At 38.8% G+C, this 279,171-nt stretch overlaps 7 protein-coding genes across 22 annotated transcripts; 3 read left to right on the top strand and 4 right to left on the bottom strand.

Moving 5' to 3' along the window:
* Positions 1–14,711: 14,711 nt before the first annotated feature.
* On the top strand, positions 14,712–22,745 carry GPX8 (glutathione peroxidase 8 (putative); the record flags this gene model as incomplete). The annotated part of the gene is made up of 3 exons (XM_083357314.1): positions 14,712–14,924; positions 17,379–17,640; positions 22,358–22,745. 3 exons carry the CDS (start codon positions 14,712–14,714, stop codon positions 22,519–22,521), a joined length of 639 nt encoding a protein of 212 aa, XP_083213440.1. The 3' UTR covers positions 22,522–22,745.
* Positions 22,746–61,622: 38,877 nt separating this feature from the next.
* Positions 61,623–72,589, bottom strand: MCIDAS (multiciliate differentiation and DNA synthesis associated cell cycle protein; the record flags this gene model as incomplete). Its single annotated transcript, XM_083353519.1, has 7 exons — positions 61,623–62,045; positions 64,956–65,066; positions 65,889–66,097; positions 68,401–68,473; positions 70,780–70,865; positions 71,331–71,409; positions 72,002–72,589. 7 exons carry the CDS (start codon positions 72,587–72,589, stop codon positions 61,623–61,625), a joined length of 1,569 nt encoding a protein of 522 aa, XP_083209645.1.
* Positions 72,590–76,450: 3,861 nt separating this feature from the next.
* On the bottom strand, positions 76,451–81,792 carry CCNO (cyclin O; the record flags this gene model as incomplete). Its single annotated transcript, XM_083353518.1, has 3 exons — positions 76,451–77,306; positions 79,064–79,249; positions 81,454–81,792. 3 exons carry the CDS (start codon positions 81,790–81,792, stop codon positions 76,803–76,805), a joined length of 1,029 nt encoding a protein of 342 aa, XP_083209644.1. The 3' UTR covers positions 76,451–76,802.
* Positions 81,793–85,811: 4,019 nt separating this feature from the next.
* DHX29 (DExH-box helicase 29) lies at positions 85,812–122,708 on the bottom strand. 8 transcript variants are annotated; one of them, XM_083352584.1, is made up of 27 exons: positions 122,397–122,703; positions 120,302–120,369; positions 119,900–120,013; positions 117,588–117,717; positions 115,942–116,081; positions 115,103–115,225; positions 112,901–113,027; positions 111,818–111,976; positions 110,364–110,529; positions 108,841–108,964; positions 107,226–107,828; positions 106,047–106,190; positions 105,790–105,966; positions 105,001–105,141; positions 101,428–101,572; positions 101,128–101,248; positions 99,789–99,873; positions 96,741–96,829; positions 96,028–96,156; positions 95,591–95,666; positions 94,584–94,808; positions 92,959–93,095; positions 90,163–90,256; positions 89,368–89,655; positions 88,494–88,625; positions 87,830–87,926; positions 85,812–87,170 (listed from the first exon to the last, which is right to left on the bottom strand). In XM_083352584.1, exons 1-27 carry the CDS (start codon positions 122,596–122,598, stop codon positions 87,115–87,117), a joined length of 4,092 nt encoding a protein of 1,363 aa, XP_083208710.1. In that variant the 5' UTR covers positions 122,599–122,703; the 3' UTR covers positions 85,812–87,114. The 8 variants fall into 8 exon arrangements, 7 of the variants coding, with proteins under 7 accessions (XP_083208710.1, XP_083208711.1, XP_083208712.1 ...); XM_083352585.1 differs by having other exon boundaries at positions 94,641–94,808; XM_083352586.1 differs by lacking the exon at positions 120,302–120,369 and having other exon boundaries at positions 122,397–122,512.
* Positions 122,709–123,078: 370 nt separating this feature from the next.
* MTREX (Mtr4 exosome RNA helicase) lies at positions 123,079–164,340 on the top strand (the record flags this gene model as incomplete). 5 transcript variants are annotated; one of them, XM_083355531.1, is made up of 27 exons in its annotated part: positions 123,079–123,217; positions 124,165–124,302; positions 125,605–125,671; positions 126,992–127,054; positions 127,730–127,842; positions 128,392–128,566; positions 130,904–130,994; positions 131,088–131,212; positions 131,776–131,874; positions 132,640–132,742; positions 132,865–132,996; positions 133,725–133,804; positions 135,895–136,005; positions 137,126–137,227; positions 138,992–139,117; positions 144,209–144,359; positions 145,816–145,988; positions 147,636–147,704; positions 151,531–151,659; positions 153,271–153,381; positions 154,397–154,585; positions 155,828–155,991; positions 157,051–157,156; positions 159,930–159,986; positions 160,843–161,005; positions 163,641–163,745; positions 164,117–164,340. In XM_083355531.1, exons 1-27 carry the CDS (start codon positions 123,102–123,104, stop codon positions 164,167–164,169), a joined length of 3,111 nt encoding a protein of 1,036 aa, XP_083211657.1. In that variant the 5' UTR covers positions 123,079–123,101. The 5 variants fall into 5 exon arrangements, 4 of the variants coding, with proteins under 4 accessions (XP_083211657.1, XP_083211656.1, XP_083211658.1 ...); XM_083355530.1 differs by lacking the exon at positions 164,117–164,340 and having other exon boundaries at positions 163,641–163,813; XR_014491596.1 differs by lacking the exons at positions 160,843–161,005; positions 163,641–163,745; positions 164,117–164,340 and having other exon boundaries at positions 157,056–157,156; positions 159,930–159,953.
* Positions 162,800–253,623, bottom strand: PLPP1 (phospholipid phosphatase 1). Of its 5 annotated transcripts, none has more exons than XM_083355542.1 (6): positions 253,101–253,623; positions 233,371–233,525; positions 204,715–204,995; positions 180,122–180,179; positions 165,101–165,277; positions 162,800–164,688 (listed from the first exon to the last, which is right to left on the bottom strand). In XM_083355542.1, the coding sequence occupies exons 1-6, from the start codon at positions 253,156–253,158 to the stop codon at positions 164,557–164,559; spliced, it is 861 nt and encodes a 286-aa protein (XP_083211668.1). In that variant the 5' UTR covers positions 253,159–253,623; the 3' UTR covers positions 162,800–164,556. The 5 variants fall into 5 exon arrangements, with proteins under 5 accessions (XP_083211668.1, XP_083211669.1, XP_083211672.1 ...); XM_083355543.1 differs by lacking the exon at positions 233,371–233,525 and adding an exon at positions 219,274–219,425; XM_083355546.1 differs by lacking the exon at positions 253,101–253,623 and adding an exon at positions 219,274–219,425.
* Positions 169,665–173,393, top strand: LOC310636069 (SKA complex subunit 1-like). The gene is given in 2 exon segments (XM_083355547.1): positions 169,665–172,459; positions 172,461–173,393. Coding segments are annotated over 2 exon segments (819 nt in total). The 5' UTR covers positions 169,665–172,309; the 3' UTR covers positions 173,130–173,393.
* Positions 253,624–279,171: the final 25,548 nt, after the last annotated feature.

Below are 279,171 nucleotides of genomic sequence, written 5' to 3'. Positions count from 1 at the left end.
ATAAAGAACCAAGGTCAAAAGCATGCCTTGACAGCCTCAGTGAATGTGGCATTTTCTTTCTTGGCTCCATGGAATCTTGGCTAGTTACCAGATGTTTCTATGCAAAATTGTGGAAGTTTAGGGGGATGTGCCTAGGAAGGAAGAGCAAAGAACACCAAGTGCATATTTCCAGCAGGGTCATCCAATGCATGAAGGTCATCCTATTGGCTCAATTATAGCAAGCTGTAAGGACCTGCCTCTGTTTCTCTACCAAGCTGTAAGGACCTGCCTCTGTTTCTCTAGCAGAACTCTTGAAACTGGCCTCATTTCAAAAGGAACTTTTATTGGCAGGTACAGAAAGCAGCAAAGCTAGGCAGGATCTGAGGGCTTCCCACCCAAATCAATAGGTTAAACCCGCAAAATAATAACCCCACCCCAACTGTCCATCCGGCTGGTTCAAACAGGTGACATCGAGCTGTGGGAAAGCAACCAATAAGGCGCCTCTCTCAAGGTTGTTAGGTCTTCTCCAGTACCTCCCTGTGTGCTGAGATAAGGCAGATGGCCCCGAGGCATTCCTTTCACACCCCATAAAGCAGCAGCTCCCAACCTTTTCTATACCCCGCACCCGTAGAACACTTTTGACATATTCTCGCACCCCTTACAAAAGTTTAAAATAACGGCAATGAATATGCATATAAACTATAATTTTGAAAACCCAAGTTTTCGCACCCACTGGAATATCGTCTCGCATCCCCAGGGGTTGCAAGCACCCCTGTTTGGGAACCCCTGCCATAAAGGATACATCAAAGCAGATAGAGGAAATGGTCTACATGCACTACAAACCCCCAGCTACCCCTCCTCCCCCATCGGAGAATGGCAGAACCTGAATAACCTAAACCCAGAGAATATGCACGATTAATAACAGGGTTCTGACACAAGCAGGCACCTATATTGGACAGCAGTGATAAAGGATAAAGCTAGAGGTAGATGATTAGCACAATGGCAATAGAAAAAGTATCTTTTCATACCACATGAGAGAAGGCAATCATAAATCATTCCTATATTTTACCAATTTACCACATGGACAGACAAGATAAAGTGACTGACAATATAGTGCTACAAGATGTGCCTCTCAGTTCAGGAGGCCCTGCCTCTATCCATAGCACTGAAAGCTAGTCAGTTTGGGGGGGGGCATGTGCTTAGAAATTGCATCTGTATTTGGATCGCATCAGATGCAACTCTGAGAGGCAAGGACTGCATCCATAGTCCAGGACTGTCAATATATCCAAGAAGAGTTTGCAACCCAAAGAAAACAAAAACAGCTAAGGACTTAGATGATCACCTTTAGATGATCACCAAAAAGAACTTAAATGTGTTTTTGACAGCTGAATCTTCTGTCCCTCCATCACTTAGTTCCACATCTGTTTAACTAGATGTTGAAGTAAAAATAGCACATTGAAATATGTACAATATCACACACTAGAATTGCAATATCACATAGTATATTATTATATTACATGACATTTTAATCCATTCTTCCTTTGGAGAATTAAAAACAGTGGAATACAGCAGGGGTGTTAAACTGCCAGCCCGCGGGCCGAATGCATCATGCCAAAACCACACCCACCCCATTGCCGGCAATGGAAAAAAAGTAGTGATACGTCATGACACGTCACGTGACGTTACAAGTTTGACACCCCTGGAATACAGCAACCCACTAATTCCAATCCAAAGTCTCATTCAGATCAGTCACAGGAATGAAACTTTGGATGGGACTTTTGATAGATGAGATGTATAGCAGTGTAATCAACGTTCTGCATAGAGTATATCTGATGCTGAGTAGCAGTCATGACAAAATCTGCCATCTTGCAGATTTTGATTTGCTGCAAGATTTGCAGGTTTGCACATGATTTAAGCCAGAATAAAATAACCTGAGTTTACATTTAGCAAGTTAATGACATTGTCCAAAGATATCATATAGACAAAGCTTATTCTATGAATCAAGTGTGTGCTTCAGAAATGCATAGCTTTCTATTCCGCGCTACAATCCTTTGCAGCACTCTGTGGTTACCTTCTTTCAAAAACCAACACAGAGATAGCAGCCACACTTCAAAAGGTGTCACTGACAGTGTTATTTTTGCAGACACAGCCTGTACCATCAGCTGCAGCAGTAAACATTCTGCATCTTTCTGGGCCCAGTGCCATGTGCGAAAGTCTTCATTGTGATCCACAATTGGAGAAGGAAACAGGAGATGTACAGATGGTCCTCATTTAACAGCTGTTCATTCAGCAATCACTTAAATTTGCAATGGCACTGAATAAGTGGCACTTATAATTGGTCTTTGAAGTTCTGGTCATTGCAGTGCCCTGCGATCCTGTGACTGTGATTTGGGGGTTGGAAACTGGCCCAGTTAGGTATCTGCCTTGCAGGAATGTACAGTATTTGCCATTTCTATGTTAGTGTACTTGATTGGCTAAAGAACTTGTGGTATCTGAATTTATTTTAAGTTTTAGCTGAGCTTCCTATATTTCTATGTAATAGAAAGCTACACATTAAAGATACTTAATAGTTTAAATGGTCTTGAAACCAAAGACAATCTGGACAGCAAATGTATTTTGCTTTTCTTTTATATTTGTTATGCTCATAGGTCACATTTAATGAAGTTATTACAGGTACACTCTCTTGGATAACTAGTGTAAAACTGAAAGCAAGTCCTCTGCTCAGATTCAAAGCTGTTGAAGGAAAGCAGTCTCAAAATACATACCATAATAGTCTGCTGAATTTGAAAGCACAGGAAACTTTCCTGTGTTCATCTTATTTCAAGAATAGCCTTGCCCTGTCATTGTTTCACTGATGTTTGGTAACCAGGGAGCATACATCTTTTTTTTTTTCAAGAGTCCTTTCATTTTGTAGAATGACATATGCAGGCTTTTAGACTTTCCTAAGATCTCTACTTAATAGTTAAATAGCTGGTCATTCACCTCTCTCTCTCCTAATGGAAGACAGGCCATCTCCTTCTGCCCAAGTTCTGACCTTATAGGCAAACCAAGAGAGAAGGTCATAGGCATAAGCATTTCTGTTGGCCCATGCCGGGGGGGGGGGGGAGGAGCTGTGATACTCAACAAGCAGAAGCAACCAATGAAACACTGAGAAGTGATCAGCTCCACGTGTACTCCTTAACATCCCGTCACCAACTCTCATGCTTCATGGTAGATATTAACTTTAATCAGAACTCTGGATACAGTTATTCTGCATGGCGTATGCATACAATAACCCAGGTTTTTCCTAAAAGATGAAAAGCTGTTTGATTAAGGAGCCATTTCAATTAAGAAATAATAAAGAGGAAATCTGCTTAATTCTTTCTCTACATTTGTTATCCTTTTTCCCCCCGAATTGCTTCCCAGGGATTCCCAATTCCAGTGATTCCCAAATGCAAACCTATCAATATCTGAACTTCGTGCAGGAGGGGAAAAGGCAATAAAAATATAAATTGGAGCAGGAAAACTGCAGATGTGGAAAAGAAATTACTCTGACTTTCCTAAATGCATTTCATTCTCCCCCCGTGACTTCAGGACTAATTACGTGCCTTCAAGTCAGTGTCGAGCCTTAGCAACCACATAAATAGACTTTCTCCAAGATGATCTGCCCCTCCAAGATGATATAGCTTCAGTATATCCATTACATAATTCCAGGCTGTTTTTGATTCTTGTCATTTTAATAGTTGCTAACCTAGCATAGTTCGATACTAACACAAGGCAGTTGAAGTCCACGATTCTTAAAGTTGCCAAGGCTGGACACCCCTGTCTTAAACAGTATAAAACAACATCTAACATCCCAATGTAATAATGGGGATATTATGGTGATAAATACTGAATATCCTAGCATTGAACCCACTATGGATAAGAGCAGAGAACATGATTTACTAATGAAATATTTTTATATTGTATCAACTATTTGTAAGCCTTGGCCACATTCCTCATAGGCACATGGCAAGGAGAGGCCCACCCAAACATTGTCAAATAAACAATCCAGAGATATTAACTTGGCCTAGAGCAGGGGTAGGCAACCTCGGCTCTTTTATGACTCATGGACTTCAACTCCCAGAATTCCTGAGTCAGCTATGCTGACTCAGGAATTCTGGGAGTTGAAGTCCATGAGTCATAAAAGAGCCGAGGTTGCCTACCCCTGGCCTAGAGTGTTCCTAATGTGTTGAATTGCAATTCCCATCTTGCTGAGCCAATACATTCTGGTCTCTTTATTGCCTTTCTTTTGCCATTCTGGAGCAGCATGAGATGGAGAATTGGATACCAAACTTTGGAAAGTACTGGAAAACATTGCTAACAGGATGAATAATTAGAAATTCAACATACTGGTCTGGGTTCTTTTAAATTTCCATATATTGATACATGGTAACATTTACTGTAGCTGCCTTTGAATTTGCAATGTGAAGTCTAAAACCCTGCTGGAAAATGAAACATATATAGTTATTCTATAAATTAGTGATACATGACTCATGTAAAAACCGGTCAAAAAATGGTATCATTTTAATGACGTTAACCTCAAATACTGATATTTGAGGCTGATCTTCCTTCCAGGCACTCTAATAACAGAAGTGCCATTTAACTAACACTACTTTAAGTAACTAGCTCAAGATTGAGACCTTTGTTGTATATCAAACACTTTGATATAATCTGCAGCAGTTTCTTCATTTAATGTAACATTCAAATTAGGATAAAAAAGTCACATTATTTTATGCTTGTAATATTGACATTCTATGTGGTATGATTAAAGTAAATATATTTCTTTTCTTTCCCAATATTTGATGTTATCTAAACAATAGAATGGCAATAATTTTAATTGCTATTCCATATACGGTAAATTTGTATTGTATCATTGTATCAAAATAATATAATGTATCAGGTTTTACAATAATATAAGAAAAAGGGGGCAATATAAAAAAAGTTCTGTGGCATCTCTCCTCCAACATCTAGAGATTCAGTAGGCTGGTTATTCTGGTACAATATCTCTTTGATTGGGCCAACATCTTCCCAATCAAAGGCTGTCCATGATTTTTAAGAAGCAGGTCAGGGACTGCATATGAAGAAATATCTGTCAGGGTTGAATAAAACTAAGTTCAAGTTCTTCTCATTTATATTTATACTGTATAAAAAGCATTCATATGATTATGAGTCAATTCCTCAGTGCTTTGACATCATTGTCCTTCTCAGCCTCTTCTAACCTGACTTGTGACCCCCTTGCTCAATTTGGATACAGCAGTCCAGCAGCTCTTTAAATAAGAACAAATGTCCTTTTCAGCTACATCCTACCAAAAACCCTTGTGAAGAGGTGAGATCTCTTTTGTGGGAGGCTGCTGTGGAGAAAGAATTTCTGCAAATCAAGTAAAGCTTCCATGAATTCCAGCAATCTAATAATCCTGTTCTTCTTTTCCCTTAAAAAAAAGGAAAGTAAGTTTCTAAAATGTTGTTGTTAGCTGCGAAGTCGTGTCTGACCCATCGCGACCCCATGGACAACGTTCCTCCAGGCCTTCCTGTCCTCTACCATCTTCTGGAGTCCATTTAAGGTCACGCCTACTGCTTCAGTGACTCCATCCAGCCACCTCATTCTCTGTCGTCTCCTTCTTCTATTGCCCTCAATCTTTCCCAGCATTAGGCTCTTCTCCAGTGAGTCCTTCCTTCTCATTAGGTGGCCAAAGTATTTGAGTTTCAACTTCAGGATCTGACCTTCTAAAGAGCAGTCAGGGTTGATCTCCTCTAGGACTGACTGGTTTGATCGCCTGGCAGTCCAAGGGACTCGCAGGAGTCTTCTCTAGCACCATAGTTTAAAGGCTTCAATTCTTTGGCGCTCAGCCTGTCTTATGGTCAAACCTTCACAGCCATACATTGCAACTGGGAAAACCATAGCCTTGACTGTATGCACTTTTGTTGGCAGGGTGATGTCTGCTTTTAGTATGCTGTCTAGATTTAGTATGCTGTCTAGATTTCCCCAGGAGCAAGCGTCTTTTAATTTCTTGGCTCTAAAATAGAAATACCCTATTTCAATCATAATCTCAAAATAAAATAGCTCTGAGAATGTCTATAATTTCCAGGATTCATTAGTCACAGTATATAAATTTTGCAGATCCGTCATCTGAGTTACTAAGTTTATTATTATAATTTTTGCGTTCCCCTATAACATCTCAGTCTTCACAAACTATTATGTTTTAGGATATGTAATAAAAATTTGAGGACAGGAAGGCCTGGAGGAACATTGTCCATAGGGTCGCGATGGGTCGGACACGACTTCGCAACTAACAACAACAACAATAAAAATTTACAATAGTTCATGCTTAAAGCAGCAATGTCTTGCATCCTCCTTCATCCTAAAGTGCCAGTGTTATAAGTACTGGTTCCTGTTAGTTAATTGACAGGAAAATAACTTCTAACTGGAATCTTTATGTTGCATTTGTTAAACTGATGTTCTGTTTAGTTTGGAAGTAGGGTGATGGAATGAGGACCAGTGGTTCTCTCCCCAACTGAAATTAAATAAAACACTTCAATTTTCCTGACATTTCACAATTTTTAGGAATGCTTATAGAACAGTTGTAGATCTCTAGATGCTTCTTGGGAGGAATAAGAGTTTAAAGACAAGTATTATTTTCACAATCTGCTCAATAAACTCTTCTAATAGATTGGATTAAAATATAACAATAAGAAAATAAATGTTAGCTGCAGCAAATGATAGTTCCCTATTCATGGTTAAGCCAAATATTTATTTTAATTCAGATATTAAAGCTTTATTTTTGAAATGTTATAAAGTTTGAGCTTCAGTAAACTTTCCATTTTTCATTCTATTCAGGGGTTCCATTTTTCCAATGTCATTTTTCTTTTCTTCGCGAAAATGCTTTCTATATTTGTCAAACTTATTAATTTTGTCTACAGGGGTTTTTCAATGTAAAACTTGTAACCACAAAACCAAGAAGACGTAAACTACTTCCCTGATGAGATGCTGGTTTTAATTCCCATACATCGTTTCAGGAAATGGCTTCCCACATCACACCACCTTTTGTGCCTCTGATCTATGCAACAGTTTGAATACATGTCAAAGGGGTTCATGAAAAAAAAAATCTAAGAAACAAATGTGGACAAACTATCACACAGTAGTACTTGGTTATTACTGAAAACATGGCTAATATTCTAATTATAATTACTTAAGGTGCTAGATTATATTTTCTCAATCTGCTGACTTAAGTCCTAGCACTGACAGCTAGCATAGACAAATATCAGGTTGTTTTTTTATTGTGAACTGACATAGTATAAATAATCTCCTCCGATCTGGATGCCTTTCTGTTTCTATGATCCAATTCCCCAAGTCATCAGCAGTGGCCAAGCCGGCTGGGAAGTTCTGGGAGCTGTAGCCCATTCAATTTGGAGAAAGCATATTAGGAATTAAAGCAGGTATAAAGTTCACTAGCAAATGTGTGCACCTCATTAACATTCAAAAGAATGTGCTCCTTGCTTTTCCAAAGACACCTGTCTTTCTTATAGAACTATATGCTTTATTTTCTTGAAGGACAACTCCTATTTTAGTCAATGATCAATATTTGTAAGACATGGGAAAGAATGTGGGTGTGAACTTCTCAGTCTGAAAGAACAAAGATGAAGCATCTATACAAGCATATAGTGGAAAGGTTTCCACTATGTGCTATTTTGCATATGCTTTGGGTGCAAAAGGCCCCACAATCAGTTCTTGGTTTCTCTATATAAAAGATAACTAGGGGCAAGAAAGGCAAGTACTTAAAACCTTCTCTTTTATTATATGCTAGCTCATAGATTACATGAACTAAAATTTCACCCCTTCAAAAGGCTGTTTCAGATATTGTATAGCTATTCCTCCCTGCAGCCACACCTAGAAGTTCCTTAGTGGGCTTCTAATTCCTATGCTGTGTTAGAAAAGGGTTTGAAAGTCTTTGTTATGAAAATTAATACTGAATTTAATGTTTTCTGAACTGTTCATCTATATACCTGGTTCCTTGTTGAATTGTTCCACGAAAGACGAGAGGGAGGCGGCAGGCAGGGTTTCAGGTGTTTATTTGGCTTTAGCTCCGGACAGCTGACAGGCGCATGAAACCGGCTTTATATAGAGAACTGTCGAACATAACGACCAATCAGGGAACTGTGCTTTCCCGCTGCTAGGGCAGCAGCCAATAGCCTTCCGGCAGTCTGACAGCTCCTGGGGGCTGTGCTAGCTCGGCTGCTGACCGGCCGGCTGGCTGGTGGACCTGTTTGGGAACCGGCGTTCTGACAGCTTCAGCGGCTGTCAGCTGGATCGGTCTTGGCGCATGCGTGAATGCTCCTGGTAGCGCTTTTGACAGCTGTCACTGTCAATGGCTGCCTGTAGGCTTGTGCACATGCGTGATTTCTTCCAGCAGCCTTTTGACAGCTGTCAACTGTCAACGGCTGCCGGGTTAGGGTTTCCCCATTAGGATGGAAGGCACCCGGGGGATTGGTATGTAACACCCCTTTCCCCCCCCCCGAAATGAGATCTTTAACAATGTTTTTAACTAAACTTTTTGAACAAACATTTTCAACGAAACTCTTTTGCGTCGGCATGTTCCCAGTCCACTCAAAGTCCGCGAGGTAGGCGGGGGGCCGTCTGGTCCTGCTGGAACGGCGGAGGAGGGGCCCCTCCAGTTCTGAGTGTGGCGCCGTTGGAGTTACTTCCTGGGGAGGCAAGGGTGGGGTTTGTATGTCCTGGGGTGATTGTGGTTCGCTAGGGGTGATGTTGCTAAATGGTTCTGGCTCCTCGGAAGATGGGTGCAGGGGAGTGTTTGGGGGTGACCTGGGCCAGAGCTGGTCTGCGTGTCTGCGATGTACGGGTCCCTTTCCGGTGTCCACCGTGTAGGATAAGGGCCCTGTTTGGTCCAGGATGACTCCCTGGATCCATTTGTCCCTTCCCCTATAGTCCCTAGTCCAGACATTTTGTCCCGGGGAGAATGTCCTTGGATGGGCATTGGTGACCATTTCGGCTGCTGGTCTGTCGGGGTAAAGTCTGTCCAGCCTTGTCACCCATCGGCGGCCCCATCGTAGTTCAGCAGGAGTTTTTCCGGTGGAGGAGCAGGGTGTAGCGTGGTGAGCCAGGAGGAACTGTGCCAGGCGACAGTGCCAATCTCCCGTGATGATCCTTTGGAGGGCATCTTTGGTGGCCCTTACCATAACCTCAGCAAGGCCGTTGGATGATGGATGGAAGGGGGCCGACGTTGCATGCCTAATACAATTGTTCTTCGTGAAGATCTGCCGGAATTTCCTCAAGTTCGTGGAGGGTCTCCCAGTTTTGGCTGTGGCATGCGGAACGGATATGCCCGGACTTCCCGCATCCGTGGCTTTTGGCGTTCCTAAAACAGCAAGTAGCTCTGGCGTGGGCTCCGCCGCAGCTGGTGCACTTGGCCCTGGGCCCGGTGGTGATGGCTTTTGGGCCGAAACCCCCTGGCTTGGTCGGTCTGCGGTTTCCCTCACGGTCGGCGACCATCCTGTTGAACCGGGGGATGATAGCGTCGACACCAGCGCCGGCCTCCGGGGATTCCCTGTCTGGCTCCCAGGCCTGATGTACTGACCTGTTGGGGCTGCCTCTGAACACAGGGGAGTCCTCACGATGGCTGTCCTCATAGGCCATGATCTCTAGTGTGAGTTCAGCGAGATCCATCGTGGGCTTGGCCACCAATTTCCACTGGAGCTGCTCGTTTAAAAGTCCAGCGATGATTTGGTCTCTAATGCGGTCCTCCAGGTCCGGAAATTGGCATCTGCGGGTGGCGTGGTGCACCCCCGCGATGAATGCTGTGGATGCTTCGCCCGGTTGCTGGCGTCGGCAAGCGAAGTGGAGCCGCCAATACAATTCAGACCATCGGGGCATAAAATGCTTGCTGAGGCGTTTGGTCAGCTCAGCATATGGAATCGTAGCGACGGGGTCCGGGCTGCAGAGCCCTACAGCGATGTCATAGATGGCAGGACTGCTGAGGTACAGTAGGGCTGCGGCTTTGTGGCGGTCCTTCGTTATTTTGTTGACGAGGTAGCCTTCGACCTGCCCCCAGTGCGACTCCCATCCCTCGGGATGCCGGACGTCGAACTCCCTGATGTGTCCTAGGTTGGCCATGGCGTGGGTCCATCGTAACGTTTGAGCTGCAGAAGGGTCCCTTTGCCCTCAGATAGCGACTTCAGCAGTGACTTAGCAGGCTGGAGGGATCGGGACTCCTTCTGGTCGTGACTTGGCTCAAGGGTCAGCTCTGTTGTACCGGAATCCCATCCTTGTCGCCAGGTGAATTGTTCCACAAAAGACGAGAGGGAGGCGGCAGGCAGGGTTTCAGGCGTTTATTTGGCTTCAGCTCCAGACAGCTGACAGGCACATGAAACCGGCTTTATATAGAGAACTGTCAAACATAACGACCAATCAGGGAACTGTGCTTTCCCGCCGCTAGGGTGGCAGCCAATAGCCTTCCGGCAGTCTGACAGCTCCTGGGGGCTGTGCTAGCTCGGCTGCTTGGGGAACCCGCCAGCTGACCGGCCGGCTGGCTGGTGGACCTGTTTGGGAACCGGCGTTTTGACAGCTTCGGCGGCTGTCAGCTGGATCGGTCTTGGCACGTGCGTGAATGCTCCCGGTAGCCCTTTTGACAGCTGTCACTGTCAATGGCTGCCTGTAGGCTTGTGCGCATGCGTGATTTCTTCCGGCAGCCTTTTGACAGCTGTCAACTGTCAACGGCTGCCGGGTTAGGGTTTCCCGTTAGGATGGAAGGCACCCGGGGGATTGGTATGTAACACTTGTTTTACTTATTTCATACAAGTGAATGGTATTAATAAATGTTAAGAGATCGCTGAAAGAAACTTTAAGATATATCTTAGAAGACACTGAAAGACAGAATGTATAAAAGTTCCTCAAACATATGCTGGGAATATAATAAAAAAGAAGGGGCATTTTCTCATGTTTGGTGGACATGTAAAAAAGCCAATTAACAGTACAGAATATTTGAAAGATTCATGTGCAACTGAAGCCAGATATTTTTATTTTGGAATGATGGATAAGCAGCTAGAAAAAAATCATGGATTTTTTAAATACACAAATGAAATTAATATAGGTAATCCTTGATTTATGGCTGTAATTGGAGCTCCAATTATGGTTGTAAGTCATGAACATCGTAAAGTGGGTCACATGATCAAACCCAATTTTGGCACCATGACTCGACCTTTTTGCACCAGACATTAAGCAAATGCTGTGGTTTTGTTTACTATGGGGTGTTTTTTTTTGTCAGAAACAGAAGTAAATGTTGGTTTCCCACAAAAATATCATAAATCACAATCATGGGATCACAGAGCACCACAACAAGCCATAAATGTGAGCTGGTTGCTGAGCACCCACAATAAAGCCATGTGACTACAGGAGGAACAGACATCAGAACCTTTGAAACAGGGTCATAAGGTACCTTTTTCAGGATTCATTGTAACTTCAAATGGTCGTTAAGCAACCAGTTGTGAGTCGAGAAAGGTAGAAAGCTTGGACTTTACCCACAGTGAAGGAATGGATTGTGAATACGATGAAACTTGCTGAGATGGCCAAATTGATTGCTTTGATGGGGGAGAACAATTAGGGAAATCAGCACTACAGAAATAAGAGGGCTACCAAGCACTGATTAAATCTGGAGTTGGATAGGAAAAGTCAAAGTCTGACCTAACTGGATAGAAGTTAGTCTATTACAGTGATGGAGAACCCTTTAAAGACCAAGTGCCAAAAACTACCCCCCGCCCTGCCCCCTGCCCACCCGCAGGGCCATTCACCACCTCCACAGCCCACTGCAGATCACCCAGCTGGCCCACCAGCACCATGGTGCATCATCTGCACATGACAGGGTGTGAGGGCGGAGTCTTGTCCCCACTGCCTGGCTGCCATGTCCCAATCAAAAGCTCTGCATGCTTTTTAGGAAGCATGTCAGTGAACTGCATCAGAAGTAAGACCTGTCGCGCCAGACAAAACTAAATTCAAATTCTTATCATTTGCAGCCAGTGTTCATATGATTAAGAGGCAATTGTTTAACTGTTGTTATATTAAACATTATCATTTAGTAACAACATTTGAAAGCAGCCAAGACTTTCTTATGTCTTCACTTTGGCAGCATCTCAGTGTGTCTCATACTCAGATCCATCAGGCCCACCTTCTGAAATGGAAAAGGGACATCCTACGGTAGAAATGTTTGATCTGCTTGATTTCTGTTGAACATTTGCTGCCATCCTGTGGAAAGTGGGCAACTAACAACTGGCATTTAGGAAGCCAGCTTCTTCACTGGCTGCAGCTTTTAAACTTAGGTATGAATAGGAGTTCTTGGTTGGAAGGTGTTTTCAACAAGACAACAACCAATTTAGAATCTGTTTTCAGCAATCCAATAAAGTAATTATTATTATAACAATAGTATTTAAAAGCTTATTTTAGGCAGATGCAGTTTCAGATAATGAAAATATTACTTTCATCTCGGTAAAATGATCGTATATGGGAGAAACCGTGCCTACTGTTCCTATCCAGCATTGTTTTGCTGGTACTACCATCTCAGTGTAAGTAGAAAGACTGCAAGTGGGCTTCATGTGATTTAATGCAACTTGGTGCAATAAAGAAATATATATACTGCTCAAAAAAATAAAGGGAACACTTAAACAACACAATGTACTGTATTTAATAGTAGGATGTCTTATCTTGTGTTCCCTTTATTTTTTGAGCAATATATATATATATATATATATATATATATATATATATATATATATATATATATATATATATATATATGTATGTATGTATGTATTGCACCTAGAAAACGCTCAGGAAGGAGTTATTATTTTGTTTCAGTTACAGCATTTAGATATTACTTGCTAATAAAAACAATCAGGGTGATGAATAATAAAAAAGTGCTGACATATAACATATAAAAATAAAATAAGAGCATTAAAACCAGAAGAGGAAAGCATGAGAAAACTAGCCCAGCAGTCATCTTCAATTTTAGTGTTCCACATTTTTCCCATTTCAAATTTACTTTATCTTGCTTTCTCATTAATTTGCATTTTTTAAAAAAAAAGTCCTGAGAAAACTTCATATTCATTCATAGACATATATTTTTCTACATAGCTTTTAAAAAAATATGCTTTCTGAAAGTGATTTTTATCTAATAGAAGTAAAGGTATTTTAAATAGAAAACAATTTGTTTGAAATTTGCATTGTATAACATACAAAAACCTGCAAATGTTGGCATTCTATCACTTGTATAAATCAATGTATACTAAGCTATCATCAGGATACGAATGATACTAATTTATGCTTTACCATCCAGCCCAAGCTGGAGATCACTCTCCATCTATGTTCTACTTGTCTTTAGATAAGGAGAAATACTATATTAGAGAGCACCTTAAATCTCCAGTAATCATGGACACTCTGGCATGCTATTCCTAGGTCAATTGGGTACATACAACTTTCAGGAAACTTCAAAGGGTTAATGCTTCTATCTTAACAGAGGAAAGGAAAAAGAACTTATTGCAGTATTTTTCAAACTTGGCAACTATGTGAAGTGTGACTTCAACTCTGGCTGAGGAATTCTGGGAACTGATCTTTACAATTGTTAAGGTTGCTACGTTTGAAAAATGCTGATCAGTTCCATGTAGTCCTCAACTTACGACCACAACTGGGGCTGAAAAATTCACTGTTAAGTGGTGTGGTCATTGTTAAGTGAGGCATTGCATGACCACACTTGATTTTACAATGTTTGTGGTGGTTATTAAGCAGACAACATGTGATCATGGCTTGCAACTTTCCCTGCCAGCTTCCCCATTGACTTTGCTGGTCAGAAACTGGCTGGGAAGGTGGCAAATGGCAATTATATGACTGCAGGGCAATATTGTCATGTGAACCAGTTGTCATGTGAACCAGTTGCCAGCATGCTAGAATCACAATCACATGAACGCAAGGACGCCGCAACAGCAGTAAGCACAAGTAACATTTGTAAGTTACTTTTGTCAGTGTCCTTATAAGTTCAAACATTTGCTAAAGAAATGATTGTAAATCAAAGACTACCTGTGGCATCGAAGGATTCATCGTATTAGTGGAACTATCGCCAACAATGGACAACTAATCTACAATGTATTATCACCTTTCCCAGCCCATAGGATGTATAGCTCATCCACTCCCATTATGCTCCAGCTAGCTGCGATGATTGGGAGTTTATGAGAACTTCAAAACATTTGTATCTGGACAGCTCCAGACTGGGGAAAACTGATGTACCATCTCAGGGTTTTTAGTGTGGTTAGGGCAATGGGGCCAAAGGGACATCTGTTAAAATGTCCTAATATGATTGTGTGGTTCAGTATTTCTCAACCTTGGAAACTTTAAGATGGGTGGACTTCAGCTTCCAAAATTCACCAGCCACCCATACTTAGGAGTTGAAGTCCACCCATGTTAAAGTTGCCAAGATTGAGAAACACTGGTGTAGATACTTTACAAATAGCATCCTATCCTTAAGAGCCTCTTATACAATCAGATATGAACAACAGAACAAAATGAAAAATTCAGCCAGACTAGAGTTCACTCTCTCCCTCCCTCCCTCCCTCCCTCCCATCTTCAGCTTTCTTCCAATCTCAGCTTTCTGTGGCTGGGCTTCAGCTCCTCCTCACATTCCAGGCCTGTTGAAACTTCCCCTAAAAAATTCTCCAAAATGGAGCCGTCTCTGCCCCTTGCAACATATCCACAAAAAAGCTCAAAGCTGAAAAACAAGGTTTTCATTATTTTCATTTCTATGGTGTTATGCACAGCCATACTAGGCCTGCTGCAGCTCAAGTTCTTAAAACCCAGATACAAAGACTTTTATTCCTTTGAAGTGAAGGATTGGAAAGGAAGAACCACGTCCTTGGAGAGATATCGAGGCAAAGTAAGTAATTTCAATTTTTTTAGATGGTCAGGCAGACTTGCCACTGTATTCTTTCTGCTTAATAGCAGCATATTAGGAATATTTGGAAATGGAAATCCAAGGTACTGAAGTTAAAAATAAATAGATAAACTGAATACTTTCAGTAGTTCATTCTCTCCACTATCTCATTTTAGGGACCAGGAATATCCCCTGCAAAAACAGACATTAACTCACTTACATTTGCAGTTTTTATAATAAAATAAAGGACAATATAAGAACTGGCTTATCAAACCAGACTCTATTGATAACTATCAAATGCCTCTGCAAACTTTAAAAACTGAATCTGGCTAAATCAGCTTCAATTCTTAAACTTGGCAGAGGTATCTGATAATTACCAACAGGGTCTAGTTTGATAGATCAGTTCTTACATTGTTCTTTATTTTATTATAAAGACCACAAATGTAAGCATAGTCAGTAGGTGTCTATTTGTGTCAGTGAACCACTGTTGACTAAAATTCTTGAATTTGGTGACTAAATGCATACATTCATTTGAACAATTGATGCTAGGATTGTTCCTAATGCTTGCAGTGCTAGGCAAACTTTTATTTCAGTGGCAGAAAGTAAGCTTGTTTCATAAATTCGCATAAACTGAAGTGAACTAAGAAGTGCTTTGCTCTGTCTGAATTGTATAGTTCAGGGGTGTCAAACTCAATTTCACTGAGGGCCGCATCAGCATTGCGGTTGCCCTCAGGGGGCCGAGTGGGTGTGGCCTGGGTGGGCGCAGCCTACTGGGTGGGCGTGGCTAGAGTGCGTATGGCCTACTGGGAGGGCGTGGCCAGCTCTACATCGTTCGCATCAAGGGTGCCTATGGGGACCTGGGCCAGAGTGGGACAGATCTGAGGGTCTCTGGCAGGAGGAGGGTCTCTGGGCCAGGGCCAAGGCAGTGGGGGCCGTTCCCTCACTGTTTCCAGGATGGCTTCGCGGGCCACATGAAACCACTTCGCGGGCCGGATCTGGCCCCCGGGCCTTGTGTTTGACATGTCTGGTATAGTTGCTTCTACTTAATAGCTATGATTTAAATGCTGTCTATTTTTTAATAGTGAAACTGATCTGTGAAACACTAGACTTTTCTGTGAAACACTAGACTTTTCTGTACTGAAATAGCCAAGATAAATGAGAAAGAAAGATACCATATTTTCCAGCGTATAAGACGACTTTTTAACCCATGAAAATCTTCTCAAAAGTCGGGGGTCGTCTTATACACCGGGTGTTAGGGTTAGGGGCAGTTTTATTGTCCGATGTTACAGAAAAAAACAGAGGCAACACCCCTCCACACATACACACACGCAGGCAACCTCGGCAGCTCATTGATAGGGGGGGAGGCAGGGGGAGGGAATCACAAAATTGCTGTCCGTTGTCGAGCCCTGTGGGCCCGACACTATGCAGGGGGTCTCATGCCAAAAACAAGCCCTGCTTCACCTACTCACCCCCCCACTGCACACGGCTTGCTCCATGACCCAGCGCTCCGACAAAAAAAGGGAGGAGGTCGCCCGTAATCAGTAACCCTGACTATCAGCTGATCATCGGTTCCTGGCTCTGCAAACCCGACGACCAGCTGCTTCACGGCGTTTGCACGCGCCTGCATCGCAGGGCTTTGCTGAGGACCTCGCAGGCACTCAGGAGGACAGCCCAGTCTGCCTTGCCGTACAGGGAGCCTGGGCACTACAAAACATGCTAGCTGTTCCCTTGCCTGCTGACGGACCTGTGCCGGGACTGCATGCTATAGCCTGCGCGCTGGAGGCAAGGGCCGGCTGTTTTCCGTCAGTGTCAGATGGACCGGAGCTGGGGACTGCTGGAGGGTGGCCCTGGGACGTGTGGACAAGCCTGCTGGAGCCAGATACGGATGAGGGGGGGCAGTTGGTTGGAGAGGGATAGGCACACACTGGGAGCATGTTAGCATTTTCACCTGGGTTGGGGTAGAGGGGGTTTGGAGAAGAGTCACCCAGAATACTAACAGCAGCAAGGTTTACAACACTGAAGTTGTCGAGAGTCGGAAGCATGTGGAAGTTAAAGAAACGCAGGCAGGCTCTGGATGCCGGAAGTGTACTTTGTACATTGCTAAGTACATTGATTTGTGCTTTATATTGTAAGCTGCCCTGAGTCTTCGGAGAAGGGCAGGATAAAAAATGGGATTTTTTAAAAAAAAAATGCGTACTACCACTTGGATTGTCTTGGAGACAGGGAGGGCTGGGCAGGCAGGGAGGGAGAGCTGACTCACCCAATCCAAGCAGACTTTGTATGCAGTGGGGTAGTCTTATATGGTAAGTATAGCCCAAACCCTATAATTTAACAGGAAAAGTAGGGGGTCGTCTTATACGCCCAGTCGTCTTATATGCCGGAAAATACGGTACTTATCAGTAATGATTTGATCAGCTTTCTTTTTTATTTCTTTTCTAATTTTCTATTTGTCTGAAGGCAGCTCTGGTTGTAAACGTGGCTAGTTACTGTCAGCACGCAGAAAAAAATTACAACATGCTGCAGGAACTCCAACGAGAGTTTGGACCATACCATTTCACTGTGCTGGCCTTTCCTTGCAATCAGTTTGGGAAATTGGAGCCAGGTCTGAATGATGAGATAATATATTTTGCTAAATCAAATTATGGAGTAACGTTCCCCATTTTCAGTAAAATAAAAATTCTAGGATCTGAAGCATCACCAGCATTTAAATTTCTGATAGGTAAGTTTGTGTCTCTCTTAAGCTGCATGTTGTGTCTTTTAGTGCAGGGTTACTTTTAGGCAGAAAAATATACAGACTTCAGATTCATTGGATTTGCAGTTTCTATTTAAAAACTATTTCTAATACTTAAATTTCATCAAATGTTCTTGAAAAGTGCAACAGAACACCAGCAAAAATCCCAGAAAAAGGACTATCTAGATAAATCTGCAATTTGAAATAGAATATATTTTATTTACAATTGTGCAGTTCTTTGCCTTCTCCTATGACTAATCTCTGACAGCCAGTTTGGTTCAGTAATGGTTAAGGCATCAGGCTAGAAACTGGGAGACTGTGAGTTCTAGTTCTGCCTATCCAGGCATGCTGGATAACCTTGGGACAATCCTTTTTGCTCAACCCTTGAAGGAGGCAATGGCAAATTGGTCTTGAAAATGTTGGCAAGAAAACTGCAGAGACTAGTCTAGGTCTAGGTGTACCAGACCATCTTATTTGTCTCTTGAGACATATGCGGGCCAAGAAGCAACAGTGAGAACTGGTCACGGAACCACTGATTGGTTCAAAATTGGGAAAGGAGTCCGGCAAGGCTGTATACTGTCACCTTGCCTATTTAACTTATATGCAGAGCACATCATGAGAAAGGCAGGGCTAGATGAATCAAAAGTTGGAATAAAGATTGCTGGAAGAAATATCAACAACCTAAGATATGCAGATGATACCACTCTAATGGCAGAAAGTGAAGAGGAACTGAAGAGTCTCTTGTTGCAAGTGAAGAAGGAGAGTGCAAAACTTGGGTTGAAACTAAACATTAAGAAAACCAAGATCATGGCATCCGGCCCTCTCAATTCCTGGCAAATAGATGGGGAAGAAATGGAGGTAGTGACAGATTTTATTTTCCTGGGCTCCAAGATCACTGCAGATGGGGACTGTAGCCAAGAAATTAAAAGACGCTTGCTCCTTGGAAGGAAAGCCATGGCAAATCTAGACAACAGACTAAAAAGCAGAGACATCACCCTGTCAACAAAAGTGTGTATAGTCAAGGCTATGGTCTTCCCAGTTGCAATGTATGGCAGTGAAAGTTGGACCATAAAAAAGGCTGAGCGCCAAAGAATTGAGGCCTTTGAACTATGGTGCTGGAGAAGACTCCTACGAGTCCCTTGGACTGCAAGGCGATCAAACTGGTCAGTCCTAGAGGAGATCAACCCTGACTGCTCTTTAGAAGGCCAGATCCTGAAGCTAAAACTCAAATACTTTGGCCACCTAATGAGAAGGAAGGACTCACTGGAGAAGAGCCTAATGCTGGGAAAGATTGAGGGCAATAGAAGAAGGGGACGACAGAGAATGAGGTGGCTGGATGGAGTCACTGAAGCAGTAGGCGTGAGCTTAAATGGACTCCAGAAGATGGTAGAGGACAGGAAAGCCTGGAGGAACATTGTCCATAGGGTCGCGATGGGTCGGACACGACTTAGCAACTAACAACAACAAAGTCTAGGAAATCGCCAGGAATCAAAAAGTGACTTGAAGGCACAGGCATATGACTAACCACCACACTGCAAAATAGTGACTCTTGTCACTATTTTAGTGACAAGAGTGACATTGGGCAATATCTAAAAAAATGATACCAAAATCCCCAAGAAGGACCTTGTTGTGTCAGCCTGTGCTCCCAGCAGCTGAGTCCGATGAATCTGAGGAGGAGGGGTTTGGAGAGCCCCATGTCGTGTGAAGGACTTCTTGGGTTCGCCAACTCTGCAAACCTCATGAGGAACATGACTGGAGGGTCCAGGCTGAGAGTCCTACAGTGCATCAGAGCCTCCCTCTGACACCAAAGGCTCTCCAAACCCCTCATCTTCAGATTCATCGCACTCAAGCTGCTGGGAGCACAGGCTGTCACTGAATCACAAAAGACCTGCACATGGATAACAAGAAGTGCTTATGTACCTAGTGCTTATTCTTGTGCACTCTATCTAAGAATATTTTTAGAATTCTTTTTTTAAAACCAAATGGCTTACAGTCACTGATGCAGAGAATCTATGAGTATATACAAGCCTTTCCAAGGTTGGCACTTCTAGGTATACTGGAACTGTTCTGACATATATAGGTGTAACAGGATCAAACTGAAGTCACAGTTGAATGAAGTTGATGAGATTCTCAAAAAAAGAGAGACATAAGAAGTTTAAAGAATAAAACTTTATACATTTGTCCTGTATGAAGCAATGTACAGATGTAGTAGAAACAAAAAGACTTGATTCCTGAAACTTGATTGAAAAATATAAAGAATTATAGAGAATAGTGTTCACATCAACTAAATTAAAAAAACAGTATTAAAGGGACCAACTTGTAAACTAGTAGACTGAGTTCTAGTTTGGCCTAAGCCAGGGGTAAGTAACCTCGGCTCTTTTATGACTCATGGATTTCAACTCCCAGAATTCTGCTGACTCAGGAATTCTGGGAGTTGAAGTCCATGAGTCATAAAAGAGTCGAGGTTGCCTACCCTTGGCCTAAGCCATCAAGCTCGACTAGGGACTTTGGATCAGCCACTCCCAGCCCTAGAAATAAATCAAACCATATTTCTTTCTTTCTTGACAGACTTGAACATTGGGCACTATCTAACAAAATGAAATTCAATGGTGAAAAAAGTAAGGCTCTACATTTAGGCAAGAAAAAACAAATGCACGGGTATAGTTTAGGAGGTACCTTGCTGAATAGTAGTAACTGTGAGAGGGACCTCGGAGTCCTAGTGGACAATCACTTAAATATCAGCCAGCAGTGTGCTGCAGCTGCCAAAAAAGCCAACACAGTGCTAGGCTGCATTAACAGAGGGATAGAATCAAGATCACGTGAAGTGTTAATACCACATTACAATGCCTTGGTAAGGCCACACTTGGAATATTGCATTCAGTTTTGGTCACCACAATGTAAAAAAGATGTTGAGACTCTAGAAAGAGTACAGAGAAGAGCAACAAAGATGATTAGGGAACTGGAGGCTAAAACCTATAAGGAACAGTTGCAGGAATCGTGTATGTCTAGTTTAATGAAGAGAAGGAGAGGGGGGACATGATAGCAGTGTTGCCACAAATAAGAGGGAGTCAAGCTATTCTCCAAAGCACCTGAATGTAAGACAAGAAGCAACTGATGGAAACTAACCGAAGAGAGAAGCAAATTAGAACTAAGGAGAAACTTCCTGACAGTTAGAACAATTAATCAGTGGAACAACCTGCCTCCAGAAGCTGTGAATGCTCCAACACTGGAAGTCTTTAAGAAGAGATTAGACAACCATTTGTCTGAAATGGTATAGAGTTTCCTGCCTGAGCAGGGGGTTGGGCTAGATGACCACCAAGGTCCCTTCCAACTTTATTGTTATTATTATTAAACAAATTCCCAAGAAAATTGCTTGGAGACACAGGCTGCCTACCCCTAAGTTTTTATTAGATTTTCTGTTGTCTTCTGCTAGTAATTTCACTGCTCACTAATTCTGGCTCCATTCTATACATTGAATAACATTGACTAAACTATAAATACTTCATAGGTATTTATGGCTATCCCCATTTATCTAGAGAGACCATTTCTGGGAAAAAGAGTACACAAATATCAAATTAACACTACAGGCATTTCAATTTCTTATAACATCCATGGTTTTTTTAATAGTAGAAAGAAGAAATGTATCAATTTACCAGTTCTGCAAAATTTCCAGAATTTTTTCTTCTCTAGTCAGTCTTTGATTGTTTATTAACAAAAAGATATTATCCCATGCTTTATATTATGAATAGAATATTTCTATTAAATTAGATTAATCTTTGTGACTATAGAACCTGACAGTAATTATTTATATTGATTATTACTTTTTAAATACTTTGCTATTATTGAAGTTTCTGGATTGGTCAAGATGCATAATATCATACAACTTAGGATAGGCTGTTGGTTTATTTTGTAAAGAGTTTTTAAAAAAATTTTACAGAGGAAGAAAAGCATAGTCATTAGAGGTATGCAGGGAGTATAAGAAAATCAAGGATGTAAGGAGAAAACAGTGCTAAGGAAATAGAATAATGGAACAGTCACTAGAAATAAAATGGAAATTGACAGGTTATGATAAGTCTCCTAGAGGAAGGGAAACCTGAAAAAATTATCAGATCTGAATATGAGTAGTTGACACTGAGTTCACATATTGTTCTGAAATCAGTTTTTAATTACAGATCGTCCTTGACTTACATTCATTTACTGACAATTTGAAGTTACAATGGCCCTGAAAAAAGTGGCTTATAATCTTTTTCACACAACTGTTGCAGCAACCTCGTGGTCATGTGATCAAAATTCGGACGCTTGGCAACTGACATGTATTTATGATGATTGTAGTGTCCCAGAGACATACAATCCACCTTTTGTGACCTTCTGACAAGGAAAGTCAATGGGGAAGCCAGATTCACTGAGCAGCCATGTTATTAACTTAAAACCTGCAGTGATTCATTTAACAACTGTGGCAAAAAATATTGTAAAATGAGCAGAACTCACTTAATTGTCTTGCTTAGCAACAGAAATGTTGGGCTCACTTGTGGTCATAAGTCGAGGACTACCTGTACAGGCTGCTAGTTTCAAATTAGTTCATAAAATGCGTCCATTCTGTTAATATTGATTAAAGCATGATCCCAACTGAGTAGCTACATTTTTTCCAAATCACATCCCTGCTCTCTGTGACCTAAAAGTGTCTTGCCTTACCTTATTCCTGCAGATGCTTCTAAAAAGGAACCGAGGTGGAATTTCTGGAAATATCTCATCAGCCCTGAAGGTAAAGTCGTGAAGTACTTGAGGCCTGAAGAACCCATAGAAAACATCAAGCAGGATATAGCCGCTCTGGTTAGGGAGATCATTTTAAAAAAGAGGGAAGAACTCTGAGGAAGTTACTCTGCCTTGTGGATCCGTTGGGCAACTTCATCATCTGACCTTAGTACATTCTTGTTCAAATACGGCGAATGCTGAACTTATCAATGACCTTTCTTGACATTTAATGCCGTGATAAACTGATAAACAGAACATTCTTCTGTTTAGAACTACTAAAGATGCTGAGAGCAAAGGAAGCCAAGACTTTAATAGTGCTCTAAGCACTTTACCCAATTGAGCCTTGGGGCGCAGTTGGGCCTGCTGCTGGCGTACCTACCACCTAATCGTGCAGCGGCGGCCCTGCCCGAGCTACTCGATGTCCTCTCAGGGTTGGTGGTTGAATTCCCAAAACTCATGGTCTTGGGCGACTTTAACCTACCGTCCCTGGGAGGATCGTCCGAACTGGCTCGGGAGTTCATGGCTTCCATGGCGGCCATGGACCTGTCGCAAATAATTTCTGGACCGACTCATGAGAGAGGCCACACCCCAGACTTGGTGTTCTTGTCTGGACGGTGGCGTGATGATATCGGTGGGGGTGCCACAACTGTTACGCCCCTGTCATGGACCGATCACCACCTCCTGCGGCTAGACTTCCCCTTTGCCACCCCCCACCGTGGATGCACGGTGCCAGTCAGATGGTACCGCCCTAGGCGCCTAATGGACCCTGATAAGTTCCAGGCAGCGCTTAGGGACACACATGCACTCCCTGCTCACAGCTCGGCGGATGCCTTAGTGGAAGCCTGGGAAAAGGCAGCCACGGAGGCTCTGGACCGAGTTGTACCCTTGCGGCCTCTGACCCGGCGCAGATCCCAGCGAGCCCCATGGTTCACCGTGGAGCTCCGGGAGATGAAGCGTCGGAGACGGGGCCTAGAGAGCCGTTGGAGATCCAGTCGATCCGAATCCGACCGATTGCGATTAAGAATCCTCACCAGGTCTTATCTCGCTGCGATAAGGGTGGCAAAATCCAACTACTTTTCCACCCTCATCGCGTCCGCAGATAATCGCCCGGCTGCCTTGTTCAGGGTGACTCGCTCCCTATTGAACCAAGAGGTGAGGGAGGAACCCTTGCAGGGTCGAGCCGAGGAATTCGGTCAATATCTTCTGGATAAAATTGCTCGGATTCGAACTGGCCTGGACTCCAACTGGGCTGAGCTGGAAGAACAAGACATGGACAGTCTTGTCGACGTCATCTGGGAGGAATTTGATCCTGTAACTCCTAAGGAAGTGGACAGGATTATGAGAAGGTTGAGCGCCTCCACATGCTTACTGGACCCGTGCCCTTCCTGGCTGGCCTATGCAGCTCGAGAGGGGACATGAGGCTGGTTCCTAGCGGTCATCTCTGCTTCTCTGAGTGAGGGTCACTTCCCCACCGCCTTGAAGGAGGCGGTGGTGAGACCTCTCCTCAAGAAGCCCACCTTGGACCCATCCTCTTTGAATAACTTTCATCCTGTCTCCAATCTTCGCTTCCTTGCGAAGGTTGTTGAGAGCGTGGTGGCGCACCAACTTCCTCAGATCCTGGATGAAGCGGTTTATCTAGACCCGTACCAATCGGGTTTCAGGCCGGGCTACAGCACGGAGACGGCATTGGTCGCTCTGATGAATGATCTCTGGAGAGCCCGGGACAGGGGCCATTCCTCTGTCCTAGTCTTATTAGACCTCTCGGCGGCTTTCGATACCATCGACCATGGTATCTTGCTGCGACGCCTCAGGGGACTGGGAGTGGGAGGCACGGTTCTGCGTTGGTTCTCCTCCTTTCTCCAGGGTCGCTCGCAGTCAGTGCTGACAGGGGGACAGAGGTCGACCCCGAGGCCTCTCGCTTGCAGAGTCCCTCAGGGGTCGGTCCTCTCGCCTCTCCTGTTCAACATCTACATGAAACCGCTGGGTGAGATCATTCGCAGCTTTGGAGTAGGGTACCATCAGTATGCTGATGACACCCAGCTTTTCATCTCAACTCCAAACAATATCAGTGATGCCCTCGACGTGATGTCCCGCTGCCTGAAAGCGGTCCGGGAATGGATGGGGAGGAACAGGCTTCAACTGAACCCGGACAAGACTGAATGGCTGTACGTACCGGCAAGCCAGGATATTCAGAACGTCCCATCCCTTAACATCGGGGACAAGTTACTACCCCCTGTTGATAGGGCCCGCAACCTGGGTGTCCTCCTAGACTCGCAGCTCTCCCTGGAAGATCACATAGGAGCTGTGACCAAGGGGGCCTTCTCCCGGGTTCGACTAGTTCGCCAACTACGGCCTTATCTGGACCTGGATGCCTTACGTACAGTCACCCATGCCCTTGTGACCTCTCGCCTAGACTACTGTAACGCTCTCTACATGGGGCTGCCCTTGAGATCCACTCGGAAGCTTCAACTGGTGCAAAGTGCAGCGGCACGGACACTCTTGGGAGCCTCCCAATACTCCCATAATACACCTCTCCTCCGTGCGCTGCACTGGCTTCCGGTTGCCTTCCGTGTGAAGTTCAAGGTGCTAACAATGACATACAAAGCCCTACATGGCATGGGTCCGGACTACCTACGGGAGCACCTTCTGCCAATGTCAGCACCCCACCGTCCTGTGCGCTCCCACAGAGAGGGCCTCCTCAGGGTGCCACCGCTCAAGGAATGTCGGCTGGTGGCCCCCAGGGGGAGGGCATTCTCAGTGGGTGCACCAGCCCTCTGGAACAGCTTACCAACCGAAATCCGGATGGCCCCCGACCTCCGCACCTTCCGGCGCGACTTAAAAACCTTCCTGTTCCAGCAGTCCGGCCTGGCCTGATAGCTTTAATTGGGGTCCCAGTTTGTTTTACTATTGTTTTTTTTATTGTTCAATCTGTATACCTTCCTTCCTCTGTACACCGCCCCGAGTCCCTCGGGAGAAGGGCGGTTTATAAAAACAAACAAACAAACAAACAAACAAATAAATAAATAAATAAATAAATAAATAAATAAATAAATAAATATCTGGTTAGGAAATCTGATTATGACCAATTTAAGAGACTTTTTTTGTGGGAAAAAGGTTCCCAATAAATATTGCTTTCCCAAACCAGTTCCTGCTGTGATTTTACACACACGCACATACACAATTATTATGTTATTGTGACTTTAGAGAGAAAAACAATTTGATGTGGTGGTTAAAAGCATCAGACTAGAAACGGTAAGACTGAGTTCTAGTCTTACCTTGGACACGAAGTCAGCTGGGTACCTTTGGTCCAGTCATTCTCTCTCAGCCCTAGGAAGGATGCAAGGGCAAACTACTTCTGTAGCAGTTACCAGGAGCCAAACCTAACACAAAGGAACGCGCCCCCACCACCACCCAAAAAAAGTTAAGGTTTTAAAATTGCAAGGCTGAGAAAAACTGGCCTAAGCACTGCTGATTTTGTTCTGGCCATTCTGTGATGATGGAAGTTTTAAACAAAAGGGAAAAATTTAACAATAACCCAAATATCAATAATGAATCTCTGTGGAATCCTTATCCTTAAGCAGCCCAAACAATAAAACATCTTTTATCCTCAACCACAACTGAGCCCAAAATTTCAGTTGCTAAGTGAGACAGTTGTTAAGTGAGTTTTGCCCGTTTCTTGGCCCAAATATTCAGTGAATCACTGCAATTAAGTTAATAACACAGTTGTTAAGTGAATCTGGCTTCCCCATTGCCTTTGCTTGTCAGAAGGTTGCAAAAGGGACACTGCAACAGTCATAAATATAAGTCAGTTACCAAGCGTCTGAAATTTAATCACGTCACCATGGATGATCACTGGTGGGATTCAAACATGTGAACAACTGGTTCTCTGTGTGGATGCCGCTTCCGGAAGTCCATTCTGGGCCTGGGCAACAAAAAATTAGCTACCTGTTCTGACGAAGTGGTGCAAACTGGCTGAATCCCACCACTGGAGACAATGCAATGCTCATAAGTGTGAAAAATGATCATCAGTCACCTTTTTCAGTGCCACTGCAACTTCAAACAGTCACTAAATGAACTGTTGTAAGTTGAGGACTACCTGTATTGAGAAGAATTCCAAATCTATGTAATACATATGAGCTGAGTCATTTTCACACTGGAGAATTGTCTCCATAGCCATTTCCCCTATGCTGGCATCAGACACCCAAGGACACAGTGGCCCCCTTCTTCCCCTGATGAGAGGATTTAATGGGGATGTTGGAATTTAACTTTGGTGCCAGGTTTTAACGTTTATGGTTTTAACTGATGTATGTGTTATGTTGTTTCTATTGATGTTGTTTTAATTGATTGGGAGCCACTCAGAGTTTGATATAAGATGGGCAGTGATATAAATGTTTTAAATAATTAAAAAATAAAATAAATACATACTAGGTAAAGGTTCCCCCGCACATGCGTGCTAGTCGTTTCCAACTCTAGGGGCCGGTGCTCATCTCCGTTTCAAAGCCGAAGAGCCAGCGCCTGTCCGAGGACGTCTCCGTGGTCATGTGGCTGGCATGACTAGACGTCAAAGGCGCACGGAAAGCTGTTACCTTCCCACCGTAGTGGTCCCTATTTTTCTACTTGCATTTTTACGTGCTTTCGAACTGCTGAGAGGTTGGCAGACGCTGGGATGAGTAACAGGCACTCACTGTTATGCGGCACTCAGGATTCGACCCGCCAAACTGCCGACCTTCTGATCGACAAGCTCAGCATCCTAACCCACTGAGCCACCGCGTCCAAGGCAATTTAGAACAAAATAAATTAAAATCTTAGTACACTTTTTCACAGTACTTGCATATGTTAAAAGTGTTTATTTACACTGATGGCTATTGCCCTTCTCTCCCTACAGGCAAATTTAACATATTAGACTCAAAATGTTGTTAAATTGTGCAATAATATGGAAGTGTATTTAGTTGCTGGAACATGTACAACAGCTAACTAAGAGATACACTGCCAAACCATCCCACACGAAGACAGAACATGAAGACAGAACACACATAAACTCAGATGGTTATAACAGAATCAAGAACATCAAAGAAATGTCCACTGAATATTTAGTGCACAGAAAAATATTTTCAGTTTTGCCTATAAATCTGTGAGCTATCCTAATAATATCCTAATATTTCAACATGGGTCATTTGCAGATAGCAATACCACTTAGACTTACAATATATATCTCTTCACAGCCCTCTCTAAGCAGTTTAGAGTCAGCATATTGCCCCCAACGAGCTGGGTCCTCATTTTACTGACCTCAGAAGGATGGAAGGATGAGTCAGCCTTGAGTCGGGCAGGATCAAAGAAATCGAATTCCTGGCAGTGTGAGCAGAGTTAGTCTGCAATACTCCAATCTAACCACTGAGGCCACCATGCACAGTGTCAGAACGTTAAACACTAATACACTTTTTGATGGCCAACAGATTTTGAACATTTTGCTACACCAAGTCACCTGATGACAAAAATATGTGCCGTAGGCTGGCAGCTGAATGTCAGCTGGTGCCATCTGGATATCCATCCAGCTAACAATACACTGCCATTCCACTACACACACAGCTTTATGTTATTCTCTCTCTGACAACTGTTCCTGCAACAGGTAACAGTGTGGTAGCGACTGCTAGAATTAAACAAAGCAGCCAGCTAATTCTACACTGCCTACCAGTCACAGGTTTTATGACCCCAGAGAAGAGGTCCTTGAGACACAAATTCTCCTTAGATCGGTGCTACAGACACTGATGGGTAAAAATAATGCTATAATCAAATATTTATTTTTAAATGGATGATTCATAATAATAAATCATGAGAGTTAGGAAGACTGCAACTAAATATGATAATACTATTCTTGCCTGCCTCCATTCATTCATTCTCTCAAATGCTTTATATTTTTTGATGAATAACGAAATACTGATATAAAACACCACAGCTCTCCAATATAGATACCCTGAAAAAGCCAATACAGGTAGTCCTCGACTTATGACCACAACTGAGTCCAAAGTTTCTGTTGCTGAGACATTTGTTGAGTTTTGCCCCGTTTTATGACCTTTCTTGACACAGTTGTTAAGTCAATCATTGCAGTTAAGTTAGTAACACGGTTGTTAAGCGAATCGGGTTTCCCCACTGACTTTGCTTGTCAGAATGTTGCAAAAAGGTGATCACATGACCTTGGGACACAGCAATGGTCACGGATATGAACTATTTGCCAAGCATTGTTGTTAGCCGCCCTGAGTCCTTCGGGAGATAGGGCGGCATATAAGTCCCAATAATAAATAAATAAATAAATAAATAAATAAATAAATAAATAAATAAATAAATAAATAAATAAATAAATAAATAAAATAAATCTGAATTTTGACCATGTAACCATGGGGATGCTGCAACGGTTGTGTTACAACAATTTTTTCCCCAGTGCTTTGTAATTTTGAACCATCACTAAGTTGAGGGTTACCTGTAACATGTGCCTTCTTTTCTTTTTTAAAAGGAAATTTCCTCCCATTTTTCTGAATGAGCAGAGATTGCTTTGAATTAATTCTTCCATGCATCACGAACGTGCTAGCCTTTTTTGAGCCTTTTGGTTGAAAGAGGTAATAGCTGCAGAGGTTTATATCAAGAGGGAAATTCAAGATCAGATATCTTTCTGTAAGATCCTTTTCTCCTACTTTGGTGTAGTGGGGGTGAATCTCTGATCTACTTCATGGCCCTTTAGATGCCATCTCAAGAAACAGAACTGCAGCCAAAGGAGAGTATAAAAATGTGGGTCTACCAATTATTAAGGGGAACATTTAGTTTTTATTATCTTGTGTGTGTGTATGTGTGTGTATAGCAATCATAATCATAAATAATAAAAACACATATCATAGTAACATACCTTCATTGCTACAAAATAACATAGAAAAATAAAGCTAAACAAAAAATGTGCAAGTTGATTCACCTAATAATCTCATGTAGATTACCTAACCCACTACATCATTTAACTGCACTGCATTAAATTGCTAAAAGAGTGATAAAATATACACATTGCATATATTTTATCCAGAAAGTCAGAGTATATAGCTCAAGTAATTAATAGACCTTAGGCATGTGATTCAAAGATGTCGTGAAAAAACTTCAAACTTGATTTGAAATGAGGACTCAGATGCCTCTGAGTTGATCCTGAAATCCAAATTAACAGAATGAATAATTATATTGCCTCAATTGAATCAGGTTTCTGAATCCATACAAATCAGGTTTATTTTCCAAACTGAAAGAAGTTGAAACAATTGGCTTTTTAAAATAGGTGCTAATTAATCCAATGGATGGATTCACAAGGACACACTTCCATCATTTCTGCAGCACATTATAATGCAGCACTCTGGAGTGCAACCAGCTGCTGTAACACAAAAGATATTCAAACAGCCAGCTAGTACTGCACTGCCAAAGTGACACATATCTTTTCTCATGTTCCTCGTATTATTCAGTTCAATTTATTTCACCGTGCTTCTTGCGCCAGTGACTCTATGAATATTGATGCAATTAAAAATAATACAGACCCAAAATTAAAAGAATAAACATCAACAATAATAAAAATAAACCACAGGCTTGAAAGAACAGCCAGGTCTTAAAGATTTTCCAAAAGACCAGCAGGATTAGGACCAACCTTGTCCATTTAAAATTACTAATACTTCTAAGGCTTTCCCAATAATAAATTGTTACAATCAGCTTGCCAATAAACATAGTTTATGCCATTAGACCAAGATTGTTCAGGGAGAGTGAGAGGTGGTGTTGAAACAGTCAAGATGGCAGGCACAACTTGCAGTCAGCTTAGAATGCAACACAGATTAGATGCCTGAATGGGAAATGGCAAAAGTTTATGCCCATCTCCTTTGTGAGCTTTTCAGATATTGATAAAGATGGACCTTTGATCTTACCCCAAAGGCTCCTCTGTTCATCCCTCTGCAATCCTAGTGTTTTGAGATCATGACTCTTGTATTGGTAATAGCTGCATAAAATGCTGAATTTGAGCAAACACACTGTTTTGCCTTCATTGCATATTGTATTATACCACAAGGTAAAGGTAAAGGTTCCCCCGCACATGCGTGCTAGTCGTTTCCGACTCTAGGGGCCGGTGTTCATCTCCGTTTCAAAGCGGAAGAGCCAGCGCTTGTCTGAGGACGTCTCCGTGGTCAACATGACTAGACACCAAAGGCGCATGGAACGCTGTTACCTTCCCACCGTAGTGGTCCCTATTTTTCTACTTGCATTTTTACGTGCTTTCGAACTGCTAGGTTGGCAGAAGCTGGGATGAATAAGAGGCGCTCACTCTGTTACGCGGCACTTGGGATTTGACCCACCAAACTGCCGACCTTCTGATCAACAAGCTCAGCGTCCTAACCCACTGAGCCACCGCATCCCTCGTATTATACCATAGTTGGCTTAATTATGGTCTGCTGTACATATATATGATAGTAAAATATGCCAGGTGAACAAAATGTCTTAAACCAAAATTAATAATTATGATATAGCACAATTGTGGACCCAGTGTATGTACAGGTAATCCTCGACTTACAACTATTCATTTAGTGACCCTTCAAAGTTACAATAGTGAACAAAGTGATTTATGATGGGGGTTTTCACACTTGCAAGTATTACAACATCCTCATGGTAATGTGATCATAATTTGGATGCTTGGCAAATTTATGACAGCTGCACTGTCCCAAGGTCATGGAATCACCATCTGTAAACTTCCCAGCCAGCTTCCATCAAGCAAAGTCAATGGGGGAAGCCAGATTAGTTTAACGACATGATTCACTTAACAACTACACTGATTGGCTTAACAACTGTGGTAAAAGCTGTAAAATGGGGCAAAACTCACTTAACAACTGTCTTGCTTAGCAATGGAAACTTTGGGCTTAATTGTGGTCATAAATCGAGGATTAGCTGTACGTACATACAAGATCGTAGATCCCTCTCAACAAATATAGCATATTACAGGACAAAAATGTGTTATTCTCTCCCTCACATACTTCTCTCCCTCACACACACAAAGCTGTTACCATCATTTCTGTTGCTATTGAAAAGGCACACTCCATACTTTAGTTCAATAGCAAAATACACAATTTGTAGCAAGAGTTCCCCCCACCCCCACTTTAAGAAAGAGCAGGTGGCTAGACAAGCAAAAAACCTCTGCCAGAGACCTTAAGCAAGCACGTGCGAGAACTAAAAGGACAGATTAATCTCTCGCACCTCATCTCCTTTGGGCCTTTTGCATTTACAGCAGGGATAAAAGCAATGCTATTTCTGTTTTCCATTCATTTTCTTTCATAGAACATACAGTATTACAAAGAATACACACTGCAGAGTTCAACGCAACTCTACAAAGTCTTACCTTAGTATGCTTTTGCAAACTTTGTTTTCTGGTCTGTCTGGAGATTGTTCCCAAGTGCTCTCATGATTTTTTTCCCCTTTAAAATAAGTATACAGTACACACACACACACACACACCACGTTATGTATCCCATTCGAACTATAGAAATTTCAGTCCTTATTTTCAAAGACCTGTAACTCCTTTGTTTTCATATGTGTTCAGACACAAATTTCTAAAATTCTCATTTTTTTCCGGCTTACATACACAGATATACTTGCTGCACATTTTATAATGCCATGTGAATAAATGTTCTTGTAAGTTTGACAAGACCAGGAAAAAGAAATGATTTCATGTTATAGCATAACCTGGAGCCTGCTGATTATGTTTCAAATTTACCAGGATGTGTCTTATATTTAAGGACTTTAAGCAGACAAGATCCTACATATATCCCACCTTTATTATCCTTTGCCAGCCAAGGCAACATGCCCTAGCTAATCATAACTGATCCCAAATATATAAGCAGAATCAGACCTTATTTGTACTTGGAAAGGAGACCACTAAGAAATCCCAAACCTTTAGGCTAAATTGGGGAATTTAAAAATATCTAGCAGGCATCTGGGTTGTGGTAAACCAGTTTTATATTGCTGCCAAGCAAGTTACATGGAAATCACTGATAATCAGAGGAGAAAGGAAATCTCATCTTTAAAATTCTCTCATTATAACTGCGATCAATGCCCCTTTCCTAAAACCATTAAAAAGATATTAAAGATGCCAGCGCCATTTAATTACATCCCTGTGCCTTGTCATACCTCAACCAGCAGAAGTGTCATTGTCTTTTTCTGTTTCTAATCCAAATTGTAACCAACTACGACAGGGGTAGGCAACCTCGGCTCTTTTATGACTCACGGACTTCAACTCCCAGAATTCCTGAGCCAGCCAAGCTGGCTCAGGAATTCTGGGAGTTGAAGTCCGTGAGTCATAAAAGAGCCGAGGTTGCCTACCCCTGAACTACGACGTAGTTACTACGTTATACTAAAGGAAAGTTACTTCTGTGTAAATAGGTGTAAGATCTAAGTAGTGGGCGGCGATGGTTCCCGTATACTGTCACTCCAGCCAGCAATTAGCGATTGAACTGCTTTTTAAAAAAAAAAGACGACCAAGCCGCTGCTGAGCGGACAGGGCTGAGATTTACCCACAACACGTCTTCATCCGCCTTGACCCTCCGGGACGCGCATCTTTCTAAACTTCCATTCCACATTCTGAAGCGAGTTGTTTAATTAGCTTTGCTGGCGCTGAACAGTCGCGTTGCTTTTCTGAAATCCCACCCCCCCCACCCTAGAGTCTTCTCTTCGGCAGCGAAGCATTAACTTTCCCAAACAGCACCGAATTTTGCCTACTGCTCCTCTAGGTGCACTCATTGGGGGTCCTGTTCTTCCGTCCGCCCCAACCTTTGCTTCCTGACTTTAAAAAAAAAAGAGAGAGAGAGAGAGAGGGGAACGCTTTGAGTATCAAGACCCCGTAGGGAATCGCCCGCTGCCTGCCTCTGTTCCTAGACCCCGATGAAGCCCCGTTTCGATGGCATCATTTAAAGAGACAAAACAAGCGGCAAGCGAAGCGGGAATTCCTTGCTCTGGCTCCCGATTGGCTGCCTAGTTCTCTGACGACAGAAGGTTCCCTCTCCGTGGAGCGTCGCGGCGCGCAGCCTTCGGGGACCGCGGGTTCCTTTGCGCGCTTGCTGTGGGTAGGCCGCGATATCCCGGGCAAAGACCCGCTTCGGCTGAGCAACGGGGAGATGCCTCTATTGTCTGTCACGGGGCAGCGCGGGGAGCGCTTTCATAACCGCGCCAAAGAGCGCGGCGCGGGCGAAAAAGCGGGGAAGGGAATAGAAATCCTCTTTCTGCTCCGTATGTAGGATATGGCGGAGTCTAGGATGGGGAAAGGGCCCCAAAGACCAGCTTTAGGATGCATCCCACCTAAAAAAAACATTTGTCACTGTGATTCTGCTATGAATGTGTTTCCAATGATGATATCGAGGCCCAGAATGGGCAAATCGGACTACGGTATAGGAAAAGATGGCGAGGGAGGATTTGCCTGGCCAAGGCTCCAAACTTAATAATAATAATATAATATAATAATATATAAAGTTGGAAGGGACCTTGGAGGTCATCTAGTCCAACCCCCTGCTCAGGCAGGAAACCCTATACCATTTCAGGCAAATGGCTGTCCAGTCTCTTCTTAAAAACCTCCAGTGTTGGAGCATTCACCACTTCTGGAGGCAGATTGTTCCACCGGTTAATTGTTCTAACTGTCAGGAAGTTTCTCCTTAGTTCTAGGTTGCTTCTCTCCTTGACTAGTTTCCATCCGTTGCTTCTTGTCCTGCTTTCAGGTGCTTTGAAGAATAGCTTGACTCCCTCTTCTTTGTGGTAGCCCCTGAGATATTGGAACACTGCTATCATGTCACCCCTCACCCTTCTCTTCATTAAACTACACATACCCAATTCCAGCAACCGTTCCCTATATGTTTTAGCCTCCAGCCCCCTAATCATCTTGGTTGCTCTTCTCTGTACCCTTTCTAGAGTCTCGACATCTTTTTTACATCGTGGTGACCAAAACTTGTCGTTCATGCCCTCACAGGGGACTTCATTTTAATTATTCTCCCGTTATTTATTTTTATTTTATTTTATTTTTATTTTTATTACATTTATATCCCGCCCTTCTCCGAATACTCAGGGCGGCTTACAAGCTTAGCAGTATTTGTTATTCGTTTTGTTCATTTATTTGGGGGTTGGGAGCTGAGGGTGCTCAGGCTCATCAGCCTGTTTTCCTCCTTGCCTTCCATTTTTGGATTGCAAAATTATTTTTCTAAAGCTGTTTTATACTTCTGCCAAATGTGGTGTTCCTCGGAGCTTCGGCTTGCAACTTCTTGTGTGTAGGTCAGTGTTTCTCAAATCTCAGCAGCTTTAAGATGTGTGGACTTCAAATCAAGGTAACCTAATAAAGAAGCCAGGTTCCTGAAGCAAAGCATCCCAAAAGTGTTTCTCGCCCTCCCACACATTACAAGTAGTTCTCAACTTATGACTGGTCACTTAGCAACCATTTAAAGTTATGACAAATCCCTCCAAAAGTACTTATGATGTGATTCTGATGGCCAGAGGCCTCCATGCAGTCACATGTCTGCATTTCAGGTGGTTGACAACCTGCCCACATTTACAGCTGTCTACAACATGACTCATTTATGTTATTTTTTTTGCTGAAAACCAGCATTCCAGTTTCTGGGGGAAAATGCTCCATAGCAAACATATATATATATGTTAAGTGTTTGTTAAGTATTTGGAATACCTTGCTAGGCCCCAAATCTTATTTCCTGTTTCAGCCTAAATTTTTTGGCTGACTGATGAGAACAAATAAGTTTGAAATGCATATCAGTCAAACTTTAATTCTTTGTTAGCAATCCAAAAAATTTACACAGATATGAGCTGTCACTGCTGTGACTACTGCCTGTGGATGGCCTTGGGTTAGGCCGAAACAGGAAATAAGATTTGTCCCATGTTTGGGGCCTAGCAAGGTAATCTAAATACTTAACAAACATTTAACACATATCTCCCTTGCTTCTCAGCTAACAAAGCGAGAAAGAGCCTGTGGCCTAGAGGTTAAAACAACTGCCTAATGTACAATCAGCCCAGGTTCGAATCTCAGAAGGGTATGAGATGACTGATGAGAACAAATAAGTTTGAAATGCATATCAGTCTCCCTTAGTTCTTTGTTAGCAATCCAAAAAAACTATATAGTTTATATTTATATAGAGTTAAGAAATGACTTATGCTCCAACACTGGAAGTTTTTAAGAAGAGACTGGCCAGCCATTTGTCTGAAATGGTATAGGGTTTCCTGCCTGAGAAGGGGGTTGGACTAGATGACCTCCAAGTCCCTTCCAACTTATTATTATTATTATTATTATTATTATTATTATTATTATTATTATTATTATTATTATTATTATTATCCCCCCTGCTCAGAACCCTATGTCTAGTCTTCTTAAAAACTTCCATCGCTGGAGCATTCACAAGTTTTGGAGGCAGGTTGTTCCGCTGATTAATTGTTGTAACTGTCAGGAAATTTGTCCTTGGTTCTAGGTTGCTTCTCTCCTTGATTAGTTTCCATCTATCGCTTCTTGTCCTGCCTTCAGGTGCTTTGGAGAATAACTTGAGTCCCTCTTCTTTGTGGCAGCCCCTGAGATTTATATATATATATATGTTTGTTTGCATCTCTGTGTATTTGTGTATTCAAAAATAAGTCATTTCTTAACTCTTTATAAGAGACCATTAAAAATAGATCTAAGGAATGTATACAAGCCTTCAAACTCTAAACTCTAGATATTAGCCAAGATTGCTCAACTTCGAGGTACATTTCTAGCTCACATATTTAAGAAACTAAGAAAAGGAAATCGTGAATAGAATTTCATGAAGCAATCAGTTTAAACTGCAGGATTCTGGTTGAACTAGTTGTAGTTTGGATTTATCCCAAAATAGTTAGGGTTGAGTGGAGATTTGAGGATTTACAAAAATAACAAACGGGAGTAAACAAATTAAGTGTTTCTATACAGTAGGTGAGTCTATGTTTAAAAAAAAATAATCCCCCACATAGAAAATCAAATGTATTTTCTAAACGGAGATAACCTTTTTGTGCACAGAAATATTCTATCATGAGATTGCCTCCCATTGCACTTTGAACAGCATTCTGGAACGTGTAAGTGGTGGCAATTCAGCACTACAACAACTGATTTGGCCCAAATTCAACCCTCCAAGGAGGACTGGAATAAACCCTGCCTGCAACCCTGAAGAATTTTGCTACCATTTGGTGTCCACAATATAGAGCTAGACAATTTTAAGGCACGTGAACTTGAAGTCCCAGGATTCTTCCAGTAGCATGGCTGGCTGAGGCATTATGGGAGTTGACAGCCTTACTACTCAAAGCTGCCAAGATTAAGAAATGCATTGCTTTCATCTCTATGAATGCATGGATGAAAGTCTTAAATAAGATAAATTGTACTCATGTAAAAGTAGTATTTCCTCTTAAGCCAGATGTATTCAGTTACCATTGCAAAGTGTGGAAAAAATGAATTATGCTTTTACCATCCATTGTGTCAGAAACAAAATTAGGTGACCAGTAATGGATGGGATCAGATATTTATTGGCTACTTTAGACTGATGAAAGAATAAGCCCTTTTCTCCAGTCACTCATTAGCTTCAGTCTAGTGTTTTCTCTCCAATGAGGGAAGTACAGATAGTCCTTGACTTACAATCATTTATTTAGTGACCATTCAAAGTTACAATGACACTGAAAAAGTGACAAGATTCTTTTTCACACTTGTGACTGTTGCAGCATCCCAGTAGTCACATGATCAAAATTTGGCACATGGCAACTGGCATGTATTTATACCGGTTGCAGTGTCCCAAGGTGATGTGATCACCAGATTCGCTCAACTGTTTAGTAACTTTAACAATTGCAATGACTCAAGAAAGGTCATTAAGCTCAATTTGGTCTTTAGTCGAGTACAGCTATGTGTGAGAAAGAAAGCAATGTAATAAATGCTTGTAAAATAACTTCATGGGCTGAAGTAGCATTATGTAGAAATCCTGGGCCAACATCACCACCATGTGTCTCAAAAAACACAAGGACGGGTGTCTGCTGGGGGAGGGGGATGCTTCAGTTCCATGATGTGGCCACCATCTTGACTCTTCTGACCTCTTCCTACAGACACCGTTGCACAAGGGTAATCAGGAAGCTAGCATTTGTGTAGCATGTATAAAGGCTGCAAAGGAGCATTGCTTGTGGTTCAGCACCCACTATGTCTCCGATCGTATTTATTTGTTTGTTTATTCCAACTTTATTGAGCTTGAATTCAAGCACAAAAGGACCACACCATTAGACAGAGAATCAGAACAAAGGCAAGAGAGGCAGGATGGGGATTGGTGATAGAGATAGCAAATTTATGCTGATTTTCTATTGACTCCAGTGGATAGTGTTTTCAATTAATAAGTGGACAGGCCCTTAGGGAGAACTAGAAATTAGCAAGGAAATGTGAATAGTGCTTCACTACTAATGTTAAATTTTAGAAACAGATTATCATCCGTGCCAGGCACGTCCACTATGCAGGGGGAGGGCCCAAACGATGGGCATAAACATGAATCTAAGATACAAACTTTTGTTTGTGCCCTCCCATCGCTGACACCTCCAGCCGTCACTGTCTGCTACTATATGGGACCGTTAGCAGTCTCTCATACTCCATTCAATCCCCAAAGAAGATATGACTGAAAGAAATTGGAAGGAAAAGACTACATAACCCATATATAAATGAGATCAGCCTTCCTAACCTTTCTAGTCTAGGCACTGGGGTTTTCAAGCTAGCAAGATTCTGTCTATGAAATTCAAGTAGAATCAGCTTAGTTTTCCCCAGGATTATAAAATGATCCAAGGCCAGGTTGAATTAAAGATACTGTTGTAAATGCAATTCTTTCTCACTTTTGTTTCTACTCATCCACAGATGTGTACATGCCTACTGTATATAATTCATAAACTTTTTTGAGGGGAGAGATTCAATTGGGCCCAAGACAAATAAATACCGGCAAAACTGTCAGGGGTGACTGTAATAATAACTCTTTACCTTCTAATCATGTTAATGTAGATTCTTTCCTTCATCATATTTTGAGGAGCTCTTACTGTTCTCCAAAGTAGTCCACGATAAATGACTTACCACTATTGCCAAATAATGAGAATGATCTGGGGGTTTGCCTCTCTAATGAACTGTGTGTTTCTTTGTGCATAATAGAATGAACATTGTTTATCATGTGGGTAGTGTACAGTTGATTACACCTTTTGGTTCTTATTTCCGTGTTTGAAGTGTTTAGCTTTTTGTAAACTATGATACCTAATTATGGTCACCTAGGAACCTTAACCGTTTTTTTTTGGAACAAAGTAGTGACAGTTGAAGGCTTTGGGGAACTGTATGATTAAACAATGACAAGTAAGAGGCCATAATTACATTCAAACTAATAAATGCTAAACTTTTACTGCAGACATATTGTAGAAACATGGGTTTATTCCTTTTGTTGTCATTGTTTTTGGCTAAAAATCTTCAGAGGCCTCTTTCCCCCCCCTCCAAACTTATATTTGCTGTTACAGGTGAGTCATTCTAATTCTGCCTAGATCTTCCTTGTTGCCCAAGTGACAAAGCTCTGATTGGACAATTATTAACTGGGTGTATCCACCAAAAATTAAAAAACAAAACCTATTGCATTTATATCTCCTTGCTTTCTGCTTTCTATACAGCAAACTAATATATCTAAATACATTAAATTCCAACTTAGGCCCAAACCCCACCATCCACAGCCAGAATAACTAATGATTAGAGATAATGGGAGAGAAATCTAATATAGGGTGGGGAAAGGCAAAAATTAAGCCTTTATTCTACACTACTTGTTATTACCAATTATTGAGGGCAGGATTTGTGTACTATTGATCCTAAAAAAATTGATTCTATTTGTTATTTAGTGTTAATGGGTTTTTCCTCATAATCACAATAGAGTCCTTTCCTCCTCCTTCTCTCATTGGGGCAGCAGAAGTGTGTCAGCAAACTTTGCACAACCTCATTCTGCTCCCCTTATAGATTTACTAAGGAAAGCAATTGGATTCCCTGATTTCTTTGTTCTTTCCAGTAAACATCACCAGCCAACAAGAAAGAAAACCACCAATCGCCATCTTTGCAAATGTTATTTAATCCTTGGTTGTATGTGGGCGATTCCACCATACAGTGAGAGAAAATTGAGACCCCAATATAGAAGCTGCTATGCATGGTTTCTTTGAATGCCAATTATACGCTTTAGCCAGGACCCAGTTTTTAGAACCTTTACTTCACAAAACAACCTACTGAGATCTCAATAACAGATTGTCCTACCTTCTTCATTACACTACTAAATATCTAGCCAGCAGAACTGCCAAATGTATATCTTAACTGTTCAGCTGAGAGCTTGCTACATAGAAGAGATCAGGGTCACATAAAATGTGATGTCTTTATCAGAATACAGGTATTCCTCAACTTAAAACAGTAAAAGAGCCTGCCCATGAGGGTCGTAAATTGGGAGAGGTGTTGTAATACAGGTCACCCACATGACCATGCCGATTTTATGACCTCTTTTGCATTAAATGAACTCATTGTTTATTGGGGCATTTTGCCAAAATACAGAAATAAACGCTGGTTTTTGGCAAAAACGTTGAAAATTGTCATGTGACCAGGGTACGCTGCAGACAGTTGTAAATGGGGGCCAGTTGCTGAGCATTGAAAATGCAGTCACGGACTGCAGCATGGAAACAGATCTTGGAACTTCAGAACCAGGTCATAAGTACCTTGGGGGCGGGATTGTAACTGGTTCCTAAATGATTGTTTGTAAATCAAGGACTACCTGTACACTTTGTTCTATACCTTGGCATATTTGCCGTATTTTCCGGCATATAAGATGACTGGGTGTATAAGACAACCCCCGACTTTTGAGAAGATTTTCATGGGTTAAAAAGTCATCTTATACACCGGAAACCCTATACCATTTCAGATAAATGACTGTCCAGTCTCTTCTTAAAAACTTCCAGTGCTGAAGCATTCACCACTTCTGGAGGCAGGTTGTTCCACTGGTTAATTGTCCTCACTGTCAGGAAGTATCTCCTTAGTTCCAGGTTGCTTCTCTCTTTGGTTAGTTTCCATCCGTTGCTTCTTGTCCAGACTTGTGGTGCTTTGGAGAATAGCTTGACTCCCTCTTCTTTGGGGCAGCCCCTGAGATATTGGAACACGGCTATGTGGACTTCAAGTCCCAGAATTCCTGGCTGGCTCAGGAATTCTGGAAGTTGAAGTCCACAATCCATAAAAGAACCAAGGTTGCCTACCCCTTGACTAGACATACCCAATTCCAGCAACTGTTCTTTGTATGTTTTATCCTCCGGCTAAATCCGGCTGCAACACAAGCCCGATTCAGCCCCGTCTGATGCAGATGGTGCAAAGCCGCCCTTTTGAAGCCCAAAGGGGCTTTTCCTTCCACCCACCCTTTGGAATACACGCAAGAGCTGCGTTCACACGATGCGCTCTTCCAGGCCAGACTGCAAACGGCACACCAGAAGCCGCAACCACCGCGGGAACTCTGAGTCCCTGCCTTTCGGCAGCCTGCACGGCCGAGTGCGATCCAGCTTTGAGAGCGCATTTGCAGATGGAGCAGCTGCCGCGTCTGGAGCCAAGCCCTGCCCGGGAGGCGGTCGGCCAGGTGGGCCCGGAAGACATGCTGGAGAGCCGGGCTTGGGGCGGCCATGCCGAGGCCGGCTGGAGAGGGCCACTGCGTGGTCTGCGGGCGAGAGGGGCGCCAGGCTGCCAAGTACCGCTGTCCGGGCTGCCGGGAGAGATAGTGGGCAGCAGGGCACTCTCTACTTATGCTCAGATACCGCTTGGGCAAGGAGGAGGGGCTTCCTGCCGCTCCCGGGGTCTGGTGTTTGCAAGGGGGAGAGGAAGGGGCTTAGAGGCTCTTGGGGGGTGGGAAGGGAGGGGGACTGGACTAAGGAGGCTTGAAGTTGCTTTGCAAGAATGGGGGCGCTCGATTGATTTATGTACCCGTATTTTCCGGCGTATAAGATGACTGGGCGTATAAGATGACCCCGACTTTTGAGAAGATTTTCATGGGTTAAAAAGTCATCTTATACGCCGGAAAATACGGTATACCTTTTTTACCCTGTTAGTTCATGTTATGCTGTCTCTTGATATAGTCATTTGATGAACCATTTAATTAACTAATGCACCAGTTCCTGAATATATCTGCTCTTTACAAATATTATTTATTTTACCTGTATTTGCAGCAAACAAAAGAGATTCTTGGAAATTTACAATAAAAATCTACTATATAAATCAGTGTTTCTGATTACCTAAAACTGGGTAAAATATTATTTCGGGGGGTAACTGCACACAAACCTATTAATGGTTTTGCAGGTGATCAAGCTTAGGTCAAGCGGTCAGTATTTGAAGTCTTCCTGGTTAACAATTCACAATGAATTGGGGAGGCTGTAATGCAATTATTGCTGTTTTCGTGCACCTACCGTACATGTGTGAAGTAGGATTTTCCACTCTTGCCTTCATAAAGAGCACAAAACAAAACTGCTTGTTAAATCCTGAAAAATGTTTTGGGTAATGAAGGAAAAAGTTTTGGAAGCGTTGGTATAATTAGAATAATAATAAACCACTTCCAGTTACAGACAAACCCATCACTAAGCAGTGGCATCAGATATCTCTAAAATAATTTGGTTTATTGTAACTTAAATGCTTTAACTCAAATATCATTGTCATTCTATAACTGCAGGTGTAAAAAGTCTATTTATTAAGCTTATTTAACAATTATTTAGCACAATTTGTGACAGCAAGTTTCTGTTTTCTTGCCCACACAATAAACAGCATAGTTTTGGAACTGCACTAGAGGGTGCTGATTCTTTGTGTTTGATTTTATCTGTAAAACAAACACCTCAGGAAAAGCAAATTGAGCATAAACATTTTTTTTCCTGATTCACCAAATTACAGTGGAAAATAATTATTTTCTTCAAAATGTGCAGCAAATGAAAAGGGCATGGATCCGTACTGTGATTTCCTCCCATATGTAAGTATCAGCTCCATTTTAAACCAGTTAGACTATCCTGCTATTTCAATAAAGGCTTCTATCTTTTGCAACACTGAGATAGTAGTATGAGGTTTAGAAATAAACAAAATAATAACATTTGAAACTAAAATCAATTTGTGTTCAAATGAGTTATGTACTGCTCCGTAGATCTCCCGATGGTATCCACATAGATATTAAAAAGCAGAGTGGACTTCATCTAAATGTGATAAAATAATTTTTATTTTTAAAAGTACCTTTTTTATATGTTCTCTGGTTTACTTTATAATTCTGAATACAATTTGTAAAATTGACAGTTTATTAATACTTTATATATTCAGGGCTTTTTTTCTCATAGAACACTCAGAACGGAGTTCCGGCACCTTTTTTGGATGGAACCTAATAGGGTAGGCAAGGCAGGTTGTATAACATGTGTGAGTTCCGGCACCTTTTTCTTTTACAAAAAAAGCACTGTATATATTTCATCTCTTTCACCTCTAATAATTGGAATCATTGCCTTAACTTTCTTTTGCAATTATCCAGGATCTTACCAGGAATTTTGCCATTCATTCAGTATCTCTGTTGTAAGCATATTAGTATGAATGGGGATAAGGGTTAAGGTTAGGGTTAGACCCTTGTGAGGTCTGGCCCCAAAACCAACATTGCATCAACTTAGAGGGCCTCTATGCTGAAGCGAGCAGCTTGCTTTTCAGGTGCTCCCTTCCCCGCGAGAGACCCTAGGCCCGGGGTGGCGAACCTATGGCACTCTCTGTGGGCACGCAGGCTGTCGCCCCAGTCGTAGGCCTTCAGCTGGGTTTTAGAAAACCTTTTTGCTTTAGGCCTCTGCTGCCGTGTGCAAAAAAAAAAGTTTCAATCAATGAATTTCAACTTCTTGTGGGGAAAAAAAAGATCTTGCAAAGTTGTAATTGATGGATTGAACTTTTTAGTCCCACCCAGTCTGCCGTTACCACCACAGCCACACCCACCCAATGGGCCACACCCACTCGGCACCTGATGATACATAAGTGGGGTTTGGGTTGCAGTTCGGGCACTCATCACTGCACTAGGCACATTGCATGGGAAAGCCTCATTGAAAAGTGAAGTCATCTCGGGTTAGAGTTAGAATTAGAGTTAAGGCTAACCCTCAGAAAAGTTAGAAAACTCCCAACCTTAAACCTCTGCCACCCTGCGCAAGAGGATCCTGTGCCCACCTAACACCAACAGAAACCAACCCCAGAGGAAGGAAGGGAAGAGAGTCACCGTATAGATAGACCATGCCTCCTTAAGTAACACCAGCTGCCTGCAATCAGTGCAGGTTCAAGTCCCACTAGGCTCAAGGTTGACTCAGCCTTCCATCCTTCCGAGGTAGGTAAAATGAGGACCCAGATTGTTGGGGGCAATTAAGCTGACTTTGTAATAATGCTGCTTGGGGTGTGTGTGAAAGCCCTAATTTGCAGGCATATACATAGAATGAAGGCTACTACTAAGCTTGTAAGCCGCCCTGAGTCTTCGGAGAAGGGCGGGATATAAATGGAATTAAAATAAAATAAAATAAAAAAATGACTTATGGCCCTAATTGGATCTGGAATTACAATCGTAAGTCATTTTGGTCGTTAAGCAGGTCATCATGTGACCAGACCCAATTTTACAAGATTTTTGCAGTGGTTGATAAGTGAACTCCACAGACATTATATGAAAGCCTTGGTTAGTAAGTGAGTCCATTTTACCCTACGAGCACTTTTTGCCAGAAGCCAGAAGCGATTCCAGAAACCAGTCAAGAATGTTGAAAACTATAGTTACATGATTGCAGGATCCTGCAAATGGCCATGAAGGTGAGCCAACTGCCACAAGCCCAAAATGCGGTCACTTCACCACAAGGGGTAGCTTTAGACTTGATAGTAACTTTTGGGTGTCCGTCATAAATTTGAATGGTTGCTAAGTGACCTGTTGTAAGTCAAGGACTAGCTGTAAAAAGAAGTCAACCCCCAACCCACAGAGCCAGCCCAGGAGGATATTGTGTATCAAAACCCATTGTGAGATCAAAGAGTTCTTTTTCATATCACAAATTGTGTGCTTAAAACAGTTTTCTTACTGGAAACAGATTTGGGTCCTTTTTTGGATCTTAGCTGTTAGCTACTATTGAATTATGGTTGAAATTATACATTTTTAAAAAATCTACTGGCTTATTGGCACTACTTTCTTAGAAGACAAGCAATGACAAATAGGTATTGATCTGACAAGGCTGGCAAGCTTAGATCATTCTAAACTTCAAACGCTCAAATTGAAGAAAGGTATTGACCAGAATTCTAAAGAATTTTGCTCTCAATATTCTTTGGAATAAGAATTATGTAAGGGAACTAGTCCCCAAAAAAGAGTGATTCCCCATAATAACAGGATATAGAGTCCATGAAACATAGAGTCCTCTACTGTAACCTTTAGGATGTATGATTAATCCTGTTTTGAACAAAATTCTTAACTAATGCTACTAGGATAAGAAAGCAGATTGTAGGCTTAAGGGTTAATGTCTTAAGAATAGTATAGTATATCACAGTGGTGGCGAACCTATGGCACGCATGCCAGAGGCGGCACTCACACGTGCCATGTCCCAGACATGGCAACCATCCCTCTTCAACCAGCCACCTGAGGTCCTATGTGGCTGGATGCATCCCGGCACAGCTAGTTTCCTTCCCCCGCCCGTCCCTCCTGGCCTCACATGCTCTCCTTTTCCTGGGCATGACCCACTGCATCACCTCCTCAGCTGTCGGCCAGCTGTCCAGCTCAGAGGCGGCTTCTCTGAATTGCTGGCGGTGGGCTGCAGAGCCCCAGAGTGCACCGGTCAAGGAGCCAGCAGGCTGTGGCTGCTGACGGACCCCGTTGGCCCCCATGGGCTTGCTGGCCTCTGTGTACGGAGGCCAATGGTGTCAGGCAGCAGCATGCCTCACTTCACCCCACAGGATGAGCCTCCTGCCCACCACCCCACCTCCCAGTGACCCCCTGGATCTCCCCCAAACCTGCCTGGCCCCCATAGGCATCCCTCCCCACGAGCAACATTGAGGTGACCATGCCCACTTTGGCCACACCCTTTCCATAACCACCACAGCCACGCCCACCCAGTGGGCCACCTCCCACCTGGCACCTGGTGATAAATAAGTAGGTTTGGGGTTGCAGTTTGAGCACTCGCCATCCCTGGTATATCATATAATTTTGGATTGTAAAAAAAATACTGTGTTTTGCTACAGTCTGTAGACCAGGGGTGTCAAACTGCTGGCCCGCGGGCCAGACGCGTCACAACGAAACCACGCCCACCCCATTGCCAGCAATGGGGAAAAAGCTCCAATACGTCGCGGAATGTCACGTGACGTTGCGAGGTTGACATGTCTGCTGTAGACTTTAAATTAATGTAGTCAATCTCCAGTCAATTAGAGTGTGATATTAATTTAGATAAATACAACAACAGTTATTATATTCTTATTGCTGTTGTTTTTATTTCTAAGAAAAAGGGCATAAAGTCCCACATCCCACTGCTAAGCATGAGGCTCAGAATTAGCTGTAGCCCCCTTCAAAAGTAGACTCTGTACTAAGCATAGATCTTGCAGTACTTTTCCGTCACTCCCAACACCTTTCCTCCAAGGCAGTTCCACTAATAAGACCAGCCTAACAAAAATGCATCTGGAATAAAAGCATGGGGAGATGAAGGCGTATGAAAAGCGAAGTTAAGAATAGCTTCTGTGGTGATACTACCAAGTTCAGCCAATTTTATTTCCAGTCCTTCATGCAGTGTTTTGTGTACAGCAATGACCACAGACTCATTGTTCTCCACAGAAGCTTTTGAGCATAATCGAAAGAATATTTCGCATAGTATATCAAACTTTTTGTGTTTTTCTACTTGAATGCCTTTTGTCATGCCAATGGGAGTGTGCTGTTCTTCACCAACTCTGTCAATATGCAAACAGAAACTTGCTTTACAGTTAACCAATTTTGAACTTTTATGACAAGCTTACTTCATATTTCTTTTTATAGTGTTCCAAGTTTCGACTTCTTATGAATTTTCCTTTTTCTGTATTCTGTTATTGATTAGCCATACTGCTGCTATTATGAGCATACTTATTTGTGGTCAGCATGGGATTTTATTGCATTTTTGTGGTCAGCATGGGATTTTATATATTAGTACTTCAAAAATCACTAAATATTTCTGCACATGTACACAGTACATTTTTACTGCAGCTATCCAGCAAGCTCATCAAATCTGTCAAAATCCATATTCCTGTACTACAGGCCTGGATTTTAAAACTGAAACACATATTTGAATATCATATTCAGAATCTCATTTTCCTTTAACATGAATCACAGTTCCATCTAGTTTTTTTAGATAACTATATAGAACTTTGAGTTCTTATGCAAAACAACTTTTAATCGCCCATTCTGGAATATTAAAATATTTAGATAATGAATATGTGAGGTTTCAATTGTGGTGAAAAAGCTACATTGTTCAACAACTAGCCTTTGTTGTTGAATGTTAAATGTCTAAATGTCATTCAGTCAGAACTGAAGAAACTTCTTGGATGAGAAGCGAAATGTTTTTACAAAAAACAAACCCAAGAAAGTCCAATTGCCTTTTGAAAAAACAACTTTGAGAGATAGCTTTTTGCTACTGCTGAACTACAATTATGAACTTGTTGTAAAATCAGAGTTCAAATCCTCATTTAACAATGGAATTGATGTGAAATATTTTGAGACAATTATGTTTTTACAATCAAACTCATCTCAGAACTCTTGGGGGATAAATTAGAAGCCTGTCTAAATAAGCAAACTAGATCCAAAAAATAAAATGACAACAAAATTTCAAATATTTTGGTGCAAAATAGCCTCAAATATTGTAAAGAACCAAGGAAAATAAATCTGTGTTCAAACCATTATTAGAATAGCAAATTTTTAAGTGACAGTATTGTTGCAGGATTGACTCTTGAAAATAAACAGATCATGAAAAGGATACTCAGTTGCCAAACATCCCATTAAAAATAGTCAAATGCTTTTAGTACAGTAGTCTTGGGTACAAAACAAGCTATACGTGAATGGTGACATTAATTATATTTGAAGTAAAAGCTAGGGGTTATCAAGAGGCCCATGACAAAGAAAGGCCACACTCATCTTGCAAAGGAAAAGAAAGGTGAGTTCAATGTTGTCTCCTAAGCAAAAAAAGACACATTGAACTAACAATATGCCAGATAAGAATCAAATTCAGGGAGTTTGTGAAGGCTTTTTCTGTCATCTGGTTCTTAGCATTTGCACCATTTGTCAAAATAGCTCACCCCTATAACATGGGGTTAAGATTGAATTGTGTAGATGTAACTGCTATGCTGACTTTTTTTTAGCCTCCCTTTGCAGATACCCCTACCCCAAAGATTGGATGTTTGCGGATATTGACATTTTATAGCGTATAATATATTTTTAAGTGACAGCTGAAGGAAGCACTATTCAGAAGCCCGTGTGTTTCTTGTGACACAGTAGATGTACCAGAAATGGTTCTTAAGTTCCCCTTGCGTCAGACACCTGTTCAAACTCTTAGCTACTAATGTCTTATTTTCAATATTTACTTCATGCTCTCAAACAATATTTGGGGAAATTGAGATTTGTCATTGCCCTCAAGTTTATTCACATAGCTATTTAAAGAAACAATTGGGACCAATCTGGTCAGCAAAATGGGTATTAAATTAGAAATAGTTGGCCTTTAATCATGAGTTCTCCAAACATAACAAGATTTGGCAAACTTTGACCTGATTTCTTCAAGTGCGGCTTTACTCCAACTACTGCTGCTGCTTTTGCTACTCACATTGTTGAATGCCTTTATAAAAATCTATAAATTTCATGGCCAAAATTGTGTGTATCAACAAAAGTGCTAGGAGAGTTGTGGCCAAATTGGATTTTCTCAAAGAATAATGACATGAATATGGGGGGGGGAATCATGGAAAGATGAGACTATAGCCATCAAGGAAACAGTTTGGAACACAAATGAGTTTTGAGGAAAGAATTAAAGCAGTGGTTCTGAATTGTGGCCTGCAGACCCCTGAGGTCTGCAATATCATCACAGGGGGTCTGCGAAGGCCTGAAGAAAATGTTATGATTCAAATCTTGAGTTAAGTCTTGGTAGTCCATGGCCATGGTCCATGACCACAAATGGTATTTAAAAGGGGTCCATGGTGAAAAGGTTGAGAACAACTAAACTAAAGAATTAAAATGGCTTAAATTAATATTATTTTTAAATAATATATTACTTTTCTTTTCATATCTCAGCAGATGACTTTGGGCACAAAAATAAAGCGGGTTAAAATTTGGATGCCCCAAAAGAAGACAATGGAAAATCACTTTTGTATAATTGGCAAGAAAACTTTATGGGAATTGAGCTTGATATGAAGGAGATATTACTTTTTTAAACATTCTTCTTCAAAGAACCCAAAACAGTGCTATCAAGAAGAAATAAACTAATAAATTAGTTGAAATGTTGTTTTTCTTGGTCTGTTGCTTCTGATTATAAATCACTTTGAGTCCTTGTTGAAGTGGATGGACTGTGTATGTATGCATGCTGAATATGTGTATGAAAACGTAAATAAGCAAGCTAGTTCTGTTAGAGTTTTGGGAATGAAAAATAGCAAATAATTTTATGGCACTGTAAATACTAAAAAAAAATCACTTAGGATTTCATGAATCACAATCTATTTCAGATGCATGGAATAGCATGCACAAACCAATATGACAGGTGGATCTATATTAATGGTTTGATATTGAATGACTGTGATCTTGCCTTAACATTTGTTTTGTTTTATTTTGTATTGGTTTCAATTCTACTTTAGTTGCCCAGAGTCTTGATCTGCAAGTTAGATAGCTGTGTAAATAGATTAATTAATCTTAATTAAGTAATGAAATAAAATATATTTTTGGTATCATCGTGGAGATGATTTGCTATTATCTTTTTCTGTGTTGTTTTCTAGGTTTCACAAAATTGCTTGTATTTTCATTGAAATCAACAGGATATCAACTGTACAGAATAAGGAAAATGACCTTGATGGAGATGTGAAAGATCCATTATTAAAATGACAAGGTGTGAATGGTATTTTAGGTCCACAAGACATCAAGTATATGCCGAAGAGGCTCAGATGGATACCTCCTTAATTCACAAAACTATGAAGAAAAGGGAAACAGTACAGCACAAATAGACTTGCAAGATTCTTTTGTTATTATATCCCCTCTCAAAAGTACCCTTCCTGTGGAATTGATTTCTTGGTCTGGTGTTCGTGATGGAGTTGACATTAACTGTGATATGCACGGATCTATCTTTTTATAATGTAAACAAAATGGTAGAATTATTTAAGGTGTTATATTTGCTTTTTTTTGAATATGGAAGAGATCAATTATACATTTGTAATGAATGTTCCAGCTGTTACACAATGCTCCAGAATATATTTGACATAATAGTATACAAATATTTACTTACTAGTCCACTGGCAAGACAAAGAACAGAAGACATATAATGTATAATAGATCACAAGGGCAAAATAGTTGATTTCCTCCTCCAGATTGTTAGTGACATGTTAGATTAGTTGTGCCAGCAATTAAAGTGAGTGCATTGACCAGAAAATAGAAATGAGTGGGAGAAATGCCTTTTCAGCTCCATCAAAGATAGGTTCCATTGATTCCTGAGAGCCACAGGGATACTGTTTAGAGAGGGCACATGGAGAAAGGGTGACTCCCTCCTCTCAAGTGATGAGTGATACATTCTCCCCAACCTTTTTTTTACCCTCTGCTTATTCTGGAATATAACCTCTTCCCTCCCCCCTTCCCAACAGAAGTTTGTAAAATAAATTGCTTTTTTTTCTCAGAAATCTGAACTGATAAGTTTTAGAAGAGCTTTGAGATGATATTGAAGACTAAAACTTGGATTATCCCACAGAAATCCTAATTCTGTCTTTACAGTCAGCTGCAAATAGCCCCCCAAATGTATAACTACATTTTTTATAATTTTCCTTTCCTTCTTGGCACAGTTTGAAAATTACAGTCTTCAGAATGGAACAGAACCCAACTAATGCTGAAAATCAGGCTTGGTTTTCTCCTTCTAGTTACCAAACCAGTGTAAATTCATTATATAATTCCCTACTTGTTGCTCTTTTCAAGGATTTATAGGAACTTTAAGTTCTGTTGTATGCAGACAAGGCTTTTCTTCCATTATGGATCCACTCATAAGTTTTCTTTGTAATCCAGGGTAAACTATACTGTGGAAAGGTTTAATGTTTGTCCTCATTGTTGTCTGAATCTTTGCCTGCGCTTCACTATGTCTGCTATTAGCTTTGAAGGAGAAATTGTTACTGATCTACTGCTTTCAACTCAATTTCACTCAGTGAGGTAATGGCAAAAGCGGGAGCAGAGGGTAGACAGAATGGTGAATAATCAGTGAAGCCATTGACATGGTGGATGATGACATTATTAGCTGCATAGCATATAGGGTATTGCTGACACTTATGCCACTGGAGTTCTAGCTAGCACATTCAATGCCATGGTTCTGTTCACTGATTTGATAATGGTCTAACTTTATTCACCTAACATTCTCCAAATATATTGCTGGAGAATTCTGGGAGATGTAGTTCCAACATACTTAGAGAATGCTGGATTAAAAGGTATGCTTAAAATAAAAAAGTGAAGCTAACTTGTTAATTACATAATCACTTTGGGTTGGGTTGGGGTATGTGGCTATCTTTCTTAAAATATTCATTCACAGTTCTGTGCTTTGTTTTATATAGTGATAATAATGCACAAAATGTCTAAAATGTCCATTAAAAATCTTAATTTTTCAGTTCTGAATTACTTAGATTTCTTCTGCCAAAACTGAGTAAAACATAATTTTGAAGTTTTTCATATAACAAACGTAATACTACTTTTATGTTATAAATATATCACATAGCAGGTGGGTTCTTGAAATCAGGACCAGTAGCTGAATATTTGTTTTTCATTACGTATTTGCTAATAAGTAATTGTTCATATAAACAGGAGAGTTAAAGTTCTTTTAAAATACAACATCTAACATATCTCATTCTGCAGTTCTGGGGCTTAGCTAAAGTAAACCTAATTGACAAGAATAGAGGAGGTGAAGAAGTTCTTTTAACTCTTATGAGGACATATCAGAACTGCATCCTGAAGCCTTTCAACCTGTTGCCCTCCAGATAGTTGCAGATATGTGTACTCTTGTCCAGTATGGCCTTTAACCATGCTGTTTGAAAAATTTTGGAGCCATTAAGGGTGATAGGTTAGGTAAAGCTTCTCTAAATAAAGGTAGATTGAAGTTTGCAAATATCTAGCCCTTTAGTTGTATTATTGATTTCAATAGGAGTCTTAAGCATAAACTGAGATCTCTTTTGAGGGAATAAATAGAATTTTAATACTCTTTCCTGGGGCTGGATCATGTTCTTTTTTTCTAAACAATTTTGCTATTGTTATTTGAATTTACAATCTGATGCTAAATGTTAACTAGGATATTTGAAATCTATTCAAAATTAAATCCCATTATGTTCAATGGAAAATACCCTCAGGAAGATGTTCTCAGAAATACTCTCAAATGTCTACAGTCTGTTTTGAACTGGTGGGCACAATCTGAATTGTAAGAATATTTTATACTCCCTAATCTATTTTTAACGTATTTATTATTTCTTCTTCCATTTCCTCTTCAAGTCAGTTTTGATTCTCAGTGACTGCCTGGACAAGTCTCTGCAGTTTCCTTGGCAAGACTTCAGAAGTGATTTGCCATTGCCTTGTTCCTAGGGCTAAGAGAGTGTTACTGGCCCAAGGTCACCTTGATAGCTTAAGTACTAGAACTCACAGTCCCCCAGTTTCTAACCTGATGCCTTAACCACTACACCCCTACTCTCTATCATAGCTGGTTCTATTTATTTATTTATTTATTTATTTATTTATTTATTTATTTATTTATTTATTTATTTATTTATTTAGGTTCTAAGGTTGGACACCCCTGATATAGAGTCTCCTGCTCAAGCAGGGGGTTGGACTAGAAGACCTCCAAGGCCCATTCCACCTTTGTTCTTCTATATTTGCTTACTGTGTGTTTCTCCACACACACACACACACACACACACACACTCACTCACAGACACTGTGTTTCCCCAAAAGTAAGACCTACCCTGAAAATAAGCCCTAGCTTGATTTTGGGGGTGGGGGTGGGCCTAATATAAGCCGTACCCCAAAAATAAGCCCTAGTTTTGGATGTGAACCACACAACTAAAGATCAAGCTAGGGCATCCACTTACCTTGTAGCCAGGCCTCTCCTCGCCAGCCCACTTCTTCTGCTGAATCCCCAAGCCTGCATTTCACAGTCAGAAGTCTTTCTAGAAGGCCACTGCAGCTGAGAACCGAGCTATAGATTGAATCCATAGTCAGTTCTTGGCTGCAGTGGCCTTCCAGAAAGGCCTTTGACTGCAAAATGCAGACCGGAGCTGCATTCCCATCTGCAGAATGAAGCTGATCCTTTGGCCACTAAAGAAGTGGGCCAGCTGGGTGGGGCTGTCATGCCGGAAGTAAGTGGAAATAATGCCCCCCCTGAAAATCTCTCTCTCTCTCTCTCTCTCTCTCTCTCTCTCTCTCTCTCTCTCTCTCTCTCTCTCTCTCTCTCTCTCTCTTTCACACACACACACACACACACACCAAAATATTGATACAAGGTATTACAGTGATAGTGCATGATACATTGATAATTCAACAGTGTTAAAATGTTCTAATCATTTCAGTGGTTACATAAATTATTCTGCTGATTGTACATATTGCCAATAATAGAAAGTGTTTCTACAAAAATACATAGACACTTTTTCAATTTGTTGAACAACACACAGCTGTTTAAATAAAGAACTAAAAATAACTTCTCTTCTTAAAGAGAAGATTGAGCCAAGATGAATTTGTTTGCTGTACTTGACACTCAGCTACAATAGTTTGTTAGTTACTACATAAGTACAGAAGGTTTACAGTGGTTGCACATTTAATTTAAATGAGGACCCAGATTGTTGGGGGCAATAAAGCTGACTTTGTAATAATGCCGCTTGGGGGGGGGGGGGCGAAAGCAGGCATATACATAGAATGAAGGCTATTGCTAAGCACATTGGTTTGTGCTTAAAATTGTAAGCCGCCCTGAGTCTTCGGAGAAGGGCGGGATATAAATGGGATTAAAATAAATAAAATAACATAATCAAAGCACTGAAGTTTAAACCACAATCATTGGTATGCATGCTGGTACTAAATTAAAAGTGAATTTATTTCATTTTTTATTGATTTTTCTTTCTGGATGTAAAGGGGAAACATAAAAAACACAGTAATACAAGAATTTAATAGTAAAAGAGATGTATTTTTGAATGCCCTTGTGAAACTATTATTCTGCTTGTGGCAGGAGGTTCAAATTATTTCATCAAGAAAGTAAATTGAAAATTTAAAAATCTGTTTTATTAACATTAACTTAGTAGGATATATTTTTCACTCTGGTTTAAAATAGAACAAGCATTCAAATCTCAAAAATATATCAGAAAAAACTATTTCATCAACACAATTTCTTCATTAAAATGATCAGTGCCGTTGTCCATTGGCAAAATCCGAGTTGGTTTACTTAGAAATAAGTCCTGATCACTAAATGTTTCAATTCAGAATGTCTACAGCAGAGGAAGGGGATGTCAAAAAAACCAAGATGAGAGCTGTGACTACATGATTAAAAAGCTTCTTCCTTTTTACATGCTTGTAAAAAAGGAAAGGATTTCACTCAAATGGTCATAGTTGCCATATTGGCTTTTTGGACCTTACTTATTTAATATTTAAATATAATTGCTATTCTGATTATTAAAGTATTTCTTGTTCTTTTACTTCAGTGTTTTAAGTGTTCATTCAAATCAAGCCTGGAAAATAAAATGAAATTATGGAGAACATATCCATACATTGATTGATTGATTGATTGATTAAATTTATATGCCACTCTTTCAAGTGACTCTGGACAGCTTGAATTTCATTTGAATTTACTGTGTAAATGTTCATATCAATTTATAATTTATAAGCAAATATGTATAGAATTATAGTCCAATAAATATAAAATGTTGAAAGAAAGCATTTTGTGCCTGTCCACAATGTTTGCTAATCTTGGGTGAGATGATGCTATTACTGTAGATTTAGCTCAAGTCACTTCCTTTCCAGTATTAAATCCGTTTCATCATGATTTCCCACTTTTAAAAGTCTTCACACAAGGTGCATTATGGTATGCATTTCTATTGATCTATACATGCTTATATTTTATTTCTCTTTTACAGGTAGTGATACAAATTAATAAACTATATTGCTGTGTGGAACTTAAAGTTAAATTTCTCTTAGCGCCAAGGTGAGGCATTCTGATTATGAAATAACTCATACAGTACTTTGTATGCAACCAGTGGGCAAATCAAACAAAGGAACAGAACATATACTTGGAAATCCCCTTTGCTGTTGGGTTTTTGGCTACATTACATACAATTTCCACCAACTGAATATTTGATTCATATTTACAATGCAATTCATTTTAATTTTTCAGAGATTTCTGATGCAGTTACAAAGTGTTATGTTTTAAAATAATAGGTCTTTTAATGCCAAAATGAGGCTTGAAGTTCTCAGTTGAACTGACTTCAAATACTCTTGTCTGTGAAATTTTGTGAACAATTCTCAAGAGCTGCTTACCAGCATCAAATCACATATTTTCATATTTAATGAGTTTATGTGAACATATCACCAAATTATTTTGGAGAAAAGAGTTTGGTAATTTAAGCAGGAACATGGACAGTTTCAAACCACAGAAGAAAGTTTAGTAGCCATAGCTAACAATACATTCCTATTGATGCTTACTGCATGCTAATTAGAAGTCTAATCCCAATATTTTACAAGATAGTTTCAATTATCGCACTGAGCTAAATTGTAATATAAAACTTAAACATTTTGTTTTGCAAACCATGGTTTATAGTATGTGCAGGCACACTGGCTGAGGAATTCTGGGAGTTGAAGTCCACAAGTCATAAAAGGACCAAGTTTGAAGACCCCTGAATTAAGTTGTGGGTCCCAGTTGTGATCATTTGATGAAGACTACCTGTATCTCAAACCACTTAAGGTAGGGTATTTACCTTTAAAATCTGGCATCAGTTGTACCATCCTTAATGGTAAACATTAGGGGGGGGAAACAAAACAGCACAGTATAGATACCTTTGACATTTGTTGCAACAACTGCAAATTTTATTTATTTAATTTATTCATTTAGCATTTGTTATTTTATGTTATTTTGGAAAGTATCAAAAGCTTTAAATGATAGAAATGGCAAGGAGAATGGGAGACAGAAGTAACTTATTGACCTTTTAGTATATTAAGATACAAGAGCTGCCCACGCTTTTCAGGAGTGACAACAACTCTTCCTCTGCAGGTTTTCAGGCAGCCCACAAAGTTGCTAAAAGAAGGAAGCATCAATAAAAATTTCCATGGAGCCATTTCTCCATGGAACTCATGTTAAGTATGAATCTGCATCAGATACTTTTGATGCCTTATGTAAGTTGAGCTACTGCTCCATCCGTTGATTAGATGCTCTGCCGCTCTAACCAAAAGTGGAATTAAAGAACCTTCAGGCCAGGGTGCCTATTTGAATGTTTCATTGCTAGTGGATTCATCGTGATCATAAAACAAACTACAATGCAGCCCAGCTAGAACTCATCTCTTGTAGAAAAGATTAGTGGGAATGGATGAATTACATTTTCAAAATGTTACAAAGTGGCCCTATTTATTTTACATCTTTGAAAGTTTAGTGAACTGACAGGACCATTGCATTTGTAGAAAGAAAGGTGTCTTTCCTTGTATTTCTAGTAAGAGCCATGGTGGCACAGTGATTAGAATGCAGTGTCACAAGCTGACTCTGCTCACTGCCGGGAGTTCAATCCTGACTGGCTCAAAGTTGACTCAGCCTTCCATCCTTCCAAGATCAGTAAAATGTTGGGGGCAATATGCTGATTCTGTAAACCACCTAGAGAGGGCTGCAAAGCACTATGAATCAGTATATAAGTCTAACTGCTATTGCTAGTTCCTTGAATGGCCTGGTAACAACACAACATTGTGTAACCACAAGGCTCCCTAAGAAAGCACAGGAGAAGGAGGCTTGACTTTTCACAAAGCCCAGGATATTTTAAGCATCAAGATGTTTAAAGAGAAAGGGGGGAATAAGAGATTTCTTGATCAGCTTCTGAAATTTCAAAGGTGCCACCACTCTATCTGATCTAGCCAATATTTATATTTTTTAAATGTGAAAAATTGCTGGATTCTTACAACAAATAAGTTCTTATAACGACATATAAATGCAAACTTCACTTGAAGTCACTTGACCACACGTGAGTAACTCTATCAAAACAAGAACAATTTTTTAAAAAAGGAATACTCCTTTCAAAGTGAAGGATTAATGTTAATACTGTTAATCTTTAATAAACTTTGTTGACCTCTCTGTCTCCTGCCACTAACTCAACAATTTCCTAGATGTGGATCATGATAGACTACAGAAACAGTTGTTGGATATTTACTTGTTTAATTTATTTATTTATTAAATTTGTTTGCTGCTCATCTCACCACAAGGCAACTTTAGTGGCTTACAACCTTAAAACATATATTTGAATGTGCTGATTATGTACATATGCCTAAGCAATTTTTAAACTTTAATTGCTTAGTTCTATGTTAGGTTTAAGTATTTCTAAATGTTTCCCCTAATCTAGTTGCCTTTCAAATTAAAACTCCCAGATTTCCCCATCTGTATGACCAAGAATACAAAGCTGCTGATAAATGTAGTGAAATTTGATTTTCTGGCTATGGTTATCAGGGTAACAGAAAAGTCAAACTTTTCCCTACATTTAAAGATGAATTATAATGATAATTTAATTATAATTCTATTAGATCCCTGGATGAGATAATCACTATTACAGGTAGGCCTAACTTAACAATCACAACTGGGACCGGCAATTCAATCATGAAGCAAAGCTGTCACTAAGTGAAACCACAACTGTGCTGATTTACTTCAGCTTTCCTTTGCTTTACAGACCTGTCAAGGTTATAAATGGGTGGATTAGTGACAAAGTTATTTTTCATCACCGTCATAACTTTAAATGGTCACTCTACGAAGCAGTCATTATAAAGGAGGACTACCTGTACATACAATCTCAAAACCATTTTTCTGAATTAAATTTAGCTTTTGTCCCATAGATTAATGCTATTTCATACAATACACTAAGCCATTATTGGGTTAACCATAATTTATTGAATAAAGAATTGACTGGGTTCATGTCACATAAGCCAAAACAATACCAGATACAACATGGCCTAGTGTAAGGATGAGTAATATATAAGAGGACAGGCTTACAGCTTGTATCTCTGAGAGAGCCATAAAATGCTATCTGATGATAATACCACATTATTAGAAGGAGCCAGAATTCGGGGAAAACACATTATTTTTTCTAATACTTGTAGTTGAGAATTGCAACAGAAGGTCTCAAATCACATCCATTTGAATCTTTAAAAAAATCAATATTGCCACTATGTGAGCAATATATTATCTATATTCCTGGAACCAAAACAAACACTTAAATAGAATAATAGCCAAAGAAATAAGGAGAAAGACATTTTTCTTTTATGTAAAGAATATTCTAAGGAATAGAGCCCATTTTGCTATGATTAAAGGGAGAAAAACCCAAGACACTTTGTTGATAACATTACAAAGTAATACAGAATATCAACCAATAGACAGCCATTTTGTCCTTTTCATAGGAGAAAAATTTGCAGAAATCCATTATCATGTGTAAAGATTTTACAGGGGGGATGGAAGAGATAATACCAATAATGTTTCTGTCTTAAGTCCTTTATTTTTTAAAATTCTGCCTGTCAGTCTTTATATGTACAAGTAATACATTACCTTACTAGCTGTAAGATCAATTCCATTCTTTAATAACTTCACTGCAGTCTTCCTTTTACCACATATCAACTGAACAAATTCTACCATGTTAATTCTGCCATAGTAATTACACTGTTGTCAGATGGCTTTTAATGTAAATCACCTACCCTATAGTTTTTTGTGGGTTTTTTTGCTTAGTTCATTTGTAATCCAATATTGTGACACCCAGCATCTTCATTTCTGAAAAAAAATAGGAATGGACTGTCCCTTTTAGATGAAACAAAACCATGCCTTCTGTAGCATACTGAATTCTAAAAAGCAGATGGGAGAAGACCAAAACTGTTTTTAATTCAAATGCAATTGAAATATATTATTTAAAGAGATAATAGTGAATGCTTAACTGTGTATTTCAGAATTTTCCTACTATTGCATTAAAAAGTACAGTTTTTAGCAATAGGGCTCTGGAACCAACATTCAAGCCGTAGACTGTGTACCTGTGTTTCAAAAAAAAAAAGTACACTAAAATTGTGGAAAACTCCCTGCCAGAGTATTTGGTAGACAAGCAATTGCTCTGGTTTGCTCACCTTATTCATTGAACATGGTAAGACAGTGTGATTTGTTTTAACACTATACACAAATGCAATCATTTTTTTTAATTTATCCAGCAAGCCGCTGTTAAACAAAGCTTTAAGATAGCATATACAGTATACTGTAGATTGTAACATTTCAAAGCAGCCCAGAGAATTACAGATGGAAGCAAAGCCATTTTTTCCCTTTTTCTCACTAAACATTTGCAAACCATTTTCTCTTTGCTCAGATTAGCAGCAAAATCCAAGGAAAGGGAACCTATGGCCTGATTTATTCCACATGGTGAATTATGATTTTTTTGAGCTTTGAAGCAGTACATCCCGTTAATTATGCTGTCCTCTGTCAACCCTACCCTAAAAATCCAGAGTTTAGCCCAGTTTATGAAACAGACCAAGGATCATTGTGTTCTAAAAGCACATCAGCAGACTTTTAACTTAACAAAATGTATTTTATGCATAGATGTAACATGATTTTGTAACTTTGGGGATTTCAATTTAAGAACTAATTTAGGAAAAATCCATTTAAGAGCAGAACCTTAGCCTGAAAAAGTTCTATTCTTGAGCAATATTTTTGTATACGGTAACTAGAAATCTTCCCTTAAACAAGTGCTATTTAAGCCCACAGTACATGATGATGATAATGATCTACCTACCTAGAACTTCTGGTGGACTCTGCAACAACAACTTCCAAAAATTCTGTTTTTTTCCTATATGTAGTGTCATACCCTTCTCATACCCAATTGAAAATTTCTGTTCTGTACCAGCCTGCTACGGGCCCTGCAGGAAAGGCAGGGACAACCCCTTTACAAACGGCAAGAGGCTGGAATTACGCCTGCCAAATTTATAGCTACAAAAACAAACAAGACACGAACCAAGAAACAGGAGCTTTAAGAAACACGAACTATCCAAGCGGTTGCCTTCAGCAAACCAGCCCTCCCCACACATTCCCCTTATATAGAGTTCAGGGCGTGGCTTCTCTCTGCCTCCTTCCGAGAAGCCCCATTGCCTTCCTCTGTTTACTCCTAATTGACTGCCTCCTGCGTCGGGCGTCCTTGAACAGGGCCAGCTGTGGGTCATCTTCATCCACGCTGTCAGGCTCACACAGCTGGGTCTCCGTGGTGACCAAGTGGGAGGGGCCTGGCTGAGGGCTCTCATCAGCAAGATCTTCAACCCCCTCAGCAAGGTCTTCAACATCCCCCTCCTCCTCCTCTGAGTCGTCCGACCCAACTGCCGAACCCACAGGCTGACCCTGAATCACAACAATTTCATTTATACTGACCTTCAAGATCCCTCTCTCCCTAGTCAAACTATGAACATTATAAACTTTCTAAACAGAGAGATGATTACTTGAAAAAAGATATTCTCCCTATCAGGAGACAATGATGGGTCCATTCAAGTAGCCTTTGAAGAAAACAAAAGGGTTGTGTATATCAGGACATCAAGTTTTTCTATAATGTGAGATTGAAAAATGTGCCATGGAATGCATTATCATACACTATCCGGAATTACTGTATATGAGGAGATGTTGTTTTGCTTTGCAAATCTACCTTGATGCCAATCACCATCAAGGAAGGCATTCAAATCTTGAGATGGACTATTCAACTTTGCCCAGCTACTTCTTACTTTTATGCTTTTCATTTATTTATTTTTTTGTGCGCACACACATATGTGCCGAGGAGACCATCAAAAGCAAGTAACTACTGGTTTTCTTTCTGAGTCACAAGAAAAGGATATATTTATTGGATTTGTGAAGCTACCTAATCATCAAATGATGGAAAGATGCTTCACTTGAACATCCCTCTGAGACTTTGCGCAGGTATGCCATACACTTGCAGTTAGCTCTACAGATTAGCCTTAAAACTATCTTAGTCAATAAGACTAAATATACCCATCCCTGCTATGAGCCACTTGTGCAAAATTGGGAGCCCTTTCCAGAAAGGAGATCTCTTGCGCTAGCATTGTTAGATTCCTTTAGGGACACTCTCTGCTGGAGCAGTATGAGGAATAAACTTCCAGGCTTCTGTAAAGTGAAAAAGAAAAAAGCAGAGCGGAGAGCAGAGAGCAGTGATAAGAGCAGAGCTACTCTAGCTAGAAGACAAGAGGACATGAGATGCAGCTTTAGAAGAAGTTGCTCTTCTAAAGTGTTTGAAGAAAAGAATTTGATGATGATCGATTGGAGGTTGGGGGAGTAAAACTATGCTACAGAAGCCAATTTAAGACTGGGATTGCCAGTCAACAATAAAAAAAACCGAGCAGCCATTGCTAAAGTATTTCTAATCAGTTTTGATCTTGGATTATTTAGGTAATTCAAGTATTGAGACCAGGTAGATAATAGAATAGCACCATAAATATCCTTGCAGTGGGAGAGGGGGTAATATAGTCATACAATTGACATGCCACCCCTTTTTAGTGCATAAAATAGAATAGAGTTTGAGTCACACACTTTTTTGATCCTCCTGCATGCACAACCCTAACAGGTTTGGTTTTTCCCATGAAGAAGATCCTTAGCTTAAATATTAGGAACTTTTCTTTACTTCTGTTAGCCGTCTATAACACATCGCAGCACTTTATATGTGAGGACGAGTGGGATTTTGGCAAGTGTAGTTAGCTGATTGCTTCCCTCTTCAATCAGCTGGGGACCCATCTAAACTTGTAGCCCCCAGTGGCTGTTCTAACAGTAAAAGCATTGCCTTGTGGAAAGGCCAGTGTCCTAATGTTACAGTGCTCTTTGATGGACGTCTTGAAGGACACCCCTTCCTCAAATTCACTACCACTTAAGTCCAGGGAACTCTGACTGCTACATGTCTGCAGTCCATGGAAAGCTCCATACATGTGGATGGCTTCGTTCTCTCCTCGAGGACGCTTTGGGCCTCTGTCGTCATCAATGGACTGCAGGGCTGCATTGCATTTTTCTGATATTTCCCTTAAGATTTCATTCACTTCCATGTCCTCTTCATGCTCAGGAACTGACATCTGCTCAAGGCTTCTCTTGCCAGGACCACAGCTGAGGGAAAGGTCAGTGCTGTCTTTGCTCTGAGGGAGCATCAATTTCTGCCAACAATCGAAAGTAGAAATGTTAGCTGCACATCATTCTTGTTATTTCACACCTCCCCACCCAACAGACTATATTGCTAAAATCCCTCATACACTAAAAACAAGTGGAAAATAATTTATTTGGGTACATAGTCACATGTGAATTTTTGTGGGGAATCTCATAAAATAGCTGCCTTGGGTGAGGGCTTGTCATTCACAAAATCAGCACATCGAGACAGAAAGCACCCATGATTCATTCTATATCTTCCCTATCCAATTAATCTTGTTTACTAGGCACAACACATAACCACAGACCAAACAGTGGGCTATAACCATCCACCATTTGGTTTCTTTAAGAATATCTATAGAGCAAATCAAAATGATGCTGGAGTATGGTGCTTCTGAAATAGTCTAGATCATGAAACAGACAGGATTATAGGGATGATATTTTATTGTTGTAGGATAGAATATATAATCATGAAAGCCTACAAGAAACTTCATTCATTCACTCTTTTCTATTTATACAGCTGCCCATCTCACATATGACCCTTTGCCCATCTTATTCCATATGGAATCAAGACAGATTTAATTTGAGTTTCTATCTCATGTTTTATTTATTTATTTATTATTTATTAATTTAATTTGTATACCGCCCTTCTCCCGAGGGACTCAGGGCGGTGAACAGGGCAATACATAAAAGACTAGATACAAAAGTTAAAATTATTAAAACATGATTAAACAATGCCCATAAATTGATACAAATTTAAAATTAAAATCGTTTATAAAAATCCCACCCCATCCCATCAGGCCAGGCCAGCTTGTTTAAAGAGATGGGTTTTAAGATCGCGCCGGAAGGAGCGGAGATCGGGCGCCATCCGGAGCTCAACCGGAAGATGATTCCATAAATCCGGTGCACCCACAGAGAACACTCTCCCCCTGGGGGCCACCAGTCGGCATTCTTTGACCGGTGGCACCCTGAGGAGGCCCTCTCTGTGGGAGCGTACTGGGCGGAGGGAAGTTGACGCCGGCTGCAGGTGCTCCCCAAGGTATTCTGGACCCATGCCATGAAGGGCTTTGTAGGCCATTACCAACACCTTGAACCTCACCCGGAAGACAACTGGTAACCAATGCAGCTCGCGGAGCAAAGGTGTAACGTGGGAGTATCGGGAAACTCCCAGCACAACTCTCGCGGCTGCATTCTGTACCAGTTGGAGCCTCCGAGTGGTCTTCAAGGGTAGCCCCATGTAGAGAGCGTTGCAGTAATCAAGACGAGAGGTCACGAGCGCATGAGTGACCGTACGTAAAGCGTCCCGGTCTAGATAGGGCCGCAACTGGCGCACCAGGCGAACCTGGGCGAAGGCCCCCCTAGTCACAGCTACGATATGGTCTTCTAAGGAGAGTTGTGAATCTAGGAGGACTCCCAAGTTGCGAGCCCTATCTACAGGAGATAATGACTCACCCCCCATAATGAGGGGTGGGATATCCTGAATGTCCCGAGATGCCGGTACGCACAGCCACTCAGTCTTGTCAGGGTTGAGTCGAAGCCTGTTCCTCCCCATCCAGACCCGGACCGCCTCCAGGCACCGGGACATCACGTCGAGGGCATCGCTGGGGTGGTTTGGGGTCGAAATGAAAAGTTGGGTATCATCAGCATACTGATGATACCCAACTCCAAAACCACGAATGATCTCACCCAGCGGTTTCATGTAGATGTTGAACAGGAGAGGCGAGAGGACCGACCCCTGAGGAACTCCACAAGCGAGAGGCCTCGCGGTCGACCTCTGCCCCCCTGCCAACACCGACTGCGAGCGTCCCAGGAGATAGGAGGAGAACCACTGAAGAACCGTGCCTCCCACTCCCAATCCCCTGAGACGCCGCAGCAGGATACCATGGTCGATGGTATCGAAAGCCGCTGAGAGGTCTAATAGGACTAGGACAGAGGAATATCCCCTGTCCCGAGCCCTCCAGAGATCATTCACCAGCGCGACCAATGCCGTCTCCGTGCTGTACCTAGTACTATATTGCTGTTTTTCCTCCCTTAATGCCTCTCTATGCATTCCTGGACAATTTATTTATTTATTTTTATTTCTATAGCTGCCCATCTCAGGTAAGTGACTCTGGGTGCTGTACAGTCATAAAAGCAATTTAAAATACAGTATAGTATAAAAATAAATACATATGGTGGTCAAGGAAAATGATCATAGGTTTCCATATAGTCAGGAAACAGGACCCTTCAAACACTCGGGGTCCCAGACCTGAGCAGTTAACCAGATCTTCAAGGCTTACAAAAAGCCAATAGGGTCAGGGTCAGGGGTATGCAACCTCGGCTCTTTTATGACTCGTGGACTTCGACTCCCAGAATTCCTGAGCCTGGTCAGGGTCATCCTAACTTCTGAAGGCAGGACTTATGGCAGAGAAAGGATGTCTTCTACTCTCTGCCAGGTGACATTCTCCTGAGCTGCTTTGTTTTGTAACATATCAGTTTCTAATTTTTAAAATTAAAACAGACTAAACAAAAGCAAAGTCAGGAAGCCAGGCAGACATCAAAGAAAATGTGTGCAATTCCATTGGGTGCCCTGCGATATCACAAGGCCTACCTCTGAAATTTAACTTTACCGTAACATGTCATAATTAATCTCTGATTTTATGCTTGGAGAATAGATCAGGGTTAAACCAGGAGCTTTTTGATGTGTTATGTGAAAAGAAGAAGTCATTTTGACCATAAAAATAACTTTGCTTTATGACAATATGACCACCTAAGTCAGGGGTGTCAAACTGCCGGCCCGTGGGCCGATGCGTCATGGCAAAACCATGCCGACGCCATTGCTGGCAACGTCATCGTGACACATCATGTGACATTGTGAGTTTGACACCCCTGAGCTAAGTGGTACAGGAGTGATCTCCTGGGAGAGACACTTCAGCACTTACATCTAGCACAGAAGCGAGCTGTTTGGCTTGGCTGGCTAGCTCTTTCAGCTGGATATTTCTTTCCTTCAGAGAAGCAATTTCTTCTTGCTTTTGGGTCAATGTCTCTTGAAGCTGTTGGGAATGAATATGGTCAGGTAGGAATCACGAGCACAGACTATCTTATAAAACAAAGGTTGCCAACAACCAAACTTTGTGACCTATCCCTTCCCTTCCCTCCTCTCCCCCAAAAAACTTTTATCTCACTAAAGTGCTTCCTTGCTTAATTTTAATGAATGGCAGTTAAATTCTAGCTTTTTAACCTACATTTTGAAAGTGCACATTAAAAGATTAGACCACAACATACAAATCAAAGAAATACTGAAATTTATTTTCAGTAGAAATAAATTTAAAAAGGCATAGTGTTTTTTTAAATGCCATAGACAAATGCAGCTAAAACCAATGCATTTTATTTTCTTAGTAATTGTTCGCTTTGTTTTTGGTGCCTTTGAGTCAGTGTTGACTCCTGGCAACTGCATTTTTTGTGTGCAAGATTTCAAAGTGGTTTGCCATTGCTTCCTTCTAAGGACTGAAAGAGAATGGCTGGCCCAAGGAAGGTCACTAAACTGGCTTTATGTCTAAGATAAGACTATGTCTCTAAGCTTCTAGCCTGATGCTTAACCACTACATCAGAGTGACTCTCTTCCTATTAATTACAGTACAGCTTCCATATTTGGGCTACAAAAATCTGCACACCACTAGATAGTAGTAACAAGATAGAGAAATGACTTTGCTTCCATCTAGGAGTTGCCTGGATTTGTTTCATCTCACTATGAAGGCTCTATAATTTTCCTCTTGCTGCAGTGCTCAGTGCTTTGCATTGATACATTACTGTTTGAATGGCTTGCTGCTAAGTAAATGCCTAACCTACTTTTCATAGCCATTCACTCTTCATACCTGATTATTTTCTACAAGTGCATCCCCCAGTGCTTTTTGATTATGATCTGCCAATTCTTTCCAGTACTGTTCAGTGGGCGAGACACTCTCTAGGCTCAGGTGTGAGACTGGATCGATTTGTGTAGGTTTCTGGAGGCAGGGACTGGGGGGGCTTCCATTATCCACAGGGAAAGAAAAATCCAGCAGAGGAGCTATTAGAGGGGAAGTATCTGGAAAAGAATAGGAATAAAATTATATAGTTGGTTGACTCCATTTATCTTGCTGGCATGTGCACAATTTAGCTGGGGAGCAATTAAGGCTAAATTAAGCACAGAGCAACTAACTCGGAAGTAATGTTGGCGAACCTCAAAAAGCAGCATCAGATTGCAGGCAGTTCTTTCCAGAGGTTTGAACTGTTGTCTTGCATATGAGCATTGAAATTAAGCTACAGGTTATTCAGCTATAGTATGATTAAGCAACTATCCCATTTGGCTTTTTATAATATTTTTTCAGTTTAAATTCCTTCACTGAAAAAGAACGAATACAGATAGTCCTCAACTTGCGACTACAATTGAGTCCAAAATTTCCATCGCTAAGCAAGAATTAAGTACATTTTGCCCCATTTTATGACTGTTCTTGCCACAGTTGTTAAGTGAATCACTGCAGTTATTAAGTTAGCAACAAGGTTGTTAACTGAATCTGGCTTCTCCATTGGCTTTGCTTGTCAAAAGGTCATAAAAGGTGATCACATGACCCTTGGACACAGCAACGGTCATAAATACACGCCTGTTGCCAAGCATCTGAATTCTTATCACATGACCATGGGGATTCTGCAATGGTAGTAAGTATGAACAGCCATCATAAATCACCTTTTTCAGTGCCATTGTAACTTTGAATTGTCACTAAACGAATGATTGTAAGTTGAGGGCTACTTGTAGACATGAGTGTCTGCAGAAGGGATAACAAACAAACAAGCAAAAATTTGGCAGCTCAACTGTGTGTCCAACCCCCAACCCTTTTATATGCACTGCACATGAAATTCACCTAAAACAGGGCTTTGATCACATGGCTGCAGCCACCATATTTTTTTCCCCTCACACCCCTGCAAGTAGAACTTGATTTTTACCCACAGTGGAATCAAGAGCAGTTAGAAAGACAAATAGATTATAGGGGAAAAGATTATCCTAAACATTTCAGGGGTTTGCCACTAGAGGGCATCAGATTAGGAAAGCTTAATTTAAAGCAAGTTTCCCTAAACTTAAAAGGATTTTTTCCCATGAATTTGATTGGAACCACAGAAATACAAAAAGTGGAGTGAGAGATCGCCATTGATAAAAACAAAAAATCATACCTTGCCCTGAAACAGGCAAAATCTACAAGTAGCCACCCATTTACATGCCTCTAGTTCTTTATTTTTAGTTTAGAATAATTTTAATACAAAACCCACCTAATATAAATGTAGTACTTGGTTAATAAGAATTTGTTTTTTTCTGTTTCTTTATTTTTTTTATTGAAAAGTTTTACAATACATTTTATCTTTAACAATAAAGCGTGTATATGGCAGGTATTATTTTTCAAAATATTTTTTCATTTATTTCAAGGAAATGTGATTTAATGAGATGGCTACATTGTTTATAATATCTATTCTTTCTCCTAGCCGCGAGAGTTGTCTTGGGAGTTTCCCGGTACTCCCATGTTACACCTTTGCTCCGCGAGCTGCATTGGTTACCAGTTGTCTTCCGGGTGAGGTTCAAGGTCTTGGTTATGATCTTTAAGTCCTTACATGGCATGGGTCCGGGTTACCTCGGGGACCACCTGCTGCCGGCGTCAACTCCCCTCCGCCCTGTGCGTTCCCACAGAGAGGGCCTCCTCAGGGTGCCTCCAGTCAGGGAATGCCGACTGGTGGCCCCCAGGGGGAGAGCCTTCTCTGTGGGCGCCCCGGCATTATGGAACCAACTGCCGGTGGAGCTCCGGATGGCATCAGACCTCCGAACCTTCCGTCGCGGTCTGAAGACCCACTTATTTGAATTAGCTGGTCTGGCCTGATGGGGGATTATGGGTTTTAAATTGTTGTTTTAGAATGGTATTATTGTTTTAATTGGGCATTGGTTTAATCTTTTTTAACTTTTGTATTGTTATTTATATATGCCCTGTGAACCGCCCTGAGTCCCCAGGGAGAAGGGCGGTATATAAATTAAATAAAACCTAAACCTAAACCTAAACCTAATAATAATATTAATGTTATACTTGTGGGATGTTCTTTTTAATGTTGTCATTTTATGTTTTTCATTGTTGCCATCCAGAATCATATTTTGTAAATGGGCAGCCATATACATATGGTAAATAAAAATAAATAAGCAAGGGCAAATAGAATGCAAGTGTCTTACACCCAAGTAGACATACATGACATATGCATGCATGGTCAATGACTGAAATAAATTCTTTAATCAAGTGGTAGGCAGCCCATTGCAGAAATCCATAGAAACATTTCATTTCCTATATGAAATGTTAATTAAACTCTCTGCATACTTGCCAGATAAGAAATTATCCACGGCATCTCGAAACTCCTGGAAATCAAAGTCATCTTCGGGTTGCAAGGAAGGGCTCTGGAAAGTATAAAAGAAATGAGCCAATTAGGGAAACTTTTCTCCCAGAAACACTTTCTGACATCTTTCCACACTCAAAAAACATCTTCACGCACATCTGCAAATCCACTGGCCACCTCAGGCAGCGAAGGGAACAAGATCACACTGACATGCTGGAGGGGAAAACAAAGGGCGGCTGATGTTGGACTTGAGGGCAAGTGCTATTGAGGTATTCGCTATGATATACCAGTTTTCTTTTGGAAAAAACAAAAACAAAAACCCAGACGCGAGAAAGTTGAATCCACCGCCACTGCGGATTTTACGCATAGGCGGCCCCATCACAGGGCATGCTTCTCCCTACGTGCCACATAGTGGTCTAGTTGGCGAGATGCGCAAGCCAATCACATTCTTCCAAACTGGGCATTCTTCTCATGCTGGAGGCAAGCAAACCTGTGCGAGTTTTCCTTTCCAGTAGCCCTGGTTGGCTGACTAGATTGTGCCCAGTGGGTCATGCGTACACCGCCCTTGGTACGTATTGCACCAAGCTGAGCTGCCACTTTATAAAGTTGCATCTTATAAAATAAAATGGAAAATTAGCAAATTGGCGACTTATCATCTGCCCTACGTATCCTCCCTACCATCATATTATCGAATCTGATTATTTCTGGTTGTGGTGAAGGTGCAAAGTACCAATTTCTTCTCGTCTAAGATTGCAATCCAATCCATCCACTACTTTTCCCATAGAGTAAAACCTGAGGATTCACTTCCTTTAACTTCTGAAAAGCATAAATATTTATGGCAGATTATTTCCAAAGTTCAACAATACATTGCAGGGTGCAACTGTTTCAAAGGAAACTCAATACAGTGGATCGAAATCTCAGAAAGTCCAAATTAACTGCCATAGTCTCACACAGACATATACATTCTGACCTATGGTTTGTCTAACTGTGATTTATTGAACAATCCATCATTGTCTAGTTTGTACTTCAGGTGTTTAAGCTGTACTTGGTTAGTATACCTGATGCCAAAAATTCTAGTTTTTAAACCATGATGGCTGTTCACATAACATACAAAAGTCAAAATCAAGCAATCCACATTATGATTTACTGTAGCCTGTTATGTATCCATGTAATAAAATGTTAGTAGTAAAGTGTAACATCTTCCACTCGGTTTTCTAAAAACATTTCCCCACCCCTGAAGTGTGCATGCTGATCCTTGGGGCTGATCCTCTAAAACAGGCACTGTATATCTTTGTAAGAAAACACCAACAAGCCAATGGAAGCTTTCTGCAGTATCCCCTCATCATAACTACTGGAAAATTCTCTGCACCTGCACTGCATCATCCACAGTTCTCATTTGTAGAAATTACTAGCTGAAATTCCAATACTTATGTGACATCCTAAATCAATCTGGATTTGTTCTACTTTCCATTTTTAATAATCGTCCACTTGTCTGGAAAGAAAGGCTGTTTTGTGCATTAGCAGCAAGAATAAGATTATTTTTTTAAAAAAGTGTGGTCTCCTTTGATTCAGTCTTAACTCCAGATTTCTTGGGTAGTGCATGTAGCTTTCTCAGCAATACCAGAAAATGGTTTCCCAGTGCATTTTTCTGGTACATTTCTCAACATCCAAAGATCACCTATGGCTGATGGTCTCTCATCCAAATATTATCTACTCAGGAGTAGGCAACCTTGGCTCTTTTATGACTCGTGGACTTCAACTCCCAGAATTCCTGAGCAGCCATGGCTCAGCATGGAAAGCTCTCCCTTTCTCCTCAGCATAGCTGGCTCAGGAATTCTGGGAGTTGATGTCCACGAGTTATAAAAGGGCCAAGGTTGCCTACCCCTGATCTAGATAGATCCCATCACTAACCAGATCAAACGCCGCTTAGTTTTGGGAAACAGCCAGTGTCGGCTATCTGCTGCCACCTGGCGGATTGCTAAGGATGAGGTCCAGGTTTCTAAATAAATCTGTGTAGGTTAAGGGGAGGCCGTTTTCCCTAGTGCAGGGGTAAGCAACCTCGGCTCTTTTATGATTGGGTGGACTTCAACTCCCAGAATTCCTGAGCTAGCAGCTGGCTCAGGAATTCTGGGAGTTGAAGTCCACGAGTCATAAAAGAGCCGAGGTTGCCTACCCCTGCCCTAGTGGGAATGAATACCAAGCACTTGAGTGTTTGGCGTTCTGCAAGGCACCGGGACCACTTCTATCCCAATGCAGATCTCAACCAGGGAAGCATCCACAGTCTAATGTAGCAAAATAGCTGGTATAAATGCGTGATTCAAGTCGCAACTGTTTAAAAGCGCTGGTGGGTGAGGACTATCGATTTACCTGATGAAGAGCAGTGTCTGTAGAAGCTTCCCGCTGAAAGACTGAGGTGCAATCCGCTAAATCTTGCCAATCGATGGTAGCAAAGGCTAAAGGGAAACCAAAGACCAATCATAGGAAACCAACTTTAAAGACAGACAGATGTGTACGAGAGGCAGTGTGCAGGGAAAGCTAGGCTTGGGTTTGGTGAATCGAAGGTTTTTGTTTTGTTTCGTTTTGCTGTTGTGTAGAGTCGATTAAAGCATCTGTCTTCCAGATTGTTTATTCCTGAATAATTATCAGCCTCAAAAGTTGGGTTAAAAAAAAGACAAGATACAGGTGGTGAAAGGGGCAACTGTGAGGATGTGTTAATAAAAAGATGACTAGAAGCTCATTAATATAAATGTGTGTCTGTATGTGAGCGTACAGGGCCTGAACATTGCTAAGCACATTGATTTGTGCTTTAAATTGTAAGCCGCCCTGAGTCTTCGGAGAAGGGCGGGATATAAATGGGATTAAAAAAATAAAACAACCATATCTTCTAGCTGGAAATGAAGATTGCAAACCTAACTCACCCGTCTCTACTGAGTCCGGAGATGGGTCGTTATGAATAATTATGGGGCAGCTTCTGGGATGCAGGATCTTCCGTGGCACCTGCGGGCAAACAGTTGCAAACAAAAAAAGGTTAATCTTTTTCAGGCAGCCTGGGCATATGTCTCAGCCTCAGGCAACTCAGGATCTCTTTGCTCCTTAGGTTGGGCTGCCTGATTTCTGCGCAACAAAGCTTCACTTTTGATTGAGTTTGTATTGTGCAAGGAGATCTTTATCCTCTTTTTAAACCACACATACATGGACACACAGAGACACACACAGACACACACACACACACATATCTATGTGATATAGGTATATATCTCCTGTGCTTTCTGTATATTTTACTTATACCATATAGACATAGATAGAGATGATGTATGTAAGCACAGAAAGCAAAGGAGCTTGAATTTCTCCCTTTGACAGTTTCCTCCAGTATCAGAGCACTGGCCAAGGCAAGGAACTTTGCACACGCCCAGAGATGCTCGCTCTCTTATCAGTGCCCATCTTCCAGTGATTGAATGAGAAATCCAAGTTTTCTCTGGTCCAGACCCTGTCCTTGGTTTAACCACTGGGCGACGCTGTCTCCCGTCCTAGAGGGAGCGAGCGAGCTAGCCGTTTCTCCGGTTCGCGAGGTCTGTCTCCAGCAACGCACCTTTCTCTCTACTTTGCACGGCTTTTTGCCCAACCTGCCGGCCAAATCTTGCACTCTGTTGGGACAGAGGCTGCCACAGGCTTGCCTGCCGTTGTTACCGCCGCCGCCGCCGCCGCCGCGGCCGGCTCCACTCTCGCGCTTTTGCATCGGGACTCGCCGCCCGGCTCGCCACCCAGAACGCGTCGACTGATCGGTTGGCTGGAGCGGTCTGGCCGCGCTTGGGGAGCCTGGCCTCCTTCTCTCTTGGGAAGAGAGAGCCGAGGGGAGGCGGGCCGGCTGCGGTTTGAGCGCCAGAGGTGGCGCCTTTACCTTGGCACACGCCAGCATGGCAACAAGCGAGCCCAGCCTCATCCCGCCGTCCCTCCTCTTCCAGGCCTTTCCCCGCTCCGCCCGGAGATTAGGCTCGATCGCCGCCGTCGCTGCGGCTCGGAGCAGACGAACGAAATTGCGCCCTTTCTCTGCCTCTTGGCGCCCCGGCCAACCGACCAGCGCGGCTGAGAGTCCTTTTGTCTTTAACTCACCGCAGCCCGACAAAAGACAATCCAAACCTAGGCTCTCAATGTCTCCGTGAACATAGGCAGAGAGCATTTTTTTTAGCTCCCTGACCAGCAGCCCCTGTCCTACTCCTATTCCCTTGGAAAGAAATCTCAAGGATCTAATTAGATGCCCATGTTAAGTGTTCAGATTATGCAAATTTTAAAGGCAAGTTAAAAGTTACGAAAGTTTACTGCTGGAGGGTAAAAGCCTCCAGGACACCTTTTAGCTACGCCACACACTTACTTACTTACCTACTTACTTACTTACTTACTTACTTACTTACTTACTTACTTTTTGATTTGATTTGATTTGATTTGTGTGCAGCCCATCTTGTCTAATCTTGGCCATGCCTGACCCAAGGAAACCCCAATCACAAAAGCAAAGAATCACCTGAGCCTTTCAGACAAGTTTGACACTTTGGATGAAATTCATAGGAAGTTGGCAGAATTGCAATCGAAACCATTAGAAATCCCCCTCGAGATACGGAAATTCTTTACACAATCCAAAAAGATAAAACTGGCCAAGGGTGACAGCCATTCAGGCAAACATTTCTTTCAAGATACCAGAGATCACGCCTATTAATAGAGAAAAGGACCCTTCCTCTATTAAGCAGGAAGCCAATTTATGTAATGATTGAGTAGAAAGACCAACAAACTCAGCAGGGTACCACCAAGTACCCCCTATTGATCATCCATCTAATTACAGTTTATGATAGTTCCTAGAGCAGACATGTCAAACACAAGGCTCGGGGGCCGGATCCGGCCCACAAAGTGGTTTCATGTGGCCTGCGAAGCCATCCTGGAAACAGTGAGGGAATGGCCCCCGCTGCCTTGGCCCCGGGCCCGGCTGGCTGGGAGCCAATGTACAGTACAATTTCGTGGTGGTCATATATGCTGAAATACATTCAGTCTTAGCTCCACAAGGCCATCTGGAAACAGCGAGGGACTGGTCCATGCCGTGTCGGCACTGCCCCCTGGGCGCATGCTGGGGAGGTATCACCCTTTGTGCCATACGCACTCCAGCCACGCCCACCCAGTAGGCCGCGTCCACCCTGGCCACACACACACACACACACAAACGAGGGCAACCGTAATGCTGATGCGGCCCTCAATGAAATTGAGTTTGACACCCCTGTCCTAGAGGGTGGGCTCTATTTCTGGAAGGAGTGAAGGGGAAGTTTTTTTCTATCAAGGTAACAACTACCTTGGGCCTGTAACTCGGTAGCCTACCTTTCAATTGCTGTACTGCACATTATGGTGTCAAAATAAATTCTGCCTGTGCGCCAAGTAACTTCCCTGAGTGGCCTAGATTTGAACTCAGGATTTTGTTTCTAACCAGCATAACTGGGCCTCTGTTAGGGCTAGACAAATTTTCCAACTCTTAATAAGAATAGATGGCTTACTCAGAAGAATGAAATGACAGGATCTTGCCTGCCTTCAGACAGCAAGAAGAGAGGATTAACATTTTAAAATGCTTTCCCCTCCCACATTTAAAAACAAAATATCTCTCTATAGAAAACTAGCATGTTTGGCAAAATATTATTTTGGAATCTCTTTCCCTAATGTGCTAGCTTTTTTATTTTGTTTTCTTTCAACAGCCATATGCACTGTAAGAAAATGGCACATCTCATTCCTAGTCTGATGTGCTACAGTTCATTTGTCAATTTTTCTTAGGAATTGTTATACGGTAAGGATCCTGTAGTGGCACTGCAGAAAACCATTATATTTTGAGGAGTTTGGAGACATTTTTTATTTAGAAAACTGTAAAAGTTTAGAATTCATTCTGAGCTATGCTTAATCTGCTTGTTTTTCACTCTTGCTTGATAAATTAAGGAAAAGGGGGATCTTCACACAACTGGCTTACCTGCAAAGAAGTAGTTCTCGATTTACAAGTCGTTGAAATTACAACTGACCTACTTCGGAATACTTGCAACCTGGATTTGAAGTTCTGACAGCTAGACCCCCTTCCCCCTTGTGATTATGAGATCACAGGCTGGACACTCAGCAACTGGCCCACACTTACAGTATTTGCAGCATCCCACAGTCACACAACCACATTGCACAACAATTTTATTGCAAACCAGCATTTACTTCTGATTTTCAGCAAAGCTGGCCTACAGCAAACCATTTAACAACTGAGGTGTTTGCTTTACAACCTCACTAAAAAGGTTGTAAAATCAGATCAGTTGGTCACGTGGATGACCCAATTTACAACCATCACAACTTAGGACCCTGACTGGCAGGCTCCATTATGGTCATAAGTCAAGGACTACTTGTAGTTCTCAGAACTTTTGTTTTCTCTCCCAGAGTTAAGCACCATTCATCAAAGTCAAGTCCTTGTTATCGTAGAAGCAAGGACCAGATTTTAAAATCCTACTACAGGCCTTTGAGCTTTGGTACTAGTGTGCATCCTGGCCTTTTTGGGATCTCTCCACTGTTGTTATTGGGACTCCTTATGGTTGATGGGAAAGAACCTTGCTTGGTATGTTATGCTTTTATGTTTTTGTTTACATCTGCCTACTAAGGTTATTTATGAAGCTGAAAATTTCCTTACCTACTGTGGTGCTCATTGTCCTGGATTCTCATTGACTGGCATGTTGCCACTCCTATTGCCATACCATACCATGCCCTTTGAAAGTAGCCTAATAAGCTTTCTTTGTGGTGGACCTCATGCTAATGAAAAATTTCAGAAATTTGGAAAGCATTTATTATAGCATCTTTCAGTTTGTTGAAAATTCATTTCTTCTTCCCAGCATGAATATAGAAATACTTTTTTTTCATTCTCTGTTTTATTTTTATTTTTTTACCATCTTAACAGTATTATTTTACTGTTTTGTTTTTCTGTATGGCTTTGGAATACAGGAAAGAGGGCACATTTATAAACTATTTTTATGGACTAGCTAGCAGGAAGTTAACATCATAGTGTTGAATGAATGAACCTTTGTTATCAAAGTACAACATGTATACAATGAGATTGGCTGAGCCTCCCTTCACGCCCCCCCCAACTCACAGTGACAACAAACCCACCATCTTGTTACACCATGTTGAACTTAATGGGGACAGAAAAAAATGCAATGCTACTTTAAACACCAGCAAACTTAAAGGAGAGAAATGCAGTGCTTTCTTTCATATGTCCTCAATCCCTCTTGTTTTACCAGAACATTGGAAGGTGGCATGGGTGAAAAGTAGAGCTAAAAAATTGTTGGGACTTGTCTGTGTACAGCAGAAAGGGTATCAAAAAAGGAGGGAGTGGTAGATGAACACACCCACCCACACCACTTTTTGATGTTTTACAGCACTTTTTTTCTAAGAGATGGCTACCTTTCCATAAGTTATAAAGGTAAAGGTTTCCCCTGTCCACTCGTGTCCAATTCTACGGAACGGTGCTCATCTCCGTTTCCTAGCCGAGGGGGACAGTGTTGTTTGAAGACACTTTCCGTGGACATGTGGCTGGCATGACTATATGCCAAAACGCACAGGACGCTGTTACCTCCCACTGAAGTGGTACCTATTTATCAACTCTCATTTGCATGCTTTTGAACTGCTAGGTGGGCAGGTGCTGGGGCAAGTAATGGGAGCTCACCCTGTTGCAGAGCTCAGGTCTCTAACCTGGGCTGTTGATTTTCCAGCCGACAAGCCCACCATCTTAACCACTGATCCATCAAGCCCTTTTATAAATAATCAAGTTAGATCCTGAAGCTGCAGTTTCAAACATTACTGATTAAAGGGGAATCTACTTAAGACTTATATATATATGTAGGACTGCAGACTCTGTTATGAAATGGCTTCTTTTCTAAGTGCTTCTTGGATAAATTTATCTTTTTCATAAGTGGAGATAGAAAACAATATAACAAATCACAATTAATGATAAAACTTTATTAGATAAACATCTTTACAATTTTGTTCTCCTTCCTATGGCTTCAAACTGAACTATCATTTTAATAAATAAAGTACCAGGCATAATATACATTGTTTACAACTCTAAGCTATTCCTTAAAATGATGTCAGTGCAATATATGTCTAGTGTGCAAAATAGAATCTGAAATTCTCTGTAAAAATATTAAAGAAGTTGCTCTTTGATTCTTATTCTAAGTCAATATCACAGCTTCTACTAATAAATATAAATATAGTATTAGAAATTATGGGGTAAATATTCAAAGCGAATACTGTTATTTCAGAGGTATTGCAACTATCAGTGATCCTTTTATTTAGGAACTGGAACAAAACAGAAAACATAAAACTTCCTGATGCATGGTCCACAAATTTTAAATAGTTTTTGTTGGGTTAACTTCTGTTTCTAAATGCAGACACTGATCTGAAATTTCAGGAGGTAGTACCAAAGGCAAAGAGCGCTCATTTAAAGAGACCAGTAAATGTAACTTGTCCAAACAGTCTTGCAAAACTCCCTCTGGATAGTCACTTAAGTGCAAATCCAGCGGTTTCTGGTGCTGCAACATCCGATCAGCCAGCCCCAGGCAACAGACAGCCAACAAGGAAGGCATGTATTTATTAAAGGCATAGTCAGCCAAGCTAAGTTCAGCCACACCTTTTGCCAGAGCTTTGGCATTGTTGGCTTCCCAAGCGTCAGCTTCACATGCTTCCATTCGCATATGGGTGAAGTGTTCAAGGAAAAAACTGATGGTTGGAGCTGACAGATTGAAGTGAAGCTTGTTGAGAATGATGCACTCCAGATTGCAGAGCTGCTGGTGAGAGAAAGTATCACAACAAAGGGCCAGGAGCTGTTTCACCTTTGGTGGGTGCACTTCAACCTGTAAAACACACAAGCATAGAAAGCAATTTGCAGGAACTTAGGCAGAAGATAATATCTTGGGAGGCTTCCAATACTGTTGCAATGCACCACTGAAAGTTGTTTTTTCCAGTGGTTATTATTTTTTGTCACTCCTAATGTCATTAGCATCAGATATTCTTTTTTAAAAAAATTATATTCATTAGCTGGAAAATCAAAAGATATAATAAACTTATTCAGATTAATGTAAATTTAAATGCTTAATCTTGGCTGTAATGGTCTTTTTTAAGATACTGTTTTCTGGAGCTGCAGCACACATCTCCACATACAGGGAGATTTGACTGGGAAATTATAAACATGGGGATTTAGATACTAAGGTAGGAACATGGTAGGAAAGTTCTTGGTCTCTTCCTTATCTTTTTCCTGTGATTTATCAGAAGCCTTCTGAAAGAATCTAATTGATTATTTCCCTGTTTGAAGATCCTCTCTATGCTCAATCTTATATTTTTAGGAAAAAAAATCTCCTGACTTTGTTTAGATTTTTTTTTTTTAGAAAATAGCTCCCGACATTGGAGAGGTTTCTTAAGAGTAGACTATAGATGGCTTCAAGGCCAAAGAAAAGATGGGAAACTTCTGTAATGAACTTTCACAATTCATGTCAAGCTCCAAAACTATTATTATTATTATTATTATTATTATTATTATTATTATTATTATTATTATTATTATTATTATTATTAATTTGACTTATATACTGCCCTATTCCCATAGGACTCAGGGCGGTTTACAGGGCAATTAAAACCATACAATACAAAAGCTAAAATAAATTTAAAACAATTAATTAAATTTAAGCCCAAAAGTTAAAACTTTAAAACCCAATTAAAAACCCCTGTCTAGGCCAGACAGCTCAAAGAGCCAAGTTTTTAGGTCCCAGCGAAATGAATGGAGGTCGGGGGCAGTCCTAAGTTCCATAGGAAGTTGGTTCCAAAGGGCAGGCGCACCCACAGAGAAGGCCCTCTCTCTGGGAGTCACCTGCCGGCAATCCTTCACCGGCGGTACCCTAAGAAGGCCCTCCCTGTGGGAGCGCACAGGACAATGGGGAGTTAATGTCGGCAGCAGGTGTTCCCTCAGATAATCCGGACCCAAGCCATTTAGGGCTTTATAGGTCATCACCAGCACCTTGAATCTCACCCGGAGGGCAACTGGAAGCCAATGCAGCTCACGGAGAAGAGGTAATTTATTTATTTTTATTTTATTTTAATTCCATTTATATCCCGCCCTTCTCCGAAGACTCAGGGCGGCTTACAAGCTTAGGTGTTACACGGGAGTATCAGGGGACTCCCATCACAACTTCCGCGGCTGCATTCTGCACCAGCTGAAGCCTCCGAGTGGTCCTCAAGGGCAGCCCCATGTAGAGAGCGATGCAGTAGTCTAGCTGTCTATCCTCTGAAGTATGATATCCTGCAACAAGGAGGATGGAGATATTATGTTCTTTAACAGTAGGCTGAGGTCAATAGAACATCACTTATTTGGCTGTTGTTTTTTAAAAATGAATTTAGGAAATTGAACAAAATGACTGATGATTCAGGAGGGAATAGAGCAGTTTGTGATACAGTCCAACATAAAATTGTTTTTTGTGCACATAATTTCAATATTAGATGTACAAAGGAAAATCTAGTGATCAACTAAGAGACAAGAAGGGGAAGGAGAAAGAAAAGGAAGGAGAAGAGGAAGAGGAGGAGGAGGAGGAGGAGAATGAAATTTTCGAGACCCTACTACCTGTTTGCAAGAGATGAAGAGTGAGGTGACTCCAAGGAGTTGAAAGCAGTCAGCAGCCACTGGGGTGGTTGTGAGAAAACGGTCTAGTGTGTTTACTGTCAGGCATAAGGATTCGAAAGAAAAGCCAAAATGTTTATGCACTGGAATTAGCCAGCTGATCAGTTTGCAACGGGCATCTGTAGTTATCTGGGAAGCCAAGAAAAGAAGGTGTTAGGATGCAAAAGAGATATCATTGAAATCTACATGCAGCCATAGAATACAATGGATTAAAATATTAGTATGGAATTATTTTAAACACAAGGGACATTTACTTTACTGGTTACTTCTAATTTCATTATTTAAATTGCTTTCAATGTGAATAAATATGAATAATTGAAATAATGAATGCACTTGCACCCTGAATACTGTTATTAGTATGATTATCAAGTGGCAAGCATACCAAAGAACAATATTATCCAAACAACTAGCTGGTTTTAGGTTAGATTTTGTTTCTATTTTGCTTTTTAAAAAAGTAAGTATTTTATAATTCTGTGCTATTACAAGGCCATGTACCATATATATATCAATATGGTCAAATTGGAATAATAAATATAGAATTATATACATTATAAGTGTAAACAGGAATCTATGAACAAAAGAACAAATATGAAAAAACACAGTAAAACACTGAACACAGTAGTTGCTATTAATTTACTGAATTATTAATTTACTGAAAATACTAATTGCAATCATATTTGATACTATATTTATCAGTTATGTTTTTCAAACATGTTTGCAATTTATTGGGCTTTAGTTGCATTTGACTGTCATCAGTACACATACATTTTATATGACTGGTCAGCTCCGGCCATGCTCACCATCCGCTTCATTGCAAAATAACCAAGATATGTCCCAAAGGTGCTTTTTCAAGAGGCAAATAGACTTTCTTGTTTTTCTTTGAAGAAGTTTCACTTTTCATCCAAGAAGCTGATTGGATGGTGGCAAATGGAAAGATTTATATTCCTTGCAGTCAGAGCTGAAGAAGCTTCTTGGATGAGAAGTGAAATGTCTTCAAAGAAAAACAGGAAAGTCCACTTGCCTCTAGAAAAAGCACCTTTGGGTGACTTGAGAATATCCATAGACAACTAGAATATGTACATACAACAACAACACACACACATTTATACCTTTAAGTATTTTTATTTTTTAGTGGGGAAAAAAGTGTTCCTTCTTCCATCCTTACTGAAAAAGGCATGTATGAAAGGTATAAAGAAAACCCAACAAAGAACGGCACATGGCATGGAGAGAAAAAAATATTTAAAGTGCTTTCGGGTCCTGAAACCACAATGTAAGTCATTCCCTACTGTTCAATAAGATCCTCCACTGCCTTCATTAGGATAAGTCACCAGGAAGTGTCTGAGAATTTAGAAACAAAAAGCAACAGATATCTAATTTTATTAACATCTGATATGCATATTTATTTCAAAGCAATGTGCCCATTGTAAAGTAGTATTATTAGAGCATAAGTGCAGCATACCGGACGACTACGTTCAGGCTATAATGCAAATGCATAGTCAAAATTCCATGAATACATGTGTATAACAATGGAAGCAATTAATAAAGCATACATTTGAGCCAAAATATAATCCACATCTAGCATTCCTCCCCACATCACATCTAAAATAAAGATCTTTCCAAGCTCAGATCCTGCCCCACCACATTGATCAGCTCTAGCCATTCAGCCTCTAATCCAAATTTTCAAATGTCCCAGAAGCAGCTCTTTTTAAGAATGATTGCGTGCAGCAAAAAATTGTCTGGGTTTGGATTCCTATTTCGGTGCAATTGCAGGTGATGCACTTCAAGGTCTCTCCCTAAACAAGATCGCATTCTGTGAAGGAAAGAGATGGAGGATCCCGAACAAAACCTAGCGTTTTCCTACCAGGACTGCGCTGTGTCAAAAGTCTAAGGGTGTGTATTTTGTGTGTGCATCTTCTGACTTGGTTCAATAAGTGACTTTGAATCCTGCACCCTAGGGCAGGGGTCGGCAACCTCGGCTCTTTTATGACTCGTGGACTTCAACTCCCAGAATTCCTGAGCCAGCATAGCTGGCTCAGGAATTCTGGGAGTTGAAGTCCACGAGTCATAAAAGAGCCGAGGTTGCCGACCCCTGCCCAAGGGGAACCTGCATGTGCTTCCTCGCGGAATAAGCTTAACTTTGGAAAAGCCCTTTCGGGAAAGGGGGAAGACGAGCGAGGAGAGCGGAGGTTGACTTTGGCCCGGGGGAAACTCTGCCCAGGCTTTTCGTGGGCACATGAACAAGAAGAATCGCGACCTCCTTCTGGGCCGAAGGGCGGACCAGGCTGGACAGCGACCTGACTTCGTTTCCTCCGACCGCCCTTCTCTCTCCTTACTTGTGGCTGCTGTGCCAGCGGTTCAAGCGGGTGGAACTTGCCCTCCAGCTCCTTTCGGAAGCGGTACCAGCTCTGCCCGTAGTCGCGGAAGATCTGCCGCTCCAGAGGGCGCATGGGTTCGCCGCGGCTGCGAAGCCGACCCACAGGAGGCGGCTTACTTTTCTTGACCGGCGCGCGGAGCTGGCGGCCGGCCACCGTGCCGCCGCCGCCGCCGCCCGGGGGCTCAGGCCGCTCCTCGGGGGTCACGTCCTCGTGCCGCTGCCGCTTGAGCGGAGGGTCTGGCCGCCCGTCGGGAGCCGCAGCCGCGACGCGCTCCTGGCTAATCCGTGTGATGACCATCCTGCGGCTCCGCGCTCCTGGCTGCCTGTCGGGCAGCGCCGAGGCGAGAGGCGCGGGGTCGGCTATATGTTCGGCAGCGCTGCCCCGCCCCGCCCCTGCGCCCGCCCGCCCGCCGGGAAGGCATTCTTCCGTCGCCTCGCCGGCTTTCCCGGCTAAAGAACCGCTCTCGCAAGGCGCCCTGGGGTTTCTTGAGCAGCAGGAGCAGGTCTCTCTGGGCCTCGGCGCGCGGGTGTCGGCTCCCTACCTCACGCCCTGGGAGGCGATTCTTGTCCTTCTGAGGGCGCGCCTGCCATTTTATCTGCCGTCGAGACGGCCGAAGGACCGTCGGCTATATGTTCGGCAGCGCTCCAGTCTCGTGAAAACTTTGGAGGTTTTTGTTTTTTTTGGAAGGCCCTCTTTTGCTTTAGATTCCCCTGCCTTTACGTCTAGCCTGATTCAAAAGCCCTTGTTTTTTTGGAAGCGGGCAGGCAGAATGTGCCCCTCCGGTGCGAACAAGAGAACCGGGAGGCGGTGAGGAAAGGCGCCATCTTCCTCTTTCGCCAATCTGTCGAGCCAAAGCGGGCCTACTGTTGTTGGATGGCTTAGCTAGAACGATTATTAAACCCAGATAGACGACCACCTACACATACATATACCTTGTATGAATTAGTATAAAGCTGACATGTTGAGCATATTCTCCCCTTTACACTAAGCCACGGCCTTTTGTGCCATGCTTTCTTGAATAAACAGCTGCTAGAATGTATACGGAATACAAAATGGCCAAACTCTTATTTTATAATCAAAGCTTGGATTTACACATTGCTAAGCCAAACCTAAAAATACAATAGTTTAGCAGAAGGAGTGGCCAAACTCTTATTTTATAATCAAAGCTTGGATTTACACATTGCTAAGCCAAACCTAAAAATACAATAGTTTAGCAGAAGGAGTGAAGCTAAGATAATTTTGTTTGGGGACTTATCTCTGATTTCTGTTATCAGCCTGGATTCTCTAGTTGTACAAAATAGGCAAATATCTACCATCTAGAGGACATCAGGTTAGGGAGAATGGATTTATTATTGGAATATTTGTATCTTGAAAAGAGTATTTCTTGAAATACAAAATGGTTAGATTAATAAAATAGCTTCAGGCTGCCTAAAAGAACAAAATTAGAATGGCTACTAAAATGTTTTTTTTTAAAATTACAAGGAACTTAAAACTATAAATAGCAGTCAAAAAATCCTTCTTGTAAATCAATCCATGTTTCAACACATACAGTACTGGTAACTTCCTGAAACAAAGTATGTTTTGAAATCACAAACACACAGGTTAAAAACATAGGAGAAAGTTACCTAAGATGTAGAGCACCCTCTCCACAGTAACCAATCATCAGAGGCAATACGTTGGCAATAAGACATTCGCACAACAGTATCCTCTCTAGCAGCTGACCCTGAGAAAGACACATCCTAGAGGTAATGTATACGGTAGCTATAAGCCTAGCCTTATCCTTACCAGTTCTTGGATTTCTGCATTATATAAATTTCCAAACTCCCTTCAACCCTTAATTTTTCTTTAAAGCCATATAAATTGTGGGCCGTTATCCTCTATTTCACAATGTGCTTTTATAGGCTTTGGTCAGACTGTATAGCAAATTGCCAGGAACAGCCCCAGCTTCTCTCTGAAACCCAATTTGGTCTACTATAAGATTAATGTGGATTTTAAAAATCACTATATTAAAAGTGCCATATTAAGAGTTTTGAATAGATATAAAGCCAGATTGTACCAGAAAATGCCTTATGGGTCTCAGTACAAGAAACATTTTATAGAAGAGAAATAGCAGGCAAAGAGAGATGATTAACATATTGGGAACAGTTAGAACAAGACCATGGAGAATGCAAGATGAAGAGATCAGTTGACTGCAGAAGGACTTAGCTTTAAATGGTTTTCATATGCATAGTTTTTAGATAGATAACAAGACATTTGAAAGTGAACAGCACAAGGCAGAATCTGAAATTGAACTCTGCAAATGATAAACATGTAATTGCTAAACTATAAACTTTTGCTGAAATGTGAAGTGGAAGAACAAGTGAAAGAGTGTATTTTAAAATAGATAAAGAACTTTGGATATAATGCACTGATGGAGCAGTGGAAAAATATGTGGCCAAAAGGACTGAAATTATAACCTAAAAGAAAATTTGTATAAAATGATGTACTATTGATACCTGACTCCGTAAAAATTATTTACTGTATAAAGAACTTCAGATTTGCATTAGACTTTTTAAAAAGCCAGAACATTTTGGGTTCAAATACACAGTGATACAAAGAATTTTAAAGACTGATACACAATTGAAACCAGAACTTTTCTTCTGTGACTAATGGATGGACAATTAGAAAAGAGTTATGGGAGGTATGATAATTGCTGCAAAACTATTATATATAGACAGAAATGAAAAGACTGAAGCACCCATAGTGGAGGAATGGCTGGTGAAAATTATAGACTCAAGCTGCCCAGAATTGCCTTGGATAGCAATATGGGCAGCATGTAAATTACTTACTTAAATAAAATTAGCAGAGATGGCAAAATTGACTTGTCCGATACAGAAAGGACAATAAAAATATTTGTATCATCTAGATCATTTATGAAGAGCGCTGGTCTCAGTACAAAACCTTGAGGTACCCCATGCTGATCTCCATTGAGAACTATATGCTGAATGCTATCAGTCAACCGTGAATCCATTTGGTGGTAGTACCTTACTAAAAAACTATGATCAGTCAAATAGCTTACTGAAATCCACAGCTTTCTCCAATCCACTAATTTTAATAAAGTTTGTCTGATATGATGTTTTTAACAAACCCATGCTGGCTTCTAGTAATCGTCTTACTCATTGCTAAGTGCCCCCAAATCCACCACCTGATTATCTTTTCCATGATTTCCCCAGTATCAATGTCAAGCTGATTGGTCTGTAGTTTCCTGGATCCTCCTTTTTCCACTTGTTGAAGATTGGAACATCAGATCTTTTCCATACCTCTGGCAGTTTCTCTAAGCTCCAGCTCTGAAAGTTCTGTTCAGTGGTTCCAAGACAACATCTATCAGCTCAGCCCTGGGATGTAAACCATCTGCTCCTGATGATTTGAACCCATCTACAGGGGAGAGGTATTCTCTTACTAGTTTCTTGCCTATTTTGATCTGCATTCCTGCTGTTTCCCAGTCTTGCTTTTGGTAGGTTGGACTATTTTTCCTTTCTGCATGAAGACAGATACTGAGAAGGAATTAAGCAGTTCTGCTCTCTCCCTGCAGCCCATCACCTTCTTGCCATATTCTCTCATTAATGGCCTGATCATTTCCTTGACTTTTTCTTGTTCCTTATATATTGAACTTGTTATTTTTGGCATTTGTTGCAAGTCTTAGTTCATTCTGAGCTATAGCTTTCTTGACTTGGTTCTTGCAAATATGGAGTTTAGTGGTTTTGTGTTCTAATTATCTGGCCCTCTTTTTTAATATACGGTACTTGTCCTTTTTGTCTTGGTTACAATTATCTTGCTTATAATTCTGAATTATCTTGTGTACCTAGTCTATCTTTTGTTTTCCTAATTAGGTTGTCACCTTCTGCCATATCACTCTTTTGACAATTTCCCCCAAAATTCCATTTTCCTTCTCCAAGCATATGCCAAGTCATTATTCTCAGCAAGTTTTTCATAAGAATAAACAAAAATGCAATTGAAACTGAGAATGAAGATGCTGTGCTAGTATACAGTCTTATAGAATAGTAATAACCAGATTTACCTTTTAGCTTTTTGTGATTTGGGAATTAGTTCCTTCCTTTAAAATTGACACCAAGGCAAGTGTAAAATCTTTGTACGACTGTCATCCTTTTCAGGCATATCAACAGAACTGTAGTTTATCAGGATAGATCAGTTGGTAAAAAATGCTGAAATCTGCAAGTTGCTTACAAAAAGAACTTTAGTATTTCAAAGTCTTCAAACACTTCTTAAGAACTGACTCAATTGTATAAAAATTCAGGATTAAGATTAACGAGCTCATCTAAGTAAGTGAGGCAAAAGTTTTAGTTGATGAAAAGAAAGCGTCACATTTTTATTATATAGTATTAAAAAAATTTCTAAAGCCTTTTAACAGTATGTACATTTGTAATAAAACACTTTGACCTAATTGATCTTAAATACTAAGAAAAAAGTGAAATCCTAATCTGACATCACAATTTATTAAGGATAATATCTAAACAGGAATGATTTTTATTTTTAATATTAAAATTATACTTGTATTGAAGTACATGATTTTACATTTCTTAACTAGCTTGAGTCTTTCATCACTTGATAAGTTTTGGTTCATATAGGACACACTATTTTTAAGACATCAAATTTGATAACACCAATTATGGTTGGTGGAACACTGTGGTATCATTGCACACTCTTGGTTTCTTTATTTAGACAATAATTTGTAGAAACTCAGCTGAGTGTAAGATATTAATTCGCCTGTTTTAGTTTTAAAGTTTATGCCTGACATTAGAGGTATTGCAAATTTTAAAGTGAAAATAGCATTATATATGATAGAGGAAAGCAAACATGTTTTGAGTATGAATCAAGTTGAAATTCCTATGAGGTGTACGCTTACAAAAAGGCATATAAGAGGTGGTGTGCATAATTTTTCTTTTTCTGTATAGTTTCTTTATATAAAGAAAAAAGTTTATAAATATTTGAGGTGGTATGTTGCCTTTTTAAAAAAAATGTAGTATTTCTCCCACAGTTTTATAATACTGAATTCAAACAGAGAATCTCAATCTATAGAAGCATGCATACTAAAAACAATCTGGGACTTCAAGCAAATATTTGTACATCAAACATTTAGAAATATCAAAGCACATATCTTCTGCCACTACCAACCTATACTATGTCTTTTGCAGGTAATCATGAATGAAAATAAACAATTTCTTAGAATGACACAGATAAACTGTTGCTTAATAATTATCTAATCTATTCATGCATTTTGGCAAAGAAAGATTCTGGTTCCTCAGTTGTGTACTTTCTTTAAAAGAACAGAAATCTATGCCGAAATCTTACAACTGAAAGCATAATCAAGGTAAGTTTCATGTCAAAATAAAAAAAATTCTCATTTTTATACTGAAACCATCTCCATTGCCATTATTTAAATTTTGAATACCCATTGTTCAAGAGTTTTTATTATCAGTTTTACAAGGCAATCTTATTTCTTACAGAATAATGACAGAATGTATGTGGAAGGTTCAGTGTCCTAATGCTGATTGCATTGTTTTCTTTAAACAAGCACATTCTTCATATTTTTCTTGTTCCAATTTCTGTGGCTCTGAACTATCAGACAGTGTTTTCTGTTTTTATCAGTTCTTTGATGATGTTCAAAATTTTGTCATCTAGAAAAAAGAACAGTGTTAAGAAAGAATAAACTTAATTCTTCTCACTACTCAAAATTATCATGGATGTACTGTCAAATGGCCAGATGCACTGTAAGCCGCCCTGAGTCTTCGGAGAAGGGCGGGATATAAATGGAATTAAAAATAAATAAATAAATAAAAAAGAGGCACAGAAGTCAAGAAATTAAAAATAAGAAAAAGTTAGCATCTCCAGTGCTGGCATGGTTAAGCTGTTTCACACGGCTTAATTAAAGATACAAACCATAGGCTCAGAGTTTTTTTCCCTATCTCGTAGTTTCATAATCAATGAATGCCCATTATATGTTTAGAACTCGCTGCCACTGTCTTTACTACTGAATTCTTGTTTACAATTTCCAGACATTGAAAAACTTTAACTTCTCCCCCAAAATTGAATAAAAATAGAAATCTTTTGCTAGCCTTGCCCACTTAGTGCAATGATGTGACTCACTGAAGATCTTACTAGTAAAAAGTAATATTGCATCTGATAAATAGCTATATCTATCCTACATGGTAACTTAGGTGTTTTGTAGAAATTAAGCATCTGCCATATGAATACTTTTCAGCAAGAACGCAGTTTTCCCACATATCTTATATATATATTCAAAATTTTCATGGCAACGTAGAAAAAATAAAATTACCTTCAAGGGACATTTTAGGGTTTTCAAGTTTTTGCTTTAAAACAGACTCAATGAGCACTCTCAGTTGCTTGAAAATTACTGCAATTTTTACAGGGGCCTGTGAAAATAATTATGCCAAATAGCTTATTTTATTAACAATTATTAAGATTAAAACAATTTTAATGACTATGACATTGAGACAAATTTTGGAACACATTGGCCTGGAGAAAGTAATGCTGCTGCTTGAAATTAGGGTTAGCAATATTAGGAAGGAGTCAAGAATTTCATTGTTAGAACTATTTTATAACTAATATGGGATTATTCCTTGTTAAATGTGTTTTCTGTTATATACAATTCAGATCAGTATGAGCTAATTAGTAATATTTTAACAGGAGGTACTTAAAGTCATCGTTCCACAAGTTAGATGTCATAGAAACAGCAATGTTCCAAACTGAATGGAGAAAATATTCAAGCCAGTGACCAAAACATTATTTGTGCTCTTTCTTTACAGAATCTGAGCAGAAGCCTAATAAGTTTGAGAACACTTATCAATAAATATGACAAGTACATTTTCTTTGTAATCTGCTTTCTATCAGAGTTTATCTGTCTATGGACTTTGCACACTAAATGAAAACAAAGTTCAGTGATGTAACAGAATGCTTCCTAACTCACACATAAGATATACCTGAAAATGGATCCAGCCATCAACTGATAAAAGGCGTTCACGATGCAGCACTTCTATATCTCCACCAAAAAGTAATATTGGAAAGGGGGAAATTAAGCTTGTCTCTTTCAAGAACACTCTGGCATATCTAATCTGAATGGAAAAGGCAAATACAATTCATTTGGTTTATCAAATTGCTGTTTTTCATGTAGCAATTATTTTTCAACCCAGGGAATTCATTTTTATATCTATTTGAAAATATGATTCTATTCAAGGTCTTATCAAAAATGTTGTGTGTACAAGAATAAAAGTACTTTTTAAAGTATATCCTTGCATAGTCTAAATGTTTTGCAAGCTTTAAATAAGTAGCATTGGTAGTTACGAAATTATGGAACTATATATCAGTTTAACAACTGCAGAACAAAGGTTTTACATATGCACATAAAGCACTTCATGACAACTCAATCTTGAAGGAAGCAGGCTACTTTTATACAGAATGGCCTAGATCCCACCAATCAACTGCATAAGTGAAAGGCTTTGCTAGCTTCAATAATGACCAAGCCTCCATTGACAATAATAATCTAGCAGAACCCCTAAAGACAGCAATCCAAGTCTCTGTAATTTCTGGATAAAAGGAACTACTTAGTGCATCTAAATTTTATCAGGATCCATCTTTAAATAAGGGCTCCCCAAAACACAAACATAAAAGTTCTCTTTACTTCAGTCTCCTTAATAAACAGGAGCTCTGTAATAGAAGTGGAGAACAGAAATTATTTTATAGTAAGCCAAACATACTTAGAGCCATAAAGCATGCCCACCTCAACCATGTGGATAAATCCTACCTTTACATAATACTGCATTTTCATACCACAATAAAAAAATTAATTTAGCTTACTTTCTCTTGATATAGCAGCCATCCGTAGGTTTGCAGATCCCTGTTTACAGAAGAAGGGTGCACCTGTGCTTTACCCTGAGCCGTCTCTGCCATGCATGCTAATTTCTCTGTAACATCCACAGACTTGGTGTACATTATCTTCCCCACATTGTCATACAGCCCTGCAGTTAGCACAGCTTTAAGGAGAACCATTTCTTGTACTGACAAAGAGTGTATTCCTTCGTGACGAGATGAGGGTGCAGCAAACCCTGCTGCCTGAACCACTCTGATAAGTTCCTGTTTTACATCCTAAAATAGATTTATATAATTGTGTTTTATTAATATGTTTGCACTTTAGCACACTGTAACTACATATGCATTTATAATCTGCTTGTTGCCTTAATACTGCCACCAAAACCATTAGTGCAGAAAGCATCTATCCAGAACCTCATGATTGATATCTGTATCTCCATCTCACCTATTTGGCATTGCATCTGTAGGTAACAAAGAGAATTGATATCAGTGGTATTTAATTTTCAAATGTTTTAAACAAGGTAAAAATACAAACTACATAAAAGATTAAAAGATTTCCTGAGTTGGAATAATTAATCAGTGGAACGTCTTGCCTCCAGAAGTTGTGGGTGCTCCAACACTGGAGGTTTTTAAGAAGAGATTGGACAACCATTTATATGAGAAGCGGAGTGGATTAGAAGACCTCCAAGGTCCCTTCCAACTATTATTCTGTTAATAACATTCTTCATTATTGAATAGAGATTTTTGCAGATTAGGAAAAAAAGATTAAAAGGATTACAGTACCTCAAGTGTTAGTAGTGAAGTTCTGTTCAGAAAATTTATCCTACAATAAGTCATTTCAGCACGATAACCTCCTTCAGAGCGGGCTTTCTTCCATCTAGATAAAATAAATTTTTTATTCTAATGTAAGAAGTCATCACTATTAAAGATATATGGACAGTATATATATATATATATGGATCTTTGGTTATTCGGGTTTTTCCCCGCGTAGAACTAAAGGTGTAGGAGCGACGTTTCGACGGAATCCCATCAGTCATCATCAGGCTGGTGGCTTCTGCTTCCTTCTTCTGGGAGAAGCATGTGGCTGTTTGTTCCTCTTTTTTAAACTGCCAGAGGGGGTGTGTTCTGTGGGTGGAGGTGTGCTCTGATTGGGTGGGGGATTAAGTGTGTTCTGATTGGGTGGGAGTGTGTTTTGAATGGTGGGTGTGTTCTGATTGGGTGGGGGTGTGTTTTGAGTGGATGGGCTGGTCTCAGCTGCCAGCCTTAGACCTGAGCTGGTGAGTTGTGCTGCTTTTGTTCGGCTTCGTGTTTGTGGTGGTGCCATGTTTTTATAGTGGGTGTCAGTTTGCTTATTGTGTGGTTTGGAGGGGTTTAAAGTGGCTGATGTTGCAGCTGTAGTTAGGTTTCTGTTTTGTGGTTGTGCCTCGTTATCATTGTGGGTTCGGATTTGCTTTTTGAATGGTTGTGTGGTGGTGATGTCATGTGGTGTTATCATGAGTTTGGGTCTGGTATCATTCTTGGTGGTTGGGACTCCTCTGTCAATCAAGGCGGGTTTCCAAATGGTTGGTAGGCGAGAGGTGTCATCTCGTTTGTTCATTCTGTGGAACAAACAGCCACATGCTTCTCCCAGAAGAAGGAAGCAGAAGCCACCAGCCTGATGACGGATGGGATTCCGTCGAAACGTCGCTCCTACACCTTTAGTTCTACGCGGGGAAAAACCCGAATAACCAAAGATCCACATATGAACACCCGCAAAAACCTCAGAAATAAATAAATAAATAAATAAATAAATAAATAAATATATCAGTTGGGTTAAAATATAAAAGATCATCATTTGGTGCTTATTCTCACAGGACAATTCACTGAAATAACTTGTTTGCCAATAACAATGGTAATTATTGTAATACATATTAACACTGTAAAATGTACCAAAGAGTTGATAAAAATGGTCTGCCATCTAAACCTTCAAATTAAAGAACTCAATTCCCTTTAAACAACATAGGGATCTTTTCAAACAAATACGTTCAGCATCTTCTTGCTTAGTTTAAATAGTAGGCAGATAGCAGCTAAAATCTGTATAAAGTAACAATCTCAACAAGATTAGAAAAAAAACCCCCTCTAAAGTGCTTTTGTCAATATAGCTAAGGGTATTCAATGACCTTTCACTAAAACTCTTTTGGTGCTGAATGTTATTGAGTACTGTATTATGCAGATCCGTAGATACAACTTCAGCAGTATGGGGCAATTGTTATACTATCAACTCCACCTGCAAATTTATTAGTAGATTATGTAATAAGGTTGCTATACTCTCTCATAGCACAGCCCTCGATGTGCAATAAAAATGAAAGAATTAGTGACTATTCAGTGTTACTGTTTACTATTTTCTCAAATAAACTTGCACTATAGGAATAAAAATAGAAAACTTGGGGTTATCATAAACTACATTTTGAGCTTCAGTCTGTAACCAATATGTAATAAAGTTGTAGCATATTTGGAAAACACTATACTTAACCATAACAGCAGTTGCCCTACATTACTCAATGGCTATAGTATTCATATATAATATCAAGGTAGTTATCTAAAATCATGATTTGCCAAATAAGCTATTGTTGCTTGGCTTACGCAAAACTAAAATGAATGAGTTCATATACATTGCTAAAAATAACTCAAGGGACTAAACTAGGCCTGAAAATTCTTTTTAAATGCAGCCTCTCTCAAAGGATATTTTTGAAATTTGCTTTAGTGGGTTTATTTTTCAACTACAACAGCACTTATTTTGATATTGGAGACTCTTCAAAGCTGATTATGGAATGCAAGAAAACAAAAATAAAAATTCTTGCCATTTGAATTGGTTTTTCCAATCCTTTATACAGTTACTGTTCTATAATTTTTTATTAAGATTATACAAGTTCATTGTACCATCTGAGGGTAACCTTAAGCCAACTTTGCTATTTCAAATAACTTGAACAGAATTTAACTTAGTTATACTTGGACAAAAGAGCACTAGGAAATCTCAGCACTGTAAATTAGTAAGAGAAGCCAAAACACCTTGAAAGAAGTCACTTCTCTTTTCTTTTTCATTAAGTAAACCAGGGGTTCCCAACCCCTAGGCTACGGCCCACTACTGGGCCATGGCCTATTTGGAATTGGGTTGTGCGAGTGGCTGGCTGGAGCGTGCATGCATGTTCAGCTCAACTCGCGTGAGCGCCGGGCACTTGTGTGCCGGCCCGCATGTCATGCTAGTTGAACTGAATGTGTGCGTCTCAGCCTGCCACTCGCATGGCCAGTTTCCATCTCTCTCCAGCCAGGCCAAGCCGTAAAGGTTGGTGACCACTAAACTTCACATATGTGCCCTTAAAGACACCATGACTCAACTTATCTCAGAGGACAAGTTATTAAATAACTAGAGAAGATACATAAAGCAGAGTGAGTAAAGTTAACCATAACAAAATTCTTCCCAGGTTGGAATGTATCGTCACTGTAGAGGAAGAAAGCAATGGAAGAACAGATGAATGAAATTATAGTGGCAGTAAATAGATAAATAAAAAAAATTATTCTAAGAAAAATCATTTCGATTACCCCAGATATGCCTTGTAAATTGTCAAGTGGTCTGAATTGGCCAATGCCAAAAAAGATTTTGCCAGGTCTGCTTCATCTTTTCTTCCAATTGGGGTAGTAAATGGAGACTTTTCAGTCATCACAGCTGCAATAGTTGCCTACAAAATATGACAATGTACAGCAACATTTATATTTTTATTTCTGATGTATTAAAAAAGTTTTTTATAATAAAGAATAAGGTCACTATCGTAGAACTGTACCATATAATCACATACTGAGGTAGGTCTTGCTTACCAACTAATGTAGCTGAAAAAAATAACCTTACGGCTGATTTATGATCTTTACAGCATACCTAAATCAAGTGATTGTCATTAGCATCAGTATGCATTGTCCTGTGCCTGACCTGGTTCTTTTTCTTTCCCCGCTTTGCAAAGGGCTTGCAAGAAAATAAGCTGTTTACACATCAAATGCAATGTGATCACACAGGAAGCACAGACTGGGAGCTGTAGGCATGATATGCAAAGAGCTTGCTTTTTTGCTCTTGATGTGTAAAAGAACAGCTTTTTCTCCTGAAACCTCATTTTTTCCAATCTCTCCTCTCTTTGAAGGGAGAGGGGACAATACAGCAATCAATTTTTTTATGCAATTACTCCTTTGCCCGATTGTCCTGCCCCACCTTGCAGAGCAGAGAGGTTGAAGAGAAAGACATTTAAAGTTTACTCTTCTGCACATCAAAAGCAATGTGATCTTGCCAGCAGCAGAAAAGGGTCAGGCAAAAAGAGATTGGCTACAGAAATAACCCATCTATTGCAAACAGAGAGATTGGAGTAAAAGGGATTTCAGTAGAGTAACCTGTGCACCCATGGACCTCTCAAGTGCCTGCTTTCAATGCGTATAAGACAATAAGCAGGCACTTGACCATCAAAAGGGTGAGATAGCTGTCGTTAGGAGGCAAAGAAAAGCTGAAGTTGTGAAATTGAATAGTTTTATCTCTTTCCAGTCAGAAAGCAGTCATGGTCATATGATTTCCTTAGTGACTTAGTGACCACTTCACTCAGTGGCAAAGTTTCTGGTTTCAATTAGGGTTGTTACACAAGAACTACCTGTAAGATGCTGGACTTTGGAAAAGAGTTATTGACATTTTCTGATACTATCATGGAAAAAAATCTTTGGACATTTGCAATTCCTATACAACTGTGTGAGATTTCAGCACTCACACATGATATTTCATATTATTTTGATATTTTATTTTGGATGCTACAAACACTTATTAGGATGTACAAGGCACAATACTATAAATTTGCAAAACCTTTGGTAAGGACTGTCAGAAACTAAAACCTTAAAGCAAAGATGGAAAGTTTTATATGAAAATAATACAAGAGACATAATAACGTGACCAGACATTTACAATGGTTTGGAAACAGGCCAACATTTTCTTCTTCAAAGGACAGTGCATTTCAAAAATCCCAGAAGAAACAATGAGCATTAGTTTTGCACTGAATCAACTGAAATAATATTTTACATACCATAAACAGTATCTAACCTACCAGCCTGTATAGAATAGGTTCTCAGATCAACATTTATTTCATGAGCACTGGGACTGCACTGGCTAGTAATGGGCTGCCCACGGCTAGCCATCAACTTACCACTGGATCCAAGCAGCCAAAAATAGCACCAAATATAAGCATTTTACCAATCTTTACATTTACTGGCAAGGCTGCAAGATGTTGGCCTAGAGGAGTCAGTTTGGGTTCACTTAATTCACAAGCACCAATTTTCCTTAGAAGATACATGGCTTTGGCAACAATTTGAGACTGAGGTGGGTCTAATGCCTTGGAGAGGAATTCTTCGGGAGAACCAAGATTACATTTCTATAGATAAAGCAGGAAAAAAAATTAAAATAGAAAGAGCCTGAAAAGATATATAACTCTCATTCATTCACACATTTTAACTACTTCTAAATTATTTATTTTCATATTTACTACCATAAGATAACATAGGTAATATACAGTATGATGGGATTTTCTATTTCAGGTTTCAAAGTAACTTAGTTAACTCTATAGGTTCTATGCATTTTTATATAGGAAGAGGGTCTATTTGTTATCTGCCTTCAGTCAGCTATACATCCTGGCCTCATATGATTGAACTACAGCAACCTTTGTCCTAACCTAGAACTATGTGAACAGTTTTGATAGGATAAAGCAAAGCTATTTTGCAATATTCATAGTCATTTCCCGTATATCTCTGTTTCTCAAACCAACATCCATATCTAGCAACTTTAGATTTAGGCCAGGGTTTCATGCTTGCATGTGATGTATATGTGCACTGTACAAAAGCCATAATACTTATTTAATAAATACTTATTTTTCATTTATGAAAACCCACACCATTCAAAATAACTTTTTTTTCAAATGGACATGGTAAATATGACATTACATAATGGTCTATTCCTTCACTCTTCCTTATTTCCATACATCATGTGGGCATTTAAGGTATGACTAAACTTTCTTGCAGTCTTGCCAAGAGATTACAACTTCACACAAGAATTTTTCTTGTTTAGAAAGGTAAACAATTGCAAACAACACATTTAGCCAGATTCTCAGGATCTCTTAGTAAATCAAAATAATGAATATTTAAAGCCAAGATATCATACCATGATGTGAAGACACAGTTCTTCCAAGGGAACTCGCAATATTTCTGGAACAGAATATTCTAGAAAACTTTCAAATCTGCAAAAGCCATAAGGGAAAGAACAAAAGAAGTGATTTAAGTTGCTACATTCCAATATTTATTATGGAACTTGTTACGTATAAATATCTATCACTACAATGGAAACTATTCATTTGCATTAAGTTGTAAACCCTTTCTTTGATGCTGGATTCTTCAACTTGATACAGGCTACTTTAGTTCTGTAGTTTCTCCCAAAGGATTATTCGTCTTCCAATGAAATATAATATGGTTAATAAACTTTGCATGTTTGTAGTAGTATATGTGAGACAATTTAATAGGTAAATTAAATATCATAACATAAATGCTATAATTTTAGCAAACGATTCTGCCTTGAACATAGAATGGTTAAAATAATTTTACCTCTCTCGGGTATATAGTCGAAAGCAAAATCCATCTCTGACACGCCCTGCTCGCCCCTGACGTTGTAGTGCACTAGCTTTACTGACAAAAGTCTCTTCCAATGAGCTCATCTGACTACTTTCATGGTACCTGAAGAAAATATTAAGGAAATGTCTAGCACATACAATGTTATTAATACTAAACTTAATAACTCTCCAATAGAACACTATATTTTCTTCTATATAAATGAGTACTTCTGAAAACCTAGCTAAGTAGTTTCAACCACAGAAACCTATGCCTATTTTGATACGATCTACAACCAAAAAGGAACCAATTTCAGAAGGATTAACTTCTTGCGCAAACTTAAATGCTGTTCCTAATTTCTCCCACCCATTCCACCTGCAGTAGGCCAGATCAAGTTTCCATAACTGCCTAAATGGAAAGAAAGAAAATACAAAAAAGGCCTAGAGAAAGCGGCTTGCACTTAAGAAACAAAATAAGCGATGAGGTTTTTGATGAGTATATGTTTATTTATTCCTCAAAAATCAGTTGATCTAATAAAACACTGTTTTGAGGGACAAGGTCCTATTCTAGAAAAAGTATAGTACTACATTATATCTAGTTATTGCGTAAATATAAAAAACTTCTAATGCATCCAAAACTCTATTGCAAAAAAAAAAAATCAATATATCTCTAATGAAAGCTGATCCTTTTTAGTGAAAAGGTGTTTTCACCTGTTTTCCTTTGTTCTTCCAGCATCAATTACAAAAACAACATCAGGTATAGTAATACCTGTTTCAGCTATATTGGTGGCCAAAACAATCTGTAAAAGAAACAGAAGAGAAAGAATAGGTCTGTTTTACGAACATGAGCAAAAATTAAGATCTAAAACAACTGATTCTAATTATGCTTACAATGTATTTGTAACATTTACTTTTTTATTAATAAAATAAAGTGAGCCACTTTAGGGTAATCTATATGCTGAAATCAGGGATCATACAATAAATAGTACATTGATTATCCTTGAAGAATACTTATGTTAAGTATTTCACTTAACATAAAATACCGCACAACAGAGATCTATGACTTTGGGGAATGAGATACAATTGTTTGGAAAGGTCCCAGTTATAATTTTAAGGTAGTTTTATTATTAAGAATCAATCAAGGATATCTGATACTAGACGGATCAGAAATAAAGACTGCAGTGGTTTTATGTGGTAGATTAGAAGCCGTTTGTGGACCTTATGCGAGTTAAATACAATAATAGATTTGTTAACAAAGGGCTTTGAAGTTTAGCTTTGCTATTAGGTTTACCTGTTAACTGTCCTTTTTTTACAGTAGATATATGGTAAGTCAAATTGGTTGGGTAAATAAAGCTATAGAACAGAGGTCTTCAAACCTGGCCCTTTTATGACTTGTGGACTTCAACTCCCAGAATTCCTCAGCCAGCATGCCTGGCTGAGGAATTCTGGGAGTTGAAGTCCACAAGTCGTAAAAGGGGCAAGTTTGAAGACCCCTGCTATAGAAGGTCATAAATTGTGGACCTGTTTTGCAAGAGAGGTAACTATTATTGTTGAAATATACTTATGTTTGATCTTTTGTCTTTATGCACATTTTTGTTTTGTTACTGCTCCTTTTTTTATTTTGGAGCTTGTATTTTAACTTAGGAAATAAAATAAAAAAATATTTAAAAAACTAAAATACTGCAGCCACAGTCCTAACTGAAATTGAATGTTATTAAGATACATCCTAATTTTATATGATCTTCATTGACTTTTCAGAAATCTGATTTCAATTCAATACCAATCAAGACATTTTACTGCCCTAGGCCAGGGCTTTTCAACCTTTTCACCGATTGTACCATTTTTAGGATATTGCAATATTCGAGTACCACCTAACAAGGTGTCAAAAACTTGATGACCAAAAAAAAACAACACCTGTTCAAAGTTGCAATTGCACTGAAATGACTTATGACCATTTTTCACACCTATGACCACTGCATCATGCCCAGGATCATGTGATTTATATCTGGAAGCTTGGCAACTGATTCATACTTATGATGGTGTCCCAGGGTCATGTGATCCCCTTTTGCAACCTTTTGACAAGCAAAGTCAATGGCAGGGCTGCTGGTGGCCAAGTGCTAAGGCGGGACTTCCTTCCTCCCTCCTTCCCTGCCTCCCTCTTTCTCATTCCCATTTCCTTCTGAAGGAAGAATTTGAAACAACAACCCCCCCCATATTTTCTCTCTTCCATATATTTATCAAATAAGGAAAAGCCTCCAGAGACAGAAAATACAAACTGCTGGGTGAACTAGCTTAAAAAGGCGCATTCCCCTTTAAGAATTAGCCACTGGCTAGAAAGGAAAGTTAAGAAGCCGGCAGCATGGCTGGCTCAGAAAATTCTGGAAGTTGAAGTCCACGCATCATAAAAGAGCCAAGGTTGCCTACCCCTGCCCTAGGCATTTAAATTAATGTGTTAGTTTTTAACATGCTGCTACTTAAGTAATTTTAATTCAGGCTACTGAATTAAAGCACTACCACCTACCTTACTCAAATCAACCAAAATGTTCATAATTATTTCATTCAATTAGTATTAAATGTCATAAGCAGTATCTTCATAACAAATTCTGTGTTAATAGAATATTGAGTCATCTTAACAGGAGTGTGCAACTTGTGGTCCTCCTCATGTTGATGAAACAAACTCCTTTTATCTCACCTGGTCATTGTTAGATAAATGTTCCTTCTGGCTGATGCTATAGAAATAGAAGACTAATATAATTCTGAATGACAGCTTTACTCTTGGCCCAGATATAGATGCTTGCCAGGCTTAAATGAACAATTCAGAAGAATGAGGAAAGATCTAGCTCAGGGCTTTTCAACCAGTGGTACGGGTACCACCTGTGGTACATTGGCACCTGGCAGGTGGTACGCGACCATCCTAGAAAAGTGGTAGTGGGGGAGGGGAATGAGCTGAACTGGTGGCAGCACTGCACAAGCCTGAGCAAGAAATGGCTGGAGCTGCAGGGCTGAGCAGAAGCGCCAGGATCAGCGCTTCTTCGGGGCTGTCAGGGCTCAGCGGAAGCGCCAGGCTCCAGCATGTCTGCTGAGCCCAGAAGAAATGCCGATCAGCTGGAATGTTGCAGCATCTCCAGGGTTTTGTGATTTACATTCAGATGCTTGGCAACTGATTCATATTTATGACGATCACAGTGTCCCAGGGTCATGTGGAGTAACCAAAACCTGCTGCAACCACCCAGCAGACGGGGGGAATAAAAACCAAACACCCCCACCCCCACCCCACCTGCCGCTGGCAATCCTCAACAGAAATGCTCACAATGAAAACCTCGGACAGGAGGAAGAGCACCGCTGAGTGGGCAGGCAGGTGTCTTGCTTGGCTGTGGTTTGGGGGGCACTTTTTCAGTGCCATTGTAACTTTGAACAGTCACTAAGTGAATTGTTGTAAGTCGAGGACTACCTACTTTTTTCCTCTTTTTCTTTTTGGTCATCACGTTTTTGACACCTTGCTAGGCGACTGGTGGTACTCGGATTTTGCCATATCCTAAAAGTGGTACAATAGGTACTGTTCTAGCTTTCCAAGATTGCAACACAGAACATAATATCACATTAGAAACATTTGGGATACATTCAGTTTTGTCTGTTTAATCCCTTTCTTTAAATTACATGAAAAGCACCACACTTGACATAAAAGGCTGAAAGAAAGATCAGAGATCTTGAGACGCAGGGCAAGATATCAGTTCAGATATATTAATACCTCAAGCTTACCTTTCTAACACCAGAAGGAGGCAATGTAAATGCAGATGCTTGCTCTTGAGTGGACAGAATAGAATGCAATGCTATTAACTGGTGCCTAAAAATTATAATGCAAAAACATTAATTGTATTGTTTTGACTCATAAGACAAAATGCCTACATCTTAGCAGACAATATGCATGAATTTGGATTTATAACTTAATTATTCATTATGAATCGATACACTGTATTAATACTATATACTACAAAAATGCAAAACTATTATATTGAAATGTTTCACTGCCAATAAAAATCTGTCCTTTAATAGCTAGTTTAATATTTATACTTGCTAGTTTTGTTATGAGCAATATGAACTGATATATCCAATACTTGAGAACATTTCAGAAAACTGAAAATGTTTACAAGTAGACAATCTAGTTTTACATAATTTATTTTACATACCAACCCAAAAATGTCTACTATGATAAAAACTATTTTGATGTTTCAATAGGTAATTGCATATTAAATAATTAAAATTCAAGCTGCAACTCTTTTGGATGATATTAGAGAACAGAGGGTGACGCGTGCTGCCTTAAAACGCTCAAAAAAGACAAAAAAATAAGACCAGCAGAAATCTATGGAACTTCCACAATATACTTATAGACAAGTGGTAGTTGTGTTTTTAAAAGTTTTGGGATGATATGTATGGTAACAGAATCTTTAATTTGGAATTAATGGACAATTTATTACAGAGGAAGAGGAAGAAAGTTTTGTGGGTTAATGCGGGTTAATTTGTGTAAGAACTATCTATTATAGTCTATTTTGGCTAGAGAGGTTAATAGGGATAGGTGTTTGTGATGTGTAAATGAGAATATGTTTAGGTAATAGGGAAATGTGGAAGAACATAGATGGGAATGATGCTAGTTTTCTTTTATTTTAGTTTTTTATATATATTTAGTATTGTTAAGGATTGGTTTACTTTATATAAGCTAGAGAGTGATGGATTTTAGAGTTTATAATTGTTAGTATATGATTGTTTATGATTGCTTTTTAGATATATACCTTGTATTTTGCTCTGGGAAGTCGGAGGGGGGGGGAGGGGGGGAGGAGGGGAAGTAGAGGGGGGAGGCAGGGGAGGGAGGAGGGAGAGGGGGAGGGGGGGAGATAGGGGGGAGGTAGGGAGGGGAGGAGGGAGGGGGAAGGGGGGTTTCTTAAAGGAAAATTGTATTTTTTAAAACTTTTCAATAAAAAAAAATAATAATTAAAATTTGTTATTTTCAGTTAGCAATCCTATCTATCTCCTCATAATTCAATCTATGCAACAATGTACATTTTAATTAGAATCTATCATTAGTTTTCCATGATTTGCTTACCTCTTTCTTATATCAAATCTTCTGTCAGTCAAAATGAGATCATACAACTGCTGTATATGTGCAAGGCCTGGCAGAAAGATCAAGACAGCTCCTTCCATATTTTTGAATTGGGGACTTTTGTCTGTATAGGGACAGACGGAAGTTAATAAAGAATTCATTTTTATTATCAAGAAAAGTCTCTCTCACACACAGGGACACCTATACGTATTAGGCATTTTCCTTAGGGAAAAAGGCAAACAAAGATCAGGAGTAAGAAAGCCATTTTAAATTTGCGTTTCATGCAATTTTTCAAAACCTTACCTAAAAATGCAAGTAACTCCAGTATGAGGTCAAAGTTGATCTTGTAGGGATTCATACAGTATATGGCTTCCCGAGTTCGACTGCTGTATTTTTGGAAATATGGTCCTAGCTCAATACCAGATGCAGCCTGAACTGGAACACTTTCCTAAACATAACAGAAAGAAATTTGGAACAATAATTCTAAAACAAAATAATGTAGCAAAATAGTTTCATCTATTGCTGCATATAATAAATAAGATAAAAAGGACTATATGTGTTAAAACAGCCTAACTGCAACATCAACTAACAGAAGATTGAATACAAATTTAACTTTATGCAACAGAGCTAGAAATAAATTTGCTATCCTTTTGTCTGTCACTCTGAAAGGCTATACCAGAAATGAGCAACAAAGAACAGTCCATTTCCCCAACCATATTTTTGCTAGAACTCCCAAGATTATATTCAAAAGCTTGGCAGCAATTTTCATTTTTCACCATTTTTGTATTTTTTAAAATAAATGTAATAAATCCTTCCCCATCCCCCAAAATAACAAAAACTAGACTACTGCAACGTTCTCTACATGGGGCTGCCCTTGAGGACCACTCGGAGGCTTCAGCTGGTGCAGAATGCAGCCGCACGAGCTGTGATGGGGGTTTCCCGATACTCCCATGTAACACCTCTACTCCGCGAGCTGCATTGGCTTCCGGTTGCCCTCCGGGTGAGATTCAAGGTGCTGGTAATGACCTATAAAGCCCTAAATGGCTTGGGTCCGGGATATCTGAGGGAACACCTGCTGCCAGCATCAAGCTCCCTTTGTCCAGTGCACTCCCACAGGGAGGGTCTTCTCAGGGTGCCACCGGTAAGAGATTGCCGGCGGGTAACGCCCAGGGGGAGGGCCTTCTCAGTGGGTGCGCCTGCCCTCTGGAACCAGCTGCCCGTGGAGTTGAGGACTGCCCCCAACCTCCGTTCACTCCGCCGGGACCTGAAGACCTGGCTCTTCGAGCTCTCTGGCCCAGGCTGAGAATTTTAATTTTAATTTTAATTGGGGTTTTTATTCTCTCAGGGACTATTATAATCTTTTTAATTGTTTTTAATTTTTGTATTTCTTGTTTTAATTCCCTGTAAACCGCCCTGAGTCCTTCGGGAAAGGGCGGTATACAAATCCAATTAAATAAATAAATAAATAAATAAACAAAACAGAGCCAAGATTTCATGGCTGCCTCTTTTTTGTAATATCACAATATCAATCTGCTGCTTCCAGCAATCCTCAAAGGATAATTTCTTTTTTTTTTTTTTTTTTTTTTTTATTGAAAAGTTTTATAAAATACAATTTTCCTTTAAAAAAACCCCCCTTCCCCCTCCCTCCTCCCCTCCCTACCTCCCCCCTATCTCCCCCCCTCCCCCTCCCCCTCCTCCCTCCCCTACCTCCCCCCCTCCACTTCCCCTCCTCCCCCTCCCCCCCCCCCGACTTCCCAGAGCAAAATACAAGGTATATATCTAAAAGGCAATCATAAACAATCATATACTAACAATTATAAACTCTAAAATCCATCACTCTCTAGCTTGTATATAGTAAACCAATCCTTAATAATACTAAATATATATAAAAAACTAAAATAAAAGAAAACTAGCATCATTCCCATCTATGTTCTTCCACAATTCACTATTACCTTAACATATTCTCATTTGCACATTAATAAATAGTTCTTACACAAATTAACCCACATTAACCCACAAAACTTTCTTCCTCTTCCTCTGTAGTAAGTTATCCATTAATTCCAAATTAAAAAAAAAAAAATCTATTACCATACATAGCATCCCAAAACTTTTTTTTTTTTTAAAAAAAACACAACTACCACTTAACTATAAATATTTTGTGGAAGTTCCATAGATTTCTACTGGTCTTATTTTTTTTTCCTTTTTTGAGCGTTTTAAGGCAGCACGCGTCACCCTCTGTTCTCTAAGATCATCCAAAAGAGTTGCAGCTTGAACTCCTCCTGTACCCTTCTCGTCTATCTGTGCATCTTCATCCTCTTGATGTTCTCCTTCTCCAGATCCCTCTGCAGCTTCCAGAAGTGTTGATGGGGTTACTTTCAAGACATTATTATAAAAATCATGCGCTTGCTTCACATTACTCAAACAGTACCTTTTGCCATCATACATGAAGCTCAACCCAGCTGGGATCTCCCATCTGAACCTTATATCTCTTTGCTTGAGCTCTTGCACAAGAAATATAAAATCCTTCCTTCTCTTTAAAATCTTTGGAGGAATTTCTTTTAGAACCAAAACTTGTTGACCAGCAATCACAACTTTGGTATCGTAGGCAGCTTGTATAACTTCATCTCTAATTTCCCTTTTTACAAAATAAACCACCACATCTCTAGGCAACTTTCTCTGTTTAGCAATCCACGAATTCACACGGAACACTTTGTCCATACCTTGTTTTAATTCAGATGCTGGATGGTTCAATACTCCCTCAAAAGCCTCAGAAACCAGCTGCTTTAAATCTTCCTTAATATTCTCTTTTAGGCCTCTAATTCTCACAGCAAACTGCATCTGGTAAAATTGGGCCAAGCTCTGTTCACTGTCGATTTTGTCTTTTAAATCTTCAATTTCCAATACTTTTGCTTCTAATAAAGCATTCTTTTGAATCAAATCTTGCACTTGATCATCCAGCACCTCCACACATTTAGCAACTTTTTGCACTGAGGACAAAATGTCTACCTTCATTTCTCTAAGTTTCTGTTCCATCCTTTCTTCCATTCTCTGCTCCAATTTCTCCAATTTCTCCTCCATCTGTAGAAATTTAACACCCATTGACTCCAAAATTAACTGGGTATGTTTTTCAAGATCCTTCGATGTCAATACATCAGGAGAATGCAACGCCTGCAGCAATGATTGTTGTTGCACCGGAGAATTTCCAGCACTCCGAAAAGTTCTAGGGGGAGGTTTAGCCGCCATCTTTTACTTACAATTGTGACGCACTTTCACTTTAAGTTTTAAGCAAAGTCCATCAAGCTTGAGAGTAAAATAAAATCTTCTTCATCTCTTCATCTTTCCCTCTTGTACTGCTCTGCCTGCTCTTTCCCTTTCATAGTCTCTCCTTCAAGCAGGGATGGTCGCAGACGCCTGGCTCTGCTCCATGAAGTCCGGAGCAGAGACGCTAGCCAGCTGGGAGCAGCCCAGGCTACGGGGGAGTTCAATCCTTCAGCCGCCCAAGCTCCAAGCTCAGGCGGCCCCGGAGAACTCAACCCCCGCCTGGGGGCTCACCCCCTCCTCTTCTCCCGAGGAGGGGGCTTCAGATTCGCCCGAACAGCTGATCGGCGCTGTTTCGGGCGAAAAAACACCAGCTGAGCCGCGGGCAGCCCGGGAAGGCTCCCTCCGTCGCCGCGGAGCCACCGGAAGTCCTCCTCAAAGGATAATTTCTCAGGCTGGCCATCTTGTACTGTACTGAAGACTGACGACCCCTGTTAAATAAAATGGGCCATGGTGCAAAATAATAGTGAATCCCAAATCGAGAGGGGACACCTACTTTGAGCACAACTGGTAAATAGTTCTGTAAACTGACTTATTTTTTTCCACATAAAATGTTACCTGATATTTTGTTATTCCTCCTCCTTTGCTAGTAACGTTTACAGTTATTTCCTCTTCTTCTTCCAAAAATTTCTGACAATATTCAGAATCTTTTTCCAGAACAAAGCCAGTTTCCTCTATTACATCTTCAACATGAAAAACCTGGAGTTTTGTAAAGTGAAATAGTTCAATTTTAGATATACTATATTTATTTTGAAATTACATTCAGAGCAACTTCCCATTACTGGAATAGAAAGGTACATCAACCTTTTGCCTCAGATAAATATCACAAAACTCAGCTGGAAAACTGTATAACGTTTGGCCATCCTGGTCTGTCTTTAAACATGGATAACATATGACTCTGCATATTGCATGCTGCTATTTGCACTAAAACTGACAAATGAAGAACCAGATTATTTAGAAGTAATAATTACTATTTTCTGGGCACATTACGGAAGACCTAGTTCAGCAGAGAAGACTCTGATGCTGAGAAACATGAACAAAGGTAAAGGAGGAGGAGACAAACAGCAAGGTGGATGGACTTGGTTACAGTGTCATCACTGGAAGACTTGAAGAATCAGATTAGGGACAGATCATCATGGAGAAAACTACATGTTTGCTAAGTGCTGACGATGGAATATAATCAATCAATGGATATGAAACCATATCCACATTAGAAATAATTTTGTGGCAGTTCAATTTTTAATACTATAGAGCACAAATTCAGAGATGAACAGTTTATGGTATTTCCAAAGGAAAGGATAAGACATCAAATCAAGAATTGTTATAGGAATCCAATTATGCATTTACCTCTACAGGGTAACTCCTTCCTGAAATTCTTAGTATGGGGCAGTGAGTGAAGTAACTGGAGAATTTTTCACTATCAACTGTGGCACTCATCAAAATGAGATGGAGATCTGAACGCTTGTGCAAGATTTCCCTCAAGATAATTAGCAAGAAATCTGATTGAACGCTTCTTTCGTGAACCTTTATGAAAAAGATATAGAGGAAGTTAATACAGATGAATAAGTGTGCTGCTTTGAGATAATTAAAAAGGTGTTGCTAACCTCATCTACAATAACATGAGACACGTTAGAAAGAAGAACATCTTCTTGCAATTTCCGGAGAAGAACTCCAGTTGTACAGTAAAGCAGTCTAGTGGCTTCTCCTGTTCGCGATTCCATACGGATTTGATAGCCACACAAGGAATTCTTAGAGAAGAAAATAAAAGGTTTGTCCAAAATAAATTTATTGTGATTAGAACTTTCCATTATTATTAGAACATACTACTTTGCTCCTATATTAATTCACAAACATTTTTCCTGTTTGAAAAAAAATCCATAGGAGGTGTAGGTAGTTTTGAAGCACTGCCCAATTTTTAGTCCATCCCAGCAGAAAGGGATGCTAGCTACTCTTTTTTATTTGTGTTTTTTAAGGATATGTAATACTTTCTATGCAAGATTAACTCCTTAATATTTATTTAAAATCTAACAAATATTTCAAAAAGAAATATGCTTCCTCAAAAGGGGAATTTCTCTTATAAACTGAGTGCAAAAATTCAGTACACCCTTAAGGGTGTTTCTGGACTGTTTACCAACAGAACTTCAAATGCAACTCTATTCTGTTCTTCAGTTTGCCAGAAAATGCTATAGCACCACAATTAAAGGTAAAGTAAAGGTAAAGGTTCCCCCGCACATGCGTGCTAGTCGTTTCTAACACTAGGGGCAGGTGCTCAACTCCGTTTCAAAGCCGAAGAGCCAGCGCTTGTCCGAGGACGTCTCCGTGGTCATGTGGCCGGCATGACTAGACGCCAAAGGCGCACGGAATACTGTTACCTTCCCACCGTAGTGGTCCCTATTTTTCTTCTTGCATTTTTTATGTGCTTTCGAACTGCTAGGTTGGCAGAAGCTGGGACGAGTAACAGGCGCTCACTCTGTTACGCGGCACTCGGGATTCGACCCACCAAACTGCCGACCTTCTGATCGACAAGCTCAGCGTCCTAACCCACTGAACCACCGCGTCCCACAATTACTGATGCATAACTCAAGCTGTAAGGAATTAAAATTACTACTGAATGATAATGTACCATTTTTTTTCCTTAGGATCGTAACATCTTTTTGTGAAATTCCTCTAAGCCATAAATGAAAATTTGTTCCATTATAAATTGATCTTTTAGGAGCACTTTAGCTATCCTATTACATTCTCTGAAAAGCAGTCTTTGGAATATAACTCTAAGAACGTCTTACTCTTCCACCAGGTCCATTTTCACAGCCCAGTTCTTCACAAACTCTAGTTGCCAAGCTCACTGCTGAGATCCTCCGTGGTTGGGTGCAAACAATATTGCATTTATTCAAATTTCGTTCATTATGTAGCAAATCTTCTAACAAGAAATGTGGAACTTGAGTGCTTTTACCACTACCTGTTTCCCCAGCCACAACCACAACTCGATGCTTTTTTAATGTTTCTATAAGGGTATGTTTATATTTAAACACAGGTAGTTGCTCTCTCTCCTTTAGAAGTCTTTGGTATCTGGAAGAATTCTGTTGTTTTTTAAAGAGAGCTCTCATAGGTTCTAAGTCATCTGTAAACGAGGTCTCAAGAGAAAGCCCATTAAAGTCCTCTTCAGAAATTAAGTTCTCCCAAGAGTCTTCTGCATCTTCTGAAAGTTTGGCCTTGCCTTCAAATTGCTGTTGTGGCTGCTGCTGCTTCAGCTTGTTCAGCAGTCTGGCAATGAACTGGTCACGAGGCTTGTTGGTTTCCATCTTGTTTTCGTCTTCTTTCTTCTTTTCAGCATCGCTCCATTCTAACCAAACATTTCTGTATGTAGGAGGAAGTAACTGATGCACCGACTGAAGAGGAGACACAAAAAGGAATGCTTTAAAGTATGCCTTACAATGAATGATGTATTACAATATTTATTTACTGAGAAATGTCATTATATTCAATAAAACTGATTCCAGATAAATATTTACAGGACTGCTGTCCTAATCTATTGATGGCTCAAAAGTAAGAAAACTGTTTTTCAACATCCTATTTTAGGTATTTTCCAAAATTAATATGACTTATTTTTGCATTCCCAAAAGCTTATCCATATAATAATTTTGACACATCAGCTCCAGATTTATTTTATTTTTTTAACAGAAACTTCTGAAAACTCTTAACATAGTTTTGAATCATGTACCAGTGAAACATTAGTAGACAAGTTATGGGATGGAGGTCTCTGTTACTCTAAATGTCTACTAGTCAGATTTACTCTCTCTCTAACGATCTTCCAGAAATTATTTTTAGTCTCTCTCTCTCCCCCCCCTCTCTCTGTGTGTTTGTGTGTGTGCATGCATGTGTTTTACACACAATGAAGGTTGCACGGCAGCATAAAGGTTCATCAGCATAATGACATGTATTTGAACAGTGGATTTTGAAAAGAGAGTACATGGGCTATTCAATATTCTTTTTATCTGGGGGTTATGACTGAGTAAGAATGGCTTCTTGAAGTTATGGTATAGGTATCTGGCTTAAAAAGAAAAATGCTTAATGTCATCATGCCAAGCTAACAATTTCAGCTGGACGTACCTGAGTTTTTCTGTATCTGAATGCTACTTATTATTTTTGAAAATGCTTAAGTCACAACTGCATCATATACTGCCCAATTAAAAATGGAATAAAATAAACAAGAAATGTTACCAATGAGAAACTGCATAAAATTAATATAGAAAGCAATCAGATCCATCAGACTGCAAAGGTTTAAGAGTCACCATTTCCTACATTAATCACTAAAACATTAATTGCACATATTGTATATGCCATCATTCCTTTTAACCAAGTTATTTTTAAATATTTTTATTGGGAATTATAAAATCTCACCTGCCCTTTTGTCAAATGATACAGAGCTAATGTAGCAGCCAGATGTTGAGCTTGCATACTATCTTCTGTAACGATTGTGGGACACACCACCAATGTATCTTCAGCTGACTTGATAACTCTTACCCTTAAAAATAGTTAGTTCAAGCTTAATAAAAATAATATATTAAATAACAAACTATTTGGAATGGGAAATCACAACTTGTTCTCAAAATTCCAAATGGCACGAGCTGTGTAGCAGTTCAGTCACTTCAGTAAAATATGACAAAGCATGTTTTGTACAGTTGGTTTTAATGTATAAGCAAACTTTTATCATATATTTCTTATGCAAATAACACAAGCTGCCCAGAGTTGTCATGAGTCAGATAATCCGTAAATTGCATAAAATTTAAAAGTAATTGTTTATCAATGTCAGCTTTATAAACAAATTCCAAATTTGATATAATCTGAAATAACATTTTTTCATTATGTATATTAACAGCAATTCAAAAAACAGAAATGGTAAATAGTAGTAGTAGTAGTAGTAGTAGTAGTAGTAGTAGTGGTGGTGGTGGTGTTGGTGTTGGAAGGGACCTTTGAGGTCTTAGTCCAACCCCCTGCTCAGGCAGGAAACCCTATACCATTTCAGACAAATGGTTGTCCAGTCTCCTTAAAAAGTTCCAGTGTTGGAGCATTCACAACTTTTGGAGGCAGATTGTTCCACTGATTAATTGTTCTAACTGTCAGGAAATGTCTCCTTAGTTCTAGGTTGCTTCTCTCTTTGATTAGTTTCCATCCATTGCTTCTTGAAGAGCTTGACTCCCTCTTCTTTGTGGCAACCCCTGAGATACTGGAACACTGCTGTCATGTCACCCCTCGTCCTTCTCTTCATTAAACTAGACATACCCAATTCCAGCAACCGTTCCTTATATGTTTTAGCCTCCAGTCCCCTGCCATCTTTGTTGCTCTTCTCTGTACTCTTTCTAGAGTCTCAACATCTTTTTACATCGTGGTGACCAAAACTGGATGCAGTATTCCAAGTGTGGCCTTACCAAGGCATTATAAAGTGGTATTAACACTTCACATGATCTTGACTCTATCCATTCTTTATGTAATATGTTTAGATATTGCTGTATAACTATTCTTTTAGGTGATTTTTGAGCTACCTACTTTCTCTCAGCCCAATTTACCTCACATGATTGTGGGGAAAACAGAAGGCAGAAACATTATATATGTCACCTTGTATTGTACTAAATCAAAGAAGGATGTAAATCAAATAACTATACTACTGATTCAGCTTTTGCAAATGGACATATGTGAGAACTTGGTGTCAAATTGACTTCATAATAGTGATAAGAGTTTTGCTTGCCTATAAAACTGAAGAAATTATAGTATACTATGAATGAATTAGATCAGAATGGCACAATTATATCTGAGGGTAAATGATTTAATCTATGTTTCAAGCTGATCTACTTATCCATTAAAATTACTTGAATTGAAGCTATCAAGCATAATCAAGTGAAAACTTGCTTCAGGGTTATACATACCTACATTTCCAATATCTTCCTGATGGAACTTTTTCAAAAGAAGGATTTGGGGACTTGGGATAATGCTTTCTGCACCAGTCAATCAAGAACTGTTTCGGAGATTTTCCAGTCCAACTTCGAGCTGTATAATCAAAATTCCTTACATCCTGAGGATCTTTCTTTTTCACTAATATCAGCAAGAAAAAAACAAAAGTTATTTGTACACAGAGGATAGGGACCATTAATTAATTTTAAATCTGCATTTCAATATAAACAATTTTTAATATAAGCTCTGAAAAGCAGGCATAATTAATGCATGTGTAAAGCTAGATTCCAAATAATTCCAGTATTGAACCTAGAGTCTTGTGCTTCATTATTCTTTTATACAGGGTAGAAAAGGTTTATTTATAATTTGCAGGGTTTTTTTAGAAAAATTATGCCTTAGTCAGGAGTTCAGGGGCATAGTGGTAGTCAATTGATTTTGAGAGTCAATTCTTTATTTACAGTGCCCATATTTGAATTATACAAATATTGCTTCTAATTATAACTGCATTAAATAATGCCTTCATTTATCATGCTACATTCTGCAAGAAAGGATGCAGAATGCTGCAAGTTTTAAGTGTAAGGTTCAGTTATAATTCAAATAAAACTGGGATAGCATTTTTTTTAAATGCTATGAAAAAAAGCTTGACTATTTAACAAATGCTAAACAATGTACAAGCCTGCTCATCAGCCATCTTATATGTTTAATGAATATATTTACCTGTAGGCATGCTTCTTTTAAATCTGCTAGATTTCCTATTTTCAAAGGATTGGGAGAAAAGCCATTGGCTCTGTTTTAGTCTCAGCTCTTAAAAGGATTTGGCATCAATTTTTAGTGAGCTGGACTGAATTTGCCCCTTTCCAGGTGTTTTCTATGAAGAAACCTCTAGACTCTAGCGTCTCAGTTTTTTAAATATGATTGATTTGTTCAAGTATTGGGCTGAAAATTTAGACTTATAGGAAACTGTTTTTGGAGAACTTTGTGTTTCTGTATTAACAGTGCATGGTGGGCAGAAAGTATTCCCATCAAAGAAGAAAGAATGAGAAAAGTTTTTATGATTCATAATTACTGAGATTCTAAGTGAGATGCTTTTATTTTTTATAATTAATAGTCACATCTCTCAAAAGATGAAGGATCTGAGAAGATTTATTCAGTTTTTAAGTAGGATGGTTTATTGTGATATATTTTAAATGAATTTTTAAATAAATACAGTGATATTCTGTTCCAAAGAAAGCAATCTACAGATTCACAACTTAAAAGAGAAAATCTTGAATCCTACAAAATCAAATATTACAAAAGGAAAAATCAAGCTTAACAACAGATTTTGCAGATAATTTAGATGCCCCTTACAAAAGCTATTGATCTAGTCTGTATTGCATTACATTCTATGGTAGACTGTCAGAGAATTGAAGTTTTAAAACAAATTTTGTACCTTTTTGTTCTTCTGGAGGAGGATTTTGTAATTTCTCAAGCATGTTCAAATTCAAGGCTCCACCTTTTTCAAGAAATGCAGGATTCTTTTTTTCACTTGGCTGGTCTGTGACTTTTATATCAGGATTGAACACAGGGTGGTCTTCCAATGTTGCCATTTCTCTCAAAAAAGAAATATAAATAGGATTTATTCAAATAGCCAAGGAAGGAAGGAAGGAAAAATGTTTTTTTTAAATCTACTTGAAAGCTTAAGTTTAAAAAATATTACTCCTATTTAATCTATACCGTCTTCTATATCTGAATTAATATTAGCGCTATTCACATGGCAATAAGGTAAAGGTAAAGGTTCCCCTGCACATGGGTGCTAGTCGTTTCCAACTCTAGGGGCCGGTGCTCATCTCCGTTTCAAAGCTGAAGAGCCAGCGCTTGTCCAAGGACGTCTCCGTGGTCATGTGGCCGGCATGACTAGACGCCAAAGGCGCACGGAACGCTGTTACCTTCCCAGCGTAGTGGTCCCTATTTTTCTACTTGCATTTTTACGTGCTTTCGAACTGCTAGGTTGGCAGAAGCTGGGACAAGTAACAGGCGCTCACTGTTATGCGGCACTCGGGATTCGACCCGCCAAACTGCTGACCCTGATCGACAAGCTCAGCGTCCTAACCCACTGAGCCACCACATCCCTTTCACATGGCAATATTAAAATATAAATGTTAATATTAATCTCACAGAATATTTTAAAGGAAACATATGTATACTGCTCCAAATTCAGAAAATTTATTGTAGCGGAACACATCATTTTTGCTCAAATCACAAATAATCAAGCTATACTATTTGGCTGTGCATTAATTTTGCTTGATAAAGCCCATGAGTTTATCAGGTGATACAATAATAGCAGGCAACAAAAATAAAAAATGTTGTCCAGGCAAATGTATTCCTATACTTATACATGATGTACAATTTTATAATTTCTCAGTTTTAGAAAAGAAAGTAAAGATGACACCACAGTAGTATTTTATATAACTCTTATCAAAAATGAGAATACTTTTTGCAAAACTGGACAAGTAAATGAATGTTGAACATCTACCTTGTTGAATACGTCTTATTTTTTCTTGCGCCATCTTTTGACCCTGCTTGTTTTTTTCTTCTTTAGAGGATCTTGCTAACTCTTTCTTTTCCACAAGCTTCTCAGCCAAATGTAAATATCTTTCATTCTGTTCCAGAAAAACTAGTTACTCCATATGAATATGCTAGCAATTTGTTTTTTAAAAAACCCTCATCAGACAGAGTCACTCTTTGAGGGAGATGTGTGATTCAGAAATGTGAAAAATAAATAAAAATTATGAATAAATGCCAGCTTAATCTCCTTAACAATTCTGATGCCAGCACACCTTTAGATATACTTCTTGGAATACAACTAAAGGAGCCATAAACTATGGTTTACAAACTACAATGTCTAGGTTAACACAAAATGTCAAGCTTAGGTCAAACAACCCATATAATTATGAACCTTATCATTCTCACATCGAAGCAAGCAAGTTTCCCTCAGAAAGCGTGAACGGTGAGAGTGTTCTATTTCAATCTTACAGGTAACATTCCTACTTTTAATCTGAACCAAATTCATGTTTTATTTTTGCACTACCGTATTTTCTGGCGTATAAGACTGGGCGTATAAGACGACTCCCTACTTTTCCTGTTAAATTATAGGGTTTGGGCTATACTCGCCGTATAAGACTACCTCACTGCATACAGTCTGCTTGGATTGGGTGGGTCAGCTCTCCCTCCCTTCCTGCCCAGCCCTCTCTGTCTCCAAGACGATCCGAGCGGTAGTACACAATTTTTTTAAAATACCATTTATATTCCGCCCTTCTCCGAAGACTCAGGGTGGCTTACAATCTAAAGCACAAATCAATGTGCTTAGCAATGTACAAAGTACACTTCCGGCATCCAGAGCCTGCCTGCGTTTCTTTAACCTCCACATGCTTCCAACTCTCGACAACTTCAGCGTTGTAAACCTTGCTGCTGTTAGTATCCTGGGTGACTCTTCTCCAACCCCCCTCTACCCCAACCCGGGTGAAAATGCTAACGTGCTCCCAGTGTGTGCCTATCCCTCTCCAACCAACTGCCCCCCCATCCCTATCTGGCTCCAGCGGGCTCGTACACACGTCCCAGGGCCACCCTCCAGCAGTCCCCGGCTCTGGTCCATCTGTCACTGACAGAAAACAGCCAGCCCCTTGCCTCCAGCGTGCAGGCTATAGCATGCAGTCCTGGCACAGGTCCATCGGCAGGCAAGGGAACAGCTGGCATGTTTTGTAGTGCCCAGGCTCCCTGTACAGCAAGGCAGACTGGGCTGTCCTCCTGAGTGCCTGCGGGGTCCTCAGCAAAGCCCTGCGATGCAGGCACGTGCAAACACCGTGAAGCAGCTGGTTGTCGGGTTTGCAGAGCCAGGAACCGACGATCAGCTGATAGTCGGGCTTGCTGATTACCGGCGACCTCCTCCCTTGTTTGTTGGAGCGCCGGGTCATGGAGTGAGCCGTGTGCAGTGGGGGGGGTGAGTAGGTGAAGCAAGGCTTGTTTTTGGAACGAGACCCCCTGTGTAGTGTCGGCCTGCAGGGCTCGACAACGGACAGCAATTTTGTGATTCCCTCCCACTTCGTCCCCCCATCAATGAGCTGCTGAGGTTGCCTGCGTGTGTGTATGTGTGGAGGGGTGTTGCCTCTGGTTTTTCCTGTAACATCGGACAATAAACCCGCCCTTAACCCTAACCCCCAGCATATAAGACGACCCTCGACTTTTGAGAAGATTTTCATGGGTTAAAAAGTCGTCTTATACGCCGGAAAATACGGTACATTCAAGCAGTTATTTTCACAACTTAGAAGCTAAACCAGTCAACATTTCCTACTAACTCCATCCATTTGGATGTAATAATGAGCAATAGTATAGCTGCAATCAAGTTTTCTTAAAAGTGAAAAACTGATGAAGCTTTATTATTTGCTTTAGCCCACAACAAGCATCTAGGAACAAATTTAAATCCGCAGCTTCCTCTCCCTTTACTCAATAGGAAAAATCTGTTTCTCAAAGTTACTAACATACTAAACAGACACATAGGTCTGGTTCTCTGCTTAATGCTTCTCAAAAGGGCAAATGCTTTTCCACCTGAAGAGGGAAGATTGTGAGGCATCTCTCCCCAGGAAGGCCTTGCTTGTGTCCAAGAAACAGTTCTTAATATATGCATTACAACAGGATGCTAAAAAGACAAAGATGTACATGAAACAGTTCATGAACTTACTGGGTCAAATTTTTCTTCCTCTGAATTTTTCAGAGACTCATTTTCTTCCTCAGCCCTCTGCTGCTCTGCATACAACAAGATTCGTTCCTTCATACTGATACTTTTTTGTTTTTCTGTGGTTACCTTTGGATATTATAAAGGAATAGTGTAGATAAATTGTTATTAATGCATCTTAAAAACAAGCTTACAAATTACTGAAAATTTGCTGTTGCTTAGAACTAATCTGTATGACTCAATTAGTTTTCTTAGAAGAAATTCCCATTATAGTTAATGTGTTTTATTCACTAGTGTGTGTTACAAAACTGATTTTATACTTCCATGAATGCAAAAGCATAAACATCCAGTCATATCTACCTGACCCACCAGAGCAGAAAAACGGGGAATGTTACAAGTCCCTTCTCTTATAGTGGAACCAAGAACAAGGGCCTTCTCTGTGGTAGCTCCCTCCTATTGGAACATCATCCCTGCAGATATAAGATTGAGTGCCACTTTGACAGTCTTTCACAATGCCCTAAAGACATGGTTCTGTCAACAGCCTGGCGACTTAGAATGATATGGAGCCCATCAAGTGATTGGTCTAGCTGTACAGTAGTTGCCGGGGTGGGTGGGTAGGGTTTCATCTTGTAAGCTGCCCGGAGTCACCATGAGTGAGTTGGTGATCTTTTCTTCTCTGACATTTATATATTTTCTTAATAAATACGGTAATAAATTTTATGCCATCTAAAGTCATTTCTTCTTCTTCTTCCAATGAATTTGACAAATAAATACATTTTATGTTAAAGCATTTTTCCCCCATAAAATTAAACAATACTATGGTTTCTCTACATCCAGCAAAGTACCTTTTTCTCACCATCATCTTCCTTCCTTTTATTGTTTAGTACCTGAGGAGTTTCAGATTTTGGCAAAGGAGAATGAAATTTAGCCCTAGTTTTTTTTTGTTCTTCACCAAATTGCTGACTGAAACCTTCAGGCAATGCATCTTTAAAAAGCAGAAACAGAATGTCAAATACTGAATGTTTACACATATATAGTTGACTATCTACTTATACATAGTTGATAATTATCTGTAGTTCTAAATTAGAATTACATCTTTAAAATCTTCCTTTTATTGTATAATTAATTCTATTCATATCATAATTTCAAAACTAAAGGTGGAATCTGGAGCTTTGTTTCTGGCAGCACAATAAAAGCAGGTGGCAAGCAAATCTGCTCTTTCTTTAATATCCCCTCCCCAATTCTCAAAAGCTATTTCAGAGAAATTCCCAACCTTTTAGATAACACAAGAATACTTGTGGGGAGTTGTAGTAAGAAAGTGAGGCAAAAGCCTCATTGTGGTAATAAAAAGTTTACAACACAATGCTGAATTCCATAATTTGTCCTTGCAAGCACCTATACTTACACTGGAAAAAGCAAGAGCTTTTATGAGTTTTTCCAAAGCCTTTTTTTTAAATAACCAGAAATACAAAATTGATAAGAATTATTTCTGTGTTTCTCTTTTTTAACAATACACTTAAACCATAATTAAATGGGTTTTTAGTTTAAAGTTTTTACACTTTCTTAGCCACAGTTAATAAAAATGTTACACAGCCTTTACACTTTAGAATGATTTCAAAAAATTATGTAACAGAAATACTTTTATGTAAATGTATGTATGAAATTATGATGCCCACACAAAGGACATTATGATTCTCACATACAAGTCAAGAATGTTTCTTTCTCACACAAGGATAGGCTCAGCCCTTCTCTGCTCATGGACTTTCTCTTTTTGATTTTTGATCTAGCTGATGAACCTGTTTATGCCCTCCTTTAGGCCTTATAATTGTAAGTATTATATAGCTATTGGTAGCACCATCCATCAATCTATTACCTAAAATATGCACCCATTATAATTATTTCTTAAAAGTCAAGAAATATTGTATCTCTGCTTCTGATACACCTATGGGATTCTCATTTCCCTTTGGACTGTCCCTTGTCATTTCATTGTCTACAACTGTCCTACATTTTTCCCATTATTAAAGAAAAAAACCCACTCAACTAGTTTAACTCTGTTGGTTTTCCTTCTAATATGCAGAACATCTAGTCGACCAAAAGAACATTTCTAAACCTTGGAAGTAGCTTGGCACTTCCTTGTTCTGAAACATTTTTTTAACTTTCCAGTCTCACTTGAATCCCTGACACTGAATAGTTGTCTCCTATCCAAATACTAAGTAGGTCTGATCCTGTTTACCTTTTTGAAAACCACCATATTTGGATAGTCATCTGCACGGATATGCATCTATAATTAATCTTAATTTTCAACTCCTAGAACAGCCAATAGAAACTTGAAATGGTCAATGTCAATTAATAAATACAGGTAATCAATGTATAGAAGGAAAATTCTTCCCTCTTTCCCTTCCTGCAGCCCCAAATCTGAAGGGAGACTTAGAAAATGTTTTATGTTTATATTGGATTTCGCAAAATTCATTAAAGCTGCCTTTATCATTACCATCGGATAGGTTCAAACACAGCCAGTCAAGTGCAGAATGTAGGTCGCCACCATACAAGATAGTATTATTCATAGCTTCTTCAATATCTTCAGTCTTGAAAGAAAATCCTTGCAAAGCCATGTATACATCCTATAAGCAACAATGCATTATGGAATATCAGAGGAAATCCGCAACTTTTCTTCTCTGCACAAAAAAAACTTATAAAATATGTTTCATTCCACTAGAAAACAGTGGAATGAAATTGTTATAATGAATAGTGAATAGTAAAATCTATGCCTACCAATCCTACATTTTGGAAAACATAGTTCTAGATTTCAAAAAAAGATCTAGCGTGGTATTGTAGCTGAAATTTTGAAGAGAAAAGTTCCTACTTGGTCATGGGGAATCTCTCAACCCAATCTTTCATACTGGGAGGTTACTCTGGAGATAAACTGAGGTAACTCCTGAAATACGTCAACTATCACATTGGCATATGCAGCAAAAGAAACTCCTAAGATGTTGTTTTACCAAGAATATAACTTTACTGATAGATCCATATAAGTACAGTAGAAGCAAAGCCAGTTCTCAAGTTTTTGCGTGAAAAACTGCGTAGTTAAAATCCCCCTTTCCCCCCCTGGGACACCCGCTGTCCATTGTCCACCAATCCAGTATAATCTCTTTGTTTTGGGAAACTGTCTGCTCAGCTCAGAAGGCTCTCATCGTTCGACCTTGAGGTGTTGAGATTTTCCCAGACCACAGATGGTGCACATGAATTCCTCAATTCTATCCCAGCTGCTCATACATTCCAATCATACCCCTTCCTGGTTTCTGTTGTCTGGCTGTGAGCAACAGTTCACAGCGAGTCAACTATGGCAATATGTTTCAAGCAGTGGTGGGATTCAAATATGTGAACAACTAGTTCTCTGTGTGGATGCTGCTTCTGGAAGTCCATTTTGGGCCTCAGCAACAAAAAATTAGCTACCGGTTCTGCCGAAGTGGTGCGAACCGGCTGAATCCCACCACTGAGTTTAAAGGAGAAAAAAAACTAGTATAAATGTGGGGAACCATTGTTGGTCAAAGGAATCAGATTTAAAAGTTTAAATTTTCTTTCACAGAGTTGTTCTTTCCCTGAAACAGTAAGCCTGAAGCATGGGAATGTTTTTTTTTTTTTTATCTTCAGGCATCACCGAATTCCCAAGTGAGTAGCTACGGCAAAAAGCAAATGTACACAACTGCCACTACTGCACACTTTATTCAAGTTTACTTTCAAAAAGTATCCAGAAAGTTCAGTCAATACAAAACTTAGCAGGAAGTTTATTTACCAGTGACTAGTAATGGAATCAGATTAATAATAAATTAAATTTATATGTTGCCCAATTCCCAGTGACTCTCTGCAGTTTACAATTGCTAAAAACATTTAAAAACAAAGATCAGCACAAAACAATATGGTCAGATCTGGATGGACCAAATATCCATACCACTTATTTGGAAATAGTTTCTCCCCATCCAAACTTGCACAGTCCCCAGGCACTGGGACAGAACCTTGGACAGCCTCACTTGGCTGATTCAGAGTCAAGTATCGTCAATGTTATGACCACATAGAAAGACGCTCACTAGTTGCCCATTGTATTCTAAGTACCAGTACTAGTGTTAATCTCTAAAGCTCTAACCAGGGTGTAAGATCTGCAAGAAAGGCTATTTTGCAGATACTCCTTGTTTTATTCATTCATTTACTAGATATGAAGCAAAAGCCTTCTCTTGTAATAGTCTCGGGCTACAGAATTCACTCTCTCAGAGTTGAAGTTGGATCCAACCCTATCAGCCTTTAGAAAAGTCATCAAGATATGTTTCTTCAACAAACCCTTAGTTATCTCACTACTTGAAGTGTCTTGATTTTTAATTTCCATGGGTTAGAATTTATTTGCTTATTTGATTTGCTACCCATTTGCTTCAAGGTGACTCAAATTACTTTCACAGGTTTTTTTTTAATGTTTGCTACCCAACTGTTAATTTGAACAGGAAAACTAGAGAAAACAATGAAATACTAAATAAAATTAATTATAAATAAGCAAAACCAATACAAAACACAATACATGGAAAAGTAGGAAAGTCGATTATAATGTTGCAAGAACCTGAAATACTGAATACTGAAAGTAAACAAATTAATCATCTTTGCCTTCCTTATGTCAGTTTAATATATCAAATAAATGGACTACAAATCATTAACAGACTATAATATAGAAGCCTTTATCTTCTCTGGAGAATGTATATAATTGATTTCACTTAAAAGATATGTTAAATATCAATGCACAGAAAGAGTCTCCAATTTTACCTGTAATTTTTTAGCAGTTAATCTTCTAGAAATCATTCCTTTTTCACCAGTTTGTTTTTTATGCTCATTGATTATGGCAATAATCCTTTTTTCCAAATTACTATTAATTATAACCTGAAATGAAAGAAAAACCTGGTTACAAGCTTTAAAAATTATTGAACAAAGCACATTCACAGCTAGAGATTCAGCCCAATGGTATGCACTTGAATACTTTTTCTATATATTTATGAAAAAGGTTACTGACCTGTGCATATATTTTATTTGCTAAATTTACTTAATAAATACATTTAATATTAATTTATTAAAATTTTATATAATTTTTCAATTTAGGACTCCAGTCTGTTATGTATATTCCTGCTCCCTCCCCAAAGAATTATTTTTCTGTCTAACAAATCATCTCACCTTAAGAATAGACTCATCTGTACTTGCACTGGAGTCAACTGCAGAACCAAAGCTATATGTTTTGGGACCTGTATAATTAAGCAAAGAATTATTTGACAAAGCCAATGTAAGAGTCTAGTACAGCATTCTAGTCTCCGTAAGGCAAATCAAAAATCTAAGCAAGACACAAAAGTACTGACCAATGATAGCATTACTCATATTTTTAAAATATCCAGGTTAATGCTCATAAAATCTTACTTTTTTGCAAGCTGTGTAACTAATTACAGATGCCCAGAGCTTGATATAATATGGGTGGCTATATGTTTTAAATGAATAAAGTTCCTGTTATTCCTTTAATTTCCCACCATCCTACATCCACCTTCACTGAATTATGTTCTACCTCTATCATTGTTCTCATACCCTATATAACAGGGGTGTCAAACTCAATTTCATTGAGGGCCGTATCAGCATTGCGGTTGCCCTCAGGGGGCCGGGTGGGTAGGGCCAGGGTGGGCGTGGCTAGAGTGCATATGGCCTACTGGGTGGGCGTGGCCAGCTCTGCATGTTCGCATCAAGGGTGCCTATGGGGGCCTGGGCAGGAGTGGGACAGATCTGAGGGTCTCTGGCAGAAGGAGGGTCTCTGGGCCAGGGCCAAGGCAGTGGGGGCCATTCCTCACTGTTTCCAGGATGGCTTCGCGGGCCGCATGAAACCACTTCGCGGGCCGGATCCAGCCCCCGGGCCTTGTGTTTGACATGTCTGCTATATAATTTTATATATTTCTCTTATTACATATTTGCTATGTTAACAGCAGATTAACTTGAAGTTCATAAGAGAATTATTCTGCACAGGGGGAAAATACAACACTCTTAAATATCAGCAGATTCAAGAAATGTGTGTTTTGTTGATTTCATTGTAAATGAAAAGATAGAGCTGTTTGTTTTTATTTGCAACTAATTCTGGATTACTGCTACTGGGTTAATTTGTGGATAAAGCAAATGGAAACATTTATAACTTCTAACACATTTTGAGTTTCATATTCATCTGAGGCCACAAAATATCCAGAATTCAAGTACTCTTTTGTAGTTTATAACCAAGCATCCAGAGATAGCCTTTAGTTTTATAATTTGAGTTTTTCTGTTAGATTTATTTATTTATTTATTTAATTTAATTTAATTTGTATACCTCCCTTCTCCGGAAGGACTCAGGGCGGTGAACAGGGCCATAAAGACCAAAATACAACATTAAAAACAAATTAAACCCTAGTGCCCAAATGTAGAAATAAATTACATTAAAACAATAATTAAAACCCAAACCCATCAGACCAGGCCGGCTTGTTCAAGCTTACTGCTAAGCTTGTAAGCCGCCCTGAGTCTTCGGAGAAGGGCGGGATATAAATGGAATTAAAATAAATAAAATAATAAATAAATAAAATAGGTTTTTATGTTAGCAACCAGACCAAGGTTTAGTCAGAAAAAAAGCATACAGTTAATGAGTTCAAAGGCTCAGGGCTGGTGAGAGATCCTGAGGGGATACCAGTAGTAGATTTGGAAGTGAAAAAAAAATCCCAGACGACAGTAATCAAACTAGTTCTTTACAGTTGACAAAATTGCCAAGAATCTAGCTGTGAAACTTTATTCATGCCTACAACAGAAAGGGGCCCCATTTCCTACACGTCGGATGGAAAGCTTAAAATATACTGAGGCTCAAATTTATAAAGTTTAAACAGAAAAGGACTTTCTTCTATGTCCCACCACCTTCCCTTAGTGAACCTGGAGTACGATGGGGGGGGGGGGGAGGAGAATCACAATTGGCTTCTATTTCAACACTGGAGCGGCAGCACAGGCAACCCAGTTAACAGATAACTAATTATCCTTTTTCCAGCTCCGAGATGCAGTTCACCGGGACCAGCCTCCCCCAACCGAAAGCCCAGCGGGCGGGTCAGCCTAAAACGTCCCACCTGCAGAAACCTCGCTTGAGGGAATCGGATCTCCGTCCTGCCCCTTTCGGCCCCACCACTCCCAGGAGGCAACCGGGGAGCGAGTCCCACTGAATTCTACCAGGAAAGCCGACGGGCCAATTTCCCTCCGTGCCTCTCCTTTTCTCACGGGAGGGTACCTTGCTTAACACGTAGTTCCTTCCCGGCAGGGCTCGGCCGGGGCACCAGAGGTCTTTTGCAGGCAGCTTCTCCGGCGGCTCCCGATTCAGTCGCGGCGGCGCCCACCACTTTAGCCCGGGCTGCTGCTACCGTAGCGGGATGCACGGCGCCCGCTCCTGCCGCCCCGCTGCCGCCCTTGTGCTTCTTGTTCTTGCCGCCCATGACCGAGACACGCTCGCCTCCACCGCGAGCTCCAGAACAAGCTCTCACGCCGCTTCTGCTTACATCCGGGAATGAGCCGCCGCCGCCATCACCCTTTTGATTGGATCAGGGCGAGGGACGGGCAGTCACTTCCGCCCAAAAACTAAGACAATGTGGCTCGCTCTCTGTTAGATTGCAACCTAAGTCCTTCGCCTCTCGCTCTTCCAAAAGAATTGCTTTAGAAATTTGATAGAGATAAAACTACCTCACGGCTTTGACAAGTCGTTTCGGTTATATATATATTTTTACTAATATTTTAACGTTGCGGAAAAGGTTTTATAAAAGTAAATATTAAAATGAAAAAAAAAATCGTTCTTCACTTCTTATCTCTATGAGCAACCGGCGGGCGTCAACGTCGATCGGAAGTTTAGCTGCAGCCGATCTAGCCCTTCTGTACTCTATCGTCGTTTACCCTTGGCGTGTTGTTGAGGGGGTGGGGCCGCTGCTGCGCGCTCGCGGGGAAGATGGCGGACGCTTTCGGGGATGAGTTGTTCAGCGTGTTCGAAGACGACGCCGCCTCCAGCTCTGGCTTGAAGGAAACCAAGGGGACCCCCGAGGCAGCCACTTCAAGCAAATTAGGGTGAGGAACAAGCGAGGGTTGAAGAGATTAGGGACGGGATCTCTTCCTAGTAGTAAACTTGAGTGTTTTAGTCTTTCGGGTTCCTCAGATGCAGGTTTATACTGCAGCAGGCAAGATAGAATCTCTGAGACGTTTTCTTACTACTAAGAACCAAAGGAAAAAAAAGGATCTCCCTACAGGCCTTGATTTCATGTCCTGTTTACTTTTTCATCCATGTGGGACCAGGATGCGCGAAATACAGAGAGCCGACGTGTTGCATGCAGTTTTTCAGTTATTTATTTTATTTATTTTATTACATTTATATACCGCCCTTTCCCGAAGGACTCAGGGAGGTTTACAGGGTGATTAAAAACAAAAATACAAAAGTTGTTGGATTGGTGAATTCAGGTTCAGCCACAGGGCTCGCCAAATTACTTTGGGCCAGTCGCTTTCCCTCACTATATTACGTGGTTCTTGTGGGGTTAAAATAAAAGGGACCTACCAAATTTGAGCCTTTTTCAAATTCTGGATGGAAGCTGTGATATAAATCTAAAAGAATGCTGTAAATGAAACAGGTATAGAGGATAACGTGTCCCCCCCATCTGACCTCCACGAAAGTTCCTTTGGTGTGTGATACTTCCGGTTCCCCATTTTGGGGGGGTTCTCAGACACATTAATAGGGTTTGGTTCCTTTCTTGAGTGTTCATCGTTTTACTTGTTGAATATTCAAAGGAATATTACCCATTTGGGCAGTTGGTTCCTCATGCTGCAGTGCAACCTATTCAGAAAGATGATGGTCTTTCCCCCAGTTTGGGCACTGTTACGAGGTAATGTATTAGGGGAATAATGCTTTTGGGAATTTTTATTTCATTAGTGCAATATTGGATATTCAAGCAGAGTTTGTTGATATGTTGGGCAGATTCATCAGAGCTGATTCCTGGCCCCTGTTTTTTTATGTTTCCATTTAGAAAACAACGAGATGGCAAATCTGTGGCCCCTGCAAATATCCAAGCCAAAAAAAAGCGTGATGCAGAATTTAATAGTGCAGATATTACAGCTTTGGGAAAAAGACCAAAGTTGGAAGACCTCTCTACGGATGATCTTAAGTAAGAATGAGTTGTACATATTAGACTTGGAAATGCTTATGTTTTTTTAAGAATGGAAGAGATAATGATTTGTGTGCAATTGCAAAAAAAATACAGTAAAAGACATACATTAGAAGCTATTATAATGTTTTATCATCTAACACTGCTTGCATTAGAAATGGTGTTGTTAAGCAGTTCTGTATTTTCCATTGCTCCCAGTGAGTAGAACAAATCTTACTCCAGGTAAGAATTGATGCAAAAATTGCTGGGAAAAATGTATCTGAAGCATTTTAAATGTTTAAGAAAAGTAAAAAATATCGGTAGTCTTTGATCTGTGACTGTTCGTTCAGCAGGTTTTTGCTAAACAAAGGAACTTACATCCCATGCCTGAAATTATGGTCATTTCAGCACCACAGTCATGTGATCAAAATTTGAGCACTTGGCAGCACTGCCTATACTTACAACTAGAGGCACTTCAGTTCCTTCCACGTATCTATTTCTCCCCATCTATGCCTTTTTGCCTCATGTACTCTGTTGCCCCAGCTAACCTTCCTGTCTTCTTTCTCTCCTTGCTGATGGAGTGTACCTGGTCTGACTCTTCTTGCCAAGAAACACTTTGCAGAAGCTGGCAAAAGCAAGTCCCTTTGTGCAAAAGCACACCTCTTCGGGTGAAGCTAGTAAAAGCAAGTCCTTTTGGACCATGCTGCTAGGCCATGCTGGGCTGGGGCTTTCTGGTACACTATGGATCTTGGGCTGCTTCTTGCTTGCTTCTTGTGGCATCCTGGGCTGGGTTTCCTGGTGCATCACAAGAAGTAGATGCAAACAAGCAAGGTGTTTTTCAAAAGGCAGTTTTGGACTTTCTTGGTTTTTTTCTCTTGAAAATATTTCACTTCTCATACAAGAAGCTTCTTCTGTTCTGACTGAATGGTGGGGAATAGAAGGATTTGTATTCTTGCACTCATCTGGTCATTAGCACCCTGAAGGTTGGTTGTTAGGTCTCTGAAAGTCATTGAGGCCCCTTGGGGTACCCTCAGGGTCACCTGAATCAAAGTGCAAATGGATGTGGAATCTTGGGACTGCTGAAAGGACTGTTGTAGACAGGAGATAGATGGTGCCTTATCCCTCCTCTGTTAAAAGAAGTCTCTTTAGTTTGAATATAGATGGCCTCTTTGACCCCTCTTTCAAACTAGTGGTCCTTTCTGTCCAGAATGTGGACTTGGATGTATGGATAATGATCATTATTAGCATAATTAATCTTTAAAAGTAAAGTATAACATACATATTTCGTTACTGACTGGTAAATTAATGTGGTTTTCATTTCAGTTTGGCAGATGTGATGCCAAAAGTAAAAGTACAAGCTGTTGAAACAATTGAAGGCTGTACACATGAGGTGAGTGTGAGATTGGTGGGGGTGATGCTGTTTTATATAGTGCTACTATTATGAGTTGAGAATACTATTAAATAGAAATCTACTTAGCAATAGTTTGCTTTTCTGTGTGAGGGTAAGTAATGGGAAAAGAAAAAGGAGACATTTTTGAATACTGTTATAATATGAGCTAAATGTTCATATTAAACATATACTCTGATTTCCATTTCTTTCTAAAACTAAAATGTAAGGGAACCCAAGCACTTTCTAAAGGTAGGAGGTAAATAGAAATGAGATTGATATTGTGATATTCATTAATTTAGCTGTTTACTTAAGAGAAAGAGTAGATAGAGCTTTCTAGATCTCCCTTGTTTAAAAACAGACATTTTGTAGCATAAAATTGTAAATTATTTCTAGGAGCTAAGCTTACAACATTAAGGTTTATGGGCAATTTACCTCTTTATTGACCAAATTAACCAGAGAAAGACATTATAGAGTACTCTTTCATAAGGAACAGAGATGATTGTGAGCTCTGGAAAAAGAGTTAATAATATTACTGTTTTGAAATGTTCTTGAAGTAACTAGTAATGCAAAATCAACAAGTTGAGGGGATCCATAACCTTAGTTGGAACGAAAGTACAGATAGTCCTCAACATGTAACCATAAAAGAGTCTACTTGTTACTGTGATATGTTATGACTGTCATAAAATGGGTCAGTCACATAACTGACTCAATTTTTCAGTGTTTTTTCGCAGTAGTTATTAACCTAGTCCATGGTTGTTAAGTGAACATTGCTGTCTTTAAGCAAACCAATTGTTCCCTGTGGATGTGGTTTTGCTAAAAATCAGAAACAGGTTCCAGTTTTCAGCAGTCATACAACATGGCCATGTGACTGCGGGACATTTCAAATGTCATCTTGCTGAACACCGAAAATTTTGTCACATGACTGCAAATTGAGCCCAAATACCGGAATTTCAAGTCAAGGTACATGTCTGGTCAGAAGTAGATGACAATCTGTAATTGTTAAGGCTTATAAACAGAGACATTAATTTAAATCATTTGAAATTATTTTGTTTCTCATACAAAAACAGACAGGTTAAGATATTGGAGATGTGCTGGGAAAACCCTGGTTTGTGTGTACTGTCATTTATAGAGCAAGTGACTTTGGGCCAGTCATTCTCCCTCAGTCCTGCCTACGTCCCTTATTTTGGAGGGAGCATTATTTATTTATTTTTATTTTAATTCGATTTATATACTGCCCTTTTCCCGAGGGACTCTGCTTCAAACATTATGAACATTGTTACTGGAAAATAATATAAATGACTGGAGAATATTTTTTACTAGGTTGCTCTTCCTGCAGATATGGACTTCGTAGCCCTGAAAGCAAGAACTGGGAAAGCTGCAAAGGTTTGTAATTTACAAGTCTTATTCTTTTAATTTTATAGCTAATTGCGAAGAATGGACAACGGATAAAATGGCAGTTATTTGTGTAGACATAAACATTTTGGGGGGGTTGGTTTTATCTGAAAGTTAATGAAATGCTAATATCAATCATTTTAATAGTTGAAACTAATATGAATAAAACAGTGTTGGAATTTCTCTGGTTATTTGACTGGAAGATAGTTAAATGTGGGTCATACAGTTTCAGTTAATTACAGGAGCACATAATTCCACTGACTATTCAATTCTGCACTTCTGTTGAATGTATAGAAGCATGTTAATACATTGTTCTTAGGAAAGCTGTACTTCAAGAGAATTGTTCAAATAAGGATTTTTAGAAAGTTTTTAAAAATTAAAGTTCTTGTGTTTTAAAGATACATCTTTTGCATCCTTAGTCCCAAATTATCAATTTGGGGCAAAGATAACTGGTTTCAAAGATAACTGTGTATTAGTTGTTCTTATACCATTACTTCATCACATCTGTTGCATTATGATTGTTGAGGATATTAATTTCCAGAATATCTGTAGAATGGCTTTTTTAAAAAAAACAAGAAACCAATACAAACCAAACTAATATATGGAAAAGAATTGTGCCAATTTGCAATCAGTTCTGGAATTTATATAACTTTTTCTTCTTTTTAGGAATATCCGTTCATTCTTGATGCTTTTCAAAGAGAAGCTCTTTTGTGTGTGGATAATAATCAGTCTGTTTTAGTATCTGCTCATACCTCAGCAGGGAAAACTGTATGTGCAGAGTAAGTAGGTCTCTGATGGATTTAAAAATAAACACTAAATTCTACCCTTAAGTAAAGTAATGGTAAAGTAATTTAACTCTACATTTATCATATTTCCATTTTGTTTGTATATTTTTATATACATATTTAATGTGAAGCTAGTTTTGTATTTCTAAACTATAGATCAATAGTTACAAAAATATGGAGTAAAGAGAAAATGATTGGGGTGTGTGGGAACATGGAGGAATGATTGGCAGCTGTTTAATTCTTTTTTAAAATTAGTTTGCTGTACAGATTTGCATACCTTGCTTCATTTTCTTTCAAAATAATTTTTGTCCTGGAAATCTGTTTCAATGTTGTATTTCTGTCAGATTTATAGAACACACAATTCTTTTCAAGCGTTTAGTACTATTATAATATTGCATATATTGTTTAAAGGAAATAAAATATTTAAGATTCCTAACATTGGGATATTTTATTGGATTTAAACAATAAAACAGCTATTATAAACAATAATAAAATGATTGCAAAGCATATCAATTCATTATGAATATTGCATATGTACTACAGGTATGCCATTGCTTTGGCTTTAAGAGAAAAACAGCGTGTGATATTTACCAGTCCTATTAAAGCTCTTAGTAACCAAAAATATCGTGAGATGTATGAAGAATTTCAAGATGTTGGATTGATGACTGGGGATGTCACCATCAATCCTACGGCATCTTGCCTTGTAATGACCACAGAGGTAGGTCTGGTTGTTAAACTTTCCTGTGCTGGTTTTTGAGCTCTCTGTTATACTATGTATATGCTTGTACAAAACATTGAATTGCATGCCATATGGTTCAGTTTAAACCCTGTGTTGTTTAACATATTATCAACGTAATAAAGCCACCTGGAGTCACCACGTGTGACTTTGATGGCCATATAAGTTTGGATATGGAATTGGAGATTATGATTATCTGATGCATTCTATTATGATTATCAGATTTACTCTAGATCAGGGGTCCCGAATCCCCGGTCTGTGGACCAGTACCGGGCTACAGCATACCAGCAACCGGTCCACACAAACAAGCAAAGCCCCATCCACGGGATGCAGGCAATATACAAAACCACGCCCCCTCCGGTCCACGGAAAAACCTCTCTCCACGTAACCGGTCCCTGGTGCCCAAAAGGTTAAGGACCTCTGCTCTAGATTATCAATTCCTCTAGCAGCCTGGGTCACAATTCATCTAGCCCCACTGACTTGAATTTCTTCAAAGCAGAAGCAGATGTTTTCTCACCACTTTTCTTACCCATTTTGATCATTTTTCTTCTGCCTCACATGGTGCAGCTTCTGAGAAATTGGACTTTTTGAAAAAAAAATACATACAAAATAGGACTCAGTTCAGCCTTCTCTCTGTTATCACTAACTTGGTATCTTCTATTCTCAAATCAACAATTTCCTTGACTTCCTCTTGTTCTGCCTATGTCTAAAGAACTCTTTCTGTTAATTTTGCAAATCTCAGCTCGTTCTGGACCAAATGCTTCTTGACCTTATCCTTCAGATTATTTCCTAATAATCTCTTTTATTATTTCCTCTGCCTTTGTTACACGCTCCTCTATTTTTAAAAAGTTCTTCTCATTTCTCAATTTATCAAAGAGTTATTTATACAACCATGCTGGTTTCATCATCTTCTTCCCATTTTTCTTTTCTTGGTGTTTAGTGTTTAATTAACTTTTCAGAATTTTTCCTTTCAGGATTTTCATCCATGGAATCCTTACTTTTTCCCTTAGCTTCTGGAAGTCAGTTCTCTTGAAATATTGAACACTAATCTGACTACTTCCTCACTTGCAGTTTGATAAATTTTAGGATTGCATGGTTACTCTCTCCCACATTTCCTACAACTTCCTGAACCATTTCTTTCCTGTTAGTAAGTAGTAAGTCTAGTATAAGTTGGTCCTTTAGTTCCATCTTCTATCTTTTGGATAACGGGATTGAGTGCAAAGTACATCAAGAACCTGTGGATGTCCCACATGCAACAGTTAGAATCTTATTTTTATCAATATGGTTGAAAACTCTATTACCACAATGCATGTTTTCTGCATACTTTGACCATCTGGTTTGCAAAATTTTCATTTATATCTTCTGGGTGGTCTGTAGTTTGACATAATAGTGTCATTTCCACCACCACCCCACCACCCCTTTTTTTCTTTAATATTCACCCAGCTTCATTTAGCAAGATTTTCATTCTTGGTGAAAGAATGAAGATGTGGCCATTCTTTACATATAATACAGCCTCCCTCCTCTTTTGATAGATATATCTCTTTTCAAACAATTACCGTATATTCAGTAATAAGTTCTATCCCTCTTTGAAGCGTGCCAATTCCAACAATTTCTGCCTGTTCACACATTTGAACACAGTGGGCATATTACAGTTATATGTTGTCATCTTGTGGGACATAGGAAGTATGCCTTCTGTGCCTTTGTCCCTGCCCTTTAGAACAGCACCCCCCTAAGTTACTTATGGTACCTATCCTTCAGATGTTCTATTAGTCTCTGAAGACCTGGCTCTGTTCCCATCCTTGGGTTTGGATGTTTGTGGGACCCCTGTTGAATTTTTTTCTAAATATTATTGATGTTTTGTCCAGATAGGCCTGTTTTTCTTTTATGATGTATATTCTTTTATAACCTATAAACCACTCAGAATCTTTTTATGTGGTCTCAAAATCTATAAATCTGACCAGATTCCATTTATGAAAATTGTCATATTTTCTTCTGCCCCAGCCTGCTAGGACTTCAGATGTGTCCTGTGTGTCCTCCATTCTCTGATCCCTTTTAAACTGCCATTCTTAAGTCTGTCTGTTGTATCCTTTCCTTGTCATTGCTTCCTTATTTGTTTTAGGTTTTATTGCCTTTGGGTTTATGTTAATATAATTCTGCTTATTGATTTCCTTCCCCCTCCAGATTTAGTTTAAAGCCTTGTTTGGATCTGCCCCTCATAAAAACTCTTTGAGGTCTTTATGAGGTGCAGATCCAAACAAGTGTGCTTGGCCCATTGCTTGCAACGTTCAATGGGTCATTTTCATTTATTTTTCTTTTTAGATCTTGAGAAGTATGCTTTACAGAGGTTCTGAGGTTATGCGTGAAGTTGCTTGGGTTATATTTGATGAAATTCATTACATGAGAAATTCAGGTACTATAATTTTGCATATTTATATATGAGTTTTTGTGTGTAGAAGCCTTGTACGATGAGCATGATGCTGTCCTGTGAATTTTTCTTTTCTAGAACGTGGTGTGGTATGGGAAGAAACCATTATTTTGCTCCCTGATAACGTTCACTATGTGTTTCTTTCTGCCACTATTCCAAATGCGCGTCAGTTTGCTGAATGGATATGTCATCTTCACAAACAGGTAAAATGTCTTTTTCTTCACCTTTACTTGCAGCAGTGCTGTTAACTCACTTAGTAGGCTGAGAGTTAGCTTTGGAATACCAAAGTAAAAAAAAAAATCATGTTGAAGGCATCAGCGGCAAGAATGATATAAAACAAGCTCAGTTTGATTGGTTGAGTATACGTGGCAAATGAGAACTGAGGTAATCAAGTCTGTACACAGGGAGAGTAGGTTTTTTTTAATGTGAAAGTTAAGTTGAGTGTATTATTTCAACCTAGTTTTAACTTCTACTAACATGTATTATTGGATTTATATTTTTGATTATTCTTGTGAATTCTTTATTAAGCCATAAGACTAGCAATTAGAAAAAAAAATAAAAAAGTAAAAAATAGAGTTGTGTAAGACACAAAAGAATGCAGATTTTCCAAATATGAGAATTTGTGATTTATGATTAATTGCAGATAGCAAAGTCCTGCTGCCAGCCTTAGGTGACTTAATTTGGATAAATGTAGAAATTAGGAATGTCGTATTGTATATAAAAGCATACAGAATATTTTTAAATAACTTAATTTTCTCTTTACCAGCCCTGCCATGTGATCTACACAGATTACAGACCGACTCCTTTGCAACATTATATTTTTCCAGCAGGGGGAGATGGACTTCACCTTGTAGTTGATGAAAATGTAAGGAACGATGTTTCTTTGAATGCTATTTTATTTATTTATATTTACTTTTATCTCACCATTATCTTTATAAATAATTCAAGATGACAAATACACAACACTCTTTCATCTTTCTATTTTCCCCACAACCCTGTGAGGTAGATTTGGCTGAGAGAAAGTGACCGGCTCAAAGTAACCTAGGAAGCTTTCATGCCTAAGGCGGGACTAGTACTCTTAGTGCTCTGGTTTCTGGTGTGGTGTTTAACCACTGGACCAAACTTGCACTCTTATATGTAAATATCAGGATCAAGTGCTGGAGAAAAAGAAGAAAGTACATTGAAGGTCTATACATGCTAGGATGCTTACTGTTCTGTTGAATTAATTATAGTCACTCTTTGGAATGCTCAGGTTGGCACTGGGATAATTAGGAAGAAGGGAATTAATGTATGTATTCATTGGAGGAGGAGACATTACAAGAGAGTAAACAAGCATACAATGCGGAATAGAAAACAGTGTGGTAGTGCTGGCAGCCCAGAGCTTAATCACTTGTAATCACTTCCTCTCCAATCTCTCCACTCTGCAAGGGGAGGAAAAAAACCAAGTCAGGGGCAGAACAATGCATACTGATTGTGGTGATCATGTGGATTGAAGGACCCTGGAAAGATCATAAATGCATGCACTAGTCAAAGTTATTTGTTTAGCACCTTAGTAAGTTTGAATGGTTGATGAACAGGGCAGTCACTAAGTAAAGCCAAGCTATAACCAAAATCTGTTTTTGCCTTCCAGGGTGATTTTAGAGAAGATAATTTTAATACGGCCATGCAGGTACTTCGTGATGCAGGTGATTTAGCCAAAGGAGACCAGAAAGGCAGGAAAGGAGGAACCAAAGGTTGGTATAAATTTTGTCAGATAAATATATTGCAAGGTTAGGCAGATGAAGTTAAAATGAACTAACTGCCGCTATTTCAGCTTCAAAATCTAAAATGTTTGCTGGAATTGCTGTCTTTGTAGGTCCCTCAAATGTATTTAAGATTGTAAAGATGATCATGGAAAGAAACTTCCAACCAGTAATTATATTCAGTTTCAGTAAGAAAGATTGTGAAGCCTATGCACTTCAGATGACAAAACTGGATTTCAACACAGGTGTGTATTGCTCACTTCTAAATGTTAATTTATTTTTCATCAATTTGCATTATTTCTTACTGATTTTTTAGTGAATACAATCTAAACAGATATGTGTTCTCTAGTCAAAAAAACTGGGACCAGCCAATAACTTTCTTTTCACCCCCTCTCTTTTGACAAATGATGTAGTAAAATCTGATTTTAAAATATGCCATGGTGCCCCTTAGTGTCATATTTCTTGTGATACTGGCCACCTTCTTAAAACATTTTATTTAGAATGTGGTTGTTTGTAATTTTAAATTTTAAAACACTTTGTTCTCAAGTATCAAGAGAATGCTTTTAAATAAGCAATACATAGAGAAGGAATAATATACATTTAGTGGTATTTAAGAAGGAAAAGGTCAAAACAGGTTCAGTTGACCAGCGAGTTTTTTCTTAACTGTAGTTAATAAGTTCACTTTTACTGAATACAAATTTACTTAAACTATTATATTTAATTTACTTTGACTTTTTTCAATTCCGTAATTTGTTATGAGATAGAGTACTCTGCAAAAAAAATCCCAGAAAAAATATCTGCCCATTATGGTGAGAAGAAATTTGTTACTGGCTTATTTAATATATGCCTAATATCTCTGTTAATTTATTTTCAGTGTTTCTGTTTAACAAACTTCTTGGTAGGCTTTGGTTCTAAACATGGCTATTTTGGAGGGGTAAGGAAAAAAGTTTATTCTTATCCTTTTGTCTTTCAGATGAAGAAAAAAGGATGGTTGAGGAAGTGTTTAACAATGCAATTGATTGTTTGTCTGATGAAGACAAGAAGCTCCCACAGGTGAGTGTTTAAGAGTACATGAGTTTATTTGCAGTTAACAACATAGAACCAATCCCTTTTTAAAAGTTTTTATATCCCCGCCTTTATTATTTTTATAATTACTTTATAAATAATGTAAGGCAGAGAACATACCTAATACTCCTGTTGTCAGCACCACAACAACCCTGTGAAGTGAATTGGGCCAAAAGTCACCCAGCCAGCTTTTGTAACTTAAGGCAGGGCAAAACTCAATTTCCTGGTTTTTAGCCTGGAGCCTTAATTACAAGACCAAACTGGTTCTCAGTTTCTTAGCAATGAATTAAGACCATACTAAATCTTTCCTTTAATTAATTTACAAAATAGAGAAAATCTGCAACAGCAAATGCATTTTTCATAGCCATACAGCCTATGTATTTGTTGTTCAGTTGCTAAGACGTGTCCCAACTCCTTGTGACCCCATGGATGATCTAAATCTTGGATTAAATTGGGTATAGAATTTGGTGACAATACTTTTTGTAAAATGACATAAAATGTCTACGTACCATTTTTATCTTTTATGTCACCTCACTGTGTTATTCCTTGCATTCAGTCCTAAATCTTTTATCTTTCAACACTTTATGCCATCTGACTCTTTTCTCTATATAGCCCCTTGAAACATCTTTCTCAGGGAAAAATTTAAGAAAATGGAATTAATAGGGTTATGCAGATTATTTGAGCGGAATGCAAAGTGCATTGATGTCAGGCAGTCCCCATCCTTGAAATTCAATGCAGCCACACACTCTGGTTTTTCCTGATTTCTGTCCATATACAGATAGTCCTTGACTTATGACCATGATTGAGCCTGGAATTATGGTTGTAAGTTGTGGCACTGTGTGACTGTGCCTGATTTTATTATCTTTTGTGCAACAATTAAATGAATGTCACAGTCATTAATGGGCATTTTTTGCCAGAAACTGAAAGTAAATGCTGGAAACCAGCAAAACTGCTAAAAATCAGGGTCACGTGACTGCAGGACACTGCAAACAGTTGGAAATGTGAGCCAGTTGCCAAGCGCCCAGATGATCACATGACCTTAGTATGTGTGTGTGTGTCTGTGTGTGCCCATTGGAACTTCAAAAAAGAGTCATAAGTAGCTCTCGGGAGGTCTGTTGCAACTTTGAACAGTTGCTAAGTGAGGAGTATAATGTGCTGGGAATAGTTCGACTCCCAACAGCTCTAATGGAATGGTTGGAACTACATGCAAATACATGCTGAGACAAAATGGAGAAAGCCTTGCAAGCAGCTGCACTAAGCCCTCCACAAATGATGGCTGTTTTAATATTTTGTTAATACTAGTGCTATACTTCCGTAACTCACAAAATTCCTATTGGAGTGCTTTGCACAACCCTAATTCACAAAAAATGCTTTCTCTTCCAATCTCCTCTCTGATTTCAACCTGATCGAAGGGCCTTCTCTAGATGTAAGGACACATTGTGTGTCATTCTGTTTATTTTCTTGCAACATGTCAGATTTGTATGAAGCTTCCATACGTCAATTGGACTGGCTAAATGTTAGCTTTACCTTTTGAACACTCCTGTCTTTTAAGATTTGGCTTTTGTATATTTGATGGCTTTAAGAGAAGAATCAGTTGGAGAAATCAGGCATTAGATCCTTCTTGTTTCTTTTGAGATTAGTATGTTAATTTGAATATCTGTGATATTGCCACCACAAAATAATTTTCCACATCTGTTTTAATCCTAGGGCTAGTGAGTAAATTTAAAAAAAATTCTGTGCTTTAGGCAATACAGAGAACCTTTGTTGCCTTATAAGATGAAATTTATATGATACACTGAGCAGGCATAAGAATATATTTTCTGTTTATTGCTTTTTTATCAGGTTTAACTTAAATCTACTAAAACTTATTCGTTTATTTGCATTTATAGTTCATATTGACATGTTTATGTTATTTATTTGAGTTTTAAAAAGCAGACAAAAAAGACAATTGTTTAAATTCTTTGCTTGCTGACCATATGTAGCAGAAAATCGTTGGTAGCCATATGTAGCAGAGCTAACAAATAATTACGAGCCAGTTCCTATGAAATAAGATTCATCTCTTATTTTTGTATATACAGGTTGAACATGTGCTTCCACTTTTAAAACGTGGTATTGGAATCCATCATGGAGGCTTACTTCCTATTTTGAAGGAAACCATCGAAATTCTTTTCTCTGAAGGGTTGATAAAAGTATGTACTTTCAACCATATACTGTAATATACCATTTTCATTCTGTGAGTCTATACACATTTTCAAATCTAAATTCGGACAGAAAAATCTTATTTTTATTGTGTTGTGCTGGGTTTTATGATACACTCATATAGTCATTATGCCTGAACGCAATGAATCTGTTTTTCAAATAAAATTTTAAAGGTGTCCAAAATGGTGAATAGTGGCTGAGTAGAGGTAAAGGGACGTGGTGGCTCAGTGGGTTAGGACGCTGAGCTTGTTGATTAGAGGATCGGCAGTTTGGCAGGTCGAATCCCGAGTGCCGCGTAACAGAGTGAGCGCCTGTTACTCGTCCCAGCTTCTGCCAACCTAGCAGTTCGAAAGCATGTAAAAATGCAAGTGGAAAAATACAGACCACTACAGTGGGAAGGTAACAGCGTTCCATGCGCCTTTGGCGTCTAGTCATGCCAGCCACATGACCACGGAGACGTCCTCGGACAAGCACTGGCTCTTCGGCTTTGAAACGGAGATGAGCACCGGCCCCTAGAGTTGGAAACGACTAGCACACATGTGCGGGGGAACCTTTACCTTATTGCCATGTGAATAGCGCTAATATTAATTCAGATACAGAAGACAATATAGATTAAATCGGAATAATATTTTTTAAACTTAAGCTTTCAAGTAAATTTAAAAAAAAACATTTTTCCTTCCCTCCTTCCTTGGCTATTTGAATAAATCATCTCCGGGGGAACCTTTACCTTTTTAGAGGTGAAGGACCAGTAACATTGGGTCTTTTGAGGAACTTACTCCTAAAACATTTGGCATTCAGGTAACATGTTGTATGACAGCCTTGTCCAGCTTGAATACCATTGAAAGTTTTTCACAGAGCAGTTCACTCACTAATTACTTTCTCAGGCAATGAAAGAGTGCTAAATACCAAGTGTGTACAGCTATGTGTTTAAATATAAAGAAATCTGGCTAATAAAGAATACCTTTTAGTTCACGGCTACGCTGTGGGAATTGTAAATTGAGAGTTTGTTAATTGTCTGCTTTTTTCTTATGACTTTAAACTATATAGTTGAATCTGGGTACTTTAGTATGTGGTAATGAATTTTTAAAATATATTTCTGCCTTCACTTAGGCCTTATTTGCTACAGAGACCTTTGCTATGGGAATAAACATGCCAGCAAGGACAGTGCTATTCACAAGTGCCCGGAAATATGATGGGAAAGACTTCCGATGGGTAAGCATTAGGGAGTGGAGAAACATTATCTGTGTGGACTTTTTTTGCATGGATCAAAACACATGTGTCCTGTCTGGATAGAGACTATGTATATTGATAACGGGGCAGATCTGGAATATATATGTTCTATGCATAGAGGTTGAAATTTATCCAGCCGAAATCTGGAATATTTTCAGTTCACATCTCTAGTAAGCATGCTGTCATGCTAGAAAGGCAGGGAGACCTTATAAGATATCAAAGCGAAGTGTAAGTGTCACTTCATTAGTCCTTGTTAATTTAAGAATCTTGAAATGTGTTGGAATTAACCATCAACCAGCCAGTACACAATGAATATGCATGGTATGAATTACAGAAATTGCAGAGGGTGCAAGCTGGGGAGACAGGATAATTTGCTATTGAATTGTTTTCCTTTGCTAACAGACAGTAAAATGCAGCATTTTGTTGAGCTGGTTTATTTTTCACTTATTCTTTTATGCTCAAGTCCATTTGATCATCCTGACCTCAGGGCAACTGGTTACCACCAAGCTTTTATTAATTGATAAAGCAACTTTGAACCATGGCATAAAACCCATAAATGTGTGTCTCCTGTGTCAGGAATCTCTCACCTCTTGGATTTCCTAAAAGCAGGCTGGAGAAAGGATCAGTTGAAAATATGCTGCATAGATGGGTAGACCTCAGGGTTATGGCATTTTCACCCCAGGTTATTTACTGCTCCCTTATATGACCTCCAGCTTGGTACTCACAATCTTAAGAAACACTTTATTTGGGTATTGAACCATATTCTTACCTGGATTGTTCCCTTAATCCCAGCAAGTAGATTTTTTTTAAAAAATTCTATTTATATCCCGCCCTTCTCCGAAGACTCAGGGCGGCTTAGAATTTAAGCACAAACCAATGTGCTTAGCAATAGCCTTCATTGTATATGCCTGCTTATTAGGGCTTTCGGGGGCCCCCAAGCGGCATTATTACAAAGTCAGCTTATTGCCCCCAACAATCTGGGTCCTCATTTTACCTACCTCGGAAGGATGGAAGGCTGAGTCAACCTTGAGCCTGGTGGGATGCGAACCTGCACTAATTGCAGGCAGCTGGTGTTACTTGAGGCATTAACCCACTGCTCCACCAAGGAATAGCTTGTGGCACTGTTGGAGGAGATCAGTACATTTTCCACTGGAGTTGATGATAATAAGATCAGATCACTGTTTCATGGGCAGGTAATGATTCCCAATGAGTCCAGTCCATCCTAGAAGATAGCTTGTTAGAAACTAAGTGTTCAGAGGCTCTAAGAATCTATCCCAAACATACAATAAAGGGCGAGGAGCCAATACTTTGTTGCAGAAAACATGGGGACATCCAGAGACAACCTCTATGTATCACAATACTTTGATAAGGAAAAATGTTCTCTTAACCGCCATAACAGCATTAATGCTGTTAAATAGGCATTATGAGGCAGTTGTCTGGACAGAGCCATCTACTTTTAAGTAGCTATGTTCGTCTCCACAGATGGGGCTTTTGGTCACAGAGTATTGTAAAACTTGCTCCCACTCACCCTGGGAATACCCTGTAGTACAGTATATCCCTTCAGTGAGCCGTGTTTCCAATAGCTAGTTTTACTGGGAAGTATCTGTCCAGCTCTAATTAGAAGAGTTTGATAGAAAATATACAGTGAAGAGAAAAGATGTGAATTATTTTACTGTATTATGTTAGATATAGTGGTAGTGGTAGCAGGTGCATCAGTATTTTGTCTTAATTTTTTTATATTTTCAGATTTCCTCCGGTGAATACATTCAGATGTCTGGCCGTGCTGGCCGCCGAGGCATGGATGATCGAGGAATAGTCATTTTAATGGTGGATGAAAAGATGAGTCCAACGATTGGAAAACAGCTTCTAAAGGTATTTTGATGTCTGATTAGAAAGTTCTGAAAATGTGTGAGAAGCATATAATTAAATGCAAAATAGACTAATGCATTTCTGAAATACTCTATTTTTTCCTGGAAATAGCTGATCTAAGTAATTCAGGCATAGTTTTTATTTTCTGGAACTGTACCTTCTGGAACTGGGAGTAATTTATCTTGTTATAGATACAGCCCAGTCCTATTTAGGGTAAAAAGATATTCAGAACAATATGGATTGCATTTGGGATGGGTTGAGATCTGCTCAGATTTGGCATCCCTAGAATCTTACCATGCAGTATGCTCATTAGCGTTACAATACTGATTATATTGAAATTTTAAAGTTTCTATCAAAGATGTTCTAAATTCCATTTTGTTTCTCTTTTGGCCCATTTCGAGTATACTTTATAACTTGTAATCAATATGTAAGTTATTGCACTTTTATTTTTAAACTGAGGCACTCTGGGTTTCAAGTAATCAGATATTTGTTAGCATTTACTGATTGGCATGTCATATTGCATGAACTGAAAATGCTGAGTTGTGTGCATGTTTATAGAATACACTCCAATGATCTAAATGCATAGTTAAGGTGATTAAGTATGAAATAACCCAGCACAGTTTGTGAATCATTGTGAGGAGTTTTGATTGAAGATACAGTGTAGTATAAACAAAACAGCATTTATTTCATGTGTACATTCGTCATATGCAGAATATGCAGTTCAGAATTAAAACTGCTGTCCTTTTTCTGTTCTATAAGCTTGCTCTTTCTCTTGATGTCCATTGTCCCTTTGATTGCAACAGGCATAAGATGCATACCATGATGAAACTGGGAAATATATAGCTTATAATGTATAGAGGAGGATGCATTCAATACTGGCCTGTCATTCTACCAGAAGGAAAAAAGATAAATTCAGTAATTATTTTACTGGATACAAGGACTGAAAATAGATAGCTGATTCATTGTTTTCATTTGGCAATGCCAGTAGACATGCTGTTATTGTAAGTCTAAAATAATAATTATGTTTGAATTACTGAGTAAACCTTGCAATATTTTTTTCTTCTCAACTGAATGAGTGACATACTGTCTAGTGATATTGTGTACAGAAACATGCAGTGACATGCAAAGAATATATTTTATGTTACCAAGAGAGTGAATTACTGTCACTGCATGCTTCTGTACACACTCACTGTAAGGACAGTATGTCATTCATTCAGATGAGAAAATATTACAAGGTCTACTCAGTAATTCAAACATAATAATTATTTTAGGTACATACTATTTGTTTTACAACAAGAGCACATCTAGGTTAGGATCCTGAAACTTTGAGGATTAAACATTGCTGTGTGATCCCTTCAGATCACAGTTGGTAATGCTGTTCTCAGTGCTATTGCAACAGATGTTCAGACAAACAGTTGCTTACCTTGATGAAAAATGCTATAGAAGTTTTGCATTTATATTTTGTTTTACTTTTGTGTTTTACTGTTTTGTGTTTTTTTTTGAAGAAGAAGAAGAAGATGTCATATTTTATATTTATCCCTCTGGTTAATTTGTCATTGAAAGTCATCCTTTAGTCCATTTATTGCAAGATGGAGGCACACCTCTTCAAATAATCTGTTGAAGTGGAATCTGTGCTACTGTAGAGACTCCATGTATAAACATCAGCTGAACTCCCAGACCTAATTGCAGGGTTGCCTTGTTTTACATAACTCATGTGCATATGTTTCCAAACATTGCATGTGTGGGCAGGCTTTGCAAAATGTAACAGATCTCAATTTGTCGAAGGATGTGACCTACCAGCCAGAGTCTGGCATGAAAAACCTGGCAGGAGAGGATGACTTGGCATTCAGCAGTCGTATAGTATTTAGTGTTCTCATGGTTTTCTTGAAACCATTTTGTAAAAAAAATGAATTCCAGACAGTTAGTTTTATATCGTAAGAAAGCATCTTGCAAAATATTGAGAATTCCAATTTCAAAAATGAAAAGCAGCACGTTCTTAAGCCTGCAATTGCTTCCTTTGTCTATAGTGGCATTATAGAGATTGTTGTAGTGTTGCCTTTAAGGATTCAGTGTTATATGGACAAATTAGGATTTTATCTGACTTGTTAGCATAAGCACTGGAATGATAAGCAGACTCTTGACAACTGACCCCCCTTGCACAGAGAGAGAATAGTCTGTGCTCTGTTAATACAGGGTGTCTGAGGTGAGCCACTTGGTGGATTTGTGGAGATTTCTGGTATTTCAGGAAAACACTTCGAGAATCATTCGTCCAGGTTCTTGGGCATCTGCCATTTAAAGAATTGCAGGGGACCTCAAGCTATCCCTGTTTGACTTTTGGTTGTTCTCATTGTAGATGATTGAGTCAACCTAGGCCATGGGTGGGCAACCTTAGCTCTTTTATGACTCGTGGACCTCAACTCCCGCAATTCCTGAGCCAGCATGGAAGTTGAAGTTGAAGTCGAAGTCCACGAGTCATAAAAGAGACAAGGTCATCTACCCCTGACATAGGCCCACAGAACCGACTCTGTGTTATGGGTCAGTTGATCAGGTTAATGCTATATTTGTTGTTTGACACTAGTCTGATCACAGTTTTTGCTTCCTGGCAAAACCAGATCTATCTACATGGAGCACCTTTTTTGTTTATATGATGAGGATCCAGCGCTAAGAAAGTAGACAAAGATGGCCCCATACTACTGGAAAAATTATAGTTCGTGGGCTGCTGCTGCCATGTCTGTTGCTGTTTTCACTGGTAGTTTGATCTTGACAGGAAGTCTCTCTTTTTTATGTTAGTTTTGACCATAGCTGTTATAAGGATAACCTCTGGAAATTATTCTGGGACTGGAAAAGAAATGGCAGTTTTTCAAAACACACTTAACAATAAGCAGATGCATTTTCAGGGTCAGTCTTATCTGGAAAATGATAACTAGCCCTTACGTTTTGGATTCTGGCAAAAAGGGTTACATGCCTTTCAGATACCCTTTCAATGAATTCCTTAATAAATGAGTGCTAGGATTTTGGCTTACTCAGTTTTCAAGATTATGTGTATAAATTTGATACCCTGTTGACAATAAAGCTAATGAATTATTCAGATGAATCTTTCTTCCTGGATAGTTCTCTACTATTGGAGCTTAACATCTGCCTTTAATTTCTGCCATTGGAGTCTGCATATGACAGAGGTGCTCTTTCGTGGTCCAAGAAATGCATTGAGTCTGATCTAAAACCTGTGATCTTAAACAATTTGTTAACATCGTGATGGATTGACACCCGATATCTGGGAAACTGCTGTAGGAGTTGTTTGGACCATAATATCACACAGCTTGGGAGATGGGTTCTATTGTCTTGATTGCTAAAGCATTGACCGTGTTAGTCCTATTTAAAAGAATGTCATTGCATCTGTCATTGGGATTTCCTTTCAGCTCATTGTTTTCAGACTAAAAAAGCTGGTATATATTTCTCAACAAAATCATTAAGACCTCTGATAGGCCTTGAGGCAAGATGTAAAAATGTTAGGAAGTGGTTGGTGGCTTGAATTTTATGGGCCTTGGTCAGAAAGCTAAAATGCAGGCATCGTAAGAGCTATTTTCCCCTCCTCCAATAATACTTCTCTACATTTAACTGCTTAGAAAAGATGGCCATCAGAGAAAATACGGCTTTGAGAATTCTCAGCCACCCCTAACCTCCAGATATGATTAAGGTGTGTGACATTTTTGAGGCAGCTCCTTCTAGGAGGCTTTGTAGGGGCTGGGCAAGATGGCACTTTCCTCTCTTGTATCCTGAAACAGTGATTGCATATATGTTAAGCTGTGTAGATTGCCTGTTCAGTACTGGAGAACCTGCAAGCACTACAATCTACCTGTTCTGTTCCCCCCCCCCTACAAACAGACAGACAAGCAGGCATGACTAGCAAGGGTTAATTCCTCAGGCTTTAGTAATTGCCTTCTGATAAGGCCTTGGCAGCAAAATACAAACAGTCAGCCAAAATAGGCTTGTTATCCGCTGGAATGAGATAACTTCCAAACAATTGCTCAAAATGAGTCCAAGCAAACAAGCAAACAGTCCAGAAACAGTAGTACAGAAGCATTGTCAAGAATTCAGGCCAGGGTTTCAAACAGATAGTAAATCCGACAGAATTCCGAAGATGTGACCAGAAGTTGATTAAATTATTGTTCGTCACAAAGTCCTGAGAGCAGCCACACCCCTTTTTGTACTTTGTGGGGTGTGGCTCAGTGACTCAGCTAATCTCTGACCCTCCTACTCTTCCTACACTGCTGTAAACGCTTGGCTCTGCGCCGTTCTCAGGGATCTAGCCATGATTCATCTCCTCTACTGTCCATCTGCTGCAGCTGCTCTGGCTCACTCCCAGCCTGGCTAATCACAGGCTGCTCCTGTCGGCCTTCAGATGGAGACGGAGGCCTTGCCAGAGGGGAGGGTCCCAGAGAGGAAGGCCTTGCCAGTTCCTCCCCATCATCCTCAGAGTCCTCTTCCTCGGGTAGGACAGGCTCAGGGGTCGGGGCCACAACACTACCGATAGAAATCTAGGTATAGATTCCTAAAGAGATAGTGGTTCTAAAATCATCATGCTTCTCCCTTCTGAGCCATTGGTACTTCAGCTGTGCAAAGCGATGGAGGACAGCCCCACTGTCACTAAGGAAATTACTTTCTTCTACCTTCTAAGGACTCCAGAGGGAAAAAATAATAATCTTGCCTGCTACGACAAATAGACTGAGGAATACAGTAAATGATGGCTTTCAGTAATTATAGCAACAATAATTTCTTACTTTTTTTAATCAAAATGTTTTGCCATTCTTACGGTCTGTGTCGTTGTTGGGAGGGTTAGGTAGGTAGGGAGAGGGGAATCTATAGAATTTGCATCTTCCATGTTGAGAGGATTCACTATGTATGCAGGTTTGCCTGTTAGACCTATTTTGGAATTACATGACATCCTGAAATGTTTGGCAGAATCCTTACTAGGCACAAGTTGTATTCATTCCGGCATTACTTAAAACAGGGACATAACTTATGTCCTCAGATGGCTTCTTTCATGCTTATAATTCTTTACGCTACCTGATTTTGCTAATTTATTTTTCTTTCTAGGGATCTGCTGATCCTTTAAACAGTGCTTTCCATTTGACCTACAACATGGTACTAAATTTGCTGCGTGTAGAAGAAATTAATCCAGAATACATGTTAGAAAAATCTTTTTACCAGTTCCAGCACTATAGAGCTATTCCAGGAGTAGTTGAAAGTAAGTTTTGTGCAATACCTAATAGTTTGAAAGTTGCTGTGCAATTATGTTAAAGGGTTTACTTCCACAATATTCTCTGCTAAAATTGTTATCCTATTACAAAACCACAATTAGCACAATGGCTGTTCCCACAGAGCTGGAGAATACTCAGTGGTTTCTTACTTCCTTTCTTTGAATAAAACACAAATGCTACAGCACAGATAGCCCACTGTTTTAAAGATTTTCTGTGCAGGTTTTTGAGGTTGGGGGCAACTATATAGTCTATCCCACACATTTAGGGCACTATGGGTCTCCCCAAGGATATCTTAATAACAACCAATTCAGCTCTCTCTGGCAGGATCCATATAACTGAATGAAGTACTAGTGGAACAAAGCAAAGCCTCTTCTTAATTATACATGTCTGTCCAGCTCAGAAGGTCAAAATGCATAATTTTCCCAGTAATGTTAGCTTTTGTGCATCTTTTGTTTATTCTGGTTTTTTATATGTGTGTTTTAGTGTAATTTGCGAACCACTCTGAATTGTGCTTTATATACATTTTTAATGAATTTTTAAAAGATCTCGAGGTCTACAGAATTAGTTGCACAAGTAGTCGTACTTTTGTCCACTAAGATAATGGGATCAGAGGGGTTTTTATTGTATCTGGGAAAAATTGCTGTAGCTGAAGTAGGACATAACATTAACTTTGACCACTTTACAGTTTCAGCTACGATAATTCTAGTATTATCTTAAAGAGTCTGGCCATTACATAGCCTACTCTGATATGTGGGCATGGGAAGTTGCTCTGGCACAACAGAATTTCAGCAATACACAAGAGTCACATGTTCCTCTATTGTATGATTGGAATCTCCTAATTGAGATCCTTTGAGCAGAGTTTCAAGTTAAAATTCATTGGATCTTGCTATTTTAAAAATATGAGAATTAATAGAAAACGCAACGTTCTTAAAATATTGGAGGCTTTTTAAGGCATACCAACAAGCTGAAATTTGCCACTAACACTCCTTATCATTTTGACAAATATAACTATATAATGTTCCCTACCTGTTTTATTAAAACAAAAATAAAATGTTAATATCATGAAGATTTTAATTATGTAGCATGAAAACTGGTCTTCAGAAATGAGAATCAAATATGCTGTAACAAATACTGTTGTTTGGGGATAACCACTCTACACATTCTCATAAACATAAATCCTGTTTTGTTCTCGCTTGGCAGTTAAGCCAGCATAAAACAAATTGCTCTCTATGAGATCCTTAATGTCCTAGGACATGTTGACAAGGAGATGGGAGGGATAACAAAGTCTCTAAGCCCTGCAGATATTTTTCTATGAATGGATAGTGTGCTTTTTCTGGGAAAAATTGGAGTCATAATTTGTTACAATATTGGTCCTTGGTATAACACCTTTTTGTTTTACAATTTGTATTTGCAGGAATTTACAATTTGTATTTGTATTTGCAGAAATTAATAATTTGGAACAGCAGTACAATGAGATTGAAATTCCAAATGAAGAAAATGTGATCATCTATTATAAAATTAGACAGCAACTTGCTAAACTGGGTAAAGAAATAGAGGAATATATTCATAAGCCAAAATACTGCTTGCCATTTTTACAACCTGGAAGATTGGTAAAAGTAAGTTACTAATAGTGATCTTCTGCATTTTCAAAATGTGTACTTTTCAAAAATAGAATCAAGTTTTAAATACCCTTGTTCTTCAACATAGTGATTTCATATATTTAGGGACAGTGTCTGTAACTTTAACCCTTAATTAACCAAACATTGAGTATATACTGGCTTCGATCCATCATAGTTGCAGAAAACATATCAGACTATGTAGAACGAAAGTTAGACATGACTAAACATTCTCACAATTTGGACAGTTAATTTAAAGTGTGATTCCATTGAAATAAATTTATATTTATTAACAATAAATAACCCAAAATATCAGAAATTCAGTATAATCTACCATAGTATGTGTTTTTATTGTACACCGGAAAATATTTAAGAGATCCATCAGAAAAGCACATTTCTATTAAGGATCAGTAATTGAATAACGTCTAATATTTGTATTTGTGTTTGCTTATTTTCCTGATTTAATATTATTTTTTTGAATGTGTTGTATACTTCACTAGGCCATTCTGGAGAATGTACATATGGTGTTTGTTTAATTTGTTTTCAGTTTTTTAATAGGTGGCTTGGTATATTTCAGTTTAGCTTCTCATCTTCTGATAATCAAAACTAGTGCTTTCTGATATTGTTTGTAAATTATAACTGGAAATTTAGGGGGAGGGTGTAATCCAATGCATCAACTGAGAAGATACTGAGAAGTACACTTGTGCTTCAAAAGGGCAGTGACCCAAAGTCATCTATCTAGGTCAGGGGTCTTCAAACTTGGCCCTTTTATGACTTGTGGACTTCAACTCCCAGAATTCCTCAGCCAGCGTGCCTGGCTGAGGAATTCTGGGAGTTGAAGTCCACAAGTCATAAAAGGGCCAAGTTTGAAGACCCCTGACCTAGGTCCTCTGGCTCTAAAGTAGCTTCTCTCATGTTCTCATCATACCTAAGATCACACAAATCCCTGCACGCTCTAATTTAGGAACATTTCACTCTCCATACATACGGTACTCACCAAACCTCACCTGAGCCATACACCAAGCCTAACCCCCAAGCATTTCATCTCAATGAGACCACTGTGCCCATAAGTCAACTCTCCCTCAGCACTATTGCCGCCATCCCTTGGAATATTTCTAGCATGCAGTGCATGGTAATCCTATAGAGTAGTGTTTCTCAAACTTGGCAGCTTTATGTTGCGTGAACTTCAACTCCTGGAATTCCCCAGCCAACATAGAATTGGCAGAATCTGCACAACTTAGAGATGCTAAGGTTGAGAAACACTGATTTAGAAATCAGCTGACAGGAGCATTTGACAAAAAAGTGTTTGGCAGCTCTTTCTTTTTTTTTTCAAGACCCAATGGAAAGACAGACAGTTCATCCAGCGTGCCAATGCAATCCACTGGGGTCGGGTTAGATGGAAGAACTCTGACTTCACTCCTGTCCCCTTTATACTGTTAGAAATGCATGAAGAAACAGTTCTTAATTGTTTAAATTTTTTTGTTGTTTTTCATTATATTTTTGATTTCATATTTTACTTTCACAACACAAAATATGCCTGATCTTTTTGAACTCTCTTTTTTGTGAGATATTATTTTATCTAAGTACTTTATAAAAAACATCTCCTATACAAAATAATATATAAATTTAATATCTGAATGTTCTCAGGTGAAAAATGAAGATGATGATTTTGGCTGGGGAGTGGTGGTGAATTTTTCCAAGAAATCCAATGTGAAGGTAAGATAAAATGATTTTCCTCAATCTTGAATAAATATATCCCTGACCACAAAATAGGAGAAATGTAAAATCACATATTACTTCATAAGGAGATGCTCATTTTTGTGAGGAAGTTTACAGAAAAAGTGATTTCTTACAAAAGCCATATTTATTTTATTTATTTATTTTAATTCCATTTATACCCATTTCCGAAGACTCAGGGCGGCTTACAAGCTTAGCAATATTGAGTTGACAGCCGAATCCTGCATGTTCACCAGCAAGTAAGCACCATGAATTGATTAGAACAAACTCCTGTGTGCATTGCAGCTATATATTTTTTCTTCAAATGATCCTGGCTCTGTAAAGTAAAAAAATGGACTGTGTTATATTCAGCCAATTATCTGAGGGAAATCATACTACTGTATGAGCAAATTTATTCAGAAACAGTTTATAATCTGAAAGTGAAGATAAGGCAGTCCCTCATTTACATGCCTCTAGAGGTATGCACAAAAGGGAACAAACATACTGTGTTTCCCCGAAAATAAGACCTGGTCTTATATATTTTTTGCCTGCAAAAGAGGCACTGGGTCTTATTTTTGGGGGGATGTCTTACCTTAGGATCACCGCAGCCAGGTCTCCCACACCCCGACATCTGTAACGCTGCTGCTTGACATGTTCAGCGGGCTTACTTTTGGGGTTAGGCCCACCCCCAAAAATCAAGCTGGGGCTTACTTTCTGGAGGGGGGGCTTTTGGGGAATCATGGTAGTATGATTCTGAGGGTAGGCTGGACCTGTTCTGGGAAAGTCACCATATGATCAAATGAAAAGCAGTAGTCTCTTAGTGGGGTCCTGAGGTTTGACTGAAATAAATTCCAGACAAATTGTCAGGGTAAAGTAGGGCAAGGAGGGACTTTGGGACTTCACCCCTTTCCTGTTCTCCACATAGTCATTGCAACAGGCCACTCATTGATTGTTCCTCTGTCTTCCTTTCCTTTCTTGATGTATTTGCATTCAAGCATGGCATAACCCAGTTGGGCCATGCCCTCATCTGCTTCATCTTCCTAGCATTTTTTCCTTTCCCTCTCTCACTTGAATTCAAGCACATCATCCTCTAGCTTATGCCTTCCCACCCACCCCACCATCTTGTTTCCCCTTGCCTCTTCTTTCCTGCCACCCACTTTGTTGTTTTTCTCTCCTGTCTCAGTCACCATAACACATATGTTGTGGGTCCATGCCCAGATTAAACATGCATGTATTGTATCTTAATGGAAGACGTGCTTTGGGCTGGACACAGAAGACTGCCTGAATTGTCTGTCCTATGCAAGGAACTATCTGAATATAGAACCTGATACAGATCCCTAACTGCATCTTGTTTTATTAATGGAACATTTATAACCCTAACACATAGTTCTAACAGTTATAGTTCAATTAGCTGATCACATTAGCTGTTTTGGATGGTACTTATGAAGAGTATCTCTAACTATGCAAAGAACTACTAAAAGTACTGCAAATCCTTTATATATAAGAAGAGAAGGGCGGGAGAAGGGCGGTTTATAAAAACAAATAAATAAATAATATATATATATATATATATATATATATATATATATATATATATATATATATATATATATATATATATATATATATATATATATATATATATATTGAAATTCAGAGTGCTTGGAAAAGAATTAACAAAGTTACAAGGTTAAGTGTTAGTGATAGTTGTGGAAAAGCCATGTTGCTATGCTATAATGAAATACAAGTAGCTGTTTTGCATTAGTATGGTTTGCTTTTAGTCTATGCATAGCATCTATTATTGTAATAGAAAGTGATAAACTCCTTTGGGGTTGTTATAAATGACCTACTTTACTACCAATTGAGAATGCAACAGACAGCAATGATGTGGTCCAATACTGTTTCCATAGAGTATTTGATGCATATGTTAGCCTGCTCCAAGTTTGAATAAAAGCAGTTATCTGTTTATAGTTGGCTTAAGGCTGCTTTTGCACATATGGATTGCATTTTGAAATGCAGTTCAAGATAGCATGAGAGAACACAGGTTTTGAAATCAAAATTAAAACAGCTGCTATACGTATCTTGAATGGAATAGGATGGTCTCATTCACAGCTATTTTTATGAATAAATACTATGATTATGTTATAATATAATAGTAAAATATGATATATTTCTGTTTATATCTGGACATTTCATAGAAACCTGTGATAAAATATGAAATCTGTACAGTATCTTCCAAAAGTCCTTTTTTAAATACTATGCACTCTTACTCAAATCTTTCATCTTAGTAGGCCATGATTGTCATAAAACATGGTATTTGGAGATAAATTTCAGTCCTATCATTCTGATTTGGCTATTACCAAAATATATACTATCACAAAGTAATTACCTTAACAGTTAGTGGTTCCCTACAAACAGAAGAATTTTATCTTAAAAACACTTTGTTCAATTAAGGCTCTTATGCTTTTTATCCAACTGGCAAGAATTATGTGTTAATGGTATAGTACAGGGGTGTCAAACTGCCGGTCCATGGGTCGGATGCGTCATCCCAAAACCACGCCCACCCCATTGCCGGCAACGGAGAAAAAGCTCCGATACATTGCGTGACATCAAGAGTTTGACATGTATAGTAGATGTCAATAAGACAATTACTGTTTTATGACAAATTCCCCAATTATTTATGAAGATATAAGAACATAAGATATCTCCTGGATCAGGCCAAAATCATATCTAGTTGACCATCCTGTTTCCCATCTTGACCAATCAGGTATCTGATGTTTAGAGATATTATTAATTTCTAATTTGTTAATGAGAGCTAGAACTTTGTAGCTTGAATACTTTCTAATTGTTCATGTTTAATATATTTAATAATTTCTTCCTTTTATAATTAGAAACATATACTTTTCCCTTTTTGTACCTTATTGTCTTGATTGCATTATTGCTTATTTCATGAACATTTCTGTTCCTTATCTAAGTATTTTCTGGGGGGAAATTTCCTGGTTCTAAAAGTTTTCTTGAATCTGCTTGTTGACCCAGCGATAGCTTTTCTGTTTAGCAACAAGTAGAAAGTTGATTGGAATCTGTTGGTAAAAGTCTCTGTCTGACTTGCAGCTAACAGTAGCAACAAGAAGTTATTTTAGGACAAAATTCAGTTATAGAAATGTGGAAACCTGGAATAACAAAGAGAAAAAATAAGCATAGTACAGTTGTAATATGGAAACAATTCCTAGGCTAGGAATGTGTTCTAGGGCATCATGTTCTTTAAAATTAAGGGTATGTTTTGCTCCTGACTCTTGCTGGTTCTTAGAAATTTAATAAACTGTTTGGCAATTGTCCCAATTGCAAACACATTGAATTTAATAGTGACATTGTTATTAATTTGAAATAGCATGTCTTTCATCAAATTCTGGCTGTAACTTTGGCTATAACTTCCCACTTTGGATAGAATCCTCCCTTTTGCTAGAAGAATGATGAAAGGAGAAATATCACATGTTGTATAGTTGGATTAACTATGAATTGTAGAAATGATTTTTAAGAAGCCAAGAGTTCTTACTCTTAGATTTTAGAGTGTAAGGCAACATATATATTTCTTAATTACAAGATCCTGCCCAATGCTTAAAACTGATAAAATTTTTCATAAACATTTGTGATTGTGCCCAAATGGTTTCATTGTAAAGGGAACTATGGTATGTTTATATTGTTTATGTAGGATATGTTACTTTTTATCCTTTTTCCCCCTAAACGACCACTGTGGTGCAGGAAACCTAATAACTTTACTATTGAAAAGTAACTCCAAGCCTTTTCTGATCTTTTACTAATCCCACAGGTTAATTCTGGTGAACTGGATCCACTCTATATTGCTGAAGTCCTCCTATACTGTAGTAAAGAGAGCCTGAAAAATTCTGCAACTGAAGCTGCAAAGCCTGCGAAGCCTGATGAAAAAGGGGAGATGCAGGTGATTGCTTTTCCTTTTATTGAAAATAGAGAAAGAAAATTGTATGTCAAAGGCACTTGGTGAAAACACATATTTTCTCTCTGTGTACAAATTGCTGCCAAAAACGAAGGACACAAGGTCTCTTCTTGCTGGATGACATCAGTTTTAACTGAGGGGGAGAGAGAGACTTCTTCTGTGGCCACTCACAGCAGGACGCCATGTGGCGCATTGCGCTGGTGCCGCCACTTGCAGCAGGACACCACACAGCAAGATGCACTGGTGCCGCCACTCAGCTCGCAACACGCCATGTGGCTTGCCCCGAGCAGCGTCACCAGCACGACAGGCCATGTGACATCCTGCGAGTGGCCACAGAAGTCGGGCAGCAGGGCGACAAGTGTTGAGGTATGGGAGGCCTGCCTGCGGCGGTCCTGAGGTAAGCGGGTGTGGGGCGCGTGGGGCAGCTTCACCCCCCCCCCCCCAGCTTGAATCTTATGTGTGCGCACCTCACCCCACCTCATGCAACTAGAGGGCAGAGTCTTAACTATAGCTTATTTTGGGGGTAAGACTTATATTAGCCACACACATAAAAATCAGGCTAGGGCTTTATTTTCGGGGAAACACAGTAGTTGCACTGAAAATAAAAATGCCTATTTATAACTATATCATTCCAAGTTTACCTCAGGACTAACCTTACTTGTTAGGTAACTGAATATTAGTCTATACCTACATTTGTGTTTTCCTGGCTTTAAAGTCTTTTGGGAAAGAAGGCCATACATAGATTAAGAACTGGTGTAGAATTATTTGGCGATAGCTTCCACTAAAGTTACATCCTCCATTGCAAGATTATTCAAATTTATGTTGGGTTTCACTGTTGAATCCCAGATTTGCCATTCAACATTCTGTTTGTCCTATTTTCAAACAGTCTGAAAGTCTGCTAAATTGCTGCTTTGACAAAAAAGCATGATCATTTCTTTTATGCAGCTATTAAATATTAAATGCATTTTCCTGTCACTTCATTCCATATAAAATTGAGATTTAATAACAGTTTTAAAATCCTACAGCTGACATTTAAGGTATGCTGCCTCTGATTCTAGAGCTAGTAAAACAGCTATAAGAATGTTTGATAACATGCTCAATTATAAATTTGTAGCATTTGTAAACTGTCTAAATTGTTACCATCACCACATCTGATGGTGCTGAATTCTAGTTAAACAATTGTATGGTATAGATCTGCATTGCATTCTAATCAACCGTGGATTAATGCAATTCCATTTGTGTGAAGGTATATATATACATACATAAAGTATTTGCATGTATACACACACACGCACACACAAATTAATTTTCCTTATTTAGTTTTGAAGGATGACAGAATTTATGAATTTATTTTTTTATCTCAATAAGTTAAGCATTTTAAGACAGTTCAGTTTTAAGTAAACTACAATATTTAAAAATAAAATTGGAACTGATTTATTACAGAAATATTCCATATTCTCCAGTGTATTATATTGTATAACAGAATGAAAGTATAGTACTGTAGTCAAAATATGCTGCATAAAATATAATCTGTTTAATAGTTTGAAGATTAATGAAGTACATTTTAATTTGCTGATCACTTGTCTGTTTGATTAGGTTGTTCCTGTCCTGGTTCATCTTCTGTCATCCATCAGCAGTGTTCGACTCTATATACCCAAAGACCTAAGGCCTCTTGATAACAGACAGAGTGTATTGAAATCAATACAGGTAAAGTCTCTCTCTCTCTCTGTGTAATATTCTGTATGATATATATATACATATATATGCAGAACAAAAGAGTAATAAAAATTAACAGTTGAGAGGATTTGAATTCTCCAAGCTCCAATATCTTTAATCAATTGGTAATGAAAAGAACTGTACTATAGTTGATGAAAGAGCATCGCCATAATCTCTTGTTACAGATGGGGCAGATGAATTTTTTTAAAAAGTAAAATTATTGGAAAACCATTTAGTAAATATTTGCAAAGTGCCTAGCCCAAATAACATGCTGTTCTCACCGCCTGATTGGCTACTGCAGTGTGTTCTGTTTGGGGTTGCCTTAAAGTTTCAAAAGTTGCAGATGGTGCAAAGTGCAGCAGTTCATATCCTTAGTACTTAATGCCATCCAGACCTTGTAGTGCTCTGAGCACATTGACTGCAGTAATATCTAGGTTCAATATCCAGGTGTGATTTATAAAACTATATGGCTTTGTTTGGTACCAAAATATCTGCACGGCCACCTCCGTCAACTAGAGTCCATCTTGAGGAACAATTTGGGAAAACCTCATTAGGAGTCTTCCACTACCAGGAAATTAGAGAAGTTGAAGCTATAACAAGAAGGGCCTCCGCAATAGCCTCCTTTTGGTGGAATAATTTACTAGTAAAGATCAGGTTTGCTGTGATCCTTTTGGCTTTCATATGCAGGTTAAAATAGAGCTTTTCTGGAGAGCCTTTTTGATTGCAAAGAGTAGTGCCAAAGAAATGTTTATCTTCTCACTTTTACGACAGTTTACACATTTGTCTTATCTTTGAATTGTTATGGATATTTTCTTCTTGTAAAACTCCCAAGAGGAGTTTCATGATTGAAATAGTTTAAAAATCAAATAAATATTTGGTCTGAAGGCTTCTTTTTCAGTTTAATCCCTTTGCCACTATGTTACATGTTCTCAAATATCTGAAGTGTCAGCTGTATCAATGCTGCAGTTAAGAAATATTTTAAGGGTTTTAAAACATTTTCTTAAAGGAAGTGCAGAGACGGTTTCCTGATGGAGTTCCTTTGCTGGATCCTATCGATGACATGGGCATTAAAGATCCAGGTCTGAAAAAAGTAATCCAAAAAATAGAAGCATTTGAACATAGGATGTATTCTCATCCACTTCACAATGATTCTAATTTGGAAACCATATACAAACTTTGTGAAAGAAAAACACAGGTAAGGAACAAACTTTAGGCAGGTTCACTTGTGGAGGGTTGTAGGTCACTGAATAAAGTTTGCCTTCTTTAATGTATTTTTATTTATTTTTATTTTTATTACATTTATATCCCGCCCTTCTCCGAAGACTCAGGGCGGCTTACAAGCTTAGCAGTAGCCTTCATTCTATGTATATGCCTGCTTATTAGGGCTTTCACACACACCCCAAGTGGCATTATTACAAAGTCAGCTTAATTGCCCCCAACAATCTGGGTCCTCATTGTAGAAGATCCAGGTTCAGTTTATGGTATCTTCAAACCAGTAAAATGATCCTAGAAAAAGAAGTGAATTCTGGGCCACACAGCCAGTTTTGCAGTTGTTATGGCAACAGTCTAGAAACCAGGAGACTATGAGTTCTAGTCCTGCCTTAGGCACAAAGTCAGCTGGATGATCTTGGGCCAGTCACTTTCTCTCTGCCTTAGGAAGCAGGCAATGGCAACCATTTCTAAAAAGCCTTACCAAGAAAAATGCAAGGATTCAGTGACTTGAAGGCACAAAAAAACAAAATAACAAAAATGGACAACATACGGAAATATTCTGACCTGATAGAAGATGGCTCCCACCTCTTAAAAAAAAACCTTATTAGAGTAATTCCTACTGAGAAGTATTTTCATAATTAAAATTTCAGTATATTTTTTTACAAATATAGTAGCCAATTAGAAAGTGATTTGAGATTTTTATTGAAAAAGCTAATACTTTCTTAATACTTTTAAATTGTTACTCTCCTGTATCTTGTGATGTTCATTAACTTATACGCTCTCTAGTAGTTGTGATCATCTATAGCCATCATGGCCAATTTTCCTGAGAGGGAGGAAATATTGGAAACATTTGGCTCTTAATAAGGATTTTGCCTCTCAGTCACAACAGACTGAGTAAAAATGAAATGACGCTTTTGATGTCTGTTTTGTGAGTTGGCAAGTCTGTCGAGCTATTTTGGCATGATATCTCATGACTGTAACAGATCTGTTTATTTTCTGACAATCTTTCAAGCAATGACAAAGTATGCTAATTAGATATGTTTATTCAAATCCCTTTTGGCCATATAATTCAAAGAAACATTTGACTTCTGCTTTCTCATTTATAAAAAGGGATTGTCCTGGCTTTGCAAGTGTTAATGTGGCCTATCGTGATCTTGGAGATGACAATGGGATTATAAAATTGTCTTCATTTCTTATTTCTGTTAAAATGTCTGTGTTAACTTAGATTGCCGTAGACATAAAAGCAGCTAAACGGGAATTGAAAAAAGCAAGGACTGTTTTACAAATGGATGAGCTCAAGTGTCGTAAACGTGTTCTCAGAAGATTGGGTTTTGCAACCTCTTCAGATGTCATAGAGATGAAAGGACGAGTTGCCTGTGAAATCAGCAGGTAAGATGATGAGAAAAGAATCAACAAATGGACAGTTGTGTTGTTCTGAAAGTATTTGTCTGTTTTTCCTTTGTGCTGGTGTTCTATGATACTGTACTATTTAGAAGAACCTCCTATTCATAAAGATATTTGGTTTGTTAAATAATAGTGGAGTTCTAAAGAACAGCATGGTGGGTTCTATGAGGCCAATAGGGCTTTAACTTATATTACTCAAGCAAACTGCATATCCTCTGTCCTCTGCCAATTTACAAGCTGCATTTGAAACAATTTCCAGAAATGTTTTCTGATATGAAAGAGCAGATTCTCTGAGTATGCTCTGTACATCAGAATTCCTAAACTCATTCTAAAATTATTTTTTTACCCCTATCCTAAACCAGGTCATGGAGGTACCACTGTTAAATTCCCATCTTAATTTATGCAGCAACTATAAATACAAATCATTCCCTAATATAAAATATTTTGAACTGTGGGATATTCTGGGCATTAGTAAATACAAGTTAATATAAGATTGGGGTAAAACAGGACAAGGATGAGCAATCTTTCAATTATTCTGAGGAGGAAGTGTGAATTTATTAGATTCCTATGACTGAGTGACTATGGGCAGCTTACAAAAATTGTTGAATTACTGAAAATTGGCCCCACCTGTTTCCATTAGTAGAAGCTATTGCTGGAAAAAGTTAGGTCAACATGTACTGTAATGCTTCAGCAATAGTAAGTTTTGGAGTCAGCAGTTTCCCCAAAGCTTACTCAGCTATTATTACACTAAAACTAGCTTATCTCCCTTACCTAAGCCAGGATTATTTTGTTTAGTCAAAACACAGATGGATATTTTAACTAAATCTCCAACAAAACACGTTCACTTTTAGTTTAAAAAACATTGTATCATTAACCCTTTTCTCCTGGATTAATTTCTTAGAGCTCTCACATCTGACATATAACATCTGAACTCTTAAATGTCTTTTTTCTCTACCTGTTTTGGGAGAAGGGCAGAGTGATTTTTTAAATATTGATTTTAAACATAAAAATTACTAATACTGCCATTAATTGAATCTCTTCTAGTGCAGATGAGCTTTTGCTGACAGAAATGATGTTCAATGGGCTTTTCAACGATTTATCTGCAGAACAAGCAACTGCTTTATTAAGCTGCTTTGTATTTCAAGAAAATGTAAGTTATTTTTTCCACAGAAGTATCCATTCTTTGTTTGTGTTACAACAAAACATGTTAAAAATGAAGGGATTTATGACACTTCTAAGACCAACGAGGTTTATTATAGCATGATAAACAGGAATTTGGGGATATGAAAAGATGTTTACAATATTGATGGAGAAAACGAGGATGAAATGAGTGTGAACTTCCACGAAGTAACAATGGGATGATAAGTGGGCTTTCTTCTCTGCTCTTGTTGTTCCTGCAGTTGGTTATTCAGCAAACTTGTCCCCTTTGGGGAATGACAGGAAGAATTGCTTCAGGACTGCACAGACATGTTTACATAATTCACTGAGAATTCAATCGGAGCTGAACACATATATATTTATTTATTTATTTATTTATTTATTTATTTATTTATTTATTTATTAAATTTTTATACCGCCCTTCTCCCGAAAGACTCAGGGCGGTGTACAGGGCAATAAATATTAAAATACGAAATACAAAAGATAAAAACATTAAATAATTATGCCCAATATAATACATATGATGGCAGTAGTTAGCTATTGATGTTGTGTGGGATTCTTTTGAACCTGTGGGTTCAAAGAAATGAATTAGAGTCCTCTGTAAAATAATAGAATTATAATTAGAATAGAATAGAATAGAATAGAATAGAATAGAATAGAATAGAATTCTTTATTGGCCAAGTATGATTGGACACACAAGGAATTTGTCTTCGGTGCATAGGCTCTCAGTGTACATAAAAGCTATAAGTGATAAATCATAATAAATCATATAGTATAAAAGCCATGGGTCATTTTTAAGATGCCAGAGAAAAAAATAATATACTGAATGATTAATGCTGCTTCAAGAGGCAGGTAGTACCAGCCATTTTGCAGGAGGCAGCTGTGCACCCTTGATTCAGATGTTCTAGGCAACTTCCAGTTGATCTCCATCCTTCTTTTAGAGTAGGTTACTAAAAAGATGGGGGACAGGGATTCAGCTACTGAAGACTTTGAAAGAAAAAGCTATATCTACATAAAATTCAGTCATACTTCAATCCTGCAGATGAAACTGAAATGGTACTTGTCATCCTGTATAATACTCGTTAGAGTGATGTCATTATAATTATGTTTTCTTATTATGCTTATGTGGATTTATTATGTATTTTTATTATTTTGGTTTCATGGTATTTTTATGATGTGTTTTTTTTCCAATGAGCCACCCAGAGTCTACAACTGAACTTGTATACACTATAATGCCAAAGAAATGAACACAGGCACTTTCATGGCTCAAGCTCACTTCATCAGATGCATGGAGTAAATTAGAGCTTTCTTAAGTAAATATGGTGATGGGAATTGGGAATGACAGGAGAAAAAAGGCTGGTGAGAGTCTCTTCAGCTTTCCAAACAACCCTGGCCATTCCTTTGTAGATCTGACCACTTAATACAGGCATGTCAAACTCGTAATGTCATGTGACTTTTCCCCCATTGCCGGCAGTGGGGAGGGCGCAGTTTTGTCGTGATGCATCCGGCCCGCGGGCCGGCAGTTTGACATGCCTGACTTAATATATATGGGAAGAGTTCTGCAAGAAAAGTCAGGAGAACAGAATTAATTTTGGTTAAAGAGCATATTCATCATGAGAAAAGCAGGGCTAGATGAATCAAAAGTTGGAATTAAGATTGCCGGGAGAAATAGCAACAACCTAAGATATGCAGATGATACCACTCTAATGGCAGAAAGTGAAGAGGAACTAAAGAGCCTCTTGTTGCAGCTGAAGAAGGAGAGTGCAAAAGTTGGGTTGAAACTTAAATTAAGAAAACCAAGATCATGGCATCCGGCCCTCTCAATTCCTGGCAAAGAAATGGGGAAGAAATGGAGGTAGTGACAGATTTTATTTTCTTGGGCTCCATGATCACTGCAGATGGGGACTGCAGCCAAGAAATTAAAAGATGCTTGCTCCTGGGGAGGAAAGCCATGGCAAATCTAGACAGCACACTAAAAAGCAGAGACATCATCCTGTCAACAAAAGTGTGTATAGTCAAGGCTATGGTTTTCCCAGTTGCAATGTATGGCTGTGAAATCTGGACCATAAGAAAGGCTGAGCGCCAAAGAATTGAGGCCTTTGAACTATGGTGCTGGAGAAGACTCCTGCGAGTCCTTTGGACTGCAATGCAATCAAACCAATCAGTCCTAGAAGAGATCAACCCTGACTGCTCTTTAGAAGACCAGATCCTGAAGTGGAAACTCAAATACTTTGGCCACCTAACGAGAAGGAAGGACTCACTGGAGAAGAGCCTAATGCTGGGAAAGATTGAGGGCAATAGAAGAAGGGGACGACAGAGAATGAGGTGGCTGGATGGAGTCACTGAAGCAGTAGGCGTGAGCTTAAACGGACTCCAGAAGATGGTAGAGGACAGGAAGGCCTGGAGGAACATTGTCCATGGGGTCGCGATGGGTTGGACATGACTTCGCAACTAACAACAACAAAGAGCATATTTCAGAGATAAAGAGCGTATTTCAGAGATTGCAATAGTAATGTCAGCCTTTCCTTTTCTTCCAAAATGACATGTAGTAAACACTGGGAATATTTCACTGGGGAAAAAATCCAGGAAGCTCATACAGTATTCTGCATTCAACATTGGCAGAGAAGCTTTATAAAGATATTTTAAAAAGTGATAATCAGTCTGTGTAGTGTTTTTGATTCCACTAAGATTTTGTATGGTAGTTACACGAATTTTAAATATGTAGAATATATTGAAGTTGTTGGTGTGTTCTTTTTTTTTTGCAGTCGAGTGAAATGCCCAAACTAACTGAACAATTAGCAGGTCCTCTTCGTCAAATGCAGGTAAATGTTTTTCAGTTTGTTTCACGCATAAGTTGATCTAACACAGGAAGCTTTTGTGTAGAATAAAATGTATTACATAATTCAGATTGAAATCTTAAATGTAAATTGGTAAGTGTATTTTTCTAATGAGAAAAATGCATCTGTTTACTTTAGAAGCCTATATAATTTGTCTGCTTTTTTGTTTTGCAATTTTATTATATTACAATTACAATAATATGAGCATTTGATATCACTTAATTGTAAATCTATCAGCGTAATTTAAAATTGTTTTGATGTTGAATATGATTGGATAACCCCAGGAATTTACCCCAGGAATGCTCTACATTTGAAATGTTGAGAGCTGTCATAATATGGCTGACATGGACTGGGTGGATATATTTAGTTACATTCATTGGTAAGGATACCCTATGTTATGCCTTCCAATGTGTTCCTTGAATTCATTTTTATTTTCTAGAGTGTCCAGAAACATTTTTGAAAATAAAGATAATGCTAGAAATTGGCATTTCGCTTTAAAAATGTAAGTGGAGTAAGGAACATGGCAGGAACAGGAACTATAGTATCTACAGTCTGATTGATGCCTCATGGAGTATCATTTGGGAATCCCAATTTTATCCTATTAATGTGAGCTCTGCTTTAATGTGTTGTGCATTCCAGGAAGCCAACATACACATTTTCCACTATGAAGCAGAAGCTCTATTTAAACAAAGTAGTTATATTCAAATAATTACTTTATTTAAAACGTAAAAGAAATCTGTAAGACATGAATTTTATCTCTCCTTCAACAATAGAAACTAAACAGTGATTGATATATGGGCTTTTGTTGATTTAAATAAAATGTTTTATTTTCCTTTTTAAGGAATGTGCAAAAAGAATTGCCAAAGTTTCAGCAGAAGCTAAATTGGAAGTTGATGAGGAAAACTATCTCAGTTTGTTCAGACCAAACCTGATGGATGTGGTATACACGTGGGCCAATGGTGCTACATTTGCTCATATATGTAAAATGACAGATGTCTTCGAAGGTATGTGCTTATTTTGATGCTGAAGTTAAAGAATCAAATGCCTTAGGTTGTAAGTAGTTGTGGCTGTATTCTTTTTCACATTGATAATTATAAGAAAGGAAGAATTTCCAACAAAGGATAAGAGAACATGGCATTGTGGCCTAAAAAATGATAAATTATTCTGCCTATTTTTTCCAGTTCCTTTACGAGGAAGAAATTGGCTTTCACAAACATTGAAAAACACCAAATTAGTTTCTCTTTTCTCATTTCCATTATAAATTTTCATGAGACCACCCTATGTATTATCACATTTGTACTTAAATACACCCAGCAAACCATAGTTTTCGGGTAGGGGAAGAGGGAGAATTGAAGTTTTTACACTGAACTTAAGCGTATGTACTGCAGACATATTTGGTTTTAAATCTTTTTTTTAATTGTGAATTGGTTTAAGTGCTCACTGGAGAAGCGGAATGTAAATTGAATGAATAAATAAACAAACTGCCCTATTGGCCATTTAGTTTTTAAAATCTTGATTGTATAAAAACTATTTTTTTACTTTCCCCCACCCCCTTCCCAAGCATTAGCAATCACTGCAAATATTGAATGCATTGTTTGTTGTGGCAACAGTTGCTTTGAAACCAAGTTGCAGCCAGAGTAAATGTCAAAGGGTTTCTTTGCAAAAATAACTGGCAATCCAAAGGGCTTTGCGGGGTATTAACACAGTGGTGGACAAATGCTATGTATTTGGTAAATGTGATTAAGAAAGAAGTTCTCTGAGTGTGGATTGAAATTTGATGTGACCAGGAACAGAAGATTTTCTTCCTTTCTTGTACATGTGCTTGTTTGTGACCCCTTTTCCCAGGTTGACAGTTGTTGTTTTTGTAGTGAGTCTTTGCTTTGCTCACAAACAAGAGTAGCTATAACATCTTAATTTTTGAGAATGAGATTATTTCCTTAAAATATTAAGGGACCCCAAAGTTTCTGTAAATTCGAAAGATCTTGTGAGCTGTTTAAATCGTTATTCCAAGGGAAAAAAATTATGTTTCTTATAATGAGATTGTTAGCATCTACAACCTCTTTATAAATCAGGAAAAAGCGAGATTAGATATAAGTAAATCTTCCATTCTGTCCATCCCCCACCCACCACTATGCCATTCATTGAGAGACAAGGATCCCAGGGGAGAAGAATAAAAGAGGCCTGAAGTTACTTTTGTTAGGTATGCATTTTATTGATTGCAGTGAAGCAGGCAGGCAGTTTTGTGAACAGTTGCATTTATAAATGCTATATAAAAGTGTCCTCTTTTGTTCCCTATGCGATAAAATTTTTTCCAGTAAGCAAATTTGTTATTTTTAAATGGGAGACCAGAACTGCACAACGGGCTAGATTTGTTGAAGTTCAACAACTGGGCAGAGTGGGATGATTAAATTCTGTTAAGCTGCCCACAAAAGCAATTTCCATTGTTAAGGTAGAAAGTTATGTAAAACATAAACAAGGCACTGAGGATAGCAGCTTAACTTTTTTTTTTGTCAAATCCCATTAAAATTGCAAATATTTATTTCCAGATATCAGATAAGCAAACAAAAATGCTTCCAAACATGAGCAGTAATACTGAAAGGCATTTTTCTGTCACAGCAAAGTACACTGAATTAAAGTTTTAATGACACATTGTCAGTTTGGAGAGAAAATACAAGCGGCAGGTTCAGTGAGCACGTGCTCACTGAATATCTTGGCAAAAGGAATTCATTTGGTGCCTGATTTGATGTAATACTTGCTCTATGATATGACCACAAGGAAGATTCCTCGATGTCAACATATTCTTTATAGTTTTTTCATATCAAACCTTGTCAGCAGGAATTATTTCTTTCTTGAAATAATAAGTTTGCTCAAAGTTCTGAAGAGGTCAGTGTTCCAAGCTCTTGTGGCTCAGATTTGTTTCTTTTTGATAACTGACTCCATATGACTTTTTAAAAGAGTTGCTGGATTTTTAATCAAGCAATCACACTTAATCTTTCAAATTGATGAAATTGTTCATTACAGGCCTCATTTCTTCAAATTCTCATCAATAGCAAAAAAAAAATTATCCCCTGCCTTAATCTATACCCACTTAGGCTACTTTTACAGTTCCAGCTCACAGGTTTTCCAGAATGTTTAAAACAAGACATTTCATCAGGTGTCATTGCAGAATATAAAAATATACAGGAGAGAGATAGGTAGATTCTGGATTCCCTTTTTAAAATTATCTGCATTCACAATAAATTTGTGACATATGCTAAGGCTGAAATATAATACATGAAATATTTCCCAAAGCACAGAATGAGAGAGGGAGGACTGACTTGGAATGCCCCAAAGACCACAAAGCCCCCATATTAAGCATGAATTTCAGGGATGGTTAGCCAAAGCCCATCATACATAAAGGAAATACTCCTGTGGATTTCAGAGCCATTTTTAAACTTTGTTACACTCCTTCTCTGCTTCTGATAAAGAGAATTGAATGAATGAGCTTGATTTTATGAACAGCTCCACACAAAAAAACCCACAATAGAGGCAACAGTCCTATTCTATTTACTTCATAGAAAGGGCCCCATTACTTTGCAGAAAATGATTAACACGAATATCTATCTACCTATTTTTATCTATGTATATTTCCTCATTCAGGTAGCATAATTCGATGTATGAGGAGGCTAGAAGAATTGCTTAGACAGATGTGCCAAGCAGCAAAGGCCATTGGAAATACAGAACTGGAAAACAAATTTGCAGAAGGTTTGTATGTACAATATTATATAAATATGTGCACCTTAAAATGTAGAATATATTTACAAGCAGTTTAAAATTGCTTGGCTGTAAGCCAAAGTATTCCATTTGAACTGAACATGCCTATTATAATCTGCTGTTGTTGAATTTGAAAGGGGGAGGGGAGAGGTTATCTAGGAGTCTGCTAATGTTTCCATAACAATCAAAATAGTTGTACAATATCTTGACGTGGAAATTGGGAGAAAATAAGATATTTTGAAAATTCAGGCCTGGACTTTAGTTTCCTTTTACTAGATCTTATTATCATGAGCAAGTAAGTAGTATGTGACTACAATTATGTCATTGACATTGGATATACTCTTTTTTTTAATTCTCAACAGGAATTACAAAAATCAAGAGAGACATTGTGTTTGCTGCAAGTCTTTATCTATAAGAAGAATGTGTGGTGTCTGAACAGCCTTCATTCTGCAGCAGTTACTCTAAAAAAGAGCCACTAAAATTACCAGTGCTTCCTCTTCCAAGCAAGACAGATTCTTATTTTGAATGTATTTCATTGCTGTTTGTAATAAGTATTACATATTATTTTAATTAAAAAAATAGTCAGGATACTGTGTTATAAAGCATAAGCTTGAACCAATAGAAATTTAAGGTTTTTAAATACATTGTTGTTAACTATATACATGTAAAGTGAGCACTTAAGAGGTATAGCAGCAGCAGTCCCTTCAAAAGGCATTTATTTCTTTTTTTACATAGACCAGAAATAATTGTGAAATTTTCCTGTTAAATAGGAGATTTCGCAGGATAATAGCTCTTGAACATATCACGGCTGGTGATTACTGCCATAGTGATTTCCATTGGTAGGTGTCTCATGTAGAGTTGTATGTGAATCTTCTTCCTCCTTCTGTTTAAATGTACGGCCTCTCTCTTTGAAGAAATCTGAGACATATACAACCTGTAGGGACACAATAATTGTGTCAGCAGATAGAACAGTACTTACACTGTTGTTAACTATCCTTCTGTACACATCAGCCACTGGGTATACTCAAACTGGAAGGCTTTCTCTAGAAGTGATGGCTGACACTCAACGATTTACAGAGCAAATAGGGAGGAAAAAATTGATACGTGGGATAGTGAAATCTGGTAAAAGGCTGCTTTGTTCTCCAGTATTGACAAATGCAAATGCAAACTTCATGTCATCTTTTTCCCATTGCAGTTAACCTATGACACATGGAACTGGCAGTTTAAATATATGAAAGCCCCTTTGCGATTTATTTCAGTTTGGGGGGGGGGGGAAACCCAGAAAAGGTTAAATCAAATTAGCTTGTTTGAAAATGGAAATGATCAAAAAAATGTTGCAGACTTACGATAAGGGTTGCTACCAGTGCTCCCTGGATAAGTCCAGTCAACACGTCGCTCCAGTGATGTTTGTAATCAGAAACACGGGAGAGGCCCACATAAATGGATGCAGCAATAAGTCCAAACTGGACCGTAGGACGCAAAAGTCTTGCCCAGTCACCTTTCATTCTGGCCTGGAGATAAAGCTGAAACCCAAAAGGCACACTTTCAGCAAGATCTGTCAAAAGTTAAACATTTTTTTGTAGAAAATACAATCACCTAATGGATAGTAATGGATGTAGTACTGGCATCGCAGAAGGCAGATAGATCACCTTGCTAAGATAAGTGTAAAGACAACTTGAGCGCTGTTTCTTCATATTCAGTATTGTGCTTAATATTTTTACAGACATCCTTTCTATCAGCCTGTGTATATATAGATATATATATATGTGTGTGTGTGTGTATAAAGTGTTGCCCATTTTTAAATTCAAAGTGGTACGGTTTCAGTAATAAGTTACAAATGTCATGGTTGTCTTTTCTGAATAAGGAAATAGTCAATGCCACAATCATTTGACAGTCGCTGTGAAAAACATCTTGCCAAGTATTCTGAGGTGTCTAATAGTTATCTTAGTTACAGTATGGGAATATTAATCACAAAATAATGACCAGTAGCAGTAATGACCAGAACCAGAGATGGCATTTTCCTAAAGGCGCTTCCACCTTTTTTCAGGATGGTCACAAAAGTGCTCCTTCTTACCGAGCAATATTCACTGTGGCCTAGAATTGACCTTTCAGACTGTAGTTCCTTAATATCCATCAAGGAGGAGCACAAAAATATTGGCAAGTAATTTATTCACATACACTATAACTATTCAACAAATAATTATATGGTGTCCTGGGCATGGCCACGAAAAATACTAACAGAGGCAAACCATTGTGTAGTCACACATGCTATGAACTGAACGGCAAATTGCATGTGTGCTTCCAAAGATAAATATGAAAAGCTGCCTTCCTTGCTAGAAACATTAGATCTATCTGAATGAATACACATACACAGGTTTCTGAAACTAGTGATTACATCACCCTTTTGGTACTCATCTGTGTCATTCTGCTATAAAAAGACTGAAGTTTAATGCTACTGGTATATGTAGCCATTTTTAAATAACCAGGTAAGTTTTTCACAGATTGAAACTTTTACTTGGTCTGGCTTTCTTAAATGTTTGTATGATTGAAGTTTAAGACATTCTGCAGACATATTCTTCAGAGATGAATGCAGGAGTTTTGACACTAAGGCAGGTATGAAGTTCAACAGCAAAATTGCATAGTGGTGTTCCAAACCAAACAGTTTTCTCTAGACCTTTTTTGTGACTCTAACCGTTACACTAATGTAAACCATTTATTTCCAATGAGAACTAGAGCCAGGAGTAATTCTGATGGTCTAAAAAAAGCAGGCTGGCATTCATCCTTTTTTCCAGTTTAGGAATTCCAACAAAGACATTGAAAAATGCTTTACTTGGCTAACATGGTTTCCACACACAAGCAATTGCTATAGTTGGCAGAGCGACATTACACATGTAGGAGGGAAGGTGGTATATGTGGTTATGAGTGGGAGAAAAGGTGGAACCTTAAGACAGTCATTTAGAAACTTGTGGTTCAAACACAAAACCGGTTGAGTGCCTGGGATCTAGGTGGTAACTGGTAGGATTTCATCCTACTTGCCAATATGTCAAAATTGAATGAGTGATTAAAATGTGGTGTTTGAACCTCCCTGAAGTAGAAATGGTTGCATAAAGCAGGACTCTGAACAACTGAGATGGCAAAACAGGAAACGTGGCTTTAATGTTTATTCATGGATTTTATTTCCATATGTTAGGGCACTAAGTTGCTCAGGGTTTTGCCAGGCTCCAGGCAGAAATAAAGGAGAAACAGCATTTGCTGCACTATCTCTCTTCAGATGTTAAAAGAAAGTGATTAATGAGGAAATAAATTCTAAATACATTTACAACTGAGGCAAATTAAGTGATATGGGATTCTTCTAAGGTTGGAAGGGGTTGGGTCCAGCATATCTGTGATTTTTCAGGGCACATCTCTTTCTGGGTCTATCATGAAAGCCCCGAAGCCTGAAAGTATGGCAAGAGGTAGGATGACCATAGAGTTCCTCTGAGATCAGATCTCGATAAACTCATCCTAAAGCTTCAAAGTGTCTTTTTTAACATTTACACAAGATATTGTATTAAAACTGGAAAGATTCTGTACTCTTTCCTTTATCTGCAATAAGTAATTTGCAATCATATTCATGTTACCACCAAGTTTCACATCTTTCAGAAGCTGTTAATTGAATTCCATTAGGTGTTTCAAGGTGGAAATTATTGCAAGTTTAGGTAGCTAATGATTTAATACATTAGAATCTTTTAAAATTGGAGTGGCATATAAATTGGATAAATAATACACTGAGGTGAGCCAAGACTTATATTTCATTTTCTCCAGCAATTGGGATGTTTCCAATGGCTTTTTCATGAACATTGTGCAAAGCTTTTGGGTTATGCCAATTGCAGGGGAGAAGCAGGAGTACCAAGGGTTAAATGGTTACAGCAGAGTGGGAGTTTGAAAATTGCTGGTCATGGAGACATCAGTGCCAAGGCATTTCTAAGCTTGCTGGCCCTGAGCAAAAGGATGGAGGCAAATGACTTGTTTATAAATTTACAACCGAACCATTTTTCTACCCTATTCCAAAAATGGTTATGTTATATTATATTATATTACATGTTGCATTTACAGGCTACATTTAAAAGTTCTTTTATTAATTTAAAATGACCTCTGTTAGGTCATGAACACCCATAGGTTACATCAAGATATGTTTAGGCAAGTTAGGTAACCTTTACCCATAATTAAACATACAATCTTTTCTACAAATATATTAAGTATATATTTGTAGAAAAGATTGTATGTTTAATTCCTGGTTTTTTGATCCAAGACATTTTCATTGGAAGTTGAAATGCAGCCCTTATTCCACTACATTCCCTTTTCAAAAAGTACTATAGATCCATTTAATATATTTCCAAGAAAAGAAACATTTGCCTTCTAAGGTTAAATATCACAGCCAGCAAACTTAAAAGGGTTTTTGGAACCACCATTAAATAGTTGTAGAAGATCTGACAAAAAATGAGTAATATGTAATTATTTCTAGTCATTTTCTCCAGTTCTTCATTCACAGACTACGCAATCCTCTGGATGTAAATACAGAGCTGCCTCAACAGGTCAAGACTGATTTTAAAAAAAAATGGGGGCGGGAGGGGAGATTCTTCTTAGTGCTTGGTTATGGTGTGCTCCACCACAGCAAAATTTTCCACTACAGTGCTGATCTTGCTAAGGGTCTCCACGGAATTATACTCTGCAATAAGATCTCACACAATCTTGACTTAAGAGCTTATAAGATGCAGGCCACGCATTATTTTTGTTTTAATATCTACAAAGAACTACTGAACGAAAGAATAGAGGAGGGGGTGTATGTCTGCAGGAGTCAGACTTCAAACAAAGGCTGTGAGATAATCAGATAATTTTTAAGAATTAAACTGCATTGTAGCTTCAAGTCTCTTTTTTGTCATATACACTAAAAATAAATCAGATGCTTGCAGATCATGTTTAAAGCCAAGACCATAGAAAATGGGGGATTTTAACTCTGAGGTGATCATCTAATTCATAGCCCTGTCTTGTACAGTGACACCTACGATTAATAATTCTGCTGAATACAAGCCATGCTGAAACAGAGGGATGGTGCATAAGAATTTACTGATAGTTTAGTTACAGTTCTGTAGTTTTATGTATTATGTTATATAGAATTGCTAAAGATCTCTCTCTCTAATTATAAGGGCAAGCAGAGGAAAAAGATACTGATGTTCATAACAGATCATTATCACCCAGGGAAGCCATTTAATGAAGTGGGCCCCCAAATGGTAAAAAGGTTGCCCAGGCCACATTTTAGAAGTCACCTAAAAGAACACTTTGAATCCTAGTCCTGGTTTTGCTTTACAGGGTTAAATTCTATTCATGTTTTTGTTGGTGTGTGTTTATAATCCTCAATGTAATGAAAGCAGCAGAGAGGAAAAGGATCCAAACATAACAACACTTGGTCTGAACAAGAAAAATTTAGATCACCAATCCCTTCTTTAAATTTCTTCGTTGTTTTTTTTCCTGTTCTTGACGTGCTAAGACACACCCCTTTATTTCTATAGGCTCATGTATGGACTTTGTTGAATGTTTGCAAATCTCATACCCTATTATTTGAAAATATTTAAACAAACATCCTTGGTGGAGCAGTGGGCTAATGCCTCCTTAAGTAACACCAGCTGCCTGCAATTAGTGCAGGTTCGCATCCCACCAGGCTCAAGGTTGACTCAGCCTTCCATCCTTCCGAGGTAGGTAAAATGAGGACCCAGATTGTTGGGGGCAATTAAGCTGACTTTGTAATAATGCCGCTTGGGGGGAAGTGAAAGCCCTAATAAGCAGGCATATACATAGAATGAAGGCTACTGCTAAGCTTGTAAGCCGCCCTGAGTCTTCGGAGAAGGGCAGGATATAAATGGAATTAAAATAAAAAAAATTGGAGGCAGCACCAAAAAAGGGTCAACTGATTTGGTCAATAAACACAAAGAGGTTGTATTTTGGTTCAAAGGTAGGCAAATGATTGAACTAACTCCACCTTAAAATTTCTTGGGGACATTTAAATCCAGTCAGCTAGCTCATTTTGCAGAGCTAGTCTGTCAAGCAAAAGATGACAAGTAAGTGGCTGAAATAGCCTCTCCACTGCCAAGGTCTGCACAGAACATACCTCTAACTTAGCCTATAATGGCCAAACTATGCCTACTGCTGTTGCCTTAATCAATAGGCCCTCCTGCTGCAGGCTCTCCTAGGATACTAGACACCAGGGATAACATTTAAATATGGTGCTTTCCTACACATGGAAATTTGCAAGCCTCAGCCGATTCAAAAACTGTTCCCCACTAGTTCTGAAGAGATGCACTAGTCAGGACTCAATGTTTCCTTAATCTGTAATAAATGTACCCACAGTTTCTTTGAAGTGGCTATACATTGGTATTTTTAATTATTAAGAGTAGGAAAACTGTTATCAAACAACATTTTACCCAGAGATGAGGAGAATTTTTTCCATTGTTTTTCAGGTCACAAAGCCCTTTAAAGAGGGAGGAGTATTGTGCAGAGATCAGTTTAGCTAACAACATCATAGTAGGTCGTCTCTTCAAGAGTTCAAGAGAAAAGAAGTTAACAGCATATGCTATTCATAAAAAGGAAGATGTGATAAGATGGACTTTTAAAGCATTGTGTGAAAACCCCAAACTATTTTATAACAGAAAGCAGAGTTACCTAGCAAAATACTCACTTAGTTATCATTGAATCTTATCAAGATGACAAACATACTATCTTGTGAGGTTATCTGAGATTGCATTGAGGTCAGGCTCCTCTGTGTTGTGAGCGCCATCATTCTTGCCCTACTTGGGGCACAGCGGTCAAGGAGGTAACAGGAGACTAGATCTAGGTAATGTTTATTGTCTCTTTGGAAGAGGAATTTTGCCATTTCCCTTGAAGGAAGCCATGATATGTATCCTCAATGAGTGATTCTTTGACCCAACCATTCTGGAGAAATTATAACTTGTATCCAACCTCTCATTACAAGGAAAGTTTGTTTAGAAGTTGGTGTGGAGGATTATATATACCTGAGTTTCTTCATCGAGGATGGATGTGAGTATAGAAAAAAAATAGCACACAGTCAGATATATGCAGTTTTTTCAAGTATTTTTCCACATAAGGAAACCCTAGTTTAAATAGATCACATACAAAAGCCAAAACGTCAAATCTGTAACATTGACACATATGTCATACATTTCTCATAGATGGGCTTTATGCCAATAAGCAGAATATATCCACAACCGACAATGAATTTGATACATTTTAAGTAATAATAAATGGTCATTACACATGTTCCAAGCACTTAAAATACAGCTAACACATGTCTGCTAAGTAATAATCATTGCCACACAGACACATTACAGAAGAGATAAAAGCTCTGCATTTCACTAAGGGCCAAAAAGACATGGATAAGATTGTATCTATAGCTTTCCCCCTCCCCCATGCACTTAAAAGCAGTTGGACTCGGTTTTCTTCAAGACAGCAGCAGTTGGGGGGGGCTTTTGTTCTTGCCTTGGAACAACACCACCACCCTGAAAAAAAACAGCTAAAATTCTTCCCCCACAATTTGTTAACAACACCCTTCATATGGCTAAAAAAAACTTCATCACCACTACAAGGCAGCAAGAGATACTCATTTGCTGCTGATTGTCGAGAATATCACAGCCCAAAGCTGGTGGCCCCACATCTTTGGAAACCAAAATTCATGGGGAGCAGAAAAGGGCACACCCTCCTTTTACATGCCCCTCCCCCTTATATTGTCTTTAAACTGGAGAAGCTTAAGAATTTTAACAGCTACTTTATAATCAGGAAGGAATGACTACTTTTTTATGACTCTCAAAACTTTGGGTTGAGACCAACCCAAAATGTATTAACCATTGATTTAAAAGTAAAAAAGGAAGATCAACCATAAAACACAAGCTAAAGAATATTACAAATATTATTGCCGCTGTTGTTACCACTGTAACCTGTGTCTCTAGGTTAAAGAAGTACAGTATTATTGTCTATAACTAAAGCATAAATTTAAAAATTTAAAATAGAAATAGGTTATAATAAAACATGATAGTGTCATCTAGCTACTATATATGAATATATTTAGTAACGGTCAAAAGCTCAGCACTGTTATACTCAATAAAATAGTGCCAACCATTATGAGAGTAGAATTCCCTCCATAACTCTAGTCTTTCTCCACTGACGAAACTTGGTCTCAATGTACTGTATCATACCAGGAGACCTATTAATGATAGCCACCTTCCTGCCATAGTTGTCACTTGCACTGATGATTGGTTATTTACAGACAAATCCTCGATAGGCCTTGCCATGGCAGCTACAGACTTCAGAGATGCCAAGCCTCTCACCCCAAGAATCCCAGCAATGCATGCACAACCTCTGCTGATCCACTAAGGCACAACACTATTCAGTTTGCATCTTGCCACTGCCGCTGTTCTTGTTGACCCCACATTTGGAATCTTGTTGAATGTGAGCAAGTCTCTGCTGGAGGGAAGTTCTCGGTTTTGCGTGGATTGGCGACTCCGGAGATGACGGAGGGGGAGGAGGCGGGGGTGAGCCTGGCCTCATCCGGTGAGCTTGATGCAAAAACATCTACAATCTCTTCAAACTTGTGCTTTCATCTCAATTCCAATATCACAAATATAAAGAAGTCATTTCTGCTGAGAAAAAAAAGGCAAGGACCCGTCTTTGAAGACAGTGCTCAATAAGGTAGTCCATGAAATAATTCTCTTAAATAGCCTCCTCAATAAATTGGAAGAGGAGTATCATCATCAGAGGAGACTACAGAAAAAACTCAAGGAGCTGCAGGAGTCGGTCGAGAGGGACTATTTGGAAACCCAGCATTTTGCAGAAAATATGCCGATTTACCTTCCCCAAGCCACACAAGGCAGTTCGATAAGCACAACTCTGAAGGAGAAGGAACCGTGCAAGGCCGAAGAGAATAAATCCTCAAAGAAGTCAGCCAAAGTCTCCAAGTGCATCAGAGAAGCCCCCTTCATAACGGCAGAGGAGTTTGAGAACATTCCCTCATACATGAAAGGCCGATTCACACTCAGCCAAGTGAACATGGTCGTTGCCAAGATCGACAAAGCCATTGCTACCAAATACAGCATCCTGCGCCAGCCGGTGAAAACCATGGTGAACGCAACCAGGAATCTCTACTACCGATTCCAGGAAGAAGAAACCGAAGACACAAAAGGTGAATATTTTATTGTGGAGGCTGATATTGAAGAGTTCACCCAGATGAAGGTTGAGAAACGTTTTCACAGAATGCTGACTATCTTGCGACATTGCCACCGAGTGCAGGAAATCCGAGGATCCCGGCTTGTCCGCTATGCCATCTGCTAAAAATTATTGGTCACTCTTGTGGACGTTTGGTTTTGACCATGCTGCATCTTTGTTTTGCTTTCTTCCTGCCATTATTATTAGAAAAGACGGGTTTTGTTGGCATTACTAACATGTTTGTTATGGGACAAAGATTTTAGGTTTGTGCAGTGATTGAGACAGCGAACCAATAAATAAACATTTGGAATCTTCCATGATCACCACTTCCTCAGTTTTATAATCCTTCAACCAACAACCAACCATACATCCTCTCTGCTGTCCTGATATGCATCTTCTAATCTCACTTTCATTTCCTCTAGCATTTCTAGTTCCACTCAGTAGGACTTTCACTTAAATGTCCTTTCCACTACAATCACTTTATAATCATCACCATCATCATCATCTCAAGCAGAACTAAAAGCAATGGATAGGAAGACCAGAAAAATAATGACAATGAATCATGCCCTTCATCCACGCAGTGGCATTGACAGACTCTATCTACCAAAGCAAATAGGTGGACGTTGAATGTTGCAAGTACATAAGATGGTTGAAAAAGAAAAAATGGCTTTGGAAGAATATCTGAAGGACAATGATGAAGATGCACTGAAATTAGTATATCAGGAAGGCTTACTGACTACTGGAGAGACCAAACTGGCCTACAAGGAAGACCAAATGAAGAACAGAATAAAGGCATGGGAAGACAAAGCACTACATGGCCAGTACATTAAAAAAATAGCTGGGAAAGCAGATAATAACAAGACCTGGCAATGGCTAAGAGCAGGAAAGTTGAAGAAAGAGACCAAGGGACTAATTCTGACTGCAGAAGACCAAGCCTTAAGGACAAATGCATACAAAGTCAAAATTGAGAAGACAGCAAGTGCCCCCTATGCAAAGAAGCTGAGGAAACAGTGGACCACCTGGTAAGCTGCTGCAAGAAGATCGCACAGACTGACTACAAGCAGCAGCATGACAAAGTAACAACAATGGTACATTGGAAGATCTGCAAGAAATATCATTTGCCTGTAAGTAAGAACTGGTGGGATCATAAAATAGAGAAAGTGATAGAAAATGATAAAGTTAAACTGCTCTGGGACTTCAGAATTGGGCATTCTGATAATTTCTGAATTTATGTAAATTACTAGATAACAAATTTAAAGACAGCATAACATGAATTTCATTTTATAAGAAGTAAAAGATAACATTTCTTGGAGTCCAGCTTGATTCCTGGTGACTTAATGGACACAGCCATGGGGTTTTCTTTAAACTACACAGAAGTGCTTTGCCAATGTCTTTTTCTGGACCGTTTCCTCTCTATTGCACAGTCTACTGTGCTAGGAGTCCTTGGAAGTCTTCTATCCAAAGACTAAGCAGTCTCACCATACTTAATTTCTGAGCCCAAGGGCTGAAATGCAGTAACAGACCTCTGCAAGGTGACTTTATTCCTTGTGGCTGCATCACTGCGGCCTTCTTAGGAGCCATATGGAAGCAATTTGCCATTGCTTTCTTCCCAATCTAGCCTGCATCCCTGGGATATCCTATAGGTCTTGCCATAAGTATTAACCAAACCCTCTTCTACTTACCGTATATACTTGAGTATAAGCCGAATTTTTCAGCCCACTTTTTGGGCTGAAAAATTCCACTTCGGCTTATACTCCAGTCAACAAAAAAACTTACTGAGGACTTGTGCGCGGCCGAGGCTTTGGAGCTTCCGGGATCGCGCTCACCTCTCCCAAGCCACCGCCGTCCGGAGACCTGCCGAAGTTTGGGGAGGTTTGGGGAGGTGCGTGCGCACCTCCCCAAAAGTCCCCAAACGAAGCCGGGTCTCCGTTCCTCTGCGCCCTGCCTGCCTGCTTCTTTCCACAGCGGAAAGAAGCAGGGAGGCAGGGGGCGGAGGAACGGAGACCCGGCGACGTTTGGGGAGGTTTGGGCGCCTCTCCAAATATCCCCAAACGTCGCCGGGTCTCCGTTCCTCTGTGCCCTGCCTGCCTGCTTCTTTCCACAGCAGAAAGAAGCAGGGAGGCAGGGGGCGGAGGAACGGAGACCCGGCGACGTTTGGGGAGGTTTGGGCGCCTCTCCAAATATCCCCAAACGTCGCCGGGTCTCCGTTCCTCTGTGCCCTGCCTGCCTGCTTCTTTCCACAGCAGAAAGAAGCAGGGAGGCAGGGGGCGGAGGAACGGAGACCCGGCGACGTTTGGGGAGGTTTGGGCGCCTCTCCAAATATCCCCAAACGTCGCCGGGTCTCCGTTCCTCTGTGCCCTGCCTCCCTGCTTCTTTCTGCTGTGGAAAGAAGCAGGCAGGCAGGGCACAGAGGAACGGACACCCGGCGACGTTTGGGGATATTTGGAGAGGCGCCCAAACCTCCCCAAACGTCGCCGGGTCTCCGTTCCTCCGCCCCCTGCCTCCCTGCTTCTTTCCGCTGTGGAAAGAAGCAGGCAGGCAGGGCACAGAGGAACGGAGACCCGGCGACGTTTGGGGATATTTGGAGAGGCGCCCAAACCTCCCCAAACGTCGCCGGGTCTCCGTTCCTCCGCCCCCTGCCTCCCTGCTTCTTTCTGCTGTGGAAAGAAGCAGGCAGGCAGGGCACAGAGGAACGGAGACCCGGCGACGTTTGGGGATATTTGGAGAGGCCCCAAACCTCCCCAAACGTCGCCGGGTCTCCGTTCCTCTGTGCCCTGCCTGCCTGCTTCTTTCCACAGCGGAAAGAAGCAGGGAGGCAGGGCACGGAGGAACGGAGACCCGGCGACGTTTGGGGAGGTTTGGGCGCCTCTCCAAATATCCCCAAACGTCGCCGGGTCTCCGTTCCTCCGCCCCCTGCCTCCCTGCTTCTTTCCGCTGTGGAAAGAAGCAGGCAGGCAGGGCACAGAGGAACGGAGACGTTTGGGGATATTTGGAGAGGCGCCCAAACCTCCCCAAACGTCGCCGGGTCTCCGTTCCTCCGCCCCCTGCCTGCCTGCTTCTTTCCGCTGTGGAACGAAGCAGCCTGAACGAAGCGGAGGCTTGCAGAACGGCGGATCGGCTTATACTCAAGTCACCAACTTTTTCCAGTTTTTGGGGGTGAAATTGGGGGTCTCGGCTTATACTCGAGTCGGCTTATACTCAAGTATATACGGTAGTTTCTTACTCAGATTGGGTCAGCCAGGTTCTGCCATCAGCTAAGTCCTGATAAGAAACATGCATATGGTACCAATTATGATGGTATCTATCTGTATATCTGTTCTAAAGCATAATATGACGAAGTCAGCTAAAATTAACTTTTTTAAGGCTTAGCCTGCTATGCAAGCCAACTCATTTGATTAGTTTACCATTTGACATCTTGTACAAATACAGGTTAAGATAATCATATAAATGCAGCCTGTATATATTCTGGAAGAATTTCTGAAGAAGAGCTTGGGAGTGAAGGTTGTAGAAAGGAGAGGAAAATGTTTATTCACATGGTCCTGAATTTCAAGTTGTGTTACAATATAGGTTTGTGTGCACCTTTTTTAGCTGATCAAAGGCTACATATTAAAACACAGTAGTGCTAGAGGAGGTCAGAAAGGACCAAAAACTTCAGTGAGAACAGTAGCTACACTGGCCCAAATGAACCCTTGCTTCAAAAGCATATGGACCTTCTTACAATCTGGAGGAATTTAAAGGGGAGAAGTTGAAGAGAATACTCTGACGGAATAAAGAGAGCCTGAAGTGCCAACAGTTTCTTCAGAACTGCAATCTAGTTGTCAATGTGGCTGGATTGCACAATTGTAGTTTTTGGGTTGGCTTTGGGATTTTGTCTGTGTGCACAGTCAGTCACACTAGCATATGTGAGATTCCTTTGGTCCTCAAGAGGCTGGAGTTTGAAGCGTCTGCTTATGATTTATCCAAGCTGTGAGTAATGCCACATGTGAGGAACTGGGGAGTCACGAGCAGCAGACTCACAGCTGGAGCCAAGCGTGCAAGCGGCAGGATGAAGCAGCTTGGAAAGAACATTTGAAACAGGTTAGCAGATGTAGCCGACTGAAAGGGAACAAAATCCTGCACTATCCAATGGAGAGTACATCTGTATGTTGTAAGAGGCAAGACACTTTAATAGGAAAGAACTTCACAACTGAACAAACTCTTCCTTAGAGCGTAAGATAATACCCCCAACTCATTCAAGAATTGAGAGCGTTCCTACAGGGAAATTCCTCAGACATTCTCAAGATCCTTTTTAACTCATCTTATGCCCAGGGAGGGGGGGAGGTTTCCCCACACACTTCAGTATATCATTGGTGCTTTATAATGTACTGTCAAGGGTACCTTGTATCCAACATTCTTATTGTAAATTAAGAACATGAAGCTAAGGTGCAGCTTTTATTAGAAAGGAATTGGTTAGACATCTAGTAACCAAAATTAACTTTCAATTTATTTCTTCAGATTTTTTTAAAATCCCGCCTTCATTACATAAATAAGACAAGGCGGTGAATACTTTGTGACATGCCAGCCTTGCCCATCAAGACACCTTTGTTTATCTACTTGCCTTTGAATGATCAGGACTAGTTGTAGTTTAATCGAAACAAAGGGGCCAGGTTAGGAAATGGTTGTTTGGAGGAATAAAAATGTGAGCACCATTTTCTCCTTCTCTTATAAATTGGTTTAATCCTTCCAAACAAATTGGCAATTTCTCTGAACTGAAACAAAAACCAATGTCAAGACAAATACAAATTAGGTTTGCCAGTTATTCTGACCCACTGAAGCAAATGAGAAATTTGTGAATAATAAAAATGGATGAGTGAGTGCCTAGTACTAAAAGAATTATGTTCAGCATCGGCTTAAAATGATTCATTGACTATTTTTAGCATGTTTTTAATTGACTTTTGTACTGCTGACTTTCAAGATTAATGATTAGTTTATTGTGTTGTTGCCCATTTGTTGTATAATGGCCAAAGGACCTACATGAAATAAATGTTACTGAAAATAAGAATACTGTAGTCTTGCTTCAATTACTTCTCTAAAATATGTTTAGGGTACTCTGAATGTGATTTAAAAAGCAGCTCAGCACTCCAAAAAACAATTACTTCCACCCACAACTGTTCAAGAGGGTGATTAAAAACAGTCAAGTGGCAGCCATGACAACTCTATGCAACTGAAGCTCTATCCCTTTTTCACATAAACAGTGCATGTAACAGGTTAGAACGAGGCATTTTGATTGCATAAGTAACAGCTTCACATTTTAACCCCTCCATCTGTCCATTCTATTAGATAAAAATCATTGGAAGTAATTAATCTTTCTGCACTTGAGTTCACTTTTAAGTTGCACGACCCTACCAAACAAGCATCCTTTTTTGGGGGGCAGGGGGGGCTGCATTTTCTCAGAGATAATTTGCTTGGGATGGCATGAGAAGTGGGACCAAATTAAGTGATAGCAAGATGCCTCCTCTTCCCAAGTGTCAGAGAAGAGACATCTCTTTCTAATCCAAATAACAGAGGCATAGGTGCAGAAAACACCTATGAGAAGGCTTAGTATCTATGGATTTGCAGACTTATCTTCTCCAGCCAGAGTTGATTTGCTTGACAGGTGTGTTTTCTGGGAGAAGGTGCTGGTGATTCTCACTCTCAGGAAGGGAAGGTAGACCTGTCCATAGGCTTTTCTGGGTCCACCTCCCTCCAGAAGCTAAGTTAGTTCCCCATCCCATCCCATCCCATTGAATTTTTTCGATCTTAATTAAAAGAAAGCTCTTGTGATGAGCATTCAAGAATAACTTATGTTTCTCTCTCTCTCTAGTTATTCCTATTTTACCATGGACATGTTAATGTATATCCTTTTTCAGTATCTTACTATGGTCAACTACCAGGAGACTTTGCAGATTACAAACAAGATTTGGAGATTTATTTTGTGACATGCAAAATAAACTCGTTTATTATTTTATTAAACAAAGTTAGATAACTGCTCTACTAGAGAAAACGTTAAGCATTGAACAGAATAAAAACACAGTACACTAAAAAGACCATTTAAAACACTAAACATCATTGAGGCCTCAATAAAACTTGTATTCATCCTCTATCTCAGTTTCATCAACATCCTGGCCTCAATCCTGGGGAAAAAGTCAGGTCTTCACCATTTTCCCAAAAGTCAACAGGGTTAAGGCCATCCATTTCTCCAGCAGATGACTGTTCCACAAGTCAGCCACCATCACAGAGAAGGCACACTTCAAAGGATCCATCAGGCAACACAACTACACTGTGGGGACCTGGACTATGCCTATCCTACCAAAGCCACTGGGGACAGATAAGCCCATAAATAAACGAACAAGCACACAAACATAAACATCTCCATCTTCCAGCTGCCCTGTCTCATTCAAGGGATTCCAATCAAGCTTGCAGCTGTAATACAACCTATATGGATAAAAGGTTCCCAAAAGCTTCACTTTCTTAAATAGTTTTGGATATAGTCAATTATAGCTAAAGAGAGATTTTCTGAGAGGCAGGATAAGAGAAATCCACTTGGTGAGTCAACATTCTTTCCAAGAATGTTCCAAGAGATAGCTGGTGCAAGAAGACAAGAAATCAAGTCTTTCAGCAGCATTTTAGTGCAAGACTGAATATAAACAATACAGATGTAATTGTGTCTAAAGAAATTCCAATTAGACTACTGCGTAAGAGAAAAGAATATTTCTTTTTGACTGGTGGACTTTAAAATATATATATTCCATTTTAATGGGACAAATTGGGACAAATCTAAAGCATTGATTTGTGCTTTAGATTGTAAGCCGCCCTGAGTCTTCGGAGAAGGGCGGGATATAAATGGGATTTTAAAAAAAATTACCCCCCCCAATCAATTTACTTGTTCATCTGGGTGAAAAATATCCTGTTAATTCAATTGAAGTCTGCGGGGAGGTATTGACCAAGCATTCCAAACACCCCCATTCCACCCCCAAATGACTTTTATTTAATGCTTCCCTTGCACAAATAGCTCAAAAGAAATTCTGCTGATGCAGCAAATATTTCCACCTCAAACTTTTTAAACATCATAACCAGCTGCTAAAAATACATATACTTACTGCTAGAAACAGCATGCAATACATGGAGAATGATGAATGTCCAGAATAAAATGACAATCTGAAAAATAAGAATAAATGCAAATAAGTGAGTATGCATTTATTTTTTTTAATATACCATCTGTTCCTTTATTTAAAAAAAAGGAAAAGAAAATGCAGAGCAAACGTAGCAGATTTTTTTCACATTTGAGATTCAAAATTTGAATTTGGCAAAATACACTGAATAACTTTGGACAAGTTACTATTTCTCATACCTTCCTCACTGGAAAATTGTGAAGAAAAATGCTAAGCTGAGTCCTTGAAAGAGAAGCCAGGGATATAAACATATCCAAACAGAAGCAAGGAGAGCAATAACAGTTGTCTTTGTAGTTTACAATTTGTAATTTCTATTCCAAATGAGTTATGTTCACTTGAATTAATAAATTAAAAGGTTCGTCTATTAATCAATGTTTTAGAACTTTAACATTTATCTGTTTGATTCTGTAATGTCTTAAAAGTTCGGCTAGTCTGCCCAAAAGATTATGAGAGTACTTAATCCACAATATAAATGATGCAGCATTATTAAAACATAACTGTGAACAGTTTGGAGATACAGGATTACCCAGTTTTGGATTTTATAGCGTGGGCTGCTCAGTTGGCTTTGGGGGTTCTCACAAGCTTTGATTCCAAGCCTTGATGCAAGGGGTGATCATAACCTTGCAGAACTAGACCGTATTATCTCCATATATGGATGGAAAGGATGAGAGTGAGAGAAGAGCAGTGTGCCTAAACACATTCATGCCAAGGATTTCAGACTATTACAATTAGTCTTCTATTCTTGGATGCAGTGTTGCCAAAAGACACAGCCAATATAGCCTGACCTTTCAACATCAGAATGCACCACAGTATATTAGCTATACTTTCATGATTCCAGACACAGATCATGTCTCTCCTAGAGAACTTCAGAGAAAGTTATTAATGGTATTCTAGTTCCAGCTGGAAATACCTGTCCTTTATAGCTTATCAGTTCCCCAGCTGTATTTGTTTTTCTTCTCTCTGTCACTGCCTGCCATAATTTTAATATTTTAAACAGAGACACAATAGAGATACTGCTAAATGTTCCTCTACAACTCTTTTTTCCAAAGGCAGCCTCAGAGTAGAACATTTTGTCCCTCCGTCCAGCCATTTATTTTCCAAACTCTTGCAGCATTTCTGCAGACAATGTCCTTCAGTCTTTGTCCCTCCAGCTCTAGTTGGTAAATAAGCAAACTACAATGATTTTATTTAGTTATATTTCATCTTCCTCTGTCATCATGTTGTTAAATTATTTAAATCATCCCAATAGCAGATCACACATCAAGTCTCAAGTGCTTTCAGGATGTTATTGTTTCAACTGCCCTTGCATATCTTTCTCCTGGAAAGGTTAATACAAAGCTAGAGTATACATTTAATTTTGACTTCTCACTCGGGCCATTAAGGCTAATGTTGACATTTCTTTCCCAAATAAGCTATTTAAAAATATGAAGGAGCAACAAATCTAGATACCTGGCACCAGAGCTCTTTCTAGGTTCATCAAGAGAGAAACAATCTAGAAGAGATGTTTTTTTCATCACAAAACATACATGGCATACATCTCATGGAAAACACTATCAACATAGCGAGAAGTTAGATTTGTAATTCTTTTTAAACATGCTTTGAACAATTCTTCTATGTAGTTGCACAAAATTCATCCTTGTCTGATGAAGGTGCTATTGTAAGACCTTTTACAAAGCTATCAATACAATTTGGATACTGACGTGGCATGTTCTGTATTAGGAAAAAAAATCAGTTCGTATTCTAATCAAGAATGCAACCAAATTATGTTAAGCATTTTAGCTCATATTGCAAAATCTATTTTATATCACTAAAAGTTAACTCAAGGAGGCACCCTGAGTAGAATGAAGGATCTTAAAAGAAAAAGGGACTTGAGCTGGGGTGTTTAAGTTGCCAGAGAATATGAGGCAAATAAAGAACCATCTAGCAAAACCTCCATGTTTGCTCAAGTGTATAATTTTGAGAAGCTAGGCTAATTATAGCTCTGACAACTGTTCCCATCTAATAGCTAAGTTTTTAATTCCAAGTTTGTCCAATTCAATTTTTTTTAAAAAAATAGAACTGATTTTTAAAATGTGTCCCTCTGATAATGCTAAATCAAGATGATGCTGAAAATGTTCTGAAAAACAAGAAAGGAAAGCATTCACAAATAACAGCTTATAAACAGAATTTATAAACAACTAATTGCCCACCCCCCAAGTATGAGGATGCAGCTTCCACATCCCTATAGCACTTTAAATCTGTTGCTTCTTCTTCTCACCATCCCATATTTCAAGAAACTCTGTGTTTCACAGTTGCTGAAGTGGAGCAGTTGTTGATTATTGACATAAGTGACATCTTTAACCTGAGAACTGCTGTCTCTCAGCATATTACTGTTACTCAGAGCAAATGAAGTCATATGAGATCTGAATTGAACAACGTTTATGTACAGTATCTAAGTAGTCAAGATTGTAAGAAAAGTAAAAGCTCCCACATTTTTGGAGGCTTGAGCATTTGTTATTACCTTCTGGGAAACATCTGCATAATTCTCACTTGCATCCAGGCATCAGGGACAGTGTAACCCAGTAGGAAGCAGCACCCAGAATCAAGTATTTGGCATATTCAACTTCTTGAGATAAATATGATGCAATGTAAGTTAACTCAATAGTAAACTATAACAGGCTCTATAGCATGTAATAAGTAGATGTCCTGACTAATTAGATGAGGTTTTATACCATCTAATGGATGTATGAATATGATTAAAAGAATAGACAATTGTTAGAAATAAAAGGACCATTATAAAATAGAAGGATGTGATTTGCAATTAGGATAACATAATTTTCCATAAGATGGGAAATATGAAAATACTAAGAGGGTCGGTATAAGGGAAGCTTTCAATTACCCAAATGTAATGAATTATGAGAAAACAGATAATTGATAAAGTTATTTTGAATATTGATGGGAAATTAAAATTGGGGAAAAAAGAGGGGGAAAAACAGGATACAGACTGAATAAGGGAACTGATTGCAAATACATTTGAGATATGTTTTGGTGACAGAAGATATTATAAACTGGTATTACTGACACTATGTATAACATTAGAAACATGTGATGAAGATGTTTATATGAAGATGTTTTTATATTTAATTGTATAGGTATTAATAGCAGTAAGAATTATACTTGTATAGTGGGGGGAAATGATTACTATTGGAAGAAGAGAAGATCGTGGAAATACTGGATGGTGTAGTATTGGATTTTGAGTGAAAGTTAATTGATACCACTGAATGATAAAGGGACCCAGACCCCGAGTTGTTTATTAAGTACATATGATTGTAATTAATAAATAAAATATTTACAAAAGCATGTAATAAACTTGGACAACAATCCATCCTTTCTCATACTTTCATAAAATCAATACATTGATTGAAAGTAGATAAACATTTATGTAAGGATTAATTTTTAGAGCTGTTGCCACAACTTTTGTTAATGACCACTACTTTAAACGTGTTTAAAAATGGATCAGACAAATTAATGTAGCAGAGGGCTATTAATAAGCACCTCCTCAATTTGGGATCCTCTGTGTTTTATTGGACAATAATTTCTTCATTTTCAGGCAGCATATCCATCAACTATGCTGGTTGGGAATTCTGGGAATTGTAATCCCAAACTCTCTGAAAGGCATCAAGTTGGGGAATGCTAGATTTATTGCATCTTTACATTATGCAGCATGTCCTTTTTGAGGCAACTTATGTTTAGTTTTGCAATATACCAAAATTACCACAGCTTCTAAAACAGTATGAACAGGTTGATTCCATCCAGTATGCGACTCTCTTTTAAATGAAATAGGAATAGTAAGAGGATAAAATCGTCATGTGCTGTTTAACAGGTCACTATTTCAGAAAAGATCAAACTGCCCAGCATATTCAGTGTATAAACATTAGAACAAACCATATTGCAAAACACAACCTCACCACCACGAAAACACTCCTAAAACTGGCATTTCAAGATATGATGTATTAAGAGGAGGACATGTTTTCAATCTGGTAACAATTGCATTCTTGAAACCATCTTTTGCATCCACATTATACTCTCTCATCATTTGCTACCCTCAGGTCCAAAATAAGTAAATATAGCAGATGGTATTTTGCAACAATAGAGTATTTCATAAAGAGAGAAAAACATTCATTGCATCAATGAAGTTACACTGACAGTTGAAACTTAATATTCTAGTACTCAGCTACAATATTTTAGAACAATTTGGTTTCAGCATCTACTCTTCTTGAAGATGTTCAAGAGGATTTCCTATTTTCTGACGACATAGAACAAAGTACTTGCTAGTAAAATAATTTTTTACATATACGTTCATCCATTATTTTCCTTGAAGTATGAATTTTCCTTCAAATTCTTCCATCAATAACATTAAGAAGCTTTTTGGAGATGACTGCCAGAGGACTGGTGAACTGTAAAAACAAATTTTCTCAATAATTTTCTGAACTTGCTAATTATGATCACACACCCCACCCCTAACAGTAAGAATAACTCATATTTAACTCAAAAGGTTTATAATAAAGAGTATGCTTTGCATGCACTTTAGCAGAGATGCTATCAAGAGCTACACTTGAAATGGAAACTTCACAATCATTGTACTGTTTCATAGTTCATTTGTGTTCATTTTGGACTTTGACTTTTAGGGGAGAGATGTACATTAAGATTAGTCTAAAGGGAGGCATGATGGCAAAAGGTTTCAGAGCCAAAAGATGTTAATGTTCTCTCCAAGCCCTTTCAGATTTGGATTCTGCACTCCAGAATTGGAGGTGGTAGGAAGAGGGAAAGAGGACATCTCTTTGGTCTTTTACAAACCTCTTCAAGGGTCGGGCAGCCTAAATAAACAGCTGCATTTTTCCTGCTATAAGCAACAAAGTTTAAAAAACTGGATTCCATTTGTGCCATTTCCAATTGCTTCAAGAAGGCTGAAGCAAATCATTGCTTCTGCAGGAATCATTTTCTATGAACCAAGCCTTAAGATGCAGGCCAGTCCTTTATTAAACTGAAACTTCTGCAAAGTATTAGCAAGCTACACACCCATTTGTCTTCCTTGTCAAAAACCAACACACATGTATCCAGCTAAACCACTGACAGAGCTATCTCTGGAGATGTTTTTTGACACATGCTGCTGTTAAAGGTCACATGATGGATGAGTATTGTAAACTCCATTTTTATGCCTGATTGCCAAGTGCCATCTCAGTTACGCCAAATGCACAGAAGTCAAATCGATTAATCAACCTCTGCTATGGAGTGTCTCTTGATTATGTAGCTGAGAAGGATGAGGACCTGCTTTCTGTTGATCCCTGAAAAGCAGCTAATTTTAAAATTTCTGAATATCTAATTTCAGGGTTTTAGACAAGTGAAACTCAACCTGTGTCCTGGAATTTGAAAGGGTTTCTAAAATACAAAGAGGGTTAAATTAGTAAGAAAGTCCTCCTTTACACAGTTTGTTTGATGAGAAAGACAGAATCTGCTTTGATTACAGGCAATGAAACTGTATCCTACCCAATTATGCAAACTCCACTTGTGTTATATCAATCTGCAACTCTCCAAAATTCCCATGTGCACAATACATGGGTAAATCTGGTACATAAAATCTGATAGAAGCCATTTCACAAGTTCAAAAAGTAGTTGGGATCCTCATATATGAAAGAGCTTCTAGCCAATCTTGAAATCCAAGTTCATAGAGACCAAGAATTTCCTTAGTATCTTGCATGGTCAATTATAACCATGTATGAGCAAGAAAATTGGTTTCAGTCATGACTACAACTTCAATCACTGACTATCTGCAAACTCAAGATGGTGGCTTGTATTAAATAAACTATGCAGAGATACTTCTACTTTACTTATCAGGTTCTTCAACACATTTAAGTCTACGTTTTGTGTATTCTATATATGCATGCCTCTAGTACTGATTGTACTACTTAAGGGTGGCTGCCATCCACAGCTATAAATTCATCTCCTTTGGAATTTAATAATCAAAGCTGGTCATTTATCTCAAGAATTACAAGATTCACCTAGTATACTTCATAGAGTAAGGGCTGATCTATATAACCAAGATGTCCTAGCACAAATACAGAACCATTAATCTTCTTCAAGGGCAAATACACCTGGTGTCATCTACCAACTCCACCTCAAGTCAATGCTGTGACCAAAATGGAGAAATGGTTGAGTCCCAGAAAAGGGTTTAAGCTGGCTTTATTTTTAACCATCTTATACATATAAAGGTTCAACACTTTAGGGCTTTTATGTGGGAAAGCATTAAGACACGGGTCCCAATTTTTAGATGGCAAATACATTGGAAATTGACATCATGGCCACTTTACTTCAGCCTTTGTTCTCTTAAGCACTTATAGAAGCAGCCTTGGAAATAAAAATTATGCCTGAAGCTGATACTTTACAATACACAAGATTCCTATTTTTTCTTAATTAAAAATATCTAAAACAAATAAAATAAAATGGATGGTGGAGTTTTGCAGACCAGAAGAGAATGTCTACTGATGTCATACTGAAGGTCTGGAGGCAAAATGTTACTACTTTGATTTCTAAATGTCTTTGTTTTATTAGACTTTTATTAGATTAGTTTTAGGTAAATTAAAATATTTTAAGCTACTAAGCCATGCAGTTTTAAAAGGAGGAGCTTGATACTAGCGTTAATTAAAATAAGGACTTTTTTCCTTTAATTACACCTTTGATACATTTGGGGAAATAAGTCAAGTAAGGTAGGTTTAAAAATGTTTTCAGAGAGCTAGATTTAAATGTTATTTTAATATCAATATTGACATATTCAAAGAAAGGCTCAGCTTTCAGTTTAAATAAAATTAAAAACCTTAATACAAATAAGTATACAGTTACACTGAAAGACATGACTAATCTTCAAAAATATCCTCTACATAAGATTTATTTACTTATTTATTTCTGTTTATATGGCTGCCCATCTCAACGTGATTCTGGCAGCAAACAGCAGTTGGAAACTTAAAATAATCATATTACAATAAATACAAATTACAGAACATTGAAAGTTTAGTGTTGAAATTCCAAACAATGGGGAATTTTGAAGTGCTTTCTTCATCTATGTAGTTGCAAATGCGTAATTGTATAAACAGGCAATTATTCTAGAAAATATTTATTCTGCCTTTAGTTAAATAACTACAAGATAAGCAAATGTCATCCAAAACAAATATGAAATAAACTGTTATAGTTGCCCACAAACTATATGTAGTGTGCCAATACTAACAAAACTGGGATCAATTATACCTGAAGAGTGCATTTTTCTCAGGTTTTAAATGGTGAGAACAATTACCAGTGGATGGCTTGCCTTCAGAAGTTATGGGTGCTCCAACACTGGGGTTGAACTAGAACACCTCCAAGGTCCCTTCCAACTCTGTTATTCTATGTTCTGTGTTCCTTTAATTAATTGATTTATTTATTTATTAATGGGACTTATATCCCGCCCTATCTCCCGAGGGACTCAGGGCGGCTAACAACAACAAAAATTAAAGGTCTCTGTACAGTAAATTAAAATTTAAAATTGAAATAAATTAAAGATTAGAGTTAAAATTGTAAACATAATTAAAATCCCTGTCCGTCCAGGTCAGCCAGGTGGAAAAGGAGTGTTTTGAGGCCGCGGCGAAAGGACTGGAGATCTTGGGCCATCTGAAGCTCATGGGAGAGCTGGTTCCACAGGGCTGGCGCTCCCACAGAGAAGGCTCTTCCCCTGGGGGTCGCAAGCCGACATTGTATAGCTGACGGTACCCTGAGGAGGCCTTCTCTGTGTGAGCATACTGGGCGATGGGAATTCGTTCCCGGCAGCAGATGGTCCTGCAAGTATCCCGGGCCTAAGCCATGTAGGGCTTTAAAGGTAAGTACCAGCACCTTAAATCTCACCCGGAGGGCAACCGGTAGCCAATGCAGCTCACGGAGGAGGGGTGTAATGTGGGAGTATCGGGGTGCTCCCATCACTACCCGTGCAGCTGCACTCTGCACCAGTTGAAGCTTCCGGGTGGTCTTCAAGGGCAGCCCCATGTAGAGAGCATTGCAGTAGTCTATACGGGAGGTAACGAGTGCGTGGGTGACTGTACGTAGGGCATCTCGATCCAGAAAGGGGCGCAACTGGTGTACCAGACGAATCTGGGCAAATGCCCCCCTAGCCACGACTCCAATATGATCTTCAAAACTGAGTCGTGAATCCAGGAGGACGCCCAGGTTGCGTGCTCTATCAACTAATATCATGAATAGTATAATGGTATCTTTACAATAATAAATTTCATAGCCTTTAAGATGCTCAAAGGTTCCTGCTTTTGTTTAAAAGGCTAAGATGGTACAAGTAAATCCTCGACTTACGATCGCAATGGAGCATGGAATTTAGTTCTAAGTCATTGTGATTGTAAATCAAGGCAACAAGTGAGTAAACACAATTTTACAACCACTGTTATGACAGACAGAAACCAACAAAAACTGTCACAAATCATGGTCATGTTGCAACTGGTTGTAAATCATTTTGCTTGTAAACTCAGTTTCGCTCAGGAGGAGCTGTAACTTCTCTTGCAGCGCAGATATGTTGACTCCCAGTTTTACTGGGTACACCCTGCATTAAAAAGGATGAATACAACATATGCTCCAGAGCTGAAACTTGGTCACCACACTAGAACTGTGCCAGAGTGCAACAGGGGACAGAAGAGGAGTGTTGCCAGGGGACAGCAGGCAATGAGGAAATGGGAAAAGACGGAAGTGGATGGGAGGACAATGAATCTCCTGCATTTTATCATGGATAGATCTCAATGACTTCTGCCTATGAAAATTACAGCTCTGGAGTTATTACCGTGCACAGAATTAAAGAGAAGAGCTAATTTGTTTTTTTTTTTGTTTTTTTTTTACTGAGAAATATATGAATTCTTTTAGCTTTTTTTTTTTTTTTTTATTATTAAATTTATTATTTAAAAACATTGGACACAGTACCAGCGAGCTGACAAACCTTTTTGTCTACAATGTTTAAATATATATATATATACATGTATATATATACATCAAAAATACACTTAAATACACTTAGATTACAAATCGGTGAAATACCACAATATTTAAAACAGTGAGCTAGTCTGTAAAACCTAATAGAGACCTTTCTTTTTATCCATCCAAAGATACAATTTGTTCCAAATTCTATAATAGTCTGATTGATCTTTATTCTTTAATTCCAAAGTTAATCTGTCCATTTCAGCGCAATCCCAAATTTTCCTAATAACCTCTTTTTGTCCTGGGATCTCATTCTTTTTCCATTTTTGCGCAAATGATATTCTAGCTGCTGTGATAATATGGATCGTTAAGTATAGCACATCTTTAGGATATTTCTCTTTCGTGATTCCCAACAAGAAAAGTTCTGGACTAAACTCCAGATCTTGTTTCAATATTTCTTTCAGCCAAATCCAAATCATTCTCCAAAATTTTTGTGTTTTACTGCAAGACCACCACGTGTGGAAGTATGTGCCTATCTCTTCAGAACACTTCCAACATTTGGGAGATACTGTTGTGTACATTTTTGCTAAGCGGGCTGGGGGAAGATGCCATCGGTAAAACATTTTAAATAAATTTTCTTTATACGATGAGGCCAGTGTTATCCTTTTATTCCTATCCCAAATTGTTTGCCAAGTATCTAGGTCGATGTTATGTCCTAAATTGTTAGCCCAGATCAACATGGGGTCTTTCACTTGCTCTTCAAACAGCTTATATCCCAAAAGTAATTTATAAAAATTCCTTATTTGTTTAGAGTCCGGTCCCAATAATATTTTGTCCAATGCTGTTTCAGAGGTATATATCCCCCATTCATTTTTATCCTTCCTAAATCTCGATTGGATTTGTAAGTAGGCCCACCAATCGAGTTTTATACCTTGTAATTCTAGTTCATTCCTAAGTTTCAATTCCCCCTCCTCATTCAGAATATCCTTGTATGAGATTATGTTACCCAAATCAAACAGATTTGGGTAAACTATCGCTTCAAGGGTGGATAGCCAGACCGGTATTTTGGTGTAATTGTGAGATCTAATTTTTTTCCAAGTATTGAGTAGCGCTTGCCTGATCCGGTGTCTTTGAAAATGCGAGAAAAGACCTTGTTTCTCCGTCCATAGGAAAGCATGCCAGCCATATTGCAAATCGTGACCCTCTAAAGTTAATAGTCTTCTATTTCTCAAGATTACCCATTCTCTAATCCAGCTCAGGGCCGCGGCGTGGTAATATAATTCCCAGTCTGGCAATCCAAAACCCCCATTTTCCTTCGTGTCTTGTAAATATTTCAATTTAATTCTTGGTTTTTTCCCCTGCCAAATAAAATTTAGTGATAATTTATCCAAATTTCGAAAAAATTTAGAGTCGAGTTGAATTGGGATATTCTGAAACAGAAACAGGATTTTAGGCAAAATATTCATCTTAATGACAGCGATTCTTCCCAATAATGAGAGTTTTAGGTTTCCCCATCTTTCCAGGTCACCTTTTATTTGATTCACTACACTATCATAATTATCCTTTTTGAGTGAAGTGCATCTAGCCGTAATGTTAATCCCTAAATATTTTATTTTCTTGACTATTTCTATATCCGTGATTTCGGCCAGATTACCTTTTTGTTTATTGGTCATATTTTTAACAATCATCTTGGTCTTATTTCTATTTATTCGCAGTCCGGCAACCTCACCATATTTAGATAATTCTTCCAATAGCTTTGGTCCCGTCTGACATGGATCCTCCATAATAAAAACTAGATCGTCCGCGAAAGCTTGCAATTTAAAGGTTTCCTTTTTAATGGTTAATCCTTTTATCTTTGGGTCGTTTCTTATAGTTCTCGTTAATACTTCAAGAGTCAATATAAACAGCAACGGTGATAAGGGGCAGCCTTGCCGTGTTCCCTTTTGAATTTGAAACTTGCTAGATGCTTCCCCATTAATAATTATTTTTGCTTCCTGATTGTCATAAATTGCCCTAATTATATTTATAAATTTTTCACCCATATTCATAAAGCTAAGCTGTTGGCACAAAAAAGACCATTTAACATTGTCAAATGCCTTTTGGGCGTCTAAGAAAAGTAATGCCATCTGTTGTTCGCTATGTAATTCATAGTACTCCAATGTATCTAATATTATTCTAATGTTGTGCTTAGTGTGTCTCTTAGCGAGAAAACCATTTTGATCTGCGTGTATGAAATCATTCAGAAATCGTTTCAATCGTTCCGCTATAATTGATGTAAATATCTTGTAGTCCGAGTTAAGAAGTGATATGGGTCTGTAATTTTGGATTAATGTATGGTCTGTGTTATCTTTCGGAATAAGGGTTATGTTTGCCTCTAGCCAAGATTTAGGCGTCCTTGCGCCTTCTAATACTGCGTTAAATACCTCCACTAGGGGTTGAGCTAGGATATTTTGTAATTCTTTATAAATCTCTGATGGAAGACCGTCGGGTCCCGATGCTTTATTATTCTTTTGTGCATTAATAGCTTTTATCACCTCAGATAGTCGAATTTCCTCGTTTAACATATTTCTGGTATCTTCTGTGACCTTAGGTAGTTTGGCTCTTTGAAAATATTCCTCCATTTTCTCCACACTTGCCTGGCTATCTTCTTTATATAAACGTTCATAAAATTCCTGGGCTATAATTTTTTTTTTTTCCTCCTGGTGGAATATTCTCTCTTCCTCATCTCGTAGTTCGTGAATCCAGTTTTTCCCCTTTTGTTTTCCCAATTTGTATGCGAGCCACCGGCCCGGTTTATTTGCATTTTCAAAAAAATTTTGTTTCGTGTTTCTCAATTGTTGTGCCAATTTCTCTTTGTCTAGAATGTTAAGTTTGTGTTTAATCAGATCCATAGATTGCTTGATATTCTCTTTTTGTGGATCTTGTTGGAGTGTAACTTCTAAGCTCTTATATTCCTCTTCTAATCTTTCCCGTTGTTGTCTTTTCCCCTTATTTTTATATACCATATATGCCCTCGCTACCCCTCTCATCACAGCCTTAGCTGTATCCCAATTGTTTTGTACTGAGGTGTCTATAGCTTTATTTTCCTTAAAGAAAAAACTTAGTTCTCTCTCCATCTTAGATTTGAATTCGTCTTCTTTTAAAATTGCTCTTTGAAGCGTCCATCTGGATATTTTTTTGGAACCTTTCCAGATAAGTTTAATAGGATTGTGATCTGCCCAAGTACCTGTCGCTATATGTACCTCATCTATTTCTGAACTAATTTCTTTCGTCATCCACACCATGTCTATTCTAGACCATGAGTTATGTCGGTTGGAGTAATATGTATATTGTCTAGCCTTACGATTTCTTTCCCTCCAGACATCTTGGATATTTAGTTCCTCAGCCAAGTTAAGAAAAGATCTCGGTAGAGTTCTTCTCTTCTTTTTCCTAAGCGTCTTTCCCATATAATCCAAATTTATATCTAGGATAGCATTAAAATCTCCTATTAAACAAATCTCCTCATAATCAATGCTACATATCTTATTGTGAAGTGTTTTGAAAAATTGTTCTTGGTTATGGTTTGGGGCATATATCTCTACCATCATGACCTTCCTGTGATTTATTATAACCTCGACTATCAGTATTCTACCCTCTTTATCGTTATAAATTAGTTTTGCAGTCAATTTTGGGTTTACATATAGTGCCACTCCTCTCTTTTTCTTGTGTCGGTCTAAGGAAACGAATAGGTTCCCTATTCTTGGTTGTACTAACAAATATTTTTGTTGTTCCTTTATATGGACTTCTTGTATTGCCACGATATCCAATTGTTGGTGAATAAGCCTATTAAAAAATTTCCGCCTTTTCACTGGCGAATTCAATCCATTAATATTCACAGACATAATACTACACTCACCTCCCTTCATCTTACTTATTTCTGGTTTTTGTGGATCTCGTGATTCGGGGCTCTCTCTCTTCCTTGTCTCTAGTTCCATGTTTCTCTGTTAACTCACCGGATTTGTTCCTTCTATCCTCTGTAGCTAAGATCTTCCCATCCATTGCCACACGTATTGTATCTCTTTCTCTTACCTCCCTTCCATCTTGATCTTCTAAATCTACTTCCTCTTGGCTATGGAAGTGGCGTTTGTAAAAATCTTCTGCCTTCTCTATCGTGTCCAGTCTATGCCTTCTATCCTGCCACGTAACAAGAATACCCTCTGGAGTTAGCCATCTAAAGTTTACATTTTCTCTTATTAGTTTGGATGTTAAGAATTGATAGCCGCGTCTCAGATCCCTCATCCTTTTAGGTATCTGTTTAAGGATGGTGATTGGTTGGCCCCGAAATTCTAATGGTTCCTCTCTAGATCTATGCAGAAGCTCATCCCGAATTGATTTTTTAACTAACCTTACATGTACTTCTTTTGGGAGGTTGTGCCTTCTCGCATAATTAGTTTGGACCCTGTATGTTTCATCAATTTCCGCCAGCATTTCCTCCTTCCCTACACCGAGTGCCTTTGCCATCAGTTCTGCCATCATGACCAACAGATCTTCCCCTCTTTTTTCTTGAACGTTCTGGAAGCGTAGATAATGAGCAGCCTTTTCTGCTTCCAGAAAAATGACTGTTGTTTCTAATTCCTTATTAGCCTGAAGGAGTGTTTCATTTAAATCATCTACTCTCTTTTCCTCTTTTTCCATTCTAGCTTCCATATCTTGAAGTCTTTGTTCATTTTTGACTAATTGCTGTTGAATCCCTTCAAATTTATCATCTATCGCTTGGATTTTCCCCTTTAATTCACCAGTGTCGTTTCTTATTTGGCCTATTTCTCTCTTCATCTCCTCGTGGTTTTTGGCCATTGCCTCGTGTAGGTTTTGCAAAAGGGCATGTAAATCTTTAAAGGAATTCGAGTTAGATCTTTCCCTTTGCAGCATATCCTCTATAGATTTCTGATTGGAGGGACTTGAGGACATCCCCTGTCCCTGTGCTGCTGCCTTTTTGCCAGCGCTAGGCTTAGTTGCTCCCGAGATACTTGTCATGTTTCCCCAATTTTAACAGCGTTTTATCAATGTATAATACCCTGAGTCTTATATAAACCTTTTAACTCTATGACAAAAGATATATAAAACAGTTACCACCAGATACTTATTACCAACTAAGCAATTTATATAATAAAATTCTATAGTATGAATATAATCAAAGTCACGTTCTTCTTCTTTTTCCCCCCCCCCCCGTTTCCGGCGCAGAAATTGGCACCTTTTCCGTCTTCCTCTGCTGTCAAAGACCAGTAGGTGTCCCACTAAACAAACCTCCAGTTACTAAATTGCTATATCAAATGGCCGCCCGTGACAAGTAGAGTAGAATTTCAAAAGTTTCAAAAGTTCACAAATTCAAAATTTACCAGGATAGACCAGACTAGACCAAGCTGATCGCTTTCCACGCCCGACAATCCAGAGTTCAGTCTCTAAGGCTCCAAAGCTCAGACTTTGACTTGTTGTAGCTTTTCTCCAGCTAGAATACAGTCATATAGTCTTCGGCTTTCTTTCCCTTGCTGTTTTTGCCAAACGCCTCCCTCAAGACTTCTATCGCCGCTTATTCCCTCTCCGTGAGGCTCCCACTTCGAACCAGTACCTCTTTCACAAGCGCTTCCTATTTAATATTCGGATACACTCTCCGTCAGCTCCGCTCTACCGTTGTCCCGCTGCTTACGTGCTAGCTCCGTCCCTCTGTCAGATCTTCATGTCGGCCATTACTGGCCTCCTTCTCCCCGGTTCGCTCGCATCAGACTTTCTCCGGATCTTCAACACGAACTGCCGCTCATGAAGGTTCTCCGGGCTGCCTGCAACTTCGGATGTCCCTACAGGACCTCCTGAAGCTCCGAAAAGCCCCCGCGAACACTGGGTGAGAGGTTGTGCGAGGAGAGAGCTCCGTTCACACAGCCGCCCGCTCTGACAGTTGGCTCCGCCCCCCCGAGAAGAGCTAATTTGTTAAACCATCTCCTTTCCTCTCTCATGTTGCTGTTTTGTCTATGAATAGATCCTAGTTTTACTTTACACTTAAGCCCCATTGTACTAGCCATCCTTTCATATGGAGTGTTTTTTCCTCTTACTCAAAGTCCATGCATTCATCTAAAAAAACAACTTTCTTTTTGTCTTCTCCCAATATTACGTTTCTCTGAATTTATACTTCTCCTTCCAAGATTTTTTAGATATAAATCTTTATAGCTTTCTAACATGAAAAGTAAGCTAACTTAAAGGACTGTCCCCTATTCCCCTACTTTTAACATCCTTTTCAATAATAAAGCCATTTCAGCAGATTGGGTTTCAACTTCTGTTTTATATCGCCCACAAGCAAACAAGAAGAAAATATTTCATAAGAGATGTTAAGCTATAAAGTGGACTGAAATGGCAAAAGGTGAGTACAAGAGCTGAGGCAATTCCATGTCCCAAATGATTTATCCACTGCTCTATGGAAAGAGTGATAAAATAAATCAAATCACATAGCGTTTGCTATGATGTGGCAAGCTTGGCAGTACAAATTCTGAAATTGTGAGCCAAACGAGCAATGATTTCTGCTATAAAACATCTCTCTAACTGCTGCTAAAGCCAACACAGAAAATATCTAAAAAATAAAAGTACATTTTTATGAAATGAATATTCTGAGAGTGAAGTTTTTTTTTCTTTCTTGACTTGAAGGATCCTTTTAGGTACCGTAATCCATATGAAAATGTTAGCTGATGGACATAGTTGGCTCTAAAGAGTTATATTTGAATTGAAAAGGAGGCAGCAGCAAATAATAAAGCTCTGTGGCAAAAAGTCTTAGGTTCAATTGCAGGTAAATATTCCAGTCTGAAACAGAGACATTGCCGGTCTGGATAACTAATATCCAGGCACAAGTGATTCAATATGGAAAAAATGTAGGTTTTTTTCCCCATATACACATCTTTTTAAGCTGCACAGGAAAACTAGATCTACTTGAAACTGGCTATAATAACAGAACCTAGCAAGTTTGATTGAGCCACTTCTGAACATTATCTAATTTCACAGGGCTTAAAATACGTTTTACCATCTTTTCTTACAGAACAATTCTTGCATATGTCCATCAGGATTAGTCTTTATACTAATCCAGCATTAGTACAGCAATGGTGTTAAAATACCCTAAAAAAACTCTCTTCTGGTGCACCTTAGAATGCTCCCACCCCATAAATAGAGCATCACACTAACACAAGGTGTAATATTGCAGTAGTGATTGTGATGGCCAAGTTCTGAGCTTTCCTTCAGCCTAATGCAAATCTAATGTTGCCAGCAGAGATACAGTACTATCTTGGATATATAATGTTGCAAACTATGAGCATTTTTATTTTGCTCTACCAGAGCAAGGACCATCATGTAAAAAGCCCGGTACTTCTTGAAGTTTCAAAGCAATTGTGCAATGACCATCTGCTTGTCTAGCCAAGAAACCCCTAACTAGTCAGTGTTTGGGGGAAAAAATCAGTGTTTTTCAAAACTTTCACTAAGAGGAAGACAAAAAAATTGTCAACTCACTCATGTAATGAAAAAAATTCATTCTAAAGCACAAATAAAATGATTGGAGTCATCTCCAAAGATCTTTTAGCAGTAGTCACAGGATATGATGAAAACACTACATTGGTGCAATGCTATGCATGCTAACATCACTTCTCAAAGCTGTGCCACAGGAAACATTGTACTTTGGTTAACTGAATGAAGGACAAATTTTTCCAAAGTTCCATTTATCAATAAAAGCACCGACCACAGTCAGCACCTTTAAGGATACTGGATTTTCATACTTCATTTTCTAATCATTTTTGTTAACTGTTTTCAGCTAATAGAAATCTTTGTTTTGACAAATTTTACAGCACCAGGAAAGTCTCATTCAATCTATCAAAAGAGGTTTTTTAAATATAAGTTTTAGGACTTTCAAAAAAGGGGGGATTTTGGAATAAACATAAAAAAGATGGATAAATTGTTGAATTTGGAAAGTTACAAATGGACTAAGAATCCAGATGGACTTGAAATAAGAGCTTCAAATTAATTATAAGAGTCTTTCCTGTGGGAAAATGCTTTTGTTTTGAATTCTTAAAACACACACACACAAAATTCTTTGAAAGCTGGACAATAGAGGGAGCCAGAAGGAATTAAAGCCTACAATTAATGGATAAGAATATTTAAATCTGATTTACTAATACAGAATGCAGCAAAATACTTTTGACATTGGACATATTGAAGGATATTGGTGAACAGTGGACCCAAAAGAGTATCTGCCTCTTATAAGTTATATTAGGCAAGATTGAAATTGATATGAATGTGGATTTAAAAATGAGAGGCTACAAGAATTACATGGAAAAAGATACCACACTGGATATACAAATGAAATCAATGTTCAACTATTAAAAAGGATATACAAACAACAAACAATAACAAATTAATACATCATCATCTCTGGTAACCCTTAGCAGACTTTTGCTGATCAAGACTGAATGACGAGGCTTTAAGGATTTGTTTCTAAATAAGAGATGGGATATAAGAAGATGAGATCATTTGTTGTACAGTATTTGAAGGTGATAAGTTATTAAAATTGTTTATATTTCTGTGATGAGGGGGAAAGTCATTTCTATATATTTTTCTTTTTTGTTACTGTATTCTTATTTTTCCCTTTGTTTTCTATTTTTTTCTTTTCTGCACTACTTTTTCACTTTAGTTTGTATTAATTTTCTCTTTTTAATCGTGATGTTTAATAAAATTACTAAAAAGTTATATTTATTAATCAAGGCATGCCTTATGTTTTCCTTCTCTGGATCTACTCTGGTCCAAGTTTAGATTCATTTACATCCTTTGAAATTAATCTAAAGGAGAAGGAATAACTGCCAGTTTTCTGAGATGCTCCTCGCTATGCTCAGTCATTTTTGGTCAATGTTGTCATGCTGCCTAATTTTTTCCTCTCCAGATACTGCAGAGCTCCTGCCATCTTTGGAATTGTGGAAGATGATGATAAGGGAAGCTGGAATATGCAGTTCAGCAACCTCTGTAGTTCCTATTGCCTATTGATGCCCAAGAGAATAGAGGGAGTGGTGCAAATCAATCTCTATTTACAGTATACTTGTATATAAATCCTCTGCAAGATCAACAGTTTCAGTTAATGCTGTGCACAGTACTGTTGCCCAATACAGATGCCTGCTGAAGAAAGATTGGGGAAGTCCTCTTGGCTGCAGCTTAACTCCAAGAACACTTGCCTAAAGCCTTTCCCTAACACTTTGCTTGGAGACACCACACAAAAGCATTTATCCCACAAGGCACAGCTTGCATTTCTGCAGACAAAACCTCACAGCAACTCCAAGATGCAAGAGATAAGTATGATACCAAGCAGAAAGCGGCACTCTTTCCTTCACAAAGGAGCAGCTGAGACAAAGGTTGCTGTCTTCTGCTTGCAGTGTTTATATCACAATTACTGCAGTTCATGAATAGGATAAGACTTGAATCTTGCAGTAGAGACAGCTGGGTAACAAACAGCAACAAGACCACTGTTGCTCTGCCAAAGCAGCAGAATTGCTTGGCCTTTGTAAAAGCTTGGAATTCTCAAATAACTCTAGCTTTTCGAAAGCACCAGGAAATTAAATTTTGTATGTAAAATTGCCTTGCAATTTCTGCCCAAGTTATGCAACACCTGTCAAAAACTGTCCTAATTTAATAATAAACAAACTATGACAGCATTATTAGTATATTAATTTTCTTAAAGCAGTGCAAAAATCAGTACTTGTCCTTCTCTGTCTTATCCACATACATTTTAAAAAAAATTGCTGACTCTAATCAAGTAAAATCAAGCGAACACCATCAAGGCAAGATATGCTATCTTGCTTTGACAGTACAGAGGCTATTTTACTGTAAGTCCTGAAAATATCTGAATTTGTATGTGACATATATTACAAAGTTACATTCCCAGCTTCCATTTTAGCATTCTGTTATTACCTACAAAGCGAAAAGTTCTCACTAATTAGACATCCTCACCGGTTCATCCACCTTTCATGGGTTAATTTAACAGGGATCTGTTCTGAACAGATTGGAATCATGAGCTAAAAAAAATTAAAATATAATTAACAGGCTAATTTCAGAATAGCAGAATTGGAAGGGACCTTGGAGGTCTTCTAGTCCAACCTCCTGCTCAGGCACAAAACCATTTTCAGACAAATGGTTGTCCAAAAACCTCCAGTGTTGGACACCTACAACTTCTCAGTGGGCGCGCCTGCCCTTTGGAACCAGCTGCCCGTGGAGCTTAGGACTGCCCCCGACCTCCGTTCATTCTGCCGGGACCTGAAGACCTGGCTCTTCGAGCTCTCTGGCCCAGGTTGAGAATTTTTTAATTTTTAATTTTAACTGGGTTTTTATTTTTCTCAGGGTCTCATTTAATCTTTTTCAATTTGTTTTTAACTTTTGTATTGATTTTCTTTTAAATACCCTGTAAACCGCCCTGAGTCCTTCGGGAAAGGGCGGTATATAAATTTAAATAAATAAATAAATAAATAAACTTCTGGAGGCAAGTCCACTGATTAATTGTTCTGTCAGGAAATTTCTCCTTAGATGCTTTTGTGGCACCCCCTTCGATATTAAATACTATTATCAAGTCACCCTTAGTCCTTCTTTTCATTAAACTGGTCATACCCATTTCCTGAAATCCGTCTTAGTATATTTTAGCCTTCAGTCCCCTAATCATCCTTGTTGCTCTTCTCTTACTAAAGTCTCAACATCTTTTTTATATTGCAGCGACTAAAACTGGGTGAAATATTCCAAGTGTGACTTTCCAAGGCATTATAAAATGGCATTAACACCTCACATGACTTTGACTCTGAGATCTCTCTCACAGTTACTATTATTGATCCCTCTCAGAGTTACTATTATTATTATTCTATACCTGTGCATTTGGTTTTTCCTGCCTAAATGCAGAACCTTACTGAATTTCATTTTGTTTAAGTCTGTCATGATCCTTTTATAACTTGAGCCTTTCTTCTGGAGTGTTGGCTATTCCTGACAGCTTGGTGTCGTCTGCAAATTTGATGAGTTCCCCTTCTATCCCCTTATCTAAATCTCTGATGAAGATATTGAAGAGTACTGGGTCTAAGACAGAGACTTGGGGTACACTGCTACGTACTTCCCTCCATCTAGATGCAGTTCTATTTAAGGATTACAGTTGGTATTAGTGAGATTCACTTGGATCAATAGTTAGTATTAGATACAATAGCCAACCATGTTTAAGCCAAGTATGTAAAAAGACTTGAAACAAATCTCAATGAGTTTTAAAAAGGAACTCAGAAATTAAAGTAACTCCTGGATTAAAACAGTCTTCCGTAGTCTGATTCCTCTAGAAGTCTTCGACTACAATTCTCAAAACTCCCAATTCAAAACTCCCAATACCAAAGCACTAAAGCTGAGGCGGTCTTTTCCCCTCCATTCTAAGAAAATGACTTTAGAAAAAATTTGAACTAGGTATCAAGAATTTTAGGTCTGTCACTTCAAATCTTAATTTCTGTTTATTTAAATCACATAGTTCTTTAAATATTTAATTATCTAAAGACCTGAATGCATGCACACCCAGAAAACTACTATAAATAATATAATTTCAAAATAAGTTACATTTTGTTCCTTGCTTTTGTTCTTTTCACTTAAAAATACCATGTGTCCTTCCTCAGACGGAACAAAGGCCATTTAAAATTAGATATATTTATATATAGTTCTCATTAAAGCAAAATTTTAAGCTCATTGTAGTAAGGCAGCCCACTTTAAAGACATAAACAAAAAAAAAATCCCAGACCAAACTTGACATTGACATTTACTTATAGATATATATAAAAAAACAATTTTAAATAGAGTGGGAAGGCATTAACCTTGGCAACTTACTGCACTTGTGAAGTTACTGACCACAGGGGAAAAAGCAAATAATACTTTTGAGTTTTATAGTGTTTTTCTGCATGGAAATTGTATCTTTGATCTTAATTTTGCCTGTAGCTTCTATTAGCCCCTATAAACCTCAACCAGCATGACTAATGCCAGGTTATATCGTTTGTAATCTTAGACATCTGGAGAATGCCAAGCCACCTCTTCCCATGATATCAAGCATGATCACTTTATCATATGTAATATTAAAAGAGGCAGCAGCCTGAACACCTTTTTACCAGACAAACCAGGGGCTCCCATCTTATGTTTGTTCATTTTACTTTCAATGAAGTTAATTTTGCTAGGCACTTCCATGCATGTACTTGTCCAGATGACAATACCTGTAATGACATATCTAAGGTGTAGCAGTCTCTAGATTCAATTCAGCTGTATGGCAGAAATCCTTCTGAATGAAAGCCAGTTTACGAGTTCATTGGAGAGAAACAATCAAGAACATACCCAAGTAGCACAGCAAAGGTTCAAAATCAGGTAATAACTGAAGTACAATATAAGGTAAAGGTAAAGGTTCCCCCGCACATGCATGCTAGTCGTTTCCAACTCTAGGGGCCGGTGCTCATCTCCGTTTCAAAGCCAAAGAGCCAGCGTTTGTCCGAGGACGTCTCCGTGGTCATGTGGCCGGCAGGACTAGACGCCAAAGGCGCACGGAACGCTGTTACCTTCCCACCGTAGTGGTCCTATTTTTCTACTTGCATTTTTACGTGCTTTCGAACTGCTAGGTTGGCAGAAGCTGGGACGAGTAACAGGCGCTCACTCTGTTATGCAGCACTTGGGATTCGACCCGCCAAACTGCAGACCCTCTGATCGACAAGCTCAGTCACTTTCCAGTTTAGCACTGGAAATCACTACATCAAACTGGTTCTCTTTCTTATGGCCTGTATTAAGAGAAGCCTCTGGATCAAGCTCCTGGCTATTGGGCATTTTTTCAGTTATAAAACAAGAGTTGGAAGGCTCAGAGTCACTTGTATGGTAAAAAAAGTCCAGATACTCTCAGCCCCCCAATTTTTAAAAGCCCTCAGGATTATTTTTTTAAAAGTTTATAGGGGTTAGAAATTTGCCTTCAAAACTGGGTAAATATCCCAGATCTAATCATCCATCATAGGAAGAGTTCCCTCTGGGGGAAATGGATATTGTTTTTTGCTCTTAGTCAATTTGTACCCTGCAAGAGAAGCCCTCCAGAGGCCGTCACTTTTTTCTGTTTTGCTGCCTCCCAAATCATTCACTTAAATAAAGTGAAAATGAGGCTCCAAAAGAAGCTCCAATGATCCACAGCACATTTTTAATAAACTGATTCCTGAATTTTACTTCTTTTTTGGAATAAACAACATGACCTACAATATCATTTTCTTTTTAATGTACTGTATATATGAAGAAAGAAGCAAATTCCTTAATCAGAATAACTAGGAAGTAAGGTTTAATGTTTCCTAGTTCATACAGAAATCTTGATTTAACTCAGTATGAACAGTTTGCATTTTCTGGAAAGTAAAAAATAAACCAGGGAAAAAGAATAAGCTGCCAGTTCTTCTGAATGTGAGGAGAAGAGGAGAAAAATGGGAGAGTAGAATATAGGCTCCAAAGAGACTGAAAATGAGTCATGATGGAGCTTGCTTCAAAAAGAAAAAAAAGTGACCAAAACAGATAGGAAAAAGGAATGGACAATAGTGACAACATTCAGTACACTGTGGATAGAATACAGCTAAGTTTTCATACTATCAGTTGTAATTCTGCTTAGAGAGAAAAAGCAATGTTTTAATACTTAAAGAGCCTTTCATCTGCAATCTTCCTTCCCTACTGACTTTCTGCTAAAACAGTGACATTCTTTTAGCAATAATAAAAAAAAATCATATAGAAGCATTTTGTTCCTCTGGTATTTCTAGGCAATGATCTAAAAATTTAAGGAATTTTGATTCAAATATGGGTTTGGGCATGCCACTATTCTTTCTTTCTTTCTTTCTTTCTTTTTACTGAAAAGTTTTAAAATACATTTTATCTTTGACAATCCCCCCTCCCCCCCTACCTATCCCTCCCTTCCCCTCCCCCCCTTTCCCCCCTGCCCCCCCAGAGCTAAGTACAGGGTATAAAAACAAATAACAATCATAAACATCCATATGCTACCAACAATAAATTCTTAGATCTATCACTCTCTAGCTCATATAAGATAACTACAAACAATACTAATATTACATATAAAGAAAAAATATATATAAAGAAATAGATAGGAAGACTTATTCAAATGCTAGATGAAACTTTTTAGTCCCATATTTGTTCTGGATATATTCAATCCATTTTCTCCACTCCATAATATAACGTTCTTGCGAATGATCTTTCAAATAAGCCAAGATCTTTGCCATCTCTGCCAGGTCAGAAACCTTTAAAGTCCATTCTTCTATAGTCGGCAATTCCTCTTTCTTCCAATATTGACCTATTAAAAGTCTTGCTGCCGTAATTAAATTCAACATCAACTTAGTGTCCACAACTGTAGCATCTGTAATTATACCCAACAAAAAAAGTTGCGGACAAAACTTTATCCTTTGCTTGAAAATCTTCTGCATATTCCACCAAATTTTTATCCAAAAAGGAATTTTGATTCAAATATGGGTTTGGGCATGCCACTATTCTTTCTTTCTTTCTTTCTTTCTTTCTTTCTTTCTTTCTTTCTTTCTTTCTTTCTTTCTTTCTTTCTCTTTCTTTCTTTCTTTCTTTCTTTCTTTCTTTCTTTCTTTCTTTCTTTCTTCCTTCCTTCCTTCCTTCCTTCCTTCCTTCCTTCCTTCCCTCCCTCCCTCCCTCCCTCCCTCCCTCCCTCCCTCCGATTTTGGAAATGGGTTGTAATTTTCTAAAAAAACACAAATCTGAGATTTTAATGCAATTCTGGCTAGTTCTTTCTAAGCCATGGCACATTGCCATCCTAACTGCAAAAACTGCAAGGATCTTTTGGACAGGTTTCTTTCATTTTTTTATTGTATTTTTGTAAGTCCTGGCATTCCTATAAAAATTCAAATCCCTTTTCTCCTATGTTTGGGCGGTGCCACTCTAGCTACATACCAACAACCTTCACAGCTTGAATAGCAGGAAATAAAGGGAATGATTCTGTACAGAAAAACAACTTCAGGAATGCAAAATGTCCTGTAATTAACACATTAATCTTTAGGTTACACATCTAGCTCTGCCTAATGCCTATGCAACAAAAGGGGAGCAACAAACACCAAAAGTGATAATACCTATCAAATCACCAATGCAAACTGCTAAGCACATTGATTTGTGCTTTAAATTGTAAGCCGCCCTGAGTCTTCGGAGAAGGGCGGGATATAAATGGGATTTAAAAAAATGTTTTCCATTTTTCTTTTTTCAAGACTTCAATTTATAACTAGAATCTTATTGTATTGGCAGTAATAATTAGCATATGCTAAATATTTTGTACAGTACTAGTTAATGGAATTAAATCTGGATTATTTTGTTGTTAATGGGAACAAAACACACAATACCTTCTGTATACTAGTGGAAGACAAATGATGAGACATCATAAACCCTATTTACAAAAAGGTTAAATTCTCACTTTTACCAAAAAGAAAATATAAAATATTTTCATGACCAGGCACACACGTTAACAGACTTACCTTCCTTCGTTAACCTTTACTTTGTCTCCAAGGCATTTGAAGTTTTCAATGTAATTAACAGTGCAGTTGATACGATGCCAATCTGGTTTACATATGTCCAGAAAGTGAGGCCTCAGTCTACCTATTGAATATTTGGCAATGTCTGTCAAAGACTGGCTAACAGCTGCACCAAAAAGGAATGTTCCCAGAGCCTTGTAAATAGTAGCAAGGTAGCTATTTCTCACAAATGAATTAGAGTGCAAACAGTTGTGATATACCGAAAGGGCCTCTCCTATGATTATCTGGAATAAAAAAGAAAAGAATGTTTTAAAAATTGCAACAGAAGTAAAACATGCTCCATACTCAAGTCTGAACATGGGCTTCCAATGAACTAGGTGTTAATTAAGCCTATAAAGGTTCTGTAAAACTATTTTCAGTCAACCTTCCGATGACTAGTTCATAGAATGATCGAAAACAAAGTGAAGGAAATATAAACTTTCATTTTTCTGTTCCTGTCCTGGTTTTAATGAACAGATAACATGAACTAGAAACCTTCCCCTCTATCCTTACCACCAGACAAAACACTGCTTCCCGGAAAATACAGCAGTGGTACCATCAGCAAGGAACACATTTAACTTTTCATCAAATTTCCACTCATTCTTAACCTTTTACTTAAAAGAAATGGTTTCTTTGCCAAGAACTTGATCGTTCTGGAAATTCAGGAACCAAGTGAAAGGGCTAGACAACAATGTTCTTGCCAGAAATGTTAAAGGCCAACTTTTAAACATGGGAACCTCCCAGGCTTCAGCTAGATGGAATCTTTTAAACCGGACACACTTCCTTCAGAATATAATGGTTTCCCAAAACAAAAACAAAGGTGCCAAAGGTGGAAATCTAGAATTATGGAAAATAACAATTTATAGTGTTGGTATTCAACTTGGCTGGAAGTATTTGTGCTTATCTTTTATAACTGAAGTTATAATGATAAGTGGAATGTTAATTATAACCATCTTATTTGAATAAAATGTTGCAAGTTCTAACTATGGATGGGTATCAATTGTATCAATATTCTATTATGCTTTTATTGCCAAACTTTTATCATCCACGTTTATTTCTCATAAGTTGCCTTGAGGAAATTTTGCTCTAGAAAGTGGTCTACTTCAAGGATTATTTAATAATACTAACTTTGTATACGATGCTTCAGCTTTAGTTTTTCCTGTGTAGTGGCTTATAATGGTTTAGTAAGTGGTAATCTAGGAAATATTGATATCTGATTGAATTATACAAAAGCTGGACTTTCTAAAGTTCTTTGGAGAATGGAAACAACTGTCTTGGGGTCACATGTAAAGACAGCAACATCAGCACTGGCTAACAAAAGAAAAACCGGCATAGTCAATTTCCTGTATTATTCTCAGGCTTAGAATAGGTGGTAAACCATTTTGGGAACATCTCCTCAAGGAGTTTCATTACATTTCTAGGCAAAATCACTTCTTAGAGAAGCTATATTTTATATACAACTTCATGGAACTTTACAGAACATACAAGATACTTAATCTTGCCCTGACATATTATTTATAGTTTAATATTTTATGTCACACTTGTTGCATGCAGTTTGATTACCACCTTGTCAGTTTCAGGGCAGGGATTTAATTAGCACTACTGTCAGACTATTATTTTGTGGCTACAGAAACTCCTCAGTCCAATCCAGTTAGCAGTATTTTACTCAATGGTTCCATCAAAGCAGCTTGTTTAATTGCTGTAGCTATTTCAACTCTAAAGCAGGACTAAATATTTCAAATTAATTTTGAATCCTTATGTGATTTGCTGATCTCTTTTGTCTACAAATTACTGTGCTTTAATGGTAATTTGGTATAAGCATCTTGGTTCACGAAATCTATAAACCAGAAATTTGACTTTCCTCAAGAAATCATAATTTGGCAATGAAGTATTTAGCTTCCATTTTTAGGAAAAAAAATAATTAATGCAGTTGTATCTATTTGCTCAGAAACTGGGCTAATACCTTCTGTAATGGTAAACCATGGTAATATTAAGGATAATAAATTTAAACAGAAGGAAAAAACGGAAGATGAGTTACATAGTTCTTAAATATGAGTGAATTTTAGTTTATATCTCTTGGAATGTGTGATAAAGGTGACTGGAGATATCAACTGAACTTCAGTGATGTCTACAAATCAGTATCAATGGTAGTAATAGGTGGCTATTTACAGTATTGTCTACAAATGTTTTATGATATGGTGTCCTTTCCAATTTTTCCTGTTGCTCAAAAGTCTTTCACAAAAATAACAAAAGCAACCAAATTCAATATAAGCCTTATATGGATAAGACACCAAGAAAGAAGTTTCTTATATCAGGAGCACTAGAGGTTCCATTTTAGTTTCTAGATTGTTTGAGTCCAGCAGCTGAATGAGTCAGAATGTCATAATGCTTTATTAGTTAGGGATGTGGAAACAATATTGATTGGAAGGAAAAACATTAAGATTGTCTCTCCATCTTCCCTACATGTTGAGATATTATACAGGCTGCCAGAGTGGAACACAATCATGCATTTCTACAAGATAGCATATTAAAAGGCATATGCACCTATGTAGCTAACCACAAGACATTTCTATTATGCCCCATGAAGTGTTCTTTTTAACAATGCGGCTACTCACTGAATTAATAATAGCAATCTTATTACATCTGTGATGCAAACTTGATAATAATATCTCTCACTATGTAATATTGATTTTAAGGGTCCTAAGGAGTGAGTAGACGTAGCTGCCTTTATAACCTATTCCTGCAGTGATTCCGTAGAATCTACTTGCCTTCTGAGAGCATGATGCTGAAAATAAGGTTATGAGCCAGCAAGAATAGAAATGTCACCACCTAAGATAACAGTGTAGAATCTGTTCAATAATGCATACCATATCTGAACTTAGCCTACGTTTGCTGAACATACTTGGTAACTGGATTCCTCAGGATACAAAAAATCAATACCAAAATATTTTATGGACATTTCACTCCATGTGGCAGCAACAGTTTGTGAGCTCAGTTGTCCAATCTGACTACTAAGAGCAGACGTATCTGAACTCCAAAACTCTGGATGAATACTCTTCTTACTGTATCATGGTAATTCGGATGTTAACAGCCCAGTTTGCCTATTTTCATTTCATCTTGGAAAATACTTGAAATTGTTTTTTCTATCTTCATAATGTCAACATTTAAAGGCTTTCCAGTTAGTTAAATGCTTCAATCTATTGTTCACAAAGGAATATAAGCTGCATCTGATTTTAAAGAGGGAAGAGTCAAAAAGCCAGTTTTAGGCATTGAGTTATATTTTCCAAAATATAGTAGAATACAGTATGTAGTAAATATATAGATTAGATAGTTAATAAAGACTGGAAAAATCTAGACTGGAAGACAGCCGTTTTTAAAAATGCATATGGGGGGAGGAGGTTAGAATGATTTCTCCATTTATGTTCTTGACATTCCACACAGGTCTGGAAGCTTTTTAATAAAAATAAAACAACAAGTTGTTACTTCAGGCTCCACAAATGCCAAGTAAATTGCCCAATTCTTCTGATTTACAGTATTTTCTATCCAACATATATGTGAAGCTAAGCACAATGAAATATCTGTACTTGTTCATTTATTTACTTATTCAATTTCTATAGCAATTTCTGAGCAATCTTGGACTAACATAGTAAATTTCACTGTTTTGAATTATTTAAACATATTTTAAGCTTGCCTTTTTTTCTATCATACAACAGAACACAAATGTTTAGGCACACCTAATAAAATTATACATTTCAATGAATCTGTAAGTAAATAGAAGTTGACAAAACCTGTACATTGGACAACGGTAAATGTGACATCTTCCTATAAATCTGAATGCATGTTTTTTATGAACAGTCATTACCTATTCAAAATAAGAAAATAACACCTATGGCAAGTGCAATAATCTGATTGACATTCCTTCGATTTTTACCACCTCCTTTGGCAAAAATCAATAGTCCCTGACCCAGAAAAAAAGTTGGATATTTCAAGAAGACAAGGGGGACTTCCGGTGGCGACGCGACTCTAAAGACAGCCATTTCTAGGCTGTCCGCTCCGCGGCTTTGTAGAACCGCCGAAAACAGCGCCAATCAGCTGTTTCGGCGGTTCGGAAGCCCCCTCCTTGGGAGAAGAGGAGGGGGTGAGTACACAGGTAGGGGTTGAACTCTCCGGGGCCACCTGAGCTTAAAGTTTGGGCGGCTGAAGGATCGAGCCCCCCCGAAGCCTGGGTTTGCTCCGGGCTGCGCAGCGTTTCTGCTCCGTGTTTTTGGGAGCAGAACAAGGCGTTAGCAACCACCCCTGCCAGCAGGAAAGGATTTGGGAGTGCGAAGATGCAGGCAGAGCGATACAGGAGATCAAGGTGAAAGTGGACTTTTGTTCTTTAGCTCAACGGATTTTGCAGACTCTGAAAGTGAAAGTGCATAGCAAGTAGAAGTGGGGGAAAATGGCGGCTAAATTTTCCAAAGTTCTCAGGAGTGCGGGGGCTTCCCCGGTGCAGCAGTCCTCATTACAAGCTTAATTGCCCCCTGCATCTGCTCCAGCATTGAAAGTTAAAGATTTGCAGGATGCTTTGGAAAAGTACTCACAACAAATAGCAGATATTATAGATGAAAAGCTGGATGACAAGTTGCCAGAAAAGTTAGCTGACGTTATGGATGAAAAGCTGGAGGAGAAGTTCACAGAAATGAGGGCAGACATCTTGCTTGCACTTCAAGGTATGGCTTTATGTATTGAACGCTTGGATGAAAGAGTGGAAGATCTCAGACAAAATAATTCCAGATTAGAAGCAAAAATGTTAGAGACTGAAAATGTGGTGGATAAAATTGACAGTGACTTGACCTTGGTCCAGTACCATGAGATGGAGTTTGCTATCAGGATCAGAGGCTTAAAAGAGAATCCTAAAGAAGATTTGAAGCAAATAGTCTCTGAGGCTTTGGAAGGGGTACTGGGACAGTCAGCAGCTGAAATTGTGGGAAACATAGATAAAATCTTTCGTGTGAATTCATGGAAAGGAAGTTACCTAGAGATGTGGTTGTTTATTTTACAAAGAGAGCAATCAGGAATGAAGTCATCCAAGTTTCTTATAATACTAAGCTTGTGGTTGTTGAGCAAGAAGTCTTGGTTCTAAAAGAGATCCCTCCAAGAATCTTAAGGAGAAGGAAAGACTTTGCTTTTTTGGCACAAGAGCTTAGGAGACGTGATATCAAGTTTAGATGGGAGATACCAGTGGGTATGGTGGTGATGTATGAAGGCACGAGACATCGTCTTATTACAGTGATGCAGGCACGTGATTTCTATAGTAATGTTTTAAAAGCAATCCCCTTACCACTTTTGGAATCTACAAAGAAGAATGGCGAGGGAAAGCCTCAAGACGCTGAAGGAACAACCCAGGCAGATGAGAAAGCTACAGTAGTGGATCAAATTACAGTCACCACAGAAGAGAAAGAAAATTTTTCAATATTTAAAACAATTTAGGACTGATGTTATTTGCTTGCAAGAAACACATATTAGGGCTATGGACCAAAAGTACTTATTGAAGTCTAGATTGGGTACACAATTTATTGCTTCTGCAATGAGTAAGAAGAATGGAGTGGTTATTTATGTCAAGAATACTATGACAGCGGAGTTAATAGAAGCAGATAAACAAGGAAGATATGTTATAATAGATTTGTTGCTAGAAGGCAAAAAAACACTTTTGGTTGGACTGTATGCTCCTAATCAACAACAAGCTGATTTTTATAGTTTATTACACAGCAAGATCACTCAGTTGGATTATAAATCTTTTATTTTTATGGAAGACTGGAATGGCGTCTTGGATGTACAACTGGACAAGTGTAGTTCTTTTAGGCGTACCCCAAGTCACGCTAGATTGCCTAAATCTTTTTTTGAGATGAAGGATGATTTGGAGTTGCGAGACATTTGGAGAGAAAGACATTTACAAGAAAAGGATTATACTTTTTTTTCTGATAGACATCAATCTTTTTCCAGGATTGACTTTATACTAACGACTAATGATTTTTTTTCTAGGATCAAGAAGATAAAGAAAGAGGTGAAAGAGGTGAACGAATGAGGTGAAAGAGGTGGTCTTAAAATGCCCAATTTTAAACTATACTATGAAGCTGCTGCGTTGTCAGCGATAAGTGATTGGATTAATTTAACACAAGGGAGATTATTAAATCTTGAAGGCCACGACTTGTTATTTGGTTGGCATGCATATTTATTGTATGATAAGAAGGTAGATAATGTGTTTAAGGTGCATATTTATTAAGACATGCTTTGTTGAGTTTGGAAAAAGTATAGACATAAGTTAAATTACAAGATACCTTTATGGGCAATACCAAAACACGCAATAGAAAACATAAATGTTGGGTTCAAACATGATGTGATTACATATAAGGAAATCCTAAGTTTGGAGAGGAACGTATGGTGTTTGAAGCCGTATAATTTTCCACGAGAAGAGAAGATTGTTCAAACCTGGTTTCAATATGGGCAACTACGGGCCAGGTGGAAAGAAGATCAGAAAATTGGTTTTTCAATGACTGATGAAAATCTGGTAAAGCAAATTAGAAATCAGGGTCCAGCACATATCAAACGGATATATCTTGCATTGATAGAAATTGACTCAGAAACAGAACTTGTTAAAGATTGCATGATAAAGTGGGCTCAGAATATTCAAGAAGTTATTACAATGGATACTTGGGAAAAGATCTGGGTGAGGAACGTAAAATTTACGCAAGCTCAAAATTTAAGAGAGAACTTTTATAAAATGTTTTATAGGTGGCATTTAGATCCTAAAAAGCTTGCAAGTATGTATCCGAACTATCAACCTAAATGTTGGAGATGTGGTGGCGAAGACACAACGTACTTTCATATATGGTGGACCTGTAAAAAGGTTAAAGCTTTTTGGATTAAAATCTGGTGGAATATGCAGAAGATATTTAAGAAAAGGATAAAGTTTTGTCCGCAATTGTTTTTACTGGGCATAATTACTGATACTACTGTTGTGGACACTAAGTTGATGTTGAACTTAATTACGGCAGCAAGACTTTTAGTAGGTCAATATTGGAAGAAGGAGGAACTGCCGACTATAGAAGAATGGACTTTAAAAGTTTCTGACCTGGCGGAAATGGCAAAGATATCGGCGTACTTGAAAGACCATTCGCAACAACGTTATATTACGGAGTGGAAAAAATGGATTGATTACATCCAGAATAAATATGGGACTAAAAAGTTTCATTTAGCATTTGCATAAGTTTTGATGTGATATTAGTATTGCTTGTAGTCATTTTATATGAGCTAGAGTGCGATAGACTTAATAGCTTATTGTTGTTAGCATATGGCTGTTTATGATTGTTTTTACTTTTATACCTTGTATTTAGCTCTGGGAAGTCGGGGACGGAGAGGGGGGAAGGGGAGGGGGGAGGGTCGGGAAGGGTTGGGTAGGGGGTGGGGGGGAGGGGCTGTTAAAGATAAAATGTATTGAAAAACTTTTCAAAAAAAAAAAGAAGACAAGGATTTGAAACATACCTCCCTATCATCCATACAGTACTCAAAGGGGAAAAAAATACCAAATTTTTGGAATGTCTTCATAATCCTCCATTTTGAATAATATTTAAAATCTGTAGGAGCTTTCAAACAAGCAATGCATTCAAAGATGTATTAAAAAGTTTTTAAACTAGGGGAGAATGGAGAAAAAAATCAAAATGCAAAACCAGAATGATTTGGAAACTATTATTCCTGCCAAAAGGAGTACAATAATGTACTGACAGAAAGGGCATCTGGATTTCCCTATCTGTCATATTCATTGTTTTTTTATTTGGAATCTGTAAACATAAATAGTAAGTATGCATTTATATTTGAGGAAGGATGTCATATTTAATTTCATACTGTGTGTCAGATTCTGTTTACCTAGAGATTCGCTGAAACATACAAATTAATCAGGGGTGCCTGAACTTTTTCATAAAACTATGGTTCCTCTGCTTATATAGTTTGATAAGACATTACACTAGAAGTCAAGAAGACTAGCAATTTTTTTAGTAATTCAGTTTTCAATACAGAAAATTAGGTAAAAATCCTTCAAATGGCTTTTTATAAATGCTTAGCATAAGTTGGAACAAACAAGGCAAATCCTTTCCTCATGGTTATAGAACGTTGAGAAGATCCTTGACTAAAATGGTTTGAAACTACTTTTAGAACAGTCAGTAATAAAATAGCAATATTTTAGAACTACTGAGATCAAGCTATTTTTAGTTAAACTTAAAAGAGCAAAAGAACAGAAATCAGAAGGAAACATTAATCCATCGACTTATGCTGCATTTCTGCTGCAAAAATGTAAATCGTGTTACATGAAATCATCAACAGTCACTTTTCCCACTTCTTAAAAATGCAGTAATAAATGTTGTCTCTCTTTCAATATGTACATATCTGGGATTTTAAAAATGGGCATGCAAGGCATTTTATCCACACAGTCATTAAGAAAAATGCCTGCTTTTATGTCATATAACTATTGTACAAACATTTCAGTATAAGAAAAAGTCTTACAAGAAATAAGCTAAACTATAATAAATGTGCAGCATAATATTAGGGATCCCCAATTACCTGTCTCAATGCATTAAAAAAATAAAATTCAAATATCAGTATGAGATCCACTTGATTGAGCAAACACAGAAATGGTGGCAGATGGAACTCCAAAAACATTCTCTCTATAGAGGTCATTAGTTTATTTCTGCCTCCTATAATGGGAAAAAGAAAAAGAAAGAAAGAAAGAAAGAAAGAAAGAAAGAAAGAAAGAAAGAAAGAAAGAAAGAAAGAAAGAAAGAAAGAAAGAAAGAAAGTCCCATTAAATTAAACAAGTTGGCAGTCTCCTATATCTCTGGTGATTAAGTTGCAGATGTTCCATGATGCTTAAATAGCTAATTTAAAATAAAAGGCAAAGATACAAAAATATTAAATACCACAATCATTCATCTAGACTCCTATAGAAGATCCATGTAGCTTATAGATTTGGCAGCTGGAACCAATAAACTTTTCATAAAGACATAAAAGTACCACCTTGTTATGGCCATTTGAAAGACAATTTTCTTTCTTTTTCTTTGGCATATTTTACAGGAAGGGTGGACAGGAGAAGAGAGAAAAGAATATTTAGCTTATCCTTAAGACTTGTTGTTGTTAGCTGCGAAGTCGTGTCTGACCCATCGCGACCCTATGGACAATGTTCCTCCAGGCCTTCCTGTCCTCTACCATCTTCTGGAGTCCATTTAAGCTCACGCCTACTGCTTCAGTGACTCCATCCAGCCACCTCATTCTCTGTCGTCCCTTTCTTCTATTGCCCTCAATCTTTCCCAGCATTAGGCTCTTCTCCAGTGAGTCCTTCACAAAGTATTTGAGTTTTAGCTTCAATATCTGGCCTTTTAAGGAGCAGTCAGGGTTGATCTCTTCTAGGACTGACCGGTTTGATCGCCTTGCAGTCCAAGGGACTCGCAGGAGTCTTCTCCAGCACCATAGTTCAAAGGCCTCAATTCTTTGGCGCTCAGCCTTTTTTATGGTCCAGCTTTCACTGCCATAATTGCAACTGAGAAGACCATAGCCTTGACTATACGCACTTTTGTTGACAGGGTGATGTCTCTGCTTTTTAGTGTGCTGTCTAGATTTGCCATGGCTTTCCTCCCCAGGAGCAAGCGTCTTTTAATTTATTGGCTAGTCCCCATCTGCAGTGATCTTGGAGCCTAGGAAAATAAAATCTGTCACTACCTCCATTTCTTCCCCATCTATTTGCCAGGAATTGAGAGGGCCGGATGCCATGATCTTGGTTTTCTTAATGTTAAGTTTCAACCCATGTTTTGCACTCTCCTTCTTCACTCGCAACAAGAGGCTCTTTAGTTCTTCTTCACTTTCTACCATTAGAGTGGTATCATCTGCATATCTTAGGTTGTTGATATTTCTTCCGGTAATCTTAATTCCAACTTTTGATTCATCTAGCCCTGCCTTTCTCATGATGTGCTCTGCATATAAGTTAAACAGGCAGGGCAACAGTATACAGCCTTGCCGGACTCCTTTCCCAATTTTGAACCATTCAGTGGTTCCGTGTCCAGTTCTCACTGTTGCTTCTTGGCCCACATATAGGTTTCTCAAGAGACAAATAAGATGGTCTGGTACGCCCATCTCTTTAAGAACTTGCCACAGTTTGTTGTGATCCACACAATCAAAGGCTTTAGCATAGTCAATGAAGCAGAAGTAGATGTTTTTCTGAAACTCTCTAGCTTTCTCCATGATCCAGCATATGTTGGCAATTTGATCTCTAGTTCCTCTGCCTCTTCGAAATCCTGCCTGTACTTCTGGTAGTTCTCGATCCACATACTGCTGGAGTCTAGCTTGTAGGATTTTAAGCATAACTTTATTAGCATGTGGAATGAGTGCAATGGTGCAATAGTTGGAACATTCTTTGGCACTGCCTTTCTTTGGAATTGGAATGTAAACTGATCTTTTCCAATCTTGTGGCCACTGTTGAGTTTTCCAAATTTGCAGGCAAATTGAGTGTGGGCACTTTTACTGCATCGTCTTTTAAGATTTTGAATAGCTCAGCTGGAATACTGTCACCTCCACTAGCTTTGTTGTTGCTAAGATTTCCTAAGGCCCACTTCACTTCACATTCTAGGATGTCTGGCTCGAGGTCAGTGACCACCTCATTGTGATTACCAGGGACGTTAAGCTCATTCTTGTATAGTTCTTCTGTGTAATTTTGCCACCTCTTCTTAATCTCTTCTGCCTCTGTTAGGTCCCTGCCATTTTGGTCCTTTATCATGCCCATTTTTGCATGAAACGTTCCCTTCATCTCTCCAATTTTCTTGAAAAGATCTCTGGTCCTGCCGGCGGGTATCACCCAGGGTAGGGCCTTCTCAGTGGGTGCGCCTGCCCTGTGGAACCAGCTGCCTGCGGAGCTTAGGACTGCCCCCACCCTCCGTTCATTCCGCCGGGACCTGAAGACCTGGCTCTTCGAGCTCTCTGGCCCAGGCTGAGAATATTTTTAATTTTAATTTTAACTGGGTTTTAATTTTCTCAGGGTTCTATTTAATCTCTTTTAATTTGTTTTAACGTTTGTATTGACTGTTTTTTAAATGCCCTGTAAACCGCCCTGAGTCCTTCGGGAAAGGGCGGTATATAAATCTAAATAAAATAAAATAAATAAATAAATAAATTCTATTGTTTTCTTCTATTTCTTTGCACTGTTCATTTAAGAAGGCATTCTTATCTCTTCTAGCTATTCCCGGGAATTCTGCATTCAGCTGGGTGTATCTTTCTTTTTCTCCCTTGCCTTTCGCTTTCCTCCTTTCCTCAGCTATTTGCAAAGCTTCCTCAGACAGCCATTTTGCTTTCTTGCATTTCTTTTTCTTTGGGATGGTTTTGGTTGCTACCTGTTGTACAATGTTGCGAACCTCTGTCCATAGTTCTTCAGGCACTCTGTCTATCAGATCTAATTCCTTAAATCTATTTGTCACCTCTACTGTATATTCAACAGGGATATGATTTAATTCATACCTGAGTGGCCTAGTGCTTTTCCCTACTTTCTTCAGTTTAAGACTAAACTTTGCAAGGAGAAGCTCATGGTCTGAGCCACAGTCAGCTCCTGGTCTTGTTTTTACTGACTGTATAGAGCTTCTCCATCTTTGGCTGCAGAGCATATAGTCAATGTGATTTCTGTGTTGACTGTCTGGCGATGTCCATGTGTAGAGCCATCTCTTGGGTTGTTGGAAAAGAGTGTTTGCTATGACCATCGTATTCTCTTGACAAAATTCTATCAGCCTGTGCCCTGCTTCATTTTGTACTCCAAGGCCAAACTTGCCTGTTATTCCGGTTATCTTTTGGCTTCCTACTTTAGCATTCCAATCCCTCATGATGATAACAACATCATTTTTTGGTGTTAGTTCTATAACGTGCTGTAGGGCTTCACAGAACTGGTCAATTTCATCCTCTTCAGCACCGGTGGTTGGGGCATAGACTTGGACTACTGTGATATTGAATGGTTTGCCTTGGATTCGAACTGAGATCATTCTGTCATTTTGAGGATTGTATCCCAGTATTGCTTTTCCTACTCTTTTACTGACTATGAAGGCTACTCCATTTCTTCTGAGGGATTCTTGCCCGCAGTAGTATACCTGATGGTCATCTGAATTAAATTCACCCATTCCTGTCCATTTTAGTTCGCTGATACCTAAGATGTCGATGTTCAGTCTTGTCATCTCTTGTTTGACCACATCCAGCTTGCCTTGATTCATGGATCTTACATTCCAGGTTCCTATGGAGAAAAAATCTTTACAGCATCGGACTATCCTTTCACCACCAGACATATCCACAGCTGAGCGTCCTTTCGGCTTTGGCCCAGTCGCTTCATTCTTTCTGGCGCTACTAGTACTAGCCCTCTGCTCTTCCCCAGTAGCATATTGGACGCCTTCCGACCTGAGGGGCTCATCTTCCAGCATCATATCATTTTGCCTTTTGGTACTGTCCATAGGGTTTTCATGGCAAAGATACTGGAGTGGGTTGCCATTTCCTTCTCCAGTGGATCACGTTTTGTCAGAACTCTGTGCTATGACCTTTCCGTCTTGGGTGGCCCTGCACGGCATAGCTCATAGCTTCATTGAGTTACACAAGCCCCTTCGCCACGACAAGGCAGTAATCCATGAAGGGGATCCTCAAGACTATCAGTCAATAAAATAAAGAGAAGTACATTTAAAGATTCAGTGTTTAAAGGTTCAGTTATCATATGTTTATTTGGATCCACTTAAGGATAACTCAAGCTTTAATGATAAATTAAGAACAAATGCTATGCAGTATTCTCTATACACAAGATCCTGAGCAAGGTGCTATACAGACCAGATAACTGTCACAGAAATTGTTTCTTTCAGAAGGAAAATCTTCCAGCATGGCTTACCAATTTTTAAAGTCATTTTTTGCCTCCAACCTTATAACTGAAAATATAACAAAAAGGAAAAGGATGGAGAGACAGAGGGAGAGCAAAAAAGAAACTTAAAGAATAGATCATAAGATCACAAAAAGTCATAGTTAGGTGATACAGAAATGGGTAAGATAGCGTGGCCATTTCCATTAGGTGATAATTCAGAGAGAGACAAAGTGAAGTCAGTCTTTAGCACAGTAGATGGGATCAAATATTTATTCCCTCTTTCTTTCTGGATTTGCTGAAGATGCTAATCTCATTTGAATTTCTTCTCAGCTTCACACCCAAACCAAGTCTTCCTCTCATTATCGTCCTTTGCAGATAATTTAGTCCACAAAGAGAATCAAGAAATAGGGTGGATACATTTGGGAAGGACTGCAATCTGTTGTTTACAGATTAAGTATATAAAATAATTCCTCAAGGATTTCCTGTGGGACTTGACTTTGGATTTTTGCCCTACAGGAAATCTACCAGGAACGAACACTAGCTTTTAAAAATCCACAAGATCATCAGTAGGGTGACCATGAGCCAAAATGAAGTGTCCATGCTTCTCCTGGTTCCAACTGCATGATGGGTGTGGGAGGGGATTTTATTTACTTTAGAAATATTGGAGAGAACAAAAATATTTACAGAGCTTAAATGTTTTAAGTGCACTATATTTATTTGAGAAGGGGAGGGGGGAGGGGAAGAGGGGCAGGAGAAAGGGAAGAGAAGGAGAAGGAGGAGAGCCTTCTCATATATCTTCTGTTACTATTAATAAAGAAAAGTTCCATCTATATACATATATACATGTATACATATATATATCCATATATATGTATGTATGTATGTAAATGTAAATGTAAATGTAAATGTAAATGTAAATGTATATGTATATGTAAATGTAAATGTATATGTATATGTATATGTATATGTATATGTATATGTATATGTATATGTATATGTATATGTATGTTTGGCAATTGGCCCGATTGGAAAACCATGCCTCATACTGGGGAAAAAAAGAAAATGTGTGAGTTTATCCAGATTTACTTTTACTACAATCCTGGAACATGATTTTGGACTTGGATTTCTCTTTCTGTGGAAATTCCAGAGTAAATCATTTTCCAGATCAGAACACGTCAAAGATGAAAAAGACATTTACAAAAGGACACTGACCAGGACACTGCCTTTACAACTTCAGGGGTAGGGTATGCAATATATGAGACTGTTCATTTTCAGCTATAATTTTGCTGCTTCTCCCTTGTGTATTTTTTTCAAACCAAACAATTTAAACCTAGTATTAGCTCCTCTAATTCTTTCCCATAAAATAAGACTTTGCATGCGAACAGGTTAATAAAAGCTTTAAGAAACATTACATTTTGCAGTTTAAAAAATGTACAAGAATTCTGTGAACAAAAAAAAAAAAACCTCCACCCAAAACAATTTCTTTTTGTCCAAATGAAAGGCTTAAACCAGTGGTATCTTTCTTCCAGCCACCAAGTACCATCTTTGATACCATATTTACCCAATAATACAAGATACGGCAACTTCCAAATACAGTCTAATGGAGGAAAATGAGGGATAAAACTTACAACAATTATATCGAGAGGAATAATTATCCCCGCTAACAACTGATATGAAATGGTGTCATCTTTGTAAGGGTAGTGGATGGATTCATCATTACAGAACATTCCTCGTTTGAAAGGAGCACCCCTCGCAGTCAGAATTGCAAAAGGCAAGGCAGCTAGCAAAAAGAATAAGATAATTGTGTTATACAGGATGTTTTAGAAATTTTTAACCCCAAGCCTTTCTATCCAGAGCCAGGAGCAAAGTCACGGAGGCAACATGCAGCAAGTTGGATTATTTTCGAGACATACTAGTGTGAAACATACTTTGAGGCTTATAGTATAATAAAATCTAGTGTAGGCAGTAGTGGGATTCAGCCAGTTCACGCCAGTTCAGCAGAACCGGTAGCTAATTTTTTGTTGCCCAGGCCCAGAATGGACATTTTGAAGCAGCATCCCCACAGACAACCGGTTGTTCACATATCTGAATCCCACCACTGAGTGTAGGAACAAATTGACTTGTCTGACATCTCTTCACCCATATAAAAAGCCTGAAATCTACATTCAATTAGCATTATTAGATTTGTCACCTGTTCATCTGTTTCTTATTGATAAATTATTGATAAATAAGACATATTTAGGATTTTCTCCAAGTCAAGACTTTTCCCCAGAGACAGGTACTTGCAATTTGAAAAATGGGATTGGTAAATATACCAAAGCAGGATATAAGAAGAAACAAGCAGAAGAACATGGAAAACTTGGTCACTGATTATACTGTAAAATGCTTAGGACATTTTTGTTTGCTTCTTCCTCAAACATTTCCTCCACATATTCATCTAACATGAACCTAATTTTGCTGTAATTAACATACAGGAGAGAAAACAGTAATTATAAAAACTGTAGAATTTCAAAATCTGAGCTTGAATGAGTGTATGTACCAAATTTAATTGGCATTGGCTTAAAGGAATCTACTGAAGAATTAACTGACACAGTAAATCAAAAGAAAAATAAAGACACCTGTCAGGGATAGGGCTCAGTTCTGATTTATCCAAAGACATAATATGCTCTCAATTTAGCAGGCAAGGTCATACAGTCAGATGGAAGCTGTAATGTAATATATTTGGGCACATTAGGAAAGGTTGATCCAAGATTACAAATCTGTTCTGTAATTCAGTGTGCTGCAAAAGATGCAGCGTGCTTTACAGTACCAGAGGTTACATGAATTCTGGAACCAAGAATGAGGCATCTAAATACTGCATATGTTCAGTCTAGCAGGAAAGTATCAAGAAATCCAGTTCAAAACCAAATGTTTGAAAATCATAATAAAGCTTTACTTGCTAAAGAAAAAATGAATTTCCTTTAGTTAAACTCAGTTCTTGCTAATATCCATGATGGTTTCTTTATAGCAACAAGGAAGCAGTTTGCCACTGCATTCCTGAGATTTTTTTTAAATTTCACATTCCTGAATTGATATAGAAAAACATCTATAAAAGTTAAATGAAAATGCCACAGAAGTTTCTAAATACTAATAAACAGCATGAACCTGAATTATTGCACTCTGAATATACAACACCACAATCTATTACCAACAATTTAAAAGTTTGTTTTCACCAGATTTAAAAAAGTATCAGCTATAAGACTAATTCCATATACTAGAATAAACTCATGTCCAGACAGTGCTTAGGTTTAACTATAAATGGAAAATTCCACAATTAATTTGGATTTGATTTGTTTCAATAAAATTATCACAGAATTCCAAAGATACAACCTTGGACTCAAAAAATAGAGGAATTCATTAATTTCCTCACAAGACAGAAATTATTTTTATTCAGCAAAACTGTTAAATGTTAAATAAATAGCCAGAATATTCTCCGGGATCTTGAACCATAAGTATTATTCCCCCCAGAAACATTTATATATTACTCACATTTAACTCATTGCTTAATAAAATGCAGACTGGGAAGGTGGAGCAAGAGACAAAGCATGACATAGTCATTTTTACCTTTTATCTTTAATCAAAACTGAATTTTCATGTAATTAAGGTAGCAAAGCACGACCATGCAAAAGGCTTAAAACCTCAACACAGATGTTCAAATCATCTTTTTAATACTAGAAAATCAAGATTTGAACTTGGAGCTAGAAGCCCAAATACTGCATATAGTGGAATTAACTTTAGATGTATAAATTATGGTGAAAAGAACAAAAGGTGCAATAATTGTAATCTATGATAAACTGTCAGTTCATAGTTACTCTTTAAACTGTTCTCTAGATTCTAAAAAGTAGCAATGATGCAGCTTGATATGGAAAACATTCCCAGATTGCAAAAAAAGTCAGAAGTGGGCATACATGTGGACATCACAAAAATGTCAATTTTTAGAAAATTTCACCATTTTATATATATATACATAATCCTCTACTTATGATTGCAATTGGGATCAAAATTGCCATTACTGTACTAAGATGATTGTTAAGTGAATCATGGTTGTAAAGTGAATATGGCTTCCTCCCATTGACTTTGTTGGAAGGTCTCAAATGGTGATCACATGACCCCAGGACAACCATCATAAATCCATGCCAGTTGCCAAGCACCTGGATTTTGATCATGTGACAGTGGAGATGCTGCTATGGTCGTGTGAGGACCAGCTGTAAATTATTTTTTCAGTGCTGCTATAACTTACAGTGGTCACTAAACACAAGATTGTAAATTAAGGATTATCTATATTTCAACTCAGGCTGCAAAATATTCCACTTGGCCATGTTTTATTTATTTATTTATTTATTTATTTATTTATTTATTTATTTATTTATTTATTTATTTATTTATTTATTTATTTATTTATTTGATTTATATACCGCCCTTCTCCCGAAGGACTCAGGGCGGTGTACAGGGCAACAAAAATAAGAATACAGGATACAAGATTTAAAGTTAAATGATTGTGTCCAATGTAGTAGGTTAGTTAAAATAATGTTAAAACGCAAACCCATCAGGCCAGGCCGGCTTGTTCGAACAGATATGTTTTTAGATCACGCCGGAAGGAGCGAAGGTCGGGGGCCATCCGGAGTTCAGCCGGTAAGCGGTTCCAAAGGATTGGTGCACCCACCGAGAATGCTCTCCCCCTGGGGGTCACCAGCCGACATTCTCTGACCGGTGGTACCCTGAGGAGGCCCTCTCTGTGGGAACATACAGGACGGAGGGAGGATGATGCCGGCAGTAGGTGCTCCCGTAGGTAATCCGGACCCATGCCATGTAGGGCTTTGTATGTCATCACCAGCACCTTGAATTTCACCCGGAAGGCAACTGGAAGCCAATGCAGTTCACGGAGCAGAGGTGTAATATGGGAGTATCGGGAGACCCCCAAAAGAACTTGCGCAGCTGCATTCTGTACCAGCTGAAGCTTCTGAGTGGATCTCAAGGGTTTTGGGGGTTGTTTCAGTCAAATCTACCATTGAATACATTGGCAAAAGCATTTAAAACATTTTCTAATACAAAGCTTAGGTTTATTTGCATTAACTGTAATTTTTTGATTCAGACAGGAAATGCTAGATTTATTCATGGTGTGATTTTTTTTACACCTTCTTGGAGGTGTTGTTTTATTCTTGCAAAATATTGCTATAGCATAGAGAAGATTAAAAAAATGTGACATACCCCAGGGCTCTCAAATATGGTGATCACTAAACCAAGGTATGTATCATGTCCAATTGATTACAAGGTATTACCTGACTAGGCAGCCACACCAAAATTCTAAGAACCCCTTAGCTTGTTTTTCAACTTCACCATTTTTTAAAAAAATTAGAATTGCCTTAAAAATGTTATTTTGTGCATTTAGAAATGTGAAATGTGATTATATTAATATAATTTCCCCCTTTTCTGCCTATTTATTTATTTTTTATTTGGTTTTTTGTTAACTTGGATAGCTGTATTTTGTGTAACTTTTGTGTATTTCTTTTTGTGGGTTTTTTGTATACTGTTTTCTTTTTGTTTCTTTCTGTAAAATGTGTTAAGAAAAATAATTTTTAAATGGAAAAAAATCAGTATTGTTGTGCAAAACATTTCAATAATCCCCAAGAATTATGAGAATCATCATGTTTCAAAGAAGCACATCAACTGCATACTTACAGTAACAGGAAAATACAACCAAACTTCATGCCTGAGCCTACGCACACAGACCCCACCTTTGCAAATATTTATTTACTAAAATCACATTTTACATTTTAGAAGTATGTTTGCTATGTCCAAGTTCTTCTATAATTGTGATGTACGAAGTAGATTTTTACCATTTCCCCAAAGCTGTTTCCATGTGGAATTCAGCCTACTTCTCATTTGTGAGGAGGAGAGGTTATGCATTCAATTGTGTCTGACTCTTGGCGATTCTTTGGGCCCGGTCTGTCCACCTCTCATTTTTCTTGACTGTTATAGCCTACCATAGACCTGAGACAAGTTCTAACTTCAATGAACAAAGTCCTCACAATTCTATAAAGGGCACATTTTGTGTAGATGTGCCTCTTTATATGAAAGAATCTTAATAAACTGATGCAAGCATTAACAGACATCTTTACTCAGTCAATGGAAATAAAGTTTAGAAAGACAATATATTACTATTTTGAATACACCGTGTTTCCATTATACATTTAGCTGAATTAGTTAAAGACCTAATGAACTCATTTCCATTTTGTGCAAACCTCAGCTAGGTTTGGTTTATGTGTAACTAAGTGTGTTTGGTTAATTTATGATGTATTGTACATACTTTGCAAACTCAGGCAGAAAGTTAATTCAGAAACTAGGTTAAACATGTTCTGTGAGCACAACCTATGCATGACTAACCTGAGATACACATGCCATTCACCTAACATATCTGAAAATAAGAATCTGATGAAATTATAACCAAGCCATAGACATAGGCTCATACATATTCTCCATGAGTTTGTAAAGAATCAAACATTGCTGGGATCATTTTCAAGAGTGGGGCATTTTCTCTTTGCTATTAGTCCTCACTTGCAATCCATCAGGTTCCCCATCTTTTCAGTTTTTCCATGTTTCCACCAGCCATTCTGAACAGGAATAGACAAGTGAGATCTACAGTTAAAAAGTGTGAAGCATTCTTATTAAATTGGGGTTTTTCCTAGTATCTCAAATTCATTCCCCATCTTACAATGTATGTTGAATCCTTATGATGTTGTAAGGTCCCCAATCCCATATTAATTTTTATACCCACTTTATATCCTTTTGGATTTTTGTTACCATCTCCGTAACATCTACCCTTAAATGCAGGAAATAAAAGGAATAATGTAGCATGCAATCAAGCTCTAACTTGTTTAGGAAACTATAGTGTTACCATGCCACACCATCCCTAGCTAAAGCAGTAGCATTCAAAAGGCTTTTACAATCCATTACTCAACTTTTTCCATTTAAAGGCCAAAAGTACAAAAGTTATTTGTTTAGCATATGTACACACTCCACCGAACTCTACCACACTAAACTCTACCAGAGAATTACCTATATGATATGATGCTTATAATACCACTTAACAATGATAAGTTATTAACACATTTAATTACAGACAAGGGGAAGAAAAGAAAGAAGCTTCTATAGCAGGGGTGTCAAACTCAATTTCACTGAGGGCCGCATCAGCATTGCGGTTGCCCTCAGGGGGCCGGGTGAGTATGGCCTGGGTGGGCGTGGCCTACTGGGTGGGCGTGGCTAGCGTGCGTATGGCCTACTGGGTGGACGTGGCCAGCTCTACATCGTTGGCATCAAGGGTGCCTATGGGGGCCTGGGCAGGAGTGGGACAGATCTGAGGGTCTCTGGCAGAAGGAGGGTCTCTGGGCCAGGGCCAAGGCAGTGGGGGCCGTTCCCTCACTGTTTCCAGGATGGCTTCATGGGCCGCATGAAACCACTTCGCGGGCCGGATCCGGCCCCCGGGCCTTGTGTTTGACATGTCTGTTCTATAGCCTAGCAACATTAAAAGGACATTCTGAATGGCTTTCAGAGCATTCCAAATTCAGTCTTTAAAGATGCTTTGGAACATCCAGGACTACAAACACAGCAGGTCTTCCCTTCTCAAAAATGGATCATCTTCCAGAATACAATAGTAGTGCTGCTGTTCAGGACCCATTATAATCCATCAATTGCTTTCTCACAGTGGCTAATTAGATGAAGCACAAAAAAAACCCTTCCAAAAAGACTTCAATTCATTTTCCTATTGTGGAGAGATGCAGAGGGAGTAGCCCTTTAAGGGAGGCGTTCTGCTCCACAAGCAATGCAGAACAATACTCACCTGTCTTCTTCAGTTCATGTTCTGCATAACAAAATGTTTCTTCTAAATGACTGCCAAGATAAGAAAAACTTATTGGGGGGCACTGGAGGGTAGGGAGGAATAATAAATGATTCTATTAATTTGGCTCCCAAGTCTAGTTTAGTTTCAAGCTTACCCACAAATAGAGCCATTGTTAAAAAAGAGAGAGGTATAAACATCTTCTGTAAAATCTCAAAACTAATTACAGGTAGTCTTTGACTTACAACAGTTCATTTAATGACTGTTCGAAGCTACAAGGGCACTGAAAAAAGTGACTTACGACCATTTTTCACACTTATGACCAATGTGGCATCCCCCTAGTCACGTGAATTACATTTGGATGCTTGACAACTGATTCACCATTATAATGGTTGCGGTGTCCCAGAGTCATGTGATCTCCTTTTGAGACTTTCTGACAAGCAAAGTCAATAGGGAAGCCAGATTCATTTAACAACTGTGTTACTAATTTAACAACTGCAGTGATTCACATAACAAACGTGGCAAGAAAAGTAAAATGGGGCAAAACTCATTTAACAAATTTTGGGGTCAATTTTGGTCGTAAACCCAGGGATGAGAGGAAAGAAGGGGTGGGGGGCATGAGAAAAATTACTGTGGCTCAATAGCTACACCATAGTATTCCTGTCTGGCAAGGAGCTTAATGGAGCATTTATTGGAAGACGACATGCTGGATGAAACCCTGTATATAAACACTCATAAAGGTAAAGGTTCCCCCGCACATGCATGCTAGTCGTTTCCGACTCTAGGGGCCGGTGCTCATCTCCGTTTCAAAGCCGAAGAGCCAGCGCTTGTCCGAGGACGTCTCCATGGTCATGTGGCCGGCATGACTAGACGCCAAAGGCGCACGGAACGCTGTTACCTTGCAACCGCAGTGGTCCCTATTTTTCTACTTGCATTTTTACGTGCTTTCGAACTGCTAGGTTGGCAGAAGCTGGGACGAGTAACAGGCGCTCACTCTGCTACACGGCACTCGAGATTCGACCCGCCAAACTGCTGACCTTCAGATCGACAAGCTCAGCATCCTAACCCACTGAGCCACCGCGTCCCTGCCTATAAACACTCATATCACAGGGCAAATGTGTAGCATTTTTACATGTTACACATTTTTACATGTTATACATGCCACAAAGAAGAGGGAGCCAAGCTATTCTCCAAAGCACCTGAAAGCAGGACAAGAAGCAATGGATGGAAACTAGTCAAGGAGAGAAGCAACCTAGAACTAAGGAGAAACTTCCTGACAGTTAGAACAACTAACCAGTGGAACAACCTGCCTCCACAAGTGGTGAATGCTCCAACACTGGAAGTTTTTAAGAAGAGACTGGACAGCCATTTGTCTGAAATGGTATAGGGTTTCCTGCCTGAGCAGGGGGTTGGACTAGATGACCTCCAAGGTCCCTTCCAACTACTACTTCTTTCTTCTTTCTTCTTTCTTCTTTCTTCTTTCTTCTTTCTTCTTTCTTCTTCTTCTTCTTCTTCTTCTTCTTCTTCTTCTTCTCCTCCTCCTCTTCTTCTTCTTCTTCTTCTTCTTATTATTATTATTATTATTATTATTATTATTATTATTATTATTATTATTATTCCCAAGAGTCAACATAATTTGGAGACTAAAATCTCCACTTCTAAGAACATTTTAAAATGTTACATAATTGAACTGCACTGTTAGTTCAGCTCTATTTCTTTTAAACACTATAATAATAATATTTATTTTTATTTATATACACACACAGTTCTGCACCTCAAAAATAAAAAAATTACCTGATGGAAATGAGTTTACTTTGCAAAAAGAAATTAGATGAGACATCAAGCGCAAGTTTGACTGGCTTCTAACATGCAATTTAATTTTCTGTATTCGTGAACTTTAAGTTTACGCTTTTAGCTGTTCAAACTTTCAATGAATACAGGCAGTATGATTCCTTTTATGTCATACGAGGATTCAAAAGGTCACCAGCCCATGGGAGCTCACAGATGTAGTGCCTATCCTTTGTATATTTTTCTCATTTTTGCAGAATGTTCTTTCCATGTAATACATGCTAAAGATAGGCTTCATGCTATTTAGTTGAACATGGAGAATCTTTTAAGTTACTGATTCTACCTTATTGGGAGGGAGGGAGGAGCTTACCTAATAATTTGAAAAAAAAAACCAAGTTTAACACAGGCTGGTGTTAAGACAGATTCTCTTTTCCTCTTCATTACATTGAGCATGCCTGATGGAACCATCTCAGAAAATTCAAAGTCTTACTTAACTCTTGTACAGAACACATTGATTATAAATAAACATTCTCAGACAATGAGACTGGGTTTTCAGGAAATGTACAGATCTAATCATGTTACAACACATAATGATAAAGATACCCTTATAGTATTCATGAGTAAGGTAGTACCATAATATGGAGCAGAGGCTAGTTTAAAGGCAGTATATTATTTTCTATGTAATGATTGCTAAGAAGCTCTAGCTATCACTTGTTTATGGATAAGTATGTTGAAGTGCAGAATTGAAATAGGTGATAATTGTGGAGTTTTTATTATGTAATTTCAATTATTTCAAGTACCTTTGAAATCCCTCCATTAAAGATCAAAACCCTAAAGGTTTTTTAAGCTTGAATGGAAAAAACAAATCTGCAAGATTCCACCGTCATGTTGATTTGCAACGCTTCTCATTCAGAGGTTCGGGAAATAACAATTGACGGAAATGTCAAAGCTCCCATATGACAGTGTGTTGAATTCCAAGAAGATTTTCAGTGTTTTGGAAAATCTTTAGGAATGAAATTAAAAAGTCCCTGACCACTCAACCCAATACAGCACAACCTAAAAAGATGCCATACATCAAGAATATCTCAGAAACCACAAATAGAGTACTACAATCACATGGAGTCAGGGTAGCACATAAGCCAACTAAAACATCCTAAGTAAACCCAAAGACCCAGCAACCCCAGAAGAAAAAACATCATCTACAACAGGGGTGTCAAACTCAATTTCATTGAGGGCCGCATCAGCATTGCGGTTGCCCTCAGGGGGCCGGGTGGGTGTGGCCTGGATGGGCGTGGCCTACTGGGTGGGCGTGGCTAGAGTGCGTATGGCCTACTGGGTGGGCGTGGCCAGCTCTACATCGTTCGCATCAAGGGTGCCTATGGGGGCCTGGGCAGGAGTGGGACAGATCTGAGGGTCTCTGGCAGAAAGAGGGTCTCTGGGCCAGGGCCAAGGCAGTGGGGGCCGTTCCCTCACTGTTTCCAGGATGGCTTCGCGGGCCGCATGAAACCACTTCGCGGGCCGGATCCGGCCCCCGGGCCTTGTGTTTGACATGTCTGATCTACAACATACAATGTAAGAGCTGCAACAACCCTATGTAGGACAAACAGGCAGAACACTGGCAGAACGCATCCATGAACACCAACTGGGAGTCAAAAGGTATGACAAAAATTATTTAATTTCACAACATATAGACAGATTTAAACAAGCAAGCTGAGAGAACACCAAGGACCCCTAAAAAAAAAGTAAAACAGCAACAAAAGATGACTCAAATTAAAAACACTTACACAAACACAAATACTTCCAAAAATACCAGATTAATCCATAGCTCGGATCTGCAAGGCCTCTGCAGCCGAGAACCCAGTTATGGATCATAGCTCGGTTCTCAGCTGCAGTGGCCTTCTGGAAAGGCCTCTGAAAGCGAAATGCAGGCAAGAGCTCCATTCTCAGCTACAGAATTAAGCTTCTCCTTCAGCCACAGAAGAAGTGGGCCCGCTGTGCTATTGGTGCTGGAGGGGAGTGGAAAAGAGACCCCCCAAAAATAAGACCTGGTGCAAAAGAGACAATCACCTAGCCCAGACATGTCAAACTCGCAATGTCACATGATGTCGCGCGACGTATCAGAACTTTTCCCCCATTGCTGGCAATGGGGTGGGCATAGTTTCCTTGTGACGCATCCAGCCCGCAGGCCAGCAGTTTGACACCCCTGAGAAAAAGACTCCAACACCTCCCCACCAGTAATCAGTATTCAGATCAACATAGATAAACTTCAAGATCAACTTCAGACCAACAATCAAGTAAGCAATACCCCAATCAACAGACTACCACCGAGCCATTAGTAAACAGCCCAATCAAAGAATCCCTAAGACTTCACCCACCCACCTAGACAGGCAAGACACCAGAATATAAACTGACAGCAAATAGCACTCCGTACTAGCACTGATGACGTTATCTAGTTAGGGTAATGAAACGTCTGCAAGAAAACAAGCAACCTCAGAGACCACCAAGGATCCCCCAAGATCATTATTTGAATGCTAGGCGTATTACTAAAGTATTCCTATGTGGAAATAAGTTGAATTAAACAAAAGTCGAATTTATTTTGAAATAAATATGCATTAAAGAGTAACATTATGTTTATAAGCCTTTTTAGCATGATTATGACTAAGCAAAAGGAATATTTCTATATAAGGCAAAATTAATTTTACCTGTTATTTAGATAGTAGAATTATAGGCAGAAATTGGGTACAATGGATTGGTTTAGATCCAAAATTAACTCCCAGACTACTGTTATGAAAACAAATTAATTTAGGACTTTATACTTGCAGCTCTCAGCAGCAATGCTGCATGGAGAAGCCTGGAAACTTTACATTTTAATTAACTGTGGCATGTCTAATTTTTCAGTGTTGTGGCTAAATGTAATTATGGGAGGGGTCATTCAATTGTGTTAAATTCTCGAAGACTTCCTAGAAACGTTCCTGCAGTTTTCTTGGCAAACTTTTTCAGAAGTGGTTTGCCATTGCCTCATTCCTAGGGCTGAGAGAAAGTGACTGGTCCAAGGTCACCCAGTTGATTTCATGCCAAAGGGAGGAGTAGAACCGTCTCCTGTTTCCAGCCTGATGCTTTAACCACCACACTGAAATATATTTCTTATGCTTAGCCTATTTCATAAACATAATTAATGTTTAGCCAACTTCAAACTGTAATATACAGTCTTTCCCACTGAACAATTAAATAAACTACACTTTAGGATTTATACAATGAAATTAACTATGATTAATTTAAGATTACACGTAATCTTGACTTGCCTGATGATCACACACAATAAAAAATTTGAACATATGAGACTGCAACTTACTGGAATTTTTTGAACTAGCTCAATCAAAAACCACATTTTGATTAACCATTCTAGTGAACTCATACTATACTTCAAGTTACAAGATGTGCATTTTCCCCCTTGATTACCTTTTATCTGTTCAAAACTTAGAATCATACATTTATTTGATTTATGAAAGCAGCAGCATCTTTAGGCAAAATTAAGGATCTAAATTTTTGGGTTTTGACAAAGAGGAAAGGCATAAGAGGTCCTATAATTAGTAGCCTTGAAACTCAAAATGACAAACAGGGATAAAACAATCAGAATGAAAGAAAATAATCTGTCTTATCCATCTTCTGTTTAAGATGCCAGGACTACATCCAATATGAAATCCTGCTTAGACAGTTGAAAAGAAATGCCAAGAATATGTCATGCAGATTATGGTCAGATGAATACATCTGAAAGCATCAACGCATATCTGGTATGTGATAACTAAACTTGCAATACAAATCAGAGAACGCAGAGCAAGAATACATAAAGAGAATAAGAGATCCAACATTGCCCTGAAAAATGCTGACTCATGAGAAAGTTTGAGAAACAGAGCCGTTTCATGAAGTCTAGAACATTATGTGAGCTTTGGGATTTAGACATAACAGCAAACCACCAATAGCATAAACTAATAGCATAAATCATTTGGAAACAAGCTTCAAGTCGTCACTTGGAAAGAAACTTCAAGTTGTTTCAATTTGATTACTCAAACTCAAATACATTGTGCAGATCTCCTTTTTATTATAGTTTAATATATTAGTTTTATGTTATTTTTTTACCAGTCTTTAGTATTAGTTTAATACTGAATAGAATACAGATTTCATGAATTTGGGGAGCATAAAAAGGAATAAGAATATTCCCATAGGCTTAGTAGATGATCATAGCGAGCTATATCCTAATGCCTGAAATGAGTTCATACTGAAAAACTGAGCTACTACTATAAAACTATTTTGGAACTATACTATTTCATATTTTAGCTATTTGAACTCTTAAGAGATCTCTTATGACAAATATTTCGGCATACAGGTAGTCCTTAGCTTACAACCATTTGTTTAGACACTTGTCAACTGGCATGTATTTATGATGGCTGAAGTGTCCCGCAGTCATGTGATCATTTTAATGCAATTCTGGCAAGCAAAGTCATTTGAGAAGCCAGATTCACTTAACAACCGTGTTACTAACTTAACAACTGCAGCAATTCATTTAATAACTACAGCAATAAAGGTCATAAGTTGGGCCAAAACTCGCTTAAAAAGTGTCTTATTTAACAACGGAAATTTTGGGCTCAATTGTGGTCATAAGTCAGGGACTGCCTGTGTTCAAAGTAGTAATTTAAGAAAGTTAGATTACATTTTTTAAACTGATTATATTTTTTAAAATGTGCAAAGACAAGAATAGAGTTCACTGGAGATAAGTGGTCAAAAAAATAAAGTAAATAGATAATATTTTTATTACTTCACTGATCAGAATAGTATGGTTTTGTAACAGGATTTATAGAATTAAAATAGAAACAATAAAAAGTAATAACAAAATATGACTACTAAAGAGATAAAATATTAAACACATAAAATCACTAAATTTTAAAACTAACTTGCAAAGGGATAAAAAAACATAGTATAAAGAGTATTTTTAAAAATATGACAGTACTGAAGCATGCAGTTGTTGATTTGAATTCTATATTTCAAAAAACATTAACCACATTATTACTACTTGCCTAGCCCTAGCCTAAAGTAGGCTAGGAATATTTACTATTTATTATAAATATTTTTACATAGTTTCACTACCAAAGCTGTTGTTTTATTTTGTGAAAATGAGAAGTTTTAATAATATTTGAATGATATGTGCTTAAATCTACTGAAATTGGATTTTAAAAGTCATTAACTTTGTTCATATATATAACTTTGAATGTAATCTCGCAACAAGCTCACTGCAGTTCTGGACAAAACTTTGCCAAACCTAATAAAGATAACTAATATTAAAAGAAAATATTTAGGTATTCCCTCTTATGTCTATTTTTGCATAAATAATTGGCTAAGCAAAGTTATGTATTAAAAATAAACATCTGGAAAAAATTCATGTAAACATAATACCACTCTAATTAAAACGAATTTTGCATCACTAATTGCTCTATCACAAGTAAATATAAAATCAACTACCCATAAACTCTGATTCTGGTGCTCAAGTGTCACCACGAGATAGACCACTCTGAAAGATGATAGCAGTATAATCTGTATAGAGTAATGTCACTGAAAAAGGAAACAGCAGCTCTGTAGCAATCTGCTGATTAGCACAACTAATCTTGTTCTATAAGATTCATTCCCTGACAAATGAGGATAGGATTGCCACTTAATTTCACATTTTTTCCCATTGTGACAAACGTCCTCTATGAACTACTTTTTATTGTCATTATTTCTTTTCCTTTTTGTTTGCATCTCCTGTACTACATTCTGCCCATTTAGGTTTAAATTATTCTTTAGCTATTTTCCAACCAACAGAAATCCAAATTTATCACCTTGTCATTTCAAAAGAGACAAACTTATTTGAGGCAATAAGCAGGATCTTTGGAGAATTTTAGGGATTCTCAGCTATTATGATAATTAGTCAACTACCCTGAAGTCTTTCTGTTCAAAGCTTTGATGAAATGTGAGTTCTCCACACATACTTAACACTTTCCCCATACAGCTGCCTGTATATTTTGCTACTTACAGAGCAAATGGGCACAGTGAACCCCACTGTGTAGAGGACAGTAGACGTGATGGTACTGTCATGGAACGGGTAGCTGATGCTGTCATCATTACAGAAAAAGCCCCTCTGATACGGCTTTATTTTTGCCAAGTTTAGAACAGCAAGGGGTAAGCCAGCTGTTGGGGGAAAATACATAAAGTTAAATGTAGACAGATGTCATTTTATATTTTTCATCAAGTGCAGAGGAAACTACTGAGCTACATGCAAAAGTCAAGAATTTTCTCCCAGCCAATTTAGCATCATGCAGTGCCCATAGACTCCCCGCACCTCAAAGCATACTATCAATCATTCATTACTCTCACCTCCTCTAAAATTTAGGCTCAGAACTTCAAGAGTTCCTGCTTCAACATATCTTGCAGGTATTTGGTTAGAGAAAACCTGACCTTTAATCACTAGCAATCAGCTATTGACAGCTGCAGATTGAATGAATAATGCTTAAACATTGAAAATATGTCACTTACATAAAGGAAGTTTATGTCAATGGCATAAATTTACAAATTACCGTACATTATTTTAATTTTGATCAATAAGGTAAAATGAGAGCAATCAGAAAAGAAAAGTCTGAAACCTGGATAAAACAAAAAAGGCGAAAGAAACAGAGGATATTATGGAGAGCATTTTATCTATTTTTATGATGGAAAGATTTTCACAGCTTGATCTGTTCAGCTTTCAGTAGTATAGTAATTTTGCTGGACATGGACTATAGTAAACACCTCACCAATTAATCCAAATATTAGAAAAACATTTTAAAACAATATGGAATTGGGTCTATAAATAGGCTTACTTCTTTTCCTTATACAGCAAAGGTGAAGACTCCTAGATTTCCCACCCTCCCCAACATCTGGCTAAGAAAAATAATTTCTGCAGCAATCTTATAAATGCCTCTGGGATGGAGAAGAACAGAGCAGGGAAATATAAGTCACCACCACCTCCATTTCTGGTTTATGAGCACCTGTGCTTAAATTATTAAGATTTATTCCATAGCGTCAGCATTTGCTATAATTATCACCATCTTTACATAACATATCTATGTCATAGTACCTCTGTGATTAGCTAATCTAATCCTACTTGAAATAACCTAGTATACGTGTACTTATCTCGTGGCGATGAGGGTGGCAAGGTCTAACCACTTTGCCACCCTCATTGCGTCCGCAGATAATCGCCCGGCCGCCCTGTTTAGAGTAACTCGCTCCCTCCTTAATCAGGAGGTGAGGGAGGAGCCCTTGCAGGGTCGTGCCGAGGAGTTTAGTCGATATCTGTCGGACAAAATCGCTCAGATCCGGACCAGTCTGGACTCCGACTGGGCAGAGTCTGACGATGAGGATACAGGCAGTCTTGTCGATGTTATCTGGGAGAAGTTCGATCCTGTGACTCCTGATGACGTGGACAGGATCATGGGGAAGCTGAGCTCCACCACGTGTTTGTTGGACCCGTGCCCCTCCTGGCTGGTTTATGCAGCCCGGGACGGGACACGAGGCTGGCTCCAGGCAGTGATAACTGCTTCTCTGAGGGAGGGTAGTTTTCCCGCCGCCTTGAAGGAGGCGGTGGTGAGACCCCTCCTCAAAAAGCCTGCCCTGGACCCAGCTGTATTAAATAACTTTCATCCGGTCTCCAACCTTCGCTTTCTTGCGAAAGTTGTTGAGAGCGTGGTGGCGCATCAGCTCCCTCTGTTCCTGGAGGAAGCTGATTATCTATACCCATACCAATCGGGCTTCAGGCCCAGGTACAGCACGGAGACGGCATTGGTCGCGCTGGTGAATGATCTGTGGCGGGCGTGGGACAGGGGCTGTTCCTCTGTCCTAGTCCTTTTAGACCTCTCAGCGGCTTTTGATACCATCGACCATGGTATCCTGCTGCGGCGCCTCAGGGGGTTGGGAATGGGAGGCACAGTTCTTCAGTGGTTCTCCTCCTACCTTCTGGGGCGTTCGCAGTCGGTGTTGGCAGGAGGGCAGAGGTCGACCTTGAGGCCCCTTGTTTGTGGAGTTCCTCAAGGATCGGTCCTCTCGCCTCTCCTGTTCAACATCTACATGAAGCCTCTGGGTGAGATCATTCGTGGTTTTGGAGTTGGTTATCATCAGTACGCTGATGATACCCAGCTTTTTGTTTCGACCCCAAACCACCCCAGTGATGCCCTCGACATGATGTCCCGTTGCCTGGAGGCGGTCCGGGTCTGGATGGGGAAGAACAGGCTTCGACTCAACCCTGACAAGACTAAGTGGCTGTTCGTGCCGGCATCCTGGGAAATTCCGATTATTCCATCTCTGGCCATGGGGGGTGAGCTATTACCCCCTGTAGATAGGGCGCGCAACTTGGGGGTCCTTCTAGATTCACAGCTCTCTTTGGAAGAGCATATTGGAGCTGTGACTAGGGGGGCTTTCGCCCAGGTTCGCCTGGTGCGCCAGTTGCGGCCCTATCTAAGCCGGGATGACTTATGCACGGTCACTCACGCGCTCGTGACCTCTCGTCTGGACTACTGCAACGCTCTCTACATGGGGCTGCCCTTGAGGTCCACTTGGAGACTCTAACTGGTGCAGAATGCAGCCGCGCGAGTTGTGCTGGGAGCTTCCCGATACTCCCATGCTACACCTTTGCTCCGCGAGCTGCATTGGCTGCCGGTTGCTCTCCGGGTGAGGTTCAAGGTGTTAGTGATGACTTACAAAGCCCTACATGGCATGGGTCCGGATTACCTACGGCAACACCTGCGGCCAGCGTCAACTTCCCTCCGTCCAGTGCGCTCCCACAGAGAGGGCCTCCTCAGGGTGCCTCCGATCAAGAAATGTCGATTGGTGGCCCCCAGGGGGAGGGCATTCTCGGTGGGCGCGCCAGACCTTTGGAACCGCTTGCCGGTTGAGCTCCGAACGGCCCCCGACCTTCGCTCCGTTCAAAACTTTTCTTTTTGAACAAGCTGGCCTGGTCTGATGGGTTGGGGCTGGGTTTTATAATCGGTTTTAACTTTTAATATGTATTAATTTATTACGGGCATTGTAGTTTAATTACTTTTTAATTTTTGTATTCTGGTTTTTATTATATATTGCCCTGTTCACCGCCCTGAGTCCTTCGGGAGAAGGGCGGTATACAAATTAAATTATTATTATTATTATTATTATTATTATTATTATTATTATTATTATTATTATTATTATTATTATTATTATTATTTCTTCACTTATTCTCTTGAGGTTTTTATGCAAATATTGGAAGTCATGCTGAAATCATTCAAAAGAGGTACACCAAGCCTGTCACCAAATTTTCCAAATGTTCAAATCCATCTAATACAATGGGGATATTCACACATTAAGCTAACACAGATTCTTCAGCTATACTGGTGCTGAGAGCAGCTTCCAACCCCTTCTTGTCTCAGCTGTTATCCTAGCCACCATTATAATGGCTGGCTGGACATCACCTTCGATTTTCTTTACTCAATTTTAAAAACTCCAATACAAACAGAATGGTCCAATTGAGGATGAAGCCATTCTCTGCAGGATAAGAGAAGAGGCAAATACAATCCCTTAATATCTAGTAAAAAAAATTCCTTGAGGAAAAAAATATTCTGAATCTGGCTAATTCTCTCATACATTAACCTTACCAAGCCATCCAGTTTAGAGACACCCTACATTTAAATATGGCAATATTCCTGAACTACCAGCTAAGTCAAAGTTCTTGAATAATACACTCGTTTCTTGCTGCAGCTGCCACTGTCAGGCAATGAAATTATTCAAAACCATTTTCCGCACTGTCTCCCAACATCAACATTTCCTTTGTGCCATTCGAGCAAGAGCCAGGTTTTAAAATATACAAATATGTATACAAAAAGATTCATTCTATTATGCATAAAGTACTGTTTTAGAAAACAGCCGTTAGAAATGGAATATTCACATCCAGCTAACTGAAGATTATTGTAACTTGAATAGTTTAGTAATATGTATTGGGGGGGGGGGGGAATTAAGAAGGACAAATTTGAAATGTCTTTAATAAATTAAAAAAAGCCATATGAGGTTCCAGAAATGAAGATCACCTGGCAAAGAAGTATATCTACTGTATGAACATTTCTCTTTTGGACAGACTAAAACGTTATGGCTAGCTACAAAATAAACAAACCTAAAGAGTAAAAGAAATGGGGGAAGGATTGGGAAATCATTTTTTTTTCTCAACTCTAGTAAGACCATATTTCTTCTCAGTGTAGGAAACTTTCACATTGGCATTATTTGTGTATATAATCAGTCAACAATTCTGAGACTCAGAATTTAACCCTTGAAATCTGCAACAGAGATCAATCACCAGGCAGATGAAGAAAAAGTTCATGTGAAGAATCAAGAAAAGTCTATGGACTGTCTGCATCAGGTAACGATGGTGAGGAAAAGCCATGATGCCCAGAGGTGATGGAGATTGCAAACCAATGCATCTGCATAATATCACAGTCACAAATGCTGGACTGGATGGCTCACTCAGTTAAACAAACTTAAGGCAGAGCTTCTACATTTATCCTCTGAAAAGATACTAAACCAGAGGATTAGAACTGCTTTCTAGAGCAGCGTTTCCCAACCTTAGGAACTTGAAGATGCGTGGACTTCAACTCCCAGAATTCCCCAGCCAGCATAGCTGGCTGGGGAATTCTGGGAGTTGAAGTCCACGCATCTTCAAGTTCCTAAGGTTGGGAAACACTGTTCTAGAGCAAAACTCTACAGAGCCATTGTCTATAGATGGGTAAGTGAAACGTTCCATAACTGGGTGATATTTCCACTTCTACTTTCTAAAAACAAAGCAAGGAACATTTTGCTGATATAATTTTGCAGAATTTAGTCATCTGGAAACCTTCCACTAAATCCTCTTCAGTTTTCCTCTAATTTTCCTTATTTCATAAAACCTTTTTTAAAAATTGTTATTGTGGCACAATTCTTGTGAGGATAGGAAAGGCCAATCCTCAGCTGAGGCACAGCAGGAAGAGATTCTCTGGGGAACATGGACAATACTCAATAAACAGATAAAGTTTCATTCTGAGATAAACATGATCTGGTCCGTTATGTAACAACTCCTAGTGACCACCCCTTCAACTATTTAACTAAAGAGCAAACTGCTTCAATTTATAGATACATTCTGAAGTACAAGGAAGGAAATACAAGGGAGGGAAAGCCCAGAGGAAATTCTGATTAAAATGCTGAAGTCCACAGGAAAATGTGTGCCAACATGTTCATATCCACAGAGATGAAAAATGTGCTTCCCTTGGCAAAAAAAAGTCAGTTCAAATACGTTTTTTCACAAACATGTTTACATAAGGAAAATACTTCATTTCAGAATAAGATTTTAAACACTGAAACAAATATTACACACTGCAAAAATAGCTGGTTAACCTAAAATGTTCAGATCACGTACAGGTGATATCAAGACTAAAATGCTACGTAGTTTAAAACATCCAGCCCAGCACCCTCAAGGAAACATGGAGTCACTTACAAATGAGGATGCAGATCAACTTGCCAATCAAGCTACCCCACAAGTCTGATAAGGCTGTGTCCTCATTACATCAGTTCATAGTTTTCCTAAGTGTTAAAGTCAAACCTTTCTTCAAAAAAGAATTTCCCATTTGAAGCAGTGATGGTCCCAGTAAAATGGTTACTGTTTTACTCTGGTGTTATAATGGTGCAGTCTGGGTTGCCACTTGGGGGAGGGTACACCTGGGTCACTTCAGCTCCCATTTTCCAGTGTGGCAGCAAAACATCACTACAAAGTAGGGCCCAAACAGATATAAGCATAAAAAGCGACAGCTGCTCGGTGTAAATAAAAAATGTTGGTAATGCAAATTTTTACTGTAGTTACAGAGGTGGGGTGGGTGGGGAAGGCGAAATAAAGGGGAAAGGACAAAGCACTTTTCACTGGCCAACAAAGAAATATTAATGGATGTGACATCACTGAGTTCTTCTATTGGTTAGTTTAGGAAACATAAATATTGCTTGGCTGTCAAGTCTCAAGTCAACACTATTGATTTACTTGTAAACATGTCCTTTCCCTTAGCCCAGTGTTTTTCAACCTTGGTCACTTTAAGATGGGTATCAGAATTCCCCATCCAGTTGAATTCCACACATCTTAAAATGACCAAGGTGTCTATGCATACCTACTGACTATAACCATGAGTCGCTCCCTGCATTGTTTTAATTATGGAAATCAGACATTTTGAGTGATGGAAAGGCTGGTCCTTGGGAAGTACTCTTGGACTCAACTGACAATATTAGAGTTTAGAAGGAATTGCACATAGCTTATATGAATTTCCAGCAGGGACAGCAGATGTTTAATATATTGTCAATTAAGCACCAATAAATCAGTCACCTTTCCTGGTTTTTTTGTGTTGGATTCTAAATTCCATAATCCCCAGAGAACACATCTGCAGCACACCACATTAAATTAGGCTGTACTAAATAATATTTTCCTATATAGAGACTTCAAACATTAGCAGTAGAGTTTGCTTTTCTGTTGTTACTAGAAACAACTTTTGCTTTCTGAAAAATGTTGATGGTAAACAAAGCAAAAGTCACGCAAAAAATGACATTACACCATCAAGATACAGGCAGGAAAAATACAATAAAAATCCTTTTGTTCAAAGTTTCACAAAGCAGCGTGCAAACTCCTATGTACTCCAAAAACTTTTACCAAGCTAGATAGTTAATGGCAGGCAAGAGAACAGCCCCCCCCCAAAAAAAATCCGTCTGGTGCTGAAACCATGGCATATGCATTTAAGCATATTCTTTAAGATAAAAAGAGACAACAGACATTCAAATCAGATCTATTGGATTGTAACATAATTAAAGTATATTATTAATCAACCATCATGGTTAAAGTTTCATTCAAATATTTTGCATATTGATATTTGCAATGCTTCCTGAAATACTGCAATGTGCCCAGATTGAAAGGGTTATTCCTTACTAGTCCAATTTATACAACATCAATTGTTTATATCAGGGTTCTCAAGCTGCATCTTCCTAACATGATAATTATGTTTATGTGACCTCATTGCATGAATAAAATAATACTCAAAAATCTAAGCTTAAATACTGGTAATATTTTAAAAGAAAATTGGAAACCTTTTGTAAGTTGTTTGCATCCCTCCAGGAAATCCCTACCTATGACTTGAGAATAATGTTTATTCAAAAAAAATAATGTTTATGGCATAAACTTTATGGAGCAAATCTCAGCTGGCTGAAGATATATAGTACCCACTAAGCTATAAAATAAGTTAATCATGTCATGGTTTAACACAGGGTAAGCAACCTTTTTTCTTTTACAAAGCAAGCTTGGTATAATTATATTTTTAGAATCAAAACTAAAACATCTCAAAATAGCAAAAATTGTAAAAAAATGTTTGAAAAAGCCTTTTCATTAATATGCAATTTTTGTTGGCCCTTATAGAATGGAGTTTACTTTTTGAATTTGGACTTTTTCTAATGGCCCTGCCCAGCCTAGTGTATTCTGTCTGTATGTAATGATTTAGCGTCAATCCATATTTTAAAGTCTATTGATTTTCTCATCTGAGACTTTATGAATTGGAAAACAATCCACTTGTTAAAGAAGTCATTTCCCTTCTTAGAAATTATATCTAGAGTTTGTCAACATTGCAGGATCCAATCTGGGTCAGTCACCGGGACCAAAGATTTTGTCTTCTGAGCTTTTGGACTCGTTCTGGAACCCCCCATCCTCAGGGAACTTCTCTCTCTCTCTCTGAAGATTGGCTCCAGCACAACCCCAAAAGCTCAGAAGACAAAACCTCTCGTCCCGGTGACCGACTCAGATTGGATCCTGCAACATCATCCTGGGACATGCAGATTCGCCTTCATTTGTCAACATTATCTATGGTTCAGCAAGCTTAATGATACCACACTAGTCTTCCAATCTGATTATTGTAAACTGTGATAAGAAATGTCAGTTGGCTCAGGAATTCTGGGAGTTGAAGTCCACGAGTCATAAAAGAGCCAAGGTTGCCTACCCGATTTAACCAATGCATGCATCTGGCACCGCTGGAAAAGAAATCTTTAATTACTTTAATTTCTTGTTCAATAATAGAGCAGAAACAAAACAAAACAAGCTTGTCCTTAAAGTTCATTCCATCAGTTAAAAGTTTCATTCACCAATTTTAAAAATCTGTTCTCTGGATCCATATGACTTTCCTGAAATACAGTTCACCATGTAATAGTGAATGTGTCACTGAACAGGCAATTACTGCTTAGAATGATAATGAATACATTTTAGCCACTATACTACGTCTTCCTCAATTGTCCTCTATTCATTGGTTTAACCATAAAGCCTCTACAAATATCAAGTTACCATCTTTTATTTATTCTAACACATATTTTCAGTGAATAGGTCTTCAAACATTATCAATTTCCTATACAGAAATCTGTATAACAAAAAATACATATTGGACTTGCTCATGACAACACTAATGTGATTTGTTTCACTCTGTGTTCATGCACTAGAAGTTCCAACTGCTTGTGGTTTCCTAGAATATGCAAGCATCATAAATACTAACATACTAATACTAATATGTAATCATTCTGAATAATAATCTACATAGCTTTATCTTGCATACCATTTCCTACACAGATTTCATGAAGTAGTATTTTATATCTTATTTAATTTAAACAATGTAAGAACATAATGGTCAATATTCTCATCTTTACCATAAGACAAAGACTGATACAGATCTCTTTGATTAAATTTCTAATAACCAAAGTTATTTTCTTATTTTCTTCCCATCTATGTAACATAATAAAGATTGGATGACCTCAATAATTAATAGTTCAGAAGTTAAATCCAACAACTTTATTATCCATTATTTAATGTATTCAAGCCAAGACAGCATATACATTTATTATAAAAAGCTAACTACCAAAATCAAACCTATTAGATAAATTTAATATAATAAGAATAAAAATGTTTTATAATATTGCAAATATGTAATCTAAAATGTCTGTAAATGCTAACATTGCAGCCTTTCCAAATTACAAAATATAAAGAATAGGGCAGGGGAAATTTAGGATTTGATTTCCAAAAGCTATTGCAGAACATGAAGGCGTAACATCTTTAGGCAATAATTTAAAGCAGCTGTGTTTTTTTCCTGGCAATACATAATCCAGGGAAATAACATGACTAGTCTAAGGTATTGCAGGCAGGTGTGAGATTCATGCTACAACATGAATTGATTATCTATTGAACCCAAAGCACTGCACAGCCCTATGGCTATTGTAGGAGGGGAATGTACTTCCCCTTCATTAAAATTATCCTAACTATCTCAAATATTCTCTGAACTTCCCAAGTATGTAAATGATTTACCAAGTCAAACATAATATAAACTAGCCAATATCTTTGAAGTCAAAGCAATGTAAAGCTTAACAAATAACTAAACAATAACAAACTGTGCCCTAGGTGGTCAAAACAGCTAAGAGGCTATATAATTCCTGTATTAGCACCCAAAAATATTGCTAAGAGGTTATATAAAGGGCAATTTACCAGCTATTCTGTAAAAGAAGAAAATGGCCCTGCAAGCACTAAGATACCAACTTAATTCAGCTCCATTAAAAATAATTCAAAATAATTCAAATCTGTTTAAAGGGAGGGAACAGTTTCTATCAATATCAAAGCAGCAGTGTAACAATATCGTTCAAAAAGCAATTTAGAATATGCCACTCCTCAATGATTCATCTACAGCAGGATTTCTCAAATGGATTTCAATTCCTAGAATTCCTGTTGGCTAGGGAATTCTGGGAGTTTAAGTCCACGTGTCATAAAGTTGCCAAGGCTGGGAAACCCTGACAAAGAGTAACTCCACAAATTAAATCATTTTTACCAACTGACATTCCATATCACAGTTTACAATAATCAGATTGGAAGACTAGTGTGGTATCATTAAGCTTGCTGAACCATAGATAATGTTGACAAATGAAGGCGAATCTGCATGTCCCAGGATGATGTTGCAGGATCCAATCTGAGTCGGTCACCGGGACGAGAGGTTTTGTCTTCTGAGCTTTTGGGGTTGTGCTGGAGCCAATCTTCAGAGAGAGAGAGAGAAGTTCCCTGAGGATGGGGGGTTCCAGCACGAGTCCAAAAGCTCAGAAGACAAAATCTTTGGTCCCGGTGACTGACCCAGATTGGATCCTGCAATGTTGACAAACTCTAGATATAATTTCTAAGAAGGGAAATGACTTCTTTAACAAGTGGATTGTTTTCCAATTCATAAAAAGTCTCAGATGAGAAAATCAATAGACTTTAAAATATGGATTGACGCTAAATCATTACATACAGACAGAATACACTAGGCTGGGCAGGGCCATTAGAAAAAGTCCAAATTCAAAAAGTAAACTCCATTTTATAAGGTCCAACAAAAATTGCATATTAATGAAAAGGCTTTTTCAAAAAATTTTTACAATTTTTGCTATTTTGAGATGTTTTAGTTTTGATTCTAAAAATATAATTATACCAAGCTTGCTCTGTAAAAGAAAAAAAGAATGAATCATTTTGAACTCTGTACAAAACAACTATCTAATGGTGGAAAATATATAGATTTATTCTTCCACATATGACATTGTGTGGGAAGTAAGCTCAGACAAGTAAAAATACAAGTTTTATAAGAGCATTACTGCTTGCTTTAATTCCCAGTGTAGAATACACTGCCTAAACACTTTGCAGTATGTGAAGTACCCAATGAAACCAATACCAAACAGTTCTGTTGGATATCACATAAACCATCCATTCCTTTGGCAGGGTTGATTTTCTATATCTTACAAGACTGAAAATACTTCCAGAATTTATCAACTCTGTCTTTCAAACTATGTCATTATTAGATTGTGGAATGAACCAAACTGTAGTGCATAGTTTAAGCAATAAGCATGATATATTTTAATAAAACGTATTTAAACACTGATAAATCCAAAGGTAGCAAGATCTCCACTAACAGACAGTAAAAATATATCCTGAAAATACTTTTTAAAATGTGAAGGGTAGTTTCATTCTTATACACAGACACACACACAGAGAGAGACATACAGGCTCACCAGATGGTAAGTAACAAACAAAAGCAAATATCAAAAATGGAGCTAATTACATTTTCAAACTTCTTTACTTTTCTGTTTTCCCCTTGGGGATTTGGGGAAGGGATGATTTCCAATTCTTTTTGGCTAAAGAGATATATTATAATTAAAAATCACATTCATATCGTTAAACAATATTGTTCTTCCCAAAATCACATTAACTAATGGTATTAAACAAAGGGAATAATAATGGAACAAATCCACATCATATTGTAAACTGTATACTTAAAAAGCATGAAGAACTAATGTCAACTAATCTCAAAAATATTCTCGCAGGAATTAATTTAACATGAAAAAGTTAAATTGTTGAATTACTCTTAGATTGATAAAAAACATATTTTTAAAAAAAAACTTACAGTAACTGATTTATTTGAGGCATTCCACCTGTTATTTTGAACCTCTTGTATATTATTGATATCCATCTTAATGATATCCTTTGATTGTCTATTAAAAATATTATAAACTGAGAACCATCCAAAACACATTTTCATAGTTGATAGTAATTCAGAAATTTTATACCGTATGCTGATAAAGCAACTAGACCAAATTGTGTATTTTTGTCAAACATGATATCATTGGATGCTTGGTTTTTAAAACACGCTGATAAAACAGAACAGCTGTCTCAGAAGGAGACAATAGAATAGAAAATAATGTGACCTATCTACTAGTGTTGTTATATTGGTAGTCTGCAACTGACAACCATTTGTTTAAGTGACCGTTGAAAGTTACAACGGCACTGAAAAAAAATGACTTAGGACCATTTTTCACACAATCATTGCAGCATCCTCCAGATAATTCATTTCATCCAGGATCTTCTGAAGTTCTTGTGCCACCACCTTCTCAACCATCTTCTTCTAGAAAAGGAAGATGGAAGACTGGACGAAAATTGTCCAGAAATGTAGAGTTCAGCAATGGCTTCTTGAGAAGATGCACCCACACCTCCTTATAAGCAGAGTCAGGAACACCTCTTCTGTTAAGGCAAAATTCACCATCATTCAAACCTATTCATATGTCACCTCCAGAGTGGCCTTGACTAGTCAAGATCTAATTCCGTTTTACCAGGGTTCAGCTATAATAACAATTAAGGGCTTTCATCATAACATTTTAATCCTATTTTATCTGATTGCTAGGGATAATTGCAGAGTTAATGATTACATATCCACTGATTATTTTTCCCACTATTGAGTGATAATGCTATCTACTCATAACTAAATTGGTAGAAATTGTGCTGCAATGAAATATGCTGCCCACATTTGGTCAATTATCTTTCGCTGAGAAAATAATTGATCAACTCTCTGCATATTGCAGGATTCATTACACTAGAGGACTATCCAGCCTCTGAAAACCTCCAGAGAAAGTGAAGTCACTGCATATAATAACTTATTCCATTCATTGATAGCTCTTTCTTTAAAGAATTCTCTCTAATGTCTAATTTGTATTACATCCTTTTAGTCCCATTAGTTCTGGTCTTACTTTCTGGAGCAAGTGAGAATAAATCTGAAGAAGTGAAGCCCACTTGAAGTAGCTATTATGTCCCCTCTGAACTTCTCTTCTGCAAGCTAAACATTCCTAGATTTTTCAACCTTTCCTTGTATGCTTGGTTTCTAGTACTTTAACCATTTTGATAGTCCTTCTCTGGATTTGCTCCAGATTATCAACATATTTTTTAAACTGTGGTGTGCAGAACTGAACACAATATCCATGTGAGGTCTGACCAAGGAAGAGAAGAGAGAGATAATCACTTTCCTTATCTCATCATAACACAGCAAACTCTCAATGCAATGGACCAAGGGGGGGGGGGGGAAGCAGAATGTCCATCAGATCCAAATAGCTTTTACACAGTCATAAAACAAGGAATGGCATCTCATAGATGCATATTTTAATAATTTTATACATGGGATTTTTTTCCATGTGTATTTTTCATATTCTACACATATACATGACAAATGGCACTTCTACACATGGAAATAAGCATACTATAATCAGATTTTGTTTGTTGCAGCTGACAACCACTAAACTGATGTCTATTTACTATATTTCTTTTTCTTATACATGTCTAATCACCAGCTGTAGCTGTGAAGCCTTTAAAAATTCAACACATTTCTTACTTCTGTAATTTTATACCATAAGATCCCAGAATCTTATGATTCATAAATTAACAAAAAAGGTACTGTCATTCAGTCAATGAGGAATGGGGTACTGCATCACTCATCTACAAACATAGAGAAATGTCAATGCTCAATTCTGCATTATATCAGAGATTAGAAGTCACAGGATCAAAGCATTTTGTAGTGACTTGAAAAAGAAAAAAGTTAAATTTAAGATAATGCAAGATATACGTGAAACAGGTGGTCTTAAAGTGCCAAATCTTAAATTATATTATGAGGCTGCGGCTTTATCATCAATTAGTAATTGGTTTAATTTAACAGAAGGGAAATTATTGAATATTGAGGGGTGTGATTTGTTATATGGCTGGCATGCTTATTTATTGTATGATAAAAAGGTGGATAATGTTTTTAAGACAGATATATTAAGGTATGCCCTGTTGCGAGTTTGGAAAAAATATCGATATAAGTTAAGTTATAAAATAACAATTTGGGCAATACCCAAACATGCAATAGAAAATATAAATGTGGGATTTAAACATGATGTGAATACATATAAAGAAATCCCTAGACTGGAAAGGAATGTATGGCAATTAAAGCCATTTAATATTTTAAAAGAGGAAAAAAACAGTACAAACTTGGTTTCAGTATGGCCAGATACAAGCTAGATAGAAAGATCAGAAAATTGGCATCTCGATATCAGATGTAAATTTGGTAAAACAAATTAGAGATCAAAGTCAAGCACATATAAAAAGGATATATAATGCATTGATAGAAATAGATTCTGAAACAGAACTTGTTAAAGATTCTTTGATAAAATGGGCCCAGAATATTCAAGAGCCAATTACGATGGATACTTGGGGAAAAATCTGGGTCAGAAATGTAAAATTTACACAGGCACAAAACTTAAGAGAGAACTTTTATAAAATGTTTTATAGATGGCATTTAGATCCTAAAAAATTAGCATGTATGTATCCAAATTATCAGCCTAAATGTTGGAGGTGTGGTTGTGATGATGCAACGTATTATCATATATGGTGGACTTGTAAAAAAAAGAGCCTTGGTGGAGCAGTGGGCTAACGCCTCCTTAAGTAACACCAGCTGCCTGCAATTATTGCAGGTTCGCATCCCACCAGGCTCAAGGTTGACTCAGCCTTCCATCCTTCCAAGGTAGGTAAAATGAGGACCCAGATTGTTGGGGGCAATTAAGCTGACTTTGTAATAATGCCGCTTGGGGGTGTGTGTGAAAGCCCTAATAAGCAGGCATATACATGGAATGAAGGCTACTGCTAAGCTTGTAAGCCGCCCTGAGTCTTCGGAGAAGGGCGGGATATAAATGCAATAAAAATAAATAAATAAATAAATAAATAAAAAGGTTAAAGCTTTTTGGATTAAAATTTGGTGGAATATGCAGAAGATATTTAAGAAAAAGATAAGGTTTTCTCCACAGTTATTTTTGTTGGGTATTATTACAGATTGTACTGTGATAGAGACTAAATTGATGTTGCATTTAATAACGGAAGCAAGAGTTTTGCTATCGCAATATAGGAAGAAGGAGGAACTGCCTACTATAGAAGAGAATGGACTTCGAAAGTTTCAAACTTGGCAGAAATGGCAAAAATCTCAGCATATTTGAAAGAACAATCGCAACAGAGATATATACTGGATTGGAGAAGATGGATTGATTATTTACAGAATAAATATGGGACTAAAAAGTTTCATTTAGCATATGAATATTAGTATAATTATTATTAGAATTATAAGACGTGTTATTATTTAGTTACGTTTAAGGGAGTTAAAATGGAATTGGATTTGAAGTTTAATGTAGTTATTTAGCATATTTTAGTTTAAGTTTGTTAAAGGTAATACCCTGTATTCAGCTCTGGGAAGTCGGGGGGGGGGGGGAGGGGGAGGGGGAGGGAGGGGAATTGGGGTTATGTTTTAAATGTATTGGATAATGTATGTTATGTTTATGTTTAAAAATGTATTGTAAAAGTTTGAAACTCTTTATTAAAAAAAAGAAAAGAAAAAGAAAAAAGAACTCCAGCATTTTCAAATAATCCAGTTTTTCTCAACCTCAGCAATATTAAGGTGTGGAGACTTTGACTCCCACAATTCTGTGAATTGAAATCCATATATCTAATGTTGCTGAGGTTGAGAAACTTTGGCTTTCTTACAGTATGTGTTTGTCAGTATGGTAACTTCAGTGCTAAATACTTTTCCAATAGCCATGAAAGAAAATCATAATCTTAGTTAAATTCTGCATTTGTAGCTTGTATGATCTTGTATGAAATCTAGATGGAACTATTACTAATGCACTTAAACCCGACAAAACTTCACAGGAGAATCCACACAGAAGACAGTTTGGAGCGCTGCTTCCCAATCCTCTTTTCCTAAACCTTTTCACAATCTGAATCACCTTTTATTATGGATACATTTCAGTATATTATGATTTGTCCCAAGTGTACTATTTTAATCACTTCACAACTAAGAGCCATACTGATTCAGTTCTATTCTAGCATTATTTTTGATACTAGAATTACAGGAAGTGGTCAAACAAATCTGAACTGAATTTAAATTACTCACAGCTATGGAATTAAATACAAGTAAACCCAAATGAACTGCTCTATTAGCTCCACTAGGAAGAAAATTACTTAGAACAATGAAAAGGGATATACTTTGGAGTTATACGTGTTTCAAAAAAAAATCTGCAAGTTGCTTCAGACCTTGCATCAGCTTTTCATTAAAGCAGGCATGACTTTTTCCATCTGAGATTGAAAAAGATTGTTGCTTTAAGCGTCTCATTAGATGCATTACAGATGTAACTTATCCTTTCTGAAGCTTACCTAGAAGCCCAAAAGAGGTATAACTTTAATTATAAATGCTGTAATCATTTTCTTTTTAAAGCTGTCTGTCTGTCTGTCTGTCTGTCTGTCTGTCTGTCTATCTATCATCTCCCATTCCCTTTCTGCAGTTCAAGTTATGTGGTTCTACATTTAGGAACTATGACTCCAAATGCTTAGTCAAGATTTATGATTTCTTCTCAAGAACTCAGATCAAATTATCTGATCAGCAAAACCTGTCAAGAGGATAACATAGTTTATAAAGTGATTTACTACTAAAGAAATTATATTCAACACAAAATGATCCTGAATACCTCATTTAAAACCCTCTATTATTTCTGTAATCCATATATCATAAATTATGAAACTTTCATTACTGTGATAGAAAATTTCCAGACACTTTGAAGCCATGGTGAAAATAATAATAATAATAATAATAATAATAATAATAATAATAATAATAATAATAATAATAATTTAATTTTTATACCGCCCTTCTCCCGAAGGACTCAGGGCGGTGTACAGGGCAGTACAATAAAATACAATATATAAAAATTAAAAGAAATATTAAATACAGTAGCCCAATTAAATAGATTAATACAAAATGTTAAAATACCCCTAAACCCATCAGACCAGGCCGGCTTGTTCAAATAAATATGTTTTTAGGTCACCTAAAAATACCTGTAGGGTGGGGAAGGAGGTTGCAGGTTAATCAAAATTTTGGGAAAATTTGAAATGTATCCAATATTTGTGTTACTCTTCATTATTCTAAGTTCATTTTTCCTCTTTTAGAACATTATATGTAGTATCTTTGTTTATGCATAAACGTTCTAGGTTGCCGAACTCCAGAATGACTCTGGGTAGCTTCTCAATTAAAAAGAACTGTCTGATATTGGGAAACAGTCGTCCAAAGGAAATAAATAACAAAGAATGCTCCATCCATCCCTCAACTTCAAAGGGCTTTAACCTTCACCAGGCATGTCAAATTGCCGGCCCGGATGCATTATGCCAAAACTGCGCCCACCCCATTGCCAGCAATGGGGGAAAAGTCACAATACGTTGTGAGTTTCACATGCCTGACCTTCACTGACCCAAGGCTTGGAGGAAGTGTTAAATTTTTAAATCTTGTTTAAAGAAGAATATGGTGGGCTTACAAAGAACTGGGTGATGCTATTTCACAGGGCAGGTATAGTCCCAGAGGAGGAGTGCTTCCTACATTATGTTAGATGACATTGTTGAAACTAACAGACGCGGCTTGTTTCAAACAGGACGGACAGATCACACAGGAAATAGATAGCTCTGATAACTAGGACTTCTAAGACTTTAAAGATAATAATCAGACCGTTGAATTACACCTGGAAGCTTACTGGCAACCACTGCAGCTACCAGAACAGGCCTGATACATGGGCATAGAAAGGCATGCCCATCACTGTTTGCACATTTGAATTTTCTATCAGGTGCACATTCTGAGTGATCCTCAAGGGAGCCTCATGTACAGCACATTTCAATATTATATCTACAAGGTGACCAAGGTATATCTGACTATACAAAGTCTCCAAGGCCAATACTGGATACAGCTGGTACACAAGTCTGCAAGCTGCCACCTGGTTTCAAACAGGTATCAGAATCCAGGAAAATCCAAGACTTCACAGAGTCCCAGTACAACCCCATTCAAAACCAGAGGTAGATGATCCCAAGACTGCCATTTGGCCTTGCTTGATTCCTTCCCATCTAAACTAATTTGGTTCATTCATACAATTATCAGATTTGGCATATTTGTACAATGTAAAACTATAATTTAATTAGATAACTAAATTGACTAATACAATGTACTTTTAAATATTTGTTTTTTCCTACAATGGAAGCAATGAACCTCAGTCAGGAGCAAATCCACTAGGCTCTAGATAAGCAACATGTGATCTTGCTTCAATCTTTAAAACACATCAGACTAAATATATATATTTTAAGATGTAAGAATCTGATACAATACACAGCTTCTGAAGACCCAATCCTGAAATAATATTCCAGTTCCTTTATAAGAGTTATTAACTTGGAAGAAGAAAGTTTCCTCATCTATTCAACAACCATTTTGAACTAAAATTGGTCAATTGATTCAATTATCTAATTAAAGATTAACCATATCACCCTATAAAGTATTTACCTATTAAAGAATGTTTGAGAAAGTTACTATTTGAAAATGTTATGCTATATTTCAATAGATTTCATAGAAACATTCATTCTTTGCTAAACTTATATGGTGTGACACTTTCCCATCCTTTCCAGAGAAGTAAATTTTCAATTACTCTAAAGCAGATATGTTGTTGGTCCAAAATCAATTATCTCCTATTTAATGGATATGAAATAGTATAAATGAAACAAATCTCCATCAAGGCCTTTCTAAAACTATCAGATGAGTCTACCAGAACAGTGGACTGCCATCACTACACTGCCCTTACCTAAAGTAACATTTATAAATATTTAGCAACAACCAAAGCTAAGTAGTTCAATATTACATCCGCTCAGGAAAATGTCAATCTAAAACTAGATGCTTCGCAGTAACAAAATTTAAGGGTAGACAAGACATATTTTTAAGGTTAGGCTTATACTTTGCTAAATACATATGTACACATTTTGATTACATTATGATCATTCTTCATACTGCAAAAATAAAAAAGAACTACCGTCAGCAAATAGTGATATAGTATATATATTTTGTAATCCTAGCCCTAAGAGTAGCTGTAGCCACCCATAAAAAATCCATTAAAAGGTGCATTGCAGGACAATAGTGTGCAACTTCATCAATTATTTATCCCTTTACATAAAAGTATGTTTATATGAGAGGAAATCAACTGCTTTCTTTCGAAACTCAGCTTACTAAATGTACATCAATTTTCCCCTGTCTGATACCCACCAAATGCAATTGACTTCACTGGATGATGTGGATCTCAATACACCTGGAGGGCACAGGTTGAAGCAGCATGCACAAAATGTAGCTGTGATTTTCCATCTATCAGCACATCAAGGTGGTTTTTTTTTCAACTCTTTCTCTGTACACCACTCATTCAAGCCATTTCTTATATTAGCCAACTTGAATAACCCTGATTTAAGCAGAATTCCAGTGACCAAGTTTATCTAGGTGAGAGATGGGGGTGGGGGGTTGACCCAAAGCTAGCCAGTAAGCAAGGAGACGAACAGATGAAGGCAAAGAAAGCAGCAGACAAACCTAAAATGGGGGGGAAAAAAATGCTGCATTTATTAACCCTTTTCCAAACCCTCCCCAAGCTTTTCTGCAAGGCCAGAGATGCGAGGCAAAGATTAGCCTGTCACCATGCAGGGGAAAGCAAAAGTACCCCAGGTACACATTCGCTGCTTATGTACGTGTAGGCATATAAAAAAAGAGCGTGGGAGATAAACCTTCCACAGCCCACCCCACGATTCATTCAGACGGTCTACCCATTTTACTGCCCAAACACGTACATATGCCTCATGGATTCCCGGGGGAAGGGGGTAACCGCAGGAACAGAAGCTGTGGAGTTGCCTCAAAAGCCGGCCGGGGCAGCCCTGGCAGCCACCAGAGGGGCGCGTCGGGTGGGCAAACCGACAAGTGCGCAGCAGTGGCGCATCTCCTCTCAGGTGCCCAGGCGCCTCCCCTTCCTGCCAAACCCGAGACATACCTAGGACCACACAGACCACGTCCAGCACCACATAAGGGAGCCGCGTCTTGTCAAACATCTCGGGGCTGAGGTGGCGGCGGCGGCGGCGCCCTTATAAGCGAGACTCGGTGAGGACCAGAAGGGCGAGCAAGAGAAACGGGCTGGGAGCCCCAGCTCAGCCGCCTCCAGCCACCAGGGCCAGCCGAGGCGGGCAGGAAGAAAGGAGGGAACCCGAGCGCGCAGCTTCGCCGCCCAATGGCGCTGCCTGACACCCGAAGCGCCGCCACTACTGCGGCTCGGGGGAGGATGGGTCGCGCTTTAAGGAGGGGGAGGGCCAGAAACCAGGCACGAAGGCGGGCGGGCGGGCGGCGGCAGGAGCAGACTCCGCCTCCTTGGGCGCACACCCGCCGCGTGCCCAGAAGCCCAACCTCCCCTCGCCGCCGAATTGTTGAAATTGAGGTAGAAACCCCCCCCCACACGTACGTCATAACCATTTGCTCCGCCTACTTCCTGTTTTCTTTAACCTCGAAGCTGATCGGCTCTCTTACTCCAGCGTTTCCCAACCTTAGGAACTTGAAGATGCGTGGACTTCAACTCCCAGAATTCCCCAGCCAGCATAGCTGGCTGGGGAATTCTGGGAGTTGAAGTCCACGCATCTTCAAGTTCCTAAGGTTGGGAAACGCTGTCTTACTCAGTGCTGCGACGATCCAAGCACGATCGGGGATCCACGCCACGCCCCTCCCTGCCGGACCGGGTTGCCTTCATTCATTTGCTCTCACGGGCGCCGTGTGGTTGCTTTTCATGTCTGATTTATTTATTTTATTTTATTTTTTGCCCTGCTTGCTGGAAGAGGTCACGAGGGTTTTGAGAAGAGTTTCTGATTTTCAAGGCTCTTCCTCCTGCATTTTCAGCTTCTGTTTTCTTAATTATCTTGCTAGGTCCGTTTAAACTTTAGAAACGGGGAGGCTTTTCCACGTGGAGGGGGAAACGGAGTAGAGAGTAATGATTACCAGATGCTTTCACGAAATATATGAGGCACTCTTGCAAACAAACAAGTCTAGGCGGATTTTTAAAAGATCTGGAAAGCTGGTTTAGTCTGTTGCAAAACAAAAACAAGAGTGCGCGTTTCAAAATCATTAGTGGTTGTTTGCTCAGAAATTAATCTTACTGTGCTCTGAGGGTTTCCTAGGTAAATGAAACTAGGATTAGTTTCTAGCAAATTAACGGTGGTGTCAAAACGAATAAATAAATAAGCTAGAAAACTGGGTGAGCATTCTCCAGTTGTGATGTACTGTAACTCCCATTAGCCTGAGCCAGCAGAGCCGAAGCACTTTGGGACTTTAATTGCAAGTATCCAGAGTTACATTTTGGGAGAGATTTCATTAAGGGGCATTAAGACTTGGAATTGGAAATTAAAAAAAATCCCGTCCATATAGCATAACTGGTCATCGGTATCATGCGTGTGAAGAAATGGAATTTAATTCAAGAACTTGTAAATCTTAAATGATTTATGTAAAGGCCATAAAACTAAAGGGACTTGTTAACTATCTGAAATAAACTAGCATTTATTTTGCTAACTTGGTAGAATCATATTTGAATTTAATTAAACGAGAATTTTTTATATCCTGTCTCTTAAAAAGGAACACAAAGAAATAATGTGGATGGATAGTATTGGTCCTTGATTTCAGATTTATTTTTATTCTTTTATGATTTTGGAGAAAATCTCTTACATGTCATGAAGAGTCAACATTGGCTTGATAGCACATAATCCGTATTCATCCTGAAACTCTTTGAATATGATTTCTTTCTTAACACTACCTATCTTACTTGAGGTTTGCTTGGATAAAATATAGTGCCATTTTGTTTAGCACATGTGAGAGTTTGGCCAGTTTGGATTTTGAATCAGTTTTGACTCCTACTGTAGCAACTGCCTGGACTAATAATCCCTGCAGTTCAAATATCTGGAAAAGCTTCATTAAAAGAAGGTGAAAATAGAATGTGAATTAAGTATTTCTCTTAAAATGTTTTTTATTGCTATTTCTTATTGTAGGTCTATGAGGGGTCATGGAACTTGTTAGAGAATGTGATTCACCAATCTATAATATAGCTTACAGAAAATTGCATTACAGCTCTGTAGGAGACTGTTCCACATGGTTGGATGTGAAGTAATATATTTTGAAGAATATCAAAAGATGTGGGTTTTTTGCATAACTCATGTGAAGAATGGAATGTGATTATATAAACTCATCATGAGATATGAATAATTATCTTGATAGACCTATTTTAAGAAACTTTTAAAATATTTCTTTGATGATTAAAAACTGTCACATATATATTTTTATTATCACTAAATATTTCACTAATTATTTGAAATTTTCATACTTCCACTAATTGAAAAAAAGGTTCTAGAATGTGACAGTTTACTTCGTTGTATATTTACTAAACTCACAATTCACTGAACACTTCCAACCTTGTGCTGGTTTCACAGAACTTTACCTAATCATGAGTTTCTCTGTGTCTGTTAATATACTTCTTGCGTTGCCTGCCAGTGAGTTTTGCTCTAACAAACAAATCTGAAAAAATCTACACTTTATTTTAGATATGTCTCTTTGCTTAATGGGGAGCTTAATCTTTAATAGATTATATAAAACAAACAAACTTAAACCAGCAGTGGATAAACACAACACAAAGAATCAGGCATATTTAGAAGAAACAATGAACCATGGAAAATAGGTCATTAGGATTTGCCTATTAGCTTACCGGTTTAAAGGAGAATATACATTAAGCACTTTGAAACTTTAATTGCAAGTGAGCAACTAAGCTGTGGTACAAATTAATATTAAATTGGAAAGTCCAAATTGAAGAACCCATGACAAATCAAAAGCTTATCAAGTCTCACCTTCTGCTAAATCTAAAAAGAAAAGCTAATAGGTTCATCTGCACAAAGCTTTAAATCAATATACTCTACAAGTTTGTCATGCAAACCTGTAATGTGAAAATATATTTCTGATAACTGTCTTCTTAAACAGAGTTCCCCAATGTTTCCAGCAGGGGGTTGTTTCCATGCGAGCGGCCAGCAAGTACAGATGCACATGCTCCTCTGCTGCTGCTTGCGCAAATGAGAATGCCATTTCTGCAGCCTGGTTACAATACCCTCATGGCCCACTAGTGTACCGGGGCCCACAGGTTGGGGACCCCTATTCTTGAAAACATTTGCTTCACTGGTTCAGTCAGAATCTGGGATAACACAATGAAAAATAGTAGTAGCTTTATTATATACTTATCACTATGAGCACAATAGATATACATTAAAATAATTGTTCCAACAATAATACATTGCAGTTATTTATAACACAATGTACAGTTCAAACTTAAGATAACATTCTAAATCAGGGGTGTCAAACTCAATTTCATTGAGGGCCGCATCAGCATTGCGGTTGCCCTCAGGGGGCTGGGTGGGTATGACCAGGGTGGGCGTGGCCTACTGGGTGGGCGTGGCCAGCTCTACATCATTCGCATTAAGGGTACCTATGGGGGCCTGGGCAGGAGTGGGAGAGATCTGAGGGTCTCTGGCAGAAGGAGGGTCTCTGGGCCAGGGCCAAGGCAGTGGGGGTCGTTCCCTCACTGTTTACAGGATGGCTTCGCGGGCCACATGAAACCACTTCGCGGGCCGGATCCGGCCCCCGGGCCTTGTGTTTGACATGTCTGTTCTAAATTATTGTACACAATACATTTAGAGTTACTGAGTTACTGAATACATTTAGTAGGTGATAACATAATTGTCTATACTAGTTTAAAAGGAGATAAGTAAAATTAAGTTACAGGGTTTGGGATGATAACATGTCATAGGTGGGATCAAGTAATTTTTTTCCCTCCAATGTTGATAGAATATGTAAAAATGATAGCTTTTTAAAAATTAGAACTATTTTAGAGTTTTACAGCTTTCCCAAGAAATGAATGATGGGGAAAATTGAACCAATATTAATTGGAGAAGGATTAATGGATTCCAGGAACAGGAATAACTGGCCTTTTGCAGCATTAAATCAAGTGTTCCAATTAATTTTTCACAAGCCAAAACTGAGCTTAAAGTGTGTTGTGTTTGACAGTGTTGTGTGCTCTTAAAAGGACCTTTGGTCCCAATGATGACTTAGATAGGATCCTACAACAGTATCCTGGGACACATATATCTGCCTTCATTCACTCTTTAAAAAGAACAAAATTTGAGTGGTATTATTTTGCTAATATGTTTTTAAGAATTATTTTCATGTATTTATTTGTATCCTAAATTTCCAGCTCAGTGTGGCTGTTCTGAGAAGATTCTTTTATTTTACCCCAATAAGAGCAAACCTGTGGTGGTAATTGGGCTGACAGAAAGTGACTGTCTGTCAGGACCCACCCCAATCCATGTCTTAGGAAAACAAAATCTCTTGGAGTCAGTTCTGGTCCAAAAGGAATTTTTACTAGGACATGCTTGGTTGTGGAAATACAAGACAGGACTTAGTATTGTTTTACAGATTGAAACTCTATAAAGGGATCCCAGTTCAACCCCCCCCCCTTCCCTCAATCCCATTTGGTCAGCCCCCATCATTTTACTTCATGTCATCCCTTTCGTGGGAAAAAAGGAACTTTGAATTTTTATGGTTATTGCCTTCTTCCTCTACAGAATTAAATGAAGACACAGGCCAGATGCCTTCTTCTCTAACCCTCCCTTTTGTTCCCCCAGTTCAAAAGGTTCCCTTGGTCTTTGAAATAACCTAAGGCAGGCTGAATCCACATGCGCTCCTCCTTCCTTGGGAGATGGCAGAATCCATGGGGGGGGATAATGTTTTAAACATACATTTATGAATGTGATATAAATGGATTCTGACAGTCCGCTCTCCTTAAAAGAAAGATATGTCCATCTGTAGGGAAAGAAAAGAAAAAGAAGGAAAAAAACATATATAAATGTTAACTCGGTTTGTTCGGATATTCTGTATGAAATCTCTTAAGCAGCTTTGGTGCTTTAACATGGCGTTTGCTGACCCATTCATTTTCTGAGGAGGGGAGGTGTTTCCAAGCCACTAAATATTGGGTTGTTCCATGATGTTTTCTGGAATCCAAAATTTCTTTCACCTCAAAATGTTGTTCCCCTTCCACCATGATGGGAGGTGGTGGTGGTGGGATTTTTGTTCGTAGGGGAGACTGTTGTTCTCTCTTTATTAGGCTGCAGTGAAAGATTGGGTGTATTCGTCTAAGATTTTTAGGTAGTCCTAATTCAACTGTTACTGGGTTTATGATTCTTTTAATTGGAAAAGGTCCAATATATTTTGGTCCTAGTTTTTTACAGGGTTGGAGTGATTTAAGGTATTTTGAGGACAGATATACCATCTCTCCCACCTTGAACGGTGTGGGATCGGTTCTTTTCTTGTCTGCCTGTGTCTTGTGTGCTAATCTAGCCTCTGTTAACGCTTTTCTGACAATAGGCCAGGTGTATTGTAACTGAGCAATCCATTCCTTTAGTTCTGGAATTACCGGTTCTTTTGGGGCTAGATCAGGTATGGGGTTGAAGCTCTGGCCTGTGACTACTTGAAAAGGAGTGTAACCTGTGCTGGAGTGAACTGCGTTGTTATATGCCACTTCTGCGAAAGGCAGTAGGTCTGTCCAATTTTCCTGCTGAAAATTTGCATAACATCTTAAATATTGCTCAAGTACTGCGTTAGATCTCTCACATTGCCTGTTAGCTTGAGGATGATGATTAGATGTCAATCCTTGGGTAGTTCTAACAGGGATAAGAATTCCTTCCAAAATGCCGAGGTAAATTGCACCCCTCTGTCAGATATGATGCATAGTGGTGCCCGGTGCAATCTGTAAATATGCTGTACAAAACGTTTTGCTAATGCTTTTGCAGTTGGAATTTTTTGGCAAGGTATGAAATGAACTTGCTTAGAGAACAGATCTGTGACAGTCCAGACAACGGTGTTTCCGTTGCTTTCTGGTAGTTCTACGGTAAAGTCCATGGCTATTTCTTTCCATGGGGCTGAGGAATTCGCCACCGGTTGTAACAGTCCTGGCGATTTCCCTTGCAACCTCTTAGCCATCGCGCAAATTTGACAACTGCTCACATAGCTTTCTATGTCTTTTTTCATAGCTGGCCACCAAAATTGCCTTTTAGTTAAGTGTAATGTTTTTACAAACCCGAAATGTCCTGCTGATTTTGTATCATGGCACAGTTGCATGAAATTGATCCTCTGGGTGGTAGGCATGTATAACTTCTCACCCACCCAAGGTAACCCATCTTTAATTGTGCACACATGCCTATTTTTCTGGAACCATTCGTCGCTTTCCAAGGACTTTCGGAATTCTATTCCAGTTTGGCTATTCACTTCCGGCTTCATTTTTACTTGTGCCCTGGTGGTGACTGGTGCTGCCAGTTGTTGTTCTGGTACAAGTGGTTTAAAGTCAGTTACTCATGTGCTGTTATATTGGGGCATGCAAGATAATGCGTCTGCCAGGAAGTTCTTCCCCCCGGCAAGTGTTTGAGAGTGAAATTGAATCGGTGAAAGTGTTGGGACCAGCGGGCTTGCTTAGGAGTGAGTTTCCTGGGCGTCTTTAGTGCTTCTAAATTTTTGTAGTCTGTCCAGACCTGGAAAGGTATTTTATTCCCTTCCAAAAATTGTCGCCATGTTAATAATGACCAACTTAATGAGAATGCTTCCTTCTCCCATATTGGCCACCGTTGTTCTGTTTCCATGAGTTTTCTGGATGTATATGCGCAAGGTTGCAACGTCCCGTCATCATTTTCCTGTAATAATACAGCTCCGACTGCTACATCGCTCGCATCTGCCTGTATTACAAAAGGTTTGTCGGGATCTGGGTGTTTTAGTACAGGTTCAGCAGAAAAGACTCTCTTTAGCCTCTCAAATGCTGCTTGACATTCCATTGTCCATTTTAGAGGCTGGCTGGATTTCACAAACCCCCCACCTTCGTTTTCAACAAGTTTGTGAGGGGCATGGCTATTTGGCCAAATGCGGGGATGAATTGGCAGTAGAAATTTGCAAACCCCAGGAAACTTTGCGGGGGGGTGCCCACTCTAATACTGCCCTGACCTTCTCAGGGTCCATTTCAATGCCCTCTGGAGATATGCGATATCCCAGGTAGTCGATTTTTTCCTGATGTAATTCACACTTCGATAATTTAGCATATAAGTGGGCAGCTCACAACTTTTTCAGGACTGCTCTGACTAGTTTGAATGTGATATAAATGGATTCTGACACTGTCTCTGGGTCATAGAGTGACTTTCTATGGCTGAGAATCAGAGTGGATTTGAATCTTAAGTATAGCTTAATGAAACTATATTTCTTAAAACCTGAAAATCATTTGCAATTACTGCAGTGCAAATGGACATAGAAAGCAATACAATTTGATGCATATCCCAGTGGACCCCTTTTTCTTGCATTTCATCTCATTTACATTGCTAAGGGTTACTATTCCTAACATTAAATTCTGATGTAGACATCACTTCCACGCAGTAGATTTAATCTTGTGTAAAGGATACAGCCGAGCAGAATGTATATTTACTTAGAACTAAACTTTACTGTGTTTAATCATGTTCCTCAAAGGATTACAGCTGGGCTCTGCCTGCTACTTTGCCATAAATGATGTATGGGGGAAAAAATGTCAAGACTTGCTGTGGATTTTCATGATGTGTTTACCGTACTACTAAGATATATTCTAAATTTATTATATCCAAAGGCACTATTTCTATTTTTCTTGAAAATCAAGATTAATCTCTGTAAAGTACAACAAATGTTTCACAAAATTATCATTAATTTAATTATCCTTAACCACAAAAATGATGACAGCACAAAATGTCATCAAGCTACAAAACAAAGTTACTAGAGATTAATTAACTTCAATGAACATGTACATAATGTTGCAGTCAGACAGATACACTAATTGTCAGAATTATGTATTTAATACTTAAAACATTTTGAATTTCCAGTGATATTCCTATCACCGGTAACAATTGCAACTAGTCCAAAAGATCTTATACAGGCTCTCACTTTTCTTTAGAGCTTTTCATAATATAGGTTAAGGGTGAACGTACTAATGCATTTTGAGTCTTTTTAATGCTGACTGAAGGCCTTAAAATAGAAACTGCAAATCTTAATAAGGAGTATGAATTAGGAAATGAACCATTATGAGCAGAAACCAAGCCTGAAGGGAAGATTTACTGAAAATGCAATGACTCTAGAACCAAATTGATTCATCAAAGCGGAAATGAATTGTCCCAAGGCAAGCAAGATAATCAGAAGAGATAAGAGGATCCGTATACCTGCAAAAGGAATATTAGGGTTTGGTTCTTATACATTAATAGTGTGTATGTGATTTGAACAGAATGGGTCATAATGCTATCCTTAACTGCTTTTAATCTTTTTCTCCCTTTCTTTCATTTTAGTCTATTATTGATGAAAATACTGAAAGAAAGGTAGGTAGGTAGAAAGGTAGGTAGGCAAAGTGCCATTAAGTCTGCGCTGACTCTTAGCAACCACATTACTAGATTTTCTTCTAACCTGGTCTTTAGATTTTCTATTTGTGCACAATTGTCATTGTAACTGAGTCTATCCACCTTGCAGTTGATCATCCTCTTCTTGTCTTATATAAATTCTAAACAAAACTACAGCAACCTTCACAGCAGCTACTTCATACGATACACATTGCGGACCAATTTTTAAATATATGTGTGATTGATTAATAAATCCTAGTGTCTTTGTGTCTTTGAATGCCACACAGAAGTTTCAATTAATCTAGAGCGCAGTGGCCAGGTGTTGGCAGATACTTGCCAAAATAGGCATATCACATCTAGTTCTAGGTTTTATCTTTGATTCTATCAGCATCTTAAAGTCCTGGTTTTATTTATTTACTCTTTAGATTTATAAGGCTGCCCAACTCACAGCTCTGGCTTTAAAATCCTACATGGCTTGGCCAGTTTTGGGATTCAGATATGTGAACAACCAGTTCTCTATGTGGATTCCGCTTCCAGAAATCCATTCTGGGCTGGGCAACAAAAAATTAGCTAACGGTTCTGCTGAACTGGTGCGAACTGGCTGAATTCCCACCACTGGGCTTGGCATTAAGGTATTTCTAGGATGGCTTCCTTTTCTCAACTTTGACTGGCCAACTTTGACAAGGCTATGATTCCCACTATGGACAAATGGCGACAGAAGCTGATGGAGTTGGCAGAGATGACCAAATTGACCATTTTGAGTAAAGAAAATAATATACCGTAAGTACTTTTGTTTCTATTTGAGACTGCTTCTGGACTTTGTGCTTGAAGTGGAAAAAATGAAGCTTTGATTTTGGGTTTTACTGATTAGATTGATTTATGTTATAGTAATGGCTAGTTTATACTATTATGAAAAAGTAAAAAGTTGAGGTTCAATGTTAATGCTTTATTCTACTGCAACAGAGGGAGTCAGAAGTCCATGCCTTTTCTCCTCCTTACTTTTATTTCCCTTTTCCTTCCCCACTGTGTCCTATTTGCTTTTGTATTTTTGTAATTTATTCTATAATCTAATGTTGAATTTTTTTAAAAAAAGACTACAAATAGTCCATGAATTTAAGAGGATAGAAGCCCATAAACCCTGTTTCTCAATGGCAGTACCAATGTTCTAGCATTCCCTTGTCCTTGAAATCCAATCAACTCCTACCTTGTTAGGCTTCAGGATATCATTAAAATAGAATTGGTTAAAAGGGTATTCAGTTTATACATATTATCATTTTTATTGCTTTTTGACTGGCTATTTTATGATTTTATTAATGTTTAGTATTGGAGAATACTTATTGTTTGTTATAACAATTTTAATTGTACTATGGACATTTTGTTATTGTGATTGCAATATGCTCATTTAGAGTAGGCAAATTAATAGTCTGCAGGCTTCTATGCTTAAACAATTTAGCAATATTTACCTTCTAGTTTGGATTCTACAAAGAAAGAATTGAGAGATTACAATCAGTTCTTTTCCTTATGTTTATGTTTATGTTTATGTTTTATTTAATTTATATACCGCCCTTCTCCCTGGGGACTCAGGGCGGTTCACAGGGCATATAAATAAAAATACAATACTATACAAAAGTTAAAACAAAGATTAAATCAGTGCCCAATTAAAAACAATAATACAATCTAAAAAGACAATTTAAAACCCAACTCCCCCATCAGGCCAGACCGGCCAATTCAAACAAATGGGTCTTCAGACCACGACGGAAAGTTCGGAGGTCCGATGCCGTCCGGAGCTCCACCGGCAGTTGGTTCCACAAAGCCGGGGCACCCACAGAGAAGGCTCTCCCCCTGGGGGCCGCCAGTCGGCATTCCCTGACCGGAGGCACCCTGAGGAGGCCCTCTCTGTGGGAACGCACAGGGCGGAGGGGAGTTGAAGCCGGCAGCAGGTGGTCCCCGAGGTACCCCGGACCCATGCCATGTAGGGACTTAAAGATCATAACTAAGACCTTGAACCTCACCCGGAAGACAACTGGTAACCAATGCAGCTCGCGGAGCAAAGGTGTAACATGGGAGTACCGGGAAACTCCCAAGACAACTCTCGCGGCCGCATTCTGTACCAGTTGGAGCCTCCGAGTGGTCTTCAAGGGAAGCCCCATGTAGAGAGCATTACAGTAGTCAAGGCGAGAGGTCACGAGCGCATGAGTGACCGTGCACAGGGCATCCCGGTCCAGATAGGGCCGCAACTGGCGCACCAGGCGAACCTGGGCAAAAGCCCCCCTAGTCACGGCCACTACATGATCTTCTAGGGTAAGCCGTGAATCTAGGAGGACTCCCAAGTTGCGAGCCCTATCCACGGGGGGTAAGAGCTCACCCCCCATAGAAAGAGGTGGAACATTTTGAATGTCCCGGGATGCCGGAATGCACAGCCACTCAGTCTTGTCAGGGTTGAGCTGAAGTCTGTTCCTCCCCATCCAGACCCGAACCGCCTCCAGGCAACGGGACATCACAGCGAGGGCATCACTGGGGTGGTTTGGGGTCGGAAAGAAAAGTTGGGTATGATCTGATCCACAACATAATTTTATTTTAATCTACAGGCTCCAGTCAATTCTTCACTTTAGTTAAAATTCTCAAAGTTTTCCATTTTAAGTTTGTATGAATGCATTTATATTGGCATGACAAAGCTAACAGTCAATCTTCTGATACTATAACAAAACTAGCTAATTCCAACCATGCTCAAAGATTTTGCTTTAAAATGTCACCCACGCTTACAAGAGTTGAGTAACTCACTGTCACTATTCAGGGCAACAGCTCATAGCTAAACAGGTTCTAGCAGACAAGCAAGTCTAGCCATTAAGTGTTTCTTTGGGAATTTCATGTTCCACCTTTGGTTATTTAGACTATAATGACCTGACTGTTTTAGGAATTCAAGTTCAGAATAATATTTTAGTTTGGATTACATTGTTATATGGGACCACAGAGGCAGAGGTTTTTTTTTGTTTGTTTGTTTTTTAAAGCATGTGTTCACTGTGACTGCTGATTCTATGGCTTAATTATTAAAATAAAATTGCTAAAATAATTATTTAAGCATTTTCAATAGTCATAAATGGCTCTTTTGCTTTTCATTACCCTCAGTATTTAAACATGTGAGGGGTTCTGAAGCAATGACTGATGGGACTTCGGATGGGACACTGAATAATAGGCCTGGTTCACACAATATATTAAACTACAAGTGACTCGATCCATCCCTAACTAATCCGGCCCTCAGGATCAACTTTTTCTGTAACCACATAGGTCTCTGCAAGGCATTCCAGGCTGGGGGAAGCTGACCTGTATAGTAGAAAGAAACTTCTAATTGATCACTTTAATTTATTGTGGATTCTAATACTTTTGGCTTTACACACTGGATGTAAACTAACAAAAGGTATCAGGAGTCATAATGTAATACATGTAATAGAAAAACAAATAAATACAAGTAAGTAGTCCCCGAGTTATTATGGAAATTGAGACCAGGATTGCTGTTGCTAATCAACATGATTGTAAAGTGCAATGTCATGTGACCGCATTGCTTAGTGACAGCAATCCAGGCAGTCGCATTTGCCTTCAGAACGCCAAGATGCACGGGTCAGGTCATTGAGTGGGAAACCGTAGAAGTTCAGAAAAAGAGCATGCCATAGGGCAGGGGTGTCAAACTGGCAACATCACATGTCGTGACATATTGTGACTTTTTTGCTATTGCTGGCAATGGGGTGGGCACAGTTTCACTATGATGCATCCGGCCTGTGGGCTGGCAGTTTGACACTCCTGCCATAGGGGGATGCGGAAGACTCTATGCAGCCTGCACATGGGTTGAGGGACAAGGTGCTGAGATGCATCACAAATGCAGAAAGGCCAAAGGAAGGAGAATGTGGTTGGTGTAAATGCAGGGAGGCCAAGAGAAGAAGGGCATGGATATGCACAGGTATATCCCAAAGAGCCTTGGTGGAGCAGTGGGCTAATGCCTCCTTAAGTAACACCAGCTGCCTGCAATTAGTGCAGGTTCGCATCCCACCAGGCTCAGGGTTGACTCAGCCTTCCATCCTTCCGAGGTAGGTAAAATGAGGACCCAGATTGTTGGGGGCAATTAAGCTAACTTTGTAATAATGCCGCTGGGGGTGTGTGAAAGCCCTAATAGGCAGGCATATACATAGAATGAAGGCTACTGCTAAGCTTGTAAGCCGCCCTGAGTCTTCAGAGAAGGGCGGGATATAAATGGAATTAAAATTTTTTTAAAAATCCTTTATTGTATGATAAAATGGCAAGTTCATTTTCAGTCAAATATTTTGTTGTTGTTGTTAGCTGTGAAGTCGTGTCCGATCCATCGTGACCCCATGGACAACATTCCTCTACCATCTTCTGGAATCCATTTAAGCTCACGCCTACTGCTTCAGTGACTCCATCCAGCCACCTCATTCTTGTCGTCCCCTTCTTCTCTTGCCCTCAATCTTTCCCAGCATTAGGCTCTTCTCCAGTGAGTTTGTATTAATCTCCTAGGTCAGAGGTGTCAAACTGCCAGCCTGCGGGCTGGATACATCATGGCGAAACCTCATTGCCGGCAATGGGAAAAAAGTTGAGATATGTCGCGATACATCACGTGATGTTGCGAGTTTGACACCCCTGCCCTAGGTGTATTAATTTAATGTAATAGTATCATTTCCTGGGGAAAATTCTTAATAATGCCTCCATCAGGAGGAGGAGGAGGATTACATACCATGAAGCCATTGTTAGCTATTAGCAACTACATAGATTGGTTTTCTTCCATCAGGGTTTGGTTGAATAATGTGACAAGAGACTTATAGACCAAATTCCTTGCTGCATGCACCCTGACAGATTTTCTACTTATGTTTGTGTTCATGCTCTGCTTCTAACCTTATTTACCTGCTTTCTTATTTTATCTTCAAAACCTCTCTGTGAAGTAGGTTTGACTGAAAGTGAGTGGTTCAGAATTACTAAGTGACTTATGTGGCTGAAGGACTCAAACTTGAGTTTACTTCAGTCCTAGTCCCAGACCTGACCATTAGTTGTGAATACAGAGTACTGTGCTCAGTCTTTCTGAAAGGTTATTCTTAATATTAAGTTTCTTTTAACTTTTATCTTCTTTCAATTCCTGAAATTTAAACCCTTAAGATCTAATCCTATCATTTGATAACTGTTTTACCTAATTCATCCTGGAGATTAGGAAATGTTGAGCAAATATTCCCAATGACTTTGGTTTTCTTACTATACAAGTCACTTGATAACAAAACACACAGCTTTCATGTGTAAGACAGGCTGTGGCAATAACTCCACAGTTGATCTATGGGCATATGACTGCAAATCTTGCACAACAAGGATTTATTTTTATCATGAAGTGGTGAATGCTCCAACACTGGAAGTTTTTAAGAAGAGACTGGACAGCCTTTGTCTGAAATGGTATAGGGTTTCCTGCCTGAGCAGGGGGTTGGACTAGATAACCTCCAAGGTCCCTTCCAAATTATTATTATTATTATTATTATTATTATTATTATTATTATTATTATTATTATTATTATTATTAGCTTGAACCACACAATATTTAGCATTGTAGAGGAAGGAAAAATCAAAGAGATTGGAACATTATTCTTTTGCAGATGACTCCCATGGACCTTTTAAAATAATTCCCTCTTTAAAACAAGCTCATTGATTGCATTCATACATCCACATCTGTACAGGAATGTAACTGTGAGAATTATTTCTGTGGCTATTCACAATTGTGCAACTCAATAGATATGTTGTGGAAACTTCTAATAAAATTCTACTTTCCTGTCACAAATATCTATACTACCTTATGCAGGGTGGTTTGAAGTAGACTTCTTCATTTCTAAAAAAAGCAATTATTCTTTTTAAAATGTTATTTTAAGCAGGCCATTGCTTGATAGGATTTCTTTTATTTTTATATTTTGCTCTGTCAGTGACAGTGTACTTATTCCTCAGTCCTTCAGGGAGGAAAAAGGAACAGCTTCTCTTCCCTCTGTTACTTACACAAAGATACTTTAAAACCACATCTCAATAAACTGAAGCGCACCTTACTGGGCAATAAATGGAATCAATTTAAAAACCTACCAAGCAGTTGCAGGGCCATTGGGGTGAAGGCAGTCTGGGGTTGATTATTAAGGGAAAACAACCAAAAAGATGGGTTGGAGAGCCAGTCATCACGATGCTGGATTAGCTGTTGAAGCTGGATTTCATACACACCACACACCCACACCCACACACACAAAGTGTATGTGTGTGTTTTGTGATTGTGTATTTAGAATATCAACAGTTGAAAGACATCAAAAATTGTACTAATGAAGTTCCATTGAAAGTGCATAAGAAATACGTCATGACCAAACCATCTCCACAGGATTGTTAAGAGATAAAATGAGAAGAGAGCAAACACTGTTACACTACTCTGAACTGCCTGTAGGAGAGGAACACTAGAAGTAGTACCTGAAATAGCTTTACATTGTTGTGCCTGCCTGAAATGATTACTTAATTACAGAATTACTTACTTAATACAGTACTTTGGTTACAAGACTCTGTGAGCAACGTGATTAAGTAATGGATATTTGATTGCAGAATAAAGGAAGCTAATCATGCAGGATGACCTAGGAAGCAACAATACTGTACAAAAGAATTTTAATTGATCTCTAACGTACCAGAAATGTTACAAGGTCAGTTTCATTTGGTTGTGAGAATACTGACGACTTAGCGGCATTTTTTAAGACTCTTCTTACACAAGCAGAGACCCTTGACTTACAACTATTCATTTAGCGACCATTTGAAGTTAAAATGGCATTGAAAAAAGTGACTAAAGACTAGTTTTCGCACTTAGGACCGTTGCAACATCCTCATGGTTACATGATCAAAATTTGGGCACTTGGCAATCAGCATGAATTTACAACAGTTGCAGCATTTTGGGGGGGGGGGTCTTGTGGTTGCCATTTGTGACCTTTCCAGCTGGTTTTCAATAAGCAAAGTCAATGGGGGAAGCTGCATTTTCTTAAGGACCCTGTGATTCACTTAACTGCAGTGATTTGCTTAACAGAACAAAAAAGGGTGTGGTTCATTTAACAACTGCCTTGCTTAGCAATGAAAATTCTAATGCCTATTGTGATCATAAGACAAGGACTATCTGTACAAGAAGCAAATAGAAGGCTTCGGTGCACAGACATTGCACCTATGAGGTTCACATCTTTTTTTGGCCAACTGTCAAATTTAGAATGCCAAGGCAGAAAATTAACGTACTGAGTCAGTATAAATTATATCAGTTTCTTTTAATCTACCGATAAATAAAAATAGTTAATATTCTTCCTTTTGTTATGTTAAAAACGGCCATTTGGAATCAATTATTGGAGGTCTCTGAGGGTCATCCTCAAGACTTTCAAAGATTGCATCCAGATCTGGGGCTGCAATTGGAACAGCTCTACACCAACCATAGCTTGTCTAACTATGCTTTTCTGAATAAAGCAAAGCACTCTTATAAAAGGCTAAGGCAAAACTTTGGGTTATGAACTACACCAACTGAGTTCATGAATAGCTCAAACCAAACAACTTATATTATAGCCTAGCAGAAACTAGCCACTCTGTCTTCACTGAGGAGCCATAACCAGTCTGTTTAAGAAATGGCCAGCTAATAGCCATAATGTTATTACACAAACAAACCATTCCCAACCAAGTTTCTTCACAATGTTTGAGGCTTAGAGCTCCCAAACTTTATAGCTAGAAGAAGAATTATAGTTCTAATATATATGGAACAGTGTAGACAAACATAGTTTCCTTACTTTCAAAATCTAACCAACAATTCTAATTTCAGAGTATGATGCTTTCTTCACAATAGTAATGTAATGTAATGTAAATTATTAGATTGAGACACAAGAAATTACACTATCTGTGACATTCTTTGATCATTTTTGTATGCCACATTAAACAAGGTAACATTTTCATATCTAGCATATTGAACAAATCTGGGTCTTAGGTTTATTTAAAGTTAAGTCAATGAACATAAGCACCCCACATTGTCTGAACATGAAAGATTATTAGTGTGGCATTCTCTCTTCTAACCTTGGGAGAAGAGATCATTTTAATAGGCATTCATAACATATTCTAGGATCAACCAATCATCATTGGGCCAAAATAATAGTAATGAGAATGACCTTCTCTTCACATGATGGCTAGGTGATGCTCTCAAGACACCATAAATCAGAAGGAGAGAAATAGCCAGAAAAAGGAGCTAAATAATAATAAAAAAGGTGATTAGCTGAAATGTATTTTTTCACTTTTTTCATACAGTATACGTACAGGTGAAGAAATGGAGCAACAAAAATGAAGAGCCTTCATTTGCAGTACCGCCATAGTTTTAAGGTTTAGTTTTGATTTTTAACTTTGACAACAAGAAAAATATAAACTGTAGACAAGACAGCCATTGCAAAAGTGGTTGGGATACAAGCCAAGATGGATGTTGTCTAGCAAACCAGACTGATCCTGTTTTGCTGGTGCCTGATACCACGGGTAGTCCCAAAATAAACTAAGCATGTCTGGTGAACATACCCAATCTTACATTAACTCTAAGCTGCGTTCACAGATGTCAGACTTAGAAATGCCAAAAGTTGAAACTCTGGCATACAAAGCATATGCTCTGTCATTGAACTACAGCACTTCCTGTATAGTTAATTATTGATTTCTCAGCTGCAGTTCCATTGCAATTCCATATCTAAATATTGCAATAAATTTGTTGATGGTAATTTAAGAAACAGCACCTCTCAAAATCTTGTGAGAAATTACTTTGGGAAACTAATGTCACTTAAGGTTCCTATCTTTTAATTAGAGAGTTCCTGTTTTTACATTTATTTTTATTCCATTATACAATAGAAGTCAAACATTTTGGCCTGAAGCCTTGTAAACAGAAGTTATGTTGCAAGATAAATTAGTCAGGATGTAGTAAAACCTTTCCATTACATAGGAAAGGGTTATTTCCCAGAAATAATATGTTCATGTTCAAAACTCATGCAGAAACTTTCACCATTCTTGCTTTTTCAAGGAGACGGGAGATTATGCTTGCCTAATTTTTGACTTTCCAGATGCAAGTAGAAGGCACAGGATATTGTCAGAAAAAAAATGTGACTACTCTGCATTAGCTTACTGAATTTGTCTATAGCTTTATATTCTTAACATCTCTACTGAGCTAATCCAAGATCATCATGAAAAAAAAATCATTGCTGGAGTTGCTTCCAAACACTGCATGTCAGCTTTCATCAACCAGGTTTTTTTTTTCTTTCCACACTGTTCTCTATTTAGCAATTACAGGAATCTTCCAGTACTTTTGCAATAGTGCCTAAATAAAAAATAATAATTAAACTTGGCTTTATCCAGATGGTGTGAGTCAAGATGTGTCTTATGTATGTTTGCTTTCATACAACATTCAGAGCACAAAATACTAACCACATTTTAGTGTAGTATGTTGTGTGGAGCAAGCCCAAATATTTAGTTTTGTGATTTAAGTATATTTAAGTACATGAACTCAGGAAAGTGGGTTAATTCAGTAAACCATGAGCTGACTTAACTGTGGGTAAATGTACTGTGAGAAATCAGCATACATACACAACCAAGATAGTCCCCTCAACATACCAGCTTTGCACATCTACCTGTCATTGTGTTCTATACTGAATGTTATATTCTCTAAAGTTTCTTTCATCAGGTAAATGCATCTGGAATTATACACTTTGTTATTAAAATAGCAGCCTTCTCTATTGAGGTATTTTAAGAGTATTAAACCACTTGGCCACTTGAAATAATTTGTGACCTAGGACAACTGTCCAATCATAATTTGAAGTTGTATGTTTCAGCAAGATCAAAGTCTGAAATACGAATGCAATCTGATATGTCAGCACTCTAGGGCAGGGTTTCTCAACCTTGGCAACTTTTAAGATTGTGGCCTTCAAATTCCAGAATTCCCTATCCAGCATTGCTGGCTGGGAAATTTTCAGAGTTGAAGTCCACAGATCTTAAAGTTGCCAAGGTTGAGAAACACTATTCCAAAGTCAAGAGCCAGGAGTCAGGTCTAACAAGTCAGATCAATACCAAAGATCCTTTTAGAATTTGTTGTTCAAGGAAGCTTCTACCGAGGCAGAAAGTTCTATTATATTATTATCTGGCCAGGAGGAGCTAGCAGTAGTCTAAAGAAAGACTGGCAATGTATGGTTCTCCAGCTTGTTGACCTCCAACCTTCACAAAATGACCAGTGGAAAGTGTACAGCTAAGTGAGAACCCAGCTAATTATGACAGAAGTTGTGATTAAACAAGTATAATGTGCAAGCCAACCAATTAGATGTGCAACTAAGGCATTTGAAATTTGACTGGATTATAGTCTGTCTTTAGCTGTAATAATAATAAAGGCAATATATATTTTTGCAACTGGAGACTGATTTCCAGAAATGCCAAAGAAAACAATAACAAAAAAAGCTTCTTTCAACATGTAAAAAACAAGAAAAAAGTCAAGAAAATGATTGGTCCATTAGTGGAAGAAAGTGGCAAGAAGGTGAGAAGCAACAGGGAGAAAGCAGAACTACTTAACTTGTTTTTTGCATCCATCTTTACACAAAAGGATAAAACAGTCCAACCTATCAAAAACAGTACTGTAAAAAATAGATTAGAAACATAAGTTAAGAGAGAAAAGAAAATGGTAAGCAAGCACCTGTCCACCCTAGACGAGTTCAAATCACCAGGACCAGATGGACTACACCCCAAGGTTCTGAAAGAACTGGCAGATGTGATCTCAGAACCACTGAACTATATCTTTCAAAGATCCTGGAGTACTGAGGAGCTACCAGAGGATTGGAAAAGAGCTGTTGTAGTTCTCATCTTCAAAAAAAAGGGGGGGGGGAGGGGAATGGATCCAGGAAAATACAGACCTATCAGCCTGACCTCAATACCTGGCAAGATTCTGGAAAAGATAATCAAGCAATGAATCAGAGAACACCTAGAGGCAAACAAAGTCATTACCAAAAGCCAACATGGGTTTGTCAAAAACAAATCATGCCAGACAAATCTCATTGCATTCTTTGACCAGGTGACAAAATTAGTGGACCAGAGGAATGCTGTGGATATAATTTACTTGGACTTCAGTAAGGCATTTGATAAAGTAGACCATAACCTACTACTTGGTAAGATAGAAAAATGTAGGTTAGACAGCATCACCACCAGATGGATTCGTAGCTGGCTGACCAGCAGCCATAGTCAATGTGTGGTCCTCATTGGAACTGCATCTACTGTACATGGAGGGAAGTGTGTAGTGGGGTGCCCCAGGGCTCTGTTCTGGGCCTAGTGCTCTGTTCTGGGCCTAGTGCTCTTCAACATCTTCATCAGTGATTTGGACGAAGGGATAGATGGAAAACTCATCAGATTTGCAGATGACACCAAGCTGGCAGGAATAGCCAACACTCCAGAAGACAGGCTTAAGATACCGAAGAATATTGACAGACTTGAACATTGGGCGCTATCTAACAAAATGAAATTCAATGGTGAAAAAAGTAAGGTTCTACATTTAGGCAAGAAAAACCAAATACACAGGTATAGTATAAGTGGTACCTTGCTGAATAGTAGTAACTGTGAGAGGGATCTCAGAGTCCTAGTGGACAATCACTTAAATATGAGCCAGCAGTGTGCTGCAGCTGCCAAAAAAGTGAACACAGTGCTAGGCTGCATTAACAGAGGGATAGAATCAAGATAATGTGAAGTGTTAATACCACTTTACAATGCCTTGGTAAGGCCACACTTGGAATACTGCATCCAGAGTACAGAGAAGAGCAACAAAGATGATTAGGAGACTGGAGGCTAAAATATATAAGGAACTGTTGCTGGAATTGGGTATGTCTAATTTAATGAAGAGACGGATGAGGGGGTGACATGATAACAGTGTTCCAATATCTCAGGGGCTACCACAAAGAAGAGGGAGTCAAGCTATTCTCCAAAGCACCTGAAAGCAGGACAAGAAGCAATGGAAACTAATCAAGGAGAGAAACAACCTAGAATTAAGGAGAAATTTCCTGACAGTTAGAACAATTAAGAAGTTGTGAATGCTCCAACACTGGAAGTTTTTAAGAAGAGACTGAACAGCCATTTGTCTGAAATGGTATAGGGTTTCCTGCCTGAGCCGGGGGTTGGACTAGATGACCTCTAGGCGTCCATTCCTCCTCCTCCTATTATTATTATTATTATTATTATTATTATTATTATTATTATTATTATTATTAAACTTTTATTCATAAAACATGAAACTCAGTTAACTGAACACTCAAATTGACTGGCACTATCTCCTTAAAATGTAAGATGTTCCAAGTAGCGCAGTTTTTGTAGCAATCCTGGAGTTATTGCAGGAAGCTGCAATTTCTTGATGTATTTTTCAAAGTTTTTGGACATAATTCTTAGTGTCCCAATGACAATGGGTATCACTGTTACACGTTTCATCCATAATCATGCATATTATTATTATTATTAATTATTATTATTATTATTATTATTATTAAAAATAGTATGTCTGTGTATGCATGAGATGAATGTCAAAAAATGGTTGTTTCTTTCCTTTTTGTCTTGTGCAATTCAAATACAGTATTCCAGCAATTTTTCCAAATCCTCATAATGACCCTGTGTGCTTCTAATGTTTTGGAACTTTTCTGTGACAAGATAAATATTCAATAAGCTGTCCCAATCCATCTGCATACCAGGCACCACATCTGTGGCTCTTGGAAGCAGAATCAGTCTTTTGTCCAGATGGTCCTTGGCCTCCTAATATTGCTTCCAAGGTTTGCAATACTTTGTGCTGACTTCAGATGATGCATCTCCAGCTGACAGAAGCAACATGTAGTATATCGTAGAGAATCACCCGTTCACTCTCTCAATGTCTGAAGCTGATAAGCAGGGGTGACATAATGACCTATTAATATACTGTTACTGCTCAACAAAACAGAAGAGATGAAGCATCTCAAAAGCAAAGCGGGTGAGAAGAGATTATTAGTTTTGAGCCAATTCCTAGAAATGGTAATTAGTTTGTCATTTCTTCCATAGTTCCAAAATACTGCTATTCATGTGCTTATGTAAATTCTTTAAGCATGAATTCATTTTAAATATCTTAATGCCAAGAATTAATTTTGTTATATATCTTTTTTTTAAAAAAATCCAGATCATTTGAAAGAAAATCCCACAGGGTTTTTTCTTAAAAAAGAAAAAAACCTTCCGTTGACAATCTAGGCAATTTTAACCATAATGTGTAAAGAGTTAAACACTAACAAAAATCAGAGGCATCTGTATTCTATTCAGTCCCAGAATTGTGAGTCTCCATGGCCTGCTATTTGCCAACTTTTGACTGGATTCATATGACACAGCCATTGTTTGTTGCACAAGCCAGAAGTTCACACAAGGCACTAAGCTGCAAATTGCAGTTCATAAAAAAGCACAATTAGTCAGAATGAAACAAATCATATCATGGTTTTGCATGATGTGTGAACGGCTCAAAGTCAGACAAGCTTTATTATATCTTTATGAATAAATAAGCATGGGCACATATGAATACATAAAGCAGACATGTCAAACACAAGGCCCGGGGGCCAGATCCGGCCCGCGAAGTGGTTTCATGTGGCCTGCGAAGCCATTCTAGAAACAGTGAGGGAACGGCCCCCACTGCCTTGGCCCCAGCCCAGAGACCCTCCTTCTGCCAGAGACCCTCAGATCTGTCCCACTCCTACCCAGGCCCCCATAGGCACCCTTGATGCGAACGATGTAGAGCTGGCCATGCCCACCCAGTAGGCCATATGTGCTCTAGCCACGCCCACCCAGTAGGCCACGCCCACCCAGGCCATACCGACCCGGCCCCCTGAGGGCAACCACAATGCTGATGCGGCCCTCAATTGAGTTTGACACCCTTGACATAAAGCTTCACTTTTTATTTAAAAATCAAAGCTTCACTTTTTATTTAAAAATCGGTGCTTTGCCACAACAAGGCAGTAATCCATGAAGGGGACCTAGAGGCACTAATGCTATCAAATGCAAACAAAACAAAACAAAACCAACGGAACCTGAACAGGTAGTCAACATGTCCAGCCACCCACTATCCACAGCAGAACACAGGATTCTACAGAAAGAACTCAACTATAATACAGGTGATGCCAATCACCTAGAATTTTTTGCAGCCTAGAAGGGGCATTTAAAACCACCAAACTCTCCACAGAGGTGCAAGAAAACATTAGACAAAGCATCATTCCACAGATGAGAAGATGACAGGAACAGAATCAACTTATGCAGAAGACAGAACAGCCCTCAGAAACCTAAGAAAGGACCAGACCATCATTATCCTACTCAGAGACAAAGGACGAACCACATTGATTATGGACAGAACACAATACCAACAAAAAGCAAAAGAAATACTGGAGAACAAAGAAAACCTATATTCCTGTGAACACAAATAGAATACAAAAACTAGACAACCAGATCAAAAGAACCCTCAGTGACCTCACTAAGAAAGGCCAAATTACCAAAGAGGATCTGGACAGACTTGAACACTGGGCGCTATCTAACAAAATGAAATTCAATGGTGAAAAAAGTAAGGTTCTACATTTAGGCAAGAAAAACCAAATGCACAGGTATAGTATAGGGGGTACCTTGCTCAATAGTAGTAACTGTGAGAGGGATCTCGGAGTCCTAGTAGACAATCACTTCAATATGAGCCAGCAGTGTGCTGCAGCTGCCAAAAAATCCAACACAGTGCTAGGCTGCATTAACAGAGGGATAGAATCAAGATCACGTGAAGTACTAATACCACTTTACAATGCCTTGGTAAGGCCACACTTGGAATACTGCATCCAGTTTTGGTCACCACAATGTAAAAAACATGTTGAGACTCTAGAAAGGGTGCAGAGAAGAGCAACAAAGATAACTGGGGGACTGGAGGCTAAAACATATAGGGAATGGTTGCTGGAATTGGGTATGTGTAGTTTAACGAAGAGAAGGGTGAGGGGTGACATGATAGCAGTGTTCCAATATCTCAGGGGCTGCCACAAAGAAGAGGGAGCCAAGCTATTCTCCAAAGCACCTGAAAGCAGGACAAGAAGCAATGGATGGAAACTAGTCAAGGAGAGAAGCAACCTAGAACTAAGGAGAAATTTCCTGACAGTTAGAACAACTAACCAGTGGAACAACCTGCCTCCAGAAGTGGTGAATGCTCCACCACTGGAAGTTTTTAAGAAGAGACTGGACAGCCATTTGCCTGAAATGTTATAGGGTTTCCTGCCTGAGCAGGGGGTTGGACTAGATGACCTCCAAGGTCCCTTCCAACTTCTTCTTCTTCTTCTTCTTCTTCTTCTTCTTCTTCTTCTTCTTCTTCTTCTTCTTCTTCTTCTTCTTCTTCTTCTTCTTCTTCTTCTTCTTCTACTTCTACTTCTACTTCTTCTTCTTCTTCTTCTTCTTCTTCTTATTCTTATTATTATTATTATTATTATTATTATTATTATTATTATTATTATTATTATTATTATTATTATTATTATCTCAGCCTTCCTAGTGTCTGCTGAGAAGACGAGTTTTACAACTGGAAGGCACCAAGTTTTTTTTTTAAAAAGTTTGAAGTTTCTCCTTACCCATAGTTACAAAAATGACTTTCTAGTTACTTAAAATCTAATTGCATTTTAATAAATTAGGCCTCTGAAACTTAAAAAAAGCAAGATTTGAGGACAGCACTGGTTAGCCAGCAGTGTGCTGCAGCTGCCAAAAAATCCAACACAGTGCTAGGCTGCATTAACAGAGGGATAGAATCAAGATCATGTGAAGTATTAATACAACTTTACAATGCCTTGGTAAGACCACAGAGAAGAGCAACAAAGATGATTAGAGGTCTGGAGGCTAAAACATATAAGGAATGGCTGCTGGAATTGGATATGTCTAGTTTAATGAAGAGAAGGACTAGGCGTGACATGATAGCAGTGTTCCAATATCTCAGGGGCTGCCACAAAGAAGAGGGAGGCAAGTTATTCTCCAAAGCGCCCAAAGGCAGGACAAGAAGCAACAGATGGAAACTAATCAAGGACAGAAGCAACCTAGAACTAAGGAGAAACTTCCTGACAGTTAGAACAATTACGGTAACCAGTGTTAATTGTCTCCAGAAGCTGTGAGTGCTCCAACACTGGAAGTTTTTAAGAAGAGACTGGACAGCCATTTGTCTGAAATTCTATAGGGTTTCCTGCCTGAGCAGGGGGTTAGGCTAGATGACCTCCAAGGCCCTTCCAACTTTACTATTATGATTATGATCCCACTGAACTGATTCCAGCATAGTTACTAACTGAAATTGGGAGACTGAGGAACTTGTTCTACAATTTGTGAATCTCACCATTTCTATCAGGATGTGTCCTAATTATTCTGAGACCTAAATTCACTCATAATTAGGGCCTATTTCTGCTTTCTGCAGCTTAATAAAAGTTCGCAAAAGGTTATATAGAAATGCATTCCCAGCAATTACAGAGTACTTGTTACAAGCTATCAGAGACCTTCACCGTTGTCACCCAGAGAGTACATATAATTGTTTCTTACATGCATTTAAAATGAAAACAGAAACATTAAAATAACTCCACTGCTCTTCACAGATTTCCACATGCTTTTCACTTCAAACCATATTTTGTAATGAGACACTAAAGCCAACCCCAGGAAGCATATGCCAGGGGCATTAGACAGTTTGTCTCCATGTACTGGCACTATATAGAAATGTTAGATGAAATGAGGAATTACACTGGAAATGCATCAATCATGCTAATTCACTTTTTGTTCCACTTGAAGGATTTCTTTGTGATGGAAGAATAAAGCTACGCAATGAAAGCCTAGGCTTGAAAGATTTCTGAAGGCAGATTTCCAAAGTGAGAAATCAAGAACATATACTGAAATGCCATCACGTGCAACAAGTATTTAATTTGAGGACACACCTTCTAAAGTTCAACTCTTATAAAATATCTCATCATTCTAGAGCCTTTAAACTTGGTCTTCAAACTTGGTCCTTTTATGAGTTGTGGACTTCAACACCCAGAATTCCTCAGCCAGTGGGCCTGGCTGAGGAATTCTGGGAATTGAAGTCCACAACTCATAAAAGGACCAAGTTTGAAGACCCCTGTTCTGGAGGACAAAACATTACACCAGGGCGCAATTTATGGAAATAGACAAAGTTTCTTCCAGCAGATGTTTTTTTTAAAAGGACTACATGGGAGAAAAGTACTTTTTCTCCTTTGATTCTTCCCCGACATGCATAGGATAGGTCCTACAATGAAGCAGATCCAGGTCTTGGTGGCAGATCCAGGATGAGTGGTGGTGAATTGAGGCCAATCGCTCTCTCAAGCATTGGGCTATATGCATGACATCTGAGCATGGTCTGCCTTCTCAGATGACTACTCTGCAAGAATAGCTCTGAAGAAGTCCTCAGAGATATGTTGTCATGCCTCTGTCGGAGCCTGAATCTGCTGAGGAAAATGACCTGGACCCTATGGAGGTCGAGGGAAAGGTGTCTGTGGCTTCAGAGGAATGTGGGGAAGAACAGGCCAAGGCAGGCCA

This window comes from Vipera ursinii (genome assembly GCF_947247035.1).
Source record: "Vipera ursinii genome assembly, chromosome: 2".
In the NCBI taxonomy this organism is placed as follows: domain Eukaryota; kingdom Metazoa; phylum Chordata; class Lepidosauria; order Squamata; family Viperidae; genus Vipera; species Vipera ursinii.
This window is presented reverse-complemented; position numbering and strand designations above follow the sequence as displayed.

Coding starts and splice junctions, on each gene's coding strand:
- DHX29 (XM_083352584.1), bottom strand. CDS start 122,598: ATGGGCGGCAAGAACAAGAAGCACAAGGGCGGCAGCGGGGCGGCAGGA. Junction 89,656..90,162: donor CTTCACTACTAACACTTGAG/GTACTGTAATCC, acceptor AATCTATTTTAG/GATGTAAAACAGGAACTTAT. Junction 87,171..87,829: donor CCCTAAAATGTCCCTTGAAG/GTAATTTTATTT, acceptor TCTTTTTTCTAG/ATGACAAAATTTTGAACATC.
- PLPP1 (XM_083355542.1), bottom strand. CDS start 253,158: ATGTTTGACAAGACGCGGCTCCCTTATGTGGTGCTGGACGTGGTCTGT. Junction 233,526..253,100: donor CGTGGTCTGTGTGGTCCTAG/GTATGTCTCGGG, acceptor TTCCCCCAACAG/CTGGCTTACCCCTTGCTGTT. Junction 165,278..180,121: donor ATTGCATGCTGTTTCTAGCA/GTAAGTATATGT, acceptor TTTGGGTTTCAG/CTTTATCTCCAGGCCAGAAT.